The following is a 288358-nucleotide window of genomic DNA, read 5'->3' on the forward strand; positions in this document are numbered from 1 at the left end:
GTACTCTATTTACTGTGTCACCTAACTGCCCTGAAAAACTTATAGGCAAGTTTCAATTTGTAGCTTGGTGAATGGACTGGTCAAATTAAAAGAAGGATAGATGAGAAAAAGAAAAGAAAGACAGATGTAGATGGGTTTCTGAGATTTCTAACTTCATCTTGGTATCAACTTATAGCTGAAGGACCTAAACCTGGAGTGGTTATATCGTGAAGGAATGTGTAAGAGATAGTAATGATAATAATAATAATAATAGTTTGCATTTATATAGTACTTTAAGGCTTACAAAGTGTTTTATGCAGGCTTGCTCATTTGATGGTCAAAGCAATTCCATGAAGTAGGTGCTATTATTATCACCATTTTATGGATGAAGAAACTGTTACTGAGAAAGTTCAAGTGACTTGCTCAGGTTTACATAGTATCTGAGGTCAAACATTCCTGACTCCACATCCCCTGCTCTATCATTCTTCTCTCTCTCTCTCTCTCTCTCTCTCTCTCTCTCTCTCTCTCTCTCTCTCTCTTTCTCTCTCTCTTTCTCTCTCTCCCTTTGTTCTTTCCTCCCTTCTATTTTTCTTTTTCTTCCATTTTTCTTCTCCCTCACATGCTTTCTTGCTTCCCTCCTTTCCTTTCTTCTTCCTTCTTCCCTCTCTCCCTTCCTTCATTCCTTTCTTCTTCCCTTCTTTCCTTCTTCCCTTTTTCCTCCCTCCCTCTCTCTTTCTTTCTTCCTTGTTTCCTTCATTCTTTCCTTCCTTTTCTTCTTCCTTTCTTCCTTCCTTCTGTAGATAAATCAAACTCCAGATAGCAGGGATTAAGAAAAGAATAGTGGGCTTGGAGTGAAACGTCCAGAGCTCAAGCCTTGCTTCTGTTATTGAAAAAAATATCACCCTACTTTTCTGGAACTCAGCTTTCTCATGCAGAAAATGAAGGTATGCAATTAGGTAATCTCTAAAGTCCCTTCCAGTTCTAATATTCATAGGCTTTTGAATCTAAAATATGCTGTTTTTCTCTCTATTCATAGATTTAAAAGTCATAAGGATCTTGGTGATGATCTTGTCCAAGCCCTTCATTTCATAGATGAGAGCAAGAAGACTCCAAGAAGTGAATATTGTCTTGCCTGAGGCTACAAAATTAGTAAGTAGAGGGCTCCCATTAAGGTACCCAAATACTATATTCACAATTTTCCCCCTAGGCTACTCTCTCTCTGATTCTGCATCAAAGGTCAATTATATCCTTAAATGGCTTAACTGGTATGTGAGGCACCACCTCAAGCTTCTTTAGCCTTATTTCTATTGGGTTATTATTTTCAGTAAAGCGGTTACAAACACACTCTCATAGCAACCCCCCAAGAATCACCACTATGATTTAATAAACAACAGTCATAGAGTTTAATGGTCTTGTTCAAACTATATAATTATAGTTATCAAGGGCACACAAGTATTACAAAGGGATGAAGAAATTCCTTCAAAGGTGTCATCTCAATCTCTAGGAAGTGAGGCTGAAAAAAGAACTAAACCAAAAAAAATCCAAAAGGAAAAATCAAAGCTGGGGAAAAAAAGCAAAAATAAACAAAGAAAAAAACCTGTCTTCAATAAAAGAACATTTTATAATGAGAAAGTCCCAAATCAAACAGATAAATCTACTTTAATTATATGGCACTTCACAGTTTTCATGCATTATCTAATTTAATCCTCAAAACAAGCCTATAAAGTAGACAGGGTAATCTCTCAGGACCATCTCCACCTTAAAAAGGAAGAAAATGAGGTTTTAGAGACATGAAGTCATTTGTTTTTATATGTATAAAAGTTATCTCCTCCTTTGGATTGTGAGTTTCCACAAGTCAGGGACTGGTTAATTTTGGACCTCATAACCCTAGCACCTAGTATATTGTCTGGCTCAGAGTAGATGCTTAATGGAATGTTTGTGGAATGATTACACAGGGATAGTAAAGTTAAATCAAGATTTGAATGTAGGATTTTTCATTTAGATTCACTGTTCTTTCCACTATACTGTAATAATTTTCTATTATATTATGGTATGATTTAGAACCAGATGAGATCAGAAGAGGTCATTCAATCCAATGTCTTATTTTACAAATGAGGAAACTGAGGCACAGAGAGATTGTATATGACTTACTAAGGATCACATAGCTAGTAAGTAGCTGAAGAAGGATCTTTAACTTTTGACTCCTGGATAGCTAGGAGATGTATAGAGGATCCTGGAGTCAGGAAGACCTGAGTGCAAATGTAGACTTGGACAGTTACAATTTGTATGATCCTGGGCAAGTTGCTCATCCCTGTTTACCTCAATTTCCTCATCTGAAAAAATGATCTGGAAAAAGAAATGACAAACAAGCACTCTCTCATAGCACTAATCTAGTACTCTATTGTTTACATATTGTCTCTATGGTGTTTTATTATTAGTGTTGTCTAATAATCTTCTTTTTCAGGAAATATTCTAAAAATCTGTCCCCTGTGCCTTCAAAAAAACATCACCTCAAGCATGAATTTCTTCTTTGTGCATTCAATTTGTCCAACCACTCTTCCTGGCTTTAATTTAAGTATTACTCTCTTTTTTCTACAAAGCGTAGGGATTGAGGTTTGGTGGTTCCACTATTGCTAGTCATAAAAATAGATCTCCAGAGAAATATAGCCAAATCTGTCCATTTATATCTATTTATTGTCTTGCTTCCAATTGCAGCTTTAAATTCTCTTAAAATAATGTGAAGTAGTACAATGGATAGAGTGCCTACCCTGGAGCAGGAAAACCTAAGTTCAAATCCAGCCTCAGACATTTAGTAACTATGTGAACCTGGCAAGTTACTTAATCCTGCTAGCCTCAGTTTCCTCATCTGTAAAATGAACCAAAGGAGGAAAGGCAAACCACTCCAGTATCTTCATCAAGAAAACCCCAAATGGAGTCATGAAGAGTTGGACATAATAAGAGTTGGAAACTACTCAACAATAACAAAAAAAAATTTAGGTCTCATGCTAATGGAAATAAATCCAAAAAGAAAGAATCAACTAATTATGGAATATTTTAGGAATCTTAGAAAAGACTGCCCTGAAGAATATAGATATGTTTAGAAGAATTGCACATGTTTAACTTTTGTTGGATTGCTTGCTGTCCTGGGGAGGGGGAGGGAGAGAGAGAGAAAAAAAAAAACTTGGAACACAAGATTTTGCAAAAGTGAATGTTAGAAAAATAAAATGCTATTTTTTAAAAAGAGAAAAAGAAAAGTTGCCCTTTTTCTTACAGGAAATTGTGACTATGACATTAAATTACCTAGATTCAAATTCTGTTTTTACTTTCTAGCTTCGTGATCTTGGACAAATCACTGGATCTAAGTTTCCTTATTATTACGGGAGCACCTTACTAGTGGCTGCTGGGGATCTAATTCTGACCAGCAGAACAGATCCTTTCATATGCGAGAATAATAATGATACAAGGAGATTGAGAAGCAGTTACATTCTTTGACCTCTCTCCTCTTCCCTATTGCTTCCAATTTATTTCATTCCCAATTCACAAGCAACATCTGCATCAGTAAAGGATGCTTTGCATTTCCTTCAAGTGTGTTATAATTCACAGCTGTGGGGGCTTTTGGAGAATTGACCGGCCCCTTATACTTAGGTGTGTTCCTTAATACCTTATGTATAATATGAAGATAATAATGATAAATTCACATTTATATGATACTAAAAATCTTACAGTGTTTCCTTTACAACAATGCTGTGGGCTATATAGTATCAAGTTTCCTTGTTTCCAGTCTCTTCCCACATAGGCAACATAGATGGTCCAGAGGATGGAACACTAGGACTAAAATAACAAACATCTGAACTTGAATCCAGCCATAGACACTTCCAAGCCATGTAACCCCATCCAAGTCATTTAATTTCAGTCTGCCTCAGTTTCCCACCTAATAAATAATTATCATAATAACACCTACCTCCTGGGGTAGCTATGTGACTCAAATGAGATAATATCTGTAAATGTCTGACACAAAGCAGTGGTTTAATAAATGGATGTTTTCTCTCTTTCCCCTCTCCAGTCCATCCTCTAACAGCTACCAAATTGATAATCCTAAAATATGGATCTGTGACTATTACTCAAAAACCTGCAGTGATTGAATATTGCCTCTAGGATAAAATATTAAATCCTCAACCTGGATAATGCCTTCACCATCTGGCTCTGACCTATCTTTCTTGTGTATGAGTCCCCTACTTGTACTGTATATACCACTCAAACTGACCTGTTTCCATTGCACAACAGTCCTCCCATCTCTGTATTTTTGCACAGGCATTTCCTTTCAAGCATAGTACTTGATTTACACCCCTTCCTTCCTTTCACTTCATAATATTCCCAGATCCCTTTGTTAGTTCAATTGCCACCTTCTACCTGAGGGTTTTCCTGATCCCCTTATTAATTTGTGTTCTCTCCCACTTTGCTGGTATTTTGCTGATTCTTTTTCCTTTTCTTTTTTTCTTCATTTCTATAAAATATATGCTATCCACATAAGAAATGTACATCTGCATAGGATGTTCAAACATATAGACAGGTGGCTCAGGGGGAGACATTAATAGATATCTCTAGAGTTTTGCCTACTCTTCTCTAAAGGAGACTGTGATTTCTTCCTTAAGGAGAGCAGTAGAATGGATTACAAGAAGAAGAAACGAGGACCATACTAGGATGTTATCTATATGCCCTACAAAATATTGCTGGTTTAGAGGTTCACTTTAGAGCACTAGCTTCGAATCAGGAATATATGACTGAACAACAAAGGGTTTCATTTGGTTCAGATAAAAACCTGCTTTCTTTGCTTCTATATCTTAATAGAGGTGGATGCCCAAAGCTTATACCTACTAGCTTGGACCTATAAAAGCATAATTAACATGAAATAAAAATTTCTCAAATGTCTCTATCTTCTGGAGTTATGTTGAAAACCAACTATGTAGAAATCTCTGTTTAACATTAAAGCACTCTGTCAGTCAATCAATAGACATGTGTTAAGCATACTGTCCCAGGTATACGTTTATAAATGAGAAAATATAGGTTATATACAAAATAATTAAGGACACAAGTTGATTTATATTAAATATCAACTATATACTAGACACTATTGTGCTAAGCTCTGGGAATACAAATATAAAGAATGAAATAATTCTTAATCTCAAGGAGCTTGCATTTTAACAGGGAGGATGATTGAATACAAACATAAGAATATATAAAATAAACACATAAAGACTACTGCCAGAAAGTTTTAACCCTTTCACCTCTTGAATATCACCTTTAGGGTCCTTCATCTCCTAACTGGTAGCTGGACAACTATTTCAGGAATGGTTCGCTTTACTCTCTACTCCCCAGGCTACCTTCTCTATAGTCAAAACAACTTTTTTTGCTCCATTCCCAACCTCTGCCATCTCCAATACTCTTCAGTTCTGGAACCATGCTTAAATCATTTCTGTCATTGTTCCTGTATATTAGTCTCCTCCTCTATAACCCCACTGACTGTCCCTATAACTTTCTATATCAGCAGCAATTTGCCCTTCCTTGGACACTCGTCTCCTAAGTATATTGTCTTCTGTTAGAATGTAAGCTTCCTGAGGGCAAACACTATTTTTATATTTGTATCCCTAGCAGTTAGGACAGTATTAGCACATAATGAGGGCATGATTTTTTTTTAATTTAACTCATTCAAAAATATAAAGTAAACTAGAAGTTAATTTGGAGGGGAGGGCATTAACAGTATAGGGATTGAGCTCTAGAGTTGCAAGGAATTTAAGAAGCCCTATACTACAGCTGATTCATTTCACAGAATAGGAGATTGAAGCCAAAGGTTAAGACTAAAATCAGACAAATAACAAATATTAGAACTCCAGTTCTTTTAACTGGAGAGCCAAACTTGTTTCCACTGTACCATCAGAAAAAGTTTTCTGTAGTAGGTGGTGACTAAACTATGGCTGTTTTGTTATTGTTGTTCTTGGGTGTTTTTTTTTTAATATTTTGTTTTTTCCCAATACACATAAAAATAGTTTTCAACATTCCTCTTTGTAAGATTTTAAGTTTCAAATTTCTATCTCCCTCTCTCCCTCTCCATGATTCAAGCAATTTGATATACATTATACATGTACAATCATTTTACAAAATTTTGTGTTGGACAGAGGTAAGTAGAGAACACATCTTAGGCATGGGAAATTGCAAACTCATGAAGATAGGATACTCAAGAGAGAAGATAATAAATACCAAGGGATGCAGGGGAGAAAGCATTAACAACTACAAAAATAGATGAATAAGAAATATGCTTCATTAAAGTCCCATGTTTCCAGTCCCTAATAAGTGTCTGTCATCTTGACCTGAAGTAGAACCTTCCTGGAAGGCATGGAAGGCAAAAAGAGCTGTGGTTTCTATATCCAGTGTAGCCTTCTGTCACTTCATATTCCCTATGTCTGATCTCATTTTCCTCAACACTAGAAAAAGCCCACAGCTACTATTTGCTTTGTGTTTCTATTACTTTTTGTACCTGTTTCCCAACACTTTTCAGGTACACAGGGGCATCTTTTACCTTTAATGGTCTCATCTACCAAGCTCCATTTCGGGAAACAAACAAACAAAAGAAACCAAATCCTACTAGTGCTAAATAGCATCATAGATTGTTAGAGCTGGAAGGGACATTAAAGCATATCCAGGCCAACTCCCACATTGTGGAAAGGAAGATTATAGAGATATTGAGCTAAAGGGAACCTTAGGGACCATTGAGTCTCTACACATGAAGAAAACAAGGTCAAGGAAGGTCATGAATAACTTGAGGTCACATAGGTAGGAAATTGCAAACATGAGATTTGAAACCCGGCTCTCTGACTTTGGAACCATTGTTCTTCTCACTGTACAGTACCACTGAACCCCAGAGAATGAATGGGTCACACAGGCAGTAAGTAAATTACTCAAACCACAACAGACCAAGATAGAAAAAGTAATAGAAACACAGAGCAAATCTTTTCTTCAGTTTTTCCAAACTTCACATGCTTTCCATAAGCAGCATTCTCTGCTAATTTGCTCATTTTAAGAGATTTAAGAAATTGTTAAATAGTAAAATTGTTAATCAAAATATTAGAAACTGGCAGAATTTTGGATTGTTTCCAACTGCAGCCAGAATTCTCCCCCACTTTCTATTTTCCCCTATCACTTTTCAACTTCAGTCCTTCTATCCCATGGTGAACAATTTTTTTTTTATTCCCTAGACAATCATTTTCTACTACAACTCTCAACTTCAGTCAAAAGTAGAAAACAAATACAAGTGGAGAACATTGTACTCTGGGGGGAAATCTGGGTCCCAAAATAACAAATCAATCACACCCCCCAAAAAAGTAATTTCCCCAAGCAGAAATGGGTAAGCCCTCAAATTCTATTATCACACACACACACACACACACACACACACACAGAAACATACTTTTTTTCTTTTTCAAGGAGTCCTTACTCTTTCAAATGTAACCTACAGACTACAAGAGAGATTACTTTCATGGATATATTATTTTTTCCTGTCCCCAAATGTGCAGGATATTATTTCTTCAAAGCTAATACACCTGAATACTTGAATCCATATTCATACTGCAACACAGGAGCCAAAGGATACCCCTTCTTTGTCTTTTTTCATCCCTGCAGTTACCCAGTTATTCACCACCTAGTCAGGGCACCTCTGTGGTGGCTGGCAAGTTTCACCTGCCAGGTCTAGAAGTTGGTTTCTTTTGCTTTTCTGTATTCATTTCCCCCCCTTTCTTCATCATTATTGTTGTCACCTCTGTTCTCTTTGAGCCTAACCTCATGTGAGATTTATTGTCATCAGAGCAGCATGGCATGTTTACACACACCCTTTCATCTTGAGATCCACAGAGAAAAAAAATGGCCAATTTGAAAGAACTCCCACAAGTCTAGTCCACCACCCCCATGGCCTTCTAGCCAAGAGTTGCCCAGAAATAGATTTCCTGATTTATCAAAGACACCGGTCCTCTCTCCCATGACTTCTTGATTCTGATTTCACCTCTATTTTCAAGACAGCTTTCCCCCTTTCCTCCACTTACTCAAAAAAACTTTGCTACTTCATTTCTTAAAACTGAACTTCAGTTAAAGAAAAAGGGTGTTTGGTTTATTTTTCCCTCTCATTTCATTAAGTTTTCAATAAAACCATAATACAAATAATACATTTTTAAAATGTTGTGTTGTTTTTTTAAAAAACAAGACACTATTTGTGTTTCTCCCCTAGATGATAAGCTCCTAGAGGACAGGAACTATGTGGCTTTTTGTTCTCTTTCATAGTACCCAGTTTCTTCTAAAGGCTTAATAATTAAACAACAAAAAGCAAAACTTTCCACTCTGAGGTAGGTAGTGAAGGAGGTGCAGGGAAAAAAAGGGGGGGGAGGAGGAGGTGTGCAGAGGCGTGCAGAGGCAGAGGTGAAGTTTGTAAAGCTAACTGCACCCTACCCCCCCATTTTACAGATGGAGAAACCAATAAATGGAGAGCTGAAACTGTCTGCCCAAAACATAGTGACTCAAACAGTTATTAACTAAGGAATTCAACGTTTCTGATCTGACTCTGAGACTGACTCCCTAGATGAGGGGTTTACAAAATCTTTAAGGTTGGAAAATTAGCCTTCAGTATTGTCATAGCCCAAGTCTTTAAACACAGAGCAAATCTCTTCAGTTTTTCCAAACTCTACATGCTTTCCGTAGGCAGCGTTTTCTATTAATTTACTCATTTTAAGAGATTTAAGATGAAATGTTAAATAGTAAAATTGTTATCAAAATATTAGAAACTGTCAGCATCTTGGATCGTTACCATCTGCAATAAGGGAAGGTACAGTATTAGGTCCTGGTGGGGTAAAGCAGTAACAGTGCCTGCAGGTGACTGAACTCACTTTCAGGGAATCCTGAGGCACACCTCCAAGAACTCTGGGCTACCGAGAAGCACATTGTGACATCCTATCAGTTACAGTCATGATATTCTAGGAAATGGCAGCTGGCGTAGGCTTTGACATCCAACAGACTACACATTTTTTTTTGACAGTGCTTGACTGTTGCACTGGACCTAGGATATAATTTCTGTATAGAACTTCCAGTGAGAAAACTCTGTCTTCCAATGCAGATCAACACCTACACTTCATTTTAGAATCCTAAGACCCGAGTTTCTAAAATCACACAACAAGTGACAAAAGTGCCATTTTCACCCACCTTCAAATCTTCCTAATTCTGAGGCCAGCTGCCTTGCTGACTCATCCCAAATTTGGTGAATTAAGAATGGGGTGGGGTGAAAGGAGAAATATGAACTCATTCATTTATACTGCTGAGATGTCTTCAGTTGTTTCCTTTAATAGAAAAAGGGGGAAAGGAAGTTATTTAACATCCATGTTGACTGATGATGATCAAGGCTAAAAACTTTCCAATTTAAAGCCTAGGAACAAAAAAATCATCACTCCACTTGCTATGCTACGCAGTAGAATTGGGCTTTATTTGTTAAAATACCTTTTATTCCAGGTAACCCAGAGCACTTTCAGGACTAATCAGTTACATGCTGGTAATACAGTCCTTCTGACTGTAAACAAAGCATTTGTTATGTGCTTGCTAGAAGAGCTCACACTCATACTTTTGGTCATTATGCTGATTATTCATCATAATTTATTCATTTGTACAGTGCTGTAAGCCCAAGCTCCTTCCTAGAACTGTAAAATAGATGCAATGTGCCAATTACCCAAACTTAATTAAGGAAGAATGAAAACATTAGTATAAGAAGTTACAAAGGGAATATCATCTATTTATTGGGGGAAATGGATAGTGGGCAGCCCTCAGGAATGAGCTAGATGGGTATTGATTTGATGTCTGTTTTGATCAAAGGAAGAAAGCAGTCCCATTCCAAGACAGCACATAGGCATCCATTAGTGTGGGTCCATGTTGCTTGTTCTCACACAAGTATGGAATGTTTTGGCAGAGATGGGTATGTGCTCTTTGAGAGCGCAATCATTCTTTTGTTGATACCCCTAGTCCCTGGCACACAGAAAATGTTTCAAAATTGCTTTGATGGATGGCAAGATGTCTTTTTTTTATAAGATGGCAAGATTGATGATGGAGGCATGATTGATAGAATGGGTGTCCCATCCCACCCAAAAGGTCACACTCCTTAGAGCCTCTCAAATAAGTACAGATTTTGGGCAAGTTTGCCTCAGCTCTAATATTGTAGCAGAAAACATTTCAAGGAATTCATTGCCCTTGAGACATACACAAGACTATCATCACATTTCATGGCTCAGATGATTGGTAAAAAACAAAAAGTGTTGGATATGTATTATGGACTCACAAATGAGAACATTTTCTCTCTGCATTTAAGCCATTATCTATGAAAGAGGAGAAAAAACAAGAAGAGAAAAATCTCCCTTTGATCCACCTCCATATCCACATGGGGCCTTTGTAAGATCAAGGGGTGATTTTTGAGGATAAGGTAAAAGGAGGTTCCTTCAAAGGAGGGAGGTCTGAAGTAAATGGATGCCAGTGTTGGAATTTGCTCTGCAAAGGGGAGCAGAGAATAAGCAATCTGAAATTAAGAAAGATGGGCATGGAGGGAATGGGAAAGCACTGCTGCAAGAAAAATGTGTGGTGTGTGTGTGTGTGTGTGTGTGTGTGGTGTGTAAATGCAAAATATAATTAAAGAATTTGAAAGCTCCATTTTCCTCTCAAAGCTATTTGCTGGGGGAGGGTGCATTAATAAATACAGCCCCGGTGAGGTATGACATCTGGGAAAAAAGCAATATATTAATTCTCAGATCAATAGTTTGTGAAATGCCTTTTTGCTGTCCCAAGTGTGTGACTGTTTCCCTGATAAGGAATGATTTTCTTGGAGTTAAGGGCAACTACCACATGATGAGATTACTCTCTGGAGGGTGGGGAGAGGAAAGGTAGAGGGAAGGAAGAAATAATAGCAAAGGGGAGGGTCATTTAGAAGCTGGCATCATAGTTTCCCTCTGGACTCGCTGTCTGATTCCATTCTTTTTTCAGCAATACAGAAACATACTCAAACATTGCCTCAGAGTCTGGTTAGGATACTATTCCAAGTAGAAAAAGGCTCTGAAATCTTTTCATCGGCAATACTAAATTGCAATGTGATCCATCTGTTGTTTTCTGCTTTCTTTCTTTTTTTTTTTTTTTTTTTTTTTTACAAAAAAGAGGATTGAACTATATTGGCAACCTCAAACTTTTTGGTCTCGAGACCCGTTCACACTCTTAAAAATTATTGAGAACCCCTTCTTCCTACTGAGAGCTTGTATTTATATAGGCTATAACTATGGCATTTATTGAACTAGAAATTCAAATATCTGTAGGCTTATCCAGTTCTAATATGGAGGTTTTTGGAGCATGCCCAATTTGTCTAAGCACAATTTGCTATTGTATGGTAGAAGATGAAAGAGGCTTCCAGTTTAGGCAATCTGGACATTCTCTAAAGGTCCCTCAAGGAAAGCTCCATGTTGGAATTGGGCATGCCCAGAGAAGCTCAGGTTACATGCAAAAATTAGTTATAACCTCATGGACATTCTGAAAGGATCTCTGTGTACCATACTTTGAGAACCATGGGAATATGTGATGGCTAAGCTCTATGGCCAAACCAGTAGAAGAATCTAGTGTTCTTTCTACTATATTATACTGTACCATAATCATACAGAGAAAAAACAAAGCAATTATTGCATCTCGATTTAGAGGACCTAGGTTCACCTTTTGGGTCTGCCACTTGTGTGCTCTAGAGTAAATTATTTACCCTCCATGAGTCTCAGTTATGATATCCTATGAAGACTCTTGTGGGTTTGCATCTTGCAATCTCAGCTTTACTACCTATTATCTCTTTCTCCTTGGGCATCCCCCCTTTCTGTCCTTTTTTCATCTGTAAAATGAAGGAATTGGAGTCACAAAATGGTCCCTTCTAATTCTGAATCCTGTATTTCAGATCATCTCCATAACTCTTCTGCCTCACCTCCAGAATAGTGATTTGATCATTATGTCCTTAAAAGCTGATCAACAACTGATCAATATTAATCACCTATTTTGGGCAAAGAAAATACAAAAAATGCTTTCTGCCTTAGGGTAGTTTCCATTCTACTTCTGGGCCTTACAGCATATGCATAAAGACAAATTCAGTGCAGAATAATTTTGAGACAGAACAAATGTACCATTTTCTAGGGAAATTGAGAAAAGTCTTATAGAAGAAGAAGTCTAAACTGTGTATAGAAGATAGTCTATGAGGTGGAGGTGAGGAGGAAGTCATTCCACACACAGAGTAACTTTCACCAAGGCACAGGGGTAGAAGATGGAATATCACATATGGGGAACAGCTGGTAGGCCAGTTTGGCTGGAACATGGGGGATGTGAAGAGAAATAATATCCAATAACCCTAGGAAGAGAGGCTGAAGCCAGATTGTGAAGGACTTTAAATGCCAAACAGAAGAGTTTTAATGTTATCCTAGAAGCAATAGGGATCCATTGAGTTGGGAAGTGATGTGGTTAGACCTATACTTTAGGAAGTTTATTTTTAGTAGCTGTGTAAAGGATGACTAGAACAAAGAAGTAACTGAAAATCAGAAAGATCAATTAGGATAATATTTCAGTAGTTTGGGGAGAAGTAAGAAAAGGTTAGTGAGTAAAAAGGAGGATGCTAGAGATATTGTAAAGGTGAAATCACCAAGACATGACAATTTATTCAATTTAAAAGTTGAAAGAAAGAGAAGAGTCACAAATGACTCCAAGATTGTATGAATAAAGGTGATATACAAAAATGGTTTCAGGGTGTTCATGAAGTCAAAACTATTTTCATATGTAACCGAGGCTTCTCTGGGCATGCCCAATTCTAACATGGAGATGCTCTTGAGAGATCATTGGAGCAAGGACAGATAACCTAAAAATAAAGGGTGAATGAAATGAGAATAGTATCATCAAAAAAAATGGGGAGGTTTGGAGGTAGTCTGAATTTAGGGGTAAATGTGAGTTTTATTTTAGGCATGTTAAAATGAGTTGTCTTTGGGAAAATTTGGTAGAAATATCCAGTAGGCTGTTGTAGTATTGGAGTTCAGTCTAATGATTAGGATTGGATATGGCTCAATGGAGAGATAATTCAACACATAGCAAGTTATGATACTACCAAGGGAAAGAGTATATAAAGAAAAGAGAAGTGGAAGGAGGGAAGGAAAGTAGGGAAGAGGGAAAGGAAAGAGAGAGGATGAGGAAAGAAGAAAATAAGATGATAGGACAGGAAAAAGAAGAAAGAAGAGATGGGAGAGAAGAGCAAAGGAAAGGAGAGGAGAGGAAAGGAGATAAGAAGGGAAAGAAAAGGGAGGAGAGAGCCTTTAGTTCAGACTTAGAGGACAGGAAAAGATGGTTAGTGACAATGAAAAGTCAAATAGGTTGGACAAAAAGTAATAAATTATAGTATTATGGACACAATGGAGGAAGGAATACTCAGAAAGGGAGATAGTTTGAAAGACGTCTAGGAGGAGATCAAGAACAAGACTGAGGAAAAAAACCATTGGATTTAGCTTTCTGGAAGGTAATCAATAAGGCTGTAAAAATATAGATAATCTTACAGAAAGCAGTTGAGTGATGGGCTAAGAAACCAGATTAGAAGGGATGAAGAAGTGAGTGGAAGGGAACAAATATAATAACAACCTTTTCTAGGAATTTAGCTATAAAATAGAAAAGAGATATAATTACACATCTTAATGGAATAGAAGGTTCAAAGATAGGATTTTTTTAAATAGAGAAGAATTGGGCATTTTTAAGACAGTTGAGAAAGATCCAATAAATAAAATGAGAATGAATATTAGAAAAAGCAAATGATGGAAGAGAGCAAATTCTCAGAGGAAGTGAGAGAGAATATGATAAATAACACAAGTGGAAAGATTATCCTTGACTAGACTATATATAGACTTATATAAGGGAAGAAGTCCATCTCTTCACACAAAAAAATTGGAACAGAGGATATTTCAGTAAGAAATGAAGAAGAGTTTTGAGTTGTAGAATGAGGAGAAAGAGGAAGCTCAAGACATATGGCATCTAATTTCTTAGTAAAATAAGAGGTGAAGTCCTCTGATGAGAAGGAGTGAGAGATGACATTAAAAGGTATGAGGAAAGAGGAAGTTTGCAATTGTTACTGCAGAAAGTATGATAGAGAGTCCAGGGAGAAAAAAAGAATCACTATGTTAATACTGAGAGAACAAAACATAAATGTATCTCACACTGGGCACAATTGGGTGACTTTCATTAGGAATATTTGATACCTGTGGATAAGAAAAGAGAAGACACTGGAGTTAACCCAGAGTTGGGCCTTGGAAATATTGAGTTTGGTCACAGAATAAGGGTACAAGGGATTCAAGGGTAAACAATAGAGCATCTGAACTAGACAATCATAGGATTAAGACTGTAAAGGAGGTGAAGAAAGAAGATTAAAAAATGCTGAGAGAACAGCAAGAAATAGAAATACTAAAAATCATAGTAAGATGAAGAATAAAAATCATGGAAAAATATTGAAAGCTTGAAAGTTATGGCTGGAAAGAAAAATTTCAGAATGCTGCATCATGGCAGTGAGACAATCATGTGTGATAGTGAGATCAAAGCTATGACCATAAGGTGGCATGGAGTTGATATTCATGGGGATTTAAGAGATTAATAAATTAGGATGCCAAGGTATTTAAAGATAGGTCAACATGTATGTGGACAGGTACTAGAGTAAAGAGTCTGAGCCTGAGACTTAACCCAAAATATCAGAATGTTATTTCTCTTTTCTCTGTTTAAAAATTGCTCCCTTGAATTCTGCTCTGTTTTTTTCTGTATTAAGACTTGAAGAGGAGAGTTGACAATAGGCAGATCCAGAGAATAGTAAATTTCATTAGGGCTATGTATCTTACCTACACTATATTTTTTGTCTTAACATCTAGCTGGTACTTTACACACAATGGGCACTTAATAAAAATTTGTTGAATGAACAAAAATCAAGGTGATTATAAAAAAATTGTGGGTTGATAAAGAAGATTTAAAGCCTATAACTTTAATCTACCTCAGCTACTTATATGGGATTGTCACACCTTAAATTTTGTCTTCATTTAAAATTGCTTCATCTCCATAATAATCTCTCTCTCTCTCTCTCTCTCTCTCTCTCTCTCTCTCTCTCTCTCTCTCTCTCTCTCTCTCTCTCTCTCTCTCTCTCATATCTGTGAGTGTGTGTCCTATCTTTCACTTTCTAAGAAAGGGATGTCTACATATCTTTATTCAGTCTTCATTCACTTTAAATCCTTACCCTCTTACTTCCAACCCTGATTCTACTGAAACTGCTCTCACCTTACTAATAACCTTTTAACTGCTAAAACATTCTCCTTGACTTTTCTTCAGCTTTTCACATTGTTGACTATCCACTTCTCTTGAATCCTCATCTCCCTTGGCTTCTGGAACATTGCTAATTCCTAGTAATCACCAATGCAAATATCACAATAGCCATCTTAATAGTTTGTCTTAGTTATTAGTCTCCTAACTTGAGGGCATGGGTGTTCAGGAGGACTGGTACCTCTGATGAGACCTTTGCAGGGCTGCTCATGCATCCTTAGTGCCCACCTTCACCCAACTTTCACCTCCAGGAAACTTAGAGTTTCAAACCTGTCATTGAATAGGTGGATGTCTACCTCAGGCATGTGAAGAATTCTCCTGGTTTAATGGGCAGACAAATTGTTAGAATGATTTGTTCTAACAGCCAGAAAGGCATAGAAGATGCCAAGGTCTTTCACTAAAGCTGATCATCATCAATTCTCTTGACTTTTATCCTGTCACTGGGCTTCTGACAACAAAGTGAGGCTGACAACTTTATGCGACTCTGCCCCACTTAAATAGAGACAGCCAGTACAAAAGAAAAGAAACGAGATAGAAGCTTACAAAATTTTCTGTGAAAATTATGGAAGAAGCATACTATGAATTTGAGGAAGAAAGATGAGGAGGTTTGTGAATAGGCAGAAATTCAAATATGTTAAGAAACTTTCATTCAGTCATGATACAGATTGTGTGTAGATTAAGGTTAAATATATTAATTCTGATATCATCTATATAAAGTTGATAATTGAAGAGAGAATTGCCAAAGAATAGAGAAGAAAGGATCCCAGGACAAGACTGATGTTATTGTTCATCCTTTGTTTTCAAAAAGAACCAATGAAAAGGAAGATAGAGGAGGATATTGGATGTTCAAGAAAATGTAGCTCTATTTGTTTCTTATTTTTTTGCGTATGCAAAGCCTAATGTTTTAATTTCTCAAATGACTTTGAGAAATGCTGAAAAATGCATGACAAACTTCTTCAGAAATGACTGAAACTTCTAGAGGAAGTGATGGCCCATTACTCTGGGTCTACCAACGCTGCTTCTGAAGAGATAAAGAGGACAGAAATGTGCTATTCCTTTGAAGCACTGCACAATTTAAATCCATGTGCACTCACAAGCCTACAGCAACAGGTAGGACAGCCCAGCTTTCTTAAGTCAAGACACAGTCTAAAGCTTCCAGAGAGGCCCCAAGGAACCATGCCCTTCTCCTCCTCCCTCCCCACATCCCCATCCGCTATCTCCGTCTTTGTTTCAGCTTTCTCTTTCCTCAAGTCTCACTTCCCTCTTTCTCCAGGATAATTTGGTTTCATTCTAAATCCTTTAACAGATTCTCCTTTAGACCTTAATAACTTTTTCTCCCCTTTCTGAATCTTTTTTTTTTCTAACCTTTTGCATTTTTTTAAAGTCTCATTTCCTGTCTGGGTTTTGCATTTCCCTCCCCCGCCCCTCCCAGCCTATGACACACTTTCTCTCTTCTTTTTTAATTCTTTTTTTCTCTTTTATTTGCTCCAAGCTCATTCTTCAGGGCCTTCGCATCAGCCCCTTACCTCCCTTTCCTTCTCCACTCCCCAACTCCTCTCCCCTCTGCTCCGAGCCCTGGGCTCAGCGCTCAGTCCCAGAAACCCCATTACCCCAGCTCAACCTCTTCCATCACCACTGAGATTCACTTGGCACCTCAGACCGCTTGCCCTCTAGTCTCCCCCTTCTCCGACAGGTGGAGGTAGAGGGGGTCATCGAGGAGATTTGGGCCCGACGAAAGCAGCCAGTGCTGAGGCATGTAGGAGGGAGGCACAACTGACCAGGACCTGGACCTCCTGTGAAGCACAAAGCATGAGCGCTCGAGGTAGGAAACCCTATGACCAGATTCGGGGCCCCAGGGCCTGGCGGTAGGACTAGATTGCGGCTAGGAGGGTGGAAAGTCTGGATCGAGCCTCAGAATCTCTCCTCTCACTCCTCAGAATCTAGGAAGTTATTTCTAAATCTGTCTCTATTTCAGTCTCAGTCTCTGTCATCCTCTCTGTTTTTCTCCATTCTTTTCTTCTCCCCCTTCTGTAAGAAGAAAAAGTCATGTTACACTGAAGGGAAGAGGGGGATGGAGTGTGGGGTGAGGAACGTCCTCAGTGCACCTGCCCGCAAGAGAAAGCAAAGTCCTCAGACATCCCGGAAGCCTGAAACTTTTAAGGACTTCACGGCAGATCAGACGGGGGTAGATCCAAAATTTCTAAAAATCGAGCAAATCCTGTAACTTGATTGGAACGGACCGCTGACCCACTGCGTAGAGTCGGGGGGTATGAGGGGGGAAGAATAGAGATGCATTACAGCCCCCGCCCCTGGGAAAAACTGGGGGTCTGAAAGAGATGAGACTTGGGCTTTCAAACCTGAACTTGGAAGCACTGTTAACTGTTGCACTCTTTCAGAGTGAGGGTCCTTCCGCCTCGCAGAGCCTTCAATGATTAGAACTTGGTTAAGCTATGTGTGTATGTTAAATGCTGTTGTTTTTCTTTCTGCTGACATTTGTCCTCTGTATTGAAGGTGGATATGGATTAATCCACCCGAAAGAAACAAGTTGGCTTGTCACTTAACATTCACCGAGTGCAAAGGTCTGTGACCAAACTTCCCTGAGCCATGTACGAATCAAGCTTTGGGGACTTTAGTTAGAATCCTCTCCTTGCTTTACCCTAATCTTCAGTTCTACTTACCTCAAAGCAGGTGTAAGAAAATGATAGCACAGACCTCGAAATCAGGGGATAAATTGGCTAACAAAAGCATATCATAACAGTCTTGTAAAACTTCGGTTTTCCTTTATCACCCTCTCCAAAAAAATCTAAATAAGTAAATGAATAAATTAATCTGGGAGAGGAAGACAGACTATATAAAGGAAAATTAACGAAGGAGTTAATTTGCATAATGTAAGTGTTGGGGTTAATAATCTCTGAATTCAGAACCTGCCTCCAATTCCAGTTGGGAGAGACTGAACAGGTCACTTACCCTCTGTAGGCCTCAGTTTCCTTATCTGTAAAAATGAAGGATTGGACTTGTTTCAATTGTTTCAATTATGCTCAACCCTCTGTGATCCCATTTGGGGTTTTCTTGGCAGAGATACTTAAATGGTTTGCCATTTCTTTCTCTAGCTCATTTTACAGATGAGGAAACTGAGGCAGACGGAGTTAGTTGACTTACATGGTCACATAGCTAGTGTTCAAGGCTAGATTTGAACTCAGTCTTCCTGATTACAGGTCTGGTACTTTATTCACTGTGCCACCTAGTAGCTCTGATGTTGGATGTAATCCAATTCTAGCTCTAAATCAATGATGCAATGTTTTAGTCTAAGAACTGACAAGAATAGTATTGAAGCCATAGAGCAGTGGGGAAATTCGGATAGATATGCTGCCAGATTAGATAAAAGTAGTTTTACACCTAAATTGTTTTTGTTTTAATGTCATTCAAACAAATATGGAAAAGGAAAGGTGAGGCTAAACCACAATTTACATGGAAAATATGTGAAGGTTTTAGTGCATTGAAAACTCAATATACCACAACAATATGATCTTGGACTCAAATCTGCAGAAATCCTTGTTCTCCTGGTCAGGTTGGATCTAGAGCATTGAGTTACAATATTATGGAAGTTACAAATCAGGACTTGATTTATTGTTTTATTGATTGCTAGAGTAAAGAAAGTGATGGAGAAAATGTTAACAATGCAAATCAATAATCTGTCATGTGCAATTTTTTTTTTTTTTTTTGGGGGGGAAGCCTAGTTGTTAAACATTCGCCAGCATATCCCAAGAGGACAGTGACCAAAACAGTGAAGTGTTTGGAAACTATGACACACAAGGATAATTTAAAGGAACTGGGATATTTAACATAAAAAAAGAAAGATTCAGAAGGGGCACAGTAGCTATTTTTAAGTATTTGAAGGCCTATTATAGGGCTTAAATTGTCCTACTTGGTCTCAGAGCACAGAACAAGAAGTCACTGATAGAAATTGCAGTGAGGGAGATTTTGACTTGATCTAAGAAAAAATATCTTGACAATTAGAATTGTCTAAAAGTGTAATGGACTGACTGTAGTAAAATGACTTCCTTGTCACCAGTGGTCTTTAAGAGGAGACTGGGTGAGGACTAATTGTCAAGAACAGATTCTTCTTTGGACTGCCTCCCAAATCTGAGTCTCTATATGATTCTAGGGTCTTCCCATCATTTGTAGCTAAATAAGAAATATTTAATTTCAGGAGAGAGAGAGTTTCCGGATTCATAATATAGACTGTCCTTTAAAATATTCAGCCCTGTTTTGTTTTTTGTTTTGTTTTGTTTTGTTTTTCCCTAGGGATGATACTTATTTGAATCACTAAAGCATTTTATAGCTATGACTGTCTGTCTAGCCTTGTACAAACAAGGAACTGTGGTGGATATAAGAGGGATGAGTCATAATTGTCTCTGCCCCCCAACTATTACTATTATTTAGATGACCTATGGGAGCAAGATATGTGTGATATACTGGATCAAACATTGATATGCAGCTTAGCATCTTAAATTGGATTTGCAACTCCATATAGGGTTTTGTAACTGAATGTAAGGGTCATTAAATTATGATTGATTATCAGTAAATGTTTGATTTGTATATTTATTTAACATACCCATTTACTCAGGGTCACATCAAAATTTCTCAGGCAAAAAGGGGTTGTGAACAGAAAAAGTTTAAGAAGCTCTAGTCTATAGTACCATAGATTTAAAGCTGAAATGGCCCTCAGAAGTCTTCTAATCTAATTCTTCATTTTGTAAATGATAAAACTGAGGTTCAAATAGGCTGTGTCTTGGTCAAAGTCAGCAGAGCTAGGATTTGTACTGAGTTCCCTGCTTTCAAAGTCTGTTTTTCTTTCCATTGCCCCATTCTACTTAGGTCTAGAGTCACATGATAGGGTAGCTCACTGATTCTTACGTCAGAGGACTTAAGTTCTCTTTATGCTTATTAGCTTAGTAACCTCTCTGGATTTCAATTTCCTCATAATGGAAAATGGAAAACTGGACTCTATGTTTCTTTCCAGCTTCAGCTTTAGAGCTCTTATTATATAATCTTATGGTCATAAAGGGGTTAGGTCAATTGTTCTGCTGCTTGTTTAAGGGATCTGCCCAAGGTCATAAAGGTAGCCTCTCTAGACCTCAATTAACTCTCTTGTAAAGTGAGGAGGTTGGATTAGATGTTCTCCAAAGATTGTTTCAATTCTAAATTCAATGAACCTGTGATACACTAATTAATTAAGTGCTTTAGTGCAGAATTGGGAGACATCATTAGAGGTTGGAATAATTGTAGAAGGATTCTTGGCATTGATGGGACTTGAGTTTGGGTTTAAAAGGTGGGTAGTATTTGGATAAGTAGAGAGGAATATGGAGGGCATTTCATGTTATAGATGTATCTGAAGCTCACTCTAGTTTCATTTTTGTAAATCTATGCTTCCTCAGGCTACCTAACATTCTTTTCAAAAAGGTCTGTTTAAGGGGACAGAGGAAGTTTGGAGATTAGAGGAAGAGAGGAAGAATGTCCCATGAAGATGAAATGGTCCTCAGATTATTTCTCTTTGTACATCGAAGACTTAATCAAATCAGGGTTTTTAGATGATTATAATGAAAAGGAGTCATCAAATGCAAGTCTCCTTAAATCCAAGAGCCAATGGAACTAGCTTTTAAAATACCTTTCAATATTCTTTTCCACTTACAGTGTACAGGAGGTTTAGGCCAATTGTTTCTTGCAATAGAGGAAAATGTCTTGGTCTGATGAATCGGGACATCCCTGGAGTGATCACTTCAATATAAGAAACAAAATACATCTTTTTCTCTAACAAACCTAAAGTTGCCCTCTCTTCTAAAAACTTGATCAAAGGAGTCAGTCAACTAGTCAAGTGTGTCTACTGAAGTGTAGGGACCTTTCCCTTGTTTTTGAATGTTTCCTTTGAGAAATACTTTCCCCTTACCTGGCTGTTCCATCAGATATATAAAGAGAAATGTTTGGGTGAATTTAAACCAGGGGTGTGCAGAAATTTAAAGGAAAGATTCCTTACAGTGCTACCTTAAAAGTCTTTCCCTCCTACTAATCCTATTTCAAGAAAGAGAAGAATTAAGCCAAGTTTCTCTCTGGATTCTAGGCATCTCACAGGTGCACACATTCCATACACAGGTATAGCTGCCAACAAACCCTCCCCTAACATTCTTCTCAAAGATTCTGCCTACGCCCTTGAGGTACTCCTCCTTTCTGGGTCAATGGTTTTAATGGGGTGAACATTTTCAGGAGGGTAGCCTTTTGGATTGTGATTTGTTCAAGGGCTCAGGGATTATAATGGCACTGTCAAATTTATGTAATTGGTGTCTATGGCACAGTTCCAATGAGTAATAAAAGCTTTTCTGTTTCAGCTTTCTCAGTCATTCCTCTCCCTCCTTTCTCCCCTCCTCCACCTTCTCCCATTCCCCGATTACTCTTACTCCTCACTGACAAAGAATGAACCTACTACCAGTCTATTATACTATAGTTTCCCTGGGAAAGGTTACTTAGGTCTGCCTATGTTCTCAATTTAGTTAGTGAATTACTCCCATCTGGGCATTTATTTGGAGGGTATCAGCAAAAGGGGAAAAGAGTTTCTTGGAGTGTCATGTAAGATATCCTCCCTAAAGAAGGTATTTAGTTCTCTATGTATTTTTATACCAAGAATAAACAGCTAGATGGTACAGTGGATAGAGGGTCAGACCTGGAGTCAGGAAGATTCATCTCGCTAAATTCAAATCTGGCCTCAGATACTTTCTAGCTGGGTGACCCTGAACAAATCACTTAAACTTGTTTGCCTCAGTTTTCCCATCTGTAAAATGAGCAGGAGAAGGAAATAGGAAACCACTCCAGTATCTTTGCCAAGAAAACTCCAAAATGGGATCACAAAGAGTCAGATACAACTGAACAACAATTATTATGATTATAGTTGTTTACATATTGTCTCTCCCTAGATGTTGAAGTCCTTGGGAACAGACATTGGTTTTTGTTAAGGTTTGACATTTGTGGGGAGAGGGAACAGGGAGACTTTCTTTATAGTCCCAGCACTTATCAAAGATGAGAAAACTGAGATTATCTTTTCTTGGCATAAGAAGGTACATAATAAATGTTTGCTGATTTCATAAAGCATTGTCCATCCTTCCCTACCTCACTTTTTATGCCTGTAAATATCCTCTATACACCTCAGTAGCCTGAAAGTAACAGGAGCACTTTGACAAAGTAGTGTAATGATACCTACAGCTGACATATAGCTAGACTATAACACTTGGCAAACCCTTTACATATTTCTCAATCAATCAGAATTAATAGTCTGCTATGTGCTAGGCAGGGCTACAAAGACAGTCGCTGCCCTCCAGGGCTAACATTCAGTGAGGAGAGATAACATTCACGTAAACTGTCTATGCAGTTAAAGATGTATTTAAAGGAAACAAGCATTTGTCAAAGCACCTACTATGTGTCGAGCACTGTACTAAACACCATTATTTTCATTTTATAGTTGAGGAAATTAAAGTAACTTGATCAGCATCACCCAGGTAGTAAAGGGTTTGAGGTTGAATTTGAACTCAGGTCTTCCTGATGTTCCCTTCTAAAGTCAACTCAACTTGTGAGTTGTAAGACCAGTAACCACAGCACCATTTAGCTATCTCAAGAGGTCACTTGATTGAATGGAAAGATTTAAAGTCATTCCTATGGATATGAGGATATGTATGTGTGTGTGTGAGTGTGTGTGTGTGTGTGTGTGTGTGTGTGTGTGTGTATTATAACAAATGAACAGAAAATAAATATAAAGAAATTTTAAGAGAGAATGCACAAGAAACTTATTTAACCTTCACAACAACCTTTAAGATAAGTGCTACAGATATTATGATTTTCATTGTACAGATGAAGAAACTGAGGCTAAAAGAGATCTCACAATTTGACTTAGAGTCCATAGGCAGTAAGTATCTAAAATGTTTTAGATACTTGTTTTCTGACTTCAAGTCTCATCTATTAAGTCCCACTGACCCACATCCTTTCTTTTCTTTGTCCTAGTAAATCTTTCCCTTGTAATCCGGTAGTGTCAAAAGTGTAACTTTGTGTCAGTGTAACTTCTCAGGACTGTGCTTTTGGAAATCTTCACTGCAACTGCTCTCTATGAGGTTCAGAAAAGAAAAATAATTGGCATTTATTTCCTACCTCTTTCTCTGTTTCCAACCAAAGTTTTTCTTCTGCTTTTTTCCCCCAAAAGGTAGGAGGCGGGGAGAAGTGGGTTGGTGGTGATGGTGGGAGGTCCTTTCCTATGAGCTAGATTTAGCTTTGAGCAGCTTTTGAAGACTTAACAATTGTTGAATCATCTCCCATCTCACTCCCCAACAAACTCTTATGGTCTTCCTTCCTCACTGGCTCTTTAGTTTTCTATTTGAGCAGGACTGCCTGGGGGAGTTTCCTCTCTGGCACACCCTCTGCTGCAGTGAGTTATGGTACCAAGTTTGAATGGCAATAACAGTCTATGCCAGAAATCACAGAGGCCTCAGAGGTGCCATCCAATGGCAAAATGGATGTCCCATTTTTTGATCTAAGGGCAAACAAAAGCACAGTGTGGGTATTATTAGAGGTTTTATAAATTGTTACTTCAGTGAATAAATGTTGGTTTGAAGTAAAACTGCATTTTATTGACATTAGTATTTCAGTTTCTGCCTTTGAGTAAAGTCTATGTAATTCATTGATAGTCAGGGGAGGGAAAAGCCAGGCATATTATAAAAGGAATTGAATATAGTTAGTTCAATTTCTGAAATAGTGAGTCTGAATAATAATGATAACCCATACTTTCTCACATAGAATATTCTATCTAAGGGTTCTTAGCTGGTTTTTTTTCAAAAAGTACCTCATTAATCTCTACAGTGCCCCTGGGAATTGAGCAATTATGTATATTTATTTCACTGGTAGAGAAACTGAGGCATATATAAATTGTGCAGGACTTTTCATACCCAGAATGGACTAGAAAGCATCTTTTCCCACGTGGTCAGAAGAAAACTGGTGTGTGTGTGTTTTGGGGTGGGGTGGGGGGTTAAGAACTCTGAAATGCAAATTTTCTGAGATTTTTTTTGAGGAGGGGAGATAAAGGGTAGGGATAGAAAGAGATAATAGGTAAGCATTTTGAAGATGTACAAGTACAAAATGCCATATGGCTATAGTAGGAGCTAAGTGCTCTAAACGCCTAATGGATCTTCTCCCTTTTTTTCCTTTCAAATTATATGGACACATTTTTCACAAGCTAATTTTGAAATATAGCTTTTTGATGCATAAAAAAGCCTTCGTATATTATAGCAGAGTCAGCCTAATTGGGCATATGAGACAAAATCAAATGAGATAATAGATGTGTAAGAACACTTTGAAAAGTATAAAGTGCTATAAAGATGTAAGGTGTGTACTTTATAGGCATATTCAGGTGGTCTATTTGGATATGTTCTCTGAATGGGGACGTATCGTTTCCCCTATAATCTGGAAGAGCTAGCCCACAGAAATTAGGAGCATCAAATAAGAAAGTCCTGAAGATTTTCTTAATATACCTTGGAAGGTCTATTTATTTAGTCAGTCAATAAGGATTTACAACTGGGGCAACTAGTGCATGGGGTCCTGGACAGATGACCAGCATGATAAAACCCTGTTCTCTTTTATTACCTATACCAAATAAGAAATGGAAGAATTGTAGATATTGAAGTGGACTATTGAGGGATGTCATTGTAGCACAAGTTTGTACTTGCAAACCAAATGTTAAATTTCATTGTGATCATTTACACCTTATAAAAATTAGCATGTGCTACAAATCAGGGTTTGACCTACTATTTTATTCATTATCATCCTCATTTCTTTTCCTAATTTTTCCTTTACCTTTCTTATTTGATTTTTAAAATCTTTTTTTTAACTGTTCTGGCAATTATTTTGGTCCTGGGACCAATTCACATTTCTCTTGGAGGCTTTGAATGTAGCAGTTTTGACTTTCTTCTCTTCTGAGTTTGTGTTTTTGGTTTCCCCATCACCATAGTAATTTTCTATAGTCAGATTCATTTTGTTATTATTATTGTTTGTTCATTTTCCAGAGTAATTCCTTATTATTAAGTTTGTATTAATGTTAGGCTCTGTTCCTGGAATTGAGGGGACATTTTTCAGAGCTGGTTCAAGAGATCATTTTTCATTTCTTCTAAGGAGGTATGATTTAGGAGAGGTATGGTCACTCTTGCCTGACCCATGCTCTAGTCTATGAGTGATCACAAGCACTCTTTTCTGCCCTAGAACTGTGACCAGGATTCCTGCTCCCCTATGGCCACAAAGACCTGATATGCTAGTGTTCCTCCTTGCCCTGAGACTACAACCTAGGACTTTGACCCAGATCTGAATAATGACAATGCAATAGTCCTGTACCCAGTGCCAGTAAAGGGATCTCCTTTTGGCCAATTGTCTAACCCCCTTTCAGTCTGTGGGCTGAGAGCTCCAGGAGCTACTGCTGAAATGATTCAGTTATTCCCAATATCTGCTGCACTGGTACAGCCTGCAGTGGATTGAGCTCCATTCTCACCCATACAATAGACTTTTCTTGCTGAACTAAATTGTCTTAGACTAGAAAATTATTTCTCTCCATTTTTTTTGTGGGTTCTTTTGCTTTAGAATTCATTTTGAAGCATTATTTAAAGTTGTTTGGAGGAAAATTTGGGAGAACTGGGGCAAATTCCTGCCTTTTCGTTGCCATCTTGCCTCCACCTCCTACTGATTATTTAGATTTAAGGAAATTATGGGGAAAATTATAATAATGTAGATTAATATCTAATGATAATATCTAATATCTAATGAAATAATATAGATTAAACTTAAAAATATTTCATATATATAGCTTTTTTTCCTCTTAGAGAGCTGGTTGTTAAACATTTACCATTATGCCATTGGCTTGTAGTTGTGTTATATTTTAAAATTCATCCTAGGTTCATTGGCAGAAGTTATCCAGGCTGTCAGAATATATTAGTTTCAGTATTCTACTGTAGATTTACAGATAGCAGCTTACCTTTATATAAGGTTATAAGGCTTCCTTTTACCTCTAGGATCAAATAAATACAAGTTTCTCTGTTTGGCACCTAAAACCCTTCACAGCCTAGTTTAAAGACTTATTATGTCAATTCTTCTCAATGTATTTTTTTCTATACCCACACTGGACTACTCACTGTTCTTCATATATGACATTGTATCACTTGTCTCTGTCATTGCACAGCATTTCCCTGTGTCTAAAATTATACTACCTCTTTATCTCTACCTCTTAGAATTCCTAGCTTCCTGCAATTTTGTTTTTTATGTTTCAGTCAATCTGACTTGTCCTGACCCCTTGTGGAGTTTTCTTGACAAAAATACTAGAATAGTTTGCCATTTCCTTATGCAGTTCATTTTACAGAGGAGGAAACTGAGGCAAACAGGATTAAGTGACTTGCTCAGTATCACAAAGCTGGTACATGCCTGAGGCCAGATTTAAGTTCAGAAAGTGAGTCCTGACTTCAGGCCCAAAGCTCTATTCAATGCATCAAGAAGTTTCCCACAAAGTTCATTTCAAATGATACCTTTTACGGGAGGCCTTTTCTGATATCCCCACCTATAAATGTTTCCACCCCCTGTCAATCACCTTAGTATTTATTGTAAATAGAGTAGTATTGGTTTTGTTTTTAATGTATGCATGTCTCTCCCAATGGAATATAAGTTTTTTGAGGGTAGGAATCATTTCATTTATGGATTTGTATACTCAGTGCCTAGCACAGGACCTGGCACAAAATAAGCACTTTTTATAAACACTTATTGATTGAATGAATGATAGCTCACTCATCCTGGGTGAATATTGACTTATTCTGTATGAATGACAGAATGTTGCTATTGCTACCATGTCTTAATAATATCAATACTATTCTAGAGACACATATTTACATGGTTTTACATAATTTCCATAATTAGATAGTACAAAAGAGAAAACACTAATCTTAGAATCAGGAAGGCTTATTTTCATGAGTTCAAATATGGTCTCAGACACTAGCTGTGTGACCTTGTACTAGTCACTTAACCCTGTTTGACCCAGTTTCCTCAACTATAAAATGAGGATAATAATAGTACCTATCTTCAAGGGTTGTCATGATAATTAAATAAGATCATATTTGTATAGTATTTAGCACAGTGCCTGGCACATAGTAGGTCCTTCCTTCCTTCCTTTCTTTCTTTTCTTTTTTTTAAATACTTGTTTCCTTCCTTCTCTTCCAAATGAAGAGCAACATAGTGCAGAAACAGCACTGGACTAGAAGGCAAGACAGATGGGACACTAGTCCAAGCTTAGGTACAAACTTACTATATGACCTTAAGCAAACCTCTTAGTTTCTCTGAAACTCAGTTTCCTCATATAAAGATCAAAATGAATAATGCCTGCCCTTCTTGCTACCCAGTGAAATTAGGCATACCTGAGAAAAACGGATGTAAAAAACATATTGAAAATTTAAAGTACCACACAAATATGGCAATATGCAAACATGCCCAGGTGTTTGCATAGGGTTGGGGGGACAGTAATTTGCATCAGTGAAAGAAGTAGCTACATAAATAAAACCATGACTCCATCGGTTTTAGGTATTTTTGTGTAACAGTGGATCAAGAATTATCCTTGGAGCCAAGAAGACTCATACCCAGGTTTTGACTCTGTGATCTACAGAGCTGGGGCAAGTCATTTAATTTTTTCATTATCCCAGGAAACTCTTTAAAATGGGAGTTTTTAACTTAGGGTCCATGTGCTCCCAATGGATCTGTAGATAGATTTCAGGGAGTGGGTAAATTTTTTAAAAATATTTTAATAAGTACATTTTGATATAATTCATTTCCTTTGTAAACCTATGTATTGTGTTTTATGCATTTAAAAGCATTATGATGAGAAGAGGTCCAAAGGTTGCAAAACAATTCATTCCCCAAAATAGGTTGTCTGCTCTAAGACCATAATTTGCAAGGAAGGTGCTAACCTACATATTTAACTAGGTAAAAGAAGCCATTCTCTGCCTCATTTCTTACTTAGCCCTAATCACTGAATAAGTGTTGCTTCAGTCAAACTGAGACCTGTTAAAGACCTTAACTTAAATAAGCTAAGGTCTCCCATTGCATCCAAGGCCATGTCCTATTGTCTTGATTTATATCTTGCCCCAGATATGTATGTGGCCACTGGACCCAGGAGGCTCTGAAGGAGAAAGGCAGGTGATCTTGAACAGTCCTCCTTCACTTCAGTACAATTCGCTTGCCTGTCATAACATCACCTCCCTAATGTCATGGTCCTCTTCAAGAGCAAAGGACAAAAAACAACAACAATATGTAATGACCCCCACAAGTTTTCTTGCCAGTTGATTCTAAGTCTATGTAATATAATGGAAATGTGAATCCCAGCTTTGCCATATAACTATATTGCTGTGTGGTTTTTGACAAACTGCTTTACCTTCTCTAAGCCTCAGTTTCCTTACCTGAATAACTAGAATGAAGTTCTACTATTTTCTAATATCATAATTCTATTACAAACTATCTCACAGTGTTTCTGAGGCAGGCATTGTATAAATGTTAATTATTATTTCTGTTCAGATCTCTGTAACCCATTCTAATAAGAATTGCTTATATCTTTATAGCACTATTAAACACCTTCAGCAACATTGTCTCAGGTCTCACAACACCTCAGGAGAGGGGCAGGATAGGTGATATTCTCCTTGTTTTATAGATGAGAAAATTAAGGGATTTGTTCAAGGTCACTTAACTAGTGTCAGAGGTGGGACTTGGAGCCCAGATTTTCTTATTTCAGAACTAGTTCCTTAATACAGCAATACTAAAGGTACCTTTGTTTGCTTTTTCAGAAACGGGAGAGAAGAGAGGGAAGGGAATAGGGGGAGCTAGATTTTCTTGTTCTGTTTTTTTTTTTTTTTTGAGTAGATTTAACACCAAGAATTTGTATTGCATTTAATACTATCTTAACAAAATTGCCCTATTATTTTTCCAAATCATAGACTCAGTTTTAGTGTTGTCCTTTGATTTCTTTTTAACTATAACAAAACAATGACTTTGGATGATGCCGGTGATGATTAGAAAGGTAATTAATGTGGTTGATATATTGGTTGGGCTGTATCTGTGCTCTGAAGATCACAGAGTCTTTAAAAACAAATGAGGCAGCTGAGGTATGGAGGCATTTTCAGAGGCACTCAGCTGCTCCTAGGAAAATATTTGAATAGTCCCCAGGGACTCCTGAGTCCACATTCTGTGTCCTAACCATTTGATAAAGTTACTTCTCTGTAATGTCCATGTCACACTGGGGTGGGGGTGGAGAGGGGAATCTTTCAGAGTAAAATTACCCTCATTGCTAACATCTCTGGAGCTAAGTTAATTCTCCAGTTGGGTAGTTAGAAGGCAATCAGGTTCCCTGAAGCATTGCTGGATGAATCCCCTAGATAATTTCTTTAGTGGGGATTGCTCCACAGTCTGCTGAAATCCACCAAAATGATTTTGCATTATACTGTGAAATCTTATCTGTCCCTGAATCTGGAAAAGCTTCCTTCTTTCACCTTGAATGCTGGGAGAGTTCTTTCTGGTTCTCTTGCTAGACAAAATCCTCCATTTGCTGTCTCCTCCTTCCATTACCTTTTCCCCAGGCCCTTGGGAGCCATCCATTCTTATCCTGTTTGGCTTGGAAAAACTTGGGGGCATTTCTTCTCGCCGATGGCATAATTCTAGTCGGATTCATGGCTTGGACTCTTATTTATTAGTTTATGGGTTTTATTGCAATGAGTTTCATTTCCTTCTGTCTTTTACTCAGTTCCTTATTATAGCAGCCTTTGTCATGAACGATGTTGATGCAATGTGAAACAAGGAGCATTCAAAAGAAAAAGCTGGGGGGGGGGTTGTTTTGGATTTTAAAAAAAATTTTTTTTGAGAAAAATCTATGGAACTGTTTGCTATTCCCTGGAAACAGTGAATCTCTGTCTTCTGATCCTATTTCCCTTCTACCAAGCTCCTCCCCCCACCAAAAGCAAACACATAATAACACTAATGTTGAGAGTAGAACCACAGACACATCCCCGAATGGATGCTTCCTAAATCTCTTAGTGTCTTCTTCATTGCTCCATCAGGTTTTGCCGATTCTGTAGGTGAAATCGGTGACTATTTACAAAGTCTAAATTTAAAGGCCAACCCCCCCAAAAAAAATCCACTCCCAGCAACTTGCCTGAAAATGCTACCATGAAATTCATTCCTTAAAGACTTTCTAGAGACAAATGTCAAATTTGAATTAAATTATCTCTGTCTTTAGGCACTACAGGTGGATGGGGGCAACGCCAAATGATAAAGAACTTACATCCCTAGGATCATAAATTTGGATGTGAAATAGCTATTGAATTAATTTTACAGATGAAGATATTGAGGCAGAGAGATTATTGATCACATAAGTAGTGTCTAAGGTAGACTCTGAATCCAGGATTTCTAGATTCTAATTTCAGTACACCCTATCCACTACACCCTGACAATAAATCTTTATTTTGCTCCATCTGTTTTTTGGGAACTACATCCAGTTCCTATACCCAGTATCCTCACTACTTAAAATCCTATATTGCAGGGGGAAAGGGGAGGAGAGAGAGAAGGAGACATATGTACACATATATAAAATCTATCTATCTATCTATCTATCTATCTATCTATCTATCTATCTACATGTAAATATACACAAACCCATACCTGTTTTAGCTGTTCCCTCATGTACCTTCAGACCTCTTATTCTCTGACTTCCGCGTCCATGATGTTCAGACCACAACTCTCCTATTCTGTTGAATATATAAACTGTTGAACTTTTAGCTGTCACTAAGGATGTTCTCCCAAACCCCACCAATCTTAGCTGTCCACATTTCTCTCCACAGTACACACAATCTACATATCTAGCTCTGCCAGCAAATACATTTTAACTAGCATAAAGCATTACTTGAGAAACAGCATGTCATGGTGGCTAGAAATCGAACGAAACCTTGTTTCAAGTTCTGACTCTGATACATACTGGAAATGTAACTAGATAAGTCATTTACTCTTTCATTGCTCTAGACAGAGAACTTCCTATAGCAATATACTAATACACAAACATAACGTCACCTTCTAGCCTCAGAGTTGTCCAGAACAGAAGTTTTAAATAAAGCTATTGCAGACCTCAACAATTCCAAGTGTAGCCAAACCAGATTAAAATATAATTTGGGGGAAACTAGGTGGTACAGCGGATAGAGCATCAGCCCTTGACAAAAGGAGGATCTGAATTCAAATTTGACCTTAGATACTTACTAGCTCTGAGATCCTGGATGAGTCACTTAACTCCATTATTCTACAAAGAAAAATTTTAATTGGGAATATTTAAGAAAATGAACAATAGAATGTAGATAAGGTTGATGTATAATTTTCTAAATCAATATGCAGTCTGAAAGAGTTAAAAGAATAAATGAAATCTCTGGTCCCTAAAGCATTACGTACTTCAATGAAGTAAAGGAGTAACTAAACAAGCTATTATATTGTCAAGCTGAGGTTCTGAGTCACTAGATTTAAGTTTATCTGATTGATCTATTATCAACCACTGCCCTTAAGCAAAAAGTAGTGCTCTAAAGAAGATTGTTCTTAATCTTTTTTGCATTTTATCAACTACTTTGGCAGGTGATTGCTTCTAAGAATAATGTTTTTAAATGATAAAATCAATACATTGGATTATAAAGGAAATTACTTCAAAATACAGTTACCATACTATCAAATTCTGCTTCATTTCTTGTGTATCTTTGAACAAACCACTTAACTTCAGTCTGCCTCAGTTTCCTCATCTATAAAATAGAATAATGGCACCTACCTCCCAAGGTTATTAGGGGGATAAAATGTTGGCTATTATATTTAAAAAAAAAAAAAGTTCATGAATTTCAGGTCAAGGACTCTGAGCCGAAAGGGATCTGAATAGTGTTGCTTTTCAGTAACTGCTAGTCAGGCAGTTAAACATTTATAAAACGCCTACTAAGGGCCAGGCACACTGGACTAAGGACTGGAGATACAAATAGTTTAAAAAAAGTCTCTGCTACAATCAATCAAATGGGGCAAAGACTACCAAAGAAAAAGGAAAGCAAAAAGTAGGGGAAGAGGAGAGAGGGAAAGGAAAAGTACCCAGCCCTGGAGCATAATGGAGAAGTCCTAAAGAGAGAAGCCTTTGAAAAGGGAAATGAAGAGTTGACTGACCCCTGTACCCTTCTTAAAGGGAAGTTTAAGTAGGAACTCTCGCCTCCACTCTCTAGTATTGTATTCTGATTATATAGAAGGGGAGCGCCTAATATATCTATATATCTATATATATATATATCTATATATATATATATATATATATATATAATATATATATATATATAACTTTAAGATTCAGGTTTACAATTCCATAGACTTGTTATGGAGAGAGCCATCTGCATCCAGAAGGATTGTGGGAACTGAATATGGACCAGAACATAGTATTTTCATCTTTTTGTTGTTGTTTGCTTGCTTTTTGTTTTCTTTGTTATTTCTTTTTTTTCTTTTTGATTTGATTTTTCTTGTGCTGCATGATAATTGTGGAAATATATATATGAATTGTACGTTTAGCAAACATTAGATTACTTGCTGCCTAGGAAAGGGGGTAGAGGAAAGGGAGGGAGAAAATTTGAAACACGAGGTTTTGCAAGAGTGAATGTTGAAAACTATCTTTGCATATATTTTGAAATTTAAAAACTATTATTAAAAAAAAAGATTCAGGCTTAGCCAGTAGATCTCTTTCATGAGATCTCATGAAAGGCAACTTCTTGTTGGATTTATTTGACACCCAGTTTGTATTCCCAGTTTATTTCCACTAATAATAATAGCTAACATTTATGTAACACTATGTGCCATGCATTTTACAATTATTAATTCACAACATCCCTGGGTGATAGATACTATTATTATCCTCATTTTACAACTAAGGAAACTGAGGCAAACAGGGCTTCAGCCACTTGCCCACAGAATCTGAAGTCATATCTAAACTTGTCTTCCTGACTCTAGCTCTATCCACTGAAAACTGAATTGCCTGTAAAAAATTACCCTCCAGAGATTAGATATCCTCTCATAAAGATACAAGCTGGAATCTCACGGGAATCACACAGAAGAGCAGAACAGATCACGAAGGAAAGGAGATCCTTAGATGATCCTGGGTACAGGAGTTTCCTGTCTCCTGGACCTTGCCCGTTTGCAATACTGAAGCAATGCTGAGTGAGATATGCTCTGTTTCTCCCAGAAAAATGTAGCCAGTCTAAGAGGATCACCTCTACCAGTGAAACTTCGCTCTAGTGCTTTCTTTTATAGTCTTTCAATCACTTCCCTGAGGCCATAATTAAAGGTCTCTTGGCCAGGCTTGTTCCATACCTGCAGATTTTGCTTTCTCTATCTACAGACCCTTTTGCTATTGGGAGGAAAGAATGGCTATTGCTGTTTCTATGGAACTCTGTTTATTTACACTGAAAGGAGATGGGTGGTTGGGGAGAGGCACCCAGGGCAGGAAATAGCATATAGCCCTGGGTGCCTGAGGTAATAAGAGGAGTAGTGGGTACAGAAAACCAACTTTGCCTTATAATAGGCACTCTTCTTTTCTCATGCTTAAGGTCTAAAGCTTCTCTTAGGGAGAATTGTGCCAACTATATGGCCAGTCCCATCCCTAGATATCATTGTCCCAGTAGCAGGAGAAAAATACCCTCTACTAATACAAATAGCCATTTCCTCTGTCATTTGTATTCTTCTAAATTGCCTGAAGCACCAAGAGTGAAATGATTTACCCTGTCAGAGACAGGACCTGGACCCTGAGATCAGCTCTGTCTCCTTTATGCCTTACTATAAACTCTAAGGAGAATGAGCATTAGAAGAGGAGCCATAATGTAGCAAGACAAACTTTGTCAAAAAATGGAGGTTCACACCCCAACTCTGCTACTGGTACAAATCCCTTCATCTCTCTGGAACTTATTTTTCTCTATATAATGAAGTCAGACTAGATGAACTGCAGATTAGGCCTTCTACTGTGTGTGCTTCATTTGACATAAAATTGAATTCTGCTTCTTATTCCATCACTGACTTGATCCCTAATTTCCCCATCAGTAGAAAGATAATTCATTTTTCCTCTCTTCCTTCCAGGGATGTCATCAAAAAGACAGGCAAAATGAGGTGCATAGAGAACCTGAGGTTCCTTGGGGAAAGGTGATTCTTTAATTAAAGTTGTTTCTAGCTTTAGTCTTTCCATTGTATTGTATTGCTGAACCAAACAGGAACAGCCTAACATAAAAAGAAGGTTGGTTTGGTTGGGGCTTTTGAGGGTTTTTTTTTTGGTTTGGTTTGGTTTGGTTTTGTTTTGTTTTGTTTTTTGGCTATAATGAGGAAAAGATATGGATCAAAGGAGGAAGAGGACAACAGCTTAGAGGGGATAAGCTGATGACTTGTGACAGAAAAGGCAAAGCTGCTTAATTCTTGATTGGCTTCTGTTTCTCTGCCAAGGAAAATAACTCTAAGGAAAATAGCCATATCAAAATTGGTGACTAAGGAGCTTCTATTCCTAAAATACAAGTCTGACCATTGCACACTTCCCCACTCAAAAAGCTCTAATGGCTCCCTATTGCTTTTGAGATCAAATACAGATTGGGTGGCCTAGCATTTAAAGTTCTTCACAATTAAGTTCGAGTTTATTGTTTCATTTAATTATCTTACTCCTTTTGACAGAAGCAGCTAACTGGCTTAGCAGATAGAGTGCTGGGCCTGGAATCAGGAAGACCTGAGTTCAAATTACTTAGGTGCTAGCTGTGTGATGCTGAGTAAGTCACTTAACCTCTGTCTTCCTCAGTTTCTTCAAATATAAAATGGGGATAATAATAACATTTATATTCCAGAGTTATTGCAAGGTTCAAATGAGATGATATATATAAATACAGAGCACAGTATCTGACACATGGGGTTGTTTGTTCTGTTGTGACCAACTTTTCACGTTTTCATTTGGGATTTCTCGATAAACGTACTGGCATAGTTTGCCTTTTTCTTCTCCAGCTCATTTTTTTTTACAGATTAGGAAACTGAGGCAAACAGAATTAAGTAACTTACCCAAGGTCACACAGCTAATAAGCATTTGAGGCCAGATTTGAATTTAGGAAGATGGATCTTTCAGATCTGCCCCATTTGGCACATAGTAAGTCTTAATAAGTGCTTATTTCCTTCCTTCTCTTTCTTTTGTAACTTAGATGCCTGGTAGAAACATATCATTAAAGGGGTGGTTACTGAATATATAGAAATAGCGATAGTTAGGAGCCATATGATTTCACTGAAAGCAATGCATATTATTAAGACTAGCCTTATTTCCTTTTTTGATAGGCTTACTAACCTGAAAGATCAAATGTTCTCAATATAATTTACCTAGATTTAAGAAACAAATTTTATAAAACTTTCAGTCACCTCATGGAAAACAGACATAGGTGTAAGCTTGATAAAAGGACAATTATGTGTATTTGGTGTAAGTTGAATGAATAGACCCAAAGAATAGTTATTAATATTTTGATTTCACTTCAACAGAATGGCTTCAGTAGAATGAACCCAAGAATCTGTGTTTGACACTGTGTTATTTAATGTTTTGTCAGTGACTCGGATAAAAGAATAAATGGCATGCTTCTCAGATTTGAAGCAGATGCAAAACTTTGACAATAGCTAACAATATGGCTAATGGTCAGGGTTCAAAAAAAAAAAAAACTTTGCAAGCCAGAATATTGACCCAAATTTAATAAGATAAAATTTTATAAAATTATATATAAAACCTTAAGTTTTTTTTTTTTAATCAACTTTATCAGTGTAAGATGAGAGAGGTATGTTTGTCTGAAAAAGATCCGAGGTTTTTCAGTGGACTACAAGTTCAATATAAGTCAACAGAGTGATTCCATAACAACAATAAAAAAAAGTTAATGTGATTTTTGAGCTGCATCGAGAAGAACACCTTCTGAACTCTTCCTTGATTATTCCACATATGGAATATTATGTTATCTTTGAAATATTCTAAATTAGGAAAGACATTGATAAGTTAGAGAGTGTCCAGTTGAAGATCATCAAGATAGTGAAGGGTTTTTTTTTTTTTCTTAATTCAAGCCATGTAGGAATTAGTTAAAGGAAATAAAAGTACTTTGCCTGAAGAAGGTAAGAAAATTCAAAAGGGACATGAAATATTGCTCTTAAATATTTAAAGAATAGTCACTTGGAAGAAGAATTGATGTTGGTCTACTTGACCCCAAAGGAATGAACCAGGAAGACTGGATGAAATTTGCAGAGAGACAAATTTAGACTGCTACCAAGGAAAACTTCTCAACAATTAGAGCTATCCAAAAAAAGGTATAGAATCCACTAAAAGATAGTTCTCCCTCAGTGGAGGGAGGTCTTCAAGAAAAACCAATTGTTGAGAATACTTTAAAGGATGACCATTTGGTGAAAATCTTTTAAAAATATCACTTGGATTAGACATAAGGTCCTTTGTAACTCAGAAATTCTGTGATAGAAGAAGTAAGTTTTTCAGTTAAAAAAAAAAAGGAAGGACAAAGATGGTAAGATGAAGAAGCTTTATAGTTGTCACAAGGGCCCTATAAATTCCCCTGAACAAGCACTTACTGAAGAACTGCAGCAGCCTTATAGCCCAGAGCCTTGCCTTCATTATGATGCAGTATGAAGAAGCTGGATCCTTCCCAAGTCCATGGAGAAAAACATACATTATGGGACTTCAAAAATAAAATGGTGTTTCACCTGTTGACTTGTTACATGATTGCCTGTTGAATGCACTTGTCAAAAAATTCACCCGTAGGCAATAGGAAAAGAAGGCTATGGAGAAATTGGAATTTGGGAAAGAAGATCCTTTGTTTTTGCTGATTCTTTTTCTTCTTTTCTCTATCCCACAGCCCATTGTTATGCAGATAGTAGGACACAGCTTTAGATCTATAAAGGACTTTAGAAACTAATTCCTCATTTTATAAATGAGGAAACTGAGGCAGGGGCAGTGTTGTTGGTGTTGTTTTTAAATGACTTACCTAGAGCCACGCACAGTCAGGACTTCCTGACTTTGACTCTAGCTCTCTAATGTATAGAAAATATTACATATATCTTAAGGCACTATATAAAAGTAAGCTATTATCATTAGTTGTTGAGGCTATACTTATGCAGACTGGAGTCATAGCTGATTAGTGTTGAGGGGGAAAGCTTTCTCAGATTCTGTGATTCTCTCCTCTCTATCCAAAGGTTTCTTTCCATTGTTTCAGTTCAGAGTTCCTTATAAGTGCCAGACCAGATGAATATGGAAATAGCATTTTATTATTCTTATCATCATCATTAATAATAATAATAATAATCACTTGCATTTCTGTGTCATTGTAAGATCTACAAAACAATTTACCTATGTAATCCCATTTGATTATCATAACAACCTTGTGAAGTAGGTGCTATCATTAACCCCATTTTAGAGATGAGGAAACTAAAGCGGAGTATAATTAAGTAACTTGCTCATGGTTACCCAACTAGTAGGCAGCTAAATTAGGAAATGGACCTATATCTTTCTGACTCCAAGTCCAGGTTCTATCTACTGTACCGACCAGCTGCCATAATTACAAACCATAGCATGTCTAGTGTTGCCAATCCTGGGAAGCCTGCCTTTGATGACTGCGCCCCAGCTGCACAAGCTCAGTGATCTCTTGCCCATCTATTGGCAGACACCTCTTCCCTCCTCTCAATCCAATTGTATCCTCTTTCCAACTTGTCATTTAGTTGCACAAACATGTCCATTAGAAGACCTGCCAGGTTATCAGGCACCCAGTCAACTTTTCCTGAAACTCCTCATTTAACCCCTTTTTGGAGATTTCTATTAACATCCTTCTGGGTCCTCTAGACTCAGCTGGTGAAATCTCTTTATATACCTGGGCAACGATCTATTCTTCTGCTATATACCTAAAAATCAATATAACAACAGCTTGTATCTTGTGCAGGTAACCCCAAATTACCACAGTCATCTTTTAAATTCTCAAAGCAAAGAGCTTCCCTCCTCCATGAAAAGAATTTCTCAATCCAAAGCAACCTTTATCCAACTTCCCAAGGGCAACCCCTCTATTATAAAAATTGGGGACTAGTGCTTAAAAGTCAAGCCAAGATTAAAAATCAGCTAAGGAAGGCTCATATCTGCTCCCTCCACTTCTTGAAATGTGAGTGAGAAAACTATAGCAGGGTGAGGTAACAGCATTAGTCCCCTGGTGGGGACCCCCAATGAAGCCACCATACATAGTCTTTTATGTGGAATGTGCCTGCTGTGCAAAACAGCAAATAGGGTACCCCATAAAATTTCTGAAACTATCCTAGCTCACAAATAACCTCCCCCAGACCTTCTAGAGTTCTAGGGGGTAGGGCACATTTCCATAGTGTTGATGTTCCTTTAAGGTTTTCTTGAGTTCCATTCTTACAGTCTTTGATATAGAATTCCTGGGAAAATAGGAAAGGACTCAGAAGGTATTGCCAAGGACATAGGAGTCATTAATGTTATGATATAGAATCATCATTGCCCAACCTTTCAGGGATTTTTTGCACCCAAGACCTTGGGCAGTTTACAACCCAGCCTAGTATATCCCCTGAAATATACATATTATGAGGCAGAACAAACTTAGACACATAGGAAATCTACCCATGAACAACAGTGCCAAAGATTCAGTACAATGTTCTGCTACAAAGAATTAGCTTTCTTTCTCTCCTTCTTGTCACAACAATCAACTCTGCAATCATAATATAAAGGACCAGTTTAGCTACTCCTGCCCCCAAATTACAGTTCTCTGCTTTGATCTACTCCCTGAAGGAAGCCTCTTTAGTAGTGAAGGTGCCCTCTTTAGTAATATTACAAACAGTTGCCTGCCTGCCTGCCTTTCCCCCACAATTCAACTGCCCTCCCTTCTCAGATTGTGATAGCATTTGGGGATCTCGAGTCATTTTAATGTATACTAATCCTTTAATAATATGTCAAAGCAACAATAGAACTATATAAATTATTTCTGAGTCAAGAACTTGAACAATAGAATAAATACATATATACCTATAGATTTTTCTCTCTCTTACATACATGTACACATTCATACACACACCCATTCAGACCCACAAATGTGCATGTTCCTGACTCTACAGTAGCATTTTTGGAACACACTGCATATGTAGCCACATATTGGAAATTTGTTGGCATGTTGCCTAGAGTACTGACCTCGAAATCAGGTGAACCTGAATTCACCTTGGACAAGTCATTTTACTTTCCTCTGCCTCAGTTTCCTCATTCATTGAATGGGTATACTAATAGTTATCTACCTCCTACAGTTGTGAAGATCAAATAAAAGAACATGAAAAGTACATCCCAAATCTTCACTGCTATTTTATAAAGTACTTGAAGTTTCACAAGCTTCTTTACATGTTACTGCATGATGATCATAGTGATATTTTTATATTACTCCTATTATTCCTATTTTACAAATTGCAAAACAGGTTGAGAGAAGTTAAGTGATCATCCTAAAGTTATACTACTATTAAGTGTCTGAGATAGAATTTGAACTTAGGTCTTCCTGATTCCAAGTTGAGTCTTTGTCTTTTCTGCTACTTATGTACTCTGGGTGACAGTATTGTAGGACCCTCCCTCTTACAGATAAGGGAGAATTTGGATTGTTTTATTCTTGTATAAGAAGTTGAAGGGTCCTTTATTACTTGGTGACCTTGCTGGGTGTTCTGGAAGTTTTTGAGGTTTGCTATGGCTTTTGTTTTGACAGCTGCTGCTACTCCTCCTAGTAACAGGGCAAGGGGTTGAAACAGAATAGAAAGCTGTGGAGAGATAAACAACAGCAGCATTTAAGCTTATTTCCCTTCTTATTGTAATAATGAACTTTGGTCTGGGTACCTCCTCACTTTTGAAGGTTAGGATTAGGGTTACTCTCATAGTAGGCAATAGTGTTTTCATTAGTAAGAATAAACTGGCTTCATTTGTACTGGTTCTTCACTAGAGTTGCCCGATACTCATCTTTTTAATTTTGGTATTCCTTTGTCTTACATTATAAGAGCATAACTTGAAGTTAATACGTGAGAGACAGAGAATTGAGGAGAGCAAACTTTCTGGGTTCTGTTCCCCAGCACTGCCACTGACTCATTCCTCCACTGTGACAGATCATTTAACTTCTTACAAAGATGCTGAGAGTTTTCATTACTAATGGTTGATTACTGATGATTGTGGAGTGCTTTAGTTCACCCTAGCTTAGACAAGACTGTTGCCATGGAGAGCAATGAAGGCATCAGCTTTGGGAGCTCTCCAACAGGGAAAAGCTAAAGGGTGGGGCTGTCTGCCACTGGGTCAGTAAAAGAGAGACAGACAGACAGACACAGAGACAGAGAAAGAGACAGAGACACAGAGAGAAAGATGAAGAAAAGGAAGGAAGGAAAGAAGGAAGAAAGGAAGAAAAACAAAAGGAGAAAAAGAAAGAGGAAAAAAGGAAGAAAAAAGGAAGAGGAAAAGGAAGAGTAAAAGAGAAATAAAGTGAGAAAGAAAAAGAGAAAGGAAGAAAGGGAGAAAAAAGGAAGGAAAATCTTAAGAAGGAAAAGAAAAACCACTCATATGTCTGCAAAATGTTGTGTGCTGCAAATGAAGAAATTTCTTTGTCAAAGGACTCCCCATTCTTTGCCCCAGAATTAAACTGCAGCTAGCCCTAAAATCCTATAGAAAGAAAAGTGCACAAATTTAGGCTTGATATCAGGAAAAACTCCCTAACAATTAACCCTGCCTGAAGAAGTAATGGGTTCTCCTTCCTTGGAGGTCTTCAAACAGAATTTTTGATTATGTTTATAGTGTGCGAATTGGACCAAGAAACTACTGAGGTTGTTTCTTGGTCTCAAATTCTGTGATTCTGTGATTTTTATCGTGTGTTTTGATTTACTCCAGTTCCCTCTTATCCACCTCCAGCCTTTCAGTTCCACAACCTGTGTCCCAATAAATGACCTTGATCTTGAACATTCTGGCTCCTTTCCTACACATTGGCCCATTCTTCCTCCAAACAAGAAAGACTTCAGATCACAGATTTGGAGCTAAAAATTACATTACAGCAGAGTTCTCAAGCTCTCCACTCAAGGTGTCCTCAATATCTCTATATGTCAAAAGAAATCCCTAACCATTCTATTTATTAAGTAGTTAGTTGCTAGATCCAAACAATTTTATAATTATCTCTGGCCTTACAATTTAGGAATCTTTTTAAAAAAATAATACAGATAGATTGAGAGAAAGATAGTATTTTATTTCATTCTTAACCACAATAAGTGGGATGGGTATGTTTGTTGGGTATCACTTCTCAAACCTTGGAATCAGATTGTACTCTGCTCCCCTCATTGCAAAGATAAGTGGAAAACTAGAAAGTTCAACAAATTACTGGTGTAACTCAATGTACAAGCAAACAATACATATCTCAAACATTCAAGAACATCATTGAAAGGAATGTATCTTGATCTAAACTATAAACTACCTTGAGCTAGTAGTTTGAATAGTTTCTCACAGTGTCAAGTAGCTCTGTATTTCCCCTGAAAACTTAAAACTTTTCTTTTTTCTTTTCCTTTCTTCTTTCTTCTCTTTACATTTTTTCTCCCTTTCATTCTTTTTCCCTTCCTTCCTTTTGCTCTCTCTTTCTCCCTTGGTTTTTCTGTTTTGCCCTTCCTTACTTTGTTTTCCTCTTTCTTTTTCTTCCTTTCTTTTCTTTTTACTCTTCTTTCCTTCCTTCCTTCCTTTTTTCTTCCTTCCTTCCCTTAATGAAATTCCTTTCTCTTGAAAACTTTGAGTTCCATGGTCCGCTTAAGCACAGTTTCAGAATCAAGGCTTTAGTAAACATCTTGTCCAATGTTCCCATTTAACACATACTGAAACCCAGATGATGATGATGATGATGGCTAACATTTATATAGCACTTATTATTTTGTGCTATTGTGGTAAGAACTTTCCAAATATATCCCATTTGATCCTTATCCAATCCTGCAAGATAGTTGCTATTACTGTTCCCTTTTTTGTTGTTGTTTTTCAATCGTATCTGATTCTTTGTGATGTCATTTGAAGTTTTCTTGGCAAAGATTCTAGAGTAATTTGCCATTTCCTTCTCTAACTCATTTTACAGATGAAGAAACTGAGGCAAATAGAAGTTAAGTGACCTGCCCTCCAAAGCTAGGAGGAGTCTGAAGCTAAATTTGAACTCAGGAAATTGTTTCTTCCTGACTCTAAGCCCATTTTGCAGTTGAGGAAATTGAGGCAGACAGAGGTTAAGTGACTTAGTGCCTGAAGCCAGATTTGAATTCAAATCTTCCTGACTCGACTATCATGTCACTTCATTGTCATGGGAAGGCAAAATGATCTACCCATAGTCATACCTGCCCTTTGGTAAAATAATGTTTTTTTTCCCCTAAGGCAAAACACAGCTAGGAAGTGTTAAATTTCTGAGGTTAGATTTGAACGCAGGTCCTCCTGACTTCAGGGCTGGTACTCTATCCACTATACCACCTAGTTGCCCTGGTAAGGTAAATTTAAACAAAAATCCTGTCATTCCAAATTCTGCCTAGTTTTTATTCTGTTCTAATTTCTGCCAACGATATGGAACTTCTACCTCAGAGTCCAGATGGTAGAAGGGAGAGGAAGAAAAGTAAAAGACAGAGAAGAGGAAAATAATCAACTATTGAAACAGAAGACTCTAATGTTGCTTATTTTAAGTAATTGAGTTTCTATACATTTAGTTACTTCACAGGATTGATTCTTGAATAGTTCATTCAGACCTTTAAAGGTTGCCAATTGATCATATAATCACAAAATGACTTGATGCATCCAGGACATTAATAATAATCTCTTTGTTAATAGTAATGGTAATAGCTATTATCATCATTCACATTTGTGTAGCACTTTATGGCTTACTGAGTCCTTGGCAGACATTATCTCATTTTATGCTGACAATAATCCCGTGAGAGAGGGTAGGACATATAGAATTATCCCCATTTCACAACATAGAAACTGATATTTAGAGAGAGGAGGCAGTATAGTACAGGGAAAGAGCATTGACATTGAAATCAAGAATCCAGGGTTCAAATACAGCCTCTGATACCATAAGTGTGACATTAGTCAAGTCACTTGATGTCCCTGGGATTCAGCTTCTTTGTAAAATGAGGAGGTTGTACCAGATACTTTCTGAGGCTCTTTTAGGTACAGATCAATGATGCTATTATCTATGCTGTTATTTGTCTAACATCACATAGATTAAAAAGGTTCTGTCAGAATTTGAACTCAGATCCTGTGACTCCAAATCCAAGATTCCAAGACTATTCCAAATACATCAGTTTCCACCACAGAACAAAAACTAGAATGGCTTTGATTAAGTCATGAATATACTCTGTGGATCATTCTAGATTATTATCTTCTTTGAAACTACAATTTATCTCATTAGATTGTAAACTCCTTTAAACCAGAGATTATCTTCTTCTTTTTGTATCCATGATATTTAGCACAGTGTCTGACACATAGTAGGTACTTAATAAATGTTTATTGATTGGTGATTATTTTGTTGCTGCTTTAAGTTTATGGGAGAAAAAATAAAGAGTCCTTCTACATTAAGAAAGATGTCTTCTTTTATCACAGTAAAATATTAAATATTCCATCTAGCCAGAGTGCTGGTGTTAGAACCTCAGTAGAGATTATTTAATACTTAGACCTTTGGTCCCTGATGCTACATCAAAGAGTTTGTTGTTGAAAGGGAGTTTAATGTTCATGGATTCACCATGATCATTGTCATCACCAACTCCTACTGAACACCTAAGTAGATGTAGAACTGAGATAATTTTTTATAAATTAGTAAAGTCTGACCTACTCAGGCAGCTTTCACAGGTTCATTTTTAAGTCATAGAAGGAAGAAACAGTTTTTGGATAATTTCCGAGTTCAGTTGCATGTTAAATCTAGTTTGGCTCCTTCCCTGCCTGGAACATTTCTTTTCATTAAAGTTGAAAGCTGATGGATAACAGGTGTGGGTGCCTTGCCTTGGACATGAAAACCATTCTGTATAAAATAAAGCCTTGATGAAATATCAATGTCTCATTTCCATTTGTATAATCATAGATTTAGAGCTGTAAGAGATCTCAGAACCCTTTTATAGATGGGGAAACTGAGGCCCAGAAAAGTTAAGTGATTTGCCAATAGTCGTATAGCTAGTTGTCTGAGTTGGGATTTGAACACAGATATTTTCTGATTTCAAGTTCAGAAATTACAATGGCATGTTGCCTTTCTTCATTCTCTATCTTTTCACTCTCATTTTTTCTACTCCACGAAATAGAGGGCAAAAGCTGAAAGCTAAATATATTTAAACATATTCCTATACTGGGAAACATACAGATAAAGGAGATAAGGTAGGCCATGCTCAAGTCACATTAAGGGAATTTTTTTGTACATGTTGTCTCCCCTATTAGATTATAAACTCCTTGAGGGGAGACATTATTTCATTTTGTCTCTTTGTTATCCCCAGTATTTGACATAGCAGCCGACACATAGTAAGCTCTTCATAAATCTTTGTTGATTGATTGTGGTAAACAATACAGAGTCAAATATTCTTTGTCTTTCATGTGTAACCCCGGTAATCTATCTCTGTGTTCCCTACCCAATCTGTTTCCCATTGCTACTTAACACACTTACCACTCTAAATAGGCTATTTTCCCCACATATACAGTCTCATTCCTGCTTTTGTGCATTTTCTCCTCATCCACCTTTTTTTTTTCTTTCTGTTTATCCATATTCTACCCATCTTTAAAATCTTACTTGAAATCCCTTCTCTTCCAGAAAGATGATCTTCTCATGATTTCAATCCATATCAACTTCTTTCTTCTTTGAATTCCTTGTTTATTTATAAGCAAAGAATGATAGTTATAAAATAGCATCATTGAAAGAGACTTGAGATTAAACTTATCCTTCACAAGTAGCCAACTATCCAGTTTGAACATTTCTAGTATGGAAAGTCCTCTTTCCACTGTTTGTTAGCAAAATTAGATCATTTTTTTTATTTTGTGCTGCAATGTATCTCTTTGTAACTTCTACCATGTTGTATTACAACCTATCTCTTTGAAGTTTGTAGCTTCTACTTATTGGTTTTAGTTTTGCCTCTGGAGGATATTTAGAATAAGCTTCCTCTTTTACAAGGTAGCTCTTTTTTTTATAAATAACTTTTTTATTGATAGAACCCATGCCAGGGTAATTTTTTGCAGCATTATCCCTTGCACTCACTTCTGTTCTGATTTTTCCCCTCCCTCCCTCCACCCCCTCCCCCAGATGGCAAGCAGTCCTTTACATGTTGAATAGGTTACAGTATATCCTAGATACAATATATGTGTGCAGAACCGAACAGCTTTCTTGTTACACAGGAAGAATTGAATTCAGAAGGTATAAATAACCCGGGAAGAAAAACAAAAATGCAAGCAGTTTATATTCATTTCCCAGTGTTCTTTCTTTGGGTGTAGCTGCTTCTGTCCATCTTTGATCAATTTGAGACTGAATTAGCTCTCTTTATCAAAGAGATCCACTTCCATCAGAATACATCCTCAAACAGCATCATTGTTGAGATATATAATGATCTCCTGGTTCTGCTCATTTCACTTAGCATCAGTTCAAGTAAGTCTCGCCAGTCCTCTCTGTATTCATCCCCCTGGTCATTCACAAGGTAGCTCTTTGACTATCAACTGACTTCCCATTTCCAAGGCAAATATGCCCACTTCCCACAACCTTTATCTATAACAAGATTTCCTTCTTCCTCATCATCCTCATCATTGTCATATAGTTACATGTTAGTTTGTCAATGTCTTTTATATAACTCGGTTCCCAGAGCTGAACACAGCATTCTAAATGGCAGCACAGTGTAGAGAGGAGAGTTAAAGTCTTCTGAAGTCCACAAACATTATTAACTACCTACTAAGGGTCAGGCACTGTGCTATATTACCACTTTCAAGGAGGGATTACCACGTAATCTCCATGGTCTCTTCAAAATCTATGATCTTATAAGTCTTTATACTCTGATCAGCACAAAATACAGTGGACCTGTCGTCTCTCTTGAGCTGGATATTATTATTTCAATTAATGCAAAATTAGATTGCATTAGTTTTGGGAGGGGAAGTGTTAACTGCTGAATCACACAGTTGACTTGTTAAACTTGTGGTCCACTAAATACCCCAGAGCTTCTTCCTACACACAAAACAGTGCCAAGTTAGGTCTCCACCTTCATCCTATGCCTTTGAAGAATACAAATTTAACCTCATTGGAGGACTTTGTATTTATCTTTGTCAAATTTCATCTTGTTGATTTTGGCCCTGTTGGCAATGCATTTTGAATTTTGATTTGTTATCAGCTATCCTTTTTAGCCTTGTATCTTCTGCAGATTTGATAGGTGTCCACTCTCTATCTTCATTCTAACCATTAATTAAAATCTTGAACAGAATAGTGTCAAAAACAGAGCCTTGTGACTATCCACTGGAATCTTCTCTCCATTTGGTCTCATGGCCATTCATCCACATTGCTTGAGTATTTGTTCAACTAGATTGGAATAGATTTGAATAAACCTAACATTAATATTATCCAGCCCACATTTCATCATCTAAACTATAAGGATATATAGTTTATGTATAAAGATATATAAGGATATAAGAAGGCTTTGCCAGATGTTTTGCTGAAATCAAGCATCACTGATTTATGCCAAAATATAATAGTATAGTATTGCATTGCCCCTAATTTTAAGTCCTATGAGCTGGGAGGAACTTTAAAAATATCTGATCCTATTCTCTCATTTTCCAGATGAGAAAGCAGAGGCCCAATGATATTAAGTAGTCATATAGGTAAGCATAGAGCCAGAATTCTAACCCAGATCCTTGGATTTCAAAACCATCATTCTTGTCATTTCTTCTATAATATTTCAAAAGATTTCTTCTGTTTGGATGGATTTTCCTTCCACTGATGTTATTTGCAACCCCCTCCACATTCTGAACAACAACCATAGCATAGTTGTGTGACCCTGTGTAATGGTCTTAGAGTTTATTGTTATATATAGCTGGTCATCAGCCTCTTGTGATATATCTCTCTAAATTTAGATTGGCTTCTCCTTGGAAGATAGACACGTAATCTGTCACTGAGCCCCTACTCAAAGTCTTTCCATCTTGGAAGGACCTGTCAAAGCTTGTATTCCTAGCATAAACTGAAAAACCAGCATCACCTTCCTGCCATCATTAATTACCAGAGTAAGATTTAAGTAGAAAAATCTTTTCATTTATATTAGATTTTTCTCTCCAATTTGATTGTAAATGCCTTCGGGCAAGGGATTACATCATGTGGAGTCATGGGATATAGAGCTGGAATAATAATAGCAAGCATTTATATAGCATGGCACAATTCATAATGCACTTCACATATATTACCTCATTGAATCCTTGCAACAATCCTGGAAGGCAGGTTCTATTGCTAGTTCCATTTTACAGATGAGGATTCTAGTACCTAGAGAAGTTAAAGATTACTGATTTGGATGTGAAAGGCACCTTAGGGGTTTTCTAGTCCAACCCCTTCATTTTGTAGATCAGAACACCTAGGCAAACGGGTTGTGACTTATCCAATGTCACGTAATGAGTAACTGGTAGGAGCTGGCACCTTGAACCCCAAATCCGGGACTCAATGACCTCATTCACCAGCCAGCAAAGTATGTCCTGAACTCCATGGTGGGTTTGTGAACTTGCAAGGCTCTGTAAGTCCTTAGAACTGGTTGGTTCCATTCCTTTCATTCTCAGAGGGGCAGCGGTCGACTATCCTTGAAACTCTCTAGGACACATCTCTTCAGCACGGCAGCTGATCACACCCTGCTATTTTTATGGCTCTGTGTGCTGCTGCTTTTTTTTAATCTTGACCCTTTCTTGTCATTTTCTTCTCTGCCTGTCTAGAGCCCTGAAATTGTAAGTCTGCCTACGAATGGGTCTTGTTGGCCCCCTGTGGCCCTCATACCATTAACACTCATTCACTTGGGATTCAATAAATGTTCCAGACCAGTAGGGACTTGACACACTATTTCCATAGTAACCTGATGGAATAAGCCAGTAATGGATTGAAGACTGAAGCTTTACATATTGCATACTTTGGAAGCAATCCCTTTTCCTGTGGAATGGATCCAAATGAGAAAGAAGTTAATCTGGGGGGTAGAGAAAAGAGAAAGCCTGGGACTTCCCAGGTTGCCCTTGGGCAGGTACCTCAGTCCTCTTGTTTCTGGTTCTACTCAGGTCATACACACCCTCTCACCTTGATGCTCCCACATCCTGTTGGAGAAGCTTAGGGGCAGGGCTGGGTCTATTCTTATGGTACAGAGCTATTATGAACAAGCCAGCCAGCCGTAATTAATCAGGCTGTAGCACACCAAACTGTGGCAGGTGGAATATGAACTTGCATAACCTAATAATGCATTCATGACTACAAAGCTATTATGTAGCTGCTTTTTTATTATGAGAGTTTGTAGCAGATAAGATCACGGTGATGATGATGATGGAAGCAGTGTCTTGAATTTTTAAAGTCTCTTCTACTTTTCCAAGAACTTGGTGAATCAATTTTACCAGGCAGAAAGAATGGGCATCATAACCCCTACTTTACAGATGAGGAAACAGAGATATATATAGCCAGATGCAAAGAATTATAGCTGTCCAGTTTTAGAGAGGGAGAGAGAGATAAAAATCAATGCAGAAAATCCATTATGGGTCATGTACAACAAGGTCATGTTTGTCCCAAACTTTCCTATTAGAGCCCCCACTGGATCCGTCTGCCTCTTTAGCAGAATTCGTGTACAGTTACTAGAGCTGAGAAAACAAGGACCTAACAAATCAAGGCTGAGTTGTCCCTGTAGAGCTGTAGATTTCCCAATACATCTCTCCTCCTGGAGTGAAATGAAGGCAAAGTTTTTGTTTTTGGAAAAGTAGTAGGAGAGCATATCTATAAAATGAAGGTCTTGAATTACATGGTTTCCACAATCCCTTCCAGTTCTAAATTCTTAGCTTGTGACTAAAGTAAGGCACACAGACCTAGTAAATACATGACAACTGTCTTCAAATTTGGAAGATTTTAGATTTGTTCTGTGAGGCCCCATAGGTCAAAATTAATGATGATGGGTTAGGAGGTCTAGGAAAGTAGAATCCAGTACCTCTTCCATAATCACTGGATCCTAAAAATTCTCTGAGAAATAGAATTTTCCCCCAAAATTGAATAGGTGATGCTGTAAAGTAATGCGATTCTGGTTGCTAGCAATCATGAAAAGAACTTAAACTAATTCCCTACTTCCATCAACTCCAGGCCTCCAGATAAAGGGAACTTATTCCAGGAAGAGAGTATGGGATACTTCAAGATGGTGGATCATCAGGATGGAGAGAGAGAGAAAGAGAGAAAGAGAGAGAGTGAGAGTGAGTGTTAGGATTCTTTAGAGAGTAGATAGTGAAGAAACAAGTTTATTAAAAATCTTTTATTTGTGTGCCTATCTTTTTGTTTGAGGAACAACAGGAAAAAGCTAACATGTAGAAGTTAGAACTAAATCAACCCCCCAAATCCCAAGGAAATGCACAGTTAGGAGTTCATTCCATTGTATGTGAGAAGCATTGGATTGTCAGGATGGTGATTAAAGAGAACCACATTTTTGCAGGGCAGTAACCAGGCAAAAGAGGACAAGTTAAGAATGGTGTGTCAGCCTTAACTGTGAGTTTTCTGGTTTTATTGGTTTGTGTCACAACCTTACCGTTGCTTAAATGTAGTTTGGTGGGTGCCTTCTATTATAATGTCCCCTTACTTTCCCCATGGCTGCTAATATTTTGTGTTGCAGTTTCCCATTCTTTTATGTCACCCGTTATCCATTACTGTCACCCCAGCTGCCAGGATGTCCTTGGAGAGGAGTCTTAATGGAGCTGTCCCGGTTAAAGGAATCCAATGTGATTGAGCTGCAGCAAAGAATCAAAATCCAAATATCGGAGAGGGATGAATAATAACTAGGTATTAAAGCATATTGGTTATTTATTACTGGCAGAAGGCAGGGAAACATTAGCATGTAAAAGGCTGCAAATTAATCACTCCTGGTAAGAGGGAACCCAAAAAGTCACCTCTATCTTTGTTAACTCCATTTTTGTTATTCCTGGTGTGTAACCATTCCCTTTTTTGTCCCTTCCTATGATAAATTCACATCTGCAGCTGGCAGGTCTGAAGTGGCATGCAAAAATATAGATATAGATATGGATATATAGATTGATATACATTTAGATCTAGATATCTATATCTATTTCTATTTCTCTGTCTCTCTTTGTGTGTGTGTATTTGTTTGGTTTGTTGGGTTTCTTTTTTAGGGAGGGGGTTCTGACACAGGATCTTAGGGATTGTCTTCTGGGAAATTTTTGTGGTACATAGGAAAAGTAAGTGCTGTTAGTAATACCAGAGAAAAGATTAATAAGTATTCAAAGGAATCTTTCCTTAGTTTCTTTATGGGGTAATACAGAGCTCTATTTAATGTTGTAATAGAAAGACTAGGTAGTACAATGAATAGAGAGATCAGAGAAAAACTCATCTTCCTGAGTTTAAATCTAGTCTCAGACACTTATTAGTTATGTAACCCTGGGCAAATCACTTAACCCTGTTTGCCTCAGTTTCCTCATTTGTAAAATATACTGGAGAAGGAAATGGCAAACCATTCCAATATGTTTGCCAAGAAAATCCCAAATGATGTCATGAAGTGTAAGACATGACTGAAATGACTGAACAACAATAAGAAAGACTAATAGATGTGAAGTGGAAAGAACCTGGATTACATTCCCAGCTGTGGGATATATTTGCTATGGGAGATCTTGAACCAAGTCATAATACCTCTGTAGGTCTCAGTTTCTTCATCTCTTCAATGAGGAAGTTGGACTAGATGACTTCTGAAATCTGTTTTAGCTCTAGATCCATAATCCCTGTATTATCGTGAATCTGCAAAATACCATTGCTTTATTATTAAAGGATAAGGTTAGACACCAGTCCAGTAGCTAGATTACATGGGGACTAAAACAAAAATCTGTGGAATATCATGGGGCAACACTCTGCTTTTGTGTCCTTAGGACCCAAGGATCTTAGATTTCTCTCTCCTTGTTGATCATTTACTTAATTCCACATAAAACTCCTTCTTTTCAATCTTCTTTTTAGATACCTTTCTAGAAGCCTCAAGCCATCAAGCACATACCATATTTCAAGAGCCATCTTTTCTTGTCCATAAATTTCTAGCTGTCGTGGCTAAATTTTATCTTCTCAAAGGAGTAATGTCTATATGCCATTGTGTTGGATTATTTGTGGACTGAGGAAGAAATATCTAGGTATACTCCAACACAATTGCTCTGAAACAATGTGAAATGTGACTAATTATGGTATATATACTGTATATAGTATAGTCAGGAAGACCTGAATTCAAATCCAGCCTCAGACACTTACTGGCTGTGTGAACCTGGACATTTAACTCTATCTGACTCAATTTCCTTATCTATAAAGTAGAGCTAGTAATAGCAGCTACCTCCCAGGTTTGTTTTGAAGATCAAATGAGATAACATTTGATAAGGCATTTTGTAAATCTTAAAATGCTATATAAATGCCAGCTATCATCATCAACATCAACAAATTATTATTTGTATGTCTATATGTGTGTGTTCTGAATATATATTAGGCCTATACTACCATATAACATGTTCTGTTTTCAATTGTTAGACCCAAGAATGCAGGCTTCCATTAACAAATTTGTATTTACTGCAAAAAAAAATTAACAAACACATCTTATGTGTGTATGTGTGTATATATACACAAATATGTTATGTTTCCTAAATAGTCATACATTTATAACTAACCATGCCATTTCTTAAAACTTATTAGCAATTCCCCTTTTGGAATTGCTTTTGTTCTTTAAGGTTGGGGTTTTGTTTTGTTTTGTTTGCTTAAAAAAATATCCAAAACTCTTTTTTTTTTTTGATCCAGCCAAACTTGATGAATAAGCTGGATCAAACCAAGTGAGGTCAAAGACAAAGTAAAGTCATAAGAAGGAATTTCTTGTGAGGTTCATAAAATGGATCTGAAAGTAATCCAAATGGGGGGGAAAGAGTCCAAAAATGCTTTGATTAATGGCGGGAATAATTTTTGGAATAAGTGGATGATTGCCCAAGATGACTGACTACTTTGAAGGAACAAAATCTATTTAACTCTAAGTTCTAGTATGTTTATTTAAAACAAACAAACAAATAAATAAAGCTAGCATAACATATACAACAACAAGCATATTTTGTGATACCTACAGTTGCAGCACCCTATGCTGTTAAGATGCAAAATTAAGTAAGATACAGTCTCAGCCCTCAAGGACTTTTCAGTTCAATAGGAGGTTAAGACACCAAAACCTGTAGCTATGATATAATATTACTTAAGAAATACACTAGAGGCACAGCTAGGTGGTGCAGTGAATAGAGCACCAGCCCTGAGGTCAGAAGGACCTGAATTCAAATTTGGCCTCAGACACCTAACAATTCCTAGCTGTGTGACTCTGGGCAAATCATTTAACTCCAAAAACACTAAATATACTAGAGACTTACAAAGCAAAGTGTCATGTGATGTTTTTGGAAGAAATTAATTGCCACTGTTTGGATGGAGGAAGTTCATGGAAGCAAGAATTATTTTGTGAGATTAAAGTTAAGTTAAAAGGTTCTTTTCACAGATAAAATTATATGTATATACATATATATATATATATATATACACACACATACACACACACACACACACACACATACACACACACACATACACTCTCAATTATACAAGAAAAATTCCACTTCCTTTGAAAGACATGATGAAATACGTCTAAAGGAAGGAATTTTATAAGTTTTTATGGTTCATCAAACATCATATTTATAAATAGTAATTACCCCTTTTAGTAAAATAGTGTACCCATTTAGTGAAACTGTACAGCCTTGAAACTCCAGCTTGGGGTTAGGAGAACTCATTGTCCTGAGTTCAAATCTGACCTCAAATACTAACTATGTGACTCTGGCCAAGCCATTTAACCTTGTTTACCTCAGTTTCCTTATCTATAAAAGGAAGCAGAGAAGGAAAAGGCAAATGCCTTCCCTATTTTTGCCAAGAAAACTACAAATGGGATCATAAAGAGTTGGACATGACTGAAACAACTGAAAACGACAAAATAGGACTGGCTTTAAGTGTAAATGGAATAGGTAACCAGCACTCCTGGAATACTGATAACACCTTTCCCTATGCTTGCTCCTCCATATATGTTCCATACAGCTTCCTTCTTGATGTCTGAAATTACACAGTTAGAAATAGTTTTGTCCGTTACAAGCTTTTCAGACAACAGTTAAAAAATCTTGAGGATACATAGAGCCAGGTAACTTTGTCCAAGCTATAGGCTCTTTTGTGTTTTGTATTGGGGGAGGAGGAAGGGGCAGTTCAGTGACCTAAAATCAGGGTCAGCTGTAGGCAGAATTAGTATTGGGCAGGTGGGATGCTGGGAATGTACCCTCTGTCTCAGTGTCCAGGGCCTACCCCTCTTGTCTTCCAACTTCCTGCTGCCTTATGGGTTATGCAAGGAAATGCCCCACTTGAGCCTTGGAAATGGTCCATACTGCTGGCTATTTTGCCCTTACCTTTTCCTCTCCTTCTCCACCTCCCACATCTCTGATTGAAATTTACCTGTCCTCTATCTCATCCCCTCAGGGTCAAGGTTCTCTAGGTCTTCAAAGGTGACAATCTGATAAATTAATCCATCCTAATGGGAGAAGGCTAGAAGTGATCCCCAGGGACCTCCATCTCTTCCCAGGTAATCTGTGCATTTCAACAGTGACCTTCTGCAGACAATGCTTCTGCCCTTGTGATTTAACAAAAGGAGTAACTCTGATTATAATCAGAACTCTACAAAAGTGAAATGGATTGCATCACCATTGGAGGTCTTCAGGTAGATGACCCTGGATGCCCACTTGTCAAGGATATTGTAGAAGAGTTTCCTGTTTCAGTACAGATCAAACTTAATGACTGATCAAGTTTCTTTCAGACATTCGATTTAGATTAGATATTTGGGCATTTCAATCAAGATAGGATAGTATCTTCATATGCTGCTGAGGATGGTGTTTGTGGGCTGACATGGTACTTCTCAAGTCTCTCTCCAAACAAGATTAAAAATGTCCTCCCCCTAAAAAAACTCCCAACAATCTATGAAAATTTAAATTTACAAAACAAATCCCTTATTAGATTACATTAATTATATATTCATGCATATGTAATTATAATTATACACTTATAATTTTATATAATTATGTAATTCATACGTAATTATATAAATATATTATAATTTTATATAATTTATAATTATACAAGAAAAATTCTTCATTTTACAAAAGGCTGCAATGCAGGGTTCCTCTAAATAGAAAATTCTTTTATTGTGTTTAATTGTTTTGGCAGATCACCATTTGACAAAATGGAGGATGATGAAAATCTAAAATGATTAGAACTATTTCCATTTGAAAATAAACATAAATGAATACAAATGAAGCTAAAGCATCACTGTCATGAGAATGAATGAAAAAAAATTTATCAAGCTCTTGCTCTGTGCCAAGCACTGTGCTAAAAGATAGAATCAAAATAGAAAAGCAAGACAATCCCTGCTCTTAAACTCACATTTTCATTGAGAAAGGCAATAAAAGCATATAAGAAAGCTTTTGGGTGAGGAAAAACCTGGGCTTTAGGGTATTGTACCTGGGCAAATAACAGTCTCTGGGGACCTGGAGGGCAGAAATTAATGTAAACTAATGGGTCAGAAGAATATTGGATTTGCAAAAACGCTGTATGAGTGTCACTTTTAAGGAACACATCTATTGCATAAAAGGAGGCCCACTTCTTCTTCAGCCTAAACAAATAGGTCTAAACAAAAGTTCTGGCTTTTTGCAGGCCAGCAAGGTAAGTGATGAAACATGGAAAAATTTTACAGCTCCAAGAACACAGAGGAACAAAAGTGTATACTTGTACTAAGGAGCTTGAGCTGAGAAGCCAACAGAATTACAATATGCTTTAGTTAAAAAAAAAAAAAACACCCTCAAATACCCTATTACCTTCAGCCATAAATGTCTTTTCAAGAATGTAATCCTGTGTGCCTTGACTGCAAACTGAGTTTAAAGAATCGTGCTGCAGAATCAATCAGCATGCATCTTAGCTCTTCCTCCCAGGCATCCATAGACCAATGTTTCTTATACTCACTCCCATGGAAACACAGGCTCACATGTAAGTACATACAATTGTACAGACACAGGACATAAAAGTGGATAGATGCAGAAGCCAAAACCTGACTACACATGTATGAATTTTAAGAACTACAAATGCAAAGACACCATATGTGTTCACACACATAACAACCCTAGTGCTAAAATCTGAACTGTGATTAATGTCAGGATCATCTGGCTAATCTCAATGGGAGCAACAGCTAGAATTGGATAACTTCCAATATGTTTGGGAAATCTGCAGTTCTGCATATAGCCAGTTGATTTGAACATTAGCCCTTTAGATAATAACATGATCTGGAAATAGGGAACAGATTTTTACCCAACAGGATTTCATATTTTAGTATTTTTGTACTAGAGTCTGGCCACAATAAATATTCTTGGAGTATTAATGTATTTTTAAGTGCTGGAGAATGATACCATGAATTATTATATACTATAACCATTTTCCTTTCATTATGCTTTGAAGGGTCCCTTCCCATTCTTTATTTTCCCCCTAATCTCCTTTGTAATACTTGATAAAAGTGTCAGATTTTTCTTCATACAAGCTGAAAGTTGAGTCTAGGGAATGACAAAAAGTTTGGACTCCAACCCTCAGGACTAAATGTATTGTTTCCATGGTGTGTTAGAGCTTCCCACTGAGCTCAAGAGGCTGACATCAAAGTCAGAATCTGAATTTGAATTCCTGACATGTACAGATTTGCTCTTCCTTTTATTTATAGGCCAGAAGGACCAACAAGTTTTCCAAGATGAAAGGGATGGCAAGAGTTAAATTCTTTCCTGTAGGCTGGTTGCTTTGTTTTTATGTTTGAAGCTCTGTTCTGTTCCTCTGCTGGCATCTTGAGCCTCATCTTCCACAGTGACTTCATTAGCAGCGAGCTGCTAATTAAATTTCATATTTATGATCAGAAAATAAAATCATTGGACCTTTTTTAAATAGATTTTTATGAGTTTTGGCTCAGGCAGCTGAGTCAGCAGTCTAGGGCCCTCAAAGTTTGAACCTCCTGTTTCAAGAGGAAGATAAATAGAACAAATAATGACATGGGGAACGTTTAATTTTAAGTCCTAGAAAGCTTCTGTAGCTGTATTAATTTCTGGGCATCAGCAGAACAATCCTACGTCCATTTGAGAAAAGAGCAGCTCAAGGGAAGTCACTTCCCTCCCTCTTTGTGCTCCCTGCCTCTTTATTGATTTGTAAAGGCTTTAGAGATGGAAACACTGGTAGCAGCTGAACTAGTAGAGAACAGGGTCTCCCAGCTTCCTGAGGATGTAACACTGTGCTCCCAATGGAAGGCCTGGATTTTCTAAATGGGAATTTAGCCCTAGACAAATCATTCATTACCTGCAAATGCAAACTAATCTTTCAGCATGGGGTTTGCATGCCGGAAACTCTCTAATGCCACTTCCTTTTCATATATGTTAGTTTTTTTCTGTAATCTGGGGTGGGGGTGGTCGTCTCTGAAGTACCTTTTAAATCAGGAACTCAAGTAACCACCTTCTTTTTTTGGTAACAAGAGAAAGAAAATTTCATTTCCTCCACCTCCAAAGTTAAAATTTTTCACGATTCTCTTAGTGAACCAATGTGAATCTCCTGATGTTAATCCAAGGAGAAAATACATTAGCCTTCACAATATTTCACATATTACCCCCTTCTTTGATACTGCTACCACTCTAGTGTAGACCCTCATCACCTCAATCCTGCACTATTGCAACAGTCCCCTAGTTGGTCTCACTGCCACAAATCTCTCTTCCCATTCTAGTCTTTCCTCCCCTGGGCTGTCAAAGTAATCTTCTTAAAGTATAAGTCTGACCCCACTATTCAGCAAATTCCACTGGCTGCCTATTACCTCCAGGATCAAATATAAAATCTTCTGTTTGGCTTTTAAAGTCCTCTATAATTTAGCCTCCTCCTCCATTTCCAATCTTTTTACACTGTACTCCCTTCTACGTGTTCTGCAATACAGTGACCTGGCCTCCCTGCTGTTCCTTGAACAGGAAATCTCATCTCCTAACTGTTCATTTTCTTTGACTGCCCCCATAAGCCTGGAATTCTCTCCCTCCTTTCTCCTCTGTCCCGCTTGAAGTCTTCAACTAAAATCCCACCTTCAGCAGGAATCCTTCCCCCTAAATGCTAGTGACATCCCTCTGAAATTCTCTGCAAGTATCGATCTTGTTTGTATACAATTGTTTACATGTTATCTTTCCTTTTAGATACTGAGCTCATTGAGGATACAGACTAGTTTTTTTAACCTTTCTTTGTATACCCAGCAGTTAACACAGTATTTGGCATATCACAGGTGCTTAATAAAGCTTGTTTACTTCACTTTAATCTCAGTCCTGCCAGTAGACCAGTCAATAAGCATTTATTAAACACTTACTTTATACTAGACATTGTGTCAAGTGCTGGAGATACAAAGAAAGGCAATAATGATATCTAACATGTATATAAGACTTTGTGATTTACAAAGCACTTTTCAAATATCATCTTATTTCAAATCTGGGAGGTAAGTGCTGCTTTTATCCCTGTTTTACAGATGAAGAAACTTAAATTAATTGACTTGTTCAAAGTCACATAGCTAATAAGTGTTTAGGGTAATATTTGAATTAAGGTCTTCTTGCCTTGGACTCCAATGCTCTATACACTGAGCAACATTGCTGCCCTAATGTAGCCTTCTCTGAAATATAATCTCAGAATTTTGTAGCTGAAAAGATGTTTGGGGAAGCCATACTAGTCCATTTTTTTTCTCTTTGGAGAAACCCAGTTAAAGTAAATAAGTATAGTCATACATAAGAAAGGGCAGCCAGGTAGCACAGTGGATAGAGCACTAGATATAAAATCAAGAATACTCATCTTCAGCAGTTCAAATCCAGCTTCAGATAATTCCTAGCTGCGTGATTTTTGAGCAAATCATGGTTTTAATCCTGTTTGCTTCTGTTTCCTCATTTGTAAAATGAGAAAGAAATGACAAATTATTCTAGTATATCTTTGTCATGAAAACTACAAATAGGGTTATGAAGGATCAGACATGACTGAAATGATCAAAAGTCAACAGCCCCAAGAAGAGAAAACTCACAGGGACATCATAGTTGTCCTTGGAGTATTAAAAACATTGTCAAAAATTGTAAGAGGAATTCAACTTGTTCTACCTGTCCCCTAGGGATGGAACTTGCAATTTCTCTTTATTGCTCCTCGAGTTAAATTTAGGTTTGAGGTTAGAAAAACAATAGCAACAACTGCCTAATAGTGAGAGAGAAAGTAGAATACATAGCTTTGAAAGTAGTGAAGGTCTAACCCAACCTATGTGGTCATGCATTGGTAACATTATATGAGAAATTCTTGTTCAAGTGTGGAGTGGACTAGGTAGCTCTTATAGTCCCTTCCAGCTCTGAGATTGTCCCCTCAATCATCTATATCAACACTAATACTTCCCTGTATCAGCAATGTCCTTTTCATCTCTAACTCTGAAAAGGTCAGTTCCTTTAAAGAGAGAGGCAATCTTCTTATGGGGGAAAGAAAGAAAGAAAGAAAGAAAGAAAGAAAGAAAGAAAGAAAGAAAGAAAGAAAAGAAAGAAAGAAAAGAAAGAAAGAAAGGAAAGAAAGAAAGGAAGGAAGGAAGAAGGAAGGAAGGAAGGAAGGAAGGAAGGAAGGAAGGAAGGAAGGAAGGAAGGAAGGAAGGAAGGAAGGAAGGAAGGAAGAAGGAAAGAAAGAAAGAAAGAAAGAAAGAAAGAAAGAAAAAAAGAAAGAAAGAAAAAAAAAGAAAGAAAAGAGCCAGCAGCCCTACATTCTAGTCCCATTTCTACATTCAGTAACCTTGGGCACTTCTCTTCAAGTCCCAATGTCTCAGTTTCCTTTTCAGTAACATGAGGCTATTTATTTAGGTCAAGGAATCTTAACCATTTTTGTGTTGTGGACTCCTGGCAGTCTGGTGAAGCCGAGGGACCCCTTCTCAGAATAATGTTTGTAAATACAAAATAAATAATAAATAAAAGATCTAGGGTTGCAAAGGAAACCAATTATATTGAAATATAGTTATAAAATATTTTTAAAAGACAAATTCATGAAAACTGAGTGGGTGTCCATCAGTTAGGGAATGACTAAATAAGTTATGGCATATGAACATAATGAAATACTATTGTTAGATAAGAAATGATAAGCAGGATGATTTTAAAAAAACCTGGAAAGCTTTATATGAACTGATGCTAAGTGAAATAAGCAGAACCAAGAGAACATTGTACACAGCAACAGCAAGATTATATGATGATCAAATGTTGATGGTTCAATTCAAAAATGGCAGTTCTAATAAACTTTTGATGGACTTATCCAGAGAGAGAACCATGGAGACTCAATGTGGCTCAAAGAATAGTATTTTCACCTTTGTTGTTGTTGTTATTATTTGCTAATTGATGGTTTTTTTCTCTTGATTTTTTCTTTTTTGATCTGATTTTTCTTGACCAATATAATGAAAATGGAAATATGTTTAGAAGAATTGCACATATTTAAACTATATTGGATTGCTTGGATTGCTCTAGGGAAGGGGGAAGGAGGGAGAGAGGGAGAAAAATTTAGAGCACAAAGTTTGCAAAGGTAAATGGTTCAAACTATTTTTGCATGTATTTAGAAAAGTTAAAAGCTATTATAATTTTTTAAAATAAAAAGACAAGTTCAGGGATCCCAGGTTAAGAATCCCTAGTTAGAAGATGGTTAAGATCCCTTCCAGCCTTAATAGAGTCTAAGTTCAAGAAAGAGTGACTTCTAAGCTGGGATTTATCTTCCATAAGATCACAATTCTCCAGATGAGTCAATTCTTAAGCAATAATTGTATAACTATTCAAAAAGTGCACCACATTGGGCCAACTATTCCCACGGCAGAAGCCTGCTGATTAAGCAGATATAAAAGGAAAGCTTTTTACAGAATCAGGATTCATCCTCACTCATCAAGAAACAAGAAAGACCAGATACTTTTCCACGAAGTGCTCCTAAAGGCCAGTACATCCCTCTGGTCCCCCTCTCTGCGAGATTGGTGGGTGGCTGACTACCTATTAATTCAAGGCCTCAGGGAACCCCATTCCCCTCTACATGCCCTACTGATCAGTCAAGCAAGGAAGCCAATATTGATTAAGCAGCTACTATATGCCAGGCACTGTGCTAGATACAGAAGATAACAAAAGATAAAAATCAAACCCATCACTCCTGTCTAAGAGTTTACATTCTTTTTAAAATAATAAGAATAGTTTTTTATTTTCCAAAATATATGCAAAAATGGTTTTTAACATTCACCTTTGTGAAACCTTGTGTTCCAAATTTTTCTCCCACCCTCTTCATCTCTCCCTCCCTGTTTAGCAAGTAATACAATATAAATTGAACATGTGCGGTTCTTCTAAACATATCTTCACATGTATCATGTTACACAAGAAAAATCAGATCAAAAGGGAAAAAATGAGAAAGAAAAACACAAGCAAAGAACAACAACAAAGGTAAAAATACTACGTTGTGATCCAGTCTCCATAGTTTTCTCTTTGGTTGTGAGTAATATTTTCCATCCCAAGTCTATTAGAATTGCCTTGTACCACTTCATTGTTGAAAAGAGCCACATCCATCACAGTCCATCATCACATAATCTTCTTGTTACTGTATACCATATTCTCTTGGTTTTATTCATTTCACTTAGCATTACTTAATGTAAGTCTCTCCAAGCCTCTCTGAAATCATCCTGGTGACCTTTTCTTATAGAACAACAATATTCTATAACATTCATATATCATAACTTACTCAACCATTCTCCAACTGATGGGCATCCATTCAGTTTCCAGTTTCTAGCCACTATTAAAAGGGTTGCTACAAACATTTTTGCACATGTGGGTCCTTTTCCCTTTTTTATGATCTAAGAATTTACATTCTACTGGGGGGAGATAACATATACATGGGTACACATTTAAGTTATGGGTATCAGTTATAGATTTAGAACCGAAAGAGACTTCAAAAACCATTTTATTTTACAGATATACTGAGACCTAAAAGAGTTAAATGACTTGCAGAAGGTCACACCGGTAGTGTCAGAAGTTAGATTTAAATCCAGGTCCTCTCACTCCCAAACCAGTACTTTTTTCCAGTCACACAAACACATATACACATGAACACACACTTTCTTTCGATTATCCCCAGCATTTAGCATGGTACTTTGCACACAGTATGTTCTTAACAAGTACTAGTTGACTTACACACAAGTGCACAAAGTAAAGGAAAGTATATATAAAATAATTATTATTTATTAATCATATTATAGTATTATTTATTATACAATAAATAATATATTCATTATATTATTTTACATATTTATTACATGTTAACACATAGTATTATTATATTAATTATATTACAATATACAATTATATTTATTGCTCAATAAAGATATTAATTATTATTATATTATCTATTATTTTATTTGTTATATTAAACCATTATATATTATTTAATATTGTTTTATGAATAATAATAAATAATTTATATGTATAAAATAAATTGTGAGTCTGGTTGGAGATTTGCCAGGTTGTCCTGGTACTAATAAAATCAGGACTCCTAAACACTGGAAGAGAAATCAAAATGCAATTTTTGTACCTAAAGTGGCAAATCACTGTTACCCCAGGAAAGGAAGAACTGTTTGCATGTCACACTTTTTCCCTTCCCACACACCCCCTTCATTACCCATTCCCCCTTTCCCCACAGCTGACAAAGAAATTCTTTCTCTAAGATACTTAATTTTAAAAACATAAGAATATTTCATCTTCATTTTTATGCACACCCTCCTCTGCCCCCTCAGCTAAAAATTGTCCACAGTTCCAGTCAGAAAAAAAATTGAGTAGGCAGAGATAAAGCCACCCCCTCCACCCCCACCCAAAGAGTATTTTCTATTTATACAGGCAGTTTCTGTGATGGGTGGGAAGAGGAGGTAAGCTGTGGTTCCAGAGGAGGTCTTATGGTTCCACAGCATTCGTATTTTCTAGCAAGTGAAAGGAGATAGGGGTTTAAGAAAAGAATCATGACCCAAAGATTCAGTTTCAGGGTATAGATATTTTTAAAATATGGAAGTAAGATTTTTCAACCAGCAAGTTCTTTTACCCTGCAGCATATTTCTTTTATTAGACTAGCCTATGTCAGCTGTTCTGAGTGAATTTCTTTGGGTCTTAGGCTGTATTGAATTCTACCAAGTGATCTCCCCCTGCCCCAAATTCCTGCTGCATCCACAGCCTGTGCTTAGCTTCTTGTACCTTAAATAGTTGTACTACTGTGGGTTATTATTATTGCTATTCTATTGTTATCCCAGGCCAGTACAGCAGAGCTGTTAGAGACCTAGGCTTGGAGTCAGAAACAGCGGGGTTCAAATTCTGCCTTTTAGGCTTCCTTTATTATTTGAGAAACTCCCTGAATCTTCTTCTTTGCGGGGGGGCAGGCGGTCCACAAGACAATTGGAGTTAAGTGACTTGCCGAGGTCACACAGCTACTAAGTGTTGAGGTCAGTTCTGAACTCAGGACTGATGCTCTGTCCACCGGGCCATCAGCCCCAATAAACTGCCCTTCACAAGCCCATATGGAGTCTTGAAACTGAATGTGGGGATCACAAAATTATGAATTTTATTTTATATACCTATTTTATATGCCTATATAAAAATGTAAAAATTTCTTGGGCAAAAAAGAGTCTCCAGGAGAAAATGTTTAAGAAACTCTGCTCTAAGCAACCTGATCAAGACTATATTTGTCATGTTCTCCACTTGCTTCATATGTGATTCATATAGGTCCCTTTATGTGTGTTGAAATGCTGTAATTTAGGTTAAGGGCCCTTCTTGCTGATATTTGCATCTTCAGTACTTAGCACAGAGCCTGACACAAAACTCATTCATTTATACATACATGCATTAACTTTGGTCTCTTGGAGATTGTGGACAGTTCACCTTTATGTTCAGGAGGAAAATGTAAGCCTCTTGAGGGCAGGCACTAATTTTTTTTTTGGTTCAGATCTTTGATTTAAGCCATCTGGAGACTACCAGAGCAGATTGTCAATTGTTTGGCGATTTCTCATCTTAGAGTTGGCTGGATTGCTGAGCATTTACGTCTAAGGCACCTTAGAGGTTTTCTACACTAATCTCTTCATTTTACAGATGAGAAAAGTGGAATACAAGGAGCCAAAAGACAGCTCGCACAAATGATTTTCCCAACATTATGGAGGCAGTCTCTGTTAGAGGCCAAAATTGAATCCAGGGCTTCCTGACTTAGAGGACATAGTCTATCCATTATGTAACGCTGACTTATTTACACAGTAGCCACTTAATAAATGCTTAATGGATTAAAGGGCAGGATTGTTAGGTAAATGCTTGTTGACTTGATCAAATACAATCCAGTTTCTTTCTATTTAGTTCTACCTTCGTGCTTGTGCTTGGAATAGCACAAGGCCTCAGGGGAAAAGAGTGGTTACTAGGATTTTGAGTTTATCTGTGGACAAAGTTATATTCCTGTGGGAATGGTCAGTTCCTTGATGAGTGCCAATCAGTATTTCTGGTCTGTAGTTCCACCAGGATTAGGGCATATTTTTCTCCATATTTGTATGGCAAATATAAATGACTACAAGGCAAAACTTGCCATGAATACTCTTGTTGATTGATTGATTGATTAAACTCCCAGTATGCATCCAATACTGTTCTACATGCTGAGATTCCAAAGACAGAAATGATGTTTCCTGATTGAAAAACTTATACTTTACTGAAACAATATACACAGAAAGAAATAGATGTCAAATATATGCAAAGAATACACAGAGTAATCTCAAAGGAGAATGCTCACACCTGGAGGATGTTTAGGAAAAGCATCATGCAGGAGGCGGCCTTCAAGCTGAGCCTTTTAAAAAGGAACTAGGGATTCCAACAGTCGGAGAGAAGAAGAAAGAGCATTCCAAGCAAAGGCACAAAAGAGGGAAATGTTAAAGCTTCGCCTTGGATTACTATAGGTGATGCTTATTATAATCCCACAAATGACTGTGCTAAATGCTATACAAAAATTAGTATAAAATAAATAAAAATTAGTATAAATTAGTAAAAAAAAAAAAAAAAAGAACTAAATGGAAAAATGAGATTCTTGCTTTTGTAAGGAAACACTTTATCCAAAGTTCAAGAGAATAAAAAGGAACAGAGAAGTGAAGGCAGTTTCTGAGAAAGTCTGTTGGTTGAGTGGTAGATACCAAGGGGGAATTCCATCTTCTGAGACTTCATAGTACTTTTTCTTTTTCAATTCATTTCAATGTTTACTAAATTCCTGCTGGTGCTGTGGTACATGCAGAGGGAGTAACAAATTTAGCAAATGAGAGTTTCTGTCCTCATGGAATTTACATTCTGGATGTATTGGATGTATGTAGATATCTGAGCAGATCAATTGGATGCAAAATAGTACATCATAAAGGCATAAAGAAAGAAATAAGCAAGATGCCATGGAAGATCCAGAATGGAGAAAATCATCACTGACTAGGAAGGATCACATAAAATTTCCTGAAAAATGGTTTCCCTTAATAAGATCTACATTTTCAGACCACATCACAGCCCTCTGGGAGTCACTGGCAGATCATGTGGGGATGCTGTGGACATCTCAAAAAAAGGATTACTTTGACCTCCCCGAAACTGAGAAAAAGTGGCTTGCTCTTGGCTTTATGCTAGGAAATAAAGCAATCGCTTCCCACAGGCTCCAGGCAGGGGAGTAAAAAGCATCCTTCGGTGCATAAATGCCTCTTGCTCTTGCTTTAAACTTCAGAGTGGGCCTTTGCACTCATTATCCTCCTGGGTGGAACTCGATGCTCGACACATAGTCACACCATGCTGGGATGCTGACCTTCAAGGCTGGGTTCCTAAATGAAATCTTGACCTCATTTAGAGGTCCTTACAGACATATGAGAGAGGGCAAATAAGAAAAAGAAAAAGAAAAAAAACAGGAGCATACACTCTGCATGCTCTTCCAGCTCATTTCTGGTATACAGAGACTATCCCTGACCGCAGAAACCCAATTCTATTCTGAACTTCACTGTTTGATCACTAAGCAGCTAAATGGTTCATTGGACTGAGTATTGGGCCTGGAGTCAGGAGTTCAAATCCAGCCTCAGACATTTAATAACTGTGCCTTTAAGCAAGTCACTTAAGCCTATTTACTTTGAACCACTGGAGAGAAAAATGTCAAACCACTCCCAGTATGTTTTCTGAGAAAACCCCCTGGATGTTGCGTTGACATGCTGTGGTCCATGGGGTCACAAAGAGTCAGACTTAGCTGAACAACAATTTTTGATTGACTTTTTAATTTAATTATTCATAATCTCATCACTCAGCTGTTCATGTCATAGGACTTCAGGTTTTCAAATACTTTCCAGTCCTTTGCTAGTGACATTGCTTGGGATGCTGGTCCTGTGAGGCTTGTGAAAGCTTGTGATCCTCTCCCTGCAAAAGGATTACTAAACCAGTTAGCTTAGAAAACTTAGATCTTTAATATTGAAAGGAGAAATATGAAGTTCATGTAGAGAAAAGGGGGCCTCCTATGTGGATAAACCATGACCTCTTATCACCTCAGTTTTCTCATCTGTAAAAGTGGGAACATGCTTAGCAGACTGAAAACTCTGTAGCAATATCAGTTATTCTCACTCCAGAGGTATCAATGGTAGAGTAGATAAGAGTACTGGGCTTAAATTCAATAAGATCTGGCTTTGAATTCCACCAAAACCTTATACTTCCTTTTTAACTTTGAGCAAATTCTTAAAGTCTCTTTAACTTTACCCTGACTCTGAGGATTTCTTGGGTGATCACCTGTTTCCAAGACAGCATTTAAACAGATTCATTATAAAGTGAATTTGAAAAAAAAAGTCCTTATTTTAACTTAAATGATATCTATTAGTTGGTGAAAAGAGTGAAAACACAAATTCTTAATCCCTCAAAAAAAATTTTTAGTATAGTTTACGAAAGTAAACAACGTATACACATAATGAGCCTGATGAAAATTAAATACTCTTTTATTATTCTGAATTCTCTTCCAGTCACTTACTTTCAGCATGTACATATTGTTTAGGGTTCTGCCCTTTTCTTCTTGTTCAATTGTTTCACTTTGTACTCCCATTTGGGGTTTTCTTGGCAAGGATAGAAGGATAGTTTGCCATTTCCTTCTCCAATTAATTTATAACTCATGAGAAACTGAGGCAAATAAGATTAAATGACCTTCCTAGGGTCACACAGCTAATAAGTATCTGAGTCTAGATTTTAACGCAGGAAGATTATCCTTCTGACTTCAAGTCCAGTATTCTATCCATTATGCCACTTAGCTGCCCTCTTCACTTAAATGCAATTCAACATTCACCTTTCCAGCTTATAGAAGAAGCTTCTATAGCCTTCAATTTAGTAGTGTTCCATCACCCACACATTCATTTAAAAGATGTTTTTCTAATACATAATTTAAAAGAGAGTTGATAGAAATGACTTTTTTTTTTTACTGGAAGGTTCATGAGTTTTGAAATGTGTTGTTACATTCTCCCCATGGCCTTCCTGATCTTGCACCAAGGTGTGGAAAGTGTGAGTCAAAATATTTGTGAAGTGTCAAGCCCTCAGCTTCTTATATCCCTTTAAAACAGGTGAATGGGGCATCTATGGTGAATTATTTAAATGTGCGTACCCAAGGCTTATATTTACTGTAGCTCTTTGGGGAAAGGAGTGAAGAGCAAATAGTGGGCAAAGATGCTAAAGCAATCACATTCATTGCCAAACAAGTTCACGTAGAATTAAACCACCTCTCCAGCTTGCTGCTGTTTTCCTGCGCCTCTTTCTCCTTTTTTCTTCTCTGCATTTATCTTTTCCTCCTGCTCCTCTTTGACCTTCCTAGTTACATGTGGCTATGCCTGGGTGCATACCAAATAAAATCTAATTCTTGTTCCTATTCTCTGTCATACCCCCAACTATCCTTAATTCCTCATCTGTCTTTTTTTCCCTCCTAGATCTTTTGTTGCTCTTTTTCTCTTTTTGTGCATAGTATATGAAAGCCCTCAGTGTGGCACATTGAGCAAAGATTGTCCAAAGTCTGAGGTTGGATCCTTTTTTTAATAAGAAGCCTTTTAATTCCAATGAACTGTGAGATCAGGGACAGTGCCATTTCTTACATCAGTGCTCTCTTTCTACATACACAAATGATCTGTGATTTCAGTACTGTGGGTACTTCTACCAACATAGTTTGCAATTCCTCTTTGACAAGAGAATCATAATATCATGATTCTAAAGCTGTAAGATATCATAAGAGCATGTGTGGAAAACTGGAAGAAGCATCCACTCTAACCCATCATTGAACACAGGAATTGTGATCCAGTAATGTTGAGTGATTTGGGTAGGGTCACAAAAGTATTAAGCACAAACGGCACTATTTGACTTGGCAATAAGGTGCCTGAGACATATAGATCAGTGAATTGTCCAAGGTGACGTAATTAGGGCACAAAGCAGGGCCTAAATCCATCCTTAGCAATTACTTCACTATGCCATGCCCACGCACCTCCATATGCATTTTTGCACATGATTGGTGTTTAGTAAATATTGAATGCTGAATTCAGCGATCTTGAACTAATGGTTAAACCTTTGAAAAACAGTTAAACATGCCTCTTGGGCATTACCAGTACTCAGATATAAGGGACTACAAGTTGGAGTTGTACTATAGGAGAGAATGCAACAGAACAGTAGAAAGGTTCTCCCTCTGGATGCTCTGTTCTACTTCTCTCCCACTCAGCTGGGAAATAGGTCTTTGGTCAGAATGGGTAGAATATGATGCTAATGAGAAGGGTGAATAGAAGAAATGTGTACATGCTGGGCTTTCCAAAGCCTCAATCCAGCTAGGCTCCTCAGGGTATTATAAGAATTAATTATAGCCAACTCTTGATTATCTGTGCTTATGGGGGACAGGAATAACATAGATAATTGAAATGTGTGTTGGGGGGCTTGGAAGGCGGAGATAGCCCTTTCCACTGGAAAATTGTTTATTTTGTAGTAAATAGGAGGTTCTGAAGGCCTTTTCTGAATTTCTTTTGCTTGGAGGGTCAGAATTTTAATTTAATTTAATCCCTATGCCTGCAGCAGTGCTCTGAAAATAGTAGCTGCTCCTTGTGTTATGATGAGTCCTAAGTTAGTTAACAAGCATTACTTGAGCAACTACTATTATAGTTGCCTTCCTTCCAACTCTTCAATTGTAATTAAGTCTTATAATACCTTTCTTCTCAAATACTCTTTAATGGGAGTGATGTTGATGATGGTGATAATCATCATGATATTATTGGTGGTTGTAGTGATTATGGTGGTGGTGGTGATGATGGTGATGTAGTGATTATGGTGATGAGGGTGGGGGTGATGTTAATGGTGATGATGGTGATGACGGTGATGATGGTGATGTAGTGATTATGGTGATGAGGGTGGTGATGATGGTGATGGTGATGATGGTGATGATGGTGGTGGTGGTAGTGGTGATGATGGTACTGATGGTGGTGATGCTGATGATGGTCATGATGGTAATGATGAAGATGGTGATGATGGTGATGATGGTGGTGGTGATGATGATGGTAGTTTTGGTGATGATGATGGTAGTTATGGTGATGATGATGGTAGTGATGGTAATGGTAGTGATGGTGATGGTGGTGGTGATGATGTGATGATGGTGATGATGGTGGTGGTGGTAGTAGTGGTGATGATGATGATGATGATGGTGATGGTAGTGATAGTGGTGATAATGATGACAGTGGTGGTGGTGGTGGTGGTGATGATGATGATGATGGTTGTGATGATGGTGATAATTATTAGATATTGTGGTGACAATGATGATGATTATAGTGATGGTGATGATAATGATATCTAAAAGCTTAAGATCACTGTTTTGAATAGGTTTTACCCTTATGTTAAGCTTAATGGGATGAAATTTTTTAAAATTTAACGGCTAAACAAGAAGAATACTAAACTAGTCAACTAGCATTTTAAACTACTTACTATATATCAGGCACATAATGGAGATAAGATCCCTCTTGTCTTGTCTGCTACTGGAGTTGTATCAAGGATGCCAATGGAGAATGGGATCACATCCTAATACTGTGACTCAACAACAACAAGCAGTTGTTATCTCCAACTAAAAGAATAGTAGCAGGATAGCTACTTGTTATAGACAACCCCACTGAAAAAAAAGCTAAAAAAAATGAGAACAAGACAAAGAAGACTATGACAATGATAACAGTAATGGTAATCACTAACTGGAGAAGCTGAGTGGTACAGTAGATAGAGTGCCAGAACTGAAGTCAGAAAGACTCATTTTCTTGAGTCCAAATCTGTCTTTAGACATTTACTAGTTGTGTGACCCTAGACAAGTCACCTCATCTCATTTCCCTCACTTTCCTCATCTGTGAAATGAAGTGGAGAAGGAAACAGCAAACCACCCCAGTATCTCTGCCAAGAAAATCCTCTTCAGGGCCACAAAGAGTCAGACACAACTGAACAATAACAGTTACTAACACCTTATACACAGAAAGATTTTGCAGCATCATAGACTTAGATCTGAGAGGGTCTATAGAGATCACCTATCCTAAAACCTTATTAAACAAAGGAAGAAAGTGAGAGTCAGATAGAATGAGTGATTTGCTTAAGAACAAGTAGGTTAATAAATAGCTGAGTTAGGATTTGAGCCTGACCTCTCAACCAGGGCTACCTTTAAACATATTCACATGCACTGATAATTTACCAAAGCTCACAGTGGGAAGGGGATAAAAGGGGGGGTGGAATGGTGAAGTGAGGAGAGGGAGTGAAGAGGGACTAGTTAGATAATTAACACATGGGATAATCAGTTCTTGAATAAGGAAGCATTGGTTCCATTCCTATTTACGAAATGCTCATGAGTTTTCTAAATAATGGGACATGATGAGATAAGAAACAAAAACTTTCTATGTTGCTGTCTTTGTTACTTTGTCCAGCAATTTGCCAGGGTCACAGTTTTAATTATTTCTTTTCTCTTAGTAAGCACCACTGTGTTCTGGATGAATCCTGGATTGGGTAGGAGACAATGTCCGCACAATGATTATAATTTTATGGAGAAAGGTTTTCTTATCCTTTTCTGTACAACAGCAGAATCTACTCAGATGCTGCCCCTCTCCACTCTCACTGTTTAGAGGGGAGAGGGGAAATTGTTATCCTTGCAGAATCACAGTATCTCAGAGCTGGAAGAGACCTCAGAAGCCCTCTTGTCCAACCCATATCTAAACAGGCATCCTTATTATGGCATACTGATGAATAATCATCTGGCTTCTGCATGAATACCTCCAGTGATGGGAAACCTGCTCTCTCCTCTGACAATACACTCCACTCTTGCTTGGAACACTCTAACTGTCATCAACAGCTAATTAATAACTCCCATTTATTTTAAGGTTTACATTACTTAATTTATATTAGTTACTTAAATACATTAGTTCATTGGATTCTCAGGACAACTTAATGAGGGGGATACTTTTGCTGTTTCATTTTACACATGAGTAAACTGAGGTTCAGAAGTTAAATATATATATATATTGGATTATTTGCCATCTAGGGGAGGGAGTGGGGAAAGGGAGGGAAAAATTTGGAACACAAGGTTTTGCAAGGGTGAATGCTGAAAATTATCCATGCATATGTTTTGAAAATAAAAAGCATATTAAAATGTTTTTAAAAGAAGTTAAATATGTAGAAAGAGAGTGAAATAGAGGACCTGGTTTTGAATTCAGACTCTTTCAATACCTAAGTGATCTTGAACAAATATTTTCCCTTCTCTGGGTCTCAATTATTTGATCCTGTAAATTGATGGGGTTATACTACATGAACAGCCTAGTGTTGATTATCCTGTGATTTTCCTATAATGACATGGCTAATAAGTATCTGAGGCTGGATTTGAACTCATAACTTCCTGGCTCTACCTACATTTAACATTCTTTCCCTAATTCTTCATTACTTCTTTTCAATAGGTTTGTTGTTATTATTCAATCATTTCACTGACCCCAATTGAAGTGACCCCATTTGGAATTTTCTTAGCAAAGATATTAGAGTGGTTTGCCATTTTCTTCTCCAACTTATTTTACTAATGAGGAAACTGAGAGAAACAGGAGGAAGTGACTTGCCCAGAGTCACACAGCTAGTAAGTGTCTAAGGCCAGATTTGAATTCAAGAAAATGAATCTTTCTGACATCAGGCTCAGCACTCTAACCACTACAATACCTACCTTTCCCTTTCAATACATATAGTTTCCTTATCTCAACACTAAATTTGTCTCTTTCAAACATCCATTCTCTGTTCCAATTTCAAATCGCTAGACCTAGAATAAAACTTAATCTCTCTTTTATCATATAGCTATTGTCTTTTCCAAAATAAATATCCTTAATTCCTTCAACCAATCACTGTAATCGCTTGACTAAGTGGCCACCAAATACCAGGCATCCCGCAGTGCTAAAGACAAATATTTTGTTTCATTTGTACAAGAACATCTGTTTGGAAAGTCACCAGCTGAGGAAGTTACAGCAAACAGTCATTACCTTGAATAATTTTATTTATCCTGTATATATCTTGCTTGTAAATAGTTGTTTGCATATTGTTTTCCCCACTAAACTGGGAGCTCCTTGAAAGCAGGAATTGATTTTTGCCTTTTTCGTACCCTTTTGTTTACTATAGTACAAGCACATAGTAAGCCCTATACTTATTGACTTATAAAGAAAAAATGAACTGTTACAACTAACTCAATGCTCTGGCTATCACAGAATTAATGATTTTCAAGGCATTAGGATCTAGAGGATAATATTAATAATGCTAGAATTATAGGATGGTAATTTTTTTCTTTGATGATTTTATAGGCTTTGGGGTCTAACTGTGAATGTCAGCTATCATATCAGCTCTTTAGGAGCCAGTCATTTAGTCAATCAATAAACAAGTATTTCTTAAGTCTGCTATGTGCCAGGTACTGTGACAACACTAAGGATACAAATATTAAATATATATATATATATATATATGTATATATATATATATATATATATATAATTCCTACCTCAAGGAGTTTGCAATCTAATGTAAGAAAACAATATACAACAGGAAAGAAGGGATAGGTCCCCTCTAGGGGCATAATTCTGATGGAGTCTAGTTCAAAGGAGCACAGCCAAGTGGGAAATGAAGAGATGAATGACTTGTGAGCCTTCTTTAAACAGAGGTTTAGGGAGTTTTTTGCTACACACTGCAGCTCTCCAGTCAGAGGCCACTGGTGAAGTGTGAGGACCAAGATTGGTGCAGTGTCTTAGATGATGGGTTTCCAGGTGATGAAGTTCCTGGAGGCATGATCATGACAAAGTTCAGTCCAAAGATGTGCATCCAGGTGTGAAATGAAGAGGTGGTTGGCCTAGGAGTATTCTATAAAAGAATTATCTCTTAATAGAGTTCCAGTTCCTAGTGAGAATCAATGTGGAAAAAAACAGGATTGGCAGAGTTTTTGGCTATTTCTTAGTATAAAAATGAAGTATTGTTGTAACCTAACCAAATCCATATCATCGATTCAAGGGTATCACCTCAGATTCATGGAACACCCATGAAGTTTGCTCACAAGGGAAATGAGTATGGAAATATGAAAGAGAAGTACCAAAAAGAGAAATTAGTTATTTGCCATTTCTTTCTCTTTTTTCTTAATAGCTTTTTATTTTTCCAAATACATGTAAAGATAGTTTTTAACATTCACCCTTGCAAAACTTTGTGTTCCAAATCTTTCTCCCTTCCTCCTCCCCACCCTCTCTCATAGACTGCAAGCAATCCAATTAGTTTAAACATGTACAATCCTTCTAAACATATTTCTATATTTCCCGTGTTGCTCAAAAAAAAAATCAAATCAAAAGATGGAAAAAAACACAAGGAAAAAAATCAAGCAAACAAACAACAGAAAGGTGAAAATATTTTGTTTTGATCTACATTCAGTCTCCATAGTTCTCTCTCTGGTTGAGGATGCCTCTTTTTAACATGTCTATTGAAATTTATTTTGAATCACCTCATTGTTGAAAAGAGGCCCATCATAGCTGATCACTACATAATCTTGCTGCTACTATATAAAAAATTCTGCACACTTTACTTAGCAATAGTTCATATAAGTCTTTCCAAGCTTTTCTGAAATCAACCTGCTCATCATTTCTTATTAAAATAATAATATTCCATAACATTCATATACCATAATTTATTCAGCCATTCTCCAACTTATGAGCATCCATTCAGTTTCTAGTTTCTTGCCACTACATGAAGGGCTGGGAGCAGCTAGGTGGCCCAATGGATAGAGCACCAGCCCTGAAGTCAGGAGGACCTGAGTTCAAGTCTGATCTCCGACAATTAACACTTCCTAACTGTGTGACCCTGGGCAAGCCACTTAACCCCAATTATTTCAACAACAAAAAACAAACAAATAAAAAGGGAAGCTACAAACTTTTTTTTGCACATATGGGAAAAAAATTTCCCTTTGTTTAGGATTTCTTTGGAATACAGATTCAGTAGAGACATTGCTGGATCAAAGGGTATATGCACAGTTTGAAAGCCCTTTGGGCATACTTCCAAATTGCTTTCCAGAAAGTTTGGATCATTTCAGAATTCCACCAACAATGTATTAGTGTCCTAGTTTTCCCACATCCCCTCCAACTTTTGTCATTATCTTTTCTTGTCATCTTAGCCAATCTGAGAGGTGTGAAATGGTACCTCAGAGTTGTCTTAATTTGCATTTCTTTAATCAACAGTGATTTAGAGCTTTTTTTTTTTTCATATAACAAGAAATGGCTTTAATTTCATCATCTGAAAATTGTCTGTTCATATCCTTTGACCACTTTCTCCAGATCACTTTACAGCTGAAAAAACTGAGGTCAGTAGAGTTAAGTGACTTGTCCAGAATCACACAAGTCTCTGAGGCCAGATTTGAATTCTGGAAAATGAGTCATTTTGACTACAGGCCTGGTGCTCTATCCACTGTAATCCCTATAGAGACAAGAAGACCTGAGTTCAAATTCCACCTCAAACACTTAGTTTTTGTCTACTCAATTTTCTTATTGATAAAATAATGTCCTCTGCTTCTCAGGGTTGTTTGTGAAGCTAAAATAAGATAACATTTGAACAATACTTTGTATACTTTAAAACTATATCCATGATATGAATAGAAAAATCACACATTTTTAACATATATTGGATTGCTTGCTGTGTAGGGAAAGAGATAGGGGGAAGGGAGGGTGAAAGATTTAGAACATGGTGATTTGCAAGGGTAAATGTTGAAACTTATCTTTGCATATATTTTGAAAAGTTATTATTTAAAGTTATTCTTTAAAAAAAATTTAAAGCTACATCCATGATAGCTATTATATATTTGTCTATGCAAGATTTTCTGGAAGCTACCTGCTTTTCAAACCTGCCTTGAAAAAGGTTTGCAGGCCTCCCTGATAATCCTAAAACATGATCCTACCATGTAACTTCTGGCTCAAAAAGTTCCAGTAACCAAGACAGACTTCCATTTATCATTTGAAGCCCTTCACCATATGAGGCTAGGTTTATTGCACATTTCTCTCCTTCACATACTTATGTTCTAGTCAAAGTGACCTACAGCTGATCCTTATACATAAAATAATAACAAACAGCTAATATTTGTATAACACTTACTATGCATGCCAGGCCCAGTGCTGGTGTTTTGCAATTATTATCTCATTTGATCCTCAAAACAACTCTGGGAGGTGAGTGCTATTTTTACCCCCATTTTGCAGATGAGGAAACTGAGGCAAATAGTTGATTTGCCCAAGATTACAGAGTTAAGTGTCTGAGTTTAAATCTGGTCTGAGACATTTAACTCTGTAATTGTACAATTCTAAAATCCAAAGAGGAAAGGCTAAATGGATGAAAAATGTCTATTTCATAGAACATGACCTCTGTTTGGATGGAAAACCTATAAATTTTATTTATCACTTTGTGTGTCTGGGGTAGACAGTGAAGATGGCCATTAAATAGAGCACAGAGTTATATGAAAGAAGAGCAAGTTGTCTTAACTTTAGGAAATTGTAAAGTTCCTCTTATAATTTCAAGCTTTTTCAAGAAACATTGCCCTATCATCGTACCAGCATGTCAGTATAAAATAACAACTGTATCCAGCAAATTTTAAATGATGATTATATAGAAGGCAATGGAGGAGCAGGTGGTAAGAGGGAACAAGTTAGAACATATAACCCATGGGGAATTTTGAAGAACAAGAGGAAAAGGAAGGAATCAAGGAAATGCATGATAAAAAGAAAAATATCTTGGCAAAGATGTGGCAAAGATGTGGCAAAGATGAAACATCATGAAGGTAAATTGCCAGGAATGGGGCAATGGGAAGGGTAGAAGCTTATTATCCAACAGGGGAATTTCAAAGGTGTAGGAGCTTCAAATGATGGAGAAACCTAAAGTTTGATCCTTTTTTGGGGTAGTCAAGATATTGGAAAGAGACACTGGGGACTGGGGCAGTTGGTAAACTGGGAGGTTCAAAGTGTTATATAGTAACCACAATGAAGGTTCCTATATTTTAGTGGGAGATAGGAACAGCTCAATAGTATCAACACTTTCTCATGAATTCCTATTGACATTTCATGGAACAGAAGGTTTGAAAAACATTGTTGCATCCTTGTAATCCGTGACTGATTGATAGCACAAGACAGATGGGTGCTTAGATCTAAACCTCAGGCATAGCCACTGTAAACTGGAGGCTATTGTCCTGAAACCAATTAAGGACACATAATTGATATAATAATGGAATCACTATACCTAAACAGCAAGGTCATATTCAGACAGATAGAAGAAGTAGGAAGTATGGTAAGAGGAATCTCTTACATACGCCTTCATATAAACAGACATCAAATGACTTTTCCACTAGAAGTCGATCAATCCATAAATTTTTATTCAATATGTATTAATTAAGCCCTTATTCTGTGCCAAAGGATGTAATAGTTGCTGAGGGTACAAAAGCAAAGTAAATTCTAGTACTTGCCCTCAAGTAACTCAACTTCAAGTAAGTGAATATAAGATTAACACAGAGAAGTAAAAACAAGATAAACTAGGCACCTGTGACATTTAAGTCCAATTCTATATTCTGTGGGGAATAAAAAGTAGAAGATATAAGCCCAGCCCCAAATAATTTGTTGTCTGGCCAAGAAATCGACCTATAAAAAAAATGAATGTATGGTTGATAAAGAGGTAGATGGTTTTTGAGTTGCTGTTATCTCCCAAAGAATTAAAGTTTTTGAGTACAAGAACTCCTTTATTTTCATCTAGGACTATCCTAACACACAGTGAACACTTGATAAAAAAAAAAAAAAAAAAAAAAAAAAACTTCTCCCCTACCTCTCTCATTCTTTCCTCTCTCTTTAGTTTTTCTTTGTGCCTCTTTTTCTTCTCTGTCCTCTCTGCATCGGTCTCTATCTCTGTCTCTGTGTGTCTGTCTTTGGAGACAGATTTTCTCTGTTGTTCTCTTGTATTTCTTCTTGCTTCTCTTTTCCTTATCTTTCTCTCTCTTCTTTTTTGTCTTTTCTCTCTTTTTTTCTATTCTCTTTTTTCTCCTCTCTTTGCTACCTTTTTGTTCTGTACCTCTCTGTGTGTGTCTCTGTCTCTCTTCACTATTTCTCCTTCTCTCTCTGTCTCTCTGTCTCTCTGTCTCTCTGTCTCTCCGTCTCTCTCTCTGTCTCTCTCTCTCTCTCTCTCTCTTTTTTCTCTCTCTCTCGCTCATCTCTCTTTCTCCTTCTCTCTGTCTTTTCCTCTTTCTCTCCCCTCTTTCTTTCTCTCTCTCTCCCCTACATATCTCTGCCTTTTGAAGAAAAGTAAGAACTAGAAACTGCTACTTTTCCTTTTTATACTGAAATTATGTGAAGGGTAGGCCTTTAACTTCTAATCTTAACTGACCTCAATAGCTTCTCCAATGACTCTGATCCTAGGAAAGAGTGACCTTGACCAAGTAGAAGAAGATAGGAGGACAAAGCTGTCAACAATTAAGTAGTCTCAATTTGAGCTTGTCATCCTGAAAATTGTCTCATTCCCTTTGACTGCATCTGTCCATTGAATGACTATGGGAGAAAAATGTGCAGTATTATTTTCAACCCTTGAGCAGAAAATGAGGAAGTTGGGGATTTGAATAAAACATCAATTTTAGAATTGATGACCTTCCCCCAGCAGCCCTTACTCACCAGCCTTGAGATAACAGATGGGAAGCCAGAATGTACCTTACAGGTCTTTTAGGCCAATCCCCTTATTTTACAGATGAGGAAACTGAGGCTCATAGAGACTTTCTTGCTTTTGTATTTGTTTCTCCAGAACTTAGCACAGTGGCTGGCACATAATAAGTTCTTAATAGATGGTTTCCTTGTTTTTTGTTCAGTTATTGTCTCACACAGGTGGGAATAAGTGGCAGAGTTCAGATTCACACTCAGGACTTAAGAATCTGTCACTATACCATGATACTCCTAGTGTATCTCCATTCTTTAAGATAGACCAGTTCAGGCTCCATTGGTACCAATGTCCTTTGATTTTCCCCAATATCTGAGGAGATTCCACTATTTTTCTCCTTTCTTCTCCCTCACCCACCTCCTGAGCTAAGGGCTAGGAGGTAGAGATAGTAGATAGGAAACCTCATTCTCAGTTCCTGCATAAGAAAACTAGAAATCTGCATTTCCCCCAGATATTAACCTTCTGGTTGATTGAAATATATGGCAGATTTACTTTCAAATGCCCGAGCAGCCTCCTCAATGTGTTGCTGCATTTACCTATTTCCATGATATTTAATAAAAAATATATATATTAAAAAACCCCAGCTGGCCCCACCAGTAGCAATACATTTTAAATTGATCGTCACATCGATTCTAAGTATATTTCAGTGCATTTTATGAATACGAAAGGAGATTTTGGTATTTGGTCTGTGTGTGCCTGGGTTTCTGAGAGCTCAAAGAATTCCTGCAATGCTGAGGAGAGGAGCTCTGGGCCAAGGAGATAACTTCATTTGCCGTGGTGATAGTGACCTGGGTGAACTACACTAAATTCCCCTGGTAAATTATTGTGCTCTTACTTTAATTTGAATTCTCTCAACTAATGCATACTTTAATATATAGGCAGAGTTGGGCTGTAACTCAGGGTCCCTGCTTTCCTTCCTCTTCCCTTTTTCAATTTCCTTCTGTTCCCAATTCTCTTATCACTTCCTTTATTCCCCCTTCCTTTTTTCTCACTCTCATCTTGTTTTACATCTTTTCTGTCATTCTTTTTTCATCTGTCCCTCTTGTTCTTTTTTTTAATGGATCTACCTCTTTTCCCTCTCCCCCTCCAGTTCTGCCCTTTCTCCAGGTTCCCTTTAACTATTGTCTTGGGGTCCTGACCCCCTCTCCCTCTTCACTGATATTCTTTCTTCTTATTCACTGATGAGGATTATGTTTTACTTTCTCTCTCAGTTCAATTCAGCATTTTTGGAACATCTCCTTCTCAGGCACTGAGCTTATACCTTTTTTTTGTTTTTTAATATTTCTCCTAGGATTTCTTTATTATAAAGACCACCTAATGAGAAAATCCCACATGCTTGGGCTAACGAAAGGATAAATGACTTACACAGGGTCACATTTTGAGTATGTATCCAAGGGCTGGATTTTAAATCCAAGTTTTTTGATTCAGAAGTCAGCTCTTTATTCACATTGCCTTTCAGGTACTGAGCTATAATGTTAAAACAAGACAGGATTCAATGGAAAGATGACTGGCTCTGAAGCTGGGAACTTGGCTTCATACGCTAGCCCTACCACTTACTACAGAGGGAATAGTGTGTCCTCAGGCACACTTCATTTCAGTGAATCCCAAGTTTTCTCCTCTGTAAAGAGGATAGGCTGCAGATCCCATCCAGATCTAAATCTTTTTTTTAATACCCTAAATTTGAAGAAACTTACATTCCACTGAGGGAAAACCACAATTAGATCAGTTATAAAGAGTTAATACAAAAATACTTTATGGGGAGAAAAGGGCACTAACAATCAGAGAGGTTCATACTTGCTGTCTAGCGGAGGGGGGAAAGAGGGAGTGAGGTAGACAAATTTGGAATTTGTAAAAGTGAATGTTAAAAACTATCTTTGCATGTATATTGAAAAATAAAAAACTATTATTATAAAAATTAAAATAAAATGGAAAATTTTCCACACATACACTCACAAAAAAAAAAAAATTGGAGAGATCCAGAAAGGTCTCCTATAAGAGTTGGCATTTTAACTGTACGTTGAAGGAAACCAAGAGTTCTATAAGGCCTTCCCATTACACTACTATTGCCTAGGAATAATTGGTCACTTAAACCTGATTGGCAGTAGATAAAGCACTAGATCTAGAGCTCAGGTCAGAAAGACTTGAATTCATATGTGGCCTTAGACACTAGTTGTGTAGCCCTGAACAAGTCACTTAATTTCTGTCTGCCTCAGTTTACTCAACTGTAAGGTGGATATAATTAATAACATCTACTTTGCGGGGTTGTTGTGAGATTCAATATTTGTAAAGCATTTTGAAGAGCATAAAGCATTATATGAATGCTAGGTAGGCTAGTAGGAGAATAGTTTTGCTGTTCAGTTATTTTTTAGTTCTGTCCATCTCTTCATTTGAGGTTTCCTTAGCAGAGATTTCCTCCTCGAGTTCATTTTACAGATGAGGAAAGGGAGGCAAACAGGGTAAAATGACTTGCCCAGTATTACCCAGCTATTAAGTTTCTGAAGCCAGATTTGAACTCTGGAAGATGAGTCTTTTTGACTCCAAGCAGAGTGCTCTATCCAAACAGTGTGCCACTGGCTATTTACCATCCTGATCCGGACTTTTGTAATCCCATTCATGGACTATTGCAATAAACTGCTTCTTAGTCTCCCTGCTGCAAATCTCTCCCCATTCCAGTCCACATCTACTCAGTTGCCAAAGCAATCTTTCTAAAGTGTGCAAGTGTGACTATGTCATGTTTTCACCCCAAACAAACTCCATAGGTTCCCAATTGCTTCTAGAATTAAAAATAAAATCTTCTTTGGCTATTAAAGTCCTCTCAACCTGGTCTCTTCCTAAATCTCCAGTCTTCTTTTCCTCCCCTCTATACACACTACAATCCAGCTACAATATTCTACTTGTTATTCCATACACATAACACTCTACCTCCCAATTCTGGGCATTTGTATTGGCTGTCACCATGCTTAAAATGCTCTCCCGTTGTATCTTCTATCCCTATCTTTTTTCAAGACTAATTCAAGTTCTACATTCTTCAGGAGGTGTTTTCTGGTCCCCTTTATTGCTAATATTACCTTTCACTCATCCTATATCTCTTTTTAATGTACACAACTATTTGCATGCTGTCTGTTCTATTAAAATTGAAGTTCTTTGAGTGTCCCTGCTTTTTTCTCTATACCCGGCATTTAGCACAGTGACTGGCACATATGTGCTTAATAAATGCTTGCTGAAAACCATCTGCTTCCTAGCTGGACACTGTCACTTGAGGATTTCATTCTGGAATCCTAGGCAAGATATTTAACCTCTGATTGCCTAAAAGTGGGTTCACTGGAGAAGGAAATGGCAAACCATTGTAATATCTTTGCCAGGAAAACCCAAATGGTGTCACAAAAGGATAAGGCATGATTGGAGCAAATGAATAACAGCAATATATTAGGGTGGAGGCTCTGTGAGTGGAGAGAATAAGACATAAGAGATGCTGTTCAAGCAGAAATGACAAGATTTGGCAATAGATTGGGTATTTGGAATCAATGTAAGTGAGGAGAAGGGAATGATAACAAAGTTTAAACTTAAGGGACTGGAAGGATGGTAGTGCTTTTGACAATAAAAGGAAAGATTGGAAGAAGGAAAGATTTGTAAAAGATGATGAGGTCTTTTTCTGGACATACCAAACTTAAGATGCCTATATCTCCAATGATTGATATCCAGTGATAGAGCCAATGGACATTTGGTAGTACAGAACTGGTGCATAGGAGAGTGTAGGGCTGCATATATAGATCTGGAAATTATTAGCTTAGAAATATAAATTGAATCTATGGGAGCTGATAAGATCATCAGATAAGATTATATACAGGAACAAAAGCAGAGGGTTCAAGACAATCAATCACTTAGAGAAACTGATGATTAGTGGGTATGGCCTGAATGAAGATCCAGCAAACTGAGAAGGAACAGTCAGATAACTAGAGAACCAGGAAATCACAGGGTCACAAAAACCTAGTAAGAAGAGAGTATTCAAGAGAAATGAATCATAAGTGTCAAATTCATGTTTGTAGGCAGCAGGGAAGAAACCAGCAGATAGAGATTGAATGGTGTTCTTGATGACTACTGTGGCATTTTTCAAAAATAGGCAAATATATACACTCTTTTTCATTTAGAAGATCCTCATCCTTCTTGGACTCTCTCTTCAGCCTCAAAAATATATACCCAAGGTCTTTGGGAACAGATTGCACCCTCGTACTGTAGACATTTTGGACTACTTCATAGGTCCCTTGTGCTTCCAAAGATTATTCCCTTTTAAGCACTTCACCTATTCTCAGACAACAAAATTTTACCTGGATCTCTCTAATTCTTCCTGGGTTTTATTTCCCCATAATCTTAGCCAGGCAGCTTTTCTATTTGTCTACTTTGGGATTTCCACTTTATTTCAATACTCCTGCTCTTCAGGTTTCGATATCTTGGGAGATGCTACTGAAATAGTAATCTAGGCCAAAACATTTTGTCTGTGACCCATTAGTTTGTCCATGATTCTGAGATGAAGGAGATTCAATTCTTCAGTGGAGAAGGGCCCTACCTCTCATCAGTGCTGGACATAGAGGGAGTATTGCATAAATGTTGTTGGTTGCTATTGAATAAGATTCTCCTTGTTCAGCCTAGAACAGCTGCTGGCACAAAGAGTTAAAAAGCAGGAGAAATGTTTTGTCCAATCAGGGACTATTATCTCCAAAATAATAACCAGTGTATTGGAAAGGGGAGTCTTGCAAAGAGGTAAAATCTCAATGGCTGAGTTCTTTGTAATAGAGTGGACATGTTTGGAGCTGGGTTTTGGTTTTTTTTGGAAGCACATAGATACCTTTCAAAAAGGAACTAGCTAGAAGTTATTGTTGCTTCAACAGTCTCCTGTAGCTAAGAAATATCTGCCCAACCAGTCATTAAAAATGTAAAATGCACACACACACACACACACACACACACACACACACACACACTCAAAGAAACCCAGCAGGAGAGAAATATCTCATTATCACCATGGGCAGCCTTATTTCCCCATGGCTAACTCCAGCCAAGAAACTGCTATCCAAGGTAGTCTAAGTTGGTGACCTCACCCCTTGATTTGTATTTGGCGCAACCCTATCTCTGTGGCAGATTGCAGCTACCAATGATGTCAGGTTGCAGTTTAGGCGACTCTGGAATTGGGAACAGGATGGAAAGAATAGTCATACAGATCAAATGTGATAAATTGGTGCACAATTTAGAACAATTTAAATCTGTCATTCCTAATTGTTTTTTTTTTTTTTAAGTGAAATCAGCTCCTCTGCAGCAATATTAGAGAAATGAAGGCCGGAGGCAGAAAGACTAATTTCTTTCAGAATGCATACCCTTCCAAAAATGCTTTGAGTCAGTTTAAGTTTAGAAACACAAGTAAAGTAATGAATCAGGCACAAAGAGAGCAGTACGGTTTGAGCCTGATCAAACCATGTAAGCTCCTTGAGGGAAGGTAAAATCATTATTACCAGCACTTAGAATAGCACCTAAAATATAGAAGGCATTTAATAAATGTTTGTTGATTGATTGCTAGATAATCCCTGATTTCAGGGATCATAACCCTCAAATCTTGGCCCTTTTTTGATGCTTCCTTAGCAATTCTCCCAAAGTAAGAAACAAAATGGAAAGATTTTCTTCTGGCAGAAACTGTGGATTCTTTATTGAATCATTGGAGACTGAATGAACTGATTGAATGGCCTTTGTGAGTTTTAGATTAAATACTGTAGGTAGAGTACTGATTGAGGAGAGGGAGAGGATGGATAGGAAGGTCCTATACAGACTAGGATGGTATCCAATCAATCTGGTCAATATATTAGATAAGAGGAGGACATGAAGTGTTAAATCAGAGAGGAGAACAGAGGTGAATATAAGTAATTTGTAAGGGATCCTGAGGCTGTGGGGATCATAAAAGTGGACAGAGAGTGACTGGAGAATGAGACCAAAGACAGAGGTCAGTTCTGTCTTTGGGAAAGTAACTAACAAACTAGCTCTGTTTTGGAACAGGTTTTTAGCTTATGTACCAGACATTGTGAATAATGGAATACATAGATAACAGTAGATTTTGTTAGCTTTCCATGTGGGATGTCTTATCTCCCAAACTACATTATGAGCTTTGGGAGAGCAAGGACCATGTTTTATACATTGTTGCATCTAATCCAGCACATATACATGGTGTTGATGACTTATTAGATTGAATTTTTTTATACTTACATATTTGACAGTAGGAAAAGAAATAGAAAAGCCTGAGGGATCTAATCATTACTCAGTTTTTTGGGCTGGGACCAACCAGCCTTTCTTAAAAGACTTGAATAGTATTTGTGGCCTAATACAAGAATAACAATTGCTCTTTTCGAAAGAAATTTCATCAACAGTCTGGAAACTGCTTTATAAATATTCATTGATGGAAAACATGATCATATCAATTTTCTTATTAAACCATTCTAATCATTTGCATTTAGTCTATTACATTTGGTCATTTCTTAAAAATTAACAAATATTTTTTTCTGTCTCTCCCACCTCCTCCCACTATTAGGGAAAAAAAGAAAAACCCTTGTAACAAAATATGCATAGTCAAGCAAACCAAATTTTCATAAGAAGGCAGCATGGCATGGTGGATAGAAAGCTGGTTTCAAAACAAGGAAGATCTGGATTCCTGTCCTCCCACTGGATGTATGATCCTAAACAAGTCACAGTCCTTCATTATTAGAGGTGCTGACCTACAGGGAGAGAGGAACTTTTTTCATCTGAAGAATTTTCTATATTAATGAAATCATAGATCCAGGACTTATCTAGTAAAAATATAAACTCATTTCCTTGAGGAAATGTACTGTTTTCTTTTCTATCTTTATATGTCTGGTGCTTAGCACAGAGCCCAGAATACTGCTGTTGTACCCCTCTTCATGACCCCATGCATGGGGTTTCCTTGACAAAGATATTGGAGTGGCTTGCCATTTCCTTCTCCAACAAATTAAGACAAAAAGGATTAAGTGACTAGCCCAGGGTTACACAGCCAGTAAGTTTCTGAGGCCAAATTGAACTCAGCAGGTTCAGCATTCTATTCACTGAGCCACTTAGCTGCCTAACATTCATCCCCACACACATACATATTTTTTAGAGCAAATCCCAGCATACAGCAAGAGCTTAATCGATGCTCCTTGAATTGAAATGTGTATAGCATTCATCTCTATCATCTAAACTGTCCTCACAGCAACCCTGTGATGTGTGTGTATGTATGTATTAGAATTGAATATATATTCAGTTCTAATAGTACTATCCTCACTCTAGAGATATGGAAATTAAGGCTCACAAAGTTTCAATTATATGCCTCAGGCCATACAGTTAGCAAAAGTGGCAAAATCAAGCCCTTCTCAGATGTCCTAGTTCCCGTTCAGAGCTCTTTCCACCAAGCCCCATATACCAGGACAGAACCTAAAAATCTCATATTTCCCAGATCAGTTCTCTCACATTAGGCCAAATTGTTTTTCCTGGTCAGCCTTACAAAGGGTATTTTCAAACTTCTGTGATAAATGTTCCTCTTTAAGGAACTGCGGACTGGGTCACTGGGCCACTTTTTAAAAGAGAATCACTTTCTTTAAGGCTGCTGCTTTCTCATGTTGCCTTTGTTGCCTTTCCATGATGCTGCAGCTTCACAGACAGACATTCTCTGGAGGCCTGAAGGTGGGTGTGTCCCATTACCTCCTGAGCTCTCTGAAGGCTATATTTCATCCTTTCAAATCATCTTCTACCCCCCCCCCCCTTTTGCAACAAGTCCTTTCAATTAGGTGGAGATTTCTTCAGAATAATTAGACTTTCCATATCAAGCAGCTCACTCCAATTACACAGGCAAATCAATTAATCAAACACACATTTATCTAACTGGCGGCTAACCCCTTTCTGTTCCAAAGATTTTATTCACTGGCAGCTCTTTGAGATTGAATGTGGCTGATGTTCTCCAAGACAGGCTAGTTCAGCATTGCCTTCTTGGCTCTTGAAGTAGCCTCTCTGTTCTTGCGACCGAGAGGTCAGTTCACAGTTTGGGGATGGACAAATTTTTAATTTTGTTTTCAGAATGACTCTACCTTGCTAACTCTTAAAATGGTGGCATGTGGGTTCCCGGCTGGTGTTCAGTTTCCCCCAGATAATTCTCAGGCTTAGTTTTCTTGTTTTTTTTTTTTCCTCTCTCACTTTCTTTCCTTCTCTCTTCCTTCTCAATAACCCCAGTTTGGGCTGCCAGAAATAAAAGATACATTAGATGTCATCCAATTCAACTCCTACATTTTACAGATGAGGAAACTGGGGCACAAGCTATTAAGTCAAAACTATAATTCAGAGCAAATAGCATATTGCCTTTGGGTGCCTAAATTTAGTGTTACTCTTGAACTTACACCCCTTCAGCAGGTAGAAACAACTAAGGATCTAGTAAGTGAGGGGTGGGGTGGATTAGTTAAAATAGTAATAGGAAGAAGGACTCTAAGTGAGGTCCTCCCCAGTCCACCCTTCTCCATTCTCTCCAACAGCAGCTTCTTGGCATCCAAAATGGATATTCTTTCCCATCAAGTATTAAGGTCTTTTTCCCTAAGCCCAGAAAAATTGAACAAACTAGGTACTAGTTTGTTTCAACTGTAGACTAAGGAACTTATCTAATTTGGTACAGGGAGTAGGTGGCAAAATTGGTTTTACAATCCACATTTTCAGATTCTAAATCCAGTATTCATTCCATCACCCCACCTGATTTCTTCTTTTGTTCTCCACAGAATGGGGCACAACTTTCTATTTCTTCCTCTACCTATTATTACTGAAACAAAAATATGCCCCTTCTTTTCAAGTTTTCTGAGTGATTTTTCACCAAAAAAACCCCAGGAACTTTACAAAATGATAAAATAAAAACAGTAATTGTAAATTATATGAACTCTTAAGAGTCTAAAATGGTTGTAAGTTTTCCAGGAATTCATTGATGAGACATTTGGGGTTTTTCCCTCCTTTTTTCTTATTTCTTCTCCCTCTTCTCCATGGGCCATCCCTTATAATAAAGAATAAAATTGGGAGGCAAAAGTGCAGCAAAATTAGCTAACACATTAACTACTAGTCTGACATGCAGTGTTCTATACCCATAATCCCTCACCTCAACACAAAAGGGAGAAGGTGCATTCTCCATAGATCTGTCCATACTAAACTTCTTCCACACAGCTATCTATTGGTCCTTGTCTCTAGAGTCAGTTCTCTTCAGAGGGATCAATAGTACAATCAAGGAAGATCATTACTAAGCACAGATTTCTCATCCTGAAGTTTAGTCACAGATTAGCTTGTCTGGCATGGCTAATGGGACTCTAAGCCCCTATTTCTAATTTTGACTTTAGTTCTATCTGGTTTGGATGTTTCACCAAAGCCAATCAAACTTCTATCCAAAGTTAGCCTCTTGCAGGCCTGATGGTCTGGATTCTTAGCACTTATTTCATATTCTTACCTTAAATGTGAGCCCCAGATTGTCCCTATTGATGCTGAGTTTCTTTGTATTATTGCTCTCCAACCATATTATATTGCAAGTGTCCTTCTTCTTATAATAGGGACCTCAGAAGGTACAAATTTGGGTACAAATTTAAGGAATAAGTGAAATCAACTACTCCAATTTATGGCCAATTGACCATCTCAAAACTCAAATTGGAAACCCCCAACCCCACGCAAATACACATCTATTTAGAACAGAGTTATAATTAGGAATTTTTATACCCAGATCAAATTCAGTTACAGAGGTAGCTGACTGACATAGTACTTAGAGCTTCTAACTTGGTGTCAGGGCTCACTAGCTATATAACCTCTCTGTACATTAGTTTTCTCATCTGTATAAAGGGGATAATAATTGCACCTTCATCCAAGAGTTGTTGGGAGATTCAAATGAGATATCTTGCGTAAAGAGCATTGCTTCTTTAAATATCTAATCACATTCCTATTCATTATGATCTTTTCATCTTCCGTTAACAATCTCCCTTAAAGCAAGAGACAAAATGATTGCTATTATTGCTGTCATGGTGGTGGTGGTAGTCGTTGTGGCTGTTGCTGCTGTATTTGCTGTTACAGGAAGGGTAGAGAAGACCCAGTCTTCCCCAGATATAGTTGCACTGAGAAAAAGGGTGGCCCATCTGCCAGATCTGGCCTGTACCTGCACAGCATTATCCCTGATTCCATCTTCCCTATTTCCTAGGGGGAAGGAATCCTTTAGGGTATTGATGAAAAACAGGAGGGAACAACAAGAAGAGAATGTAAGAGCAAGAAAGTTGACCTTGTCAATAATATGCCACAGTGACAAGCTCTGCACTGGGCATGGGGACAGGTGGAAGGGGGTAGCAAAGAATCATGGGGATGGCTTGGAAGAAGAAACTTGCTCCCATATCAGCACACTTCAATAAATCCCTAGAAATAATCTCAAGCATCATCTGGTTCAATGTTCTCAATTTACACTTGAAGAAACAATGATTTGCCTCAAATCACATAGGTAATTAATAGCAGGATTTGAACCTAGTACTTTTTTTTTTCTGTGACTTCAACTTTTATTTTTTATTGTAGCTTTTTATTGATAGAACATATGCATGTGTAATTTTTCAACACTGTCCCTTGCAATCACTTTTTGTTCCAACTTTTCCCTTCCTCCATCCAATTCCACATCCTCCCCTAGATGGCAGGCAGTCTCATACATGTTAAACATGTTAAAGTATATCTTAAATACAACATACGTGTACATATTTGTACAGTTCTCTTGTTGCACAGGAAAAATCAGATTCAGATAGATAAAAATAACTTGGGAATAAAAACAAAAGTGCAAGCAGTCCACACTCATTTTGCAATGTTCTTTCTCTGGGTGTAGCTGGTTCTGTTCATCACTGATCAATTGGAACTGATTTGGATCTTCTCATTGCTGAAGATAGCCACTTCCATCAGAATTTATCCTCATATAGTATTGTTGTTGCCGTGTATAATGATCTCCTGGTTCTGCTTATTTTACTTAGTATTAGTTCATGTAAGTCTCTCCAAGCCTCTGTGTATTCATCCTGCTGGTCATTTCTAATATTTCATAACATTCATATCCCACAATTTACCCAGTCAATCTTCCATTGATGGGCATCCATTCATTTTCCAGTTTCTAGCCACTACAAAAAGGGCTGCCACAAACATTTTGGCACATACAGGTCCTTTTCCCTTCTTTAATATCTTTTTGGGATATAAGTCCAGTAGTAATACTGCTGGATCAAAGGGTATGCACAGTTTGATAACTTTTTGAGCATAGTTCCAAATTGCTCTCCAGAATGGTTGGATCTGTTCACAACTCCACCAACAATGCATCAGTGTCCCAGTTTTCCCACATCCCCTCTAACATTCATCATTATCTTTTCCTATCGTTTTAGCCAATCTGACAGGTATATAGTGGTATCTCAGAGTTGTCTTACTTTGCATTTCTCTGATCAATAGTGATTTGGAACACCCTTTCATATGAATAGAAATAGTTTCAATTTCATCATCTGAAATTGTTCATATCCCCTGACCAATTATCTATCAATTGGAGAATGGCTTGATTTCTTATAAATTAGAGTTAATTCTCTATGTATTTTGAAAATGAGGCCTTTATCAGAACTTTTAACTGTAAAAATGTTTTCCCAGTTTATTGCTTCCCTTCTAATCTTGTTTGCATTAGTTTTGGTTATGCAAAAGCTTTTTAATTTGATATAATTTTCCATTTTGTGATCAATAATGACCTCTAGGTTTTTTTTGGTCACAAATTCCTTCCTCCTTCACAAGTCTGAAAGGTAAACTATCCTATCTTCTTCTAATTTATTTATAATCTCATTCTTTATGCCTAAATCATGAATCCATTTGATCTTATCTTGGTGTATAGTGTTAAGTGTAGGCCCATTCCTAGTTTCTGCCATACTGATTTTCAGTTTTCCCAGCAGTTTTTGTCAAATAGTGAATTCTTATCCCAAAAGTTGGGATCTTTGGGTTTGTCAAACATTAGATTGTTATAGTTATTGCCAATTTTTCTTGTGAACCTAACTTATTCCACTGATCAACTAGTCTATTTCTTAGCCAATACCAAATGGTTTTGATGACGACTGCTTTATAATATAGTTTTAGATCAGGTACAACTAAACTGCCTTCATTTGATTTTTTTTCATTAGTTCCCTTGAAATTCTTGACCTTTTGTTCCTCCATATGAATTTTGTTGTTATTTTTCTAGGTCATTAAAATAGTTTCTTTGGAGTCTGATTGGTATAGCACTAAATACATAGATTAGTTTAGGTAGTATTGTCATCTTTATTATATTCACTTGACCTATCCAGGAACACTTAATATTTTTCCAATTGTTTGGATCTGATTTTATTTGTATGGAAAATGTCTTGTAGTTTTGCTCATATAGTTCCTGACTTTCCTTTGGCAGACAGATTCCCAAATATTTATACTATCGACAGTTATTTTAAATGAAATTTCTCTTTGTATCTCTTGCTGTTGGATTTTGTTAGTGATGTATAAGAATGCTGATAATTTGTATGGATTTATTTTGTATCCTGCAACTTTGCTAAAGTTGTGAATTATTTCTAATAGGTTTTTAGTAGAATCTCGAGGGTTCTCAAAGTATGCCATTATATCATCTCCAAAGAGTTTGGTTTCCTCATTACCTACTCTAATTCCTTTACTCTCTTTCTCAAACTTTTATTGCTGAAGCTAGCATTTCTAATACAATATTGAATAGTAATGGTGATAGTGGGCAATCTTGTTTCACTCCTGATCATATTGGGAATGGTTCCAATTTATCCCCATTACATATGATTCTTACTGATGGTTTTATATAGATGCTCCTGACTATTTTAAGGAAAAGTCCATTTATTCCTATGCTCTCAAGTGTTTTTAGTAGGAATGAATATTGGATTTTATCAAATGTTTTTTCTGCATCTATTGAGATGATCATATGGTTTTTATTAATTTCGTTACTGATATAGTCAATTATGCTAATAGTTTTCCTAATATTGAACTGCATTCCTGGTATAAATTCTACTTGGTCATAGTGTATTATCCTGGAGATGATTTTCTGTAATATTTTTGGTAATATTTTATTTAAGATTTTTGCATCAATATTCATTAGGGAGGTTGGTCTATAATTTTCTTTCTCTGTTTTCAACCTATCTGGTTTAGGTATCAATACCATACCTAGTACTTTTTGGCATTTCAGTGTTCAGATATGAATTAGACAAAATAGCCTCTGAGGTGCCTTCATCACTGAGACTCTGTGGTTCTCAGCACATTTCCAGAGCACAGATGGCTGATAGGTCCCAAGTTCAATGACTAAACAAGTATTTCTTGCCTTCCTTTCAGCTCTGCCCACTTCCTCAGATTCTCAATGATGATTCATCTTTCAGGTAAACCCTACAAAGTGGTTTTCAAAAAAAATTTTTTACATGCACAACAATAATAATAGATGATTCTAATCAAAAGTATTTTTCTTTTGTTTGGTATCCATACCTTTCATGAGAAAAGAGTTTCCTTTTACTAAGTCTAAAGAAAGGGGCAGTTAGATGGAGCAATGGATAGAGCACTGGCCCTGAAGTGTCTCTCTCTTTCCCTCTCTCCCTTTCTCCTCCCTTCTTCTTTCCCTTCCTCTATCTCTCTCTTTCTCTGTCTGTGTCTATAACTCTCTCTCCTCTCTTTCTCTCTATTCTCTCTCTGTCTCTTTCTGTATCTGTCTGTCTCTGTCTCTCTGTTTCTCTCTCTGTCTCTCTCTCTCTCTCTCTCTCACACACACACACACACACACACACACACACACACACACACACAGGACTGGAGTCATTAACATATGTAAGAGGAAAACTTAGACTCAAATTGTCCTGACTTAGAGGCCAGTTCTTACCTCATGCTGCCTCATAAAGGATATTTATTCTGATATTGGATATTTTGGATATTGGATATTGGATATTGGAATAAAGGATATTTATTCAAATAAGACTTCAGATATTTAAACACTTAAATAATTGCCTTGCAGAAAGAAAGAAAAAGAAAGAAAATGATTAAAGAAACACAAACTTATATTGTGCTGGATAATTTAACTCAATTCTAGAATCTTGGAGTGAGAGACAACAGTTAGACGTTATAGCAATAGTCCCACTGAATTCTGCCTCAGCCAAATCATATCTGCCACATCTGTTCAGGTGAAGGCCCCCCATTTTAGGGATGATCTAGAGAACATTCAAAGGAGAACAATGATGGAGGATGATGGAAGTATGGTGGAGGCTTAGTGGAAGGGACTGGGTATGTTTATCCTATAAAAAAGAAACAGAAGAGGAAAGAGATATCTATTTTTGCTGAAAAACCATATAGTATTATGAGAAGAGTACTGGGTTTGGGGTGAGAAGGAAGACTGTCCTGAAGAATAAGGATGATAAAAGGACTTGAAAGTCAGCAATACAAGGATTGATTGGAGATTCTGAGAATTGTTTTTGGTTTTTTGGTCAGGCCTGTAACTACATTGATCTGAGGAATTCCCTGATGAGGCAACTCCCTCTGTCAATAAATGACTCCACTTGTTCTTCAATTTAAAGTTTTAGGGAATTGGGGTAACTCAATGGTGCAGTGGAAAGAGCACAAGTCCTGGAGTAAGAAGGACCTGAATTTAAATCTGGCCTCAGATATTTAACATTTTCTAGCTGTGTGACCCCAGGCAAGTCACTTAACCCCAACTGCCTCATAAAAAAGGAAAGTTTTAGGGAATTGTTGGAAGGTCCTGAGAAGGTAAATAACTTCCCTAGAGCCACCAACACAAGACAGAGTAAAATTTAGATCCAAATTGTCCTGACTTAGAGGCCAGTTCTTACCTCATGATGCCTCACAAAGGATGTTTACCCTGGAGAAAAGAAAGGGAGGAGTGGAAGGAAGTGGTTAGCAGTCTTCCAGGTCTTGAAAAGTTGCAAGAAAGTTGAGGAATTAGGCTTATTTTGCTTCTCCCCAGAAGGCAGAATTCAGAGCAAAGGGCAGACACTTCTGAAAGATAGAACTTGATACCATATGAGGAAAGACAATCAGAGATATCCCAAGGTGAAATAGGCCAACTTTTAAGGAAATGAATTCCCAAAATGTGAATGAAGCCAGATCTTGAAGGAAGGAAAAATCTCTTCTATTGCATCTTTTCTAGTATCATCCACTTGAACATTCCTAGTCGTGGGGTAGCTTGACCAGGCCATTGGTGAATAGCTCCAACTGTTAGAAACTTCTTTTTTGTTAAGGAAAAAAAACTACCCATTGGTTCTTCACTTGGAAGCATAATGACTAGAAAATGCTGGAATTGGAATTTAGAAGCCTTGGATTCAAAATCTATTTCTGATATATTCTAGCAAATGACATCTCTGAATCTCACTTTCCTTTTCTAGGAAATGAAATCTACCAGCTAGAATGTTGAACTTGGAGTCAATCAGGAAGACCTGGGTTTAAATCCTTCTTTAGATACTTATTAGCTGTGTAACTCTGAACAAGCTACCCTTTTCTCAGTCTCGATTTCCTCACATGTAAAATGGAGAGAAAATTGCATTTACCTCACAGGGTGGCTGTGAGGATCAAATGAGATAATATATAAAGTGTTTTGAAAGCCTCAGAGCACTATTTAAATTGTAACTTAATAGTTGAAGCATTACTGTGAAGTCAAAATGGAGATAATGTATATAATAATGCATTTTGTAAAATTTGAAGGCCTATATAGATGAAGACTTTGATAATTTATTCATCTGTCCTCTGTATCAACATAGAACAACTTGAATGTATACTTGTGTGTGATGATGGTGTATCAAAAACTTTTTTAAAAATAGTATCATTCCTTAAAAGGAAGGAATTTGGAAGCAAAGTAAATTGTTGTATCTCTTGTGAATGTTGTACTTATAAGTGAATCTTAGAAAAATATTCTATGTATTTTCCCCAAACATGAGACCTAAAGGCTGCAATCAGAATCCAAAGTGAAAAGGGGGAAGGAACGGGGAAGAAAGAAATAAGGCATTATCAATGATGATTATTTTGTCCTTGGTTCTCTTACACATCTACTTCACAGTTGATTTCCCCTTCTATGAAGATGCAGAGGAAGCCAGGTCTAAAATACATCTTTTCCCAGTTTGAGAGACTTATTCCTATCCATCTTCCCTCTCCTGGAGATTGGCTGGCTTTTCCATCAAACCACCATGCTGTCATTTAGTTGTTCAGGGGACTCATGACTGGCTGGAGTGCTTGGGGTCAGGAAAGCACCTTTTGGTCCCTCCATTGTTTGTCTCGTACCCTCTCCCATCCACTAAGCTCATCACTGGGTAGCGTTAAGTATGGCTTCTCTTCTTTCAATCACTGTGCAGAAGAGCTATAAGAAATTCAAGGAGATGGTGACCTCTAGAGATGAGCTTCTCTAGCATCCCCTGGGGCAGAGAGTTATTCCCAGACCAGCATCTTTGACAGCCCACCATGATCCTAGCTGACACACGACAAGAGCAGCCTTTGTCAGCATAGGGAGATCTAATGTCACATGCAATTAAGTCTTAAGAGCCCAACCCAGGCAAGTTCCTGATTAAACAGCAGTATCTTAGGAAAGCTGGAGTTTCTAATGTGCATGAGCGAAGATGTCTTTGCTTAGCCTCCCGTGGTTATTCCTGTAGTGGGACCTGGCTGCCAGATGTCAGAATCTGCAGGGGAATCCAGGAGAGGTTCACCTTGGCAGTGTGCTGTGTCCCTCCCCTGTCCCCTCCTATCCCCCCTCACCATCCCTCTTCCTACCCTAGAGTCTTTCGATTTTCCACAGTGGAGAACCATGTCCAACACAAGCCAATGAAACCCTGCTGGGTGGTTGGAGTGATCTGGTCATACATTAATAATGACCTCGATGAGAAACCAGCAGAACCTGCCAGTCACTGTAAGAAATGCCACCTCTGGGAAATTAGAGCGTGTACGCCGCGGCGTGTGGCTGCCGAAACCTACGGCAAGCTGGAGGCTGAAGACATAATTCACAGTGAAGGGAATTCTTCTGGGCAAAAGGAAATAGTTCACTGCTCTTGACCTAATGAATTAGTTACTGATTAAAACGTCCCCATTCTACAAAGCAGAGCTGCTGAAGAATCCAGGTTGATTTTTTAGGAAGGCCCCAGAAGGAGCTTCCAAACTGAACAGGGCTAACCTCAGAGGCACCCAGCCGACCTATTCTCTGTCCCCAATGTCTTGGGGCTCATAGTTGTATTTTCTGGAGTTTCCCTGAATAGGGGCAAAAAGGCATTCGCTCTCACTGCTTCCTGTCAGCTGTCAATTCCTGTCATCATCAATTGAAAGGAGCATGGAAGACTTCCCTTAGGGATGGCCTGCTTTTCTAAAGCAAAGTGCCATGTTGAAGCTTACATGATCCATCCTGAAGGCTGTGTCATTCTCAACTCATCTGGTCATCTCCTTGAATAAAATGACTTGAGGAACACCAAGAACCTTCCTTCTTTCCCCTCAGACCTCAAATCACCCATTACAAACTGAACCCAAGACTACATTATCAATTTGAAGGGGAGAACCAAGTAGGAAAATATAAAAATCAGACTTTGTTGCATAACTCTTAAGAGACTCGCATCTTGGAATGTGACATTTCAGAGAATTTTATATTTAGAAATTGCTCTTTGGTAATATAACCAAAATGATAGGAGAAATCTTGTTGGATAGGGACACCTCCCATGGATCAAATGGCTCTGATCCTCACCAAAGGATCATGTACTTTACTGGAATGACAGAGGCCTTTCCTGATGAGTTCCCAGGACATTCCCCTGATCACCCCTGCTCCACTTTGGGCACACAACCCCATTATGGAACCTCTGTCACCTCCTCATGAGAGCTACTTCCCGAGTATTAACCAAGGAAAATTAGGAAATATCATATAATACCTGTGTAATATAAAATGGATGGTATAGAGAATGGAGTGCTAAATATGGAGCACAAAAGACATTGATTGGTATCCTGCCTTCCACTTATTAGCTTTGTGACCATGTCCAAGTAATGTAAACTCTCTGAGCCTCAGTTTCCCCATCTGCTAAATGGGGGTGATAATACCTATATTTGTATCTCCTTCACCAAGGTCTCATCAATGACTATTGCTTGGTTTGTTCCTTTTAGTGAATAAAATCCTATTTCTCCCACCATCTAGTTTAGGTAGCTCAGACTCATTTCCCCTTGAATGTTAGAAAAAAGTATCTAATCTGAGGCTTGACGGTGGGGAGTGTCTGAGCAAGATTGAAGGCTGGACTGTGGGAGCGGAGTGACCCCAATAAAGGCAGCAGCTATCTTTCAAAAGTCTAAGCCCTTGATTACCTAGTGGAAAGCATTTTGAAGTATCCTGGCCCAGAATCTGGAAGTTGAGCACTAGCAAGGACAGAAACAGGGCTGGGACTAAATGGTAATAGAAGCAATATTCTATAGTAGAATCCTTGAGTTCTGGCCCTAGATCTATTGATCTTGACCTTGAACAAGGCATTTACTAGGGGGGGGGTCTCTGTTTCCTTAGCTGTAAGAGAATGGCTATTTTTCAAGATGATCCCTAAAATTCCTTTTACAAATTCTCCGGTTTCATGAATACAGCTCTAATATAGACTCTGGAAGCTGACTATGATCCTTAACATTTCCAAATCTCAGTTTCTTCATCCGCAGAACTGAAAGAATAATAGCAAGGTTGTTCTAAGGGTCAAATGGAACTACGTATTAATGAAATGCTTTGCAAACTCTAAAGCACTATATAAATGTCAGTTATTGTAGTCATCATTATCATCAATTATTATCACTATCATCCTAAATTGATTCTTAGAAAGTTTTGTAATCACTTTCCCATAAAAGCAACACAAGCAGATTCTTAGGGAGCAATCATTCCTGGTGATTAATGTGATGGGGTAGAAACCCCAGTCATTATATGTTTCTGCAAGAAATTCCATGAATTGCAAGCTTTCTTCTTAATAATAAATCATTTTTAAGTAGCAGTTTGAGATTTACAAAGAACTTTCCTCACAAAAACCCTATGAGGTAGGCAGTATGTTTATCTTTCCCATTTTATAGATGAAGAAACTGACCTCCAAAGATATGAAGTGATCACCAAACCATTGAATGTCTGTCTGAGTGACATTCGAGGAGAAAGGGTAAAACAATGGAAAGAATGCCAATTTCAAAGAAAGCAGTCTTGTGTTCAAACCTGGATTCTGAAGTTCTTCATCTCTTCAGTCCTGGGCAGCCCTTTCACTTCCCTAACTTTATTTTCATCATTTCTAAAATGAGGGTTGGAGTCTTGTAGTCTCTTTCAGCTTTAGATCCAAGAGGCTATGAAATCTTGACCTCAAGGCTGAGCGTCCATGGACTCATTGTCACACCTTTGTCTTTATATCTGTTTCCACCTATGCCCTCACTCCTGTTAAGTACAAGCAGAGCCTGGAGAAAAAATGCTGGCTGGATAGAGACCCTTAAATGCAGGAAAGTAACAGGTCTGTGAAGCAGCCCCTGTAATATTTCCTTACCCAAGGGCAGGCAGTGCTGGTAATTCACATTCTGGAGATCACCTTTCAGAGTTGACACCTCTCAGATGAGCTGTGGACAGGTAGCCTTTCTGCACAAATTGTTTTCCGACAGAGAAGTCTCCCTGTGACTGAGACGGACCACTAGGTTCATCCCCCATGACAGGGAGACCTGAGTCAGATTCAGTTATGGTTACAGTGAAGTGGGAGGGGGGAACAGATACCCTGGGGAAGGCAAAGTGCCTTTCAAGATGCGTCTTGAATTTTTGTTGTTTTTGTTAAGATCTGCTTAGCCAGAGAGTCCTTTTAAAATGACAGACAAATGACATAGGTATCTTCTCTCTAGGTTCTCAAGTTGTATCAATCTCTCTGCCAGTCCAGATTATAACAGATGTGCCTTTTAGCTTACAGAGGTTGCACTGAGTTAGCATCTTCATGCTGGGATTCTGATGCCATTTCCAGTCTTTGAACATTGACACAAATATGAATATGATGAGTGCAGTGCTCAATAAATACACGGGTTTAAAAAACAATTTTAAAAGTTACTTATTAAATATCAAATATAAATATTAAATATGCTAGCAAGTGCTAAGCATTGTCATTTAATTCAATGGAACATATATTCATTGCATGCCTTCTGTGTAATGGGCAATATTATTTCCTGCCTTCTATGTCCCAAGTCATGTTCTAGGTGCTAGGGATTTCTCAAAATCTGGGCCTGTGGTCCCACTGGGAAAGGAAATTTCCTTCTAGCAAAATTCCACAAATTACAGCATTAAAGAATTGCCTGCAAAACTTCCAGTCTGAACTAGATTAATTGGAAAATGTTTAATAAACTGAATAAAAATATGATAGAAAATGGATAATGTTAATTTGTGATTTTATAGGTTAATATGGGGTACCAGGAATCCATTTCTATTTGAGTTTGACACCACTGGCCCAGGATTCCTAGAGGTAAGCTGACTTTTCCAGAGGTCACACTGTCAACATATAATTATATTTATAGAGAGCTTTAAAGTTTTGCAAAGTACTTTACTTAAGTTATCTCACTTAATTCTCTATATCTTTATGATGTAGGTCCTTATTGACTAATCTGTATAATCAGGAGACCAAGGCTGATAGAGGTTGAGTCTGTATCAGAAATGGAACACAAACCCAATTCTTCCCAGCTCCAAAGATCAAGAAATAAATAGTGCCTATCAATAAAAAACTTTTATTCATTCTTTCATTCTACAATTCATATATTACAGTGAGTAAAAAACAAAAGGATAAATCTAAAGCGAGAGATATGACAAAGGTCTTCATTCTTTACCTTAAGTAAGGGTTGTTTTTCTGAAGGAGAAAGCATGGTACATGGAAACAGCTCTGCTGAAATGAAGTCAGAGGACAGGAGTTCAAATTTCACTTATGTAACCTTGAACTACTCACTAAATCTGAGTCTCATTTCTCTTTATAAAAACTGAGGGGATTGAAGTAAATGGTCACTGAAGTCCCTTCTAGCTCTACTTTCAGCCTCCTTTCTTCCTCCTTTACTTTCCTTTCTTTCTTATATATTGAAATTCCCAGTGTTCCCATTGGTTTTGTTCAGGAGCCAAAACTAACACTGATTTATGCCCAAGTTGGTCAAAGTGCTTTGGAAAGAAACAGCTTTTATTAAAGCTCTCTGCCAACTCACCCCCAAACAACCTCTTTCACAAAGCAAACTTAAAAGGAGAGCTTTATATTTGAAAAACACAAGTCTAAATGACCAGGGAAAGTCACTGTAAATAACTTCACTCACCTAGAGTAGATCCATTGGTCAAACTGCCTTGTATTGTTGAACTGTTTCATAAGTTGTCTTGAGATCCTTAAAAGACCAACATCATGCTTCTTGTTTCTTCCACAGCACTCACACAGAACTTTATACATACATACACACACACACATGCATGTATAGGTATATGCAAATTGTGTGCATGTGTACATGTATGTGCACATACATATTTGTGTGTGGTATGTATATTTATGTGTGTATGCATATATACTTATATGTATAATGTATAATGAATATATATATATATATATAATTTGTGTGTATGTATGTATATTTAAATAGAGTTGCTATTCAGTTGTTTTCACTTAGGCCTGATTCTTTTTTACTTTATTTGGGATTTTCTTAGCAAAGATACTGGAGTGGTTTGCTAATTCCTTCTCTAGCTCATTTTACAGATGAGGAAACTGAGGCACACAGATTTAAGTGTGCTCAGGGGCACACAGCTAGTAAAGGAAGCCAGATTTGAACTCATAAAGATAATTCTTCCTGACTCCAGGCCAAATACTCTACTTACTATGCCACATACCTCTATGTGTGTGTGTATGTGTATAATATATATATATATCTGTAGAAAGACATATCACATACACACATCAATATATATGTAGATATGTCTGTGTTTATATACACATTTGTGAACATATATATGTGTAGATGTTCTATAAATATTCCTTGAATTGACTTTTTTTCAAGATGTAGGTCCATTAAAAATTGGTCCATTAAAAAAGTTTTTTAAACTATCTTTTTTATATGAAAGCAATGAAATTTATTTACTACCTATAGAGTACTTTAAGTGACCCCAGTGACTGAATATTCAACATTTATATAGTGTCCCATAAGCCTTAGTACATTTTAAAGCTTTAAGAGCTTTTAAATGAACTAAGACTTTTAGGACACCCTGTATAGTGCTTCAAAGTTTACAAAGTGCTTTACATACATTATCACCTTTGAGCCTTTTAACAAACTTGTAAGGTAGATATTTCAGCTATTATTATTCCCATTTTACAAGGGAGGAAACTGAGGTTCATTGAGGTAAGATGCCCAAAAACACATGGCTAGTAAGTGTCAGAGGTAGATTTCAGATTCAGATCTTCCTGGTTTCTAATCTAATACATTATCCACTATGCCAGGAAGCCTTTGACTAAACTATAAGCATACTGACTGGAATTCAGGCAGCAGTGCTCTCTGTACAATGGTAATTGAATCAAATGAGGATTTAATCTGTGACCACTTAGCTAACTGGTCCAGTCAGAGTCACAGCAATTAAATGGGTGTTTTCCATGTATTTTGATTGTAATTATTGGTGTTTGTTTTTGTGTGTGTGTGTGTGTGTGTGTGTGTGTGTGTGTATGTGTGTGAAAGGAGGCGAGCCAGAAATGGGTGACTACATGGAGACATTAAAGAATGAAGAAGATGCCCTTTGGGAAAACGTGGAGTGTAACCGCCATATGCTAAGCCGATACATCAACCCAGCCAAGCTCACCCCTTACCTGCGCCAGTGTAAAGTCATCGATGAACAGGATGAAGATGAAGTACTCAGTGCTCCCATGTTGCCTTCCAAGATCAACCGATCAGGTAACCTTCTTCCCAGATATCACAAGGATTGGGGGTGGAAAGTCAAGTTACATTACATGATAGCTCTAGCGGTTAGTTGGTTTTCCCACAGGAAGGTTAGGGTGTACCAAGGCAATCCTCCATTGTGGTTCTTCTGGATATGAAAAGATACTACTCAGGATAGAAAGCCACAGGTAAATTGGAAATAGGAGAATATATTAGAGGATAGGGTAAGGATTATACAGAACATGAAGGAAATGAAAATCCAAGTATAAATTATTAAAAGGATGGCCAAGCTAATTAATAGTTAACATCTATGGGAAATAAAATTTAGGGGCTATTCATTGCTAATTTAATTTAGTTTATGGAATACCTGGTTCAATCCTTCTCACTTGTGGGCTCTTCAAAAAAGCTACCATAAGCATAACAAATAGAAAGCTTCTTCTCCCTGATAAGGATGAGGTAATAGATATCTGTTCTATAGCCAAAGTTATGAGTCACCATATTCAGTAGAAGAAAGCCAAATAGAAACCAGTCAGACTATTCCAAACAAAACTTAAGTCTGTTCTTTTGACTTTTTTTGTGTGTTTATTGCTAATTAGAAATTCTTTGTCCCATACAACTACCTAATTTAGGATTAGAAAATCTGTTGTTATTCCCACTTAAAAATTTATAGTATTCTGTACTCTTCGCTATCCCCCTGTTCCCCAAAACCCCATCCATAACCTCCCAAAATACAAAAGCTATTTGTAAATTGAGATTATATAATCCAGCTTGCTCTGAAGATCCTTGTAGACTGATATGCAAATGATGTTGAACAACAACAACAAAACAAACCAAAAAAAGTAGGATTGAAGATGGCAAGGTTATCACATTCTACTATTGGCCCACAATCTTGTCTTTATTATGTAGATATGTTTGCAGGAAGAAAAAGATCCTCACTTTGTAAAATATTCTAACTATCACAATATCTCCCAGTCTCCCTACATTTAAATTTTTTCTTGGAAAAGCTAAGTAGCATGATAGTTACACAAAACATATGCATGAATTCATACTTATCTCCCATACACACACCCCCTCACTCAATACACTCATCACTTTTCCTACCTTGTCCCAGAGAATTAGAAGCTATACCATAGTTAACTTGATAGATGCAACTCTTTGATCCCAACCTCCTTTATCCAGTATCTGCAATCCATTAGGGAATCACACTGGTTTTGCTGCTTTCCCGACATTCAAGACCCTTTGCTTTGCTTCTCTTAGATAACTTTTGAGGCCAATTCTGTGGAGGTTGTGGTAAAATCCAGAAATAGTAAAATTTGCCAGCATAGTTTACCTTTGTGAAGAGGGAACTAGTTGATTGGATGCAGCACTTAGAGTTAGGGAGATCTAAGTCTAAACCCCAACTCAGACATTGCCTAAGTATGTGACTCCAGATAAGTTATGTGACCTACTACTGACTCAGTTTCTTCAAATGCCACATGAAGGTATTAATAGGACCTACCTCACCAGGTTATTGTGAAAATCAGATGAGATAATATATATAAAATGCTCTGTAACCATTCAATTACCATGTTAATGTTAACTCTTATTAAGAGGGTATTGAAGTCTTGTGATGGAATCATTTGCATCCAGAGAGCACTGTGAGGACTGGATGTGGAACACAACATAGTATTTTCACCTTTTTTGTTGTTGTTTGCTTGCTTTTTATTCTTTCTCATTTTTTCCCCTTTTTGAACTGATTTTTCTTGTGCAGCATGATCCAATGTGGAAATATGTATAGAAAAAATTGCACATATTTAACATATATTGAATTACTTGCTGTCTAAGGAAGAGGGTGGGGGAAGAGAAGGAGAAAAATTTGGAACACAAGGTTTTTGCAAGGGTGAGTGTTGAAAACTAGCTTTGCATATATTTTGAAAATAAAAAAGCTACTATTTAAAAAGAGGGTATTAGAGGCAGATCAAAGTAGATCAAGATGTTTGACATTCAAATGTCTTCATAAGTTATCTCCTTCCCCCCTATCTTTCCAGTCATCTTATGCCTTACTTCCTGCATATGCTCTTTGACACCAGACTTCTCAAAGAAGACCCTCCATCTCTCTACTCTGGGCATCTTCTCTGACTGTTCCCCATGCCTAGAATTCTTTTCCTCTTTATCTCCATCTCCTGGCGTCCCTGGATCCCTTCAATTCTCAACTAAAATTCTATCTTCTACAGGAAGTATTTCCCAGCTCCATATAAATACTTTCATTCATATATATATATATATATATATAAACTTTATACACATTTATTCTCTATATGCTTCTTTTTCTTTGCACAGTACCTGGCATATAGTAGGGATTTAATAAAAGTTTATTGACTGACTGACAAAAGAATGTGGTCTCATTGTTTCTATGTCTTTTGTTACCATATTTTTTGTTTCAGGCCGACTATTGGACATTCTTCATACCAAAGGAGAAAGAGGATATGTGGTCTTTCTGGAGAGTCTGGAGTTTTATTATCCAGAACTTTATAAGCTGGTAACAGGGAAGGAACCCACCCGAAGGTTTTCTACCATTGTTGGTAAGTGCCATTGAAGCTGGGTGAGTGGGGAAAGAATGCATGTGTGTACAGAGGAGTGACCATTCCAATGTGTTAGATATGTCTGCAAGACTGAATTTCTTGACAAATTTATAAAGGAAGTAACAGAATATGGAGAACTGTGAAAGGACACTTAGGGAGAGAAACCCCAGCCTTGCTAGCCATTTATTTGTAATTATTGGTAAAAATTAGGTGCAAAAAGAAGGAACTAGGAAATAAAAACAAAAGCATAATTAAGTAAAATGTTCATGGAGTATTCATTGGTTACAATAGCATAGTGAAAAGATGCTAATCTTATCAAGAGACATAAAACTATTTATGTAACCTTGAATAACCCACTCCCCTCTTTGAGCCTCATTTTTCTTATTTGGAAAATGAGGAGACAATATTTTATGATTCTAAACTCTAAAATTCTTCTTTGGGGGGAGGGGCAAGATAATTGGAATTAAGTGACTTACCCAGGGTCACATTTGAACCCAGATCCTCCTATCTCCAGAGTTGGTATTCTATCCTCTGTACCATAGAGCACTTGCTCCACAGGCTCTAAAATTCTAAGATTCTTTAACCTGGAGGGTAGAATGCGGTTTGGTTTATCCCCTCATCATCAAAGTCAAGCCTTGATGGTGTGATAGTATTTCACCTCTCCATAGATAGACAGAGAAAATAGGGTGGAGGATATAGATGTGTGAGAGAGAATGAAACAAAAAAAGGGAGAAAAACAAAGAAATATGAGGAAGACAGACGGGAGGGGGAGAGAGAGAAACTGAATCAGAAAGAGACAAAGAGGGAGAGAGAGTGAAAGATGAAATGACTGAAGAAACAAAGGTTTGAGCTTCCAACCATATTGATTTATTAAACAATTCATGCCAATTGCCTAACAAACCAGGACCCGATCTCCTCAGCTTAAAATTGGACACCAAATACAGGGGAAGAAAGATTTGTATACATTTTTTAAATTACTCAAATAAGACCAATTAATTAAAGGAAAAGAATTAACTAGGATACAAAATTAGGTAATTTGATTCTAAAAAGATCAGAAAAAGAAGTATCCTTCTTCCTCCAAGCATCCATTCAATCAAGGGAACATGGAAACAATAACTGATTGACCAATCAGTTTTCAGATAAGACAAGTGGATTGCTTGAGATATATAATTGTGAGAAAACTCCTTGTATCAATTTTTGGATCTGACCAAGCAAGTTTCTGGTCAGTATTATCTAGGTCCTTAGTTAAGCATCTCTAAGCAGCAGGTAGATGTGGTGCAGGCTCCCAGCTATGCAGGCCTAGATTCAAACAAAGCAATAAAATTTTCTCACAGGTCCCACAATTGAATAAAGTTTTCTCACAAGACAGAAATTGAACTAGATTCATAACTCAATAGAAAGTGAACTGAGCTAGCTCCAGAATTAAGTCGCAAGATGGAGTCAGCATGATTTACTTACTGTTTTTATCCCCTCAATAGACAGATAGACAGACAGGCACATAGATAGATAGATAGATAGATAGATATTAAAGACAGAGAGAGAGAGAGGAGAGACACAGAGAGAATTTTCTGATTACTCCCCGCTTCATATTCCATCATTTCCTGGGTCCTAGAAAATGCTGTGGTATCTTTTCCCTTTTCTCTAGTGGAGGAAGGCCATGAAGGTCTTACTCACTTCTTGATGAATGAGGTTATCAAGCTGCAGCAGCAAATGAAAGCCAAGGATGTGCAGCGCTGTGAACTTCTGGCCAAGTCTCGCCAGTTGGAAGATGAAAAGAAACAGCTGACTCTGACCCGGGTAGAGCTAATGACTTTCCAGGAGAGGTACCACAAGATGAAGGAGGAGAGAGACAACTACAATGATGAGCTGATCAAGGTGAAGGATGACAATTACAACCTGGCAATGCGGTATGCCCAACTGAGTGAAGAAAAGAACATGGCAGTGATGAGGAGCCGGGACCTCCAGTTGGAGGTGAGATACACTTAGGGCTGGATTTAGATTATGAGCTCAGAGACAATAGGAGAATACAGCTGCTACTTTTACATTCACCTTGATTAGCTAAAGGAACTTTACTACAGAAGATAGTTTGGTTGAATGGAAAGAAGTGGTCTTTAGAGTCAGAAGACCTGGATTCAGATCCAACTTTATTTTCTGTGTGATCTTGCACAAGTCATTTTCTTCTCTAGGTCTGAGTTTTCTTACCAATAAGTTGAGATTAGATGATCCATAATGTTTCTTCCAGCTCTAAATCCATCTTTCTGTGCACACAGATGCTTATATCAAGGCTCATGGTAAATACAGCCTTGTATAGATATATACTACCAAGGAAGCATTTAAATTTAGTGGTTCCATAGAAAAAGCTCTAGCTGGAGTCGAAGAATCTGGACTCAAATTCCACCTCTTCCACTTATTATCTATATGATCTTAGACAACTTAGTTATCTTAGATCTTACTCACCTTCATAAGTCTCAGTTTCCTCATCTGAAAAGAAAAGAATTGGGCTAGTTGACTCCTAAAGTTTCTTCCAGCTCTGTCTGTGATGTATGACCTATAACCCTGTAACTCCATGAATAGGGAATGAGAATGGAATGGAAACTTGTCTTATTCTGATCCTGGCAAACATTCTAGGAAACTGCCACATGAACTATTCAGATACTATACTAGGTCTTTCCTGTTCCTAGTTATATTTATGTTTTTTGATTCCCCTCGTAGAGTGTGATGTACCAAGGCAGGGACCATTTTCACTTTTCTTTCTTTCTTTTTTTTTAATCACCGGTGCTTAATATAGTGCTAGCCACACAATAAACATTTAATAAATGCTTGTTGTCTGACTACCTGATTGAATTTTCCTGGGGGATATGTTAACAGAAGAGAGGCTAGAGCAGAATTCAGTTATACAAAGTGTGTATTATAAAGAGGCCCTACAAAGAGTATTGGTGTCCTATTCGCAATGTGGCAGTATTGGTCAAGAATGTGCCAATTGTCAAGGTCATTTGGATCTACTTAATTATAAAAGGTGAACAGGCAAGCTTATTCATTAAGAATACTCTCATTCTCATGGAGATAATGAAGGGACATGTGGAAGGAGAGTCATAATAACACAGGCCAGTTGCACATAAAAGCTTGTATATCAATGTTTTGTGTATCACTCATGGTTTCTTGGCCACTTCATTTGGCTTCTTGGGGGTATCCAGATTGATCAACTGAAGCACCGATTAAACAAGATGGAGGAGGAATGCAAGCTGGAGAGGAATCAGTCACTCAAACTTAAGAATGACATAGAGAATCGGCCCAAGAAGGAGCAAGTTCTTGAACTGGAGAGGGAGAATGAGATGCTGAAAACAAAAATCCAGGAGTTACAATCAATTATTCAGGTGAGTAGTCTTGGTGGTAATCTTCCAAGAAAAATCAATACAAGATAATATAGAGAGCACATTAGGGAAACAAACTTATCTTTCAGGATTTTAACAAGTTCAGATTTTATATGCATATGTACATGCAAAAATGTATTATGAATATACTCATGCAAACATACATATATATGTGTATGTATATATATACTTACATGTATGATTTATACAATGAATGTATGTACATTGTATGCATATATTAAATGTTCTAAAAGCCTTATGCAATTTTAAGTTATTAAAGTTATTTGTATGCAGATATAAATATGTATATAGATAACTAGACAGTAGTTTTCTTCATATAATCAAATTCAATCCCCAACATTGGTCACTCCAAATCAATTTTCAGGGAAAAAAAAAAGGCTAATCCTGGAACCTAGAAAATGATTAGTTCAATTTCAATTATCATGAAAATCCTAAAAGAGATGACTTGTGAGTCCTTTGAAAGAGAATAGGGACCAATTTTTGTTTAGTAAAAACAAATCATGCCCAAGTAATCTGATTTTCTTTATTGAGATGCTGGCAATCTGAAAATTGCTGCATTTTAACAAGATGTTTGACCATGTATTTCCTTATGGCTTCAAGGACAAGATGGGAAGGGAAAACTATGTGATTCATATGGCTGAATAGGGATTGAGTTTGGACTATGACGATTGGTGAAACTCCTTCTAACACCTCCTGTTGAATTTATAGCCATAGAGTATTGCCTAGAGCACCAAGGTGATTTGCCCAGCCAGTTGTCACATAGCCAACATGTATCAAAGCAGTCTGTGAATCTAAGTCTTTCTAGCTTTAAGGATCACTGTGCATCTACTACAGTATACTACCTTTCATGGTTAAATAATTATACCCCAAAGATTTTTTCTTATTGTACCAATGTCAACCCAAAGGGTTGCCATTAGACTCTTTCCTTGGTCTAGCATCATTCGACATATTTAATAACTTAGGCTAAGACATAAAATGTATCAACTTTGTAGATTCCACAAAGCTGAGAGGGATAGCCAGTATATCAGATGAAAGCATCTGGATTCCAAATTATCTTGACAAGGGCTCAATTGTCTAGGATAGGGCTAGGGCAAAGCTAACAATAGAATGGAAGTTTCTTGATGATAAATACTTCCAGCACCTAGTCCAGTGATTTAAATGTAAGAGGAGCTCAATAATTAAATTTTAAGATGAAATTTAATAAAGTATAAATGTAAAACCCTAAATTTTGGCTCCAAAAATTCCAGCAAAATACAGAAGTTGGCAGGGTGGAGGAGAGGCAAATTATCTAGCTTAATAGTCTCTATATGAGTCACCAGTATGATATAACTATATTTGGCTGCATTAATAGATTTATAGAGCCCAAAACACTGCATGGTAAAGTGGAAAGAGCTTAATTTGAAGCCAGGAGGACTCAGGTTCTAATGTTGCCTCTAACATAATACCAGCTATTTGATCCATGGGCAATAAAGTCTATGACTGGATGGAGTACTGAGCTTGAATGAGGAAAATTCATCTTCATAAGTTCAAATCCAGCCTCAAACTACTAGTTGTGTGACCCTGGGCAAGTTACTTAATTCTGTTTGCCTCAGTTTCCTCACCTGGAAAATTAGCTGGAGAAGGAAATACACCATCATCTTTGCCAAGAAAACCCCAAAATGGGATTATGACTAAAATAACTGAACAAGAAAGACATTAAATTACAAATTAGTTCCTGTTTTGTATTGGTATGGAGTTTCCACACTGAGAGTTTCCTAATGATGAAATCACAAGGTCTACACGTGTACAAACATAATCTCTCCCTCTCCTTCTCACTCTTCTTCTTCTTTTCCTTCCCTCCCTCTCTTCTTCTTCTTCCTCCCTCTCTCTCTCTCTCTCTCTCTCTTTCTCTCTCTCTCTCACTCTCTCTTTCGCTCTCTCACTTTCATTCTCTCTCTCTTTTGCTCTCTCTTTCGCTCTCTCACTTTCATTCTCTCTCGCTCTCTCTTTCGCTCTCTCACTTTCATTCTCTCTCTCTCTCTCTCTCTCTCTCTCTCTCTCTCTCTCTCTCTCTCTCTCTCTCCGACCTCCCTCCCTTTCTCTCCCCCACCTCTGTATATGTCTCTTTTCTCTCTGTGTCTCTGTCTCTGTGTCTGTCTCTATTTCTGTCTCTGTCTCTCTCTGTCTCTATCTATCTATCTCCCTTCAGGTAAACAGAAGCAATAATCCTATTGTATACTATACTGGTCAGACCATTTGAAATATTATTCAGTCTGTAAACAAGCATTTATTAGGGGTTTACAACATAGTCAGACACTATGTTAAATGTTGTAGATACACACAAAAAGAACAAACAATAACCCTCCCTCTACTGGGAGACACAACATATAAGTTCAGAGTAAATAGAAGGTAATCTGATAGGGGACAGCACTAATACCTGGGAGGCCTCCTGAAGAAGGTAGGATTTAATCCAAGTCTTGGAGAAAATCAGGGGAACAATTATGTTCATTTATGGGGTATTAACAAATTGTTTTGTGCTCTTAAAAAGGCAACTAAAGAGTATCTAGGAGGCATGTGGATAGAGTACCAGCCCTGAAGTCAGGAGGACCTGAATTCAGAGTTAGCCTTAGATGCTTACTAATTGTGTGACTCTGGGCAAGTCACTTAACCCCAATTGTGTCCCTTCCAAAAGGGGATGGGGAGCAAATAAGGTGATAAAGGGACTTAAAACAGTAGTCTGGAGAAGAAAAAAAATTGAGAGATATATAGTACTCCTATTCAAATACTGGAATACTGATTGGCATGAGGAAGAAGAATTAGTCTGATTCTATAGAACTCCAGAAGACAGACCTAGGACTAATGGTTGGAAGGTTTCAACTCAAAAAGAGAGGCTGCCTAACGTAGCTATAGAAAATTGAAATAGGTAATTCTCTTAAGTAGTGAGTTTTCTGTTCCTATAAGTATTTAAAAGCTAGATCAAGGATTCTTACCTGGAATCTGGGGACTTTTTTGTTTTGTTTTGTTTTTACATTTCAATAACTCTATTTCAATGTTTTCCTTTGTATTTTTTGAATTTAAAACTATTATTCTGAAAGGGATACAGATTGCCAAGGGAACACTATTACAAGAAACTGGTTAAGAACTCCTGGGCTTAATGATCACTTATCAAAGATATTGTCGAGAATATTCTCATTTCAGATGGAGGGTGGAACAGATGATATTTAAGATCTCACTAAGCTCTAAGAGTCAATGATTCTATGACATTGATGGGTGCATGAATTATAAACCAAATAAAGTCATCCCCCTAAATTATCTATAACAGAAGGGGAGGAAATCTGTTTTGTCTTGCTCCCTCCTCCGCTCCTTCACCCAAGATTGCCTAGCCAATGTTTCAATTTTTTCCTCCTGGCAGAAGATGAATCCTGGGTTAAAACAGGGCAGATTAATTGATATTTCAGATGTAAAGTCTGGAAGGCAGATCAGCTTTCTTATTGTTGTTGCCTACAGAACGTTTCAAGTAGCTGCAACTGCTTCTGTCAGCTCTTGATAAGAGCCTGTGCAGAACAATGGGAGTCAAGATATTCCTGAGGAGAGGTGGGTTTTATTCGCCTTTCCAGGTGATAAACTTCTTAAGTGATAAGCTTCTTAGAGATCCCAAGAGACTTCTCCTCCTTCCCCACTTTCCCCATTACAAACTAGGTTGTCTTTATGCCTATCATTCCCTCTTGTTCTCACTTCCTTCCTGTTCCATTTCACTTACCCCACCTACAGTTTTAAAGTCTTTTTTTCTTCTTCCCAGGCTGGAAAACGCAGCCTGCCAGACTCAGACAAAGCTATTTTAGATATCCTGGAACACGACCGGAAAGAGGCTCTGGAAGATAGACAGGAGCTGGTCAACAAGATTTATAACCTGCAGGAAGAGATGCGTCAGGCTGAGGAGCTAAGAGACAAGGTGGAATCAGAGATGGAGAGAACCAAATATGGAGGGGACATGAATCAATCCCGTCCCCAAGGGCTTCTCAAGCTTCTTTGTAGCTGGGCAGAAGTTGGCTGGCTGGCCATTCCCCTAATGGTGTTCAATTTCCTTTGATTTGTATTGATCCCCTTTTGCATATTTGTTAGGTACCTGGTTCTGTCCCTTTTGCCTAAGGTAAAGATAGTTCCCTCAATCTTGTTTGTTTTAGCTAAGGAGGACATACAGTTGTAATTAGAAAAGAATGGTTTTGGATTCTTAGGACCTTGGTTAAATTCCCAACAATTTTCTTTGGGCTTTAAGCAAATCACTTATGAACTTTAGACCTCAGTTTCCTTCTTTGTAAAATGAACAAATTGAAATAGATGTCCCCTAATGATTGTATTTGGTACTCCAAGAGGTCCAAAATGATATCGCTATGTTAGAGTCCAGTTACAGAGTGTCCAACTATGGCTGATCAGACGGATAAAAGTTCAGAATGCTCTGCCACAGATCAGACACACATGATCCCTATGAACATTTGGGACAATTTCTCTGGTTTTGCTCATCTCACAGTTTTGGGGGAAGACTATATAAATTCTGCTTTGCTCCTAGAGCATAGTACCTTCTCAGATGAGGGCACGCCATGCTGGACAGTCCTGTGCCAGTGTCTCCCTTGTCATTCAATCAATTCTAAAGTTCTTAAGAGAGACCTTAAGAGTGTCCTTGTATCACTTTTTCTGACCACCCTGTGAGCACTTGCCTTATGAGAGTTCTCCATAAAATATTTTTTGGCAAGCATATATTTGGCATTCAAACAATGTGACCAGCCCAACAGAGTTTTGCTCTCTGCTTGATTAGACATCGAAGACACCAAGGTCATTCACTGCATCTTGAGTCATCATCAGATGTCTCTAAGATCCCCTCTAGATTTAATTTGTAATCCTTTGATCTGGTAACATGTTGTTCAACTTTCATTCATCAACATTATGAGGTTGATATCAACCTGCACTTAAATTTGGATTTAAAAGAGGCAGAGGTGACATGAGCAGCTTTTATGGTTACTTTCTGATATATAGTCATATCTGAACCACACTGGGTCTCAGTTTCCTCATCTATAAAATGAAGGGTCTTATAACATCCCTTCCAGCTGCAAATTTCTAAATTTCTGAATTACAGATTAGCACCCACTGAGCCAAGAGCAGTGAATTTTACCCTTCCTGGAGGAGAAATCACTAGAAAATTGTTGGGTTTAATGACTTAATGAGTTTATTGATTTCCTCACATCGTTCTCATAGTACCTAGAAGAGAAGGAAGACCTGGAATTGAAGTGCTCAACCCTGGGGAAGGACTGTGATATGTACAAACACCGCATGAATACTGTGATGATACAACTGGAGGAAGTAGAAAAAGAACGAGACCAGGTATCTGCTTAGAGTTAAGCATCGGAAAAACTAAGAAGAAATATGAAGTTTTTAAGTTAGTAAAGAAGAGAGCTGTAATTACAGTTATAAAGAATGATGATGAAGAGCATCTGGACAGCCAGAATACCAGCTATTTTCATGGTATCCAGTTAAAAGAATGAGGAAAAGAGGTCTTCCTAACTGGAGGTCAGGGAATATTTGGGATTTGGAATTTGATTTGGTGTGAATTATATGGCTGACCCAGGTGGTCATATTTCCTTGTCCATGGTAGGCATTCCACTCTCGTGATGAAGCACAGACTCAGTATTCCCAATGCTTGATTGAGAAGGACAAGTACAGAAAGCAGATCCGAGAACTGGAGGAAAAAAATGATGAACTGAGGATTGAGATGGTTCGGAAGGAAGCCTGTATTGTGAACCTAGAGAGCAAACTCCGGCGCCTTTCCAAAGACAACAGTGGCCTTGACCAGGTAGGATGAAGTCCTTGATCTTCCATCTCTCATCTAGGAAGCCATAATACTGGCATCATGGGAGGCAATTAGAAGGAAGCTAGTTAGAAGAAATAGGCAGGCTGGTGTAGTGGAGAAAATCTAGATTTTCTAGAAGACCTCGATTTGAATTCTCACTAAGATAATTACTTAGATTTGTGACTTTGGTGAATTCCTTAGTTTCTTCGATAAAATAGAGATAATAATTTTTGCCCTTCTTACCTCATAGACATGTTTTAAGAAAAGTGCTTTGCAAACTTTAAAATGCATAATAACAATAATAATTGCTAATATAAAAGTCATTATTGAAAATGATCCATCATTCTCTTATAGCGTTCCTCAAACTTTTAGTCTCAATATGCTTGAAAATTATCAAGGATTCCCCAAGGAATTTATGCAACTTATATCTTTACAATATTAGACACTTAAGTGCCTTAGTATTTTTTGGAAAATAGTTTTGACTTCAACTCCTGAAAGGGTCTTTGGGACTCCCAAGTATCTTGGAACCACATTTTGATGACCTCTTCTATAAGACTTGCCTTTCATTTAGTTATAGACAGGAGTTCAATTCTTCTCCATACTAAATAATCCTGTCTTTAAACTCATCTGCAAATTGGGGGGACTAAGCTAGATGACCTCACAGATCCCAGATCTATGATTCTATATCTTATATTATCTTGACATATGTCAGCAATAGAAGAACAATTGGTAAAATCATTAATAAGGATCCCGTTTACACTTCCGCCATCAAGGCCAATTATTGTTTAATAATTTCACTGAAGCCATTAGTGTCTGGGTAAATTTCCAGAGGATAGTCTCAGTTTGGTAGTTCCTTTCACAGTGAGGACCCAGGCTTTCAGCAACCAATATCTGTAAGAAAAGCAGAAACTCTTACTTAAGCAAACAAGTGATTGCTTTTCTTAAGACCAGTATAAACAAAACCCTGATTCATTAATTTGCTAATTTTTCTTCCCTGCAGAGTTAGCTGTCTGGTCCTTAGCTATTAACATACACAAAAGGACAGCACTGTTAAATTCTCTAAACTTTTAATCATCTTGGCTCTTCTGAAGCTTTTCCAAGATTTCCATGCCCCTCTTTAATAGGGGAGCCCAGAACTGGGCACAAGACAGTAAAATATGACTATCCCTGACTTTGAGAAAAGGACCTTGTGAGTCTCATATTCTCCTCAGTCTTTGTTTGCCTCTTTTAAAAGAGTGTACTGTTCTTCCATCATTGGTCAGCTAAGTGGCAAGTGACCTGGAGTCAGTGAAATCCGTGTTCAAATCCAGTCTCAGATGTTTAGTGTTTCACTCTGGGCAAGTCACTTTCATTTTGTACTTAGACATGAGTCCCTAATAAATACAAATAACGGATTCCACAAAGCGACCCCATGTATTCAGATTTATACTCTGCAAAGTTATAATGTGCAAAATAGAGTGGCTGACCTCACTCTACATATAGATATATTGATTCTATCTCAATCTAAGTATACATATATAAAATATTCCAAAAGTCTCAGGTTTGAATTAGAGCAAATAATGAATCCATGAAGAGGTCACATGTATTCAAATTTGGATTCTAAAGTTATAATGTGTAAAATAGGGGTAATTGACCTAGCTGTTCACAAAAGTATATAGATTTTTATCTCAAATTATGCATAGATATACAAGGTATCCAAAAGTTCTGGGTCCCAATTAGTGTAAATAATGAAACCATGAAATGGACATATGTATTCAAATTTGTACTCTTTAAAGTTATAATGTATAAAATAGGGTAATTGACTTAGCTGCATATATATTGTACAAATTATACCTAAATCTACATATATACATACAGAGTATCCTAAAAAGCCATAGGTCCCAATTAGTGCAAATAATGATTCCCATGAATTGAGCTCATGTTTCCAAATTTTCACTTTTTGCATATAGTTATTTAAAATATAGTAATTGGTTCTAGCCCAATAGAAATATACAGTGCAAATTCAAATAATGGCAGCACTTCACAGGATTCATTATTCTCACTAATTGGGACCTAGCTCTGGATAGGTAGATCATATACCGATATGTGTGCATGTATGTATATATATATGTGTGTGTGTGTGTGTGTGTGTGTGTGTGTGTATTTTATATATATAATATATATATGTGTGTGTGCTTTATCTAGATAGATAGATATAATACACACACACACACACACACACACACACACACACACACACACACATATACACACAGTGCCCAAAAGTCCTGGTACAGTTTTAAGCTTATTAAAACAAAAAAGTTATTCATTAAAATTAACTGAATTTTTAAAAATTTAAGCTTATTAAAGCTTAAAACTGCACCAAAACTTTTAGAGCACTGTGTGTATGTGTGTGAGTGTATGTTTTGTGTGACATACATACATATGCTAATTGCAAGTTAAAAAGTCTTTAAAAATTTCCTGGAAGCTTGAGAAGTTAAGTTATTACCCAGGGTTACACAATCAGTGTGAATAAGAGATGGGACCATATGTCGGTCAAAGGTCATCTTTCTCTGTTCTAAGCCCAGCTTCCTCTGCACATAGAAGACACTTAATAAATGCTTTGTTGAACTGAATGGAAGGCACAAGGGCCCACTGCACAGCTCCAGATTTAGATTTGGAGAAACTTGGTTCAAATCCCAGCTTAGTCACTTCACTGGCTGCGTGAGTTTGGGCAACTCCCTTGTCTGATCCTATTTCCTCATCTGTAAAATGAAGCAGGTTAGATTGGATGGTCTAGTTAACAAGGGTCCTCAAACTACGGCCCACGGGCCAGATGCGGCAGCTGAGGACGATTATCCCCCTCACCCAGGGCTGTGAAGTTTCTTTATTTAAAGGCCCACAAAACAAAGTTTTTGTTTTTACTATGGTCCGGCCTTCCAACAGTCTGAGGGACGGTGAACTGGCCCCCTATTTAAAAAGTTTGAGGACCCTTGGACTCTAGAAGATCTCTTCCAGTTCTAAATCTATGATCCTATCAATTCTGCAAAAGAGCAGTAGGAAATGATTTGTAGAAGCAGGTAGGAGTCAGATTATAAAGAGCTTTAAATCAAAAAGAGAAATGTGGGCTCTCTTCTATAAAGGTAGTAGGGAGCCACTGAAGATTTGTGAGCAGGAAAGTTACATGTGACATATGCAAATAGAATTTTAAGATGATCAATCTTTCCTTAGAGTCAAGGATGACTGAGGAAGCTAGAAGGAAGAGAGACTGCAGGCTGAGAAACCAATTATCAGGCTATTATAATAGTCTAGTTGTGAAGAACGGCAGACCTTAAATAGTCCTCAAGGTTTACACAAGAGGTGAAGGCTTGTGCAGGCATGAACATTTCAGACAAATGAGAAAGAGGTGATAAAGGAAAGTTTAATTAAACTCAATGGCAGAATGAATTTGAAGAGAGGGTAGATTGAAGAATAATCCTAAAATGTAATAATAATAACAACAACAACAACAATAATAATGGCCACAACAATAGCAATAACATTTATATAGCCCCTAGTAGAGGCTAGGTACAATGCTAAGAAACACCATACAAATATTATCTCATTTGATCCTCACAATAACCTTGGAAGGTAAGTTCTATTAGTATTCCCTTTTTACAGATGAGGAAACTGAGGCAAACAGAGGTTAAGAGATTTGCCCGGAGTCACATAGCTAGGAAGTAATTAAAATAGTTTGCTAGTACCAGTGGTGCTATGACAGCCATGTCTCTTATTTTTGACCTGTTTTCAAGATAATTTACTATCCTAAATTTATCTCCCTATTTCCAGAGTCTTCCCAGGAATCTGCCAGTAACTATTATCTCTCAGACCTTTGGAGATTCTAGCCCTAAAGCCAATGGTCAGGAAGCAGATGATTCATCAACATCTGAGGATTCACCAGAGGACAGCAAGTATTTCCTGCCTTATCACCCCCCAAAGCGGAGAATGAACTTGAAGGGCATCCAGGTACTTCTTTATGGGGAAACCAGGGATCTGAGCTCCAATTTTCTGAATTACTTGGTTCTCTTGGTTAAATAAAAAGGAAGGGATGAAGGTAGCTAATGTCACTCCTTCAGATACATTCTCCTTGAAAACTCTCACTTCTTTCTTTGGGAGGGTGGGGTAGAGGTGAAGAGAAGGGGCTGGTCTCAATTCAGCCTTATGAATGGAAGTCCACAATCTATCAGTTTGCTTTTACACCTATTGGATTATTTCTATTAGTAAGCTACCAGTTTGCTTTTGTACCTATTGGTCTTTTTCTACTAATCTGTCTTCCTTCATGATTGCAGATAATAACAAAATAAAATATTTCAGCTCACCAAAGATCAATTCTTATTTACTCCAGGCAAACTGTTAATAAGAAGGTTGGCTTTGGGTGCTTCAGTGGCTACTGACTCAATCACATGAGCTTTAGGGGAGCAATCTGGGGGAGGAAAGGGACCAAGACTGCCCTTTATTATGTTTCCCAGGTACTTAGTATCAATCAATGAGGCAGCACTTATTGATGAAACAGTATGATCCTATTATCCTCCTCATTGGAAATGCTTCCTTTTGTGTCTATAGAACTTCATTCTTAACAATTCCACATCCCTCCTGAACTGTTTCCCTATAGAATTTCAATCCATAGGATCCACTTATCGTACCTCTGATCCCTTTGAAATTTGCTTTCCCTAAATCGAGAGGACAAACTCTAGACTCTCTTTGTCTATTACAAATTCTAGGAGGCAGGGGTCCACTTTCCTGCCCCTCCTAGGTTCCCATCATTTCTATGTTATCATCATAATTAGCTCTTCCCTACTAATGAGAATCAGATACAATGCCACTAGCAAAAGTAAGGACATCAGCTGTAAGGATTCAGATTAGGGATGAAATTATGCTCAGCTTTCTGCTTTGATCCAGGAGATAATAAAAAATAAAGTGAAGTTAAAAGGCTTTTAATCACACTCACACTGCCCTGCTCCCAATTTAGTGATTGTTGATTGAATGACTGTCTCGTGACCAACTGACATGATGTACATGGTCTAGAAGAAGAAAATCTGTGCCAATCAGGGCATGAAAATATGTAATCCTCATCCCATTTTTGCTGGGGCTATCTGGGCACATGCATCAAAAGCATGAGGCAAATCAGAGTTCTAACCATGGAACTGTGTGCAGCTAAAGGTCATCTATTAGAGATGCCCGAGTACTTTGCCCTTTCCTATTCCTTAGAACCATCCCTCCGCCTCCCCCTAATCCAACCTTTTCCTGCTACCTGTACCCAGCTTTACTCATTCTCATTCTGTTGAGGCCTCTGAATCCTATCTGTCCCCCTCCCCTGTCTCTCTGGGATATTGTAGCATCTTGTGCCCAGAGCCATATTGTGTTCCCTGCTTGTATGTGAGGGATGGGGTGGGGAAAGAGCAGTCTCGTTTGTATTAGCAGCTGGCTAATCTGAGCCCAAATCTTGTCATTCCTGCTGCAGAAGGTGGGTATCCTGGCGTGCTCCATAATTCAGGGACTCTCCTCTGCCTCTGTCTGACAGGGGGTAGCCCAGACTGCATTTTGACAAAGGACAGAATGGCAGCAGTGACTTTTTCTTTCTTTCTTTCTTTCTCAATTTCTGTGACATGTGTCTGTGACATGTGTTTGATTCTTATCCCATCCTTTTTTTTTCTTTCCCCTCCCTCTCTTCTCTTTCAGCTGCAAAGAGCTAAATCCCCCGTCAGCATGAAGCAGGCATCAGATTTTCAAGGTTAGTGAGAAAACCCAGATCCCTCTTGACTGTCTGTCAATCTGTCTCTTGCAGTCCATCTGTTTCTCCGGATGCAGTAATCAAGCCGGCAGGGTAAACCCAGGACAAGGTTTGAGAATCCTCATGTTGGGAGGGGGAGCAGCTTTCAGACAATAATTAATGATAATTGTCATTTGAAGTGGGCAGGAGTCCTGACTGATCAAACGTAACATCTGTGGCTCAAGCTACACTCCTCCTCTGCCTCCTGGTAGGTCTATCTGGGACCCTTACCTGCTCCTGCTGAACTTTGCATTTTTGCTGATGGGTTACTGTTTGGAAGGATGCTTGACCTTCCCCCTAAAACTTTTCAACCAAGGAAAATCCCCAGGGATTTGAGACTCAGGCGAATAATGACTTGAGAGATCTGTAAATACCTGGATCTCTGAGACACAGTCCTCTTAACATATTCATTCTTATAGCATCCCTGCAAGAGATGGAAAGACTGGGTATGGTAATATATACTTTACAGATGAGGAAAAGGAAAGTAGAAGGAGTAAGGGAAATATGACTGAACTGAGGGGGAAATGTAATGAAAGCTGGTACCTCAATCCAGTTGTCATAGGATCAAAAAAGAGTGGGAACATAGATTTAAAGCTGGGAAAGACCTTACAAGTCACTCTCTCGTTTTTTACAGATGAAGGAATCAAGGATCAGAGATATCAATTGACTTATCTAAAGGAACAAAGAGATAATAGATAGAGGCAGTCTTTGAATCCAGACCTAGAGCCAATATTCTTTCCTAGTTTTTGTTTTGTTTTATTTTGTTTTTTGGTGAGGCAATCAGGGTTAAATGGCTTACCCAGGATCACACAGCTAGTAAGTGTCAAGCATCTGAAATTTGAACTCAGGTCCTCTTGATTCCAGGACTGTTTTTCTATCCATTACATCACCTAGCTGCCCCCTTTCCTAGTCTTAGGAATAAATCATAAAGCTCTTGATTCAGTCCATGCAACTGCCAAACCTCTTACCAGATCTTACGACATCTGAGCTAGAGCATTTAGAGAGCCATTCTAGAATGAATAGAATGACAGCTAAGTGGCCCAGTGGATAGAGTGCCAAGTTTGCCATCAGGAAGAGCTAAGTTCAAATCCACCTTCAGACACTTAATCCTGTTTGCCTCAGTTTCCTCATCTGTAAAATGAACTGGAGAAAGAAGTACAAACCACTATAATCTCCTTGCCAAGAAAACCCCAAAAGAGTTCACAAAGGGTCAGACACGATTGAAAAACAACTGAACAATAATAACAATATTCTAAAATTCACAATCTAGACTCTGATTCCTTCTTGGAGATTTAAAGAAGATTCTGGCCAGATCTGTCTGCTCATCCCCCTTCCCTAAACCTAGAGCACTCTCTTCTCAGGAATGATTTATAGCAGGAATAGGGAACCTTTTTTACTGCCAAGGGCCATTTGGATATTTATAACATCATTCTAAGGCCATGCAAAATTATCAACTTATAGAACTGAAGCATTGGTAGGTTATTGTACCTAGCCCTTAGCTCATCATCGCTTGTGGTTATCTTAGCAAATAATTTCTCCAGCCTTATATGGCTCACGGGACAGACATTCCCTACTCCTGATTTATAGGAAGGTCAGTTAATGGTAACCCTTTTTAAATAGCTGGACCCATGGTATAGTGGAAAGAGTGCACCATTTCAAGCTTTAAGATCTGGGTTTAAAGTCTGAACTATTTGTACAACCATGGGCTTTTTCTTTCTGGAGCTCTACTTCTCCAACTACAAAGTGAAAGACTGGACAAGATAGCTTCTGAAGTCCTGTCCAGCTCTAACATTGGGATCCTCTGAGTCCGAATGCTTCCAGCCTTAGCTCTGCCAAATCCCTAACTCTGTCCTATGCTGTCACCACCACCACCACCCCACTAAGTGCAACCCTTTGAGGTTTGGAGAGAATGGAAAAAAAATTCCTGATTCCACTGCCTTGTCTCTTAAACTTTGCATTGCCAGGAGCATCCATCTACCCACAGTAGGTGGCTCCTTGTGATGGGGCAAGTGGATATCAGAAAGTAGGAAGCTCACACATACACACACAGTTCTCTCTGTGTCTCTCAATCTCTCTCTCCATGTCAGTCTTCTCTGTCTCTGCCTCTCTCTTTCTGTGTATGTCTTTGTCTCTGTCTGTCTATCTTTCCCTTGTCTCTGTCTCTATCTCTCTCTTGTCTCTAGTCTCTCTGTGTATACTTATTCTATGTGTGTCTCTGTCTCTGAATCTCTCTTGTCTCTGTCTCTGATCTCTATCTTATCTCTGTGTGTACAGTTCTCTGTATCTGTCTGTCTCTGTCTCTCTCTTTGTCTCTGTCTCTCTGTCTCTCTCTGTGTGTCTCTGTCTATCTATCTTTCTGTCTCTGTCTCTGTCTCTCTCTCCCTGACTCTGTCTCTATGTTTTTGTTTTCCTCTCTGTCTTTATCTCTCAGTCTCTGTCTCTCTTCTGTCTCTCTGTTTTCTCTGTGTCTCCCTCTATCTCTGTCTCTATCTCTCTGTCTATCTCAGTCTCTGCCTCTGTTTCTATCTGTCTCTGTCTTTCTGTCTCTCAATTTTCACTCAGTGATTTACAGTAAAATTTCTCCATTGGAAATTCACCCCTTTATCATATACTTCATATCACTCTGAACCAGTTTTTCTTCTTAGATTGGTGGGTTTGGGAGAAACCATCATTTCAATCTTTTCCAACTCTTCATGACTTCATTTAGGGTTCTCTTAGTAAAGATACTAGAATCGTTTGCCATTTCCTTCTCTAGTTTATTTTATAAATGAGAAAACTGAGGCAAAGAGATCAGATTTGGATACAGGAAGATACGTCTCAATTTAGGACTTGTATTCTAATTATTATATCACTTAGCAGCCTCAAGAAGGAATCCATATTAATTAACAAACCCAATATCATTTTACAGAGTAAACTGACACCCAGAGATATTAAAGAGTTTGCTTAAAGTCACACAAATATGAGATCTCTGGTACAGGTGGTAAATTGAGTGCCTACAAGATAGAGTAGGGTTAGTGCCTACAAGATAAAGTAGGGTTACTGATGAAAGAAATAAGACATAGAAAGAGGAAGTTAGCATATAATAGTAATGATATTACTAAGTAGTACTAATATTACTAAGCATATAATAGTAATAATATAATAACAATGTTTTGCTATTTTACTATTCAGAGAAATAGGATAGAATTTAAATATTTAAAGTTTTATTAAACTTAAAAATATAAAATTAATATTCCAAAGAGATCTTGAAATTTCATATCTGGGGAACATAACGGTACTTTAATCAAAGTTGGAGAATGATGTAAGAATAACAACACATTTGACATTTGAAAAATAAAAAACGTGAAGACTTTTTTTAAAATGTCATATGATACTTTACAAAGTATTTTCACAACTTTACTACTTTAAAATTTTGTCCAGAGACAATTTATAGCTTTAGATTTGGTCCCCTAATCCTCTCTCCTTTTAGGTGGACAAGGTTGGTTTGGCTTTCACTTTGAGAAGAAATGCTCAAATATCTCAACTATTCAAAACATCTTCCTTTCCAAGTTGTCTTCCCCCATGATACTCACTGAGCAGCAGAGATTCTTAACCAATGAATCCTATTTCTACCCATCGTGGTATTTGGGAGTAAGAAGGCTATGTTGAAAGAATATTTTTCCCTGATCGGTTATTGCTCACCTAGACAGTGAGAAGAAAGGAAGTGAAAATGTTAAGATAGAGAATATACTTCATCCAACAACACTAAGTTCCCAGGGTCATTAAATGCTTAAATTTAGGAAAGTTCAGAACCAAATTCAATTCAATTCAATGTGATTATTAAGCATTTACTATGTATATATGACATAGGAGGGCTCTGTAGTAGATAATGAGTTAACAAAGACCAAAATGAGACAATCCCTGCCCTCAAGGAGCTTACACTCTACTGAAGTATACGTGATGTACTCAGATAAATAAATTATAAAATGTATAAGTTAAAAATAAAGTAATGTAATCTTATGGAAAATTAATGTTGAAAACTATCTTTATAATATAATTGGAAAAAATAAGATTCTATTAAAAAATAAAGTAACATCATAAAGGCAGTGTGGCAGAGTTGATAGAGTAGTTCTGTGAATCAGATAGACCTGGATTTTAGTCCCACTTATGACATACTAGCCATATGACCCCCTGGGCAGTAACAATATCTCAGCCTCTAAGATTAAGCTGCAGAGAAGGTGCTGACCTGCATCAGTAGAAGAAAGTCCTCAATGAGCCCTCCCTACAACAATAAAATCACAGGGGCAGGGTCTGGAAAGCAATTATAACTGAAGTAGAAGAGATTAGGGAAGGCTTTGTGTCTGTAGACTATGGAATCTGAGCTAAACTTTGAAAAAAGTTAAGAATTTCAAGAAATGGAGGTGAAGAAGGAATCTGTTCCAGGAACAAGAGACATGGTAAGGCACAGAGGCAAGAGATAGAATGTCACTCACAGAGAACAGTAAGTGGCCAATGTGACTTTGAAACACAGAGTGGTTAAGGAGACAGAGAGACAGAGTGGTTAAGTAGCATGGCAGACTGAAGCCAGACTGTGAAGAATTTAAATGGCAAACAAGAGTGTTTGTATTGCTTCTAGTCAATAGAGAGGAGATGAGTTAAATGGTCAAATGAAAACATCTAGAATTAATTTTCTTTCTCTCTCTCTCTCTCTCTCTCTCTCTCTCTCTCTCTCTGTTTCTCTCTCTCTCTCTCACTCTCTCTCTCTCTCTCTCACTCTTTCTCTCTCTCTCTCTCTTACTCTCTCTCTCTCTCTCTCTCTCTCTCTCTCCTCTCTCTCTCTCCTCTCTCTCTCTCTCTCTCTCTCTCATAAAGAAAATGGAATGGATGCCAGTAGCAACTCCTCCAATCCTCTTTCTATTGACAACTCTCTCAACAAAATGGTAAGATGCTCCTCTCCCTTTCTTTTCCTTGCAGTTATCTGAACCTCATCCCCAGCTCCTTTTGTGTTTCCTACAGAATATCGTCTCCTGCTTCCTATTCATGCATAGGCATGTTATTGGAGCCATGCTATTCACCTTTCCAGAGTCATTGTGCCAGGGCTTATGTTTATTTAAAGATATTTCAACACAACCTTAAGACACATTTACACCTCCTTGCCTCTTTTTCTCCCAATTTAACACTCAGTAGGAGGAGCAGAGATGGGTCTCACAGGAGCTGTAATGAGTCCTATATACCTTTGAAAACCTGGGATCTGCTATATCTTCTCAGCCCTTGGCAATTTGGGGAGGATTGGGGAGGCAGGTTGGTAATGCAGTTAAGTGGAAATTCAAGTATATCAAAGCAAATTTTCTACCTCCTCCCTCCCTCACTGTAGGCGAGCTCAACTGTTACCCAGGCAGTTCTAATTATGAACCAAACTGCCTTACCCCAACACCCAGACCCCACAAGCAATAGAAACTCCTGAAAATTAGAAACCCTGCTCCTGAAAGGGGCAGATCTCACAGGACGTGTATTCCTAACTGGTTTTGTGTATTTTGGACTACTTTGTAGGGCTGATGAAACCTATGACCCCCTTCTCAGAATCATATTTTTAGGTGAATAACATAAAATACCTGGCATTGCAAAGAAATTCAATTATATTGATTTATAATTATAATATTTTTAAATTCACAAACCCCAGATTAAGAATTCCTGCCCTAGGAAACTTGTCAGTTTTCAAAATAAGTCCCTGAGGGATAATGGCAGGGAGGTGTGTAATTAAGGGTTCTTGCCTAACTATTGTGTGGAATAGAACACCTTCAAGGCAGCCCCTTAAAGGCAAGTCTCTTATGCTATGGTGCAGCCTAGCTGGTGGCCTCTTTAATGTGGACCTGATTTCAGCAACGGTGTGGGGCTGCTAAGCCTCAGGCAACCCACCCCAAGCAGCACTTGGTGTTTTCCTACAATGTGCCTCTGTCCCTGGAACATACAGTAAAGGTCCTGGGCATAGTGAGCAAAGAAAGCTCTCCAGTCTCGAAAGGAGAAAATGTAGCATCCTGCTCTTTGGCAAATATGCCAGTGCCATCCTTCCTCCCCTCCTTGCCCCACTTATTCACACAGATGTGTAAGCAGATGTATACTAATCTCAGTGGTCATGAACTAAGCCTGTTCCATTTCTCTAGCCAAGATTTGGAGGGAAAAGCAGTGTCATGGCTGCCTCAAAAACTTTTCCAATCGAAAGGGACATAGATTTAGCTAAGAATGTAGACCCAAATAAAGATGGATTAAATTGTGTGTGTGTGCACATATACATATATGTGTGCATGTACAAAATACATACAATTTATGTATGTGTGTGCACTTATATGTACATATACAAAATATACACACATACATATATGTATATATATAACATATCTAGATATATGTGTGTATGTATACATAATGTGTCTATTTGTGTTTTAAAGCTGCCCCTTAGAAATCGAAATAGCATAATGTCTATCACTGCGGAGCCTCCAGGAAATGATTCCATTGTCAGAAGATGTAAAGAAGATGTACCTCATCGTAGGTAAGTGACTAGGAGAGAAAGACAAATCCCTTGGAAAGGAAAAAAAAGAATTATCGTGCTGCTCAGTCAATTCAGACAATTTTCATCAAGGAACCACAGTCCTTAGGCTTTCCTCCAAGAAGTGGGATAGAAGGGAGACACTGGAAACCTACCAGTGCCAGTGAGAAATTAAAATTGTAGCATAGATTATGTCTGGACAAATCCCTACACCAAAGTGAAAAATAGAAGGATGCTGGCAAGAATACAGAAGTTCAGCAATCTGTGTGGGTAGCCATTGACTAGTATTTGACTTTCTGGTGTAGCCCCTCACCATCATTCCTTTCTTCCTCTTGATTTGGCCTTCAAAGGAATAATTGGGCATTCCATCTCCTATTTGGCAGAAAGGATCATCTGTTGAAAGGAATTATTGATTTAGATAGTGGGAGAATTAAATAATTATTCCACAGTTTCTTCTGGTGAATGACTTCAGAAGAAGTTAGAATTTCTGTGTTAAATTTGTCTATAATGCTAGTGTTTTCACTGGAAATTCTGCACAAACTCCCTCTTAACTATCCTAAAGTGTCTTTTTTCCCTTGTGCAGAAAGCAGACCAGAAAACATGGGATTTGGGATCATTTGAGTTTTCTTTTTTAGGTAGCCATGTGCTGCTGCTGTTATTCTTACACTCTGATCTGCTTTTAGTGTCCCTGGATGCCCCATTTGGAAAGACCACAAGTAAAAAATGGAGGGTGTTGTGGAGAACACCAGAAAGTACAAAGCATAACTATCTCCCATTCATTAGCTTAAAAAAAATCAAATTCTCCCACTGTGTCCAGGACCATCTCCAATTGTCCTGATCTATATTTTGCCACTGGACCCAGATGGCTCTCGAGGAAAAAATGAGGCTGGTGCCTTTGCACAGCCCTCCCTCACTTCCATGTTATGGCATCATCTTCCTGATGTCATGATTGTCTTCAAGAACAAAGGACAAAGCAACAAGAAGAAGCCTATCAGAGCACTCAAACTATTTTCAACCCATCATGGAATAAAGTCCATTGAAGTGAAAATGGATATCATGCAATATATTTCTCAGAGAAATCAGAATCAAAATGAAAACATCCTACTCAGGCCATCAGAGACCTCTGCTTATCTCCCATCCCCATTTCTCCAGCTTATGCCATTAATGCTATCTGTACTCTCTTCCCCCCATACTATTCACCCCTAAGCAGTTGCCCCTCACATGTATACCTCAGTCCCCAAAGATATTTTCTATTGAAAGATACCTTATTAATGACACATTCCTTTCCAATGAATAACTAGGGATTGGTGAGGGTGTTTATTTTGCTTCCCAATCTTGTTCTTGCTGTCCCCATGCCATCCTATACATTCATTTTCTGTCTGTCATCTCCTAATTCTACCATGAGGAGCTCCCTCAGCAATACCTATTAGAAAGTTAAAAATTTCCCACTATCTTTTCTCTCTCTTTCCTCTTTCTCCTTCTCCTTACCACCATCCCCCAAAATACAAACATATTCACTCTTGGACATACACATACTCTGCTACCACCATGATCTCTCCTTTTGTCTTATAGTATAATTGAAGAAGACACTGACAGTTTTGGATTTGATGCCTTAGATCTAGATGGTAAGTTAATGGCGAATTGGAGGTATCCTAAAAATATAGAGATAAACACTTCTGTCTACTCTAACAAGTTAGTGGTGCAAGAATGAAGGGAGCTGGGTGGGATGACATATGCCTGTAATCACTGCTACCAGAAAGGCTGAGGTTGGTGGATCTCTTGAGCTAGGTTAAATAGGTATCTAAAATAAGTCTGGAAATGATATGAGGGACCCCTAGAGATCAAAAGACCACTAAGTTGCCTTAGAAAGAGTGAACCATTCCAGGTCAGAGAGAGCAGATCAAACTTCTTGTGCCATTATAATCTATGAGCAGACACTGAACTTCTAGCCTATAAAAGACAGAAAACTAGCCTCTAAAAAAGAAGAGGAAGAAAAAGAGGAGGGAGGGAAAGGGTTTTGGATGATGGGGAAAACATTGAACTCTATTGCCTTAAGATGTAAGAAGGAAAGTTGTTGGGGTAAGGTCTAACTCTCAAGGCTTGAGAAATAGACATTGGGCCACAATGGTTCACATCAGAAGAATATAAAAATCACTCTCTATTAGAATGAACACAAATTATTCCACCTTCTATTTTTGAGAATTATCTTCTCCTCTGGAGAATGCCAAGTGCATTCTCCCTCCTAGCTTCCTTATTTAGATGGATCATCTCTCTCCCAGGAGCATCATTCTCTCCAAAGGGAATATGGATATCTGGTTAGAGGGCCATTTGTGGTTCTGTGGTTTTACTTTGGCTAAAATGAAGCAAAAGAGTCAACATAATCATGATTCCAGAGTATCTCTGACATCTGGCAAGATTGACACGGGTGGATTAGTTTTGTCATATTGTCTCCTTTTCTCTAATTGGTTACTGCTATTATCACCTACTTCATTAGCTCACTCAAGCTTATTTCCCTCCCCCTTTCAGATGACAACCATGATCGCTACTCCTTTGGACCCCCCTCCATTCACTCCTCTTCCTCTTCTCACCAGTCGGAGAGCCTGGATGCCTTTGATCTTGAGCAAGTCAACATCATATTTAGGAAGTTTTCTCTGGAAAGGTATTACAGTGGGAAATGAGAGAGTAAAGGATGGGGATGAGAGTAGTGGTGAAGAGAGAGAGCTGGGTTTTATGGAGAGAAATCTCACCCTGGTAGTCTGAGAGGCAAACCAACTGATGACAGCTGCATGTGATGCTGAACTTCTGATTCATCCTGAAACACAGAATTTTAAAATCACTTAGTAGTAAGTGAGCTTTAGTTTCTGGTCCAAATTCCCCCATTATATAGATGACAGACATAAATAGAGGTCCTTGGAAACTGAGTGACCTTCTCCAGGTTGCTCAGCTAATTAGTATCAGGTTCTGAGCTGGAATAGAGGGGGCCAGTGGAAAGAAAGCTGGTTTTGAAGTCAAGGGATCTGAGTTCAAATTCTGTCACCTGTGTTATCATGGGAAAATCACTGCATTTATCTGGGTCTCAGTTTCCTTATCTGTAACATGAGGGAGCTGAACTATATGACCTGTAAGGTTCCTTCTAGCACTATTTATCTATGATCCTACAAGTTTCCCAACTTTCAATTCCCAATCCAGTGCTTCTCCCAGTGCATCTCATAGTCCCTGTGAAGTATTATTTAGCAAAATCACCAACTATTCCAGTCGAAGTCCTGCAACTTAAAAAATTATAGCTAACAAAAAGGCAAGGTTTAGTTGAACTAGACTGAGTCCCAGTGATCTTTGTCGCAATCCTGACAATGTCTGGATTTGGTCCCTTCTAGTCATGGAAAATTTGGTTTTATTTCCCACCTATGCTTTTGAAAGCCTTCTTGCACAACTTAAGCACTAAAACTAGTTTTCTCTGTCCACATTCCATCTCCTGATAAACACAGGAAGCTGGTGCATGCAGGTTCTGTCTCCCCTTGGCTTTTCCTGGGTAGAAGCTCTCTATTTTTAGCCCACTGCATTTGAAAATAGGTCCCTCTAAACAGCTTCTTGATTTCCTGGCCCTAGACCTTTCCGTCCCTCTGTCACATCTGTTGGTCACATCAAGACCACATGCCATCCGGTGCAGCACACAACCCTGAACGGAGATAACCTCATCACTGAAATCACCCTGCTGGGGGGAAATGATCGAGGCAGCTTCATTCACTCTGTCAAGCCAGGATCCCTGGCGGAAAAGGAAGGCCTCCGGGAGGGACACCAGCTGCTACTGGTGAGGTTTTAAAAAAAGTTCTCATTATTTTCCCCTCCATTTCTTCTCTGTATTTATGCCACTGACACAATGCAAGGTCCCCTGACAATCTGTTCCTGTGTTTTGTCATGGAATGCTTAAATGGAAAGAAAAAATATGAAAGAGCAGAACCTCCTCTCTGGCCTCTTTGCCCCTCTCCCAAGAATATCATCTTTGGGAGGGGATGGGATTTAGGTCATACTTCCTCCTGTCCCCAGCCCCATCCAGTATTCTTGATTGCATTTCTAGAACAGACTCCTACCATTACACACATACATGCACATGCTCAGAGAAGCGGGTGATAAGAAAGTTTAACAAGCATGATGTAAGTAGGAAGCTTTATTTCCTCCCAGCAGTATCAGGGAAATTGTTTGTTCAAAAAAAGATGCTTTTATTTCATATGTGGAATAATCCTACTCACGAGGTTTGGCCAGCTCATGGAGCCCACAGTGAAGAACAGTGTTTCTTTGATATCTAGCTGGAGGGCTGCATCAAAGGCGAGAAGCAGAGCGTTCCCTTGGATACTTGCACAAAGGAGGAAGCACACTGGACAATTCAGAGATGTAATGGCCCCGTCACACTGCACTATAAATTCAACCATGAAGGTAAGGCCTGAGTAAACCCCATTCAGCACCACGGCCAACGCTCCATTGGGGTCCTATTTATTTCTCTCCAATCTTCTCATGCAAATGGTGGAGAAGGCACCGAACTTAGTGTCAGGAAGCTTGGGTTTAAATTTTGGCTCTGATACTTCCTGGCAGTAGAACCTAGGGCAAGCTCTTAGACTTCTTGGGGTCTCACCTGTAAAATGTGGATGGTAATAATAATAGCAACTCACATTTAAGTTTAAAAAATGTTTTTCTCGCAACCACTCAGAAAGCGAAGCATTGGAAGTAAGTTTGGAGAAAAAACTGAACCTGGCTTTCATTGGTGTAGATAATTCCCATAAGGAAAACCCCTCTACTAACATTGGTCAGAGTAACAAAGTTATTCTTTTTCACCAAAGACATCTCACTTCCTCTCTTCAGGCTTTTGCAGAAGCTTTTAATTTCCCTATTTCTATAAGTCACATCATCCTCATTTTTCTCTCTTAAAAGCCTTGGTTTTCTGTACGTATCCACTCTTAACAGCTATATATATGAGGCCTTTCCTACTCCCCTCAGCTGCCTATGTTTCCCTGCATTATAATTATTTGGGAGAGCGAGATCAAAAAAATCTGTCATTTCCAAGATGAAGGAACTTCAACTGAAGAAACTTCCTCTACCAAGGAAGATCAGCACCCATTCTTTAATTTATAGTTTTAGAGACATTAAGAAACTTAATGGTTTGTTCAGATTCACTCAGCCAGAGTGTGTCCAAGTTGGAACTTTGAGCTAGTTCTTCCTGATTCCTGGACCAAGTTTCTATTCGTTATGCCAAATAGACTCTCAAATAAATCAAATCAACAAGCATTTTTACTAACCTATTACTAATATTCCTGGCATTATGCTAAGTGCTGGAGATAGAATGAAAGGTAAATACACTCCTCAAGCAGTTCACAGTTTAATAGGAGAGAAAACATGCAAATATATATGTTTATAAATGTAGACATAGATGATATAGATATAATGTACATATGCATAATTAATGTGTTATTCCAATCTTACAAGATGAGGAAATGAACTCAGAAATAACTTATCCAAGATAAAAACACAGCTAGTAAGCAATAGAGCCAAAATTTGAATCCAGGTCTCCCCTCAATATTCTTTCCATATTAAGTGAGATTACTTCTACTGCCTTTGTGAGCAAAGTATTTATCAACATCAAAGCACTCTAGATGCGAGAGTTTTTCATATTTTTTTGTTGTTGAACTCCATCAGTACGATTTATTTTCTCTTAAACCAGGAGTTATTTATCTTTTTTTTGGTGTCACTGACCCCTTTGATAGTCTGGTGAAACCTGAACCCTTTCTCAGATGAATGTTTTAGAATGCATAAACAAAATGCATAGAGGTAAGAAGAAACCAAAGCTAATGAAAATAAAGATTTCTTTTTTTCCCACCCAAGTTCATGGACCCCTTGAAATCTTTCCACAGACCTCTACTCTAGATCATTCTTCATAATGACAAGTTATATGTTCACATTGTCATTTCCCCCCTCTCTGAGCTGGCCTCATCTACAGACCAGCCAGAGCTGTGAGCAGTTATGATCAGACCAAAGGTAGGTCACTGATTCACACTTGCTATTTTGCACCCTACCTGACCACAAATGGGGAACATGTTTCCTAGATATGCAAGCACGGGGCTTAGAAAACGGGATAGAAGAAGCTGACAGAGCAAACATGATAGCTAAACACCAAATGGTGCATATGGCTTCTTGCAAAATGGAGTTTTTGTTTTCTTGCATGCATGACTAAGGAATGCACTTTCTCCTGGATCTGAAGCAATCACTTGGCTGCAGTAACCAATTCTTGGTCCAGGGCTAGGCTCTGCCTGGGGAGGTGAGGCTGTCATCGGATTAAAACTCACAGACCTTTAGCTCTTTGGTTCCTAAAGCATCCCTGTAACAAGCATTCCTTTTTCCCTTTGCCTCCAGCGGCTTTTTAATAGTATTACCCATATCTTGCCTAAGTCGCCTAGCTATTGTGCGCTGGGCTTTGTTTTACATTTCCAACGGCTGATTTACCATTCTCACCTCTGAATTTTCCTGGATGATTATCTCTGCAGCTGGATCTTATTTTTAACTGCTAGGGCTCATGAATGTTTAAACGGAGCATAAATAGCCAGCTTCTCTCCAGACATTCTCTCCACCAGCAAAAGCATCCTCCCAGCAGTGTCCTGTCAGTGCAGAAAATAATCATAATAATGCTCTGCACCTAAACACAGGTCAAATTTCACAGCAGACACTTAGTAGGGAGTAGTTTTCTCACTCCATGGCCTGGCATTTATTCTAACATAAAATCACAAGACGTGCTGTCTATATCACTTATTCAGCCTTAGCCCTGCAAATGACAAAATCCATGATTGTCCCCTATTATTAATCCTCTTCTAGTTTCCCTAGTCAGCATAATTTAGTAGGTAGGCTATTGAACTTGAAATCAGGAAGGCCTGGGTACCAAAACTGTTTGGGTTCTTACTAGCTATGAATAGTCAAGTCACTTAATCTCTCCAAACCTCAGTTTCTTCATCTGTACAATGAAGATCATAATAGTATCTACTTCATAGGTTTGAGGTGAAAATAAGAATTTAAGTATATAAAGCATTTTCCTAACTTTAAAGTATTATATATTATTATAATTGTATAATATTCTTATTTAATAAATATAATAAATATAATACATTGTATTGTATTGAATTTATGTAATGGAATATTATTAAAATCATATATTATAATATAAATAAATATAATGTGAATAATTCTATATCATAAATATATTATAATATAAATATAATAAATAAACGTAATATAAAAATGTTGTGAATAAATAAATATAAATAGATATTATTTAATTGTTGTTGTTATCTGGTAGGATGAGGATGATTTAGAGAAGAATCAGTAAAAGAACTCAAGGAATTCAAGTTAAATTAGTAGAAGGAACAAATTCTCAGTAATCTAATGGTGAGCTTAAGGCCAATCATTCCAAACCAATAGGATTCCTCATCCAATCTGACTTTCACTTATTCCATTTAAGCATTCAGAGAGTTATTCTTCAATGACTCATAACTGTTCTTTCTTTTTATGGTGATATACAATTCTCCCTTTGAACATTAGTCCGTGCTTTGGATAAGATCAGTTACCTACAAGACAATTACTATACCTGTCTCTTGCTGTCCAGTGCCTTCTATGTAAACCAATAAATAGCATCTAATTAATTTAATTTAAAATATTAGCAATGCACAGGACCTCAACCAGAACTCAAACAGTCTGTTCCTTAGAAGGAAGGTCTCCAGGCATAGTGGATAGAATGCTGAACCTGGAATCAGGAAGACTTCAGTTCAAAAGCTGCCTCAGAAACTTACTGCTTTACTTGACTTTTTAAGCTTTAGTTTTCTCATTTGCATAAATGAGGGGATTGGGTTTGTTGCTGTTGAGTTATTTCAGTTGTATCCAATTCTTCAGCATCCTATTTGGTCCAATAACTAGAGTTATCCGCAATTTCTCCAGCATTTTACAGATGAGGAAACTGAGACTAACAACTTTAAGTGACTTGTCCAGGGTCACACAGTTAGTGTCCGAGGCCAGATTTGAACACAGTCCTCCTAATTCCACTAACTATCCACTGCGCCCTGGTGTTGGACTTAATAACCTCCAAATTCTAAACCAGTGATGCTAAGTTTTGGTCTGACAGGGATAGTGTAGGAGCCATAGAGCAATGGAGAAAGAATAGATATACAGCAAGCATAGGAATAAAAGTAGTTTTGCACCTAAGTTGTTTTTGTTTTTGTTTTAAAGTCAACCAAACAGATACAGAATAGAGAAGGTGTGGCTAGGCTACAATTCATATGGAAAATATGTGAAGATTTTAGTGCACCACAAATTCAATATGCCATAACAATCTGGTCTTGGACTCAAATCTGCAGGAACAGAAACCCTTGTTGAAAGAATTCATATTCCAGTGGGGGAGACAACACATGGAATGTTTCAGCCACTTGTCAGATACAAAGGTCTCATGGTCCTTAGGGCTCAACAGCAAAACAGATGGCCAGTCCGTTTCTTTAATGTCATTTCCACTGATAAAATAATAACAGTTTCTTATGTTGAGCCATTTGACAATGTCAAGGACTCCTTTTTTCTTTTGGGAGCATGCAATGGTTATAGCACCTTCAGGAGTAGTTGCCAAGAAGCATCTCCACCAAGAATGGCAATTGAAAGCACTGGGCTAAAAGCATCACTATTCCCAAGGCTCTTGGGCTCAGGGTCCTGGACTGTCTCCAATGGAATCTGTTCCACTGCCATTAAGCCATCGGGAGTCATGGTTATCATGATTGGTTCCATTTGAAATAGTACCTCAATATGATCTTCTGAATCCCTCCCTATGCAAAGAAGAATAGTTCAGTGTCTCAGACCATACACATAGACAGATGCTAGTGACAGAGCAGAGATGATTTTTTTTTCAATTCTTCTTTCCCCCTCAGGTTACCGGAAGCTGCTAAAGGACATGGAAGATGGCTTGATCACGTCAGGGGACTCATTCTACATCAGGCTAAACCTGAACATCTCCAGTCAACTTGACTCCTGTTCCATGTCATTGAAGTGTGATGAAGTCGTACATGTTCGTGACACAATGTACCAGGATAAATATGAGTGGCTATGTGCTCGAGTTGATCCATTCAACAACAGAGACCTGGAAATGGGAACTATCCCCAGCTACAGAAGGTGAATCTAGAACTATAAAGGGATCTATCCAGCACTGTCCTGATAAATGTTTAACAACCAGGTAGAATTGAGGGAGAAGGGTATATCTGATACATGTTTATGTTTAATCTGCCCCATTACCATTTTCTCCATTACTTTTTTAACTTGACAATCCAAAATAATAAACCAAGTCCTGACTTGTAGCCTATGCTGATTTCTGCACTGTGCACTGCTCACAATGAAAATCCAACAGTTGGTTCTCAGTAGCCAGTATGTGTTGCTTAAATATCCCACTGGGTTTATCCTATCCCTGACTTGTCCTTGTCTAAGTGCACAGTGATCCTTTTGACAATGAGCAAATAAACAAGAGGGCTGGAAAAAAGGGACTAAGAAATCATAGGAATATGCAAGGTGCAAATGAGAGTGTAAAGGAAGAAACAGGGTAAATAAGTTCATAAAACCACAGATCAAAAGCTACAAGGAGCTTCAAGGGGGCCTAAATCCGTCCTCCCATTTTACATATGAGGACATTGAGAGAGGAAGCATGGTTAGTGCAGAGCATAAACTTTTTTCTACTTGCAACTCCTTTTTGCCCAAGAAATTTTTATGCAAACCTGGGTATATAGGTATATAAAAGAATATGTAAAACAAACATTTACTAATGATAAATCATAAAGAAGTTTATTTTAAAACAATTCTTTGGTATACATATAATTCTACCATTTATTAAATATTAAAGCAAATTTACATACTAATGAGATGGACGTGCTTATTTTTGCATACAGAATTAAATCTTGCTGGAATATTTGATAGCTTTTACTGTGGCCAAATTTTTCACAACAGTTATGGGATCCCATAAGAGGTTGTGACCCACAATTTAAGAAACTTTGCTCTAATGGACAGAATGCTGGACTTAAGGTCAGAAAAACTTGAATTTTAATCCTTCCTAGAACACTATTAACTTTGTAACTCTAGGCAAGTCATCTAATCTCATAGAGCCTCAGTTTTCCAAATTATCAAATTAAGGAGATTAGTTTTGTTGATCTCGAGATTTTCCTTCTAATTCTACATCTATTGATCCTATGGAATCAGTAAATCAGTCAGTGAACAAGTTTTTATTAAGCATAAGTATGTGCCAGAAATTATGATAATCACTGGAGATTATAAAAAATCTGGACCCAACCCTCAAAGAGCTCACCTTCTAATGGGAGAGACAATATTCTAATGGGGGAGACAACACATGGGAGGTTTCATCTGCAAGTTATAGATGTACACAACTATGTACAAACAAGATATATACATTGTAAATGGAAAGACACTGGGAGCAGAGAATACTGGAGAAAGTCTCCTGCAAGAGGTGGGATTTAAGCTGAGAGGTAGGATGGATAGATAAATAGAACATGTATACATAAATAGATGGATAGATAGATTATAGATATATCTATACTATAGATACGATACGATACGATACGATACGATACTATACTATACTATACTATACTATAGATACTATAGATTCATCCATAGATTTATTAAGCATTTACTGTGTACCAAGCATTTCTGGAAATACAAATGAGAAAAGGAAAATCCTTGTCTCCAGGAAGCTTACCATCTGAAGAGGGAAGATGATGCACAAAAGGAAACTAAAAAGTTTAGGAAGGCAGAAGCAGAAGTGAAGAGAAAGGACAGGGCAAAATAGTCACATGAAAAGGGAGTCAGGAGATTGGATGTAATGTGTGAGGAACAGAAAGAAGGTCAATGTTACCAGATGACAAAGTATAAGACTGGAAAAAGTGAGAAGAGACCAGACTATAAAGAGCTTTAAAAGACAAACATCTTTTCTCTTGGATCTTGGAGGTAACTATAGCCTTCCTTCTCCCAGAGCCCAGCAGCTACTTTTGGTGAAGCTTCAGCGGTTGATGCATAGAGGGAATCGAGATGAAACAGAGAACACTCACCATACGCTACGGGCACTACGGGTAGGTCTGCGCCCACATTGGTCCTGCCAACCCACACAACCGAGAAAAAAGCAAAGGAGCTCTGTCTTCACCTTCTTCTTAGGAAAAGCCAAGTTATCCTCCCAAGAGGCAGAGAAGACCCTATTAACTGGCACTGCCCTCAGGCTACACATCCCTGCAATTTATCTTCTGTCAGCATCTCTCTTGTTCTCCTTCCTCAAGGGCTGTTAGGCCTGTGTAATAACAACTTGCATTATAATAGCACTTTAGGGTGTGTGAAGTGCTCACTTTACAAAAAAAAAAAACAACAACAACAACAAAAATAATACTGAGCATTTATACAGTGCTTTAACATTTGCAAAGAACCTTATTTTTGTGATCTCATTTCATAACAATTTCATAAAATAAGTAATAGATAAGAATGGGGACTAAATCTGCAATATAAAAAAAACTCCCTAATAAAAAATTTCCTTCTACCCATGGCAGGTCAGCAACTTCTGTTTCAACTTAGTTTTAGAGCTGCCTAGAGCAGTGATATTAAAGTCAAAAGAAAAAAAAAAAATAGGGGCCACTAAACAGGTCTTGAGGGCTGCAAATTGACAATTTTAAAATGTAATATTATCTTTGATTTTGTCATGTTTTTATTTATTTCATGAAATATTTCTTGATTACATATTTTGCATTTTTACTTCTTTTTTTTTCAACAACAGCTTTTTATTTTCAAAACACATGCAAAGATAGCTCTCAACATCCACCCCTGCAAAGCCCCTTATTTCAGACTCTTCTCATCCCCTTCTACCCATTACCTTCCCCAGACAGCAAGTAATTCAATATATGTTAAATATGTACAGTTCCTCTTGATTACATTTTAATCTGGTTTATACACACTTGAGAAGTGTTTGATATCTTTGCCATAGCGTACAGACTTGAAGTGATTTGCTCATGATTTCTGATTCTGAGGTTAGCTCTTTAACCAAAGTGGGACACTGCAACTATTATTGTCTCCAAGTTACTTATGAGGAAACTGAGACTCCCAAAAGTTTCAATGACTATATAAGGTAGAATTTGAACCTAGGTTTTCCTGACTCCAAGTCTAATGTCCTATCTATATAGCAGAGAAGTATTCCTCAAAGTGTGATCTCTCTAGAGAAACTTGGGGGTTTCTGAAACTCTTTCAGAGGGTTTACAAAATAAAATTTAGTTTTTATTTTTAATATGGTAAATATCTATAAATATAACCCACATAAAAACTCTTTGGACAGATTCTTAATAATTTTTAATAATATGAAATACTGAGAACAAAAGTTTGGGAACCACAGTATAAACCATTCTTCCTCCTGCCTTCCAGAGCTTTATCCCATGCCAAAACCTGAGACAGAGGATGGGTAATCTCTCCAAATCCCTTTCAAGTCCTCCTCAGTTTCTCAGCACGGGAAGGTTTGGTTGTCAGCCTTAAAGTTCCTTTGTCATCCTAGGTAACCTAAAGTGACAGATTTATCCCTATATCTCAGGTCCCTTTTGCTTCCCTTCGCACCTCATTTCTGCTCTGTCCTGGCTACAGGCAAAATATCGGCAGGACACTCTTCCCTAAAGATGCTCTTTTTCATAGACTTCCCTGCTATTGAAAAGAAGCCATAATGACCGAGCCAAGCCTGCTGGCCAGTGATGTTTGGCCTTCATTCCATTATTCCTTGATCTCTGAAATCTCCATTAACAGGCCCAAGTCACCTTTCCCTGAATCTGGATACCTTTCATTCCTCCCATTGTTCTCTCCTTTGAAACCATCTGATTCTGTGAGAGTTGAGCTTCTCCCCTAGGCCTAAATGTCTTAAGGCTAGAAATGTTGCTAAAATGATATATAGTGTCTCATCTATCATACCATTCTCAGGAGAGTTTGATTAATTGATTGACAAAATGGTTTCAGAACACACTGCAGCCTGAGGAGCCTCTTGCAATGAATGACCCCCGAGTAAGCCCCCGTCTTTCAAGAGCAAGCATCCTTTTCGGTCAGCTCATACAGGTAAGGCTGTTCAGAGTACTTCTCCTACCCCCGTCTGCACCAGAGCTTTGGCATTTCCCTTTGCTTGCCCTACAATGCTTTTTATTAAAATAATAACATTTTTAACCTTCCAAAGCCCTTTGACATCTGTTATTTCCTTATATCCCCATAACAAACCCATGAGATCATAAGATCACACAAGCATAGACTTGAGCTGGAAAGGATCTCAAATATTTCTAGACCAGATTTTTTAAGTTGACTAATAAATTAATATTAATAATACCTCACATTTGTAAAGAACTTTAAGGTTTGCAAGATGATTTATGTACATTATCTCATCCGAGCTGCACAATAGTCCTGTGAAGTAGGTGTTATTATCATTTCTATTACACAAATGAGGAACTGAGGCTCACAGAGGTTAGACCTTTTCAAGGTCACACAGGTGAGTGTCAGGTGGAGGATTTAAATCCAATTCCTTTGAATATAGATTAGTGTCCCTCCCACAGTATTACACTGTAAGAAGAGTAATAAGAAAATGGGATCTTCAACCATATTACACTGTGATGAGCACAGTTGGAAAATGAGATCATTTGTTATTATTACTCAGTCTAGATTGTTAATTTAAGAGTTGTTTATTCTAAAAAAAATCAACCTGTCAATCAATAAGCTTGTATGAAGCACTTACTATGTGTTAAGTACTGTGATAGGCACCAGGAAAACAGAGACAAAAAATGAAAGTCTTTATTCATGAAATGGTGGAAAGGTCAAGGAGGACCATCTAATTGCACCTGGCAGGCTTGAGAATCTGATCATCTTTGAAAGTCACTCATTCACAACCTTTCTCATTTTTACCCCCATGCCCCAAAGAAGAGAACAAATCCATTCAAATCTAGTTAGAAACCAAAGCCAGGATGTTTCATTTCAGCCCTCGTAGAGGGAACCAATCCACTTCTTTTCTGTTTTTTTTTCCCCCAGTTTGTTAGTCGATCTGAGAACAAATATAAGAGAATGAACAGCAATGAACGGGTTCGTATCATCTCTAGTGGTCACCCAGGGAACGTAGCCCGAGCCTCACTTGATGTTTTGAAGCCCTTGTCAGAGAAGCATGAAGGTAAAAAGAAGTGCTTTTGTACATACTCTTCTGGGTGTCCATAGAAAAAACAGAAATCTATAGCTCAGTCACCTATGGAAAGCCACTCCAAAGAATCTAAATCCTGTAGTCTATAGCAGAGAACTTAATGGAGACAAAATGCTCACCACACCCAAGTGGAATGATTCTATCAAGGAAGGTGAGCTTTGAGACTGACAGAATAGAGAAAGAAAGAAACTGGACATATTTGCCTGAGGATGAAAGAAAGTGTCATATACTTGAGGTATAACTACCGGTCATTAGGAAAAATACTTAGCTGAGCTAAGAGGTGATAGACTTAAAGTGCAGCAGAAGGAGACATGAGTTTTTGGAAATAGCCATTATGAAATTTATTTTACTTGACTACATATATTTGTTACAAAGGTTTCCTTTTTCTCAAGTGAAAGATGTAGATGGGGTTATTAGAGAGGAGGAGCTATGTATGGCTTTTCTGCAAAAAAAAAAAAAAAAAGAAAGAAAGAAAGAAAAGGTTTTTGAAACTATGTTTTTAAAAATGCACAGAAGAGAATAGAAGACTAGAAGAAATCACCAATCAGCAGGACAATATTTAAAACTAACATGTCAAAAAAAAAAAAGAAAGAAAGAAAGAAAGAAAACTGACCTGTCTTTGATTATATGCTTAATAAGAAAAGTAAGCTGCATATAATAGAGATTCATGGTTTCATGTACATCCCTCTTTTTCTGTTCTGTATATATGAGAGTGGTCATTTTAACTGATGCATGTTAAATTCAAAACTTTTAAAATGGCAGGAATAAAATCCAGAATAATTGGTCAAAGAAAAGACAGTGTGGAAAGAACCTATACAAGCACAAATCAAAAATCCAAGTTGTTATTGACATTTATTAAGCAACTACTGTGTGCAAAGCACTCTAGAAATATTGTTTTAGCCTCACAACAACCCTATGAGGTAAATAATATAGTAATCCCTAATTTACTGTTGAGGAAACTGAGGCAGAGATTCAATGACTTGCCCAAAGTGATGGAGCTCATTAGCATCTGAGGATAGATTTGAATTCAGATCTTCCTGACTCCAAGCCAAGCATTATATTCACTGCACCATCAGCTGTGTCTAGCTTCCTGGAGATGAGAAGAACAAGAAAATCCATTTGCTAGAGCAGGAATGTAAGCAAGAAATACAATAATGGTTCAGAAAGCAAGATAAGGGGCATAGTGGGGAAGTGGACTTTTTGTCAAAGTCCAAAGACTTCACATAAATGAAAACTGGACCTAGAATAACGCTGAGAGAAATGGTGCAGAGAGAGCTCCATGCCACAGCAGTGCTGGGAACCAAGAACATGGATTTTCTCCAACTCTTCCCACCACTCATAGGCAAAAAACCAACCTAACAGTTCTTTCCTCTCTTGCAGATGTGGACACAGAAAGTGACCTCAACAAGAGCCTCAACCTGATCCCATACAGCTTGGTGCGTTCCTTCTACTCAGAGCGCCGACGACCCGTCCTCTTCACCCCCACCATGCTAGCCAAGACCTTGGTGCAAAAGCTGCTGAATTCTGGAGGAGCCATGGAATTCAACATGTGCAAGCCAGGTAAGTGAGGTGGGGAGCTTAGCCCCAGGACATGGACTATAGAAGAAACCCTTGGATCTATAGCAGTCCTGTGCTGGCTTGCAGCCTTTTAGAGACCTATACATATGCATGAACACACACACACACTCACACACACACACAAAATCTGCCAGCTTCCCTTTCCTGTGGAAGTAAATTAGTACAGAAAATGAATCAAGTCAGCACTGTTTACTACTCACTTGATTTACCCTCAGGGAATGAGTGAGCTACTTTCAAAGCTGGCTAAATAATAATAGTGCCTCCTATTTATATAGCTTCAAAGTCTTCTCATGTGCCTTATCACATTTACTCTTCATAACAATCATGTGATCTAGGTATGTAGGGAGGTAACACACCCATTTTACAGGTCAGAAACTGAGGCAGGGATTTTGTGACTGGCTCAAAGTCAGAGCCAAATCTCAAATTCAGGTAATAGAAAAGGAACTAGGAGGCCAATTCTCCATTTTACAGTTGAGAAAACTGAAGTTCAAAGAAATTAAGATACTTATATGAGGTCACACATATCTAGTATATATAGCATGATATAATATATAATAACATTATATATTATGTTATATATATGTATATATATATATGTGTGTGTATGTGTATATATATATATATATATAAAATATTGTAGATAATAACAAATGGAGGATTTGAATCCAGGACTTACGATTCAAAATCCAACCCTCCTTCTATTGCTACTAATTCCTTGCCCAGTACTCTCCTTACCATGTCCTGCTCCTTGCCCAATATTCTTTCTACTATGGCATGCTGACTATGGCTGGGGGGAGGGGGATGAGAATGCTCCAAATACCTTATACTGTGTTTACCTCCTTGTGGAGAGCTAGGAGATTTTAGGAATTCTTGCTACTTTTATATATACAGGAATAAATTATGTATCCTTCTGTCTTCTTTAGTACCTATCATGGTATACAATATATTATGGTAAGCATGGAACAAATGATTTAAAGAATGGAGTGACTCTATGAAACGGACCAAGGTGTCCCAGACAGCAGAACAAGTGAGCAAACTCCTACCTGATGGTTAATCAGTCAGTGCTTATGGATGAGGAGCAGTGTCTCTCAGCATAACTATAATAGCTGCTAGTCACATGAGCTTCTTTTCTGGTTAGGGAGATGACTGCCGCAAAATGCTTCCTCTGCACCTTGACTCCCCATGAATTTCTCAGCCTGTTCCCCTCTCCCCACCCCCAAGCCTGGCCACAGCCCTGCCACCTGTGACTCACATACATACCGCAAGGACGTGTGTGAACAGAAAAGAGGTTTCATTTCATGTTTCAGGACAGAAGTATTTTCCAGCTGATGTCTTGACCGACATGTGGTTCTCATAAAGCCTTATTTTTAAATCCCATTTCACCAAGCTGAACTCCACTGCACATTCCATTCCACCTTAACCTGCTTCATGTTCCTCTCAGTTATTCATCCAGGCCTATTTGTGCCTGAGGGCTCCTTGCTGGGGCCAGATGTTGGATCTTCAAGGTCTTTCAGGATCTTTACCATAGTCTTATCTTTCCACATTAAGTCGTTTTGCTTTAGTGACTAGCAGTGGCCCAGAAAACTTGCTCACTGACTCCTTCATAACCTCTTCTCCACCATCTGGGTCTAGAGCCCCTTGTTGAGCTGTCAGCTTTGGACCTTTCCACAGTGAGACATGATTCACCATTGGCTACTCTATCTCCTTGGTGAGGACCACCCAGGGCCTTGATGTGGGATTTGGTTCAAGTAGGACTTGGAATCATAGGATTTTAGAACTTGAAAGAATCTTGGACGTTATCTCAGCCAACTTCTTCATTTTTTAGAAATGAAATGACAGCCAATTAGTAGCATTCGATAAAAAGAACTAAATTCTAAGAGCCCGGATTCTTAATTCAATCTTTTTTACCATTTTTCTATCACTGAGCACTTGTGTTTGGCCTTTCTTTGTATTTAGCACAGTACTACACATAGTAGGCACTTAAATGCTTATTGGTTGCTGGCTTATTTGGGTTGATTAAAGCAGAATTTTCTGAGCAAAAGAGATAACTGCACTAAAAAGTGAGAGGGGGAAGGAGCAACGGGTTTGTGTGGAAAAAAAAGACTCCCACAGTAAGTCTAATATTCCATACAGACAGAAAGCAAATCTACTGCACTCTACTGCATGGCTCTAGAACCACTCTGTTAAGGAAAACTCATTGTTGCTGTCAGTCAATAAACAAAAAATTGAGATACCTACTTCAAGCTATCCCCTCATTGCCAGCATCCCTTCTGCATTATCACAGGAAGAGTGGACATTCATCCCCTGATGGAATACTGCCATTAACTATGTTCAGGGAGCCATTGTTAGGCTTTGTGGGAGTGACAGGGAATTAGAAAACAGAAACAATGACCCATATGAGAGTGTTTAGCTGTGGAAAGAGCAGTGGCTCTGGAGAGAGAGGATCTAGATTAAAATCTTATCTTTGAGGTTTATTACCTGATATTTATTACTATTTTCAAATGAGGGAGTTGAACGAGGTGGTGTCAAAGATCAAGAGGAAAGAGAGACAGAAACAGAGAGAGGGAGAGATGAGGGATAGATGGCTAAAGAGAAAGATAAAGAGAGAAAATGGAAGAAGAGAGAATGGAGAGGAAGGGGAGAGAAAGAGGAGGGAGCATTAGTGTTGCATAGTGGAGAGTTGGCCTTGGAGTTAGGAAAATAGATGCAGGAAAGAAAGGTTAGAACCTTTTATAAATACAGATTATGTAACTTTGGACAGGTCATTTAAGTTCTCATTGCCTGTGGGAGTTCTCTAAGATTATAAGTTGCAGAGCAGGTACCATATGCAATAGTAGCTGGAGTTTGCTCTCTAAGAGTTCCCTCTCCTAAAGAAATTAGAGTTTTGGTCCAATATGTGGAGTGAACCAATACAGGATTTTGATTATTTGCCTGTCAGCACTGAGATGTTAAGTTGTCTGCCCAAGGTCACACACCAGTATGTGCTTAAGAAGGAAGCACAGATTCCTTCTTAAGTCAGATCAGGATGACTCTACGCCAGCTCCCTATCCATTATGACATGCTTTCTCATGTGAATATATGTGTATACATCTTAGATCAATAATTTTCACATATATGACAACCAATAGCATGTTGATGCTTAGGATTATCCATGATCTTATTGCTGAGTACAGATCCTATCTCTTCCTCATTTTATGTGTTACTTTCATAAAAAATTCTTCATCTAGTGATTGACCCTCTCATGAGTCCTTTCATACTTAACAAGGCTGGTCCTAGCTAGTCAGGAAAGGGATATCTATATGTGTGTCTGTGTGTGCACACTCATGATAAATGCTCTATCTCAGGCTTATATTTACAGCTTTTCCAACTTAATAACATTCAGTAGAACTTACCCTCCACTGGCATAGCCTTCAAGAATCCAAGGTCATCGCCATGTTGCCATGGAGCTGAAGAATAGTGTGTAAGGTCATATATACATGAGAATTGTCCTCTGAGTGAGGTAGGTGATAAGTAAATGGCACAGAAGTCTAATGGAAGGAAAAGCCATCGTGGACTAGGCAATGGGGAATATTTTGACCGCAGGAGTAGAACATGATCTGACCCTTTAAAAGACAGGCAGAGTCTTGGATGTTATGCAACAGTAATGATATTTGCAAATCATTCAATGAATATCAGTTCATTTGAATTTTATAACAACCTTATGTAATTAATACTACAGGTGTTGGTATCCCCATTTTACAGATGGGGAAACTGAGACTGAGAGAGGTTAAATATTTTTTGCAAGGTCACAGAACTAGTTAGCGTCTAAGGTGATTTTAAACACAGGTTTTTCCTGACTCCAATTTTATTGCCCTACCCATTATGTCTCACTACAATTAAAACCTTGTCTTCCCTCTCTAGATATTGTAACAAAGGAGGAGTTCTTGAGGAAAGAAAGAACAGAAACCATCATCTTCTCCCGAGAAAAGAATCCAAACACCTTCGAATGCATTGTTCCTGCCAATATTGAAGCTGTGGCTGCCAAGGTGACTTAGGGTTGGAATTAGCCATCTTTGATCTGTCTATGTTATATGCATCTCTTTCCTGAAAGTCTAATAATCCACTTGCTGCCATCTTGGTAAAGACCAGAGTTGTAAGATTTGTTCTTATTTCTTTCCTTCCCATGCTCCCAAGTTCTGATCCTCTTTTTCCCCTTCTTTTTCATGTTCTCTCTCCTTCTTTACCTCCAAATTAACTTGATTCTTGTGCTAACCCTTTTTCTCTTCCCATTCTCTAGCTTCTTCATTGCCCTTGTGTACTGGACTCCAGCGTGTTTATTTAGCAGAACCATCTTCTATTTTTAATGGTTTTCAGTGTTTGTGTCCTAGTTTGCATTGTTAGGTATGTGTGTGTCTGGTTGTGATAACAGGGCCAGAGATAGAGAAAGAATGTGTCAGTGAGAGACAGACAAAGTGAGAGAGTTGGTGTCAGGTACGACATTTGCTGAACAAGTGGAAAGTGGGAGATTAGAATGGTCTTTGGCAGGGGATGAGAAAAAGTATATGTATACAATTTAAGCAAACACTTTGGTTGTCCTGTTTTTTGGTTCTCAAGTGTCCGTGCATTGTGTAGTCTATCAGTCCTAAGCATGGAGGTTATTTCCTATTCTAGACAAGAAAAATGCTTAAATTGAATCCAAGGGCATTACACTAGGCTGTGGGGCACATAAGCTTTTGGCCATCTCAGTGAAATGAAACAATTACATGTAGGTAAATGGTAAGGAATTTTACATTTAATGTCCTTCTCCTGTCTCTGTCCCATCTTGATGCATAAGCCAAAGACTTGAGCACAACTATCAGTAAACTTAGGCTGCTAGGCAGCACAGTGGATAGAGCACTGGAACTGGAGTCAGGAAAACCTGGATTCAAATTAAGAATTCACATACTTAATAGCTTGTAATCCTGGGCAAGTCATTTAGCCCTGTTTGCCTCAATTTCTTCATCTGTAAAATGAGCTGGAGAAGGAATTGTCAAACTAATCCAGTACTCTTGCTAAGAAACCCCCAAATGGGGTCATGAAAAAGTCAGACATGCCTGAAAAACAACTAAACAAATCAGTAAGCTTACATACCATATGTTATTATTTAGAGTTATTCCCCTCATTCAGTGAACTCGGATGACAAAGGATCAGGGACATGAGTGATAAGAATGACAAGGAAAGATAATTGAATCATAGGTTTGGAACTAAAAGGGATGTCAGAAGCCATCTAGACCAAAGTTGTCAAATACACAGCCAGCAGGCTCATTCAGCTACAATGCTGTTGAATGCCACCTGAACCAGATTAAAATGTAATTGGGAAATATTTAACAAAATAAATAAAAATGTAGTTATCACTTCCACATCATAGGAGTTAGGGACACAACTCCCCCTGTGATCTGGAAAGTTCTCTTAAATTTTTTGGTCCTTCCTTCATAGTAGAGAAGTCTGAATTTTTTCTTTTTTTTTTATGGGGCATTTACAATACCTTATTCTATAATTTGGGTTAAGTATTTAATCATAGGTTCGGTGTCTTCTGCTGGCCTTCATGTATTATCTGCAGCTTCCACAAAACTCCCAAAAAATTCTCATTCAATTTCTTATTCTGATTAGAGATATATTGAAATTGATGGGAAAAGCTGTGTTGTGGAAGAGATGGCTATACAGTAAAACATTGATAACACTGCATTTTAAAAGTAAGTCAATACACAGCCCACAGGATCCTTATGTACAGATTAATGACCTGCTGTTACTATTTTCTATATAGTTTAGCACCGTTGGTTTAGACCAATGTCTTCATTTTATAGACAAGGAAACTGGGTCCCAGAAATATTAAGCGACCTGCCCTAAGTCACAGAAGTAGTAAGTAGCATAACCAAGGAAGGATTTGGGACCAAAAGCTTTCAAGTGATTTCTATTCAACTCAAGGCATTTGTTATCATTTTTCAGTCATGTCCAACTCTCTGGGACCCCATTGGGGTTTTCTTAGTTAAGATACTGAATAGCTTTGCCATTTCTTTCTCTAGCTCATTTACAGATATGGAAACTGAGGCAAACAGGGTTAAGTCACTTACCTAGGATCACACAGCTAGTAAGTGTCTAAAGTGAGATTTAAACTTCTGAATATGATTCTTCCTGACACCAGGCCCAGTGCTCTATCCACTTTTGCCCTACCTACTTGCGCATTTCAAAGGACATTAAATGCCTACTATATGTAAAATATTGACATATATGATCCATGAGGTCATAAAGAACTAAACAACAATATCTCATTGACTCTGCTGGGCACTGAAAATACCGACATAAAAATGAGACATCTCTTGCCCTCAAGCTCTACAGTCTGTTAAAGACAACACATACACATACAAGTGTATCCAAATTATATGTAGAATAAATACAAGATAATTTCAGGGCTGGGAACTAGAAGCTGAGGAATTTAGAATTGTATCCTGTAGGTGGTAGATCTTGAGCTGAGCTTTGAAGAAATTTTCAAAGGTGGAGGCAAGAAGAGACTTGCATTTCAGGTATGGGAGGGAGAGGAAGAAAATCTATGCAAAGGAATGGAGATAACATATTGAATTTTGGAATTCTACTTATGTTAAAAAACACCAAAAAGGTTGGTTTAGCCAGACTATAGAGTACATAAAGGGGAATAATGTAGAACAAGACTGGAACCTGCTTGAGAAAGTTTTTAAATGACAATTCGAATGCCAAATATGCACTTGCCAAAAATTCTATTTTATGGAGAACTCATACAGGACAAGTGCTCATGTGATAGTCGGAAAAAGTGTTACAAGGTCTCTTAGAACTTTAGAATTGATTGCATGACATGGGGGACACTGGTACAGAGAAGGTGCTGTGTTCTGTGAATAAAGCAGAATTGAAGGAGCTCAAAAAAAATGTGAGATGCATGGATTTAGAGAATGCATCCCAAATGGACTATTTGTTTCCAACCCATGGTAAAGCCTTCCATGCTTGTATTGCTCTGATCAACCACACGACACCTTGTACCTTGACTCTAACATAGTGATGCTATTTTAGTCTTCTTAGAGAATGAAAGACAACAACCAACCAATTAATAAACAGAAGTTAATTTGATTCTCAAGGCAATATGGAGCCTCTGGAGTTTAGGTTAGGCACTGAGCTTGAAGAGCTTACATTTTACTAAGGGATATAACATATGAACAGATAATTATTTTAAAAGAGCAAGCTTTCTAATATTGGTTTCCCCTAAGAAGTAGCATATGAAATTAATTTTGAAGGAAACCAGGGATTCTAAGAGGCACAGATTAGAAAGGAATGTATTCTAAATTTGTCTTTACATTCCTAAGGCAAGAAAAATCACTTCCTGCTTAACCAGGAAGTCAAGTTAAATACCCTTTTAGAATCACTGGGGCCCAATGCTGAAAAGAGATTTATAGAATAACCCTGGAAATAGATTCAAAGAATTGACCAGTCTACCAAAATATTCACCACCTAGCAGAACTCTCAAGCCCTTTCTACCCTGATACAGTTATCCCAGGGACATGCTTGACGGCAGTTAGTATCATGTATCTGAAGTACCACCAAGGGCCACCAGTGATCTCTGCCATTTTTCAATAAAGAGCTTACTTATAACCTAATTTATTTCAGGCCCTGGGCTCCTGGTCTAACATGTGTAGCTATGTTCTATAATGTATAGACATCTGAGGAGTAGCAAGTGTGTCTCCGGGTGTGTTGGTCTAAATTGGTTCTGTGCTTTCATTTTTCATCTCTAGCAAAAAAGTATTTTTAGTTTCTGGTTTTCACTGTTTCCTCAGTTGCTAACCTTTTTTTTTTTTTTTCTGGTGCCAGCTTCTCTATTGGACAAGCAGTCTACCATTGTACATAGGCACATGTATACACATACATGCACATGCAATATGGACATTTATCCTCCAATGAAACTGTGATACTTTTGTTTCTAGAATAAACACTGTCTGCTGGAGGCCGGGATAAGCTGCACAAAAGATTTGATCAAAGCAAAGATCTATCCCATTGTTCTCTTCATCAGAGTTTCAGAGAAGAATATTAAGAAATTCAGGTAATGTCTCAGGGAGTTTTATATTTATATGGGTCGACCAGCAATCTTGCCCTTAATCTACAAAGCTCCCCCAGGAACATCCTCAGGAAGCCTGCCTAGGTATTTGGAAGGCTTCACATTCTCCTTGTTGGTGTGGTTGGTTTCCCAGTAGCTACCCTAAACAGCCTCCCACTGCCCTTCTCAGTGTGGCCACCCTTATTAGTCCTTGCAAGGAAACTAGCCCAAGCCATATCACTCTCTGCCCTCACCCACAGCTCTCCCCCCTTGCATACAGCCTGCTGACTCCTAACTCTGCCCTTACCCATATTCTTCCCTCTACCCAGATGCCCTTCCAACTTGGCTTACCAAACTTCCTCAATTTAAAAACCCTTACTTAGAGCTTACTTCCTCTGCAAAGCCTTTCTTGATCCTCCTCATTGCATGGCTGCATATGCTCCGGACATGAACACAAAACACCTCAGCAGTTAGATGGCGTCATGGAAGGAGCACTGTGTCCAAATCCTGGGTTATTAACTGGCTAACCTCCCTCTGCCTCAATTTCTTTGCTTTAAAATGAGGATAAATCTAACAGCAGCTCTCTCACAGGATTATTGTGAAGATCAAGTGACTTAAATATGTAAAGCACTTTGTAAATCTTAAAGTGTTCTTTCAATCAAGCATTCACTGAGCATCACTGTACTAGGCACTAGAGAAAAAAAGATAAAAATCAAATAGTTCCTGTCTTCAGTGTTGATAATCGAGCAAAATGACACATATATATACATATGTATACATGTATATAAACACTTATATACATATAATGCATATAAAAGTATATACAAGGTAAAGAGTCTATCAGCTAGAATTAAAAGTAGACACAAGATAAAGAGTCTATCAGCTAGAATTTAAGTGACTACTGTGTGCTGGCACTGAAAATAAAAAAAAATTAAAAAACAATTTTTTACCCTCAAAGAACTTATACTTCACTGGGGGAAACAACATATGCACATATAAGTAGAAACCAGATGTCTACTTAAATAAAAAAGTGGAGAGGTAGAATGATGTAGTCAATAGAAAGCCAGTCCCAGAATCAGAAAGATCTACTTTCAGGCCTACATCTGAACTATTAGCAGCTCAACTTGGACAAATCACTTAATTTTTCAAGGATATAGACAACTCGCTAGGATAGCTAGGTGGCACAGTGGATAAAACACTAGGCCTGGAGTCAGAAATGAATTCAAATCTCATCCCACATATTTAATATCTGAATGACCCATTTCACCCTGGTGGCCATTTTCCATGGATTGGAAAAGACAAACCACTGCAGTATCTTTGCCCAGAAAACCCTAAATGGGGTCACAAAGAGCCAGACATGACTGAACAACAAAATGGCAATTCTCTAAGACTCTAAGACTAAGTTTCAGAGTTGACCATCTGCACTAGTGGGAGGTTCCTCACCAGGGAGTTCTGTATACTAATGAAGTCACTGAACAGAAAAAAAATTATAAATATATATATGTATATATGCAAGATAATTTAGGGGACCAAAAGAGGAACTAGCCACTCAGAAATTTTAATAAAATAATAATTAGTTGTAACATTATTTATTAATATATCATAATGTATTACTAATACACAATAATAACGTTAATGATGGTTATAATGATAGCTAGCACATATAGTACTTTAAGGTTTTCAAAGTACTTCACAAATATTATCTCATTTGATCCTCACAACCTTGGGAGGTTAGTACTATTATTACCCCATTTTACAGATGAAAAGACTGAGACAGTCTGATGTTGTGACTTGCCCATCATCACACTTAAAGAGATGGAAACTTGAGTTGAATTATGAAATAGGCTTGGCATTCTGAGATTCTAAACATAAAATATTAAGGTTAGAAGACAACTTCTCAAGTTCTTAACCCCATGTCAGGAAACTATTTAGTTAGGTTGTTTTGGGGGTTGCTTTTTGAGGGGGGAGAGAGGTGTTTTATTTGTTTTGTTTTGTTTTCTATCTTGATGTAGCTAATTCCCAATTAGTGTTAATAATGAATTCCCAAGAAGTAGTCAGATTATTCAGATTCTCATCACATTTCCTTTGGGTTGGAATCAGTTATCATATTTTACATAAAATTATAATTTCAAGTAAATACAAAAAAAATTAATGCAATCATTTCATGTGATTTTTTTATCTGTACTAATTGGGACTTTTCTATAATTATCCAGTAGAATTGGTTACCTCTATAATCCTATGCACTTCAGTTTTTACATTTCAAAACATCATTCTGAACAGAAATCCATAGGTTTTGTCAGGATGTCATGTCAGAGGGATTCAAGACATGCACAAAAAAAGGTTAAAAATCCCTATACTAGAAATCATCTTGTTTAGGCTTCTTATTTTTACCATGAGAAAACCAAAAGTCCAGAGTCGTACTCAAGATCTCAAAGCTAATTTATGAGATAAATTATGAAATTTATCCCAATTTCAAAGGCAGTTTCCTTCCCCTATGTCACCTTGCCCTGTTATACTATATTTAGTGACATTTCACTGCACACATTTTCTCTCCAGACTTATTTTCCAATATGACAAACATTTATTAGGCACCTACCAAGTGCCAGGCACTGTGCTAGATACTATAAGTAATAGGCTACTTAACTGTTGTGTTACTGTTTAGTGCTTCATTGGTGTTTTGGTATTGGTTTCACATTTCTCCAATGACATTAACTAGGAGAAAGATGGTTTCTGAAAGCCAGTCCTCTTGCCCATAGCTCTCCCTGCTCCCTTGTGTCCTGCTAGGATATACTGGGATTAAAGAAGCTTTCAAGTATGACAGGGGCTTAGGCCAGCTAGAGCAAATGTAAAAATTGCCTTTGGAGCAGCCTACCAGAAGTAAGTAGGCACAGGATAGCCAGTCGCAGTTAGAGTACCTTGACTCCTCACCATCCCCTCAGTTCCAATTCCATTGAATGGCTGTGAGATTTAAAAGAAACAATCTACATAAAAATACTTTGCACTCTTTTAAAGCATTATATAAATGTCAGTTTTTATTCTACGAGCTGGGGAAGTTGTTCCTCTAAGATGACTATGACAGGGAGGTGACTCCATGAGATGCAAGTAAATTGGATTTAAATGAGGGAAGGCTGTGCAAGATCACCAGGCTCGTTTCCCCCCAGAGCCATCTGGGTCTAGTGGCCAGATATAGATCAGGACCACTGCAGGTGACCCTGGATGCAATGGGAGACCTTGGTCTTTCTAAACTAAGGTCTTTTCTATATCTCAGTTTAATTGAGGTCATATCCATTCAGTGATTAAGGTTAAGTAACAATTGAGGCAAAGAATCTCCTCTTTCACCTAGTCAAAAAAAACAAACAAACAAAAAAAAAAAAAAAAAACAACGATAAACAAACAAACAGATAAATAAATAAATCTGAGAGGGGAAGACTCTTGGGATTTCTGGCCAAAACAGATATGATTGCTAATTACATTCTACCAAATTGGGAGAAAAGGCAGCTCAGTGCACTGGATTTAGAGTCAGAAGACCCAAGCTCAGATCTGTTCTATGTTCTATGTTCTATCCTGATATGAACTTGTCAAAGTTCCTTCGCCATCCTGGACCTCAGTTTTCTTATCTGTAAAATGAAAAAGTTGTACTTGATGACTTCAAAGGTCTCTTCTAGATCTTCTAGATTCAGATCTGTGAACCAGCATCATAAATCCAAGATCTAATAGAATATAACCTTCTTGAGAGCAGGGACTGTTTTATTTTTATCTTTGTATTCCCCAAGGCACAATGTCTGACACATAGTAGACAACTTGATGAATGCTTACTTTGTTTTATTGAATGGTGATATCATTATTTCCTGAACCTTTGAATTTTTTCAGTACTTGTGTTCAACTCCCTAATATTGAATACTTTATAACAATACCAGTCAATTGAAAACATGAATTTATAGTAATAATACTTAGCATTTATAAAGTTATTACTATGTGTCAGGTTTTACAATTATTATGTCATTTGACTCTGACAACAACTTTAGGAAGGAGGTGCTATTATTGTCCCCATTTTACCAATGAGGAAACTTGAGACAGAGATTAAGTGGTTTGCCAATGTCCTCATAGCTAAATAAGTGTCTGAAACTAAATTTGAATGCAGGTCCTCCTAAATCCAGGGCTGGAACTCTATCCACTGAGCCATCTAGTTGTCCTCCCTTCTCCCTTTCTTCTCCTCCATCCCCACATACACACATTCTGGCAAATTGATTTAAGAAACTCACTTAACCTCTCAGCTTGCCCAGGTAGATCATAAATTTCTGAGCAGGTGTTTACCTGCATTTATCTTGTCAATTCATCAAGCATTTATTAAGCACCTACTATGTGTCAGGCACAGTTCCAAGTTCTTAAGAATACAAAGAAAGGAGAAAATCATTCCTTTCCCTCAAGTTCACAATCAAATGAAAGAAAACATGTAAGTTGCTATATACAAACAAGATATATAAATGGGCATTGAGGGAGGGAGTTTGTTCACCGAGTTCCCTAAACCAGAAAAATCTCAGATATAATTCAGAATAATTAGAGGAAGGAGGCAATAGCCACTGGGACAATTAGGAAAGGCTTCACATAGAAGGTGGCATTGGAAATAGGTTTCCAATTCCATTTGGGCTTCACTAGGGATTCTCAGAGGGTGCATTTCGGGCATGGGGAACAGCTTACACAAGGGCCTAAAGGTAGAAAATGAAATGTATGGCTGGAGTATCAGGTTACCATCATGGCTATCATCCTGGTCTTCTTTCCTTCGAAGACCAGTTAGGGAACAAAGTAGTTTTTTTTTTTTTTTTACACAAACACCACTGAGTGTATGTCTGTTATTCTGACCCTAGGAAACTGTTGCCCAGGCCTGAGACAGAGGAGGAATTTTTAAGGGTGTGCCGCCAGAAGGAGAAAGAGTTGGAAGCCCTACCTTGTCTCTATGCCTCAGTGGAGGTTGAAATGTGGAGCAGTGTGGAGGACCTAATCCGAGTCATCAAGGAGAAGATAGGAGAGGAACAGCGTAAAACCATCTGGATTGATGAAGATCAGCTGTAAAACAGGCCTCGTGTTGAATTGGATTTGTCAGTGATGGGCAGGCCCTGCCCAAGCAGAGTTTGGGATGGTAGAGTCCCCAAGGGCATTGCCCAGGGCTTCCTTACCACCTCTGTTTTCAGGGCGCTGATGGAGCAGACACAGTTGGGAGGAGCTATTTGGGCATGTGGGTGATGGGAGTCCCAGTGATTAAACTTCTACCCTGATAAGCTGCCTCACCACAGGACCCCACTCCCCTTTCCCAATCAGTCCTATCCCCAAGAACAGCAGCAACTGTTTTAACTGTGGGGATGGAAGAAAACGAGGGAGGGAGGGAGGAGTAATTTATTCCACATATTGCCTAGACCCCGTCCCAGTCATTTAGCACTCCTGACCTTAACACAGGGTAAATCTTCAGGGAGACATGGACTCAGCCAAAGGTCACTGAACCTGAGACCTTTAGGTTCCCTCCCAGACCAGACTAGCAATTGAATGTAATTCGCCAAGGACTCTGCTCATTGCCTGGTCATATTGGGGACCCCTAAAAGCAAGACTACTTTTCTCACCTGTGGTCCTTTCTGTGGGGTACATATGTAGGTAGCCTGGCCAGGCTGGAGTGAAAGATATATGTTGCACTGTATTGACTTTTTTTTTGCATTAAAATTCCTCAAGTCCTGTATTCTCCATCATTCTTTTCTTTTCCAGTTGGCAGTAATTTTAAGCATCGCCTAGTTCCTCACATTAACTATTCCCAACTATCTTCTACTTTGGGTAGAAGGAGGGAGAGAAATAGAAAAAAAATTAAGAAGAAATAAGAAAGAGAACATGGAAGGGAAAGGGAGAGAGCCAGGAACATTTGGAGCATTTTGCACCTACTTAGAAGTGGAGGAGCAGGATTAAGGAGAAAAGAACCTGTGAACTCCTCCACCTGCTGGGAAGTGTTTGGGGCTATTGTTAGGTTGTCTAGCCAGCCTGCTTTTAAAATCCCTCTAGATTACTCTCACCCTATTTGTTCTCATTAAAAGGAACAGTTTCTACTTGAGATATTTATTCTTGGGAGGGTAAAGTCCATTTTTTTCCTGTGCTTTGAAGCTTCCCTATCCTGCTTTTTCCCCTCAAGGTTTAGTTTCTCCTTCCTGGCTACTCCTGGTTCTGCAAACAACCCTTCTATAATTTGGAGACTGGCAAACTTTTCCCTTTTTCTTATCTGCTTTGCTGGAGAATGATGGATTTCAAATCAACAAACATTCAAACAATGAGCTTATAAAATAGAAATCCAAAAGGACTCACTTTCCCATAATGCTTTGGGCCTGAGGCACAAATAGTGCTAGGAAAGAATAGGTTTTCCCATCATGCCATGGAATTCATGGACAGACATTGTTGTTTATAAATGGAAGAAAGAAAGCTAGTCAGGCTTGAAATGTTGGCAGGGCAATGCAGCATTGATCAGGGGCTTTGGCAGCCTCTGAGAGTACCCGAGCCAAGCTGAGTGTGGGAGCTGTGGCCTTCTAGTCATGCAGTAGAGATGCATGAACACACAGAACCAGGCCTCAGGCATAGATGCCTTTGCCCAAGTCCCAGCTCTTGCACACTCCTGGGACTTCCCCTCTTGTGCAAAAATGCCTTTAGACCAAGGTGAGCGTAGACTTCCCTCAGAAAGGAAAAGGACCTAGCTTTTTGCTAAATAGTGTCAGAACAAAACTCCAATTCTATCTTTCTTTATGTGCTTCAAAAAGAGAAAGATAGCAGGTAATGGGTATCCAAACACTGAACTTGATTCAGCTGAACAAATGAATGAAAAAAAAGTATTAAGGGCAAACCAGTAATGGTCAACACAGATAGCCAGATTTGAAAGGGATGTGGGTAGGTGTAAAGGGAAGGGATATGGTGGGATGTGGGCACTGTGCTAAACTCTGGGGGATGCTAAAAAAATTATTGAAAGAGTCCCTGTTCTCAAGGAACTTAAATCCCAAAAAGGAAAAATAATATATATATATAGGGGAATGACAATCAGGGAAAGGTTTATCTTTCTGTGAGGTAAGAAGTGGGAGAAGGAAAAAGATAGATGGTAGCAGGCAGATTGTGAGGTGACCTAGCTGGCCAGCTGGCTGGATGGGATATGAAATTGAAACATGGTCTAGAGTCCAGAATCAGCCAATAGATGAGCTAAGTGGGCTAAGTGGGCTAATTTGTATGAACCCAATCACCAATCCACTGGGTTGGGCCCTCCAAAAATAAATTGCTTAACTTGTCCAGGGCCTGGGGCAGGGAATCTGGAAAGTGTAATGTGGAGCTTCAGGTCTCAGGAGTGGTATGGAGTCTACTGGATCAGGTGGTGTCAGGTCAGGAATGGCTGGCTGAGATTGAAATGGCATCAGTGAATGATTGGATGAAATGGGAAGCTACCAAGGGTAGAAGGGTCCAGAGACAGTTATAGAGAATTTGCCCCAGAAAGGCCTGGATTCATGTCCAACCTCTGACATAGGCAGGCTGTGGGACCTTGGACAAAACACTTAACCCCTGGAAGACTGGATTTTAGAGCAGATAGAAATCAGCATGGGAAGAGAATATTTCTTCTTAGTCTTTTCCTACAACAAGGAAATCACAGATCCATTTTTTTTAAATAAACAGGTAACTAGAATCCCTACTAGACATATACATTCTGATAATTGATTGCCCTTTCTCTATGTGTGGTCCCAGATAATCCAAGTAAATTGTGACACTCCTGAGTGTTTGGCCTTATGGTTAGACTTCATGGTCTAGATTACTCAGTCATAAAGCATGAACTCATTTGCAGGATAAAGAGGAATTACACCAACATAACTAATCTCAAAGGCAAACCTCCTTAGGTCCTTTCTGTGACAACATTATTTGAAAATTTTATAAATTATTTATTATTATTATTAGAAATTATTATATTATTATTTGAAGACGTTAGGAATTAAGAGAATAGAAATCAAAGAAATTAATAAATGGTGTGGCTGTTTCAAAAGATCCCTTCTCTCCATTCCAACTGCATTTCAGGTCCATTTCAGGCCCAGTGGATTTCTTACAGGCCCATATAATATGGGAGAAGCCACGTATGCAAAGGAAATTTCTTCTAAACCGAAATGTCCTTCCAGAGTAAATTGAAGATTCCTCCTATTGCTGGAAGTGCCCCTGAAAACAAATTTGATGTTTTGGAGAGAAAAAGGCCATGTTTCTCAAGGTCCTCCTGTGCTTATTTAAGGCCAAATAAACTGCTAAATGTTGGGAGTTGAGGGCTGGAAGGACTTCAACTTCTATCTTGTTAAAAACTGAAGTTAAACAGTAAATTTTCTCCAAGCTGAGGCATTGTGTTTGTACTTAGAAACAGTGTTTCCCTGTAAAGCACTTAGCACAGAGGAGACAGACGTGCTTGGAAAAAACACCGGAGTAAAAGGCTTGCTGATTTATTTTGATTTTTACTTATTTCATTTCAGAATCCTCTGTCCCATTGTGTGCAGTAGGGCCAAACACATGCCTTGCATGTAATTCACATTTGGTGGGGAAGGGGCCTGGGGACAGAAATAGGTTTAACTTTGGGAATGAGAGTGGAAGGTGGTTTGTGTATTTTAAAGTAATTTAAAACATGCTCAGGCATCCTGAAATATGGTATATTATTTATGCTAATAAGATGAAGGAGGAAGGGGGATCTAGAGGAGAGAAGGGATAAGGGTGTTTGAAATGAAGCATTCCTTTGGAAGTTGCTCATGAAATGATATTAAGGTTAGCAGAAGGCAGCTCCTGAGGAATGGAGACTAGGAAGGAATTTCAAAGAAAGCTCGTGACATGGTCTTACCATAGTCCTCTGCCCCAATTGTGGGGGCTATTGGCAAACCAGTAATGGTCAACACATATAGCCAGGTTTGAAAGGGATGTGGGTAGGGGTAAAGGGAAGGGATGTGGTGGGATGTGGGCAATCACAGAATCCCCTGCAAAGTTTGGCTGGAGATCAGTTCCAGTTTTCAACAAAAGATCCTATTTCCATAGCTGTTTATATTAAGGCACTTGCAAATGACCCAGGGGTGTCGGGGATCCCACAGGGAGCCAAGGAGCTGTTCTAGACAGACTGGTTGGAGGACTGGGGGGCTGGTAACCCGAATGCTCTCCCTAGGCTGACACAAGGATTAAGATGACAGGAGAGAGGCTGTGCCAGGCTGATAAATACAAGTGGGGCAGTTATATTCACCTTCAAATGGCATTGCTTTGGGGACTCAGAGAACACAGTATCACTCAAGGACTGCCGCTGCAATATCCTAAAATTTTGCCAGTTGGGGATTTTCAGGATCTACAGGATATCATTATCCTCTTTCAAGCTTAGATTGCTTTCCTGGATGCTGGAATTCAGAAGTAGGGGTAAGCAATCACTTAGGAGTACATAATGAAGGATGATCTTCAATATTACTACTTTAAAATGTATAGTGTTTTATAATTTTCAATTCAGTTCTTAATTTTTAGGGATATATTTTGTTTTCATAAAATCTTCATTTCAGAATATACCAGAGCCACACCTAACCAGTGAATTATATTTTGTGACAAAATTTAAAAAGAAAGGGGAGAGGAAGCAGTTAAGAAAACCAGTCAATCCAGAATATGCAATATTCCATACCCATAGTCTCCTGCCTCAGCAAGGAAGGAAAGGAAATGTATGGGTTTTTTCCCTCACTCAACAAGTTTGTTTTGGTTTTTGTTTTGTTTTGTTTTTGCTGAGGCAATTAGAGTTAAAGTAATTTGCCCAAGGTCACACAGCTAGGAAGTGTTAAGTGTCTGAGATCATATTTGAACTCAGGTCCTCCTGACTTTAGGGCTGGTGTTTTATTACTGAACCACCTAGGTGTCCCAACAAGTATTTTTTAAGAACCTACTTTGTGCTAAGCCCTGTGCTAGACATTGGGAATACATACACAAAACTGATGAAACATAATCTTTGTTTCAAAGGACAAATGTCCTTTGGTTCAAGGACAATAGAGGAGACAATGCAGATATATAAGTGTACAAACATAAAAAATAAATATGAAATAAATTGAGGGAGGAGAGCAATAATAAGTGAGGGTATTTGCAAAAATATCATGTAGATGATAACTTTCCCTGATACACCAGCATGTCTGCTAGGATGAGACACTGGGTGTTTTATATAGCATAGTAAAAGCTCAAACTTCTGGTGGACAATAAAGCACAGAGGGCATGATTTTCAAACCTTGCCTGGGGCACACAAATACCTTGTCCAGTCTCTGGTGAATGTGTCTGGGCACAGCAGATGCTCAGTTCAGCATCACCATGGTGAAGTCTGTGGCCATGTGATCTGCCTGATAGAGAAAGCCATTATTCCAGGTAGGGCTTGTTCTGGATAGAAACTTTGAGCAGATGAGAGGAAGAGAACTTGAGGTCCTTTGGACTTTGGGTATTTTGTAGTTAATCCCCAAATATAGCTGTCCATTCCATTTTTTCAGTTCCCATCCAACTCTAATTCTATAAGCCATTATTTGAATACCTTTATTTGGGAAATTCTAATGCTCCTCTCCTCTTACCGTTATCCCATTTCCATTTTATATTACATTGTTACTAGGAAAAATATGAGACCATCTCAGAGAGCAAGTCCTAGGTTTTTTGGTTGTTGTTGTTGTTTTTTTTCCAAAAAGACTAACAAAGGCCATTGATAATATTTAGAGCATAAATTTAGAGCTGGGAGGGACCTTAGAGGTCATGCAGTGCAGTCCCCTGATTTTATTACTATTACTACTGCTACTGCTGCTGCTGCTACTATTTACTACTACTTACTATTACTATTATTATTAATGATAATAATAACATTTATATAGTGTTTTAATGTTTGCAAAGACAAATATTATCTATCTTCATAACAACCTTGGAAGGTAGGTGCCATTATTGTCCCTATTTTACAGATGAGGAAAGAATATTAGAGGGCTGGACTCACTCCAGAATTCCTCAACTTATAAGTTTCTGCAGTGGGATTTGAATTCAAGTATTCTTAACTGGTGGTTGATCCATCTAACCCTGTGCCATGTAACTAAAAGGGTTCCGTTAATTGACTCTGAAGTTTACTTTCCACTTCTAAAACTACATTCTTGCTCCATAGCACTAAAGATAAAGCATTAGACTAGTGAAAACTTAAAAAAAAAAAAAAAAAAAACATATATACAGTTGCCAAGAGGAGAAGTATATTGTGGTTCCATGTAAAAGTCCAAAGACTGAATTCTGCTTTTGCCACTGGTTTGCTGTGTGATCATGAACCAAGTCAAATAATCTCTGCAAAGAGGCAATCCTAGGTTTGGTATGAGAATTCTTCCTAACAATTAGAACCATTCCAAAGTACAAGTGCCAAAGTTGGAAGATAGGGAGCGCCCTCTCATCGGGGTTCTTTGATCAAAAGCTGGAAGAGTATATTATGAAGGGGATCTTTGTCCAATTATGGGTTGGACTCAATGGCCACTGAGATCTCTCCCAACTCTAAAATCCTGTCATTTTGTATTTTCATTCTTCTCCAGCACAGTTGCTCAGCTCCAATCAAGGCAATTAACCATTAACTTGTTTGTTCTCATCTTCATTTTTTCTTCAGGCCAGTCTGGCTCTCTGGAATAGCTTCCCTATTAGTCTGTTAGTGACCCATAGTTTCTGCTAGGAAAATCCCCTGAGCATTGGTATTTCTTCACCCAGGGAAGAGGGAAAAAGGTTCAGGTGTTGTCAAGGAAGTAGCTGTCTCTGACTTTGGGACATACTCATCACTACCAAAATACTTTGGTGTTTTCTATGTTTTAGATCTCTGAGAGCTCTGCACAATTGCCTGGCACAGGAAATTTACCTGAGGTGTATGTGTGTGTGTATGTGGGGTGGGGGGAGGCAGCAAACACAACACAAAGGAAACAAGCCCAGAAACACACAGTGGAAAGCCCCAGGAGCACCCAAACTCTGTAACCACATTTCTTTGCTCTGGTACAACAAAGATCCTCCCTATCTTCTCTCTCCTCCAAAACTAGTTTCTATACAAGTAAGAGGAATCTTAAAACACTAGAAGTGAACTGCTTCTGGTTGTTTTTGAGCAAGCTGGTACATGCTTTTGATTGCTTCCTTATCTACTCCTCTTTGAAACTTTTATTGACCTGCTTTCCTTGCTGTGCTAACACACATGCTTAACATTCTTGATTATCATTTCTTTCATATCTGCCTTTTATTCAGAGAATGTGATGATAAAACATTAAGATGCACAGGAATAATTCATTAGGGATATCATGTGGAAAGAACTAGTCCCCAATTTAGAAGTCCTCTGGTGATCCCAGTTCACTGGAAGTAAGAAATTGTAGTAAGCTCTCTGCCCGGCTCAATCTCTTCCTTTGCCTTACTTGTTTTATTGAACTTTATTTTAATTTTAATTTTTTTACTCTATCTTTATGCTTGGCTCCCCTTATATCCCTACAACCACTCATTCTTTGTCCCACTTTGATGTGCCAGAAGCTTGATTTGCATCTCTTTCTCTATATTATATGGCTCCATCTTAAACCTCTTTAAAAAAAGTTCATCTATGTTCATAGCTTTAGACCTGATAGGGACCTCAAATCCATCTATCTGCATTTTCAATGTTAGAGGGAATTCCATGAACCAATGCAGGACAATACTTTACTCTGTAACTTTACAGCCTCAGAAAGTTGCCTAAAGTAGAGATATCCAATACAGGTGAAGTGGAATGAAAGAAGAATCATCTACCTGAGTTCAAATCTGGCCTCAAACACTTACTATCTAGGTAACTCTAGATAAGTCACTTCATCCTGTTTACTTTAGTTTCCTCTTCTATAAAATGAGCTGGAGAAGGAAAAGACAAGCTACTCCAATATCTTTGGCAAGAAAACCCCAAATGGAATCACAAAGAATCAACATGACAAACAACTGAACATAAATACAGGGAGACTGCCAGGCCAACAATACTCCTGAGTGTAACCCAAATCAGATTAGAAATGTGCTTGGGAGATATTCAACAAATTAAGTGAAAATGCAATAGAACACAGACAATGTCAATATGTGGTCTTCTAAGTCAATATAAAGCCTGCAGGAATCTATATGTATGATTTAGTAACCCCTGAGTTTGACCCTACTCTAGATCCTAGACTCTAGAGCACTGAAAATTTGACTTGCCCAGGACAATACAAGCAACCAGAGACAGAATTTAAATGCTGATGTTCCTGAATAGGACCAGCTTTATCCTGCTGACCACATGGTCTCTGATATCCTGCATGATACATTAGAAGGAGCACTGGCTGCACAAAGAACCCATGTTTAGTTGCTAGTTCTGCTATCTAGTTTCCAATGATTTTAGACCATTCTATAGAACTAAGTTATAAAAAATCATTATCTCCCTCAAGACAGGGCTCAAAATTAATTTACCTCCAGGGTACTCCACAAATCAATCCTATTCATCTAATCTTTACTATCCTTACATCTAAGCTTTTTGTTATCCAGTTTGCAATAAGCCATTTTGTACTTTGTAATTCTTCTCATGCTATTTTAAGTTGTTTTTGTCTTCCCAAATAAAATTTAGGCTCCTCCAGATAACTGCTGTTTCTTTTATTTCTTATTTGTCCCATCTTCTCTGTCTCACCCCTACCCCAGACTGTTGTCCCAGTATAGTACTCCACACGCAGTGACCATTCAGTAAATTCCATTGACTATTCGTAAATGCTGCTAGAAAAACATCATCACTGGGTGTCATGTACCAAGAAATATAGAACTAATGGAAAATATCCTTGTGTTGAGATAAAGAAGAACCCACAGTATAGAATCACAGATTTAGAGTAAAATGTAATATTTTACAAATAAGGAAATCAAGTCCCAAATTAAGTGGCGCACCTAAAGTCAGAGACAGGATTCAAAACTAAATCCTTGATTTCAGACCCAGCGCTCTTTAGAACTGCCTTGAGGAGGGGCAAAATTAGACATTACTACTGACCTTGGAAGGGTTCAATGTCAGAACCCATAGTTGGGTGGCCTTTAGCTGAATGGGGAAGAAAAAGGTGTCAAGCTTGTCACTCACTGTGATACATGAGGCTGATTCAGGCTGCCTTTGTGTGGAGCAAATAATCATTTCCCAAGCCCTGCCCACTAAGTGCTATCTTCCATGTTGTTTTCTTAATCCTACCCCATGTCCTTTAATGAGTTATTTATGAACTTGAATAATTTCTCTGCCTTGCCCTTAGATCTAGTATCTCTCTGGTGAAAATGTCTGCCTTTGACCTTTGGCTGTTTTACAGCATCCTCTGTGACTTTTCCTGACTGACATTGTTTTGAGGCCAGGAACTGTCTTTTCCAGGCCAGCGGACTTAGCCTTTCCATGAACTCATAGCTATTAATCAGGGAAGTCAATGGTTTCCTAGTAGGATGAGGCTTTGAGTTGAGAAGAGCTCAGTTCAAGTCTTGCCTCTAATACAAACTGGCTGTGTAAGTATTGGCAAACCCTTTGATTTCCTTGTCCCTCACTTTCTCCATTTGTAAAATGATGATTTGCCTCCCAAGTTGGCCTAGAGAGTCTCTATAGGCCCTTGCGGCACTAAATCTATCATCCTATGATCTTCTCTATGCCCTTGATAGTTATCTGAGACTGGATAATAAATTGGCTGTCAGGCTGCATTGGCAGAGGGGGCATCTCTACCAGAAGTTTCCTATAGTGATGTAATCACGGGTTCAGACATCCCTCCATCACACACAAAAAAAGAAATACAGGACATCTGTCGCCTGCCTCCTATCTCCTTCCCTTCTCCACTCCCCATTTGGAACTACTAGGGCACAAAGAATCAGGCTTCCAATGCTAATTCTGATAAGAAAGTACCCTGATGAGGTTGGAGGGCAATGCTAGATATCGAGGTAGAAAAGAGGGCAGGAAGAATCTTGATCTGGGTGCAAGAGATCCCTTTAAGACATTCCCACTGCATTAGAACACTACCCAGAGCATTGCCAAGCTGCTGGGGTGGCAGATGATAGCATCTGCACTTCCCCCAGGGTCTTTAAGGGAGCCAGATAATTGGAAGCTGGTTGGCTTATCTAAGATCAAACTGACCTATATATTGTGGCCAGTGTAGCTTGTGGTAAGCAGGAGAGAGACCAATACAGAAGCTGATTGAAAATGGCCCTTTGTTATTAAAATAAAAGCCCCGCCCCACCTACTATAGGATCATAGATTTAGAACTCTCAGGAACCTGAGGGACCATCTAGTCCAATCTCCATCATTTCACAGATGATGAATCTGAGATCTATTTGCCCAAAGTGAGTGAGGTAGCAAGCCACAGAGACTGGATTCAAATCCAGGCAAGTCCTTTGATTCCAGGCCCAATAGTCCTTCCATTGGACTATGAGGCACACATCCATTGTATTTGTCTTGAAGATTGTCAGCACTACATATCATCACTGACCTTGGGATAGCTCATTGTCCGGACCCACAATTGTGTAGTTTTAAGCTAAGTGAGGAAAAAGTGACTAGTTTTCCAGTATGATGGCTATTTTAGGCTACCTTTGCACGAAGCAACCTGTCATTACCCAATGACTATCTACACTCTATTCTCCATGTTGTTTTCCTAAAACTATTCTACATCTTTTAATGGGCAGCTTGGGAACTCAAGTCAAGTCAAATCAATAAACATTTATTTATTAAGTGTTTACTATGTTTTAGGCACTATGTTTTAAACTACTAAGACTACAAATAAAAGCAAAAAAAATTCTCTGCCTTCAAAGAGCTTCATTCCAGAAAACAAAGCATAAAAAATCCCCAAAAGTAGGAGAGAGAAGAGGAAGAAGAGATGTAGTGATGAAATCCAGAGAATAAAGCTTCTCCTCAAAATGACATCATTTTCCTGCCTAGGCTACTGTACACCTACAGAATGTACAATACCTATCAATACCACAAGTCACACTGTTACAGCTTGGATCTTCTGCCCTGGGTCATTGCTGTGGGCTATGGTGTGTGTACGGGATGAGGAATGATGGTGTTCTCCAGAGCCCCTGTTAGTCCAGAGTCAAGGCTCAGGTTCCTTTGTGGACCATATTAATAATGCATCAAAATTGGAGAAAGAAGCAATGATACAAATTATGGTTGGGTCCAACCTAGAGCATCCTATCCAAAAATAGAACATGTGATGTCATGTCTGTTTACCTATAATGAAAATGAGACTGAATGCTTTGACCTTGACCATCACTTCCTGCATCTTCTTTTCCTGGATGTGGAACTATGGCTCAAGGCAATGTTTTGACTTCAGAGCTGCAGCTAGGAGGGCTGAGTGATACCAGAGTTACATATCCCAGGAGCTTCTGGGAAACTCCCAATTGTGAGTTTCATCGGCTCAGCACGAGTCCAGGGATGCCCTCACTGGAAAGAGCGAAAAGCGAAGAGATTTCTGGATTCTTTGCTCTTGTGACCTGAGTGAAGGTCAGCTTCTCCAAATGAGGGTTGTCACTCTCCAGCTGTTAGTTGAACCCTGACTTCTAGTTTCATTTTTTAAAACCCCAAGAACCCAAACTAAGAATAACAGGAAGTTCCTCCCCGGGCCTATCTCTCACACATGTTCAACCCAACTTCTCTTGCTGTTCCTCTGCCTTAAAAAATACTCTAATGTTCATGTTACTCAAAAGCTTCTCTGGGGTTAAATATGCCTCTAGTCACTGGAAAAAATCTTTAAAAACAGATGGTGAATGATATGAAAACAGTGGGAGGGCACCTATCAAAACCAAGCCAACTGCTTCCTTTTCTGTCTCTCTTGTCACTTGAATAGCTATTAGTATCAAAAGCTAATTAATAATTGAAGAACAAGCAGCCATATTGATTTTATCCTAAACCAGAAAGATGCAGACAAGAATAGGTGAATTATCTTTTCAGGACTAAGACTACTATGTGGTACTCTCTCTCTTTCTTTCTCTCTCTCTCTTCATAATGTCTTTGCTTTAATAGTGTCTTTCTCCTTACTGGTTAATCAGCAAAACTCTTCTATGGATTTAGCCTTCTAGTCAATGGCATACTCTTTTACTTCATGGCACATTTCTCTTTTTTGTTTTGTTTTGTTTTGTGTTTTGTTTTTTGGCATTCAAATTTATTTTTTTTAAACTTTACACATTTTTATGTATTTATTTTTAATGCACATTGCTTTATGGATCATGTTGGGAGAGAAAAATCAGAACAAAAGGGAAAAATCATGGGAGAGGAAAAAAAACAGAAAAAAGGAGTGAACATAGCATGTGTTGATTTACATTACTTTTTCTGGATGCAGGTGGCATATTCTGTCCAAAGTCTATTAGGATTGCTTTGGAATGGCATGTTCCTTTAATGGATTGTTCCAAACTCCTTTCTTTGGTAATCCTATTGCTCTCCCAAATTTGTTTCATATTTACTATTCGTGGTGCCTATTTACCTCTTCATTTTTTCTGTAACCTCTTCTCCTAAATAAACATCCCTTTTGGGGAAAGAAAAAAAAAAAAAAGAACGAGTGGCTTAGCTTAACTTGTCTAGAAATGGTGATTCACTTGGCAAAAACGGGTGGTATGATGAGAAAGGAAGAAAGAAGAAAATACCATCAGTCAACAAAGAAACTATAAGCATTGGATTTCAAAGGCTGAGGTATTACTTTCTTTGGGACTATTTGAGACTTAAGGCAGCTAGATGGCACGTTGAATAGTGCTGGGCCTAGAGTCAAAAAAATTCAATCTGGCATCAGATACTACCTGTGTGACTCTGGACAAGATACTTAATCCTGTTTGCCTCAGTTTCTTTGTCTATAAAATGAACTGGAAAAGGAAATGGCAAACCACTTTAGTATCTATGCCAAGAAAATCCCACAGGGAATCATAAAGATTCAGACATGACTAAAATGACTGAGGAATACAAGCTTTAAGAAACATGCTCTTAACAAACAATATGGAGGTCAAGGAAAGCTATATTATTATATTGGATTTCTCCTTGTCTAGGGGAGGGAGAAGGGAGAGAGAAAAATTTGGAACACAAGGTTTTGCAAGGGTGAATGTTGAAAATTGTCTGCATACATTTTGAAAATAAAAAGCTTTTATTTAAAAACAAAAAAAAAAAAGGAAAGCATATTAGTTACTGCAGAGTGGAATTCAAATTAGAATGGTCTCTGCTCTCTCTAACACCGGTAGAGAGGAATATGTTGAGATTGTAGGGGGAGCAAGCGAAAAACACTCAAAAAGGGGGCTAGAGCCTCACTGCAATATTATTCTTTCAACAATGCTAGAGATGAGACTGCCTTCTATTGAATCTTTTTAGTATTTCTGTTCACTAAACTTGGAAGAGATTTGACTTTTGTGGTTTCACTGGTATAAGGGAACTCAGAACTCAACAACTTCTCTGCAATTTTTAGTCTTAGGGTCTGAGGAATACTGCTCAGGGTTATACAGCCAGAATGGGTCAAAAATATGATTTGCATCTTCCTGACTGCAGGGCTGAGTTCCCACTCTGCTGGAGTTGTCCAAATTAAGTAGAAATGGGGGCCATTAAATCACCTATGAGAATCCCTGTAGGCCATTTATTGACTTAGAAAGTCATATATTTATACATTTCTTTTTTGTTACCAATTAACATATTGAAATCAAAATAGAATGAGATTTTTATCCCATTTGGGCTGCCATTAGGAATGTGCAAGGCCTTGTGTTTGACAACTCTACTCCATACTGCACTTACTTCTCATGTGCTACTTCAACAAAATAGAAATGTTGGAAAATTGGGTTTCCAAACACTCTCCTCACAAAAGATTGAGAAACAGGTAGCCAAAGTATTAGTATCTCTATTTTTCAAAAGAGGAAACTCAGAGAGACTGAGTTACTCATAGTCATATCTCTAGTAAATGGCAGAACCTGCATTTGAACCCATTCCTGATTCCAATCAAGACTCCTTCTTTTCTACCACACCATTCTGTGATTTACTTGCAAATTGTGGCCTAGAAAAGATCAGAACTGGTACACTGAATTAAGTATTTACTTGACTTACCTTTTAAGGACAAGCATTTATCTGGGGTACTGGGGAAATGAGTTAATGATGGGAATTCTTCATCCAAACAGAGTGAGGTTTCAGAAGGCAGCCTTCTCTGAATAAAAAACATATCTGTGTGTTTGTGTGTATGAATGTGTGTATGTGTGTACATGTATGGATGTGTATGCTTATATACATATATGTAGCACTTAAGGTTTGGAAAATGCTTTATGTATATTAATTCTATTTGAGCTCCACAAGAACCCCTGTAAGTTAAGTGCTATTATAACCATCCTCATTTGGCAGATGAGAAAACTGAGTCTGAGAGATTAGGTGACTTGATCATGTTCATATAGCAAGTCTATGAGTCAGAATTTAAACTCAGGTCTCCCTGACTCTGAGCCCGGAACCCTATCTACTGCCCATATAGCTGCAATAAGCTAAATCAATAAGGCTTGAATAGTGACACTATGGACAGATCTAAAGTTAGGAAGACCTTATTTTAAAAATTGCCTCAACTAGCTAGTGAGTACGGTACCTTCTTAGTATTAGAAGAATGACATGTTTGTTGGAAAGGACTGGGAAAACTCAACTACTTTATCCATCATTTAGATATGATACCTCGGTTGTTTTAATCTGAAAAATGGAAGGATTGGCTAAGGCATACAGACTAGGCTTTAAAGATTACCTCATTCATTACCTTTTTTTCTACCCTCTAAGTCCATTTTACAGGGGCTTACTAACTGTGTGATCCTGAGCAAATCACTTAACTCATTTGCCTCAATTTTCTCAACTTATCCCATAAATTAAGCAGTTTAATAGCACCAACTCCCAGAGTTGTTATGAGGGTCAAATGACATAATAATGATAAACTACTTAGCTCAGTGCCTGGCATATAATAGACACTATATCAGTGTTCGCTATTAAATGATTATTAAAGGGGAGAGAGAGAAATGACAATTGGGTTGGTGACAGGGGGCTCCCAGACCTCTGACTTCAGGATTAAAATATCGTATGACTTCTTCATCTCTCCCCATCTTTTTCATTATCACATATGTTTCTTCACTGTCTTTCTGTCCCTAGTACTGCTCAAAACACTTTTACCCAGTAAGTTAAAAAGGCATGGTCCTTGACGGATATTCTTCTATCAGGCCAAGTCCCAGGAGGAAGATATTTCAGGCCTCAGCAGCTTGGAGCAGCAGCTGCAAGGGGGATGAAGCCTTCGGTTAAGTAGAAGATATAAACTCGAGTTCCCAGAATCCAAGGCTTTGTCTGGTTCAGAGCTTTTCCATCTTGGCCTGTTGGCCCTTGGGGCAGTTAGCATATGTGAATCAGACTTGTCTGTCTGGCACTTACCATGCATGCATCCTTTACATTTCTAAGTTTTTAAGAACTTGACATTTCTGGCACTTCCCCTTTGGCAAAAAGCTTTAAAAGGGTTTCTTTAATTGTTGGAATGATGGAGATGGAAGGAACTTTAAAGACATATCATCTAGTATTATTCCAGTAATGGATGATTCTTAGTTTCTGCCCCTTTAAAATGGGATTAGAGGGGAGAAGAAAGTAATGAACAAGGTATCTCTAAAGCCTAGTCAAAAAACCTTAGCCAATTTTCCCATTTTACAGATTAAAATAACTGAGGTCTCCTATCTAAAGGAAAGGTAAAGTAGTTGAGTTTTTCCAATTTTTTCCAACAAGCATGTTATATTCTCCTAATACTAAGAAAATACATATAGTTTTGTTGCAGTATATTTTTCACATTTCAATTTACATTATTTAATATGCTGAACTGGCCTTCCAGTGGGAGAAAATTTCCTCAATGGCATGCAACTTGGAGAAGGAAGAGGAGCATCCTGAAGGCTAAAGGAGAATCAGGAGCTTTGGAGCTTGCCATCATTCCAAGATATAATTCTAAGTTACTCTGAGTGCAGGTGGAATAAGAGAGCATTTGTTGTAACCCAAAGTGTCTTTATCTTGGGGCTAGGGGAAATTCTAGAGTCTAATGGGATATTTGAGTGTTTTATGTTTCAATATTTTTTTATAGGCTCCAGTGAGTCCTGTGTCAATCAATTCACTGTATTATAAATACACACACACACACACACACACACACATATATATATAGTGTTTGTGTATGTGTATTTGTGTATGTGTATGTATATATGGATGGATGTGTGTATATGTTATATGTGAATATGGATATATGTATTTGTATATGGATATGTATATGTATATATGATATATATGTGTATATGGAGATGTGTGTATATGTATTTGTATTTGGATATATAGATGGATAAATATGTGTATATGATATATAGGTATATATAGACATCAGATGGATGGATATATGTATATGTGTATCATATGTATGTATATAAGAATATATGTATATATATGGGCATATGTATGTGTATATGGATATTTATATGTGTATATGATATATAACTGTATATGGATATATGTATGTGTGTGTATGTATACACACACATACATATTCTGAGATAGAGGAAATAAAGGCTACTTTCTACCTATTATATTAAACATTGGGTATCTATGTGGGAGGGAGGACCTGGTTACCCACTTTTAAGGAAACAAGAGTCCTTCATGAGCTTTATTCAGATTTTCTCAATGTTCTATTCAAGGGTGGAAGCAATGAGCTAAAGAGAACCTCTTGGGATCAAGAGTTTCTAATCCTCTTGGGATGAGTCCCCAGAATGGAACCTGGATTGTGGGAGCCCAGAATGGACTCAAGCTAAACACCTGCAGCTGTTTAAACTGTTAAATCTTCAAACAATACAATATGTTAGAATGCACCAGTTATTGTGCACATCTCTCAGTCAATAGGCTTTTATTAAGCCCCTACTCTGTGCCAATCATTGTGCTGGGGACATAAAAAGAGGCAAAAGATTACAAGCCGCTCTGCTAAATAAAACCAGAAAATGATGGATTCTCTCCCCCACCCCCACCCCACTTGCATCCACATTCTAAAAATGTGTCATAAAGGTAGGTGGATAATTAAAATGCATATGCCATCCATTGCATATCATATCCTCCTTCACACCTTATATCCCAGCCAGACTCGTCTGCTTGGTCTTCCCCCAGCACCACATTCTACATCCCATCTCTGGGACTTTACACCAGCCGTCTGTCCCCCATGCCTGGCATGCTGTCACTTCTCACTTCTACCTCTTATAATTCCTAATTTCCTTCAAAACTCAAGCACTGCCTACTATAGGAAGCCTTTACTGTTTTCCTTACATGTTTAATTTTTCCTTCCAATTGAATGTAAATTCCTCGAGGGCAGAGACTGTTTAATTTTGTTCTCTACTCAGCTGTCAAATTGATCTTCCTACAGCATAGTTCTATCTAACCATGTTGTCATTGGGTTGTTTCTGAGTCTTTGTGACCCCATATAGGGTTTTCTTGCCATTTCCTCTTTTTTCAGGTGAGGAAACAGACAAAAGGGGTTAAGTGACTTGTCCAGGATCACATAGCTAGTATGTGGCTGACTGTAAAATTTAACTGAAATCTTCCTTACTCAAGGGCCAGTGCTCTATCTAGTGAGTCATCTAGCTCCCCAGATCTAACCATTCTTCTCTTCAAAGTGGTTCCCCATCACCTTCAGGATCAAATAAAAATCTCTATCATTTAAAACCCTTCATGATCTCCCCCACTCCTATATTTGCAGCCTTCTTACACCTTATTCACCCCCAGAAACTCTACAATTCAGGGATACTGACCTCTTAGCTGTATCTCAAGCAAAACATTTTGTCTCCTGATATCTTTTTTTCTTTTCATTGAATACTCTCCCCTCTCCTCATGCTTGGAATGATCTCCTTCCTCATCTCTGCTTCCTGGCTTCAATGAGTTTTTTCAAGTCCCAGCTAAAACTTTTTCTTCTATGAGACACCTGTCCCAATCTCTCTTAATGCTAGTGCCTTCCCTCTATTGTTTAATTTATCCTGTTATAGATTGTTCATGCAGTTATCTATATTTTGTCTCCCCCGCTAGACTGTAAGCTCCTTGAAATTAGGATTGTCTCTTGCTTTTCTTTTTATCCCTGCTGTGTCTAGAACAGTGTATGAGAAGCTCACAAAAGATACTGAAAAGGATCTGTCAAAGAAGTAGGTAGAGAATCAGGAGATTATGTGCTATCTGATGCTGAATAAGAAAAGAGTTTGTGGTAGATAAATGTTTAAAATTTTTAAATTATTGGTTGACTGACTAAACTTGTCTCCTTAAAGACTCCACTTTCTTTTATTAAAGCATTTTATTTATAAAACATATTCATGGGTAATTTTTCAACATTGACCCTTGCAAAAGCTTCTGTTTCAAATTATCCCCTCCTCCCCCGCCACTCCCTCCCCTAGATGGCAAGTAGTCCTATACATGTTAAAGATGTTAAATATATGTTAAATCCAATATATATATACATATTTATACAGTTATCTTGCTGGACAAGAAAAATCGGATCAAGAAGAAAGGAAAAAAAACTGGGAAAGAAAATAAAATGTATTCAAACAATAGCAGAAAGAGTGAGAATGCTATGTTGTGGTCCACACCCAGTTCCCACGGTCCACTCTCTGGGTGTAGATAACTCTCTTCATCACGGAACAACTGAACTGGTTAGAATTATCTCATTGTTGAAGAGAGCCACGTCCATCAGAGTTGATCATCATATTTCCACTTTCTTACTACTTTTTCACAGCTTGTTATGGTTGGCCTTCTGACCCTGCCCTTTTAGGTACTGACTTCCAAGATCACCTTACAAACCTGAAGGAAATAAGAAATCCAATGGTCTTTTTTCATCCTCATCATCTTTGATCTTCTATAGCTTTGGATGCTGCTGATCAATTTCTACCACAAACTTTCCTCACTCAGTGTCAGACACAGTATCGTCTCCTGATTCTCTACCTACCTCTCTGACTGATGCTTCTCACTTTCTTTTGTGGACTTCTCATTCTTTTCCCATCCCCCATAAATCTCTCATATAATCTCCCCGTACTATCTCCCTCTGCAATTTTATTCAGTCCCAACTGTAGGTATCACTCAGATGCAGAAAACTCCCAGATTTGAATCTCTAGCTGTGATCTGTCTTCAGAACTCTATAGCTAATTGTCTCATCTCAGTTCAGTCAGCATGTCTTATCCTGGACCTTCCCAAGACCTGAAACTCAAACTATCCAAAAAACGAGCTTACCACTATGTGCTGGCATATAAGTATTTATGCTTGTTACAAAGGCTGATTAGCAAAATAACCGTTTGAACATGTATACTTATATTGTATTTAATTTATACTTTAACATATTTAACATGTATTGGTCAACCTGCCATCTGGGAGAGGGGATGGGGGGAAGGAAGGGAAAAATTGGAACAAAAGATTTGGCATTTGTCAATGTTATAAAATTACCCATGCATATAACTTCTAAATAAAAAGCTATTTTTAAAAAGGCTGATTAGTACCTTTACCCCTAAACATGTTCCTTCCTCTGTTCTGGTTCTTTTGCCTATGATACCACTATTCATTCAATTTCTCATATTTATAACTTTTGGACTATATTTGACACCTCCCTCTTCCTCATCTGTCAACCATCTATCACATCCAATCTGTTACTAGACAGAAGGTAATAAGCATTTATATATTGCCTACTAGGTGACAACCACTATGCTAAGAGCTTTATAAAAATGATATCATTTGCTGCTCATAACAATCCTAGAACATGGATGTTATCATTATCTCCATTTTTATAGTCAAGGAAACTTGAGGGTAATTGACTTGCTGTTAAGTGAGTAGGCCAGGGTCACAATTCTAAGAAATATTTGAGGCTGATTTTAATTCAAGACTTCTGGGTATTATTTCACAGGTCCTGGAGATTACATCTCTGACATCTTCTGTCACCACCAGAATTCAGCTCCTAGACTATTATAATCACCTCTTTATTAGAGATCTGCCAAACAATATGAATTCTTGTTCTGAGATTTTGACAAGGGATTTTTCCTTGAAGGGAAATAGTTTGGCCAAGGTCATGCTTTGGGTGAGAGGAAATTTGGATCAGGATGCTTCTTATGCCACAGAAGCAAAAGGAAGCTCAGTATCTGGACCCCAAGGATTCCAGTGCTTTCTACTATAGCCCCATAAATTATTTGGCAAAACAGTGCAAATTGTCATTGATTATAGTAGATTATTTAACCTGGGGAGGCAGTATCTACCAGGAAGCCTCCTGCCAAATAAAGTGACTATTATTGCTTTGGGCAAAAGATATTTGTTTGTCTAGCAAGTGCCTCCATCTCTTTGAACAATTCCTTTGCTTGGGTCCCCTCAGTCAGAAATCTCCAACCCCCAATAAGAATATATGACTTGGGGGTAAGGGAAAGTCCTTTCCTCTGAGAACCAAGCACACCGGGGAAATAAAAGGAAGCTACAAAGCAGCTGGGAGCAATTTCATTTATTACTTCTCCAAGCAAACAGCACCAAGAGGCAGTTTTTGAAAAGTGCTGTTGAAACTCTTGGGAACTGAGAAGGTCAGGGAGAGTTTGAAGTCACAACAGTGGAGAGCCAGTATTTAGGCAATGTGATGAGATGGAAAAAGCAGGAGTTTAAGGTCTTGGGTTCAAATCTGCTCCCTATCCCTTACTACCTGTATGACATTGGGCATATCTTTTAACCACTCTGAAGCTGTTACCTCATCTAAAAAATGAAGCAGTTGATTTAGAGCCCAGCTTCTTAAACTGTAGTTTATGACCCCATATGAGATCTTGTAACTGAATTCATGGGTCACAAAATTATGATTTATTGCCAGTAAATGTTTGATTTGTATACCTATTTTATAAAACATGTAAAAATTTCTTGGGCTAAAAGGGGTCATGAATGGAAAAAATTATAAAGCCCTAATTCAGATGATCTTTAAGATCTCTTCTAGCTCTAAATCTGTAGGCCTAGGCTTTAGGAAAGACCCATGCATTCTTTAATAAACATTTATTAAGAATCTACTATGTAAAAGACCTGGCATTCAGCACAAAGGATTCAAAGATAGACTATTCTCAGAGTAACTATAATGTCAATATGAGAAGGGATGAGTAATAGGCAGCTATATGCTACAGTAGATACTGTGCCAGGCCTAGAGTCAGGAAGATCTGAATTCAAATTCACTTTAGACACTTACTAGCTGTGTGATCCTGGACAAGTTACTTCAATTGTTTGCCAGTTTTTTCATTTGTAAAATGGAGATAATACAACAATGATATGATTCAAGGCAATTCCAACAGACTAATGATGAAAATGCTATCCACATCCAGAGAGAGAACTAGGGAGACTGAATGTGTATTTTCACTCTTTTTGTTGTTTGCTTGGTTTTTTTTCCCTTTTGATCTGATTTTTCTTGTGCAGCATGGCAAATATGGAATATATTTAGAATAATTGCATATGTTTAACCTACATCAGATTGCTTTCCATCTTGGGGGAAGGGAGGGAAATTTGAAGCAAAAGATTTGGCAAATGTGAAAATTGAAAACTATATTTTCATGTATTTGAAAAAATAAAATACTATGGAAGAAATGGAGATAATACCACCTACTTCCCATAATTATTGTGAGGATCAAATGAGATAATTAAATGTAAATGCTTAGCACAATGTCTGGCACATAGTAAATGCTAAATAAAAAATAGCTTTCATTATTAATAATGATACTAAAGAAAAATGTGATAATTGTGAAAGAAAAACCAAATGCTTTGAGGACTCTGAGGAGAAAAAGATCTTTTTCAGCTGGGAAGTTTAGAGAAGACCTCAAGAAAGGAGTAATTGATATTGTCCTTGAAAGATAGGAGATGTTGGGCATGATAACCCAGGCCTCTAATCCTCACAATTTCTGAGGCTGAAGTTGGTGGATTACTTGAGTTCCAGAGTTCTGAGAGGCAATAAGCTAAACCTCTTGGGTATAGGCACTAAATCCTGCACTAATCTGGTGAATTCCCAAGAGCAGGAAGCTATCAGGCTGCCTAAGGAGGAGTGAAGTGGGTCAGGTTGGAAATAGAGCAAGTTACATTTCCTGTGCTTATCTAGATTGAGGGGAGAGAGGGGGAAAGAGAGAGAGTCGGGGGGGGGGGGGAAGAGAGAAGAGAGAGAGAGAGAGAGAGAGAGAGAGGAGAGAGAGAGAGAGAGAGAGAGAGGAGAGAGAGAGAGAAGGAAAGAAGAAAAAAAGGAAGGAAGGAAGAAAGAAGGAAGGAAAGAAGGAAGGCAGGAAGGAAAGAAGGAAGGCAGGAAGAAGGAAGGAAGGAAGGAAGGAAGGAAGGAAGGAAGGAAGGAAGGAAGGAAGGAAGGAAGGAAGGAAGGAAGGAAGGAGGAAGGAAGGAAGAAGGAAGGAAGGAAAAAAGTTGGGAAAGAAGGAAGGAAGGAAGGAAGAGAGAGAGGAGATGGAGAGAGAATAGGAGAGAAGGCAGAAAGAGGGGAAGGAAAGGAGGGAAGGGAGGGAAAGGAGGGAGGGAAAGAAGAAAGGAGAAAAAGAGGGAGGAAAGAAGGAATAGAAGGAAGAAAACACAACTTAATTCAATAAATATTTATTCAGTGCTTACTAGTTGCTTCTTATCGAGAATGTAAAAACAAAAATTTATAGTCTGCCCTCAAGTAGCTCAAGTAATATGTATGCCGAGGTCGAGAGAAGGACAAACAAAAGATCAAACATGAAAAGGCAAGATGAGAATAGGAATAGAGAATAATTTGGTTGGAAGGGGGTGGAGGTAATAGACTAGAGTTCTGACTTTGTTGACTTAACTCTTGATTGGTCTCTTGTTCCCAGTGACTTGGATTCATCTGGAATCTGGATTCATCTTTGGGGCAGCCTGAATCCAGATGAAAGAATTGTCTCCTCCCTTCTTTTTAATGTCTTTCTTTGAGTTGCTTCCAGTGAGTGGCTTTGTCTCTCCCTCTTCCAGATCTTCTACATAAAAGACAATCATGGTTATAATAGCTGAGAGGACATATGTCTCAGTGAATCTGGATTCGTAAGTACCTTCTCTGCCTTTGGATTTCATTTCCAAGAAAGTCTGTGGCCAGCAACCAGAAATCCTGGGGAATGGATATTTCCAATCTTGGTGACTACCTTGTACACTCATGAATTCCTGGTTTTTTGTCCCATTAGAAGGAGTTTCCTGCAGCTTCACTACTTCCCAGAAGAGAAGATGGCCATAGATATTATTTTCTGAAACCTGAAGGGAGAAAGTAATATCTAGCTGGCCAATAGATCCAGATCTTGTGAGTCAGAAGTGAAAGTGTTTAGTAGGGCAGCTAGGTAGCACAGTGGACACAATGCCAGGCCTAGAGGTAGGAAATCTAATCTTCCTGAGTTCAAATTTGACTTCAGATAATTACTAGTTGAGCGATCTTAAGAAAGTCACTTAATCCTATTTGTCTCAGTTTCCTCATCTGTAAAATAAGCTAGAGAAGAAAATGGCAAACTATTCCGTATCTTTGCCAAGAAAGGGATCATGAAGAGTAAGACACAACTGAAAATGACTGAACAGACTTACAAAGTACTTTCAGGGAGATTCTAACCATGGTTATTATTTATGTCTAAAACATTTCTTGATGAATGCTTATGAGTCTTATATCTTAAGCATTTTATCATACTTGACTTACCAGATAACTTCCCTTTTTCAGCTCCTGAAAAAAATTTATTGTATTCCGCCATTAGACTAGAAACTCCTGGAGAGCAGGGACTATCTTACCTTTCTTTGTATCCTCTTCCCTTAATCGAGTTACTGACACATAATAGGCATTTAATGTTTATTGATTATTTTAAGCATTTTTTGGGTGACAGCAGAAATAAATTTCTGTTCTATATCATATACCTCTTTTGCACACTGAGCACTTTTTCTAGAAGCACCATGTTAAATTCCTTGTGGGGGAACGTAGACAAAGGCCATATCTAAGATTATTTTTAGAAATGTTCCCTCAGGGAGCAAATAAGAAAGAGATAGATTGATACTTAATCCTTTTACTCGGAGTCAGGCTGCCCCAAAGATGAATCCAGGTTCCAGGTGAATTCAAAATATGTGAAAGGGAGCAGAAAGAAAGAGGCCTGAAAAGCTTAGTTTGAACCAGCCTGTGCAAAGCCTTGAATTCTAACATTAGTATTCACTAACATTAATTCTCCATCTAATGAGAAACTAATAAAGGTAGAAGAATGCTAATAGATAGCATTTATATAGTATTTTGCTCACAAAATTCTTTACACATATTATCTTGTTTGACCCACACAACAATCTTGTGAAGAACATAAAACAACCCCCTTTTGTAGATAGGTAAACTGAGGCTGAGTATTTAAGTGACATGACTAGGATCACAGTTAGTAAGAGTCTGAGACAGGATTTGAACTCTTCTCCAAGTACAAGCTCAAGAAGGGGCAGCTAGGTGGCAGTGTGGATAGAACACTGGGTTTGGGGTCAGAAAGTCCTAAGTCTGGAATACTTAGTAGCTAGCTCTATTATCCTGGGTATGTAATTTAAGCTCTGTTTATCTCAGTTTTCTCCTCTGTAAAATGGGAATAATAATAGCACTTACATTCCAGAGTTTTTTGTGAGGATCAAATGAGATAGTAATTGTAAATTATTTAGCACAATGTCTGGCACATAGTTAAATCCTATGTAAATGCTAGCTATGATGATGGTGGTGATGGTGGTGGTAGTGATAATGGTCATGGCAGGGACAATGTCACAGAGAAGAAGCAAGTGAAAAAGCAAACCAAGAACTATCTCTTCCTAGAAATAATAGGAAGGGGTCTTGAAGTGGAACTTAACCAGTTTGATGTGCCTATACTAAATCTCTGAAACCAAATCCCAGCCTAAGAAACCTCAAGAGTTCCAAGAAGCTCTGGGAAGCTGGAGAATAGGGGAGGGGAGGAGAAAGAAGTTAGGAGAGGGATAGAGACTGACCCATAAAGGATGCTAGAATAAAAAGTTGGAAGTGAGCTGCCTTTATGAAGATCTACTCTAAGCCTTCTGTTCCAAGTTTGGAGAAAGCAAGAGCACCCTCTAGGGCTATGAACCCACAGTACAGATGTGAGAGCAGGATTCTCCAATCACTGCACCCTTCTAACCCTAGCAGATGGATCTGCTGAAAGCAAGGAAAACAAAATCGAAGCAAACCAGAAGAATAATTTACATTTTGGCAGTAAAGACATGGAGACAGAAAGACAAAAGGCACAAAAACTACTTCTCTTCTCTGACCTTTGCTTGGTTCAGGCTAAACTTTTCTCCTGACCCAAGTGTTTTTATTGGATTTTCATGCATAAAAAATCAGAGAGCCAAAGTCCCTAGAGCCTTTCCCTCCCTTTCTTCCACTCCCCCACCTTCTGCCTCTCAGGAGGCTGCCCCCTGAGCTCCAGCTCTCCCCTACTGGTTAAAGGACCCTTTCTCCTTGCAACCCTGGAACAGAGAAGCCACGTTTCCCTCTGTGCCCTCATGGAGCTGCATCTGGCTCGCCAGTGCCCTCTTGAATCTGCTTCTGTCTGCAGTCTCCTCTGCCCTGGCACTCTGCCTCGGTCTTGTTATCAGATCTCTGTTTATTAATCAAAGCAGTAACAATGGAACTGGGGAGCTGGAATACAGCAGCACCGACAGGCCTTCTTTTGTTCCCATTGATTTTTCCATCACATTATATTACAGTTATTTACTCCGTGCAAGGCTCGAAACAGTGCGACTTCAATGGGTATGAAAGACATTTTCTACTTCCTTTTCTTTTTGGTACCTGGGATATCTGAACCCATAGAATGACCTCCCACTCTCCTTGGGGATCAGATCTTACTAGAGCTATACCGGGGAATAAGAGAATTCTCTCCTCACAGACACCAGAGACATTTCTGAGAGCAGAACTTTGCTCCAAGATACTTAGAGCTTCTGCTTTGCAGGGTCACATTTGAAACATATCAGGAATTGGCCCATTCTTTGGACTGACTTGGAGCTTGGACTTCAGAGCTATAGCTACAGCAAGACAAATCCAGGCTTTTCCTCTGCATGCCAAATTTAGAGGATGCTGGCAAAACTTGTGGTCCTTCATCTGGGGAGAATCAACAGAAATTAGCACCTAAGTAGCAAGAATAATGAGTTAAAATTAGAAGCTATCAGATAACAGGCTTCAGTGAGAGCTTTCCTTCCTCCCCACTCCCTTCCTCACATCTAAAAGCATGCTTTTATACCCTTCAGTCTGTGTGCAGGATTTGTTATCTGCCCTAGGCACAAAACTACCTTTAGAGACACTTTATTCATCAGATGATTCCTTACCATCTCCTCTTTCTGTTTTTGGCTTTTTTTTTTCCCCAGGCAATTGGGCTTAAATGACTTGTCCAGGGTCACATAGCTAAGAGGCCACATTTGAACCGAGTTCCTCCTAACTCCAGGACCGGTGCTCTGTCCACTGTACCATCTAGCTGTTTCAATATTTCCTCTTTCAATCTAATTGGATGATATGCAATCACAGGAGAATATTTATAAAGCACTTAGTGCACTGCCTGGCATTAATTAATGTTTATTTCCTCCCTTCTTCCCTTTTCAAATGCCAATGTTAATTCTTCTTTGTTCCAAGGCACCTAGAGCTCAACTAAAGAACAGACTAGGGTTAGGTTTTACCAGCACCAGAGGAATGGGAACTCAAGCAACCACTGTCCAAATGGCAGCTATGTCCAGTTCAGGGTAAATTCAGCAAATGAGCTAAAGCCGAGTGTCTTTAAGATAGAAGGTGCCAAAAGGTAAGAAAAAGGGCCAAATGATCTTGGGCCAGTTATAATGTATTGTCTAACTGTTGTAAAGACTTTAAGATCCTGACTCCCTCTAGACTGGGGAAAGAAGAAGGCTATGACAGGGAAAGACTGAGCAACTTGGACAATTGTGCTTACAACAATTTTTGTCCTCCCTTCCTTTCTCTTGGCACAATGGATAGAGTGTTGGACTTGGAGTCAGGGGGACCTGAGTTTGGCTCAGACCTCAGATTCTTACTAGCTATATAAACATGGGCAAGTGATTTAACTCTTGTTTGCCTTCCTCATCCATCAAATAAAGATGTTCAATCTGATGAACACTGAGGTTCTTTCTACCTCTGTGAATCTAAGGTAATGGATAAAATTAGGGGTTGACCTCTAAGTCCCTTCTTGTTCTAGGCCCTTTAAGCCAAGAGAGAGACGAGAGAGAGACAGAGTCAGAGACAGAGACAGAGACACACAGAGAGAGGCAGGGACAAAGACAGAGAGGAAGAGAGACAGAGTCAGATGGACAGAGATAGAGAGTGATAGAGAGACAGAGAGTGAGAGTGAGAGTGAAAGAGAGAGCAAGACAGACAGTGAGACAGAATGACAAAGAGACAGTGAGACAGAGAGAAAGAGAGACAGAATCAGACAGAGATAGACAGACACAGAGAGATAGACAAAGAAAAAGAAAAAGACAGAGAAAGGAAGAGAGACAATCAGACACACAGAGACAGAGACAGAGTCTAAGCCTATATATAACTCTACCCATTAACTGTGCTCAATCCTTGCCATAGTTTCTGGAATTTATGCACTATTTTTAAATCAACTTTTGTAGAATTCCCTGGGATGGAACACCAAGGGAAAATCAGGAGAGGGAAATTATGTGAGTATAGATCAGAATAGAAAAGTCAGGGAAAATAACTTGATGAAATTCTGGACTTGAAAAAAACAGGAAAAGGGGGAGGGGGAGATATTAGAGGAAGAAGAGCATTAATTCTTATAAAATGTATACTCCTAAGAATATGAAGGAATGAAGGCCTCTAGACTCGGGCTACACATTTACTTCCCTTTCTGGGTTGCTTCTAGTGTAGACAGGAAGTTTGAGGTTGCAATTGTCCGTGGGTGTAAGTGGCAACTGTTTGGGGAAGGGAGGGGAGGATGGAGGAAGAGCAGAAAGAGGAGGAGGAGAAGAGAGATGTTTTGCTTTTTTTTTGTTTATATACTAAAATTAGCCCAGTTTGTGAATGAAAGGACTGAAAACTCTATCAACTTCTCATTAATAAAGTCTGCTTGGAAACATCTAAAGCTTTGCTAAAACTATATTGAAAGTTTCCGAGCCTCTGGGGTGACTGAAAATGAATCTCTCACACAGGAATTTAATTCTTCGCACATATTTTATTTGGTTCTGATCTTGTTTTGACTGATACCATGTGCTTCCCCTAGGTCATTTGAAAGTGGGATTCTGCATGAAAATAGAAGAAAATCTGTTAGACTGAATGACCCTTGTATGCCAAGAAAATTAATAGGTAGCATAGAAGAGCTGGCTTTGAAGTTGTCGGACTTTTCTGGAGGTTCAAATCCCATGATTACCATTGGGTACCTTTGTGACTTTGGACAAATCATCTTCCTACTCTTGAAGTTCCTGATACTCGAATTACAGCAGAAAATATTTGAAATACTAGAAATGGGAGCAATATTTTAGAAAACATGACAGAGTAGAAATAGACACGACTTTCAGAATCAGAGGACTTGGGTGCAGATTCCTTCCCTCATGATCATTTATCACAGTTCCTGGTACTTAGAAATCATCCAATAAATTACTGACTGATTGACTAAGTGGTGCATCTCAGTCAGCTGTACTGCAAGTCTTTGGGTAAGAGGTTGATAGACACCTGCTCTGTTCAAAGCACTGTATTCTGTTCAGCAATGAACAACAGGATCCAGCCAGAACCTCCAATGTCCAATCTAGTTGGGGCAAAAGAGGAAATCTTGAATCTGGGCATCAGACCTGGGTTTCTGTTAGTTGATAGATCAAGATTTGCTAGAAGATAAAATGAGGAGGGCATCTGGGAGATGGGAAGGTTGGGCCACCTAGCTTGAGAAGGATTTTGGACTCTCACCACTTGTTGCTTAATGTATTTGCTTTTCTTTCTAAGAAAATTTCTTAAGAACCATATATTTTATTCTTTCAGAATTAGACCTTATTGAAACACAGCAGTAATAGGACCAGGGATGGAGTTTCGCTGGTGTAGAATTTGGGGATGAGTCAACAACATGATTGAATAAAATACTCAAAAATTAGACTAAGAAGGTGAATATCACCACAAATTTCTAAGGGCTGCAGCTAGGGGAAAGAAATAACTGGAAATCTGATAGATGAACTTTAGCATAAAGTTCTAGAAGTTCCTAGAGTCCTTCTAGGTGGACACATAGGACCACAGGTTTGTAGATTAAGCTAGAAAGGACCTTAGAAACTATAGAATCCAACTCCCTCATTTTACAAATGAGGAAACTGAGGCACAGAGTAATGTGGGGTTTTGTTTTTGGTGGTAGTGGTGATTGTGGTGGTGGTGGTGGTAGTGTTTAGTGTCTTGCCCAGGGTCACGCAGCTAATACCTGAGATAGGTTTTGCACAAAGGTTTTCTAAGTTCAGTATCCAATCCATTAAACTACTTCAGTAATACCACTGATAATTAGCATTTGACCTATTTGATCATTATGGCTGAACAAAATCAGTTAAGTGTTGAGTACTAGTTGATTAAATATATTATCATGACATTACTGACTCTTGGACTATATGAACAACAAAAAATTAAGAATGAGGGAAGTGAGAGTCTTGTTTTACTCTTCCCTGGTTAGACCACAGCTGAAAAATTGTATTTAGTTCTCAGTGCTATACATAGTTTATGGAAGACATTAGCAAGCTAGATAATGTTCAGTAGAGGGTAAACAAGGTAGTGAAAGGACTGAAGAACATAGCCATATGATATTTGGTTGAAGAAAATAAAAGTTGTTTAGACTAAAGATAAGAAGAATTCAAGGCATATATATCCATTTTTATCTCCTTTGAAAATATTATTTTTTTAACATTCCTTTCTTATAAAATTTTAAATTCCAAATTCTTTCCCTCTTTCCCATCCCCTTCCTCATCCATTGAGAAAGTGAGTGATATGATATCAATTACACGTGTAAAATCATACAAAACATATTTACACATTAGCCATATTTCTAAAAAAAAAAAAAAAAGACAAATAAGGAGAGAAAATTATTCTTCAATTTGAATTCAAAATTTATTGATATCTATTTTCAAAAAAAATGGCAAGAAATAATGGATAGATAAGTCACTAGAATTAGGGTTAGAAAGACCTTTGACCTGAATTAGAATCAGGAGCTAGATATTTGCTAGCTGTATAACCATGGGAAAGCTATTTGACTCTGTGCCTCAGTTTTCTCATTTATAAAATGGGGGTAATAGCATCAGTTGTCATGAGAATCAAATAAGCTAATGTCTGTAAACAACTTTGTAAATTTTTAAGTGTTATTTAATTGTGAATTATCTTTAGTTGTAGTAATTTGAAAAGACACATGGAGAAGGTATTAGATTCACTCTACTTGCCTCTTCAGGGCAGAACTAAAGTCAATATTTGGAAGTTTCAGAGACAAAGATTTCAGTTCAGTATAAAGAAAAATTTCCTAACAATTAGATCTGCCCCAGTGTGGAAAGGGCTCTACCATTAAGTAATCAGTTTCCCATTACTAGAGAGCCTCAAGGAGAAGCTTAATGACCACTTAACTAAGGATGTCATAGAAGAGATTGCTATTCAAATGCAAGTTAGATTCAGTGGCCATAGACTTTCAGTTCAGATTTTGTGAGCCTTGGTGCAAAGGAGTATCCCAGATTTCATGATACATGAGAAGAAAGAGATCAGTAGTTTTATAAATATAAATAACCAGTCTGTCATCAATGCTGAGAAGTCTTAGCCTCTCAACATCTCAGTCCTTCAACTGTAAAACAGGAATAAGAAAACCTGTCCTTCATTCTTCATAAGGTTGTTGTGAAGACCAAATGAAATAATGTATCTGGAAGAATATTGAAAAGTACAAAGCATTATGGGAGTGGGGATGTTACCACTGCCATTATCACTACCAAAAGCAAACATTTATGGAACACTTACTGTGTATAGAAACAGCTCCATTAGAACATTTTGTGTTCTGGCAATGAATTAAAAATTAAGTTAATGCCCATTGGTTGGTGAATAACTAAACAAATTGTGATATATGAATGTAATGTAATATTAGTGTAATGTTTAAAGGATAACAAATATACATACAGAGAAGCACAGAAAGACTTACATAAACTGATGCAGAATAAAGTAAGCAAAGTCAAGAAAATATTCACAAGACTGATTTTTCTTTCACAACATGACAAATATGGAAATGTGTTTAAAAGTTTTGCACATGTTAAACCTATATCGATTGTTTGCTGTCTTGGAGAAGAGGGAGGTAATGGAGGGAAGGAGAAAATTTTAGAATGCAAAGTTTTACAAAAAATGAATGTTGAAAACTTTCTTTACATGTTTTTAGAAAAATAAACTACTATTGAGAAGAAAAAAAAAAGAAAGAAACCATGCATAAGAACTATGACAATGTAAATGAAAAGAATGATCATAAAACATTCAAAACTGAAAGTTATAAAATTATAATAAGTAAACATGTCCCCAAAGAAGAGATATGAGAAAACATATTCTCCAATTCCTTTGCAGAATTCAGGTTGTGAAGCTATAAAACACAGCATATAATATCACCAGGTTTTTAATATATTGATTTTTACTTAACTTTTTTCCTCCTTTCCCCTCTTTTTGTTTATTTATTTTTAAAATAAATTCTTTGTGAATAGAATCAGCAGAATATTGTATACAGCGACAAGAAGTTTATAAATGATCAATTCTGATGGACGAGCTCTTTTCAACAGTGAGGTAACTCAGACCAGTTCCAATAATCTCATGATAGAAAGAAACATCTGCATCCAGAGAGAGGATTGAAGACTAAGTGTGGATCACAACATAGTATTTTCACTTTTTTTGTTACTGCTTGTTTGCATTTTTTTTCTCATTTTTTTCCTTTTTGATCTGATTTTTCTTGGGCAGCATGATAATTGTAGAAATATATGTACAAAAATTGCACATATTTAACATATTGGATTACTTGCTATCTAGGGGAGGTGAAGGGAAGGGAGGAAAAAAATTTGGAACACAAGGTTTTGCAAGGATAAATGTTGAAAATTATCTGTTTTGAAAATAAAAAGCTCTAATAAAAATTATTTTAAAATAAAATTAATTCTTTATCATAAGGTATGGCTTTCCAGGTAGAGATAGCTAGATGGTACAGTAGATAGAGTGACAGTCAGGAAAATTCATCTTCCTCAGTTCAAATCTGATCTCAGATACTTATTAGTTGGGTGATTCTGGGCTAGTTACTTTACCCTGTCTGCCTCAATTTCTTCATCTCTAAAGAAAGAAATGGCAAACAATTACAATATCTTTGCCAAGAAAACCTAAAATAGAGTCACAAAGATTAAGATACAATTGAACAACAAGAAATGGTTCTCCAGGAGGGTGCAGGGAGAGCAATACAAGGGAAATGAAGGTAATACAAAAACAAAAAGTAACAGTAAAATACATATTTTAAAAAGAAATGACTCGGCTAGGTGGGATGGCAGTAGAAAAATCCATAAGAGAGAGTTACTGGGGGCAGCTAGATGGCGATAATGAATAAAGCACCAGCCCTGGAGTAAGGAGGACTTGAGTTCAAATTCAAAATCAGACTAGTTGAAATCAGAACTAATCAAGTCACTTCACCCCAATTACCTCTCAAAAAAGATATAATTACTATATTTAAGGGCCAATAGTCTAGAAGGGGGAACATAATCTATGTTCCCAAAGATACATAGTAATACTAGAGAGCACATACAAAGTACCAAACAAATTATACAATAGAAACACTGCTGGGTTTGGAGTCTCAGAAGAGCTAGGTTCAAATCTTACTTTTTCATTCATCTGTGGACAAGTCACTGACCCTGTCCAGACCCCAATTTCCTTATCTATGAAATTAAGTTGATTGTACCAGCCAGCTTCTATAGCTCCTATGATCTCTCAGATTCCTTTCTGCCTTAAATCTGAGCCTAAGATCTTGGGAATGCAATGGATGATAAGCACTACAGGAATTCTGGGGAAGAAGAGTTTCCCTGAAGGCTGAAGCCTTGAGCTATTATTAAAAGGGATTACTAACGTCGGTGCTTGTGACTGTTGTCATCACTATTAAAAGAGTCCTTTTATCATCAAATACACATTTTTTTTTTCAGTAAGCTCACGCAGTTGGCACTGTGCTAGGCACTGATACAGAAACCTGTGAGAGGGCACAAAGCCTCCTAGTACTCTAGGAGCATACGTGCTAAAAAACAGATTATATTAAAACAGATGCATAGATAATTATTGTGAAATATAGGAGAGAGGGGACAGTGAAACACTGAATACAAAGAAGCTAAGAATGATTGTTGAAATGCATGCTTTAAGTGAGTCTGACCATAGGATTGTGTGAGGTATGTTCCATAGGGTATATGCCCCATGTGGGAAGGGTCAGAATAACCATTTTCACTGCCAGATAAGTGGCCTAGTGTTTGCAGTTCGTTCTCCCTTGAAGGTGACCCTTTTCCCCCATCTTCCTAAATCTGGGTCTCCATGTCCTGGCTGCTGTGGCCTGTGCTGTGTAGCTCTAGACTTTGTGGTTAGGGCTCAATCTTCTTATATGAGAACCAGGTCTTAGTCCTGAAAATCAAGCAAGCTTCCTGAAGCAGCTGAAAGGGTAATTGAATAGGGCAGCCAGCCAAGAGAGGTGACAGCAGAGACGGTAACATTTGCAGGACCAATTTTCTGCTGCATTTAGGGTCACAGTTCTGTAGCCGAGTGGCCAGCTCCAATCCCAAGACTTCCAAATTGTAATTGTGAATTTTCCCCCCATAGACATAACTCCATGATAGTCTAGAGGGAAATGAGAAGGAGACAGTTGGGAATGAAGTATACTTAGAAGCATAAGATAGTAGTGATGGATTCAACCCAGAGTCCATATGTCGGGAAAAGACTTAGTTCAACATTATTGATCTGAAAGTGGAAGCATTAAATATCTCTGCTAATCTGGCACTGTTTCATTCATACTTTATTATTATTGTTATTACGCTCCATGATTTACTGCATTCGCCTTGGATTAGTATCAACGACTATATTTTTCCAGAGATTTTTCGTTTCCTTTCTTCCCTCCCACCTCCCTCTCTCCTGAGTTTCTCTGTCTCTCTGGTGCTGGCTATTTAAAATTCTTTCTCTGTGTATCTTGCTATCTGTCTCTCTTTGTTCTTTACTGTCTCTCTTTTTCTATGTCTGTCTCCTTCCCTCTGTCTCTCTCTACCTCTCTGTTTCTCTGTCTCTTTCTTGGTCTCTCTGTCTCTTTGTCTGTTTCTGTCTTTCTCTGTCTGTGTGTCTATCTTTGTCTCTCTGTCTCTCTTTCTCTGTCTCTGTCTCTGTTTCTCTGTCTCTGTTTCTATCTTTATCTGTCTCTCTGTCTTCATCTCTCTATCTCTTTGTCTCTGTCTCTGTATATTTGTCTATCTGTCCCCGTGTGTCGCTCTGTCTCTGCCTCTGTGTGTGTGTGTGTGTGTGTGTGTGTGTGTGCTGTCTACCTGTGTCTCTGTCTCTTTCTATCTCTGTCTCTCTCTGTTTCTCTTTCTGTGTGTCTCTGTCTGTCTTTCTATCTCTCTGTCTTTTTATCTCTCTGTCTCTGTCTCTGTCTCTGAATCTGTCTCTCTGTCTCTCTGTCCCTTGATCTCGCTCTCTGCCTTTCTCTGCTTCTGTTTCTCTCTGTGTGTGTCTCTGTCTGTCTGTCTGTCTGTCTGTGTCTCCCCCCACACACTTTCTTTCCCTTATCTCTTTTCTCTCTCACTCTGGTGCATTTGTTCTAACAGATTAATTTCTGGATTGTAAAGAATTCTATCTCTCTCTAGTGGTCAATGAGATTAACTTCAGCTTCTAGAAACCTAGCTACCTTCTAGCCTCATAAAGATGTACATTGTAAACGTTAAGGGCTCTATAGAAATGGAAATTATTATTAGAAATCAACCCTATGAAGTGGATATGTGGGAGTTGTTAGCAAGGGAGGGAAAGCAGATCAGAGGGAAGAGGTACTGATGTATATGCTATTGTGCTTTCCTCACAGATGTGACAACTCCAAGGAGACAGTGCCCTGTCATTATACCCATCATTACCAGGCTCATTCAATTACAGTGTCCTTTCAGAGGCGTGCCTTTGTTAGAAACCATTACAGTGCCCCTTGGTACAATCAGGTCCTATTGAAATGCCTGGATGACAAGCTGAATCAACAGGACCTGTATTGGTGTTGCAAATGAGGCATACCCTTGGCTGCAAAATCCGTCCTTCAGAAGCCTGAGAATCTTGCCCACACCTCTGACCAGGTTGACCAGACCCACCCTGACCTCACACCCCGACTTTTCCTTCTCAACTGCAGCTCTGTGTCATAGGCTGACACAAATCTCTCTGGATTGAGCTGTTCTCAGTTCTGAGGAGACATAGCCAACCTCTAGTCACCTTGTAGCCAAAAGATGCCATGTACAAGTGTGCTGGAGCAAGTCTGTATTGATTTACCTTCTATAAAAATAATGTGAAAGCCAAAAAGCCAGGGATGCCTCGGCACCTTTCCTCCCCTGACTGATCTATGTACTATGAGTCTCCAGTCCCCTGCTTTCCCTCTGGACTGAACATTAGTACTTTGCCACAGTATAAATTCCCCAAGTCATACCTCAGCCTCTGGATCTGGACTAGCCTGAGGCAAAACCAGAAGAAAGATTATCATCAGGGGCCTCCCCCTCAGATAGATTCATATTGACTCCTGGCTGCCCTGTTCCTGTATCCTAAGCCCAATCTCCTTTTCCCAAATCAAGGGAGTTCTTAATCTTTGTGTACTTTGGCTCTCTAGTGAAACCTATGGGCCTCTTCTCAGAATAATGGTTTTTTAAAATAGCTTTTTATTTTTCCAAATACATGCAAAGATAGTTTCAAATTTTAGAGAGGCCTGGAGAGACTTACCTGAACTGATGCTAAGTGAAATGAGAAGAACCAGGAAATCACCGTACATGGCAATGATCAATTCTGATGGACATGACTCTTCCAACAATGAGATGATTGATGCCAGTTCCAGTGATCTTTGATGAAGAGAGCCATCTACACCCAGAGAAAGGACTATGGGAACTGAATGTGGATCACATCATAAAATTCTCACTCTTTTTGTTGTTGTTCTCTTGCATTTTGTTTTCTTACTCATTTACTTTCTTTTTTGATCTGATTTTTCTTATGCAGCAAGAGAATTGTATAAATATGTTTATACCTATTGGATTTAACATATATTTTAACATGTTTAACATATATGGGATTGTTTGCCATCTAGGGGAGGGGGCGGGGGAAAGGAGGAGAAAATCTGAAACACAAGGCTACTTAAGGGTCAATATTGCCAAATTATCCGTGCATATGTTTTGAAAATAAGAAGCTTTATATGAAAAAAAGATAATTTCCAATATCCACCTTTGCACCTTGTGTTCCAAATTTTTCTCCCTCCTTTTCTCCTACTTTCTTCCATGAACAGCAAGCAATCCAATATTGGTTAAACAGGTGTAATTCTTCTAAACATATTTTTTGTCATGTTGTGCCAGAAAAATCAGATCAAAAGAGAAAAATCATGAGAAAGAAAAAAAACAACAAGCAAACAAACAATAAGGTGAAAATACTATGTTTTGATCCACATTCAGTGTCCATAGTTCTCTCTCTGGAAGAGAATGGCACTTTCCATCCCAAGTCTATTGGAATTGTCTTCAATCTTCAATCACTTCATTATTCAGAAGAACCAAGTCCATCACAGTTGATCATCACATAATTTTGCTGTCACTATGTATAACATTCTCTAGGCTTTGGTCACTTCACTCAATTCACATAGGTCTTTCCAGGTATTTCTGAAATCAGCCTGCTCATCATTTCATATAGAACAATATTGCTCCATTCATAGACCATAACTTAGAATAATGGGGGTTTTTTTTTTGGTGTTTTTTGTTTTTGTTTTTGTTTTTGTTTTTTTTGCTGAGGCAATTGGGGTTAAATGACTTGCTCAAGGTCACACAGCTAGGAAGTGTTAAGTGTCTGAGACCAGATATGAACTCAGGTCCTCCTGACTTCAGGGTTGGTGCTCTATCCCTTGTGCCACCTAGCTGTCCCTTTAAACTTAGATGATGTTTTTAAGTACATAAAATACATTGGATAACAAAAGAAATCTTTTATATTGAAATAGTTACCAAAAATATTTTTGAAAAAGTTCACAGACAATGCATTTAGAATCTCCAATCTAATTGGAACTGAGTTCTGAATTTCAAATACCAGCTCTGAAACCTAGTACCTGTGTGACTTTGGACAAATCAATTTACCTCCATGGGTCTTCATCTCCTCACGTCAAATGAGGGGATTGGACTAGAATCCAGTCTGTTGGCGAATATAATAAAAATTTTATTTAAAAATGTAAAGGGGCAAAGGTGATTGCTAACCTCTAAACTAAATGACCTCCAAGATTTCTAGTTCCAAATCTATGACTCAAAGAATGCCAAATTTGGAATCACAAGTTCTGAGTTGAAATCCTGACTATGCTACTGACTGTGTATATGACATGCGGCTGAGTTTCCTCACCTAAAAATAAGATTAAATAAGTGGAACAGACTTCTGTGTTCTATTCCAGCTTCAGACTTCTGTTTTTTTTTTAATTCCAATAGTATTTTATTTTTTCCAATTACATGTAAAGATAGTTTTTAACATATAGTTTTGTAAGATTTTGACTTCCAAATTTTTTTTTGTCCCTTTCTCCCTTACAGCAAGGTATCAGATATACGTTATACATGTACAATCATTTTAAATATATTTCCATATTAGTCATATTAGTGAAAGAAAAATCAAAACAAAAGGGAAAAACCATGAAGGGAAAAAAGCAAACAAAGAACAACAACAACAACAAAAAGGTGAAAATAATATACTTCAATCTACATTCAATCTCCATGTTTCTTTCTCTGGATGCAGTTGGTATTTTCCATCCCAAGACAATTTCAATAGAGCTAAGTCTATCATAGTTGATCATCCCACAATATTGCTGTTATTGTGTCCAGTGTTCTCCTGGTTCTGCTCACTATAAGTCTTTCCAGGCTTTTCCAAAATCCACATTTCCATTCCTTAAGTAATTCCCCATATTTTGCATATTTCCTTCTCCCCTTCCCTAAATCAAGACTATTCTGTTCTTGTCCTATCCCTTCCTGGCAATTTAGATGAAAGGAATTCTTGATAATATGCTACTCCTTCCAAGTTGCATCTCAACTAGGGTCATCTGAGATATAGTGTCTTAACTAGCAAAGGTAACTTTAATAGTGGAATTTCAGACACTTTGGCTAATGAGGGAGGTATCTGAAAGTAGTGGAACTTTGAGGTGTTCTTCAAATCCTCAGATACAGATACTACTTTAGCCATAGTAAGACTGGCCCTGCCTATATCAATCTTATGTCTACAATAGAGGAGGATGCTGGGCTTTACACACACACACACACACACACACACACACACACACACACAGCCCTTCCTATAAATACCTTCACTTGTCAACTTAAGCCAGGAGAAAACAGTTTCCACTGAAACCTGAGAGATTTACTCCTCACCCATCAGACAGTGTCTGATCAGTCTGCCTTAACTTCTGTATAGTGGCAGTATTTGCCTTCTGGCCTCATCCATCCATCCTGCTACACTGAACTAATGTCAAAATGAAGGCAGAAAGGAATGCTGCTGAGAGAAAGAGAGACAAACAGAGATAAAAGGAAATGATAAAGAAATCACCCTTAGCTTTTGACCATTGGATCCTTCTATACAAATCTGACATATCAAAAAATTAGCTAAAATTCAAAGCATTTGGGAAGAATCCATATAGCTTCATAAAATGTTCAGCTTGAAAATCCTCTGATCCAGTGGTTCTAAGCCATTTTTTTGTCTCCTGGACTTTTTTGACAGTTTCAGGTAAATTATAAGATTCTTCTCAGAATGATAATTTTTTAATGAATAAAAGATTGTAAAAGAGAGCAGTTATATTGAAATATATTAAGTAACTATTAATATAAATTTAGATATTAAATTAGATCTCATTATTAAAATTTTAAATAATTTTATCTTAATTTTTTGAAAATTATTATTTTTAATTATTAAAATGCTTCCAAAAAACAAGTTCATGAGCCTCAAATTAAGAATTTCTAGCCAAGTCTAACGAGAAAAAAATGAAGATGAGAAAAGGAAAAGAAACTGTCATCAGTCTCATAAGTTAGTTAGCCAGAGATAAAGCTTGAGTCTAGAATTCAGATCTCCTGACTGCTCAAAGAGGGTCTTTGCACTAGTCAGGTAAAGAAGTTTATATTAAGTATTTACAATGTGCCATATATGATACAGAGAAAATTAGTACAAAGAAACAATAGTTTTGCTCTTAAGGAGCTCACAAGCTAATGGCGAGGCATGGAAACATATAATACTATAATCACAATAATACAAATTATAATACTGCCTCTTTTATACTTGAGGGAGAGGTAACTGAGAGAATAAAAGAAGTCAAAGACTTTTTCCTTTGTTATCTAAGTCCCCCAGCTGGCCACATTCAGATGTAAGGTGGAGTAATAACAAGCAGCCAGAGGGATCCATTCAAAGCTTTTTTTTTCTCTTTCAGAAAGTTCTTGAATCTCCCAGACCTGCAAAAGGGAGCTAGATCCACCCATCCTTAGTTTGTATAAAAGCTTCCTAGCCTTGACAGCCATGGCCACCTTAAGGTACCTGTTTGTATTCCAGGCTTTCAGAGAGGGACTTCTCTCACTTGTCTGGGCTCTGGAGGATGGGATTTTACTAAACTCCCTCCTGCACAATGGTTAGTCCACTGGACAAGCTCAAAGAAGGTGGAATATCGCAAGGACAACTAATGCAACTTGTCTCTCTGCTTGTAGATCAGGGACTGAGGTTCCATCCACCCACCCCTTTCTCTGCCCAAGGGAGGACCTATCAATCAATAAATCATTCACAAGCATTTATTATAAAATTCCACCAAGCGCCATGCTGGATATCGGAGGTACACATACTAGTAATGTATTTGAATTGAGGCAGCTAGGTGGTGTTAGGCTTGGGTAGAGAAAAAGCTGGATTACAATCCTGTCTGTGACACTTACTAGCTATGGGGCTCTGAGCAAATCATTTAACCTCTCAGTCTCAGTTTCCTCATAAGTAAAATGGAAGTTATAACAATAGTAATATTAATAATTAATAATTTTGATAGAAGATGCGTGTTTATTGTAGTGCTATTCTGATACCAGTTAACCTCAGTTCAGATTCAAAATTGGGACAAAATGAGGCATATATAAATCATCGAACTCTTAACAAAGCAGGTTTGTTTTACCTTACCACATGAAGAATTTGCCATGAAGATACAATAGCAATTAGCATATCTTGACATGGTCCACCTCTTCTCCATCTATAACTGCCTCTAGTCAATATGTTATTGGGATTTGGCAGCTCACATGATCTTAGGCAACCCACCAATCTGAAAGATACAGATTTCACAAGAGGGGCTTTCCAATGACCCTACATAAGTGGTGGCAAACTTAAATAGAAGTCATACAATATGCAGGGAGCTTGTTGACTAAGAAAGCCACAAATTAATATTACCTATGTATTTTTATTTATTTTGTTAAATATTTCCAAATTACATTTTAATTTGATTCTTGACCCACTTCAGGTTGGAGGCAACTGTAATGACCTGAAATGACCAAGAAGCTGCATCAGGGAAGCCAGGGTCACTCAGATTCCAGAGGTAGTTTTGTCCTGGACTTACTCCAAATTGACTAATGGGATGGGGGAGGAAGCAGTATCTTGGAAGCTGAGATCAATCAAGTTCCAGGAGCAACTTTGTCCTATCATAAAGTCAAATGAATTAATGAAAAATTTGCTTTACAAACTTTAAAGTACCACATAAATGGTATAAGTAGGTTCCATGGTATTGATTGAAACTTTCCTGTGTGTGTGGAGGTGATTTTTTTTTCTAAAAAGACAAGAAAGATAAGTGAGTGGAAATAGCTCATGAGGTCTTTCAACCTCAAAGTAGGGTCAAACCTAGAAAGTTCAAGAGTTTTAGAAGATAAACATAAGGCAATCAAAGTTAGCAATGGGACCCCTAAATACTCCTCACTTGTTGTACATACTTTCACAACTGGCCATAAAGATCTCCAATTAATACTATAAAATGATCTTAAGTAGACAGCCCTGGGCTGTCCCACTTCTGATTTTTCAGGGCTGGACAGCTCCAACACTGCCTTCATTGCTCTCCTTTGATGAGGACAGAGAGGAGAAGGTGATTCTGTGAATTTTGTACTACTCCATCCCCTATCTCAGAATTTCTCAAAGATTTTTTGGGTTTTTTTTTTAATTATTATTATTCTTTCCAATAGAGATAGTACAAAAAGGGGAATAACACACTATTCTTACCCATGAAATTACAGTGTATATGGGTTTTATCAAAGGCTAATTGAGTGAGAAGTGGCAGGGGGTGGGAGATGGGAGAGTTTCTTAGCTTACATGAAGTACTTTGATTTCAATTCAATTCAACAAGCATTTATTAAAACCTACTATGTGCCAAGTGCTAGGGATTCAAGATAAAAGCATAAAAGGGTCCCTGCCCTTACAATCTATTGGGGTTACATCATTTCCTCCCAAGAATGATGTAACCTATCAATAATTTTTAGTCTTCCATAATTATCTGAGGCTAGGGGATCAGATGAGTGATACTTTCTTACTGTTAATTTCTCTCAATTTCAAAAAAAAATTCACTGACCTTCCCAGAGCAGGGGCATGAGCCGACTCCATACATAATGGAAAGACGATCTTTTTTTCCTCTATCTTATAGATTTAAGCTTAATATTCCAGGTCTCTAGACAGGAGAATGGAGACTTCAAATTAGGTTGTGGTGAGTCAGGCAGTTTGAATGTGATCTCAGATCAATTTGCATAATGGCCACCTGGCAGTGTGTTCTGGGAGAAATCATAGTGCCTTGACCCCTGAACCTAAAAGAGACAAGATGATTTACTGTTGGCTAGAGAGGTAGAGCAGAACAGTTGGGGGATCTTCACGTTGACTTTGGGGGCAAGGACTTGTATCATAGCCTAACCAGACAGTCCCCATATTTAAGGCAGGCCCCCTTCAGGGAGAATACTGTGTATATTGATCAGCTCTCTTTATTATTAGGAGATCTGTTCAGTATTCTAAGACCTTGAAAGAGTTCATGTATAAAGAGGGAAATACCTTTGGATAAATAGGGGAAGGGCCAGAAAAGGGAATGGACCTAAGACAAAAAAAATATTAACAGTTTTGTCTCCAAAGAGTACCTTGCATATATCCCCTCTCCCCACCCCAACATCCCCTCCCTTTTAGTTCATGTCCTTATCACCCCTCTTACGATATTAGAATTAGAATTAACTTCATCTTTCCCCTTCCCAAACCAAACTTTACTCATTTGCCAAAATAATGACCTTCCAAAAATTATATGTCTGACAATGTCATTCCTTTCCTTTTGAACCTTCAATGGCTCCCTATTTTGCTTTTAGGACAAAATCTTTAAATACCTTAGCTGGGTCTTTAAAGATCTTTGCAATTTGGCTTCAGTCTACCTTTCCATACTGACTTTACATTACTCCCCATCATATTTGCCACAATTATCTCCCACTTCCATACCTTTTCCTAGGCTAGCATATCCCCCACCCCAGTCCTGCCATATCCAGAATGATTTCCTATCTCAGCATCATCTTCTAATTTCCTGGTTTTCTTCAAGGCTTAGCTTCTGTACTACTTCCTACTATAAACCTGTCTTGAGTGCCATAGTCATAAGCAGTTTCTCCTTCCTTAAATAATTATGTATTGATTTGTTTGCTTACATGCTGTATCCCCCAAATAAATGTTAAACCTCTTGAGGTCAGGGACAGCTTTTCTTTTTTCTTTGTATTCCCAGCATCTCATACACTAACTTGTAAATACTTGACTGGATTGGGCACCTAAAACAGAAAGTTCTCTAATTAATGTCACTAATGTTAAATTCTGGTCAGTATCATTCAAGAATGAAGTAAAGGTTCTACCTGTGAGATTTCCAAAGGTTCACTTATTTCTCTTCTACTTCCATAGAGGCTTCCCTGAACAATGATGCAGTCTTAGCCATTTTAAGATACAAATATTATGAGGAAGTCTCATGGTACATACTGTCAATCATGGTCACCCACATCCATATCAGATTCACCTTGTGTATCTCTTCCCAAAAATAGTCTAGGAAGAGCTCAAAAAAAGTCAGTGAGATGAGTCCTGATTCATAGATTATCTACCAAATCAAGTTTTTCATAGTATTTGAGGCTGGAAAGGCCTTTACAGATGATTTAACTCACAGTGAGGCAGCTAGGTGATCATAAAACACTGGACTTGGAACCAGGAAGACTCATCTTCATTAGTTCAAATTTGATCTTAGACATTTACTAGCTGTGTGACCCTAGAGTAACACTGTTTGCCTCAGTTTCCTTATCTGTAAAATGAGCTGAAGAAGAAAATGGCAAAACACTCCAGTGTCTTTGCCAAGAAAACCCCAAATGGGGTCATGAAGAATTGGATATGACTTAGTGAATTCAACAACAAAAGTCTATTTTATTCATTTTACAGTTGAAAGAAATTAAGACTCAAAAAGGAAAAATAATTGGTCCATGGTCATACAAGTAATAAATTGCAGAATCAGAATTTGAACCCAAGTCAGTCAATCAACTAACATTTATTAAGTGTCAGACGTTGTGTTAAGGCTAGGGATACAAAGAAAGTGGAGGAAATGTCCTCCTAGATTTCAAAAACAATGCTCTCTTTGCTACATCACATTACATTTCTCTCTCTCCTCATCTTCCCTCTATTCCTTCTTCCCCTACTCTTCTTCCTTCTCCTCTTCTCCCCCTTTCTCCTTTTTCTTCTCCATAGAAACACATCTATTGTCATCCCACCATATTCTTTCTCATCCTTCATCCAATCCCAATAAGAAAAACAGTTCTCATTTCTATGTCACTTTAAGATTGGGAGGGGAGGGAAATCATTCCTTACAGTTACCCTGTGGAGCAGAGAGTGAAACTGAGGCTAATAGAGGTTGAGCTTTTTATTCAGTTTAACACAATGCTCACTCAGGCTTTTATGATTTCTCTCTGCATGACTTCCTTGTTCCACCTTTGTTTCCAACCCCAGTTGAAATTGAAGCCTTCTCCCTAAGTAACCTTGGCCAACAAAGAAGAAAGGCCTTTTCTGAATAATCACTCTACTTCAGATCAGACACTACGCAGAAAGTGACTCAGGATACTAAGGTGTAAAAATTCCCTGGTTTCCTAGTCAAGTCCATAAATCAGCATTTCTTTTTGTTTACACACACATCTGTTGGAAGTCACCTTGCTGAGTGCTACCAAGTTGGGGGTCTTGTAGGGTAGAGAAAGGATGAATTTTGAAGTCTGAAAAGAAATGGAGTTGGTTTGGAACATTGGAAGAAAGGCGATTGAGTGAACATCCATCTCTAGGGTTATGGCAACTGGCTCCATGGTCTTAGGTTAGATGACATAGTATAGTGCAGGGCTTCTTAAACTTTTCCCACTCAAACTATAAACAGATCCAACCATTCTGGAGAGCCATTTGGAACTATGCTCAAAAAGTTATCAGACTGAGCATACCCTTTTATCCAGCAGTGTTTCTACTGGGCTTATATCCCAAAGAGATATTAAAGAAGGGAAAAGGATCCACATGTGCAAAAATGTTTGTGGCAGCCCTTTTCATAGTGGCAAGAAACTGGAAACTGAGTGGATACCCATCAGTTGGGGAAGGGCTAAATAAATTCTGGTATATAAATGTTATGGAATATTATTGTTCTATAAGAAATGATCAGCAGGATGATTTCAGAGAGCTTGGAGAGACTTATAATGAACTGCTCCTAAGTGAAATAAGCAGAACCAGGAGATCATTATACACGGCAACAAAGAGACTATACAACAATCAATTCTTCTCTTCAACAAGGAGATGATTCAAACCAGTTCCACTTCTTCAGTGATGAAGAAAGCCATCTACACCCAGAGAAAGGCCTGTGGAACTGAGTGTGGAACACAACATAGAATTCTCACTCTCTCTGTTGTTGTTTGCTTGCATTTTGTTTTCTTTCTCAGGTTTTTTTCTTCCTTCTTGATCTGATTTTTCTTGTGTAGCAAGATAACTGTATAAATATGTATACATGTATTGGATTTAACATATATTTTATTTTATTTTTTTTTGAAAATTTAATTTTATTTAATAATAACTTTGTATTGACAGAATCCGTGCCAGGATAATTTTTACACAGCATTATCCCTTGCAATCACTTATGTTTCGTTTTTTCCCCTCCCTCCCTCCCTCCCCCCCCAAGATGGCAAGCAGTCCTATATATGGGATTTAACATATATTTTAACATATTTAACATGTTTTGGACTACCTGCCATCTAGGGGAAAGGGTAGGGGGAAAGAGGAAAAAATTTGGAACAAAAGGTTTTTGCAAGGGTCAATGGTGAAAAATTACCCATATATTTGTTTTGTAAATAAAAAGCTTTAATTAAAAAAAAAACTTTTTCCACTTGAGACCCCTTTTCACCCAAGAAATGTTTATGTGATGCTAGGTATATAAGTATATAAAATAGGAATACAAGTCAAATGTTTACTAATAACAAATCATAATTTCACAACCCACAGTTCAGTTATGCAACCCCATATGGGGTTGTGACCCATAATTTAAGAAGCTTTGGTATAATAGAAGGAGGCATTGTTTCTGCAGTCAGAAGACAAATCCCACCTTTGGCGCTTACTAAAGAGGAGATTTTTAAAAAAATTTTTGCTGAGGCATTTGGGGTTAAGTGACTTGCCCAGGGTCAGACATCTAGGAAGTGTTAAGTATATGAGATCAAATTTGAACTCAGGTCCTTCTGACTTCATGACTGGTGCTCTATCCACTGCACCACCTAGCTGCCCCTAAGGAGGAGATTCTTTTGCTATTCAATTGCTATCTAGGCTTAAATATTGAATTGATTTTATCCTCAGTCAAACTTAGACTTAGCTTAGAAAGGCCAAGATCTTTCATTCATTCAGGACCACCTCCAGTAGTCTTGATCTAACTCTGGCCACTAGACCCAGCTGGTTCTGGAGAGGAAAGTGAGGCAGGTAACCTTGCATGGTCCTCCCTCCCTTAAATCCAATTCACTTGTATATCATGGCATCATCTCCCTGCAATTATGGTCATCTTCCAGAAATAAGGGCAAACAACAATCTGCCAAGGTGAATTTGGGCAAGTAATTTAACATCCCTGAGCCTCAAAGGAGAAAATTGATAACTCCTGAGGTCCCTATCACCTCAACATTTAATATCTTATGTCTGATGTATTCAATTTTTTAAAGTCTTTCCTAATAACCCTCTCTCCCCTCCAACCAGGATCAAAGCATTTTGCTTCCTTGAAGTCCAGTTTCTCTAAGACAGAGGTGTCAAACATGCAGCTGCATGCCCCCACAACACAACTGAGTGTGGCCAGAACCAGATCGAAATATAGGTCCTACTTGATTTTAATATGATGATGTATTAACAAAAATAAACATATACACAAGGGTGGCTTTTTAAATCAATATGCAGTCCACAAGGATTCTTATCCATGATTTAGTAGCCTCTGTTTAGAATTTGACTTTGAAACCACCGTTCTAAACAATTTCTTTTTCCTTTTAGCTTTACCCCCATTCCTGGTCAACAGCTAGCACAGACATCATAGATGTTTTCCATCAATTAGTTTTAAAATTTTATTTAATTTTTAATTAATGGAATGAAACAATCATTTCCACATCAGTATAATTTTTTTAAAAATTGCATGTGAAACTGTCTATTATGTACAACTTGCTATTCCTTTTAAATAGACGATAAAGTTATAGTATAAATTTCTTTTCTTCCCTTTTTTTCTTCCCAACCCAGAGATGACTATCATTAGACACAAATAAATATAGATATATATGTGTGTGGATGTCTATATGTATATGCCATGTATATATATAAAAATATCTATAAATGTTTCTATTTATCAGTTCTTTCTCTGGATGCAGATAGCATCTTTCTCCATATGTCCTTTTATAGTTAATTTGGGAATTTATAATTAAATCACTAATCTAAGAACCTTAAGAGAATCACCTAAACTTTGCACATTCCATCACTCCAACCACCCAGTACTGTGATCTGTACACAGAAGGTATGCTTAATTATGTAATGAAGATTTGCTGAATGGAATTAAAAATGATTATCCCCAGATCACATTTTGCATTTGATAAGCAGGGGGAAAGGCAGAAAACAATCCACAATAAAATGAGAAAGTAGCATTTTTTTTTCATAGAAATTCTAGTCTTCCCTCAGACTAAAGGAGAAAAACTAAACAGGCCAGAGGTCCTTCTAACCCCAGGAACTCCCAATAAACAGCAAGTTAGGTTCAGGTAGCAAGACAAAAGAGATCTCAGGAGCACTGACTTGGAATCAGGAGACTTGGATTCAATGCCTGGCTCCAACACTGCTTTGCCACTTATGCAACATTTGCATGTAAATTATAACCACTTTAAGCCTCAGTTTTCTCATCTGCAAAATGGAAACAAAAAATAGAATCAATAGAGATAATAATGGAATTCTTTTAAAACATTTTATTCATTTTAAACTTAAATACAAAATGAAGAGGAAAAAGAGCATTTCCATGCATATAGCAGAACATAAAGAGAGAATTCAATATAAAACCATAAACTTCCACTTCAGATTGTTAACTTATCCTATGTAATAAATACTACCCATTATTTTCGAAACTACCCAGTAAGTTTTGTTTTGTTCTCTGCTGTACACTTTTATTTCTCCTTCCCTTCCCACCCCAACCTAGAGAAAGCTACAATTAAATGTGAATATACACGCATATTTATAGTTCACAGTTCCAAGTGTTCTCCATGGTTTTCTAGAAGTTCTTTTTGTGATGACAAAGAATGAAAGATAAAAGTTGCCCATCAACAAAACAAATTATGGGATGTGGGTGCAATGGAATACTTATAAGTGGCTTAAGGGAATGGTTTCAAAGAATCCTGGGAAAACTCATATGAATTGATGCAGAATGAAGTAAGGGCAATTTATACAATAACATTATTGTAAAGACAAGCCACTTTGGAAGATTTAAGAATTCATGATTTTAGAGGATCACTGATACAGTATGCTGCCCACCTCCTGACAAAGAGGGAATGGATTCCAGATGCAGAATGCGACATATTTTGGATATGGGGATTTGTTTAGGTTAAGCATACATATTTGTTAGGTTTTCTTTTTGTTTTTTTTCTGAACAATTTTTCAAACTTCTCAAGTCAGAAGACCTGAATGCAAATCTCAGGTCTACTGGTCCCTAGACCTCGGTTTCCTTATGCACAAAATAAGTGGCTGGTACTCTATGTCCGCCAAGCTTGTTCCCCTCTTCACCATCCGCTTCCCAAGCACTGGGTTGCCCCCTCCTCTTGGCAGTAGGGCTCCCCACCCTGCTGAGCCCACCCACTGCCTTGGCATCCCCCGCCTCGGTGCTGAGTTATAAATTAAAATTCCATTTCATTAAAGCCGGTGAGTAATCAATCCCCAGCTCTCCTCGCTAACGATGTTGGGCAGGGGGATTCTGCTTTCCTCCCACGGCTGTAATTCAATCGGCCTCGCCGGCTCTCGTTCGCAAACTGCTAGAGCTGCACTTTCCGCCCAAATTTATGGCGCTGGCAACGTCTGGGGTTTGAGTTACAGCTGCAGGTTTGATCCGGGACTGCATTATTCTGCATCTAATCCTTGCACCGTGACAGCATTGGGAGGGGGCCGGGGAGGGGTGTTGGGGAGAGTCTTGTGGCTTTAGTCGAGCCGCTCCTTGTTTATCAGGCTCTAGACTGGAGTCGGAAACGAAGAATTGTCCCCTGGGCGGGTCACTCACAGCCACACGCCAATATACCAGGCTCAGTAGGAGCCGGACCTGGCCGAAGCCGTCTCTCCCAATGGGGAGTTCCTGGAGCCAGGAAAGACGTCAGGCCTCCAGATGTTCACCTCGACCAACATCTACACCCTCAGAGACCTTACTTACATCATTCACCGGCATTCTCGGAGCTATCAGCTGGACTGTCCTTCCTGGTTGATGAATTTCAAGTTTTTACTCTTAAAACTCCTCTGCTCCCTTTCCTGGAAGCCCCTTAGCTGTCCGACCTGCTTTGGAGGAACTTAGGGTTTGCATGGTCCTTCTAACAGGGAAGGCCTTCAAGCACAAAGCAGTTAAGGAGAAAAGAAAAGACCTTGATCGAGGAGGGGGAGCAGGCACATCTGTCTTACAGTGAGCCAAGCATCTGTTCATATAAACCCCATAGTTCCCAATGTGGCATAGTACTTGTGTATATGTGTGCATATATCTTATGTACTCATATGTACATATAGTGCATTGTGAAATGTGTGTGTATAATGCATAATGTAAGAGACAGAGAAATGGGGAAGAGAGGGAAAAAGGGAGAGAAGGAAAGAAAGACAGACAAACAGGAAAGACAGAGAGATAGAGAGAGGAGAGAGAGACAGAGAAGCACAGAGAGAAACAGAAGGAGAGAAGGGAGGGGAGAGAGAGAGAGAGAGAGAGAGAGAGAGAGAGAGAGAGAGAGAGAGAGAGAGAGAGAGAGAGAGAGAGAAGGAGGGAGGGGAGAGAGAGAGAGAGAAAGAGAGAAGAGGAGAGGGATGGGTAGATCTCAATAGAGTGACGTAGATAGATAAATGTAGATATATTTTGTATATCTCTATATATAGAGATATACAAAATATATCGATATATACAAACACACTCACACACACAAAGACAACATATATATCCATAGAGATATAATGAGATTTATAGATGTAGATACAATCATTTACAATGTTTTGTGTTTTTTGGTTTGTTGGTTTCAGCTTTCATGTTCATCTTCCTCATTTTACTTTATACTCATGGTTCTATTTTTGAATATCTAGATTTAGCAGTGCAACTCAAAATAAAATTTGTACTTTTTAAAGAACTATAACTACAAATGTAAGTGATCTTTTATCCAACATGTCAGAAGTGATCTATCCAAATGAGTGTTGTTCCTTCCAAGAAGTCCCCTGGGGAGGTCAGCCTCTCACTCCAGCAATGGTGCCCTTGATAAGAACGTGTATTTGGTATTCTTTTGGAACACTGTCCTAATTTTTCTACCTTTGTGCAGAGATGTAGTTAAACTATAGGATCAAAGAGTAAATATACAGCATTCGCCTTGAAATCCTGGTTTCAAATCCTGCCTCGTACATTTACTAGATGTGTGAGTCACTTAACAAATCTGAACTTCAATTTTCTCAGTTGTGTGATTTGTAAAACAAAGTAGCTATACTTCACAATTTCTAAAATCTCTTCTAAATCTAGATATATGATGCTATAAGATACTTCCATTCCCAGATACTTTCACTTGGGAGAACTCTCCATCCCCTGAGTTGAAGACACAGCTGCTAGGACATCTACAGAATTAAAAAGATAGCTATGACCTTGGACAAATGATTCACTTATAAGTCTCAGTTTCCTGATCTGTAAAATTGAAATGATAAAATTTATACTACCCCCTTCCCAGGATTTCTGTGAGGATCAAATGAGTTAATGTATGCAAAGTTCTTTGTAGACATTAAAATGATATAGAAATGGAAGCTATTCTTATGATAATCTCCAAAGTCTCTTCCAGCTCTAATGTTCTGTGATTCTGTGATTGATTTTTGGAAACAGCCAAAAAGTCATTTGGAACCAAGTCAGAGGGAAAAAGTGGGTGAACAAACTGGGCCAGACTGTGCTAGACCCTAAAAGGAGGTGACTAAAAAGAGGAAAGAGATTGAGTCTCTTGTGTGACACTATATATATCCTATAGGAAAACCTTGGAGGAAGTATACCATGAGTCAATTTTTCTATATAGACCTCTGTGTATAAGAATTATAGCAGATACAAAATACTGACTTATTAATCAATCAATAAACATTTATTGAACACTTACAGTTATCCCTTTCCATCACAACTGTAAGGAAGGAGATGGCAGAGATTTGTTTTATCTTTGCCAATAAAACCCCAAGTGAGGTCGTGAAGAGTCAAACATGACTGAAACAATTGAATAAAACCATCAGAGTAGGAAAAGTTTATCAGGCATTATATTCTGGATAAAGCTATCCCCTATCTCCACCAACTGTTAATTCTCCCTTTTAATTTTGTATATATGACTGTACACCCTTATTGCTTTTTCCATTAGAATGTAAGATCCATGAGGGAGGAATTATTTCATTCTTTGTATTTGTTTCCCCAGGACCTAGCAAAGAGTCTGGAACAGAGTAGACACTTAATAAATGTCTATTGATTGATTGGAAGCACATGTTAGCTACAGCTTCATCAACAAAGCATTGATCAAAGCAATCACAAAGTATGTATGGCATATATAGAATATATATAGAATAATGACAGCATAAGGCAGTAGAAAAAGCATTAAATTTGAAGACAGAAAAATCTGGCTTCAAATCTGGCTTCTTACTCTACTGTATATCCTCAAAAAAGTAATTTCTTCTCTCTAGACCTTAGTTTTCTAATAGGTCAAATAAGAGGGGTAGAACTAAGTGGTCTCTAAGGTTCTCTTCTTCTATACCTATGATCCTTCGGAATGATAATATCCAACATTTATAAACTACTTCACAGTTTCCAAAGCATTTTTATGGGCATTATTATTATATTTTAATCTCAAAATTATCATGTGATATAGGCAGGTGAGTTTACTATTATTATTCCCATTTTACACATAAGAGAGTTGTTTATCCTGGGCCACAGGGCTTTTAAGTAGCAGATTTGGGACTAGAAAGTGAGCCTTTCAATTACTAATCTGGTACTCCTTCACTGCCTTATGGGATGTTTAAAAACTTCCAAGAGACATAGTTTCTGGGTAATTAATCATTTTAGCAATAATGCTATCATATTATGAATAAAATGAATGGGCATTGGGCTAGCTCTCTTAGACCAAAGATGCCTACTTGGTGATGGGTTCACAGTTAATATGACCTTGGAAAAGTGTATATTTCTGAGGGTGGCAATCAATTGATCAGCAATTAACAATTAATGAGAGAATGAATATTCTAATGAGAAGTAGTAGGCTTATTCCAATGATGGTCTTGAGTATGTGATACTGAGCATTCAAATATTGGTCAGAGACATCAATTTCCATATCACCAGTCTGAAAAAAGAGGAACTCCATATTTTCCCAGACCTATCTGAGTAAACACAATGAGTGGGAAGTCACCCATTTGCTGAAACTTAGAATATTTTTACTGTCTTTGATTAGATCACAGCCTTCCTGACTGGGTAAGTCTTTGCCTAAGATTTCCCATATTGGTTAATTTCTGGATGAGGAAGTGAAAAAAGGGTACACAAATGAGGGCATTTCTCAACCTCTACTGATCTATCCCTAATGAATATTTCTCTTATTTTCACAATTGCATCCATTGATTCACCCCATATTTTATCACCACCATTCCCAATCATCAAGGACTGTGTATCTACTAATTCAAGGTGCACCAATTCCAAATTGCCTTGGGTCTCAGAATCATAAACCTTGAGCTAGAAGGGACCTTAGAACTTATTTAGTCCAATAAATGCACTGATGGTGGAGTTATGAACTGATCCAATCATTCTGGAGAACAATTTGGAACTATATCCAAAAGGCTGTCAAACTGTGCATATCTTTTGATCCAGCATTCTATGCTGTGTCTATATCCCAAGGAAATCATAAAAGAGAGAAAAGAATCCACATGTGCAAAAAATGTTTGCAGCAGTTCTTTTTTATGATGGCAAGGAACTAAAAATTGAGTGGATGCCCATCAGTTCAGGAATGGCTGAATAAGTTATAGCATATGAATGTAATGGGAAATTACTGTTCTATAAGAAATGATGAGCAGGCTGATTTCAGAAAAGCCTGGAAAGACTTACATGAACCAGTGTTAAGTGAAATGAGCAGAACCAAAAGAACATTGTACATAATAACAAGAAGATTATGTGATGATCAACTGTGGTGGACCTGGCTTTTTTCAAAATGTGGTGATTCAAAGCAATTCCAATAGATTTGGGACAAAATGCGCCATCTGCATCCAGAGAGAATTATAGAAATTGGATCAACAATAATATGTTCACCTTTTTTGTTGCTGTTGTTGTTTGCTTGGTGGGGTTTATTTCCTTTTTCATGTTTTTTTCCATTTTTGATCTGATTTTTCTTGTTCAGCATGATGAATATGGAAATATGTTTAGAAAATTGCACATGTCTAACCTATATCAGATTGCTTGCTCTCTAGGGGAAGTGGGGAGGGAGGGAGAAAAATTTGGAACACAAGATTTTGCAAAGATGAATGCTGAAAACTATCTTTACATGTATTTGGAAAAATAAAACACTATTAAGAAAGAAAAAGAAGTTACCTTCTCTAACCCTTTCCTTGTTTCACAATTGAAAGAATAGAGTCCCAGAGAGATGGTATCACTTGTTTAAAATCACACAGACAAAAGATAGCAGTATTAGATTTGAACCCAGATCCTTTGTTCTTTACATTATTCCACATTGCTTCCCTTTCTTTATACTGTGATTATAGTGTTTATGGGTATGTGAGATGCGGGAGGAGTACTGTTCATCCAAGGTAGGGAAACAAATGATAATGAATTTTACTAAATTGTACCAGCTCAACTTGCCTCCAGTTTGCTGTGCCCAAAGAAAGGTACTTATAGATCCTGGACAACATAACATGACCTCCATTGACACCAGTCTTTCTCTTGCTTCTTTTCTTTGTGAATTGAAATGTATTTTTCCCTATCCTAATTAACTCCCTGTCACCCTGCTTGCAGTAAAGCCTGATTTATCTCTGCCTTTCTGCATTCAGAGGATGAGATATTTAATCTCCCCCCATGTGGACTCCAACATACCATCTCAATGAAATACAGATCACTCATTCTGTTAGCTTCCTGCCAATACTCTTCCATCTTTCTGCTGTCCACCTTCTCTGCGTTTCCCAGGATGTTGTTGCCTTAAATCATACGGTTCCTCTTTTATAATAATATCCTTCTGCCCTTTGGCAACTCCCATCACTAGGGAAGCTTGGCTCATTCCACAAAAGAATACAAATAGTCTGCTTTTGTGGTCAAGCAAAACAAAAGCCCAAGCCAGGTACCCATAGGCCCTTGCCACTGAAAAGTCAAATGTAGAATCCAGATTACCTCACAGCCTGTTACTCACAAACTTAACTAGCCCTGGTTTTCTACCTGGGCAAAAACAATTATTACCAGATTTCTGGTAAAATTTATTGTGTCTAGATCAGCCTGAATAATAAGTATAATTGAAGGAGACTTGGAAAGATAAATGTCAGGTTCATAATATTTTTCTTCACCTACTTGCCACAACACAATAAATCCTTATCATTACATGTTCATTTCCTTAGGTTAAGGTATGATGTTTCCAGGAAGTCCTTCTTTTAACTGCAAATATCCATAAAGGCTAGCACATGAAGTCATTGGTGTTCTTTAGCTTAATGCTATGAATTTAGTTGAGACAGCTAGATGGCACATGGAGAGAGCTCCAGACATGGTATCAGGAAAATTTCAAATTTGGCCTCAGACACTTACTAGTTCTGTGATCCTGTACAAATCACTTCACTCTGTTTGCCTCAGTTTCTTCATCTGTAAAATGAGCTGGAGAAGGAAATGGAAAACCACTCCAGTATCTCCAACTAGGCTTTCAAAGAGTGAGATATGACTGAAATGATTGATCATAATGACAACACCATCCTTCTCCCCAGACACCTGGTCTGCTGCCAACCCAGTCTTCATGGCCATCATCCAAAAAGGCAATTCCTATGGAGATCAGAACAGACCTTTTTTAGCAACTACCACCAATGGGGCAAAGAAGTCAACCTAGCTGAAGTATCAAAGCAACCTGAAGGAGAGAGGAGGGGGCAGCAGGTGTCAGGCAAGTCAGACTATCACTATACTCACAGTGGAGACAGCCAAGGACCCTGAACCCCAAGGCACTGGGAACAGCAATGCTTCCAGCCCAGCGCCCTCAGCCATGATCCTGGGAGGCAATTACAGCTGCTCCTGATGGTGCTACAGCCACAGTTACTGAAGACCCAAAAGAGAGTTCTTGACACCAAAAGCATCTTTGACATCATCAAACAGTTCAACACCAGAAACTAATAGGATTTTATCAGTGGAAATGACATTAAAGGAGAAACATTAACCATCTGCTTTGCTTCAGTATCCTAAGGACCAGGGGACTTTTTCCATCTCCCTCATTATTCCCCTGATTAGATTGAGCTCCTTGAGAGCAGGTTCTATCTGAATTTTCTAGGTGTGTGTCTAGTACTTAGCACATGGTAAATGCTTAATAAAGTATTTCATTCATTCATAGAATCCTAAAGGTGGGAGTGAGCTCAGAGATCATGTAATCCAGCTCTCTCATTTTACAGCAGAGGAAACTTTAAAACCAGAAGAGGTTGAAGACTTGCCTAGGCACCATGCACCCTGTTAATAACAGATCCAGGACAAGAATTCAGATTCCTGAGCCCTTAGTTTGATGCTCTTTCACACTTACTACAAACATCCTCAAAGTCTGGATCTCTGACCAAGTTGGTTTGTCCAAGGAGTTGGGGGAGGTGAGGCACCTAATAAATATTTTTTAACTAATTGAACACAGGTTGCAGTGCATAGATGTTAAAGTTTCTTTCAACAATAAAATTCTGTAAACCCGTGATAATTTAGAGCTAAATTCAAATTAAACAGCATTTTCCTCATAGAAAATGTGAGAGAGGCAAATATGTATGTTATGATCCTCATTTTACAGATGAGAAAACTGGGTCTCAGAGAGATTAGGGCCCTTGCCTAAAGCTATTCAGAAAGAGCTAGATTTGAATGCAGAGTTCCAGATTCTACACTGATTGCTCTTTTCAATGAACCAAGCCATGGGCTATTATTTCATATGCAGTTGTCTTCTTCATAATGGTTTGTTGTTCTGTCATTTCAGGCTCGTTTATGAGCTCATTTGGGGTTTTATTGCCAAAGATACTAGAGTAGCTTGCCATTTCCTTCTTTAGCTCATATTACAGATGAGGAAACTGAGGTAAACAAGGTGAAATGAGTTGCTCAGAGTCACCTAGCTAGATTATGGCTGAGCCTGGATATGAATTCATACCTGACTCCAGACCTGGCACTCTATCCACTGTACCACCCAGCTGTCTCCTCCTACCTATAATGTTATTGATCATGTATGGACCAGTAATTGCTTCTGTAGAAATAAACTATCCATTAAGGAAACTCCTACCAATGCAGTCGGGCACCTTTTTTGCAACTTATCTTCCTAAAGAAAGGTCTCTTAACTATTTGTGTGTTTATGGTCCCCTTTGGTGTTCTGTTAAAACCCATGAATCCTTTTTCAAATTAATGGTTTTAAATGTACAACACAAAATACATATGGTTACTAAGGAAACCAATTGAAAAATCATTATCAATTTTTTTTTTACTTATGGTCCCCAAGTCAAGAAACTTTCCCCAAGAGAGTAGCCTAGTGAGAAACTTCTTAAACTGCAGGTCATGACTCCATATGGGATCACATAACTAAATGGGGGGAGGAGATCATAAAAATTTAACAACACTAAAAGATATCAAATATTTCCCCAAGATTTAAATATTTATGTAAAAATAAACAAGTATATTCATCTCATTAGTATGCAATGTCTTTAACAAGTGGTAAAATTATATGTATACCAAAGAAGTATTTTAAAATAAATTTATGACTATCAGTGTTTGATTTGTATGTCTATTTAATATACTTACATATGCAGTGTCAAGCAAAAATTTCTCAGACAAAAAGGGGTTTTGAATGAAAAAAGTTTAAGAGGCCCTGGTCTAGGGCACTGAAGAAATTAAGTGACTTGCCCAAGATCACACAGCTAATATCAGAGGTAGGACTCAAACCAGTAGTTTCTTGATTTTGAGGCCAGATTTCTACTATATCACACTGTCTCTCCCCTTAAAGCTAAAAACTGATAGAGGAGATTTGTTCCCTCAGAGACTGAAATTATGTTTATTGCAAGCACTAAATCTGATTTTGTTTTCTGTGACGGTTAAAGCTAATCTATTTTATGGACTTTTGTCTAATGTTTCAGTCTTGTTTTTACCAGCTCGCAGTATTTGCTTACTTTTCAGCTGGGGATGAAGTGAAGGAGTTCATAATGACTAGTCTAAGGCACTTGGGGAATGAAGTGTTCTTTGAAAAAATGGAAGAAATACTCCAAAGGGAAAACAAAGAAGAAATTTAAGAGGCAGAAGAAAATCCTTACCTATGTCAAGAGGATATGGAAAAGTGGTAAAAAAAAAAAAATGTGGATGATGGATGGAAAAATGTGATAAAAGAAAAGAAGGAAAAAAGAAGGGTCATTGATTACTTGTCCCTATGTAGTAGTAAGGAGCAGCTAGGTGGTGCTAGAGTGCACAGAGCTTCAGGCCTGAAGTCAAGGAAAATTCATCTTCCCGAGTTCAAATCCAGCTTACAGACACTTACTACGTGTGTGATCCTGAGCTAGTTACTTAATCCTGTTTGCCTCAGTTTTCTTATCTGTAAAATGAGCCAAGAAAACTCCAAATGAGGTCACAAAGAGTCACAACTGGCCCCAATCACCACCTTGAAAAGTTCCTACAAGAAAAATATGTAGAAATATTATTGCTAAACTTCAAAATTGCCAGAACAAAGAGAGAGTTTTACAAGCAACAACAAAAATTCAAATATGCTGTAACTACAATAAGGCTTGAACAAGGCTTATCAGCAGCTATAATTAAAAACCACAGGTCCCAAAATTCCATATATTGACAATCAAAAGAACTAGGTTTTGGCCACAAGGATTACAGTCAAAATATTATATCTAGCAAAATTAAATGTAATATTTGATGAAAAGAAATGGACATTTAATGAACTGTCAGATTTCCAGGATTTTGTCTCAAATAAACCTTAACTCAATAGAAAATTTAACATGTAAAAGCCAACATCAAAGACTAATTTCAATGATTCAATAAGAACAAATTGTTTATGTTTTATATATAGAAATATATCCTATCTAAGACTGACATCAGTAATTGGGTAGTCCAAAAAAAGATTTGGGTAGAACTGAGTATGATGTGATTCTAAAAAAAGCAAAACTGTCTAGGAAAAGCTAAAAGTAGTAATTATGCTATATGAGTGAGGTGTGATAGCAAGAACCAACACATAGGAATTAGATGAGGGAGGAATGGTTCCAAAAACCTACTCATAGCAGGAATGGGTTAAAATCTGTGTTTCTAGAAAGATAGATTGATATACATATATATTTATATATGTATACATACTAAGAAATATATGAAGAAATAAAGAGGGAGGGAATAGTATGAAGTGGCGTATGGGAGTAGGATAAAGTGTTTTAATGGGAAAGCAATAAAGAGGGAGGGAAAGGAAGGCATGGTATAAGGTAGAGTACAGATAGGTGTTTAGATTAACAGGAATGGGATAAGTTGTGTAGATTAATAGGAATGGGATAAAGAGGGAGGGAAAAGGTCGGGGGAGAAGATAAAAGAGGGATCTATGGTAGGGACAGGGGGCAGTGGGGAGGTTAAGTAATAGCAAGGCAAGTTAATAGATAGAAGTAGAAGAGTTAGCAAAGAGAAGAAATAAGAAATAATATACAAACACAATAATCAGGAGTAGAATTTATGAGAAAAAAAGTAGGGATAGTAATCATTGATCTTAGGCAAAGTAAAACTTTAAAAAGATTCATTCAAGGGAGAAATCTATATGTTAGCCATATTAATAATGTTTTAGATGTATGTATATATGTATATGCACATGTATATATGTGTGTATGTATATATATAGGGGGTATATGTATATATATGTATGTGAGTATGCATCTGTGTATATATATGTATTTGTATATGAGTGTATATATATATGTATGTGAGTGTGTCATGCACATATATATATATATATATATATATATATATAAGTATATCTGTGCTTAATTGCAGCCTTCTTGGAGGAAGTAGAGGGGAGGAAAGAGGGGGAAAATAAAATAAAAAGTATGCTTCAAAGAACAAAAGAACGCCTACATGGAAGCAAAGAAAAAGATAGACAATTATGAATACAATGTCTTCTATTATTATATGTACTTTCTTGAAATGGGAATTTATTTTTACATATTTTGAATCCTCCCCAATATTCTGCTAGGCACATGACAACGTTTTCTTTATTTTTTTTTCTTTTTTTAATTTGTTTTTTCTTATTTTGCATGTAAGTTTTAAATAAGCAAATACATACAAAAATAATAATTCAGGGATCTCAAGGCAATTATTGGCAAAGAGAGAAATATTTGAATATAGGATCAGAATTCTTAACTCATATCTAAGACTTTTGCCCCGGGGTTTGTGAATCACCCTAACCTGCATGTTCTTAGAGCTAAAGAGCCCAGTCTTCCATACAGATGACATTATCTATATAGTTACAGCTCTATATAGAGTTCAGATAAAAGGGCTCAGAGTTTAGGTTCTTAAGGCTAACAAACAAATACACACATACACACACACAAAAAAAATATCACTTCTTCTTCCCCCTTTCAAAAAAAAAAGTACAACTAAATCTGACCATGGGCTAATGTATTCTCCTTATACTGAATTAACCCACCTCTCTTGAGTCAGTCTCCAAACTCTAAAGCACACTGTATCAGTGAAATAAATATATTAACCTTCATTTGGAACTTATTTTCAGTAAAGCCTTGCATTTATGAGGAGGATTAGCAAACAAGTATGGGGCTAGAAAAAAAGACTCCTCACAATGTGTCATATATCTGGGATATGACAAAGAGACTTCCTAGAATTAATATATTTAATGAAATTAGTTCATACTTAATGAACCTACACCTAGTGATTCTATGGAAGGGAATATCTGCAGATAAAACTTGGAAAGCAAAAGCATTGCTAGAGATGGTGAAGTACTAAGCAAGAAACCAAAGACTTTAGGGGGACATGATTTTTTTAAATCACTGCTATTGCTTGAAGATAAGGGTTTCTGATGAGAATAAAAAGCTTTAAGAAGTGAACAGCTGGCTAAGAAGATAATACCTGAGAATAAGATTTGGATTTCTGGAATATGGTTGAAAGTTGAAAAATGTCAGGTTTTTGGCCAAGCACCTAACAAGGGCTATTAAAAATGTATTTGCCTAAAGTCTTGAAAATCTTATCAAATGGGCTTGAAATTGAAAAGAAAAGCAATAGGAGAAAATTAACCAAAGAGAGTACAACACAGGCAGTTAAGTGACATATAATTGATAAGAGCACTGGACCTGGAGTCAGGAAAATATGAGTTCAAATCCAATCTCAGACATGTACTAGCTATATGATCACTGGGCAGGTCATTTAACCTTTACCTCCTAAGTGTTATTTACAATAAAATGAGATAATATGGCACCTACTTTTTAGGGTGGTTGTAAAGATCAAATGAGATAATATTTGTAAAATGTTTAGCACATAGTGAGGGTTACAAAAATATTAGCTGTTATTATTACCTGGAGTCAGGAAACTTAGTTCAAATTCAGCTTCAGACACTAGCTGTATGACCTTAGGCTAATCACTAAATATGTTTCTCTCCATTTCCTCAACTATAAAATGGGAATAATAAATATACTTTTTCCCCAGAGAGTTTGTGAGGATCAAATGAGATAATAGTTGTAAAGCAGCACAGTATGGCAGATAATAAATATTATATAAATGCTAGCTATTTATTATTATTATGAAGATAAGAGGAATAAAAATAGTAGAGATGACAGTAATTCAAGAGAAGCAATATAAAAAAAACTAACAATAAAATGCATTGTCTCAGATGTTTACATACACATGCATGAAATATGAGTAATTAAATGAACTAAAGATCATAACAGAAGGAAGAAAAGTCTGTCCTGTAGAAATCACAGTAAGCAAGATGGCACATACTTCTAATCCCTGAAGCACAAGAGCCTGAGGATATTGGATAACCTGAGCATTGGACTTCTCAACCACAGTAGGGCTAAAGCTAATTGTACGGCCACACTAAGTCTGGCACAAGTACAATAAGCCTTTTGGATTAGAAGGCCACCAAGCCACCGAAGAAGTGAACCAGCCCATATCAGAAAAACAAAGCAGGTTAAAGCTTCCATGATAATTAGTACTGAGAATCAGTCCATAATCACCCTCTAAACAGCCAACCTGGATAAGTAAGAAAGACCTAGTCTCAAAAAAAAAAAAATTTTGCTAGAATGGTATGCAAAACCTTGATAGCGCTATGAAAGGTTTGTTGCATTCAAAAGAAACAAAATAAACAAAAAGATTCCAATAGATTTGTGATGGAAAGTACCATCCATATTCAGAGAGAAAATTATGGAGATTAAATATGGATCAAAGCATAGCATTTTCACCTTTTTGTTGTTGTTGTTTATTTGCTTGTTTTTTTCTTGTGCTTTTTTTCACTTTGGATTTGATTTTTCTTGTGCAACATGATGAATATAGAAATATGTTTAAAAGAACTGCATATTTGTGTAACCTATATTGAATTGTTTGTTGTCTTGGGAAGGCAGGAGAGGAGGAGAGAGAGAAAAATTTCAAACACAGGGTTTTACAAAGGTGAATGTTGAAAACTGTCTTTGCATGTATTTGGAAAAACAAAATACTATAAAAATTTTTAAAGGGAAAAAAGTTTCCATATAAACAAGATCCCAATTACAAGCCCCGTGCTGAGGAAGAACAAATTCTAGGGATCTGAGTTAATTAGGCTTCATCTAATGACTGTTTCTACTAGATATGTAAGTTGAACATCCATTGCAAACCATGTTGTCATTTCAACAAGCATTTATTAAGCACCTATGTGCCAGGTATGTTGCTAAATACTGGAGATATAAAGAAAGACACAAATACATTCCTGCCCTCGTGGACCTATCTACTTGGGGGGAGACAACATGCAAACAACAATATTCCAACAAACTAAATATACAACAAATTAGAAATGATCTCAAAAAGGAAGGCACTTAGAGTAAGGAGGACTTGAGAAGGCTTCTTGCAAAAGGTAGAACTTAGACCAAAGAAAGCATATAAGGAGGGAGAGCATCCCATGTATGAAAGACCATCGATGAAAATGCTCATTCAGACTATGGATTGTGTGGGAAGAAAAGTAAAAGAACCAGTATCACTAGATCTTAGAATACATGCAGAGGAATAAGGCGAAGGAAGGAGCCAGTTTATGAAGACCTTTAAAAACCAAACAGAGGGTTTCATATTTGATCCTGGAGATGACAGAGAGCTGTTAGAGTTTATTAAATTCGAAATAGGAGTAAAAGGAGGTGGTATAATAAGGTCAGAGCTATACCTAAGAAAGATGATACCAGAAGAGAGGATGGTCTGGAGAGGAGGGAGGCTTGAGGGAGGAGGTACAAGCAGCAGACTATTGCAATAGATCAGGTACAACATGATGAGGGCTTGTACCAGGATAGTGGCAATATTAGAGGAAAGAAGGGAATAAATATGCGAAATGTTTGGGGGATGTTTTTAGATAAATAGGATTAAGTGACTTGCCCAGGGTCACATTGCTAGTAAGTGATTTGAACTCAGAATCACCAGAGATAGTGCTTCATATGCTACACCAAGAAATGTTTTGAAAGAAGAAATAACAGTACCTGAAAATAGTACGTTTTCCTGTGCATTGATGTGAGGGTAAAAGGAAAGTGAGAGAGAATGAATTAAAGATGGCTAGAGATTCTGAGACTGAGTGATGGGGAGGATGGTGCTCTTGATAATAATCATAAAGTTCAAAAAAAGGGAAAAGTTTGAAGGGAAAGAAAATGAGCTTGACTTTGAACACAGTAAATTTAAGATGTCTACAGGATAACTAGTTCAAGATATCCAATAGGCAGTTGGTGATATAAAGAGAGATTAGGGCTAGTCAAACATCTGAGAATTATCTGAAGAGACATGATAATTGAATCTGTGGGAGATAATGAGCTGACTAAGTGGAATAACATAGAGAGAAGAGAAGACAGCCCAGGACAGAACCCTGACGGACATCCCCAGCTAGCAGGTATAAAGACCCAGCAGAAAAAAAAAAAAAAAGGATTCTGAGAAGGAAGTGGTAGACAACAGTATCATGAAAACCTAGGGAGACAAGAGGGTCAAGGAGAAGAGAATAAGTGACAGTGTCAAAATCTGTAGAAGGGTCAAGGAGAATAAAGACTGGGGAAATGTCACGGAACAAGATCAGAAGCCTGACAGCAGAGTTGGAAAGGAGTATAGGCACTAACTGTAGACAGCTTTCTCATGGAATATAGCAACAAATAAGAGAGAAATTTAGGACAATAAGTAGCAAGGATGGAGGAAGAGGAAGGGAAGGGAATGAGCACTTATAGTGTTGACTATTTATCAAGTACTAAAAATTTTTTTCAAATATTATTTCATTTTATCCCTACAATCCTGAGAGGCAAGCTCTTTATTATCCCCATTTTTAAATTTGAGGAAACTGAGGCAAACAGAGATTAAGTGACACACCCAAAGTAACAACATGGACACATTTGTAAACTGTAAAGAAGCATCCAGTAGTCAAGGAGATTTTGAAGATTAGTGAGAGAGTAGAGATGATCTGATACAGAAGAGGAGATGGAATGAATGTTGTTTATTTAGTATAAAGATTATGCTCCTTTACTGAATATAGGAGGTATGGTTTTGGTAGCTAAACAAACTGAACTGTACATTTCTTTGAACTCTTGGACTTAGAGCAGACCATATATTGTCTAGAAACCACTGGGGTCAGGAAGCAGCTTTGAGTGTAGCTACACAATAGACGCTTTCCTGTGCATGACTTTATTGCTTGTATTAATTCAATGCTAAGAATAAAATACTGTGTTCAGTATCCAAGAAGGTCTGTCCCTTCCTATGGGACATAAGCTCATTATGCCAAAGTCACATGACTAGAACTCAATGAAATATAGCAAAGTCAAAAAAGGAAATGGGTTTTTATATTAGATGGGGACTTGAGAACCAATTCTGATGGGAGTAAATCCATATTAATCTAGATTCCCTTGATGATGAGTCAGTATGGCCATACAGAGAGAGGTAGAGCTACAGAGCAAATGATCACAGACTTTCTGGGAACCAGAAAGACCTTAGCACTTCTGCCTAATGAGCTGGAGTCTCATAACTGCCAGAGTGAAAACTAGACCAGCATTCAAGTTGTTGCCCAGGACCAGGAGACTGGCTACCAGTGCCACTTTCTGGCTAAATATAGAAGAGATAACCAAACATAGATGATGAATAATATGTACAAAAGGGGAGCAATGTATCTCTTCACACATGGCCCTAACATTAGACCACATTAATTTTTGAAGAAGCAATCCAGCTAAAGTACAAAGTGGTATCTGAAGAATTAAGTCTTAGAATAAGTGAACAAATGGCAATAAATGCTAAGAATGGTAAAGGAGATTTTTTCAAAAATCTATACTGAAGGCAAGATGGAGATTAGGAAAAAAAGGAGATACTTATTCAAAAAGGGTGAGATGAAGCAGATAGATAACAGGGAAAAGGAAACACTACTTACCTCATATTTTGTTTCTGTATTCTCTACCACAAAAAAATGAACCCTACAATTAGAAGACAAAAATAATTAATAGGGAGTTAAAACTAAGAATAAGTGATAAAATAATACAGTTTGAGTCATCAGATCTAGTTAAGTATATTCCAGGATACTAACGAGCAAATGTTTTATCTTTTAGATTTTAGAGAATGGGAGAGGTTCTGCAGTGGAGAAACAAAGGTTCTGATGTTCAAATAAAGAATAATAGTGTCATACACAAACTACCACCATTAAGCTCAACTTAGATTCCTAATGAAATTTCAGGAAGTATTATTAAAGAATATGGAAAGAGAAGCAGTGATCACTAATAGCCATGGACTTTTTTTAATTTGTGAAATAAAATGAGTGTTTCTAATAGTACAGCAACAAAAATGATGACATCATATGAAATCGTAAATCTAATGACAACTCATTATTCCTTTTAAATATACAACAAAATTATCATGCACATTTCTTTGTTTTTCCTTCCCTCTTCTGTCCTCCACCATAGATAGATATATAAAATCATTCTATAGACAGTTCTTTTTATCACTTTTTTCTCAGGATCCAGATAGTATTTTTCTTCATATGTCCCTTACAGTTAATTTGGGTATTTATTATAGTCAAAATAACTGACTTTTCAGTCATTCTTAAAACAATATTGCTGTTAGCATATACATGATCCTCTGTTCTGCTGATTTCAAACTTCTTCTAGAATAGGTCATGGCAAACTAACTTCATTTCCTTTTTGATAGGGTTTGATCAGGGAAATGCTAGAGAAATAACATACTTAGTTTTTTATCAAAGCATTGGACTAAATCTCTCACACTATTTTTATGAACAAGAAAGATAGATTTGGGTTAGATAAGATTTTTGGAGGGATTAAAACTGGCCAAATGGCTCGATCCAAGGAGTAGATACTAATAAGTCAAAAATCAGTTTAAAGAAAAGGTTAAAGAACCCCCCAAAGATCTGTCCTTGACCTTATTTAATATTTTTACCAATTACTTGAATGAAGGTATAGGCTGCATTTTTATCAAATTAGGTGGAAAATATAATTGTAAAGCCACCTTTAGAAACATATACCATCTGTGAACCCACCAATAGTTCCTTACTATAGATTCTTTGAGAATCCAATATAACAAATTCTATATTCTGACATTGGCACTTTTACCTTCCATTATGGGCTGTTTCCTCCACAAAATCCATTTTCTATGTTTCATCATGTCATGAAGATGTCAGTGGGTTCTCAAAAGCTATACCAGCAGAACAGAAGTTTTAAGAAGTTATACCATGGCCCCAACATTAGACCACATCGATTTTTGAAAAAACAATCCAGCTAAAGTACAAAATGGTACAATCAAGTTGGTTGGTTACCTAGACATGATTTCCTTTTTTTACTACAGCAAACATAAAACAAATAAACAAAAATACAAAATAGCCTTTAGGAAATGCAGTCACCCTCCATTTCTGTATGAACATGGCAGAGGCAAATGAAAAAAAGGACAAAGAGGAGGAATTGCAACATTTTTTCAGCCAATATTGCTTTAGACTGTTTAAAATAACTAGATAGTAAAAGGTGGAATATTGCTGTAGTGTAGAAAATGAAAACTTCAATTTGACTATTGATGCTCTAAAAATGAAGTAATTTCCCAATGACCTATGAGTAAATACACTTTTTCAGGGGCTGAATCATAATAACTTTGACATTCTTGCTAAATATGAAATCAGAATAAAGAAGGAAGCTACAATTAATTGAAAAGATGGTCTACAGATACTGCTTAGAAATGTAAAAAATGATCTAGTAGAGATCTGTATTTTTCAGTTTTTGTAAAAATATCCAAGTAACCTCATTTGGGTTTTCTCAAAAAAATATATTAGAATAGTTTGTTACTTTCTTCTCCAGCTCATTTTATAGATGAGAAAACTTAGGCAAACAGGGTTAAATGACTTGCCCAGGTTCACACAGCTAGTAAGTCTGGGGCCATTTTGAACTCAGGAAGATGAGTGTTTCTGATTCCAGGCCCAGAGCTCTATCCATTGCACTACCTAACTGCCATTTATTCTAGATCAGCAGAACCCAGATCTACATTCTCAACAATCTACAGATGCAATTTCATTGGGTAAGCCCCACCATCTCTAGCTCTACCAAATCTTCTCTTTAAAAAAAAATTTGTTTGTTTTAAACTTACATAGAAAATAGCAAAAGAAAAAAATGCCATTTGCACAGCAGAACATAAGAGAAAAATCAAATATAAAGCAATGAATTTCTATCTCAAGAAAGCCTATATAACAAATGCTACACAATATATTCAGAGCTACCCATCTTTTCTTTGCAGGTTTTCTTTTGTTCTCAGCTGTGCACTTTTTACTTTATTTTTTTAAGCCCTTTCTCCTGCCCCACCTCCCTAGAAGGTTACAATTAAATATGGACATATTTATATAGATAGATAGATAGATAGATAGATATGCATGTATATACAATCTACTCATACATATACACATACACATATACACACAAATAAAAGTATATGCATATACACATACATACATATACATGCATATAAAAGGATATCTATAATTATACATATATATACAAATATATGTTCATATGTATCTATGTAAGATGGTACTATGTTTCTGTGAAGGTGGCTAATATCTTCCTTGATAAATCCAAGTATTTCTATATTTTTTTCAAATCTACCAACTCATCATTTCCTACACCACAGCAATATTCTGACCTTATACTGTCTAGTTATTTTAAACAGTCTAAAACAACATAGCTGACATATGGTGTAGTTTCCTTATTTTTCTTTTTTGATTAAATCTATTTTAGTTATTTGTCTGAGATCATGATTAGTCTATCTTCTTTTTTTATAATAAAGTCTATTCCTGATCTTTATTTTGTGTGTATCTTTTATTTCCTATCCCTTCTGACTTCTCTACTTTACTTCTACCTGCTACCTTACCCTCCTATCATTTATCCTATCCCCCAATATCTTCTTAAACTTACCTATCTTATTTTTTCCCAATCCTATACATCCTTTTATACCCCTTCCTTCTTATCCTATTCCCTGATGACTATTTTTTAAAATAAATTTAGGAGACTTTTATTCCCTTCTAAATAGATATGTTAGTCTCTACATAATTTTGATCTGATGTGATTTGGGTTGTCTCTAACCCCTCTTTATCTCTTTACCTTCTTATTTCTTTTTGAATTTAGAAGTCTTTTATACCTCCTTTAGATATATGTGCATTGTTCCATCCTTAACATATTCTCCATGAGAGCAGGATTCCAGAATTACCAGACTTCCTTCTCCCTCTATGTTAGTTCTTCCTCTCACATCTAATTTGTGTAAGATAATTATTCTTTTTCTCCTTTTCCTAAATGGTTTTGCTTTTTAGAATCACATCTTACTCAGCCTTGCCTCAATCTTGCTTTCTAACTACCCAATTACTTATAGCAGTCTTAAACATACAGTTTATATTTCCACATATAAAACATAAACTATTGATCCTTATTGAGTCGCTTCTAATTAGTCTTTAATGTTTACCTTATATTTCTCTTGCATCTTACATATCAAATTTTGTATTAAGTTTAGGTCTTTTTGCAACAAAATCCTGAAAGTCTAGTAATTCATTAAAAATCAATTTTTTTCATACAATATTATGCTTAATTGTGCTGGGTATATTTTTGGCCATTTCTTTTCCTCTTCAAAATATAGTTTTCCAAGATTTGTGGTCTTTTAATGTTGTTGCTATCTGGTCTTACCTGATTCTAATTGTGGCTTCACCATATGTGAATTGTTTTTTTTTTTTCTTGTTGCTTGTAATATTTTCTCCCTGACCTGAGGCTTTGAAATTTGGCTATGCTCTGTAGGTTTTCCTTGTAGGATTCTCTTTCAGATAGTGACCAGTAGATTTTTTTTCTATTTATATCTTCTTCTCTTGTTCCAACACTTCAGAAAAATTTTATTTTATTTTTTCTTGTTATTGTATCAAGATTCCTTTTTTTGATCTTATCTTTCAGGTAGTTTAATTATTCTCATATGTTCTCTTCTTGCTATGTTGTTTTTCTTGTAAGATATCTCACCTTCTCTTTTGTTTTTTTTTTTCATTTTTTTATATTTTATTTTAATATTTCTTGATCTCTTATATCTTCACTGGCTGCCCCTTGCCCAATACTAGTTTTCAAGGAATCAAGTTTCTTCCTTAAGATTCTGCATCTCCTTTTCTAGTTGGTTAACTTCCTTTTCATAATCTTGTTTCTTCTTGAATTATTCTAATTTTTTAAAAATTTCTTTAATCTCTCTCATTTAGTTTTTAAAGTCTTTTTTGAGTTCTCCTATAAATTCTTTTGGGGCAGGAAACCATTTAACATTATTCTTGGGGTAGGAAAGACCTTTTCTTCCTTCAGTATTCTCTGAAGATGAACCTCAGTCTTCAGTATCTGGCAAATAATTTTCTCCCCTTTATCCTTAATTCTTTTCTTTTTTCTTTTCTCCCTTCCTTCTTCTTTTCTTTCCTTCCCTCTTTTTTCCCTTTATTTTTCTCCTTCTTCTTTTCTTACTTTCCCTCCTTACACCGCCTGGTGTACCTTCCATCCTAGAGAGTCTTGCCATATTAGTATCAAACTCATGGGACAACCAGAGTATTCTACTACCCTAGTAAAGTAATTCTTACTTACTAAAGAAAGAGGTGGGCATGGAGGTGAGGAAGCCTTTATATAGTGCCTTTTATGTGCCAGGCATTGTGCTAACTTTATTTGATTCTCACAACTACAATGAGAGGTAGATACTGTATTATCCCTATTTCATAGTTGGGGAAACTGAGGCAGACAAGTATGAGAAATAATTCATTTTGGACTCCTACTCTATTTCAATAAGTATTAATCAATTTAATAGAATTATGTTAAAGTTTTGTATATAAGGTCCCAGAGCCATGAGCTGCAGATTCTAAGTTCAACTTGCTTAATTATAAGAAGTTAGATAAAGACCCTCCATCCTTATTTTTCCTTGTCATGGTGATCAAATCCAGTGTAGTGAAGATGTGACAACTATATGGAAAATCCTCCAATTTATTTTTGTACCACCAGATCTTTCTCTCTTATCCAATATGGGAATAACCATCTTATAATACTGATAACTTGTACCATTTCCTCCTGTCCATCCTTAGGAAAAGCTTGTCCATCTTGTGTAGAGATATTCCTTACATCACCCAACTTTGTGATCCTTCTGATATATTAGTTTGCTCATTTGAGCATTCATATCATATGTCAAACGGAATTATTCAGTATTTGGTATTCTGTTCTTGAATACCTAGACATTTAGCCCTATGAAAATAGGGTCCTGGAAGGAGGAGACATCTCAAATCATGAGGAATATTTGAGGTCCACTTCATTGGAGAGGACCATAGATATTTTAATAAAATGGCATTGTCTCAGAGCTCTGCTTCAATCTCTTTTATTATGGGCGAGGTTAAATGATTTTGCCAAGGCTTACACAGTATCTGAGACCAAATCTGAATTCAGATTTCCCTGACTCAAGCCCAGCCTTTTATCCACTGTACCACCTAGTCAGTTGCCCAAGGCAATCTTTGAATGTATAAAATACACATAGGATTAGAAAGAACCAATTATATCTGAATTATCTGAACTACTCTGCCATCTTCCCAGAATCCCCCCCCCAATTTTTGTACAGCTCAGGAAAGCATTTCTTGTGATATCCATAAACACCTTTTAGAAGGAAGGAAGGAAGGAAAGATAGGAAAAAGGAAAGAAGGATAGGAAGGAAGGAAGGATAGGAAGAAAGGAAAGAAGGAAGGAAGGAAGAAAAGATAGGAAGAAGGAAAAAAGGATAGGAAGGAAGGAAAGAAGGAAGAATAGGAAGGAAGGAAGGAACAAAGGAACAAAGAGGGAGGGAGAGAATTTCTATATTTATAATTTTAATTGTATATTTTATATTGAACTTAATACAATAGTAACAGAACTTCCTGCTTGTTTGCATTCTTTTCTGACTATGTGCTTAATGTTCCAATGATTCTTTTTTTTCTCTCTTTTTTGGAGGGTTATCAGAATACTTTTAAAAAACAAATTCATGGACCATAATTTAAGAACCCCTGAGAGAAGGACTCAGATGCAGAATAGGGGGAAGGGAAAATGGATTCGACATGAAGTCAGTGGTCCCATCAGTTCCCTCTGCACAGTCAAAGAATCCAGCAGCAAGCCTTGAAAGCAAAAGTAGATGCTGAATGGAGAAATTGGAAGAAGGGCTGTTAGAACTTCTATATGAATTGTTCCATCATGATGCCATGGAGAAAAGCAGACTTTAAGGAGATCTGAGAGCTTCCTTCAAGTATTTGAAGAAATATCATGTAGAAGAAGGATGATTAGATTTGTTCTGCTTGGCTCAGAGTGAACAACTAGATGGATGCTTCAGAGACAGTCTTGGACTTAATTAAGGAATATCTTCCTAACAAGCTACCCAGAAGTGGAAGGTTTTCAACAAAAGATAGTGTAACAGAAAATAAATAAATAACTGAATGAATAAATAAATAGATAGAAAGATGGATAGATAGATAGATAAATAGATAAATGAATAGAAGAATGAATGAACAAATAGATAAATAAATAAATAAGAGTGTATCTAGAGGTTTCAAAGTGGAAACTGGGTGACAACTTGTTAGAGATGGGTGACAGGGGCAGCTAGATCGATGCAGTGGATAGAGCCCCTGCCCTAGAAGCAGGAGGACCTAAGTTCAAATCCATTCTCAGACACTTACTAGTTATATGATCCTGGGCAAATAACTTAACCTTGATTGCCAAGAGAGAGAGAGAGAGATGACTGGCAATCTGCAACAGTGAGTAGGGTATTTAGACTTGAACTCAAGAAGATTTTGGACATTTATGTACTAATGACCATGGGCTGTCTCTGTGTCTCAGTTTCCTCTTACATAAAATCACTTGATGACCTTAAAGGTCTCTTCCAGCTCTGAATCTATGGATCTAAGATCAGGATGTTGTTGAAGGGATAAGTGATCTATGAATCCTCTTCTAATTCTGAGCCTCCATGATTTTTGTATTCTCAAGAGGCAAGTTTTTTCAGACTGTAAGATGAATTTATCAGTTTCTACAGCAACAAATAACAAAGGCTTGGCATTTCAGGGATAGGTCCTCCCCAAGAAGAGAACTCCTTCTCTTGGCTCAATAGAAAGAGCAGGTGCTCTAGAATCAAAACAACTGGATTCAAATATCACCCCTGGCAGTTACTACACAGGGAATTTTGGAGAAGTCACTGAGCCTCCATTTGTTCCTCTATAAAATCAGAAGGGGGTTCTGGCTACGTGACCTCTAAGATTCATTTCAGCTCCAAATCTTTGTTTCTCTGTATTCAGATGCCCAAATCAAGACCCACAAGAAACATAGTCCAACTTAGGTACATATTACTAAGAAGTGGATTCTATTTTGTGATATACTGGGACAAGCTCTGGTTCTGAAGTCAAAAGATCTGAATTCCAATCCTGACTCTCACTACTACTTGTGTGACTTGGACAAATCATGGGGTCTCAGTTTCCTCATCTGTAGAATGAATTAATCTAAACATGTCTCTTAAGCTTAGCTTGAGAGCCCTGAACCTATGGTCATCTCTGTTCCATTCCATTCCCAGAGCTGGATATCATAAGGAGTAGGTGAGTCTCTTGGCTCTCTTGTGCCTTTTCAGTTACCTAGAAAATGGTGCAGGCTGAGGCTATTATGCCTGAAGTTATTCAGGCATACTGAAAGGGTCAGTACAGCAGGGCCTGGGATGTTGATATCATGTTAAATTAATAACAATAATAATAATTCTGTACACTTACAAAAGCAACCTTTGTCTCAGTGCCTCAAAGAGATTCTAAATGGCATAATTGGGAGTCTTTGACTGGAATATAACTGTTTAATATTAGTGCTGCTGCATGTAGAGGGGAAGAAGGTCCTTGAGCATGGTGGGAGGACAGCAAGAGTTGTGCCTCTGAATGCTAAGACGGGAGACTCTTGGGCAGAACCTCACTTAAAGTTTATGAAGACTAAGCTCTCAGGGTTCTGGAGCATCTCTGATTGTGCTAATATCAATAATAATAATTATTATTATATCATGTTTTAAGGGTCATTTTACATTATCTTATATCATGCTTTAAGGATTGTTTTACATTATCTTAATTGGTTCTTACAAAAGCCCTGAGAAAGAGGTGCTATTATTATCCCCATTTCACAGAAAAGGAAATTAAGGCAAATTTAGGTTAAATGTCAGAAAGCTATGAAATGCCTGAGGCCAAATTTGAACTCAGGTTTTCCTGACTCCAAGCCCAAGGCTCCAGCCACTGCCCCACCTAGGTGACTTCTTAAGTAAGTTAAATAAACTGCACAATCTCAGAGATGGAAGGACATCTCAGTTTATCTTATGTAATTCTAATAATAATATCCAACATTTATATAGCATTTACTATGTGCCAGGCACTGTGCAAAGTATTTTACAATTATTATCTCATTTGATCTTCACAACTGTGAGAGGGAAGTGTACTTCACCTATAAGGCAGTATCTGAGGCTAGATGTGAATTCAAGTCTTTATGACCCCAGAACCCAGGCCCAACACTATCCATTGCCCCATCTAGGTATCTGTTAAATTAAGTAAACCACAGACTCTCCGGATTGGAAGGATCTTTAGGTTATCTTACTAAACTCCAATCTGAAAGGTAGTCTTCTCAACAAAATCTCTTACAACTGGCTCTTAAACTTCTGCTTGATATGAAGCAGTATATAGTAGGGCAGCTAGATTATACAGTGGTTAGAGCTGCCATTTAAATAGGCAATGTCAAAAATGCTTATTCCTTTCCTCTCTTCCCTTCAAATTGTCACTATTTTCAAAATTTTCCTTTTAGAGTGTTCAATTCAAGAATCATTACTCAGGTAACACAGTGGACAGAGCATTGAGCTTAGAATCAGGAAGACTCATCTTCATGAGTTCAAATCCAGCCTCAGACACTTACTAGCTATGTGACCTGGGTTAAATCGCTTAACCTTGTTTGCCTCAGTTTCCTCATCTGTAAAATGAGTTGGAAAAAGAAATAGCAAATCACTCCAATATCTTTTTAATAGCTTTTTATTTTCAAAATATATTCAAAGATAGTTTTCAACATTTACCCCCACAAAACCCTACATTGCACATTTTTGTCCCTTCCTTGCCCTGACTTCTCCCCCAGAAAGTAGGCAATCCAAAATATGTTAAACATGTGCAATTCTTCTATACATATTTCCATATTTATCATGCTTCACAAGAAAAATCAGATCAAAAGAGGGAAAAAACTAGAAAGAAAACAAAAAGCAAGCAACCAACAAAAAAGGTGAAAACACTATGTTGTGATCCACACTTAAGACCCATAGTCCCCTTTCTGGGTGCAGATGATTTCTCTATCACAAGTCTATTAGGCTTAGTTTTAATCACCTCATTGTTGAAAAGAGCCATGTTTGTCAGAATTGATCATCACATAATTTTGTTGTTGCCGTGTACAATGATCTCCCAGTTCTGCTCACTTTACTCACCATCAGTTCATGTAAGTCTCTCCAGGCCTTTCTGAAATCATCCTGCTCATAATTTCTTATAAAACAATAACATTCCATAGCATTCATATACCATAATTTATTCAATCATTCTCCAAATGATGGGCATTCACTCAGTTTCCGTTCCTTTCCATTACAAAAAGGGCTGCTACAAACATTTTTGCACACGTGGGTCATTTACCTTTTTTATGAATTCTTTGGGATGCAGACCTAGTACACATTTGCTGGGTCAAAAGGTATGCACAGTTTGATAACTCTTTGAGCATAATTTCAAATTGCTTTCCAGAATGTTTAGTTAGATCAGTTCACAATTCCACTAACAATGTATTAGTGTCCCAGTTTTCCCACATCTCCTCCAACATTTATCATTATCTTTTCCTGTCATCTTAGCCAATCTGAGAAGTATGTAGTGGTATTTAAAAGTTGTCTTAATTTGTATTTCTCTGATGAATGGTGTTTTAGAGCAGCTGTTTTCATATGACAGGAAATGGTTTTAATTTCTTCATCTGAAAATTACCATTCTAGTATCTTGACCAAGAAAACCCCAAAAGGAGTTCAACACTTACTAGCTAGAGGGTCATTTTATCTGTCTGCCTCAGTTTCCTCATTTGTAAATGAGATAATAGTACTTATCTAATGGTGGTTGTGAGAATCAAATGAGATCATATTTATAAAGCATTTAGCATTGTGTCTGACACATAATAGGCACTTAATAAATATGTTCTCTTTTTCCCCACCCCTTCTTTTTAGATTGACTTGCCTGAGGCAGCAGCACTAAGTTGTTCCCATTTGTCATTTCCATGCACACCAGTGTATCTCTACTTATCATCGAAAACCCTGGAATAAACATTATTCCTTCACTTCATGATTGTCCATAAATCTTCCATACAATTACCTGCATCATGGGCACACGTGGCCTCATGGGAATGGAATTCTTGTTTTCTCAATGAGTATTCCCACTTTGGAGCCAGGCATCCTGCAGAATATAGTCTCCTTCCTATGCCTATTATATTCATAGAAAGGAATATTTAGGAGAAGAAAAGGGAAGGATCATTCTGCTTCACATAGTAAAACTTACAGAATTCTTATTTATAAACTGAAAATATAAATATTTAATTTTGCAGGAAGATATTGAGTTAAACTCAGAGACTACAGATCCAAGATGTTATTAAGGCAAACCAGCATGAGCAGAGGATATTCCTTATCTTAATTGATTGTTATCAAAGACCAAGTCTTTTGATATTATGTTGTTATTCAGTTGTTTCAATCATGCTAGAATCTTGGTGACTCCATTTGGGGTTTTCTTGGCAAGAATACTGAAGTGGTTTGCCATTTACTTCTCCAGCTCATTTTATAAATAAGGAAACTGAGGCAAATAGGGTTAATACAGGTCCTACAGCTAATAAATGTCTGAGACAGGACTTAAATTCACCACTTCGACTCTATGTTACTCTCTGTTAAAGAGAAGGCAGAGCCTCTCAACTCCTATTTTACTTGTTTCCTCTGCTAAGGAGAGAAAAATCTTTGGAGCAGAAAGAACAGAACAAAGGGGGCCTTGACAAGTTCAAGTCACATGGGCCAAATGAATTTCCTCCTCAGGTGCTGGAAGAAGCGACAGATGTGATTGCCAAGTGGCTCTCAGTGATTCTTTATAGAATGTCTGAGAGAGAGGGTTTCGAGAAGGTCAAGTTTCAGTTTTGGTAAATGAAGCTTCCTTCTCCTCCTTAAGGGAATTTGTCCAGTCAGCAAGTCATCAGGGCAGAGAACAATGACTCAAATGGTTTCAGATACATACAGAGTCTAGATAGACCCCATCTAGCTGGCTACCCCCTTACATGAGCCAGAAGCTATACCAGGGAAACAGGGTCCAATCAGGAACTGAGGACCATTTTGTTTCCATTTTAAGGAAAACTAATCCCCATCAAAGGATGTATACTGCAGAGAAACACTGAGAGATATTAGTTCCATCTTGCAGCTACAAGTCTCTTGGAAAGGTCCCATCATCCTTAGGGTGTAGGAGCAAACAGATATAATGCTTTTTCTTTATTCTTATTTCCACTGATAAAATCACTTCATTTTCTGATTCTGAACTATTTGACAAGGTTAAGAACATTGGTGACAAGTTTCTTTTTTGTCTCTTCAGTAGCTGTGATTATAGCACCTCCAGGAGCAGTTGCCAGGGATCTGCTTCCCAGAATGATGGCTGCAGACACTGAGCTAGAAACATCACTATTCTCAAGGTTCTTGGGGTTAAGATCCTGGTCTCTCTCTAGTAAGGTCTATGAGAGAAAATGGTCAGGATAGTGGTGGTGGTTTGACTTGCCTGGTACATGCTCCCATCCCTCCCTTAGGGTGCCTTGCTGCTTCAGCTAGATTGGCTTTCAGAGAGAGACAGACAAGGAAGAGAGAGGGACAGAGAGACAGAGAAAGACAGAGAGAAGAGAAAATACATTAATGATGGAAATTTAGGAAAGGCTTTTTGTTAAAGGTGACAATTGGGTTGAGCCTTGAAATTTAGAGTAGCAAAGATGTGTCTCAAAACTGTTCTTAGGAAAATATGGGGATATGTGAGCTATGATATAATATTGTTGGGTAGATTTGGAGCTAGTTGAATAGCAGGATCCAAAGAATAGCCACTAAAAAATTGATGTCCCATTGGGAAAAAGGTGTCTAGTAGAGTGTCTAAACTTAACTTTTTTTGTGTGTGTACAGATCCATATAGTTCTCTTATTGCACAAGAAAAATCGGATTCAGAAGGTAAAAATAATCTGGGAAGAAAAAAAATGCAAATAGTCCACATTCATTTCCCAGTGTTCTTTCTCTGGGTGTAGCTGACTCTGTCCATCATTGATCAATTGGAACTGAATTGGATCCCCTCATTGTTGAAAATTTCCACTTCCATCAGAATACATCCTCATACAGTCTTATTGTTGAAGTGTATAATGATCTCCTGGTTGTGCTCTTTTCACTCAGCATCAGTTCATTTAAGTCTCTCCAAGCCTCTCTGTATTCATCCTGCTGGTCATTCCTTACAGAGCAATAATATTCCATAACATTCATATACCACAATTTACCCAACCATTCTCCAATTGATGGACATCCTTTCATTTTCCAGCTTCTAGCCACTACAAAAAGGGCTGCCACAAACATTTTGGCACATACAGGTCCCTTTCCCTTCTTTAATATCTCTTTGGGGGGACTTCCGGTTAAGATGGCGGAGAGGAGGCTCACAGTTGCATAAGCTCCGCGCTTTCTCTCACTATCCACTTCATTACAAGCCTCTGAATCAATGCTTGACTGAAAAAAACCCACAAATAGTTACCAAGAGAAGCCATCCTTGAGATCCGCCAAGAAAGGTCTGTCTTTACTGGAGGGCTGGGGCGGTTTTAGATCGGGCGCAGGCTGAGGGCAGCGGCAGTGAGAGCACGGGAGCAGAGCTGAGAGGGGGTGGGGAGTGATCGTAGCCGTCTCTGCGGGGAGAGCTTCGCTACAGGTTTGGAACTTGCAGCAAGTCAACAGCCCAGCAGAGAAGCTAAAAACACCGGGGCTGAAGAATACAACCGCAAACAGCTGGAGTCTCTCAGGACCTGGCCGCCCCCCCCTTCCCCCCCCTCAGTGACTCAGCACGCTCTGGGATCTCAGAGCGCAGGCGCAGCACAGTCCTGCTAGTGCCTCATTGCTGCCCCCTGCAGTCTGTAGAGGAAGCTCGATAACACACCCAGCCCCCCCCCAAAGAAAGACTCCAGTTTTTTCTGTTTTTCTTTGGTAGTTTGTCTCTGATTAATAGACAGAATGAGCAAGAAGCTGAAGAGGACTTTAACCCTTGACAGCTTCTACACAGATAGAGAGCAGACTCTAAATCCTGAGGAGACTAAAAACAGGCAGTCCCCAGGTGATTCCCCAAAGGAGGAGATTGTCTGTTCCTCAGCACAGATGAACCTCATAGAAGTGATTAAAAAGGCTCTCACAAGGGAGCTAGAAGAAAAATGGGAAAAGAGCCTGGAGAAGTCAGTTAAAGAGAGAGTGGATAAAGAAGTAAAATCCTTGAAAAATAGGATTAGTGAACTGGAAACAGAAAACAGCTCTCTAAAAAACAAAATTGGCGAAATGGAAAAAAATTCCACAGAACAAAAGAACTCAATTGGACAATTAGAGAAAGATTTTAAAAAAGTGAGTGAAGAGAATACTTCACTGAAAATCAGGATTGAACAAGTGGAATTGAATGACTCGAGGAGACAAGAAGAATCAGTCAAGCAAATCCAAAAAAATCAAACAATGGAGAAAAATGTGAAATACCTTCTGGGGAAGACAACAGACCTGGAAAACAGATCCAGGAGAGACAATCTGAGAATCATTGGACTCCCAGAAAAACATGATGAAAAAAAGAGCCTGGACACTGTCTTCCAGGAAATTATCAAAGAGAACTGCCCAGAAGTCATAGGAACAGAGGAAAAAATAAACATTGAAAGGATTCATCGATCACCCACTGAAAGGGATCCTAAAATCAAAACACCAAGGAATATAGTGGCCAAATGCCAGAACCCTCAGATGAAAGAAAAAAATATTGCAAGCGGCTAGAAAAACCCAATTCAAGTATCAAGGAGCCACAATAAGGATCACCCAGGATCTGGCAGCATCCACATTAAAAGATCGAAGGGCCTGGAATATGATATTCCGAAAGGCTAAGGAACTTGGTATGCAACCAAAAATAACTTACCCAGCGAGAATGAGCATCTTTTTCCAGGGAAGAAGATGGACATTCAACGAAGTAAGCGAATTTCATCTATTTCTGATGAAAAAACCAGAACTTAACAAAAAGTTTGATCTACAAATATAGAACTCAAGAGAAATCTAAAAAGGTAAAGATTAATCTTGGGAACTATATTTTGACTATATAGATGTATAAAGAATACATGTATACCTTGTTCTAGAAATTGATGTGGAAAGGACATTGTACCAGAAAAAGGGTAAAGTGGGGGTAGTACATCTCATGAAGAGGCATAGGAAACCTATTATATCTGAGAGAAAGAATGGAGGGGGATGAATATAGTGGGTATCTTACTGCCTTCAGAATTGGCTTTAAGTGAAAAATCTTAAGACATATTCAATCTATGGTGAAACTTCTCCCATCTCATTGAAAAGTGAGAAGGGAAAAGTGGAAAGGGAAGGAATAAGCTAAGCGGAAGGGAATACGGGAACTGGGAGGGAAAGGGGTAAGATAGGGGAGGAACTCTAAGGCGGGGGGAGGGACACTAAAAAGGGAGGGCTGTGAGAAGCAAGGGGTGCTCACAAGCTTAATACTTGGAAGGGGGGGAAAGGGGAAAGAAGGGAGGAAAGCATAAACCGGGGTTAACAAGATGGCAAGTAATACAGAATTGGTCATTCTAACCATAAACGTGAACGGGGTAAACTCCCCCATAAAGAGGAAGCGGTTAGCAGAATGGATTAAAAGCCAGAATCCTACAATATGTTGTTTACAGGAAACACACCTGAAGCGGGGAGATACATGCAGGTTAAAGGTAAAAGGTTGGAGCAAAATCTACTATGCTTCAGGTGAAGTCAAAAAAGCAGGGGTAGCCATCCTGATCTCAGATCAAGCTAAAGCAAAAATTGACCTAATTAAAAGAGATAAGGAAGGACACTATATCTTGCTAAAGGGTAGCATGGATAATGAAGCACTATCTATATTAAACATATATGCACCAAGTGGGGTAGCATCTAAATTCTTAAAAGAGAAACTAAGAGAGCTACAAGAAGAAATAGACAGTAAAACTATAATAGTGGGAGATCTTAACCTTGTTTGCCTCAGTTTCCTCATCTGTAAAATGAGTTGGAAAAAGAAATAGCAAATCACTCCAATATCTTTTTAATAGCTTTTTATTTTCAAAATATATTCAAAGATAGTTTTCAACATTTACCCCCACAAAACCCTACATTGCACATTTTTGTCCCTTCCTTGCCCTGACTTCTCCCCCAGAAAGTAGGCAATCCAAAATATGTTAAACATGTGCAATTCTTCTATACATATTTCCATATTTATCATGCTTCACAAGAAAAATCAGATCAAAAGAGGGAAAAAACTAGAAAGAAAACAAAAAGCAAGCAACCAACAAAAAAGGTGAAAACACTATGTTGTGATCCACACTTAAGACCCATAGTCCCCTTTCTGGGTGCAGATGATTTCTCTATCACAAGTCTATTAGGCTTAGTTTTAATCACCTCATTGTTGAAAAGAGCCATGTTTGTCAGAATTGATCATCACATAATTTTGTTGTTGCCGTGTACAATGATCTCCCAGTTCTGCTCACTTTACTCACCATCAGTTCATGTAAGTCTCTCCAGGCCTTTCTGAAATCATCCTGCTCATAATTTCTTATAAAACAATAACATTCCATAGCATTCATATACCATAATTTATTCAATCATTCTCCAAATGATGGGCATTCACTCAGTTTCCGTTCCTTTCCATTACAAAAAGGGCTGCTACAAACATTTTTGCACACGTGGGTCATTTACCTTTTTTATGAATTCTTTGGGATGCAGACCTAGTACACATTTGCTGGGTCAAAAGGTATGCACAGTTTGATAACTCTTTGAGCATAATTTCAAATTGCTTTCCAGAATGTTTAGTTAGATCAGTTCACAATTCCACTAACAATGTATTAGTGTCCCAGTTTTCCCACATCTCCTCCAACATTTATCATTATCTTTTCCTGTCATCTTAGCCAATCTGAGAAGTATGTAGTGGTATTTCAAAGTTGTCTTAATTTGTATTTCGCTGATGAATGGTGTTTTAGAGCAGCTGTTTTCATATGACAGGAAATGGTTTTAATTTCTTCATCTGAAAATTACCATTCCAGTATCTTGACCAAGAAAACCCCAAAAGGGGTTCAACACTTACTAGCTAGAGGGTCATTTTATCTGTCTGCCTCAGTTTCCTCATTTGTAAATGAGATAATAGTACTTATCTAATGGTGGTTGTGAGAATCAAATGAGATCATATTTATAAAGCATTTAGCATTGTGTCTGACACATAATAGGCACTTAATAAATATGTTCTCTTTTTCCCCACCCCTTCTTTTTAGATTGACTTGCCTGAGGCAGCAGCACTAAGTTGTTCCCATTTGTCATTTCCATGCACACCAGTGTATCTCTACTTATCATCGAAAACCCTGGAATAAACATTATTCCTTCACTTCATGATTGTCCATAAATCTTCCATACAATTACCTGCATCATGGGCACACGTGGCCTCATGGGAATGGAATTCTTGTTTTCTCAATGAGTATTCCCACTTTGGAGCCAGGCATCCTGCAGAATATAGTCTCCTTCCTATGCCTATTATATTCATAGAAAGGAATATTTAGGAGAAGAAAAGGGAAGGATCATTCTGCTTCACATAGTAAAACTTACAGAATTCTTATTTATAAACTGAAAATATAAATATTTAATTTTGCAGGAAGATATTGAGTTAAACTCAGAGACTACAGATCCAAGATGTTATTAAGGCAAACCAGCATGAGCAGAGGATATTCCTTATCTTAATTGATTGTTATCAAAGACCAAGTCTTTTGATATTATGTTGTTATTCAGTTGTTTCAATCATGCTAGAATCTTGGTGACTCCATTTGGGGTTTTCTTGGCAAGAATACTGAAGTGGTTTGCCATTTACTTCTCCAGCTCATTTTATAAATAAGGAAACTGAGGCAAATAGGGTTAATACAGGTCCTACAGCTAATAAATGTCTGAGACAGGACTTAAATTCACCACTTCGACTCTATGTTACTCTCTGTTAAAGAGAAGGCAGAGCCTCTCAACTCCTATTTTACTTGTTTCCTCTGCTAAGGAGAGAAAAATCTTTGGAGCAGAAAGAACAGAACAAAGGGGGCCTTGACAAGTTCAAGTCACATGGGCCAAATGAATTTCCTCCTCAGGTGCTGGAAGAAGCGACAGATGTGATTGCCAAGTGGCTCTCAGTGATTCTTTATAGAATGTCTGAGAGAGAGGGTTTAGAGAAGGTCAAGTTTCAGTTTTGGTAAATGAAGCTTCCTTCTCCTCCTTAAGGGAATTTGTCCAGTCAGCAAGTCATCAGGGCAGAGAACAATGACTCAAATGGTTTCAGATACATACAGAGTCTAGATAGACCCCATCTAGCTGGCTACCCCTTTACATGAGCCAGAAGCTATACCAGGGAAACAGGGTCCAATCAGGAACTGAGGACCATTTTGTTTCCATTTTAAGGAAAACTAATCCCCATCAAAGGATGTATACTGCAGAGAAACACTGAGAGATATTAGTTCCATCTTGCAGCTACAAGTCTCTTGGAAAGGTCCCATCATCCTTAGGGTGTAGGAGCAAACAGATATAATGCTTTTTTCTTTATTCTTATTTCCACTGATAAAATCACTTCATTTTCTGATTCTGAACTATTTGACAAGGTTAAGAACATTGGTGACAAGTTTCTTTTCTGTCTCTTCAGTAGCTGTGATTATAGCACCTCCAGGAGCAGTTGCCAGGGATCTGCTTCTCAGAATGATGGCTGCAGACACTGAGCTAGAAACATCACTATTCTCAAGGTTCTTGGGGTTAAGATCCTGGTCTCTCTCTAGTAAGGTCTATGAGAGAAAATGGTCAGGATAGTGGTGGTGGTTTGACTTGCCTGGTACATGCTCCCATCCCTCCCTTAGGGTGCCTTGCTGCTTCAGCTAGATTGGCTTTCAGAGAGAGACAGACAAGGGAGAGAGAGGGACAGAGAGACAGAGAGAGACAGAGAGAAGAGAAAATACATTAATGATGGAAATTTAGGAAAGGCTTTTTGTTAAAGGTGACAATTGGGTTGAGCCTTGAAATTTAGAGTAGCAAAGATGTGTCTCAAAACTGTTCTTAGGAAAATATGGAGATATGTGAGCTATGATATAATATTGTTGGGTAGATTTGGAGCTAGTTGAATAACAGGATCCAAAGAATAGCCACTAAAAAATTGATGTCCCATTGGGAAAAATGTGTCTAGTAGAGTGTCTAAACTTAACTTTTTGTGTGTGTGTACAGATCCATATAGTTCTCTTATTGCACAAGAAAAATCGGATTCAGAAGGTAAAAATAATCTGGGAAGGAAAAAAAATGCAAATAGTCCACATTCATTTCCCAGTGTTCTTTCTCTGGGTGTAGCTGACTCTGTCCATCATTGATCAATTGGAACTGAATTGGATCCCCTCATTGTTGAAAATTTCCACTTCCATCAGAATACATCTTCATACAGTCTTATTGTTGAAGTGTATAATGATCTCCTGGTTGTGCTCTTTTCACTCAGCATCAGTTCATTTAAGTCTCTCCAAGTCTCTCTGTATTCATCCTGCTGGTCATTCCTTACAGAGCAATAATATTCCATAACATTCATATACCACAATTTACCCAGCCATTCTCCAATTGATTTCATTTTCCAGCTTCTAGCCACTACAAAAAGGGCTGCCACAAACATTTTGGCACATACAGGTCCCTTTCCCTTCTTTAATATCTCTTTGGGATACTAAAAAAGGGAAAGGGACCTGTATGTGCCAAAATGTTTGTGGCAGCCCTGTTTGTAGTGGCTAGAAAGTGGAAAATGAATGGATGCCCATCAATTGGAGAATGGCTGGGTAAATTGTGGTATATGAATGTTATGGAATATTATTGCTCTGTAAGGAATGACCAGCAGGATGAATACAGAGAGGCTTGGAGAGACCTACATGGACTGATGCTAAGTGAGATGAGCAGAACCAGGAGATCATTATACACTTCGACAACGATATTGTATGAGGATGTATTCTGATGGAAGTGGATTTCTATGACAAAGAGACTTAACTGAGTTTCAATGGATAAATAATGGACAGAAGCAGCTACACCCAAAGAAGGAACACTGGGAAATGAATGAGAACTATTTGCATTTTTGATTTTCTTCCCGAGTTATTTTTACCTTCTGAATCCAATTCTCCCTGTGCAGTGGGAGAACTGTTCGGTTCTGCAAATATGTATTGTATCTAGGATATACTGCAACATATTTAACATATATAGGACTGCTTGCCATCTTGGGGGGGGTGGAGGGAGGGAGGGGAAAAAACGAAACATAAGCGAGTGCAAGGGATAATGTTGTAAAAAAATTATCCTGGCATGGATTCTGTCAATACAACGTTATTATTAAATAAAATAAAATTTAAATTAAAAAAAATATATCTCTTTGGGGTATAAGCCCAGTAGAAACACTGCTGGATCAAAGGGTATGCACAGTTTGATAACTTTTTGAGTATAGTTACAAATTGTTCTCCAGAATGGTTGGATCCGTTGACAACTTAACCAACAATGTATCAGTGTCCCAGTTTTCCCGCATCCCCTCCAACATTCATCATTATCTTTTCCTGTCATTTTAGCCAATCTGACAGGTGTGTAGTGGTATCTCAGAGTTGTCTTAATTTTCATTTCTCTGATCAATAGTGATTTGAAACACCCTTTCATATGAATAGAAATAGTTTCAATTTCATCATCTGAAAATTGTCTGTTCATATCCTTTGACCATTTATCAATTGGAGAATGCCTTGATTTCTTATAAATTAGAGTCAATTCTTTTATATATTTTGGAAATGAGGCCTTTATCAGACCCTTTGACTGTAAACATGTTTTCCCAGTTTATTGCTTCCCTTCTAATCTTGTCTGCATTCATTTTGTTTGTACAAAAGCTTTTTAACTTGATATAATCAAAATTTTCTATTTTGTGATCAATAATGATCTCCAGTTCTTCTTTGGTCACAAATTCCTTCCTCCTCCACAAGTCTGAGAAGTAAACTATCCTATGTTCCTCTAATTTATTTATAATCTCTAAAAATGTTAATAATAATGTAAATAAATGTAAATAATGTAAATAAAAATGTAAATAATAATAAAATAAAAAAATAATATTCAAAGATTTGAATAGGGGCCACTAGATGGCGCAGTGGATAGAGCACCAGCCCTGAAGTCAGGAGAGGACCTGAGTTCAAATGTGACCTCAGAACTTAACACTTCCTAGTTGTGTGACCTGGCAAGTCACTTAAGACCAATTGCCTCAAGAAAAAAATATATATATTTGGATAAAAGCTTGGATGGCATGCTTATATTTGCAGTAAATAACAGGACTCAAAGAGATTGTGACAGACCAGAATATTGCGAGAAAACAAAAATGGTAACATTTAATAAGGATGAATATGAATTCTTAGACCTGAGTTTAAGACATTAGTTCCAATCCATAGACACAAAGCAGCTCATCTGAAAAATATTTGGAGATTTTAATGAATTGTAAATTGAATGTTGTGATATAGCAAAAAGGACAATTAAGGCAATCTTAGGCTGCATTAAAGAAAGGGCTATCCAGGGCTAAAGTGATGGCAGTCCAACTGTACTTGTTCTGTTCCAACAACTTGTGCAGTTTTTGATCCAGTATTGGATACTTCTGGGCAGCTAGGTGGCACAGTGGACAAAGCACCAGGTCTGAAGTCAGGAAGACCCGGTCTCAGACACTTACTGTGTGATCCTGGGCAAGTCACTTAAGCTTGTCTGCCTCAGTTTCCTCATCTGTAAAATGAGCTGAAAAAGGAAATGGCAAATCACTCCAGTATCTTTGCCAAGAAAACCCCAAATGGGGTCACAAACTGAACCACAACATACCTGTAAATGAAGGATTAGTATTGTTCTAAGGAGCCCCAGAAAGCAGAGTTGGGAAGTTAGGGCAAATTTAGGCTTGATGTAAGGGAAAGCTTCCCAAGGAATAGAGTTGTCCAAAAATGGGATGGGCTGCCCAGGTAGGAACCACCTCAGGGGAGGTCCTCATGCAAAGGCCGGATGATGAACTGCTTGTGAGGAACATAGTAGAAGGGATTCCTTTTTAGGTATAGGCTGGGGTACATGGTCTCTGAGGTCCCTGACGTTCTGTTTCTCTGCAGGAGACGGGGAAGAACTCAAAAAAAAGTACCGTGAGCTAAGGCAAATTCCATTTGGGAAGTATTTATTTCTTCTCTCCCGTTTTTCCACCCTTCGGTGAAAAAGAAAAGAAAACTAAAGCCTTTGTAACGAGTATGTATAGTCAAGCAAAACAAAGCCCCCTGTTGGTCATGCCCCAAACTCGCCGTGTCCTTCTGTTTCTTGAGTTCATAACTGTGTCGAGAACAGTGTGTGTGACCTTCACTCGGTCCCTCCCGTCACTGCCATCCCTCGGGAGCGTCAGGCTGATGAATGAGGGCGCCGGCAGTGTCGGGGACGATGGGCTTTCCCCCCGAACGGGCTGGGGGCGTCGGTCCGACGCTGGCTGGGGCTGCCTAGGAAGGTGGGACGGCTGACTGCGGTCCAGCCACACAGACAGCCCGGAGCGGGGCTTCGCAGACTCCGGCTGAGGCATCTCGGGGGAGGGATGCCTGCTGCGAGGGGGGAGGGGAAGGGGCGGAGAGGGGAGGGGGAGAGGAGAAAAGGGGAAAGGGGAACGAGGAGGAGGAGGGGGGGAGGGGGGAGCGGTTTCCTGCCCCCAGCAGCCTGAGGAAGCTGCCGGGGACCAGCTAGGACAGTGCCTCCGGGGATTTTTCAGGGAAGGCTGAGAGAATGGCTACAACCAGTCAGAGAAATGCGTAGCCAGGTGTGGGGGACTGTCTGTTGTCCTGGAGGAGGAAACACAGATGCTAAGGAGGAAAAATAGCAGGCTCATTTGTGGATAACTCAGGGGTGGGAGACAGGGGGAGGGTGGGCGCCATCTTGCTTTGAGACCCTTTCTGTATGTGACTTAAGTGACATCTAGCGGTGGAAGTGTGAACAACAGGTCACATTTTTACTATGAGGCACAGTAACCGACTATAATCAGAGTAAAAGGTCACTACTTGCTAAAGCACATCAATGGATTATTATTTATTAATGATCGGGCATTAATTAATAATTTATTTAGACTCTCAAGCAGTGCTGGTGACCTTTGTTCCGTATGATAGAATAATGACAGATAATGATGTCTTGCACTTTATGGTTTTATAATGAATCAACATTTATGAATGTTTAATTTTACATTAATAATTAATTAAGTAACACATAATAATAGATAAAATTAACAATAAACATATTACACACAAGAGGAGCTAGGATAGTGGATAGAGTGCTGAGCCTGGAGTCCAAGATTCATCTCTCTGAGTTAAATCTAGCCTCAGACACTCACGAGCTGAGTGACCCTGGGCAACCCTGTTTGCCTCAGTTTCCTCGTTTGTAAAATGAGCTAGAGAAGGGACTATATCAACTCCAATGTCTCTGCAAGAAAATGCCAAATGGGGCCACAAAAAGCCAGACACAACAAAAATAATTGAACATTATACACTGGGAATTCTAAGACAGAAAGGAAATAATACCTGCCCTCAGGCAGATTATATTCTATGAAGGAAGGCAATGTGCCCACCTAGAACTAAATACCGAATATATACTAAGTTAATAAAAGAAAATTCTGAGAGCAGGCATTAGCAGCCCAGGAATTCCAGGAAAAATTTCAAGTAGGAGGTAGTGTCTAACCTAAGTTCTGAAGGAAACTAACTCCAAATTGTTTATACACATTTAGTCAGAGGCAGTTGGTGGAGAGAAAAGAACACCAGAAGTCAAGTGACCTGAATTCAAATTCCATTTTTTGCTCCTTTTTTCTGTGTGGACAAGTTATTTAACTCCCCAAAATCTGAGTCTCTTCCTTCATGAAATGAAGAAATTGGACTAGATGTTCCCCACAGACTAGTAAAGCTTCATATCTTGTAATCTTCCCAAACAACAACACATTTTACAGATGAGGGAAATGGAATTTGGAGATATTTTAGTGACTTGTCTGAGATCACATGCCAATAAATAGAAGAATTTGGATTTGGATTCAGGTTTTCCAGCTCAGTCCCTCTGGGAAGGACAGATGTAATCGCCTGACTCTGGGAGAGAGGTTCAGGGAATGTCACATCAGGCAGAGGAGTTGATGAGGGAGAAGCGGAGGAGCCATGGAAGATTCTTGAGCAAGAAAGTGAAGCGCTGAAAGCAATGTTTTGGAACAACTGACCTCTATCTGGGCTTGCCTTACATTATTTCACTTGATCCATACAATTAACCCTGAACCTAGGATCAGAGAGCTAGTGTAAAATGAGAGCTCAATGGCTATCTAACCCAAATACCTTCATTTTACAGATGAAGAAACTTCTTAATGTCCCACAGGTAGTGATTGTCAGAGCCAGGATCTGGACCCACATTCCAGAACAAAATGTTTTTCCACATGCAGCCACCCCCGTGAAATAGTTGCTCCTACTAACTCCACTTTACAAATGAAGAAATTGAGGCTGAGAGATTATCACTCACCCAGAATCACATAGCTAATAATTATCTGATTCTAAGCCATACTTTACTTAATCTCCAAATCCAGCACTGTAAGGGTTCTGCCACATTGCCTTTCAGGTAACTTAATGTAGAAGAGATTGGTTGGGGAAGGCCCAAAGGCCAGAAGAACAATGAGGGACTGTCTCCTGAATTACTAAAGGCATGGCATAAAAAATGGCATGAGCAGGAATAGAAAGTCTGAAAGAAATCACTAGGCATGATAGGACTTGATGAGAGATTAAATAGAAGGAATGAAGGAAAAAGAAGGATCCAAGAGGAGGCCTAGTCCTCTGGCCAGAGTCTAAGAGAGCATTGTTGCTGCTGACAGAAAGGGGTAGGTTTGGAAAGGGATCCAGCTTGCAAGGAAAATCCGTTAAATTCAAATTAATGAGAATTTATTAAGCTCCAACCATGTGCAAGAGATAGAAGTGGAAAGCTAGGGATAACAAAGACAAAAAAACTAAATTGACCAAAAAGGAAACAGTACTTAACCTCAAGGAATTTACCTTCTCTTATAGAGGGGAGGGAGCAGGAGACAGAATATAGAGTATTATGGAAAGAACATTAGATTTGGAGTTCAAGAACTTAGGTCCCTATCTAGGCTTCCTGTCATTTATCACTTACGTGATCTTGAACACATTATTTAACCTCCCTGCTACTCAGTTTCCTCATCTGTAAAATTAAGTGGTGGGTTAGATTAAGTGACCTCTAAGGTCCCTTTCAGTGCTAAATAACTTGGTGTTTGGATATATTTGAAATGATAGATAAAAACATCTAAAGGTTCTTAATCTTTTTTTTTTTTTTTGAGAGATCTCTTTGGCTGTCTGGTAAAGCTTAGGCACTTCTTAGAATAATCTTCTTTAATATATAAAATACATTTTATTTATATATATATGTATATATATGTATCCAGAAGGAAAACTATTTATATTGAAATACATTTATCAAAAATTATTTTTAAGCTTGCAGATTTTAGGTTAAGATCTACCAAGACAATTCCAAAGGACTCAATAAAAAAAATGCTATCCATATCCAGAGAAAGAACTGATGGAGTCTGAATGCATATTGAAATTATTTTTACTTTATTTGTATGTATGTATGTGTGAGATTTTTTTCTTTTGATCTATTTCTTCTTTCATAATTTGATAAATGTGGAAATATGTTTTACATGATTGCACATATATAACCTATATCAAATTGCTGACCAACTTAGGGAAGGGAGGGAGAAATTTTTTTAAATAAATGTTAAAAATTGTCTTTGCATGTAATTAGAAAAAATAAAATACTATTTAAAAAAATAAAAAGGTTAACTTGGGCCAATTTAAAAAAAAAAAAAAAACAATGATTTATAACTCTGATGAACATGGCTCTTTTCAACAGTGAGGTGATTCAGGCCAGTTCCAATAGATTTGTGATGGAGAGTCATCTGCATCCAAAAAGAGAATCATGGATACTGAATGTGCATCACAATATAGTATCGCTTGCTTTTTTTTCCTTTCTCATTTTTGATCTGATTTTTCTTGTGCTGAATGATAAATGTGGAAATAAGTATAGAAAAATTGCATATGTTTGACATATATTGGATTACTGTCCAGTACTGCCTGCTGTCTAGGGCAGGGAATGGGGGAAAGGGAGGAAGAAAAATCTGGAACACAAGTTTTTGCAATGATGAATGTTGAAAACTATCTTTGCATATAAATTTTTTTAAATAAAAGGCCATTATTAAAAATAAGTTAGAATTTTTTTTAAAAGAATTTCTAAATGAATTGGGCAGGTAATTAGAAAAGGATGAAAGTTCAAAAGAATAGTGAGTATTGGAGTTAAAGATTTCAGTCATTTGCACAAAGCTGAAGTCTTAACCAATAAAAATAGTAATAGCTAACATTTTTATAGTTTGTGTCAGGCACTTTTCATTTGAACCATATAATACACCCGGAGGTAAATGCTATTATCCCCATTTTACAGGTGAGGAAACCAAAATAAACAAAGGTTATGTGTCTTGACCATGGTCATTTAGCTAGTAACTATCTAAAACTAGATTTCTGAGTCAGCACTCTATCTAAGGTACTATCTAGCTGCCTCAAACCAATAGAGTAATAAACAAGGATAGAAAAAGTGATTTCATTGTTATAGGAAACTCCCAGGGAAAGAAACTCCCTCTATCAATCTAGGTTGAAGCCTTCCCTGAAACTTCGCTTTAGAGAGTTGCCTTGAATACTGAGAGATTGAGGGTCACAAAACCAGTATATGTCAGAAGCATTTGAACATGTAGTGCAACCAAAAGTAGCTGTCCCTGGAAAAATTGAGTTCACTATTTATTGGGCCATCAAAGGGAATGTTGGACTATCTGTCAGCAATACTGGAAAAAGGATAGTTGCTTCAGGATAAGGGTTGAATTAGATAGTTTGAAGAAATTTCAAACTTTAAGAGTCTATGACTGATAGACATAAAGACATTTGTTGAAGCCAAGAGAGTGTATGAACTAATTGTTTGTCGACACAAGAGCAGAGGACTAAAGACAGCCTTGAGGGCTATCCACAATTAGAGGGTGGAGTGGGAAAGAGGAAAAGGAAACAGAAGGAGCACTTGACTAGAACAGGGAGAGTGGTGTCATATAAGCCAAGGGAGAAGAGAGTTTCAAGGAAAAAGTGAATAGTCATCATTGTTAAATGTTGAAGGCAAGACAAGGAAAATGAAAATGGAGAAAAGGTCATTGGGTGTGACAACTAAGAAACTAGCCTATGAGTTCTTTGCTTTCCAAGTTTTTAATCATAAAATTGAGAGGCTGTCTTAGTGTTAGGAAGACTTCAATTCAAATGCTGAATGTAGATCCCTAAACAATTCATTTAATAAAATCTGGAACACAAGTTTTTGCAATGATGAAGGTTGAAAACTATCTTTGCATATAAATTTTTTAAATAAAAGGACTGTCGACCCCCTGACAAGCTCTTAGGCAAGTCAGGAAAAGTGGCCTAATTGTCCACCTATAGACTTAATTGAATTAGCATTTAATATTAACCTAGAGCTCAGTCTAGATCTCATCCTGTGTTTGACATACATTTGAGTTACCATATCTACTTCAGTATTCCCTGATTGCCTTCACATCTATAAAATCTTAGAACTAGAAGCCCCTCTTTTTCCAAGCCATCTAGTCCAATCCACACCTAACTAAGAATCCCTTCCACAAAATCAATGGTCTCTACTTGAAGACATTCAATGATGAAGGATGCAAACTTCTATAGCAATCTGTTCTGTTTCTGAACAACTCTGTTCATTAGGATTTTTTCTTTCTATCAGGTAAGAATTTTCCTCCTGTAACTTCCATCCATTGGTTATATTACTACCTTCTGGGACCAAGCAAAACAAGTTATTTTTTCTTTAAATGATTTGCAGGATTTTAGCTCTGAACAAAATTACTAGGTAGATAAGAATTTGTCTTTAGAACTTCCTCTCTTTTTTCCACATTACCTCTGATCCCCTCCAACTACTGACCTCATTCTGTCTCACCTGTGGGAATGACACACATAAACTTATTCTCCCCAAGCAGTGCCCATAGTCATAGAGGTGGAGAGAAAACACTCAGGGTATCTGGGTTTTATTCCTGACTCTGCCCCTTGGCAACTGTGTGTGATCTTGGGCAAATCATTTTTCTCAATGAAGTTCAGTTTCCTCACTTTTTTTGCAACTCTCTAAGATTATATAAATTAAGAGAAAGCTGCACTCTACCTTGGTAGAAGTTTCCTCATTCCTCATCCCTGACAATTCCTCATATCATTGAAACCACAGGTCAAGTCCCTATTCTAAAACGTGATTCATAATAGTTACCCAACTTATTTGCAGATGAGTTATTGAAAAGTAAATATTGGTAAGAATTTTAAATTCTGTCTCTCTGTCACTTTGTCTCTGTCTCTGTCTCTCTCTGTCACTTTCTGTTTCTCTGTCTGTCTCTCTGTCCCTGTGTCTCTTTCTGTTTCTCTGTGTGTCTTTCTCTCTGTCTCTTTCTCTCCTATTTCTGCCTCTCTATCTCTGCCTGTCTCCTCTGTCTCTGTGTCTCTGCCTCTATCTCTTTGTCTCTGTCTCTGTCTCTCTCTTTGTTTCTCTTTATCCTTCTCATCTCCCAATTTATATACCCAACCTTATTTCCTTTTTTGACCTCTAGTCCTGAACCATCAGTCTATCTAATGAACATCCCTACTTGGATCCAGTCCACATCTCATAACCATGTCCAAAATTGAGTTTACTATTCTCTCCCTTCCAAATCCACTGCTCCTCCATATTTCTAAATTTTTGCTAAGGACATCACTACCTTTTCAGTCACCCAAGTTCTAAAACTTGGAGTCATCCTGGCTTATCCCTCTGCCTCTTCTATCATCCCCCTAATTAGAAATGTTTGAAGACTCCCAACTTTCTCTAGAGTTAAATACAAACTCCTCAGTCTGGTATTCAAGATCCTATACAATGTACTTTTTCATTTCATACTCTTCCAATTCTACGTTCCATCCATACTAAACTATTAGCTATTTCCTGAACCTGGCATCATATTTCTCTCTTCAGCATCTTTTTACAGGCTCTCCCCAATACCTGGAATGTACTTCTTTGCCACTATCTCTTAAGATATTTAGCTTCCTTCAAGGCTTAGCTTAGACACCATATCCAAGGTAAAGCCTTTCTTGACTCCACCCCCATTGCCAGTATTATTGTCCTCCTCAAATTATCTCTATTTGTCTATGTGTCCTTAATAAAATGTAAGCTTATTTGTAACTATGCCCAAAGGCTATAAAACTGTGCATATCCTTTTATTTATCATCGTCAACTACTGTACTGTATACCAAAAAGATCATAAAAGAGGGAAAAGGATCCATATGCAAAACTTTGTAGCAGCTCTCTTTGTACTAGCAAGGGATTATAAATTGAGTGGATGCTCATCACTTGGAAAATGGCTGATTAAATTACAACATATAAATGTAAATGAATATTATTTTTCTATAAGAAATGATAAACAGGATGATTTCAGAAGATCCTGGAAATATCTCCAAGAACTGTTGCTGAGTGAAGTGAGTAGAACCAAAAGAAAATTGCACACAGTAGTATTTTCACCTTTTTTTTATTGTTTATTTGTTCATTTGTTTTTTTCTTTTCCATGATCTGATTTTTCTTGTACAATATGACAAATGTGGAAATATGTTTTAAAAGATTGTATATGTTTAACCTATGTCAGACTGCTTGCTGTTTTGGGGAGGCACTAAGAGAGGGAAGAAAATTTTGAAACACATAGTCTTATAAAAATGAATGTTGGAATTATCTTTAGGTGTATTTGGAAAAATAAAATATTATTGAGTAAAAAAATAGAATGTAATCTCTTTCAGGAGAGAAATTATTTTCTGTTTTGGTCAGTCAACACAGATGACTAATCAGAAATCCTGAGATAAATATTCCAACCTAGTGACAGCCTCATGAGTGAAATAAGTTAGAAGCTCCTAGGTTTGGATGCTGACTGGCATCAGAAAGTCTTTCCTGCCACCACAACACTTTCAGAAAAGAAACTGACCATCAATAAGGGAATGATCCTTGCCTACCTGGCTTGACCAAAGATATGGGCTTTGGCAAAGTTGTTCAGACACCCTAGGTCTGAGGTGAGAGTGAAATGGCTATAAGCACAAAGTGCTTAATGTCATAATATTTTAATGATCAGTCTACTGGAAAAAATATAATAGGTATTATGGGCCATTATACCATGCTTTAATATAGTCAATTCCTATTTATGAGACTTTTGTTTTAAGCATATCTTTTGGGGTATAAGAAATAAGTGGTTGCCCTATACCTAATTTACTTCACACATTAAGTACTTTTCTAGGAGAGATGATGCTAACCTATTTCAAGGAAACTGTAGTCATGAGCCAAATCTAAGCTTTAAGAGATTTTTCATGGCTCTCTGGGGAGGAGAATGCAGGAAAAAAAAAAAAAAAAGCCTGATACCTCTCTCTAAGGGACTTGTTCTCCGAGGACTGACTCCAGTTACCATAAACCGAAAGTTGAATTCCCTTAGTGTAAGAAGGTATCCTTCTCCCTGAGCCACAAGTCTTTACAGTAATACTTGAGTTTGAAAGAGAGCTCAAAAACCCTTCAGTGGATCCTTGTTGCCTAAAGGATGCTTAGTCTGGGACCTGCTCCCTAATACGTGGATCCTGAAAGCTACCCTAAGTTCAAGGCCTATAGGTCAATATTTGTTCAAAACCACAGCCACAACTATACAACTGATATTAAACCAACCAGAGGACAACTATTTCAAAACTAATTAATAATAATATTGATGATGATGGCATGGAAAAAAATTGCAAGGAAAAACCATGCCTCCCCCTATATACAGAGATAAATTACACAAAGATTTTTATGACACCAATTAGCAAAGAAATATATTTTTTACATAGGGATCAAGTGTTGTCAGGGAACATAAATAAAAAACAGAACACACAAATGTAACACATGTAGCCAAGACAAGTCACATTCCTATGACTGAGTCCCAGCTTACGCTCCCCAAAACCAGCAACGTCCCTTGCTGAAGACACATAGATGCCATGAAGTCTGATGTCGATCAGATGCTATCATGAGCGAAGGGCATCGTAGGTAAAACTTCTCTGCTACATTCCAGGGCTGTTTTTTATTTTCTGGTCCATCTGCTTTTCTCATCCTCTATGCACTATCTTTCCTTTTGAGGGAGTGCTTTCTTTATTACAGACATACCTCACTTTATTGAGCTTCATAGATACTGAGGTTTTCTACAAATTAAAGGTTTGTGGCAACTCTGTGTTGAACAAGGTTACTGGAACCATTTGTCCAACAGTATGTGCTCACATAGTGTCTCTGTGTCACATTTCAGTAATTCTCATAATATTCCAAATGTTTTCAGTCTTATATCTGTTGTGCTGATCTGTGATCAATGATCTTTGATATTACTATTGTAACTGTTTTAGAGTACCACAAACCATAAGGCAGTAATCAATAGATGCTGTGTATGCTCAGACTGCTACACTGTTCTTTGTCTTCCTCTCCTCTAGCTTCCCTCTTTCCTGAGATATTGAAGTTAGGCCAATTAATAACTGTCCAATGGCCTCTAAGTGTTCAAATAAAAGGAATAGTCAGTCAATGTGGCAAAGTTCATTGTTGTCTTATTTTAGGAAACTTCCATGGCCCCACCAAATCTTTAGCAACTACCACAGTGATCAATCAGCAACCATCAACATCAAAGCAAGGTCCTTCACCCACAAAAAGATTACATCTCACTGAAGGCTCAGGGAGTTAACATTTAGAAATTTTAACAATAATTTTAAATTAAGGCATTTACATTTTTTAGACAATAATCCCATTGTACAGTTGATGAATATAGCATAATTTAAATATAATTTTATATGCACTGGAAAACAAACAAAAAAAAAAAATCATGATTCTCTTTATTGAGATCTTCCTCTTATGCTGTGGTCTAGAACCGAATCTGCAATATCTCCGAGGTATGCCTGCAGGCATATTTCAGTTCTTGTAACTCAAATTACATTGTAGCCAGCCAGAGATACCTTTAGACATTAAAACTATTTTATGAGCTCTTCTTCTTTTACTTCAGTTACTGCTCTTTGACCTCATTCTATTATCTAAATTGAGTTTAGGATACTCTGTTCCCAATTTACAGATTAGGAGATTAAGTCCATGAGAAATCATTATCTGTTTAAGTAACCCATGCTATTGTTTTAGTGGCTATTAGCATGTTCTCTTCCTCCCAGGTAGCATGTGAGCTTCTAAGTCCCTGATGCCTTAACCCAAAAGATTGATTCAGATGGTGTGAACTTTAAAAACAGTGGCAAGCCAATAGCAGAAGTGTATGGGGATGAGGGGAAACAGAAATTTTTGATTTGGCGTAAGCAAATTCCTTTTTTATTTTTGTTTAAGGTCATCCCTGCTAATTTGTCTCTATGCCTCCTATGAGTCAGTCTTCTAACTCCTTCCCATTGTCCAATTATGTCCTATTTGTTGACAAGGGCCTTGACATTTTTATGCATATTTAGCACAGAGTGATATCAGGACATCAGATGACAGCTACTTCAAAGCAAAAGGCATTTAATTAAATGATATTTCAAAATACATAACAAAAACATCCCCCTCTCCCTCATATAGTGAAGGGAATATTTTTTCCCCCTACAGATCCCTTGATTACTGATTGAAGGACTATGTGAAGGAAGCTACATGCATAGAGAATAGGTATGGTCTGGAAACATGTATGGCAATGAACATACACATAGAAAATATGCATAGCCAAGACTGGCAAAAGTATCCCATAAAATTTTCCCTCCAAGTCAGGGGGAATATGAGCCTGAAAGGACTTGGTTTGGTATACTTTTAATGACGATATTCCTAATAGCTAAATAGGTGCAGTGGATGGAGAGTTGAGTCCACTGTCAATAAAGTCTGATATTAAATCCAACTTCAGTCAGTTACTAACTATGTGACCCACCTGGGTCACCTCTGCCTCAGTTTCCTCAACTATAAAAAGGGATAATAATAGCACTTCTTCTCAGGGTTATTGTAAAGAAAAAATGAGATCATATTTGTTAAGTACCTAGAACAGACTAGACACTTAATAAATGTTTATTTCTTTCTTTTCTTCCTGATTCCTAAAGGTTCAATAAAAGATAGGGACTTATGGAATAAATTCAGGAAATGGCATGCCAACTAGTTTTTAGGAGCATGATAATCAGCTACTATCTCCCAAACCCCCTGCCAGCTACTTGCAAGAATCCTGCCACTCGCCATCAGAGTTGGCATAGTAACAGCTCTACTTCATGAGAATTAATGACTAGCACCTAATCATTCATCTTGCTCATGACTGTCAATGCATTATCATCAGCCATCTTCACAAGAGTAAACCTCTGAAGACTCAGTAATGGAGTTTTTATTCTCCCCTCCCCAGACCCCAGAGCCAGAAGAAAAAGAATAGGAATCTTGGTTCAATTCAGCTCAACTATGACTAAACCACAGCTGGATAGATAACCTATAGAGCTCATTTATCAGAATTTTGAATAGACATTGAAAATATCCAGTGATCTCAGCTCAGAATTAAACATTTCTTTTGAGAAATTGAATAGTTCTTTTTAATGACCCTAGAATTCTCCTGAAACAAAGGCCCATATTTTTTTAAATAGTATTTGATTTTTCCAAATAAATGTAAAGATATTTTTCAACATTTATTTTTGTATTATTTTCTGTTTCAAATGTTTTTCCCTTCTTCGCTTACCTCCTCCCTCCCCAAAATAGCAAGCAATCTGATATAGGTTATACATGTACAATATTTCCATATTTGTTATGCTGCCTAAGAAAAAAATCAGATCAGAAAGAGTGAAAAATCACGAGAAAGAAAAAACAAACAAAAAAGAGGGGAAGTAAAAACATTAGGCTTCAATCCACATTCAGGCTCCATAGTTTTCTCTCTGAATATAGATGATATTTTCCATTCCAAGTGTATTGCAATTATCTTAGATCACTGTATTGATGAAAAAAGCTAAGTCTGTCATAGTTGATCATCACATTATCTTGTTGTTACTTCGTACAATGTTCTCCTGGTTTTGTTCACTTCACTCAATATCAGTTCATATAAATCTTTCCAGACTTTTCTGAAATTATTCTGTTCATCATTTCTTATAGAACAATTATATTTCTTTACATTCATATGCCATAGCTTATTCAGCCATTCCCCAACTGATAGGCATCCACTCAATTTCTAATCCCTTCCTACTATAAAGAGAGCTGCTACAAACATTTTTGCACATGTGGGTCCTTTTCCCTTTTTTATAATCTCTTTGGGATACAAACCCAATAGAGACATTGCTGGATCAAAGGATATAAAGACTCACTTTTTTTTTTAACACTATTCTCTTTCCAGGAATGTATAACTATGTCTTTGAGTTAAAGATCTAGAATCATATAGCACCTTAGAGGCTATTTAAGTCAACTTTTTCATTTTATTGGAGACTGAAGTTTAGGGAAGGTATGTAACTTGCCCTAATATACTCATTTTGTGATTTTTCAAACTCTTTCCTCTCCAAAGAAATGAAATTAATAAGCAAAAGCCAATGCACATCATGGCAGATGAGAGCAGTCTTCTACATATTACAAACAGGACAGGAGAGGTGATGTAAAAAATATGAACAAAATGACACAGAATTTAAAAAAAAAAAAAAAAAACTAGAAGCTCCCATTTCCTCTATTGGTATCCTAGAAATGTCCAGAGAATGAGAAGGTCCCCAGCAGGTGAATCTGCTGTGATGAACTTTGGTAAGAATGGGATCATCAAAGGATGGACATGCATAAATCTATCACATGATAGAGATCTATTGCAGATTGAAGTATATTATGTAAAGAAGCAATGGTGGCACAATAGTTAGAGTACTAGAACTGGAGTCAGAAATTCGAGTCTAGCTATGTAAGTGTTTAAAATAGTTTATATATATAGCTTAATAACTGAATGGCCTCAAGTAAGTTACTTAATCTCTGTTTGCCTCAGTTCGCTCAACTATAAAATGAGAATAATAATAGCACCTACCTCATAAGGTTGTTACAAAGATTACATGAGATCATTCTTGTTCAGGGTTTTTTCTGATATGTTTAGCACAGCTAATTGGCACATAGCAAACACTATTGTTGTTCAATAGTGTCTGACTCTTCATGACTCCACAGAGCACACAATCCATTGAGTTTTCTTGGCAAAGATACTGGAGTGGTTTGACATTTCTTTTTCTAATGGAGTAAGGCAAACAGAGGTCAAGTCAGTTGCCCAGTATCAAGCTAAAAAGTGTCTGAGACCAGATTTGAACTAGCATTCTATCTATTGAACCATCTACCTGCTTCAGATTTGACACTAATGCTTATTCTTTGTGTCCTGAAGAGCACTGCTCTAGGAACTGAGTGAAATACATGCTTTAGACAAGACATGGTCCCTTCCTTCATATTGCTTACAGTCTGTAAGGTAGAGAAAACATAGATACACAATTTTTTTTACTACATTGATGTTCCTGATTTCATGCGTATGAGGTAGAAAGGTATTCTATTGGCACAGATTACAATTATGCCCACTTCTCCATGGCATCATGGAAAACTGCACTGGACTTAGAATCAAGAGAGATTTGGTTCATCTATTATCTCTAACATGTAATCCTTATGTGATTTGGGGTAAAGCATTTAATGTCTCTGAGACTAAATTTACTCATCCACAAAATGGGGACAACAATACTCAAACTAACTACACAACAGTATTGTTGAAAAAGTATTTGGTGAATTTGACCTAGTAGATAGAGAGCCATTCTCTAAATCCAGAAGACATTAATTCAGATCTTGTTTCTTACACATAAGGCTGCTTGACCCTTGTTCTCCAGGCAATTCCCTACCAGGTGTCCAAGTAAGTATAGATCTATATTAGTAGCATTTCCTATGACAATAAAATCATAGATATGGTTAAAAAATCAAAAGACCTCAATTCAAATCCCATCTCTGATCCTTACTTCCTCTGGATATTAGAGCAAGTCATTTAACCTTCTTCAGTTTCCAATAAAATGAAGAGGAAGCTGAATTAAATGGCCTCTAAGGTCCCTTATGAGTCAAGGTCTTTGACTTAAAGACAAATAAGTACCCTCATATTCTTATGAATTCATGAAAAATGCCGTGCCCTAATATCCAACTTTCCAGTCATCAGCATCTCTAAACTCAAGTCCTTAAAAAAAGATTCATAGTCACTGAGCCCATAAATGGAACCTTCCCAGCATGGTTAGGTCTTCCAGATTTTGTGCAATGTAGACATACTCTAGGAGAGCATTTCTTAAACTTTTTCCACTCTTGATCCCTTTTTACCTGAGAAATGTTTATATAACCCCATCTCAAATCTGAACTGAGGTATTTCTGGCAGCGTTTATGCAAGACAGTGCAAAATGTGCATATTGTTTGTTCAGAACCAAGGCTGCAATGAAGTCAAGCAATGCAACACAGGTAAATGCTTCCAGAAACATCTCAAATTCATTACACATTTGATTTTGAATTAATTTTTGATCATTGCATTTAGAAACTGTTTACTCTTGCCAAACTTTTCATGATTCCTACATTCAGTTATGTGACCCCATATGGGGTTGTGTGTGATCCACTGTTTAAGGAGAACCCACGATAACCTCTATGCCGTAATGGATACTGGAAGAAATGACTTAGTGGAAGTTACTGCTTGATTAATGTTTACCTGAGTGCAAAACAAGGTGTGTCTGATCCAGACAAAGAATGATTAGATCCAGAAGACCTAAGATGAAGAAGCATATTTCTTATCTCTTAGCAGAGAGAGGATGGTCAATAGGAGCAGAATAATACATGAATTTTCTGACATAGTCAATATCTGGAGCTGTTTTGCTTGATTGTATTTATTTGGTTGAAAAAAGAGGAGAGACATTTATTTCTTTTCTTTAGAAGAGAAAAACTGATGAAGGAAGGAGAGGAAAATAGGCTTAATAATGCCAAAATTTTTTAAAAAGAAGAAGAAAAAAGAGAGATGGAAACATTTATAAAATACGCAGAAGAAAGAAGGAAGCCAAGGCAAGTGGGTCATCATTTGAATTGCTATATTAAATTTATCATATAATTCTCTAAAAAGCAAACTGTACATAATTAAGATTCATAGCTTCATAAAAATTCTCTTTTTCTATTTTCATCATATGTGAAAATGATCAGGTTTGTTGATGTCTGTCAAAATCTTTATAAAGAATAAAAATAAATCCAAAGTATATCTGAAAGGTTACCAACCTCTGTCCAAGGCTATTGAGGAAAGGCTGCTGGGCACTCCTCCCTGTGGGAAGGACCAGGGCCTCCTCTGGAAAATAGAAACTTTGGAGTATCACTCCACCTCCCCCTTCTAGACCAAAGTAGAGCAGAGGGATGCTTATGAATGCCTATTTCTGAGACTACTCAGTTTCTCCAAAGTCAGCATGATTTTAAGGAAGAAGCAGTTAGGTGATGCAATTAGGTCTTGAATTCTGGGGGATGGTGGGGAAGACAGTTAGCAGGGGGAAGCCACCTTCCTCCTAGTCATTAACACATCTTCAGGGAAGTAGGAGGGCTCATTCTGAGCAGCTGTGTCAGCAGGTTGGAATAACTGGGTGTTGTTTTTGATTTGGTTGAGATTCAACCTTCGTGTATTCACATGTGTTGCTATTTTATTTATATTAGAAGCTTCCCCAACATTCCATGCAGGGCCCTCAAAGCACCTCTTGGAAGCTAGGCAGGAAAACTGCTGGAAGGAAGATCTGGGAAATTTGCTATAGGTAACTTGTTTAGGATATCTACTAAATATCAAACCTATTAAAATTTGCTGTATCAAGACAAGGACAAACAATGATTCACATTCCATGGGGGAGGGGAAGGGAAGAAACAGGCTAGAAGAATGCAGTAGAATTTGATCAGCATCACAAACTTTCATGGAATTACAGGCACATAGATCCAGAATTGGAGGTCGTGTACTCTAACTTCCTTTTACACATGAACAACTGAGACCCAGAGAAATTTCCTAGATAAGAAGTATCTGAGATAGGTTCTGAATTCATGGCCTGTGACTCTAAATTCATTAATATTTTCAGTGTAGTACTCTAAATCCATTACTTTTTTCAGTGTATTACTAACCTCTCTTAAACCCAAACATCTTCTCCCCCCCCCCCCAACATTCTTGTGATTCTTGGTGATGAGCTTTGTGGCAATAGATAGATGGGTGTATTTGCTACAACTGCAATCAATACTGAGGCTTGGGTTCTTTGACTAGGTGGTGGTCCTGGATAATTCTTCAGCCAAACAGCTCTTAATACAGTGGAACTGAATGGGAAGTAGTGGTGAAGTGATAGTTGGGATAGCAAAGTGGGGAATGGTAGTTGTATATAATCAGGAAAGAGTTGCCTTAGGTTCATTTGTCATTTGGAGCTGAGGTTCTGTTAGCTAAGATAGTATCCTGTTCAGAGTCCTGGTAGACCATAAGGATAAAGGCTAGGGACCATTATTCACAGCTTCTCAGGTACATAATCTGGTTGACATGAGGGTAGAGCTCCCAATTGTTTAAGACAGTACAGAGTGCAGCCTAGTAGAGAACAGCCATGAGTCAGGACCTGGGATAGTACTTCCATTCAAACCCTTGGTGTTTAAGCACTTCAAAGTTTCAAAATACAAAGGCTTGTATTTTTTTTAAAACTTTAAAAAAAATTTTTTCTTTATAGTTTTAAATTTCAGATCCCTCTCTCCTTCTCCTCCCTTTCCCTGAAAAACTAAGCAATAAGCCAGAGGTTCTTATATTTATTTTTAAAAGATGAAATGGAAAAGGCCCAGAAATCCATAAACCCAGGCAATGCCATGAAATAGAAAAAGTATTTTTTTGTCATCAAAACACCGGAGTTCAAATTCTGACTCTACTTTCTTATGACTTTTGTAACTTTGGGCAAATGATTTCCCCTCCTGGACCTCATCTGAAAAATAAGAGGCTTGAGTGAAATGATCTCTAAAATCTTAATACAACCTGGACAGACAAGGCCTCTTTCCCCAACAGGTAGGCAGAAATCACTAGAACAAGGGTTCTTAACCATTTTGGGGTCATGAATGTCTTTGACAGTCTAAAGAAGCTTCTGAACCTCTTCTCAGAATAATATTTTTAATGCCTAAAATAAAACACAGCCAGACATCTTGACTCATCTATAATCAGTGCTCAGAGTCTCTTTTATAGCCCATATCCAACCTTTTGCCAAGGATTTTTGATCTTTCCTTCATAACATTTCTTGCATAAGCAAGGAGACAAGATTCTCTCTTCTCTGACACTGTAATCACCTAGTGTGAGCCCTCATCATCTCATGCCTGGACCATTGCAATAGCCTGCTGATGGGTTTGCCTGCCACAAATGTCTCCTCACTCCAGTCCAGCCTTAATTCAGCTGTCAAAGTGATTTTAAAGAGTAAGGCTCACCATGTCACTTCCACTAATCAATAAATTCCAAAGGCTCCCTATTACCTCCAGAATCAAATATAAAGTCCATTCAAAGTCCTTTATAATCTGTTCTCTCCCTTATTTTCCAGTCTTACATCTTATAGTCCTCCACATACTCTACTATCCAGTTACACTGACCTTCTTGATGTTCCTTGCACAAAACAATCCACCTTCTGTCTCTGGATATTTTCATTGGCTACCTTTCATGTATAGAATCCTCTCTTTCCTCATCTCTACCTTCAATCTTCCTTGCTTTCCTTCAAGTCCCAGCTAAAATCTCATCTTATACATACAAAAAGCTTTTCCCAACCTTAATTTTTCCCTCTGGTGATTATTTCATATTTATCCTTTATTGTATATGCAAACTACTTGTTTGTACATATCGTGTTTTCCCGATAATAAGACACTGTCTTATTATTTTTTTTGGACAGAAAAAAAAAAACCCACCAGAGGGCTTATTTTCAGGGGAGGGCTTATTTTAATGAACATTGACAGCAATTTTAATAAACAGGTAAATGTGAACAAAAAAAAGTACCTTTATTCAATAATGATCATGTCATCTTCTTCAACAACATCGTCATCAGTGTCCATACCCTGAATTCCGTCCTGGATGTCTTGCGCCTCTATTTCCTTCAGAAGAAGTGGACCCAATCTGTCATGTCCAGCAATATAACTCTCTTTAAATGAACATGTCTTGTCCAGGTAACCTGCTCGTAGTGCCTTGGCGACACAGCTGTCAGTAATTTTATCCCATGACTTCTTCACCCAAGTCACGACTTCTTGCAGACAGGGCTTCACAAAGTTTCCACGCTGATTTCTTTCCATTCTATTTTCAATGTAGTCATTGACTTCCATGCGCAAATGGTCCTTGAATGGCTTGTTTATTGCAATATCAAGGGTGTGGAGATAGTCAGTCATTCCTGCAGGAATCATTACTTGATCTATTCTTCTCTCTGCAAGGAAGTTCTTCATTTCTTTAGCATGGTGAGTGCTGGCTGAATCCAGATTATCAGACCTCTTTGGTTCCCTCGCATAACAAGTGGCAACATTAAATCAACCCACTTTCTTATAACGGCTTGTGTACACCAGGCTTTTTCGGTTTCAAGAACGTAAATGCCTGATACACGGTGAATCTTATCTTTCTTGCCCTTACTGATGATTAGAGATGTGGCTTTCTTTCCATCCAAACGAATTGTCAAAACACAGGTGACCCATGCAGACAGAATAATAAAATTATGACCATCAGTCCTTCTTTTCACTCCATCATGCCCCTCAATAATGTTTTAACCCCATCATGCTCCCTGAGTGCTCCTTCTATCCTCCATCATGCCCCCTGAGTTCTTCTTTTATCCTCCATGATGGCCCCTGAGTTCTTCTTTTATCCTCCATCATGCCCCTTTTATCCTCCATCATGCCCCTTTTATCCTCCATCATGCTCCCTCACTCCCACTTACGTACCGGGTTTTTATATTGTCCTGCTTCAGCTCTCCTCCGCAGCACTGCTCTCAATGGCGCCAGCAAGCAAATCACTGGGGAAGAACAGGATGACACCCTCACTGCTACAACTCTGATTGGATGCAGCTCGGAGCGCGGCGTGCGTTTCACCCAGGAAGGGGGGGGCAAGGGGGGAAACGGTGCATACAGAGGGTACCGTAATGTAGCGTGTAGTGCAGGGAATCACCTTCACTACAGTAGCAATCTCAATAGGGCTTATTTTCAGGGAAGGGCTTATTTTAGAGGAATCTTACACAGTAAAGGGAGGGCTTATTTTCGGGATAGGTCTTATTATCGGGGAATCACGGTAGTTGTATCCATTAGATTGCGAGTTCTTTGAAAGTTAGAATTGCCTTGTGCCTTTCATTTTACCCTCAATGATCAGCACAGTATCTGGCACATAGGAGACACTTAGCAAATATTTATTGACTGACTAGGAAATCTGAGGCTAGTGGATCTCTTGAATACAAGAGTTCTGAGCTTTCCCAACTGGCATTCAAACTTTTTATCACCATAATGGTGAACCCCCTAAGAATAGCCAGTGGGTTGTCTAAGAAAGAGTAAATTGGCCTGAGTCAGAAATGGATCCAGATCCAGATTTAAAATAAATAAGCAGTAGATGGATAGATAGATAGGAAAAAATATAGATGATAGTTAATAGAAGAATACATAGGATTACAAAGAAAACCAATTATATTAACATACTCTTATTCAAATATTCTTTAAAAAATTCATGAAGCCCATGTTAAGAAGCCACTCACTAGAATGACTGATAGCTCCAGAAGCACATCCCTACATGACACCAAAAAAATTCCACCTATCCCCATGTGTAAACTGAGTCTGATGCTGGCTAATGCCCTTGTAGTTGAGATACAACATTGGACCACAATGAGATATAGTCATTTCTGCTATAACATAATATATGGTTTCTCAAAAAGTACCATCTTACAATAAACAGAGATTCTATACCCCAGGCTGCAAGTTCAAAACCATAGAAGAACAAACTACCCATTAAGGATGGGGTAGACCATCATTTGTCCACTCATAGCTGCTCCAAAAGATCCACAATAACATGACCTTGACAAAGACCTGAAGTTTGCTTGTGAAAATGAGACTCAGAAGAATTGCCTGCAGCTCATGAGTTATTGTGAAATGATGCAGTTTTCTGCATTCTATCTATTTTTCCTAGAAGAAATCAAGCTTGATTTCTTAAACTTTGTATTATGCTCAAAATTCACATTGTATTCCCTAACATATCAATTAGATTGGAACAAATTCATGTTTTTGAAACAGGAATTACAGTAGGACAGACTGTGTGTTTATAAGTCATTCAATGATTAAAGAAGGTTTACCATATCATACATCTAAAGGATAATCAATAAGCTTTTCAATTGGGACCCCTCTAAATTCCATATGGAAAATGGCCAAGAGAGCAGGGTATAGTGATTTGAGAGATAAAAGAATGTTCTCCAAGCCCAAAGGGTTCTCACAGTATATCCAGAGATCATTAATAAGCCATTTCAACATCTGGGCAATTTTAACCTTAGCCCCTTGGACTGATCAAATCTCAGGGACAGCTTAGTTGGCTTTAGGAAAAGAGCTACTCTATTTTGTAAGAGAATGAGGGAAGGGATAGACCCTGACCTATCATACTCTGAATACATGCTTGTATTTACCTTAGTCTTGATTCATGTATTGTAGATATAATGGATTTGTTTGCTCCAGTTTGGTACGGTTGAAAAATAAAATGCTAATTCTTATATCCTTCTTAAATATAAACGTGTTTCCCTTGTCTCCTGGGGCTACTCAGACTTAGCCTGTGGTTCTAAATAAGGTTGATTTCTACCTCCTTATTATGCTGCTTTCTATCTCAGGGATCAGAACAAACAGTGAGAAATTGGGTGGTCATGGCACTAATTAGCATGTATATTCTTGTATTTTCTTGGTATGTATCCACTGGCAGTTTGTAGTTGTTATTGTTGTTGTTGTTTAACCTTTGTTCTGGAAGAGAATCATGACATTGTTCATGAATTGTATTTAAAGTGAGACAGAGCTACTTAAAGTCATCAGTCTCACTCTCTTCTCATTTTCATCAGAATCCAGTGGCAGGACAAAAGTCAAAATAACCAGTGACTGGCCATGAGGCAGTAGGTGACCTGGGCCTTTCTAAATTAAGATTTTTCCTAGGTCCCAGTTTGTCTGAAAATATGTTCATTTAATGACTAGGGACTAGGTAAGAACTGAGAAAAAAAAGATTGCTTGGTTTATCATTGCAAAAATATCTGTCTTATAATTCAAGGCAATTTCAATGCACTTGGGCTAGAAAGTGCCAAAGCTTCCAGAGAGAGAACTATGAAGAATGTGGATCAAAGAATATTATTTTTATCTTGTTTTGTTGACGTTGTTGTCTGTTTGCTTGTTTTTTTTTTTTACTTTCTCATGGTTTTTCCCTTTTCATCTGATTATTCTTGTGCAGCATAATGAATATGGAAATACGTTTAGAAGAATTGCACATTTAATGTATATCAGATTGCTTGCTGTCTTGGGGAGAAAGAAGGGAAAAAGGGAGAAAGGAAGAAAAATTTGGAACACAAGCTTTTGTAAAGGTGAATGTTGAAAATTATCTTTGCATGAATTTGGAAAAACAAAATACAATTGTAAAAAAATTATCAATCTCAGAAAGGAAGAACCTCAAAGTTCACATATGATCAATAAACACCATTGCATTAGATATAGAGAACATACAACTGTGTTTTTATTCCTTGCAATCTAGAATTGAACTAATTGCATTAATTTCTAAATCTTAAGATTCTATGAGTATTGAATATATATTTTGAGCTTTTGTGAATATTCATGATACTCCTTGAGCTAATCTACAATGATTTAGGTTCTTAACTTTTTGTGTGGTGTGGTGTGTGTGTGTGTGTGTGTGTGTGTGTGTGTGTGTGTGTGTGAGTTAGTCAATAAGCATTTATTAAGCACTTATTATATGCCAGGAATTGTGCTCAGCACTGGAGATAGAAAAAGAAGTAAAAGACCTCTTTGGCAGTTTAGTGAAGTCTATGGAAGCCTCCTCAAAATAACATTTTTAAATGTACAAGATAAAATATGTAGATATAAAAAATTATATTGAAATATAATTATAAAAAATTTTAAATATCTTTAAATTATTAAAAATGTGTAAAATTATTTTAAAAATCATATTGAAATATAATTATAAAAATTTAAAATTTTTCTTTTTAAATTATCAAAAAATTAAGAGCATATGACCTAGCATGTAGTAAAGCCAGGGTCAGAAATTACAGTTCTGAGAGGCATATTTTGTCTAGAAAATAAAATGTGTCTACTATTTGAGTATTTTTCCTGAATAACACAAGCTTCCACTACTATGATCATTCTTCTTTGGGGCAACAGAGTGGAGCACCAATGTTCAATTTTCTCCATAGATGCCCCACAGAGTTAGGTAGAATGAGGTTCTGGCCCATTAAATTCAAAATAGAAAGAATTATTCTGCCCTATAGGAGGAAAAGCAAAAGTTATAATCGGGATGTTCTCACTGCTAAGAAACAAGTGTCTTCATTTGACTCACTAATAGCAACTGAAAACTTATTCAATTGAAGTTAAAGCCCTAATGGCCATTTTTAAATGGGCCTACTCATTCTTCCAGGAGTGAACATTATCTATTCTCTTCTGCCCTTGTCCAGCTGACAAAGCATAAGGCCTAAGGGGGAAAAGAGTCATCAGAATAGAGAAATGGGAAGTAATCCCAAACCCAAACCAGGAAGATTTGGTTGCTCTGCATCTTTCTGGCTGTAGTCAGCCATAGTGGTTGATTTCACTTCATGCTGGGCACCTGAGTATCATGGGGAAAAGACCTGCTGACCCAGGATTTGATAGATCTGGATTCTAGTCATATGTGTCACTATCACTATCTATGTGGCTTAGACATATTATGTTTAATTCAAGACATGTTGCTCTGTAAAATGAGGAATTTTGATTCCTTGAAAGTTTCTTCCAGCTAAAATTTCAAGATTTTTTTATATCCAGCCCAGCCTAAAATCATCTGCCTACAAAATGTTTTCTTGGCTCACAAAACATTCCCTAACTCTTCCCACACTTGCCAGTGATATTGCAAAGAGGCAGCATCTGCTGGCAGAAAGTATCTGTTGCCTGAAGGAGAATGCAAGAGACTTGGACCATAGTTTAAACTTTGTATTAACATTCTTATTTGCCCCATAACCTTTTTTCTTTTGGTAGAAAAAAAGGTCTGGACAGACTTCAAGAAAATAAAGGGGTTAGATTAGATGATTAGATTAAATGATCTCTTACTACTCCATATTTCAGGGCCCAAAGGGCCTTTATCTTTTGTAGTCTTCTGAAAGTTCTCCTCTAAGTATACCTTTATTGGGTGGATTCTTATCTGTTCCTCTCCAAAATGACCCTCAATTCTAGAACAATTTTTTTTCTTTTTTTATAGTTTTTTATATACAAAACATATGCATGGTAATTTTTCAACACTGACCCTTGAAAAAACATGTTTCCGCTTTTCCCCTCCTTCCCTCCACCCCCTCCCCTAGATGGCAGATAGTCCCATACATATTAAATATGTTAAAGTGTATGTTAAATACAATATATGTATACAGTTATCTTGTTGCACAAGAAAAATTGGATTAGAAAAAAGGTAAAAATAACCTGAGAAGAAAAAACAAAAATGCAAGCAAACAATAACAGAAAGAGTGGAAATGTTATGTTGTGGTCCATACTTATTTCCCAGTGTTCTTTCTCTGGGTGTAGCTGGTTCTGTTCATTAAAGATCAATTGGAACTGATTTGGATCCTCTCATTGTTGAAGAGGGCCATGTCCATAAGAACTGATCATTGTATAGTCTTATTGTTGAAATGTATAATGATCTCCCGATTGCTAGAACAATTTCTATCTTGAATGAATAGCCGAATCTCTTTTGTGTTGCCATAGGTTATACTTCTCAATGGTGCTTCTTCCTTTTAGTGACTACCTCCAAGTTTCTGTCTGTCTGGAGTACATATTTCAGATCTCTCAATTGTGACTGGAACTCCCTGGAACTGATTGTAGAAGTTGAATAAGCTTATCTTTTTCTGAAGAAATTATTTAAAGGCTCCAAAGGGATTGGTGGAAGACAAAATGAAAATCCCCTCAGATTGAGATTCTCCTCCTACAATATAAAATATTTTACAGGGCAGCTATTTGGTACACTGGATAGTATACCAGACTTGGAGTTAGAAAGACTCTTACTTCCTGAGTTCAAATCTGACTTCAGGATACATCTCAACTGTGTGATCCTAGACAAGTCACTCATCCCTGTTTCAGTTCCTAATCTATAAAATGAACTAGAGAAGGAAATGACAAACTATTCCAGTGTCTTTGCCAAGAAAACCCCAAATGGGGTCACAAAAAGTTGAATACAACTGAAAAACAACTGAGCGATCACAAAATATTTTACAGAAAAGTGTTATAGGATTTCCTCCACAAGTAACCTACATTCCTTGAGACTAGCAATTGTTTCTCCCTGTGGTTTAACTATTTAAAGCTCCCAGAGGTGTAGCTCATTTCTAGCCCAACCAATCATGTTACCTTTTCTGATTCACTAAGGAAAAATGTATTTACACTTTATAAATTAATCACTAGGTATTAAAACCCTGGTAACACATTAACACCTCATTACTTGTTATTTATGACTAATCAACTATGTATGTGCGGGTGAATTGGGGGGGGGGGGGGGAGACGACAAATCCCCACTAACGATACTATACTATACTGCACTTGACCAAGTTGTAAGACTGAATCTGAGAGAGATTAAGTGATGTACTTAGCTAATAAATGATAGAGTTGAAATCCCACTAAGGAGTGAGCCTGGACTCCATGTCCTGTGTTCTTTAATACTCTGCTGCCACTTTAAAGATCATGAATGGTTTCTGAGACAGTGAGCTTCTGTTATGTGGCAGCAGCTATTAACTAGAGCTCTCTATTAAGAGGCACTTTGGTACATTTATGGTACAATGAAAATCAGTGTTCGAAATGAAGACCCTGAGGCACTGTAAGATCTTCAGTGGTCCAAGAAAGAGTTGATAATGGCAGTGCCATTCTAATATTAAATGTTTGGGGGGTTTTGGTATTAAAATTCTTTGAAATTTAACAATATAGATAGGGTATATGTGGTAACTCTTTCTTAGAACAATTGTTTGTACAAAAACTGCATTCCCTCATAATATTGGGACAGCCAATAAAAGTTAAAGATTGAGATTCCTGACTCCAAGATTAGTACTCTCCCAAGTATAGCATTTTTTTTTTCCTGTGACGTGATGCTTCTGAGAATCTTACCTAGTTCCAAAACCAATGGAACATGAAACCTCAGTTTTTAAATGTTGGCATTTTAAATGAACTGTTTTGGTCTGTCAAGACAATAAATTTTAGATTACTTTAAATGACTTTGCACACTGTAGTTTGTAATAACAGGTGGCAGCTTTAATTATTAAAATCTTAATATTTACATACTGAAATTCGAAATGTAGAATGTTTGCTCCTTGAAGGTAGATAAAATTCTATTTTTGACATCACATACAGGTTCTCAGTGCACATTTATTGGTTGAGTGGATAATAAATTGTTTTTTGTCTTATTGCATTGCAACCTAACATAGCCAATCAATTAATCAAAATTTACTGAGTGCTCCATTCTGATGGAATAATGAAATTCATTCATTCATATAGATGAACATTCTCTCACCAATAGTGATCACATCTGTGCTTTTTCATCCTATATGATTTTTGCCCATTTCTGAGCACAATTTAAACAGAGTATTGACCACAGTCAGTCTAATAAAAGATGACTGTGAGTGTAAAGGGCTAAAACTCTTGAGTTGATGCACTGGGGTTGGAAATCAAGCACTTAAGGCTAATTACTCTATTAGCATATGCTTGGAAAATGGCCCTTCCTACCATTCTGTGCTGGCTCAATCTGTTGGTGTATACAGAGAATTGGAGGAGGGATTAGAGGGTAGAGTAAGACAAGCCAGGGTCATTTTTTGGTGGGAAAGAAAGAGAAAGGAGGTGTGGAAATTACTGTGTCCATTCCCCTCACTTCTACCCCTAAGACCAAGAATAAAGACCACGGACTTTTGATTATCCTGACTCCGGCTGATTCTAAGGCATCCAAGGTCCTAACCTGGTCCTCACAGGGGAGAGTAATCAGGTTCTAGAAGATATCAATACAAGAAATGATTATATATAATTCTTTGGATATTGTCTCTCCCATTAGAAGGAGACCGCGAACTGTTTCTGCCTTTCTTTGTGTCCCCAAATTTATCACAGTGATTGATTTAACAATTAACCCAAGAAAACACAGGTATTCCATCAGCCAGCACCACATCATACATATGTGAAACCATCAGTTACAGCAATTGATGAAGTTTTGAATGCTAGGGATAAGTTCATTTATCTTAGCATTATACTTTCCAGGGATGTCCATATTGATAATGTAATTGACACATGCATTGCTAGAGCTAGCTTAGTGTTGGGAGGCTCTGGAGAAAAGTAGGGGAGAGGAGAGGTATTAGAAGGACTACCAAAATGAAGGTCTACAGAGCCTTGCTGACCTCATTGTTCTATATCTGTGAAACCTCGACAGCATACCAATGTCATGCCTGAAAGCTGAATCACTTCCATTTGAATTATTTTAGGAAGATTCTGAAGATCACCTGACAGGATAAGATACCAGATAAGATACCTCTCTTATCAAGAAGATAAGAACTAAACTTCTTGAACTCAACTGCCAAGCATTCCAACTCTATTGCAGAAAGTACAACTTCAATGGGCTGGCCACATTGTTTAATCCTAATGTATGCTTGCCAAAAAAATTTTATTTTATAGAGAACTCACATAGGGCAAGCACTTACAAGATGGTCAGAAAAAACAACATAAGGACATTCTCAAGGTGCATCTTAAGAACTTTAGAATTGATTATATGACATGAGAGACATTGGCGAAGGACTGCTCAATATGGCATGCCCTCATTAGAAAAGGTGTGTTCTCTATAAAGCAAAGCAGAATTGAATTAGCCCAGAAGAAATGCAAAATGCTCAAAGCAAATGTTCACAGAGACTCTTTGTGACCAATTTATGACAGAGCACTCTGCGCTCGTATTAGTCTGATCAGCCAGTAGGACACACTCTAATTCAACTCTAACATAGTGATGTCATTTTTGTCCTCTTCAAGAAAGAAGGACAACAAGCTTAATAAATGCTTGTTTACTCACTCATTGATAGAAGAGGGATTTTTAGCCTGAAGAAGGCACTAAGTGGACATGTGGTAGGTAGTCAACTTCAAATATTTGAAAGGCATTGATCCAAAGAACTGAACTAGGACCTTAGAACTAATTGGATTTGCAGGAGATCAGATTTCAGCTCAATAAACAAAATAACTTTCTAACAATCAGAGTTGTTCATCAATGTAATAAATAAGTTTCTAAAATTGATGTTAAGCTCTCTCCATCACTGGAGAGGTTCAAGAAGAGGTTGAATGTCTGTCTATAGGAAGGATTATAAGATCATAGATTTTTTTTTTTTTGGCTGGGGCAATTGGGGTTAAGTGAATTGTCCAGGGTCACACAGCTAGGAAGTGTTAAATGTCTGAAGGTCAGATTTGAACTCAAGTCCTCCTGACTTCAGGGCTGGTGTTCTCTGCATTGTGCTACCTAGCCGCCCCAAGATCATAGATTTTGAGCTGAATGGTCATCTAATCCATTTTAGTCATCTTTGAAGCCTTCTAATTCAACACCATCTTTTTTTCAGCTGGGAGGGTCAAATGATATGTAAAACACTATGCAAACCTTTTGGAGAAGAAAATGGCACACCACTCTAGTATCTAGTTGCAAAGAGTTGGACCTGACTAAAATAACTGAACAACAATAACAACAGCAAAACAAACAAACAAAAAAACTTGTAGAACATGAATGGAATGGAATGCATACCAGACTGTATTAAATGACTGACACAATGAATACTGAGAAACATGGAAAAATCTACATGAATTGAGCCAAGAAATTATACATGTAATATAATACACGTATTGTATTACACAATGTGTACATTGTATATAACACAATGTAAGCATTGAAAACAATCACAAAACAACAACATGCAATCTTTAAAGCATTGTAAACATGTTGTCTATTATTATGATTATTTCCAGACAACTCACAGAGAAGAAAATCTGTAATCATAATTGCTTTTTTTAAGCACCTGTGACTCTATAGGTGCTCCAGAAATATTTGAAATGATAGCTAGTTTACAATTATCATTCTAGATTTTATTTCTTCAGAGAATTCTAAGATTGCAACATAGGACCTTTTCAACAATACTGTGTTTTTTCTAAATACAAGTAAAGTTAGTTTTCAACATTTATTTTTTAAAACTTTGTGTTCTACTATGCCCAAAGGGCTATAAAACTGCACATACCCTTTGATGCAGCAATGTCTCTATAGGGCCTGCATCCCAAAGAGATCTTAAAAGAAGGACAAGAACCCATATGTGCAAAAAATATTTGGGCAATCCTTTTTGTAGTGTCAAGGAACTGGATACTGAGTGGATGCCCATCAGTTGGAGAGTGGATGAATAAATTATGGCATATGAATGTTATGGAATATTCTTGTTCTATAATAATCAACAGGATGATTTCAGAGAGGACTGGAGAGACCTACATGAACTCATGTTGAGTGAAATGAGCAAAACCAGGAAATCATTGAACATGGCAGCAACAAGATTATTTGATGATCAGTTCTGATGGATGTAGTTCTTTTCAACAAAAAGATGATTCAGGACAGATCCAATGGTCTTGTGATGAAGAGAGCTAACTGTACTCAGAGGGAGGACTGTGGGAACTGAGTGTGGATTACAACATAGTATTTTCACTTTTTGTTGTTGTTTGCATTTTGTTTTTTCTTATTCTTTTTTTTTTTGATTGGATTTTTCCTGTATAGCATGATAATTATGGAAATATGTATAGAAGAACTGCACATGTTTCACATATATTGGATTACTTGATGTCTGGGAAGGGGGTAAAGAGAAAAGAAGGAAAAAATTTTGGAACAAAGTTTTACAAGGGTGAATGTTGAAAACTATGCCTATATTTTTAAATTTAAAAGCTTTAATAATTTAAAATATAACTTTGTGCTCTAAATTTTTCTCCCTCTGTCTCTTATCTCTCCCCTCCCCAATCTGATATAGGTTAAATATGTGCAATCTTTTTAATCATATTTCCATATTTGTCATATTATTCAAGAAAAACCAAACCAAAGAAAAAAACACAAGAAAGAAAAAACAAACAAACAAAAAGTTAAAAAAATACTATGCCTCAATTCACAATCAATCTCCATAGTTCTCTCTCTGGATGTGATTGGAATTTTTCATCTCAAGTCTATTGGAATTATTACATAGGGCTTTTTGAAGAGAAGATCTGGACACTTTTCTCTGTTCAGAAGTTCTGGAGAGTTTCCTTTTATTATTTCTTTCATTGTGGTGTTCAGGTTTTTTAACTTGTGTTTTTCTAGGAGAGCTATAATCCTTAAGTTATTTCTACATATCTTATCTCCAAGATCAATATGCTTTGCTTTTTTGGAGATCATTTTCTTTTTTTTTCTTCTCTTCTTCTGGATTGTCCTTTACTTCTGTATGTTTGAATTACCAATCCATTGTTTTTTCTTTTGTCTCTTTGATGAGGTTTATCATTGTGAATTCAAGTCTTTCTCGTATATCTATTATTTTTGGTCATGAGCTCTGCTTTCACAATTTTCTATTAAACCATTCAAAAGAATCTGGCTATGGTTCCATGCTCTGAGAATCTAAAATTCTTTGCCTCATGAGGTATTAATTCATTTTTCCTTTTTTGTGATATTTATTCATAGATGACTGAATTCATTTAGATGATGTGGAGGTTAATAAAAATCATCTCTGTTGGTTTATCTGCTTGTGCTTCCTCCTGAGATCTTCCATAATTTCTTTCTTTTCGTCCCTTATAGTTCCTATTGCTCACTTTCTGACTCCTTTCTCTTTGGTGATACTTTCCCTGGGGATTGGCCTCAAAATTATCACAATTTCCTCTGAGGTTGGGGAATTCACATTTCACATGCCTCAGTCAGGCCCTAAGTGAATTCTGTGGGTACAGAACTGGCTCCTTATGAATGTTTGCTGGGACCTGGTAGATAATACACAAATGTTGGGAACCTGCCATAGTTTCTCCTCTGTTCCTCAGTTCTCTCGCTGAATATTTGATGCCAGAAGGAAAATTTTTAGGGCACTGGTGGCTAACTAATATTCAAACTCCCACTGGAAGGAAAAGAGACTTTAGAACATTAATGTTGGTCTTACTCTGACACAGTGATTCAGAAAACTTGAGTTTCCCAAGTTCCTTCATTGAAAAAGATGAAAAGACTAATAAAGTCATTACAAGCTCTAGGACTATGAGAATAGATGTAGCAAGTAGTACTCTGGATACTTTAATTCTTTTAGTCAGACTGTTGGTGAGAAAGTGAGTTCAGAGTATTTGCTGTTTTAATATGATATTTTAAGGCTTGCAAAGCACTTTGCATTTATTGTTTCATTTTTCTTTATAATAATATATACATATATATGTGTGTTATTATCCCTATTTGACAGATAAAGAAACTAAGGCTCAGAAAGATTAAATGAGTTTGTTCATGATTATAAAGCTACTAATTTTTGATGGGATTTGAATTCAGATCTTCCTGATATCCGGGTAATAAGAAGTTAATTCTTTTTACAAACAACCACAGGACTGTAGCCAATTTTGCAGCTATCCAAAACCACCAGTTAGTATTTCTTCCCCTTTTTAAATACTTCAGCTAAATGCAAACTCCCATGTTAGAATGGTGGCACAATGATTTGGAATGCAGTTCTCCTACCCCTGGTGGCTAGATTTCCCTAATTACAAAAGTAACTTGAGATAGCAGTCTAACCAGGCTGCTCTGGCCTGTTCCATTAAGCCAGGTCAGAAAGTATGAGCACCTTAAACTAACTGAAGAGCTGGACAGATACCAACTTTGGGGGAAAGTGGGCCTGGTGTGTACTGTCAGAGCTCCAAGAGTGGAGGAGGGGAGAAGATTGTTTGTTTGTTCTGGATCTGCATGTTTCTGGCTTTCATCTGGGACCCTGCAGCTTGCAGGGCAATGGAAGCAGGCTAGGAGAGAAAGAAAGAGAGGGGTGTGGGGATAGAGACAGAGTGAGACAGACAAAGGGAGAGAGACAGGACAGAGGGAGATAGAGAAAGGGATGGAAGAGAGAAGGGGTGGAAGGGAAAGGGGGGAGAGAGAGACAGACAAACAAACAGATAGAGACAGAGAAACAGAGACACACAGAGACAGAGAGAAAAAGAGAGAGAAGAATAAGACACAGAGAGAGAGAAGAATAAGAATATAGAGGAAGGAAAAGGAGGAGAGAAACAGACAAAAGAGAGAGGAAAGGGACAGAGAGACAAGGAGACAGAGATGGAGATACAGAGAGAGGCAGAGGCAGAAGCAAAGAAAGACAGATAGACAGAGACAGAAAGATTATTGACTCACTCAGGATTCTAGCCTAGAAACAGCCCTTTCCCTGTAGCTTAGCTCTCTGTCTCCTTGACGGTCCGAGACATTTGTCCACAGCTCTTTACTCTGATCCTTAGTGACTTTGATGCCATAAATAGAACTTCTAAAAAACTGTCAGTTCTGTCCTTGCCCACATATACACTTAAGAGTGACTCTTTAAAGCAATTTTCTAACTTTATAACTACAGCCAAAGTCCTCTAACCTTTCTCATCCTCATTTTCTTTTTTGGTAAAATTGAAGTAAAATCTATGGCACTAACCTCACATGATTGTGAAATGTGCTAGAAAGCAACTCGTGTGAAAAAAGACCTAGGAACTTTATGGCTTGTTGTTTCAGTATGAATTCTGTGGCATAACTTCCCCAAAAGCTAAGGATATCTTAGGCTACAGGCTTAGGCGTAGGCTACATTCAGAGAGTTATTATGACCAAAATGAGTGAGAGATATTATCATCCTACATCTCTGTGCTAATGGAGCATGATAAGGCTCTGGGTTCAAATTCTGCACCTGTCACATATTATCTTTGTAACTTTGTATAAGTCATTTAGTTTCCTTAGTCCTCGATTTCCTCATCCATAAAACTAGAGGACATTGTATTAGATGGTTTCTGAGTTGAAACATTTCTGTCTCTGACTTTTTGTTCCTAATAAAATGTGGTTACTTCTGGGCATTACTTTGGATGCCAAGTCTATTGACAAACTATAGAACATTCAGAAGAAGATGATCAGAATCATCGAATCCAAGAATTGAAAGGAAGGATAGAAATAAGAATTTAGTAAATGTATATACCAGGTACTGTGCTAGGGACAGATATTATTGCATTGATCTTCAGCAGTAGGTAATACTATTCCCATTTCATATTTGAGGAAATTGAGACAGACAGAGGTAAAGGATCACACATCTAGCAAATGTCTAAGGCCACATTTGAACTTGACTCTTTCTTAACAACTGGTCCAGTAGTCTACTCCTTCCTTAAGGAAGGAACCTCAGAGACTATCCCATCTAACTCATATATGAGTACCTTCTACATCATATATCCTGCCTTCCCTTTTTTGACAACTCCAAACTATCCTGCATATATCTCATTGTTTGCATGTTGTATCCTGCACTAGAATGTGAGCTCATTGAGAACAAGGTCTGTTTTTTTTTTAATTTTTGTTTTTGTTTTTTGCTTTTCTTTGTATACCTAGCAGTGAAGGCAGTGCTGGTCCTATGTTTAATATGTGCTCAGTAAATATTTGTTGATGATTTGATATAGTGGACAGAAGATCATTCAGTCTTTTTGAAAGGTCTAACTCCACTCCCATTACCTCTTGAAGCCCATTCCACTAAATGTTAGGATTGTTCAACTATGCTCAAACTCTATATGCCTCTTTCTAAATTCTTACCCTTTATATGCTTCCCATGGCCAAACTGAACAAATCTTTTACCACCTCAAAGCCCTTTAAATCCTCAAAGACCACTACCGTAATCCCTCTTACTCTTTTCCAGGCTAAACACATCCAGTTCCTTCAATGGATTATCATATGACATCTCTTTATTCCATAAAAAGACCATAAAGGATAGTCCCACGTTCTGCAGCTAGGTCAAATTCATCACTTAGCTAACCTTCTCTACTTATTTAAATTAGTATTATCCTTTGGAAGATCAAATTACATGCAAATTATATTACTGATAGGAATAAACAGTATAAGATTAACATATAAAAATTACAAAGACAGAAAGTATTAGATCTGGCTCACCTGTAAAAGTCAAAAGAAAGAATTACTTTATAATAATAACTGAAAGACTCAAAACAATTGAGGCTAGGTAGTCCTTAGGCACTACATAGCAAGCATTTCTTTTTTTTTTTTATTCTCCATATCTATTTTTAAATGGTATTTCATTTTTCCAAATACATGCAAAGTTTTCAATATTCACCTTTGTAAAACCTTGTGTTCCAATTTTTTTTCTCTCTCTCCCATACTCCTCTCCCCAAGACAACAAGCAATCTGATATAAGTTAAATATATGCAGTTTTTCTAAATATATTTCCATATTAGTCATGCTGTGCAAGAAAAATTAGATCAAAAGGGGAAAAGCATGAGAAAGGAAAAAAAAGCAGGCAAATAATAACAACATAGGTAAAAATACTATGCTCTGCTCTACATTCATTGTCCATAGTTCTCTCTCTGGATATGATGACATTTTTCTATCCCAAGTCTATTAGAATTAGCAAAGCATTTTTAGTGTAATTCTTGCATATCCAAAATACCAGAGGGTAATAGAATGATGTTAAATACCTAACAACCTGGGCTCACCTCCCAACTCATAGACTCCATTTTAATATAACTGGGTATATGTTGGTCCTATGTTTAATATGTGCTCAGTAAATATTTGTTGATGATTTGATATAGTGGACAGAAGATCATTCAGTCTTTTTGGAAGATCTACCTCCACTCCCATTACCTCTTGAAGCCCATTCCACTAAATGTTAGGAATGTTTATATTATCATCACTATTTAAGCAGTGGATAGAGAGCTGAGTCTGGAGTCAGGAAAACCTGAATTCAAATCCAGCTTCAACACTCATCTGTGTGATGCTGGGCAACTCACTTAATGAGCTGGAAAAAGAAATGACAAAATGTCTTTGTCAAGAAAACCACAAATGGGGTCATGAAGTTGGACCACCATGTTAAATAACATCTATTTAAGAAGTCAGATTTATTGTCTGTCTCTTCCAAGAAAGATCATAGGATCATAGGCTCATAGATCTAAAACTTAGAATCCAGTTAGTTCAACCCCTCATTTTATAGATAAGGATCTAAGATCTAGAGAAATTAATGCTTAATATTATATACATATTAAGAATAAAACAAGGATTTGAATCCAGGTTCTTTATCTTTAAATTCAGCATTTTTTCCACCATCACAACTTTTAATAAGGCATTCCTTTAAATATCATCTCTTCTAACATCATCTTTCTGTTTATAGATTATTTACTTTTTGGTGGAAATGGGGAGAGGTCCAATGAGAATTAATCAAAAATGAAGACAGGATATTGAGGGTACTAGTAGCATACATGATCAGGAATGGCCTGACCTGGACAAGAGAATTAATGAATGGATGTATGGATGGAAAAAAGCATTTATCAAGTGTTTACCATGTGTAAAGTACTGTGCTAAGTACTGAAGATTCAAATAGAAAAGACAGACTCTATTCTCAAGGAATTCAAATTCTAACATAAGTTTTCTTAACATTTTTGTGTGATGGACCCTTTTGACAGACTGGTGATATTTAGGGATCTCTTTTCAAAATAAGCTATTTAAATACATAAAAATAAAGAACATAGGATTACAAAGAAAACCTGTAGTGTTCTCTTTTCTCAAATATAATCGTTCTCTGGGAGCAGATTTCTTGGGGGGCTTCTGGAGGCAGCCTTAGTTTTAGGTCAGATCAATAATCACCTCAGATGCAGCCAGGAAGTTAAAGTCCAGTCCTTTATTGTCTCTTCCAAAATAGCCTGGTTAGCTTTCTTAGAGGTCTATCTCTCTCCTTGGTTCTGAGAGCTCTTGTTGCTAGTCTTTTTGCCTCTGCCAGCTTCAGCCTCCAACCTCTCTGAATTCTTGGTTCTGCCCAACTGAATCCTGGCTTCTCAGTCTCCCCAACTGACTCCTGGCCGAGGCTCCATGAGCTTCTAGTAAGCTTGTCCTTTTATATGTTCTTTTAGAGGTGTGAACTCAAAGGTTGACTCCTCCTCCAAGAGTGGAATTGTGGATTCTCTGTGACTTATGAATCTCCCAGACTTGTGCATCTCCCGGACTTGTGAATCTCCTGGACTTGTGAATTTTGTAGAACTCCAATGAGTAATAAACACATTAGTGAACCAGAGAACTGCTAAGAATGATGCTAAAATTAAACAACCAACTTATTACCTTGCAAGAATCCTAACATCTCCCGCTTTCTTTTGATTTTAGAACATAGGTGGTCATGACTTCCCTGACTTCTCAAGGAGGTGAGAACCCCAAAAAAGAAGGTGATCACATCTTCCCTGACTGTTCAAAAAAGGAATGAAAACACCATAAAAATAAGGTGATCACCCCCTCCCTGACATCTTAAGAAGGGAGATGAAAAATACCAAAGGAAATGGGAATCATATTAGCGGGTTTCTGAAGGGGCTCACTTGAACCATCAATATAGGAGGTATTACACATAATTACATAAATTACATAAGCACATAGCAATGTAACACAGGCTAGAAGTGATGTAATAAATAACATGAATCAACATGAGGAATTATACATGTCCATAAGTCCTAGAAATAGTCCAAAAGGAATCTTTTGTCCATTAGTTCATGTGCTAGGAATCCAATAATTCCTGCAAGTTTTGAAGTTCTGCAACAGTCTCATCTTGTGTTAGGGAATCCAGTGATTCCTGATGGTTTTCAAGTACTGCAATAGTCTCATCAACAATTTTCCATCTCAAGGAATCCAATGATTTCTGCTGGTTTTCAAGTCCTGCAACAGTCTCATCTTGTGTTAGGGAATCCAGTAATTCCTGCAGCTTTTAAAGTTCTTTAACAGTCTCATTATCAGCCATGCTCTGTCAGTGTCAGATGTTTCATAGATCTTCTCCTTTGTTTTGAGGTTTTTTCTCCTTTTCTGTCTCTCTCCAGATGCTCATTGCCATCCATCTGTTTCCTTCTCCATCTGGGGAACTCAAGCAAACCCTCTCTCCCAGGTAATTAACATATCTAATTCCCTTCTATTTACCACTTTTGGGATTTCTCCACATCATCTGGCAACTATATTGAAGCTATTTGCACTGGACACTGCCCTGTTGGTTTAAAAAACCTGTATTCTCCCCAATTGTAATCCCTTTCTGCTATTCTGTTGGTTGATCATGTAATCCTTTTCTGCCATCTGATTGCTTTTAGGCTGATTGATCACATCAAAGTCCTGACTTTCTAAAGACTCTCTGGGTGTAAACTCAGCTGCCATCATGCCCCACCGGTGTTTTGTATGATATCTTGGAGCTGTCATTATTTCTGTAGCTGCATTTTCTCCAGTGGTTCTTGTTACAGCTGTTTGCAAACGTCCCACAAAATCCCAGCAAAAGATTCATTGGAACCTTGCTCTATTTTTGTGAAGGCTTCCCTTTGATCTTTTTGTCTGGGGAGGGAACCCCAAGCTTTTATTGCAGCCTTAGAAATTTGCTCATACACTGTTATGGGATGATTAATCTGTTCTGAATTCTCTCCATACTGACCTTCACTGACTAGTTGGTCAAAAGTGATTTGTACATTAACTCTTGTTTGCTTATGGAGTCTGGCTTGAATCCTACATAATTCATGATACTCTAAAAGCCACAACAAGTTTTGTCCAGGTTTTACACATGTCCTTGCTATGGATTTCCAATCACTGGGGGTTAGGATTTCATAAGACAAATTATAACATAAGATGATGTAGCCCTATAAAGAGTACAACCTTTTTTCAAATCCTCATTTTTTCCCAGATCAAAAAGAGTGTATCTTCTCCTTTTCTGACCTGAAGAGTCAACCTCTTCAATCACAGGGTATCATTTATAAAATCAGATACATCCTGTCCTTCATTTTTTGCCTTAACTAATGCCTTTTCTAATCTTGTCACAGACGGCTTCATAAGTGGTCTGATTGTGTTTCTGCCTCTCCCCCTCCTCCTTCTCCCTCCATCTAAAATTAGACAACTGACTTATTACCTTGTAAGAATCCTAACAGAAACCTATTATTTTTCAATATAATTGTCAAAAATGTTTAAACCAAATTCATAGATCCTGGGTTAAGGACACCATAGTAGGGGAAACAATGTATAAAAGGAAGTTTCCATAGCAATTTAGATGGAAAAGACCTTTGGTCTTCAGGGCACAGCAGAAAAACAGATGGTAAACATGTTTAATATATTTCCATTAATAAAAACAATTCTCTATTTTTGAGAACTATTTTACTGTGCCAAGGACTCTGGTGGTGAGAATTTTCTTTTCTGGATCTTCAGTAACTATAGCTGTAGGAACAAGATCTATAATTGTAAAAGCAGTTGCCAGTTTTCATTTCTATAAAGATGGATGACTAGGGCTGGGCTGGAAGTAGGTTTAGTAGTCCAGAAGATATTGCTGATTCTAGGGTTCTTGAATCCAGGACTGTCTACATGAAGGTCTGAGGAAAGGTGATGATTAAAGTGGTACTGGTGATTTAGTTTGACTGGTCCATATCTCCTCTCATCACTCCCTCAGGGTATCTTACTGCTTCAGCTAGTTTGACTACCTTGTCCTGTAAACAGAAGTTGATTAACAAGAGAAGATTTAGGAGTGGTGAAGCATGGAGAGCTGCTTTCAAGTCTTTAAGGGTTGTCATGTGGAAAAGGTCTAGTCTTGTTCCCAGAGGGCCAAAGCAGGAACAAGGAGAAAAAGGTATGGGGAAGAAGAATCCAGCTCAATCAATAGATGTGTACTTATGAGTCATTACTACTGTCCAAAAGGGAAATAGATTTCCTCTGGAGATCATGTGTTTCTTATCACTACAGATCTTCATGCAGAGCCCATAGGATGCTTTACTGGAGGAAATGTATTTCAGTTGTAGCAATAACATCTAATTCATTGCTCTGTGATTCAATTTGCTCTATGTGCTAAGATGGGATATGTAATTTATGGGTAGGTAGACACTGTAAAAAAAATTTTTCAAACATGGAAATAGCTTGACACAATGGTCAGTTGATTGGTTCTTGTCCTTAGCTCTCGAAGAAAACCAAAATGATATCACTATGTTAGAGTCAAGTTAGTGTGTCCAACTAAGACTGATCAGACTAATATGAGCCCAGAATGTTTTCCCGCAACTCTATGAGCATGTGGGGTGGATTCTCTAATTTTGTGCATCTCATGTTTCTTCTGAGCCAATTCAATTCTGCTTTGCTCATGGAGCACAGCACTTTCTCTGATGAGGGTATGCCATGCTGGGCAGTCCTGTGCCAGTGTCTCTTATGCTGTATAATCTACTCTAAAGTTCTTAAGAGAGACATTGGGGATGTCTTTGTATCAATTTTTCTAATCATCTTGTGAGTGGTTAGTCTGTGTGATTTTTCCATAAAATGAGTCTTTTTGGCAAGCATACATTTGGCATTTGAACAATGTGGCCAGACCAATGGAGTTGCACTCTCTACAGTAGAATTTGAATACTTGGTTATCTTATCCTGCCAAATGATCTTCAGAATCTTCCTAAAACAATTTCTAATGGAAGCAATTCAGTTTTCTGGCACAATAATAAGATATAGCCAACATCTATATATGGTATATACTATATATAGTACTTACTATGTGCCAAGTAATTATTATTCCATTTGATATTCACAACAACCATGAGAGGCAGATGTTATTATTATTCCCATTTTACAAATTTGTAAACTGAGGCTGTGACTTGCCCCGGGTCACACACTTAGTAAATGTCTGAGTCTGAGATTTGAACTCAGATTTTCTTGATTCCAAGTTTATTACTCTATTCACTACACCAGCCCAATATCTGACATAGTCTTCCATGAAGAATAGGATCAACCTGTTACTCCTAATGCAGTTGCTTTGGAAGCTGACTTGCTAAAGTGCATCTTGGGTTAAAAAGGGCTGCTGCAGATATGAGTTTCTTTCATATTTTCTGAAAAACAGGGGCAGGTAAATTCATATTTTACTTAAATGGAATGTAGAGTGAAAATCTCAGCTCATTTTAATAAATATGGCCTATTACTAGATGCCAACCCCCACAAGATCATCAGCTCATAGATTTAGAGTTAGAAGGAGCTTTAGAGATTATCTGTACCAACCCATCATTTTACAGATGAGAAAACTAATAATTGTTTGGTACCTACAATTACAATAAAATATTTCATGCAATTTTGAGCCTGCAATTAGAAAGTCAACAGATGTGATTTTTCCCTTCTGTGCTGACATTTTTGAGTCTTGGTAGTTTGTGACAACATCTTGAAAGAGCCTATACACTCTACTAGGCTCTTGGATGCTGAGATGTACCTTTGGTAAATGAAAAAAAAATGCAGCATAATATAATGGAGATAGTGCTGAGCTAAGAGTTAGAATACCTAGTTTCTAATTCTACAGCTGTCACTGAGGCACTGCAGGGACATCACTTCATCTCTTGTGCCCTAATCAAAATGTGAGGGTAGGCAAGGCAAGATGACACATTGAAAAAAATGCTAAATTTAGAATCAGAAGATGTGGAATTGAATTCCAGATGTCACCTATTACCTCTGTGTGATCTTGGGTATGTCATTTAACTTCTTTGAATCTGGTTTGTCTCCTCTATAAAGAGTTGAATTTGATGACGCCTAAGGTTTCTTTCTGCTCTAAATCCTATATCCCCTTATAAAAGTGATCTGTAAGGTTTCTTTAGAAACTTAAACTTAAATTCTAAGCTAGCAAATTCTCTTACTCTAAAATAGAAAGTATCTTATTCTAAGAATCACTAAACAGAATTTAATCATAATTATTGAGTTTTTATAAATTCTGTTTTAGACTTTTCTATTCACCCATATCCCTGTTCTGTATGGAGCTTCTAAAAGCATGACAAAGTCAAAATGGGTACATGATTTAGGCATAAATAGTGTTAGGAGAGCAGAGGATCATTTACTTACCAGATCTTTGAAGAAGGGAGGGATTTATGGTCAAAGAAGAACTAGAGACATTATAAAATGCAAAATGGACAACTTTGATTACATTAACTTAAAAAGTTTTTGCACAAACAAAACCAACTTGCACAGCCAAGAGTAGAAGGAAAGCAGAAAGGTGAGAAAAAAAATTTTTACATCCAGTATTTCTGATAAAGGCTTCATTTTTAAAATATATAAAGAACTGAGTCAAATTTATAAGACACAAGGCATTCCCCAATTGATAAATGGTCAAAGGATATGAACAGACAATTTTCAGATAAAGAAATTAAAGTCATCTATAGTCATATGAAAAAAATGCTCTAAATCACCATTGATAAGAGAAATGTGAATTAAAACAGCCCTGAGGCACCATCCCACACCTCTCAAATTGGCTAAAATGACAAGAAAAGATAATGATAAATGTTGGGGGGGGTATGTGGGAAAACTGGGACACTAATATATTGGTAGTGGAGTTGTGAAATAATCCAACCCTTCTGAAGAGCAATTTGGAACTATGCCCAAAGGGTTGTAAAACTGTATACTCTTTGATCCAGCAGTGCTACTACTGGGTCTATAGCCCAAAGAAATCATAAAAAGGGGGGGAGGTGAATGATCCACATGTGCAAAGATGTTTGTAGCACCTTTTTTTTTTTTTTGTGGTGGCAAAGAACTGGAAAATGAATAGGTGACCATCAATTCGGAAATGGCTGAAGTCATAATATATGAAAGTAATGGAATACTTCTGTCCTATTAAAAAAAAAACTGATAAACAAGCTCATTTTAGAAAGGCCTGGAAAGATTTACGTGAACTGATACTGAACAAAACAAGTAGAACCTGGAAAACTTTATACAGAGCAACAGCAAGATTGTACAATGATCAATTATGACAGACTTGGTTCTTCCTGACTCTGGTCCCAGCACTTTATCTACTATGTCACCAAGGTACCTACTGACTCCCAGTAAGTCTCAACAGAGGTTATTATTGACAATTGTCATCATCAAAAATCATGATTTACATTCCTACTTACTTCTAATACTGTAGTATGTTAATGCTTTGGAGGTTCAGAGTATGAGAAATATACTCTATCCCACAAAAACTAAGATAGGAGTGATGGACTTTGATGTATTTTATAAATATGGTATTTGGGCCAGTTTTCATCAGCACACATACCCTCTCTTTCTCTTTGAATAATCATAAGAGTCATAGAATTCAGTTCAGATCCTCTAATCTTGAATAAGATTAATGCAGCATAATACAATGGAGATAGTGCTGAGCTAAGAGTTAGAACACCTAATTGTTTCTAATTCTACAACGGTCACTAACTGAGGCACTGCAGGGACATCACTTCATCTCTTGGATCTCTATGCCCTAATCAAAATGTGAGGATAAGCAAAGCAAGGTGGCACATTCTCCTAATACCCTAGGAAGAAAGTAGCATAAGCATTAACATGTAACTTTAAAAGGGTACAAATATCTGGTTAAAGACAACACTTTCGTAGTGCATGAGATTGTCCACTGATGTTTCCATAACCATAAGGGAATCTGAATGGTTTGAATTTTAGCTGACTGCATCTAATAGTAAAAGCCAGTAAGGCACAGATGGAGAGAGATGGACAGAGACAGGGAGACACAGACAGAGACAGAGACAGAGAGAAAAAGCAAAAAAGAGAGGGAAAGAGAGAAACTAATAAGGCAAGAAAAGAGAGAAGAAAAAAAGAATAAAGCAAAGAGAGAGAGAGAGAGAAACAGAGAGCGATAGACATAGAGACAGATAGAAAGAGAGAGAGAGAGAGAGAAAGAGAGAGAGAAAGGAAGGAAGGAAGGAAAGCAAGCGGGAGGGAGAACTGGATTGAATATAGAGCCCTAAATTGAAAGTCTTTGACTGGATAGCCTAAATTCTAATCCAGACTTAGCTATAAACTCACCAAGTGATCTTAGACAAGTCATTGACCAAGTTTCAGTTTCATCATATGTAAGATTTATCCATTCTTTCAAAAAAACAAATTTATCAATGCTCACTGCATGCAGAACATATACTATAGATACTTAAAGCCAACACAAAGTTTAGATAAAATCATTATAATGGTCCCTGCCTTCATAGAGGTTACAGTCTAATAGAGGAATAAGATAATCATACTACACAGTATTACATTCCAATTTGAATTGTACAAAACAAAAGGTCAAGGTAATATGTAAGATCTTCTCTAGATCTAAAGCTAATGAGGCAGGAAAAGAAAGGAGGAAAACTGATCAGAAGCAATATTTTCTTTGTCTTTAAACACCAGTTTCCATTTCCTGCTCAGTCACATGACCTCTTGGCACACTGGGAAGGTTTTATTTGCAGGATGACTGATGCAGAATCTGGGAACAAGTTGTGAAGCCTTTATATTGGTGTTGCTCCAGTATGCACAGATGTGCTGAGCCCGGTCCTTGGCCATCTTCCTGATTGCCAATGACTGTGTTTAGACTTTTGTCCCTTGCTTCTGATAAGATATGAGTTGGCTGACAATTTAAAACACAAAAGACAAGACATTTTAGGATAAGAAAGAATAGATTCCATCTAGAGGAAACAGAAAGAATAGATAATTTCAGGCACCAGCACTCGGTGAATTATAACATAGATCATATATCTTGGAGCTGGAAGGGATCTTGGAAGCCATTAAGTCCCACCCTCTCATTTTACAGATGAGGAAACAAGCTCTATAGAGGTGAAATAACTTGTCCTGTAAATATCTAACTTAGGACTTGTACTCAGCTCTAACCCAAAACCCTGTCCCATGCTCAATCCATTGGGTCACATGTAAGTACCAAATCTTGTTCTATTAGTTGACAGCTAAGAAGAAAGAGATACATAGTTTTCATTTTCTGACATGAGGAGGTACAGTATCATCATATCCATAATCCTGACTTTCCCAGGAACTAAAACTCAAGCAGGAATTTATCATATAGTCCTTGGATAAAGAACACTGAGTGACATTAGTGGATGGTATTTCCAACTACAATTTCACAAAAGGCCTCCTTGAACTTGTGGCCAGCCACTCTGAATGTGCTTGCTAGAAAGTTTTAGAATTTGCAGATTTTTAGTTTTAGTTCATAGAAATCTTTAGGTTATTAGAATTCTATTCAGCCTTCCAAACACTGGCTCTTGACAGGATAGCCCCTTTCACTGTCTCCTCTATTTCCTAATCTCACTACTTAGTAGTAGGGCTAATTAACTAATAACCAAATAATGAAGTATAGGAAGTGTGTCTTTTAAAGTATCTTCTGTCCCTTGGCATAGTAATCATAGGTTTAAAGACCATCTCCATATCTTCTTAACTTAAAATCCATAAGCCTCATCTTTATATAGATATATACACAAATATATATATATGTAGATATATACACACAAATGTATGTATTTGAATGACTGTATTTCAATATAATTGGTTTTCTTTGTAATCGTATGCATTTAAAACCATTATTCTACTAATCCTATATCCCAAAGATATTTTTTAAAAGGGAAAAAGAACTTTTTTGTACATATATATATATAGCAGCTCTTTTTTTGTGGTGGCTAAGAATTGGAATTCAAGGGGATATCCATCAACTGGGAAATGGCTGAACAAGTTGTAATATGTGATTTTAATGGAACACTATTGTTATATAAGAAATGACAAATAGCATGATTTCAGAAAAATCTGAAACAACTTATATGAAGTGATTAAAAAGTGAAGTGAGCAGAACCAGGAGAACATTATACATTGTAACAACAGTAGTGTACAATGAAGAATTGTGAATGACTTAGCTATTCTCAGCAATACAATTATGTAAAACAATCTCAAGATTCATGAAAAATGTTATCAGTCTCCAGAAAAAGAACTGATATTGTTTGAATACAAACTGAAACATATTATTTTTCTCTTCCTTCCTTCTTTTTCCTCCTTCCTTCCTTCCTTCCTTCTTTCCTTCCTTCCTTCCTTCCTTCCTTCTTTCCTTTCTTCATTCCTTTTCTTCCTTCCTTTCTTCCTTCCTTCCTTTCTTTTTCTACCTTCTTTTCTTTCATTCTCTTTTCTATCCTTCCTTTCTTTCTTGTTTGAGTTTTCTTGCACAAAATAATTAATATGGAAATGTTTTACTTAATTGAATATGTATAACTTAAACCAGATTGCTTACTATCTGTAAGAAGGAAGAGGAGAAGCAAGGAGGGACAGAATTTGTAAGTCAAAACTTAAAAAAAAAATGTTAAGAATTATTTTTATATATAATTGGGAGAAAATAAAATATTGTTTTAAAAATATTATTCTGAGATAATATTCCCCAGACTGTCAAAGAGGTCTATGACATACCAAAATAGGTTAAGAATCCCTCTTCTAGCCTAATCCCCTTATTTTGCAAATGAAGAGAGCTTAAATAACTTGCCCAATATCACCCGTAGTAAGGGTGCAGAAGAGGGATCTGAATTCAAGTCCCCTGACTTGTAAAACACTGATAGTTCCACTACATTGTGCTTTTCATTGCGGGCGGGGGAGAAGGGAAGAGGAGTAAGAGAGAGGAGGAAGAAGGTGGGGTAGCAAGGCAACTGGCATTAAGTCATTAACTTAGGATCACACAGCAAATGAGTGTTAAGTATTCGAGGCTAGATTTAAACTCAGATCCTCCTGACTTTGGGAGTGGTGCTCATTCGGCACTGATATGCTTTCTTTACCCCTTTTCCTCTTTTTGATACTCCTTATGAAGTAACTGCCCCAAAAGGGCATTTATGTTCCCTTGAGGATCTTAGTATTTTCTCTTCCTCCCATCAAAATCTATTCTCAGAAAAAGTTTTTATGTTTTTCATTTCTACCTCAATATGAATTTTAGTCATCTCTCCTAAGGTTATAATACCTCATTTCTAGCTATGGAATGAAAGACTTTGTAATCTGTCTTAAAATTTCAGGTACAAGTGACATAGTGAGAGAGTCGATAGGGTTAGGGGACAAGGGAATATTTAGAGACTCTGAAATAACACTGTGGGCTCACAGTGATCCACTCAAGCCTTTAAAATAGGAAATAGCCTTAGGATGCCCTATGGCTTGAGAGAACTGATTCTTCCAGAAATTAGCTCACAAGAGCCAATTTTCAAAGTGAGTATTTATATACATCAGAAACCAGCAAATGCTACCAATCTAGGCATAATTTATTGTTTTGTCAGTTGTCTAGGCCTAAGGATGTGAAGAAAATGTTTACGATGCAAATGATACTTAAAAGTGTGTTATATGTAGATTTTCTTTCAAAGAACTGCTTGTTAAACATTGTATCAATATGTCCAAATCTCCTGACATGCACCACTATTTCTGTTATATTAAGAATGCCTTGCAAACATTTTGGCACCAATATGTTATGTCCATATATCATAGAAATGCACTATGCATAAAAGTCTTTTCTGTTTTATAATGGTAAAAATGAGGGGAACTCCTTTCTTGTCAAATATTTGACAGTTCCCTTAGATTCCTAATGTTATAAGGAAGGCTGGAAAAAGAGGGACCTGGATGAATTGAGATTTAAAATTATGTTACTCCATGCCCAAAGGGCTATAAATCTGTGTATGCCTTTTGATCCAGCAATGTCACATTGGGTCTGCATCCCAAAGAGATGATAAAAGGGGAAAGAACCCACATGTGCAAAAGTGTTTGTAGCAGCCCTTTTTGTAGTGGCAAGGAACTGGAAATTGACTGGATACCCATCAGCTGGGGAATGACTAAATAAATATGGTACATAAATGTAAAGGAATATTTTTCTGTAAGAAATGATGAACAGGCTGATTTCAGAAAAGCCTACATAAACTGATGCTGAATGAAGTGAGCAGAACCAGGAGAACATTGTACACAGCAACAGCAATATTATGTGATGATCAACTGTGATGGACTTGGCTCTTCTGAATAATGAAGTGATTCAAGACAATTCCAATAGGCTTGGGGTACACAGTGCCATCTGCATCCAAAGAGAGAACTATGGAGGAGGATTCTCTGAAGATAGTGCAGAAGGTTGGTAAATTTTAAGCTCTTCCAATTTCCCATACAAACAGAACAAATTTACACTTCAGAGCAAATATAGACTCAAGAAAAATCAAGAAGACTTGGGACAGAAAAGGGAACCTCCTATATAACCCAAGATTTGAAGAAAGACCTGAGCTGGAATTAGCTGTTTTAAATTCAAGTGCAAAGATTTCCAGGCTAGCTCTGCATAAACATGAAGTGGGGACCTCTTGGGCTAGCTGGGTGTGTCTGGATTCTCAGCAGGAACCATATAGACTTTCAACTTCCAGACTGTGTGTCAAAGTTGGAATTTAAGTTGGGGAAGACTGAGGAAACCTCAATTGATTGGGAATGCCAGACCCAGCTGTGTTGCTGAGATACAGCCCTGAATGCAGCACCCAGTAAGTGCAGAAGCTGGGGGTGAGGAGAGGGGTGGAGAGCAGGTTTTGCTGGCTATGGGCACTTGCAGGAGGGTGAAGTTCTTGGTTTGGGGTTCCTGATCAGAGTGGAGAGCTGAAGGGAAGCTTTATTTACAAAACATATGCATGGGTAATTTTTCAACATTGACCCTTGCCAAAGCTTTTGTTCCAACTTTTCCCCTCCTTTCTCCTACTCTCTCCCCTACATGGCAAGTAGTCCACTACATATTAAATATGTTAAATGATATGTTAAATCCAATATATGTATACATATTTATACAGTTATCTTGCTGCACAAGAAAAATCAGATCTATAAAGAAAGAAAAAAACCTGAAAAGGAAACCAAAAATGCAAGCAAACAATAACAGAAAAAGTGGAAATGCTATGTTATGGTCCACACTCATTTCCCATAGTTCTCTCTCTGGGTAAAGCTGATTCTCTTCATTACTAAACAATTGGACATGGCTTGTATAATCTCATTTTTGAAGAGAGCCACATCCATCAGAGTTGATCATCGTATAATCAATCTCTTTGTTACTGTGTATAATGATCTCCTGGTTCTGCTCATTTCACTTACCATCAATTCATGTAAGTCTCTCTAGATCTCTCTGAAATCATCCTCCTGGTCATGTCTTACAGAACAATAGTATTCCATAACATCATATGCCACAGCTTATTTAGCCATTCTCCAATTGATGGGCATCCATTCAATTTCCAGTTTCTAGCCACCACAAAAAGGGCTGCCACAAACATTTTTGCACATATGGGTCCCTTTCTCTTCTTTAAGATCTCTTTGGGATATAAGCCCAGTACAAACACTGCTGGATCAAAGGGTATGCACAGTATGATAACTTTTTGAGCATAGTTCCAAATTGCTCTCCAGAATGCTTGGATTCATTCACAATTCCACCAACAATGTATCAGCGTCCCAGTTTTCCCACATTCCCTCCAACATTCGGCATTATCATCTTAGCCAATCTGAGAGGTGTATAGTGGTATCTTAGAGTTGTCTTAATTTGCATTTCTCTGATCAATAATGATTTGGAGCACCTTTTCATATGACTAGAAATAGTTTCGATTTCTTCATCTGAAAATTGTTCATATCCTTTGACCATAGGAATTTCTCATAAATTTGAGTCAATTCTCTATATATTTTGGAAATGAGGCCTTTATCAAAACCTTTGAATGTAAAAATGCTTACCCAGTTTATTGCTTCCCTTCTAATCTTGTCTGCATTATTTTGTTTGTACAAAAAAATTTTAATTTAATATAATCAAAATTTTCTATTTTGTGATCAGTAATGATTTCTAGTTCTTCTTTGGTCACAAATTCCTTCCTCTTCCACAGGTCTGAGAGGTAAACTATCCTATGTTCTTCTAATCTCATTCTTTATGTCTAGATCATTTATGACCTTATCTTGGTATATGA

The 288358-nt window shown here is 37.7% G+C and overlaps 1 protein-coding gene across 1 annotated transcript; it reads left to right on the forward strand.

Moving 5' to 3' along the window:
- Window positions 1–16389: 16389 nt before the first annotated feature.
- On the forward strand, window positions 16390–154763 carry CARD11 (caspase recruitment domain family member 11). Its single transcript, XM_052000080.1, has 25 exons — window positions 16390–17215; window positions 98565–98631; window positions 100853–101065; window positions 103474–103611; window positions 105257–105582; window positions 106806–106985; window positions 110782–110934; window positions 112233–112358; window positions 112630–112827; window positions 116632–116808; window positions 118522–118573; window positions 123464–123531; window positions 125038–125138; window positions 126708–126760; window positions 127662–127794; window positions 128742–128943; window positions 129440–129566; window positions 134075–134315; window positions 136177–136273; window positions 138177–138272; window positions 139227–139362; window positions 140770–140949; window positions 144868–144992; window positions 148929–149044; window positions 153904–154763. Exons 3-25 carry the CDS (start codon window positions 100867–100869, stop codon window positions 154106–154108), a joined length of 3429 nt encoding a protein of 1142 aa, XP_051856040.1. The 5' UTR covers window positions 16390–17215; window positions 98565–98631; window positions 100853–100866; the 3' UTR covers window positions 154109–154763.
- Window positions 154764–288358: the final 133595 nt, after the last annotated feature.

The sequence above is a fragment of the Antechinus flavipes genome, chromosome 1 (genome assembly GCF_016432865.1).
Source record: "Antechinus flavipes isolate AdamAnt ecotype Samford, QLD, Australia chromosome 1, AdamAnt_v2, whole genome shotgun sequence".
Classification (NCBI taxonomy): domain Eukaryota; kingdom Metazoa; phylum Chordata; class Mammalia; order Dasyuromorphia; family Dasyuridae; genus Antechinus; species Antechinus flavipes.

Bases quoted from the DNA above. Each gene is read 5' to 3' on its own strand.
- CARD11 (XM_052000080.1), top strand. From the start codon at position 100,867: ATGGGTGACTACATGGAGACATTAAAGAATGAAGAAGATGCCCTTTGG. The intron at 116,809-118,521 runs GTACTTCTTTAT...CTTCTCTTTCAG, and splicing joins TGAACTTGAAGGGCATCCAG to CTGCAAAGAGCTAAATCCCC. The intron at 139,363-140,769 runs GTAAAAAGAAGT...CCTCTCTTGCAG, and splicing joins CTTGTCAGAGAAGCATGAAG to ATGTGGACACAGAAAGTGAC.